Here is a 279,400-nt window from a genome sequence, read left to right on the forward strand (position 1 = left end):
TTTTTTCCTTATTATTAGTATGATAATAAAGGTGGTAGCATAGGCAAGTGACTGCCTGCTGAGCATTTCTGCTTGCCGCACCTCTGACGGTGCCATTGCAGGTAGCTGCAGGGTCATCAGCCGGGAGCCACCCTTCATTGATGTTTCGCTCCATTAATCCCGGAATCCACATCTCACGGTGGTGGAGCAATGGCAGGGACGTCTCCCTGCCGCCCCCTGCAGCTGACCCTAGGAGTAGGACCCTTGCTTTCCCCACGCCTGGTCCTTCCTTCTTAACCAAAGCCAAAAGCTTCCCTGCTCGGCCTCCTCGACCAGGTCTTTCAGAGCCTTTCTGAGTTTGGGGCCGGTGACTCCCATGCTCTTCAGGAAATGCTGGGTGGATGCTCCTATGAACCCCCTACAGCCGACTTCCACCAGCTGACCATCCAGCCTCTCTGCATTCGGCTGTGAGGTCGAGGTACCAATCTTTTTTCCTCTCAAAGGCTGCCTCCATTCCTCGCTCCCACGGGACAGTGAGCTCTGCCAAAACTACTCCCCGGGCTGTGGCATACCAGAGAATGATGTCCTGTCGAAGGTTGGTTGTGGTGATCTCTGTTGGAAACCTGAGCTGCCGATCGAGGTCCACTCTCAGGTTCCACTCACAACTGCCTGCCAGGGCTGATCTCTGTGGCTCCATGATGTTAGGGGCCCCTCCTCCCTCTCCGACCAAGTGGATCGGCCGCCTTGATGTCGGTGGTAGGCGCTCCCTGGCTGATTCCGCCCTGCGTACCTCCAAGATCTCCACCAGTTTCCGCAGGACTCGGTCATGGCGCCACCTGTACCGACCCTGGGTCAGTGCTGTTTTGCAGCTTGACAGGATGTGCTGCAGGCACGGATTTGGGGCATTGCAAAGTTGGCAGCTCTCCTCTGGGCCGAGCAGGGGAGCTTTTGGCTTTGGTTAAGAAGGAAGGACCAGGCGGGGGGAAAGCAAGCGTCCTACTCCTAGGGTCAGCTGCAGGGGGCGGCAGGGAGACGTCCCTGACATTGCTCCACCACCGTAAGATGTTCCGGGATTAATGGACAGAGGTTGCTGGGGCTTGGGAGGGTGTCTTAGGTGGACCTTATGAGGAACCTCAGCCTGGCTTGGGGGATCTTCCACATGTCGGCCCAACCTATGGTCCTGCTTATTACTCCTTCCCAGGTCGTCCAGCGTCCTTGCTGGCGTTGGCTAAGGGCTTTGATTATGGCTTTATTTCCCTGTCAAATGTCGAGAGCGCATTATTGTAGCGCGAAAGTACATTAATATAATGCGCGAGCGTGAATCTCAATGCTCGCGCGCGGAATATGATGTGCCGAGCACGAATCTCTCTGCTCGCGCGCGCTCTCAGATACACGCTGCTCTTGTAAGAATTGTCTCTGGGCTCGCTCAGAGAATATGCCTGCACTTAAACCGTGTTCAGTGCAATCGCGAATCTCTCCTCTTCGCTTAAAGTAAGCGTGTATGTGCTTAGACTGTGTCCCGTGCGTTCGCGCATGCCTAATTACTCTTCTCTTCGATTTCTGTCTCTTTGCTCTTGGCATAAACGCTGTTAAAACGGCAACAACCAATCAGAAAATGCTATTCCATATGTTATGTAGGTTTTCCCCCCCCTTTTTTCTGCTGTTCTGTAAAGCACTTTGGCCAGCCAGTGTCTGTTGTAAAAATTAGCTATATAAATTAAATCAACTTTAACTTGTGAATGTCATTGGTTGTTTTTGGTCATAATCCTTGTCCTTGTGTTCCCATTGTCTCTTGTCTAGCTTTGTTCCCTGTACCATTGTTGGTGATTCTATGTTTAGTCCAAGTTTATGTTCATGTCAATTTCATATTGTCACTTCAACCCAAATCGGTTTATTGGAATAAACTATACTTGGGTTCAATTCAACTCGACTTCAGTGGACTACATTACACATATATTATAGACATGATTCATTTTTTTTTTTTTTGTCTTAATTTTAAAATCTGAAAGTTCTTGTTTTAGGTTCTTCATATAGGCCTATTATATAGGCTACCTTGTTATATAAAAAACATTAAGAAAGGTTTTAATAATTATTAAAACCTTTCTTAATGTTTTTTTTATTGAATGAAACGTTTTTCATTATCTTAGAAAAACATTAAGAGAACGTTTATATAATGGGAGAATTGAACGTTTGAATAATGTTCTTATAACCAAGCAAGAACATTAATACAACGTTTATATAACGGGAGAATTGGACGTTCTAATAAACCAAGAAATAACATTAATACAACGTCTAAAAAACTGGACGTTTTGAAATTCCCTAGAACATTCAGAAATAACGTTTTTATAACTTAATGGGAACATTATGAAAACGTTCTTATAACCTAAAATTGTTAGCTGGGGAAGAGGAGAGATTCGCGATTGCACTGAACACGTCTTAAGTGCAGGCATATTCTCTGAGCGAGCCCACTCAGCCCAGAGAGAGAATTCTTACAAGAGTTATATTCCGCGCGTGCGCAGAGAGATTCGCGCTCGGCACATCATATTCCGTGCGCGAGCAGAGAGATTCGCGCTCGGCACATCATATTCCGTGCGCGAGCAGAGAGATTCGCGCTCGGCACATCATATTCTGCGCGCGAGCAGAGAGATTCGCGCTCGGCACATCATATTCCGCGCGCGAGCAGAGAGATTCGCGCTCGGCACATCATATTCCGCGCGCGAGCAGAGAGATTCGCGCTCGGCACATCATATTCCGCGCGCGAGCAGAGAGATTCGCGCTCGGCACATCATATTCCGCGCGCGAGCAGAGAGATTCGCGCTCGCGCATTATATTAATGTACTTTCGCGCTACAATAATGCGCTCTCGACATTTGACAGGATAATAACTCCATATTTGATCTGATAGTTCTCCTACTCTGTCCCGACCACCTCGGAAATCACCAGCTCTTTCTTCTCCTTCCTTATGGCTTTGGACCACATCTTCGGAGCAGTCCCCCACCACAGGCCAGTTCTCCCTGACTGTGTCCTGCCAACAATTTCTTGGTGTTTCAGCCTGCTGATAGCCTGGTTGACTGCTAGTTCTGCCCTCCACTTGTGACCTGTTCAGACTGGGGCTTTGGTGTTCTGCACAGATGGGTCCAACGAGTCCCTCAGCTCTAGAACAAGCCTCGCCTTCTCCTGTAATAATAATAATTCTTTGGATTATCTATTTATGAACACGTCTGATCAATAAATGTAATAATAATAATAATAACAATAATATAGGCTTCTGAGAACATTTATTTGGAGATCTGTTAGTGGGGTAGAGAATTGTTTTACAAGTCTGCTTTTCCACTGTGCCATGACAGGAATTAAAGGGTCCCTATTATGGATTTTTGAAAATGACCTTTCATGTAGTGTGTAACAGCTCTAAGTGAATGAAAACATCCTTCAAATATTTAAATCTAAAAGTGCACCGTATATAAAGTTATTGTCTTTCAAATGTAAGAGTCCACTCTGAGTCAATTAAATGAATCATTTTTCAAACAAGTCATAAGCCATTTCGTTGTGACGTCAGGACGAAACATTGGCATATTGCCCGTCCACTTATTGTGCGCGCAGACACCAGGGAAAACTTGACGAGCATGCAGAATCAGTGGTTAAAATTCATCTTTACTACGATATCACAGCAGTGTAATCCTAAACTTTTGCTGTGTTCCCTTTATTTTACTGACGACTGCTTCTCAAATCTCGGAGTTCAATGCAGGATTCGCAAACCGCTTGCTCTTGAAAGATGGTGTTCAATATACTTAGTTTTGAGTTTTATATTGTGCTGCTCTCCTGTTAACTGGCTAACGTACTCCGTTACTGACATAACCTCAGTTCCCTGAGAGTAAGGGAACGAGTATTGCGTAGCTAATACGCAGTGGGGAAACTCCTTTTCCTTGAAATATTGAAGCAATTAAAACTCAGTGCAGCTGCACAGCGAACACAGCAGAGCGTCTAGCTCGCTCATTGGCTGTGCTGCAGCAACTGCACATCCTATGACCGAGCGCCTCAGACGCGCGACCCAAACAAATGACTTGGCGCCGAATACGTCAGAGCGCCCCTAAATGGGCGTGGCCTAAGCCTATAAAGATCGATCATTTCGGCCAATATATCAGGTTTAAATCGACTGAAGCGACAAATCCTGACAGATTGCAATAGTGCAGTAGGCTACGCAATACTCGTTCCCTTACTCTCAGGGAACCGAGGTTATGTTGGTAACCGAGTACGTTCTCTTTCGAGAACGGTCACTTCGTATTGCGTAGCTAATACACAGTGGGGACGCAATGTAAAACGCCACACCATTAGCAACTGGCTGCATCCAACTGGAGCCTAGGGAACACCCCGAGGCTCACAGAACAAGCCATAATAAGACTCCCAGTACAAGTGACACTAACCAGACCTGGGTTGGGTTTCATGAATAAGGGCTGGGGCTCATTAACAGTCTTAGGACCACTTGTACTTATGGACAGTAACATATTAGACCGATAAGACCAGACAACGTCGGGTCAATTTATCATACTGCAAGGACCCTGGCCTGCAGACAAGGTACTTCCAGGTTATAAAATCTAACAAATGTGGATGGCGAGGACCAACCGGCCTCTGCACAAATGTCATGAATTGGCACACCACTGGACCAAGCCCACGAAAAGGCCATGCCTCTCGTGGAGTGGGCTTTAGCACCTATGGGAAAAACCTGGCCCACAGAGGTGTATGCCAGTGAAATGGCATCCACTATCCATCTGGACAGTTTCTGCTTCGTGACCGGTAACCCTTTGGTGCGACCGCCGAAGCAAACAAAGAGCTGTTCTGACTGCCTAAACGGCGCAGAATGCTCCAAGTATATTTTTAGAGCCCTAACAGGACAAAGCAAATTAGCCTCCCCATCGTTCTCCGAGGGTGGAAGTGCTGATAATGTAATAACCTGAGCTCTGAACGGGGTTGAGAGCACCGTAGGTACATAACCATGCCTTGGCTTGAGAATGACCCTGGAGTCATTTATCCCAAATTCCAGGCAGGAAGGGCTCACAGAGAGCGCCTGCAAATCCCCCACTCACTTGACTGAAGCCAAAGCCAGCAGCAGAGCAGTATTCAGCGAAAGTGGTTTGAGATCAACTGACTGTAGCGGTTCGAACGGAGGACCCTTCAGGGCCCCAAGGACTGTGGAAAGGTCCCACACTGGTATAGTAGGAGGCCTGGGGGGGGTTCATCCTCCTGGCTCCTTTGAGGAAACGAACGATAAGGTCGTTTCTCCGCAGCAACTGGCCAGCCACAGGACCATGGTAAGCTGCTATGGCTGCCACATATACTTTGAGCGAGGATGGGGAGCGACCAGCATCAAAAAAGCTCTTGTAAAAAGGAGAGTACCACTGATACTTCACATGAGTGGTGCTCGAGGTCTCTGGCTGAGCACCAGCCAGTGAATACTGACCACTTTAGAGCATAGAGGCGCCTTTTAGACGCCTGGGGGAGTGTTGTCTCGAGACAGCATGTCCGCGCCCAAATTTTGGACTTCCGGGACATGAGCAGCTCTCAGGGAGCACAGGTTGGCATGCGACCAAAGGAGGAGCTTTCTCAGGGTCGGGGGCCCTGGCGCCAGGTTGCGCTTAACTGACCTTGAGCGATTTCAGGTATCAGCCGCAGGGTGGGGCTGGGAGACCCGAGGCACTGGTTTCGCTGGCTGGGGAGGCGGAGTGCTCTTGTGGCGGCTCGAAGCAGAGCTGGAGCGTTTAGGCAGGAAGTGTCTCATTGCTTGAGAAGATTTCTGTGCCTCGGTGAACCTCTCAGAAAACCCTTTCACCGCCGGGCCGAAGAGGCCGGTGCTGGAAATAGGAGACTCAAGGAACGCCATTCTGTCCGCCTCCTAAATGTCTGTGAGGTTTAGCCAGAGGTGGTGCTCGAGCACGAGCCTGGGCAGTAGCCTTTGTAGCGTGCAGCGCTAGATCTGTGGCGCTGCGCAGGTCGCGGAACGCCTCAGGGTTCGGGCCAGACTCGTTCATTGTCTGGAGAAGTTTGGCCTGAAACACTTGTAACACTGCCATGGTGTGCAGAGCCGATGCAGCCTGACCGGAAGCAGAGAAAGCGCGTCCAGCGAGGGCTGAGGTGCTTCGACAGGGCTTCGAGGGGTGCCCCACTCTCGATCTCCAGCCGGCAACAGTGGATGGACACAGATGGGCGGCGACTGCTTCCTCGAGTGGTGGCAACTTCTCATATCCTTTTTCCGCTGCGCCGTTGACAAAGGAGAGCGAAGCGGAAGTGGAAGCACTCGTGTGTGCTAAGTATGGCGCGCGCCATGACTTCGCGAGTTCATCATGAACCTCCGGGAAGAAGGGCGCTAGTTTGTGGCGGGTGCCTGCTGGCGCCCTGGCAGAAACCATCGATCCAGCCAGCTCCTGGGCGGCTCCTCAGGCGAGGCCCATTCGAGACCGAGGTCTGAAACGGCCGCAGTGAGGATGCGCAGCATCTCGGCATCCGAATTAGTCCTAGTAGCTGTAGTGCTAGCACTGGACTGTGAGAGGGCAGGGTCCACTGAGCCCGACCACTCTTCCTCAGACCCAGCAATAGAGTGCAGCTTCAGCGTGGGCGAGTCCCAGGCACGTGGCGCACTCCACGTGCCCGTCATCCTCGTGTAGATGAGATCCACTCAAGGTGCATAAAGAGCGAGGCATTTGGAACAACACCTTGCGAAAACTTGCTCTTTCAGAAAACTGAGTGTCGCAGAGCGAACACAACAGTAGCAGAAAAAGGATATTGCGTTTTCTCGCCGGATGGCCACAGGAGAGCAGCGACAGAAGAGAAGCGGCTTCGAGGTGAGTTGAAGGCGCTGTCCGCTGTTTGAAAAGGCTCGCTCCAGCTGTCTGGCTTGATTCAACGGCGATGGCTTCAGAGGAGTCAGAGACATGAAGTGTCGCTGAAGTTGAGTAAATATATTGGCCGAAATGAGCGATCTTTATAGGCTTAGGCCACGCCCATTTAGGCGCGCTCTGACGTATTCGGCGCCAAGTCAGTTGATTGGGGTTGATTAGCTACGCAATACGAAGTGACCATTCTCGAAAGGGAACTCACGTTATCACTGTCTTACTGAAATACTTCTGCTAATCAGTTGTGGGCCACTATTACCTAAAACTGTGTCTATTAATGCAGATTGTTTGTCGTTCTGACTAACGTTACTTTGAGGCAAGATTAAGCATGGAGCAAGATTTGTTTTACCAACGTTTTTGTTACATCAGTCATAGAGCTTGGCTAATGAATAGCCTGCATTGCATACATGCACTGTTATTGATACAGTTCCCACAAACCAAATAATCAGGACATGCACTTGTTAATGCTGATGGTGAGGAATTACAGTTGCAACATCTCATAATGAACCTCAAACTAAGTAGCGTATCACTGAGAAACGACCTACTCGAGTTGTCCTTGTGATGGAGGTTCAGGTTGAATGACTAATTCTTCCAATGTTTCATCATCGGGCTCGCGCTCGGATTGATTTGGTAAAATCAACGTCATTGTTCGTTTCTGTTTAGTTTACGGTGTAGGAAGCCTCAGGACACGCAGAGCTGACGTTGTTATGGCAATGGGCGTTTTTGTTTTCGACGCGCTCGCTGTACAACAGACTGAGCTGTCTGGCCAATCAGAGCAAAGTAGCTAGCAGAAAGGAGGGATTTAGAGAGATTGATTCATCTGACGAGTCGCAGGGTTCTCAAGTTTGATCAAAAGCTTGGAGTGAGATCACATGCGGTTAGGGGAGGAGCCTTAATGGAGCCCCGCCCCCTCCCATCCCCGCCCCCAATTTTACCCATTGTTCATAATAACCAGCACAAATTGAAATTATAGCAGTTGGTAAATCTGATAAATGACAGAGCAATTCATCACATCAAATATAGGCCTACTCTTTAATGTTATATTTCAAAATTACAAATAACAAATTGTTTCAAACAGTTTGGAAAAACAAATCTTTTTGCATTTTTCCCTGACATCTTTGAAAAATACAAATGCAATAGCTATGATTAGGCTATGATTAGTATGTTTTGACAGGATATAAAATATTACCCAGGGCACTCTGCTTAAATACACGTAGCCTTAATGTAACTAGAAAGACTATTAATACAGTATAATATATAATTTAAAATAAAATTAAAGCTCCAGTCGGCAAGTCTGGCAGATTGAGTGGATTTAGGAAAATTTTGAATGTTTACAACTCTCATGCCCCTCCCCCACTATCAACGGATACCCTCCCACCCAGTTCATGCTCGTCAGTGCGTGTGCACCAGATTTTCAGTGAACGCCAGGGCTCTCAAGTGTCACGCATTGAGCGTGACAGTCACTCATTTCGGTCTTTTGTCACGCTCTCCCGCCACACATTGTATTTCTCACGCTGAAAAACTATTTGTAATATATTTGATATGCCGCAGCGCCCAAAACTCTGGCCGCGCCGCTCTCACTGTGGAACCGGCATGAATCAAGCGCGTTTCCTCTGGTGTTGTTCGTCGAGCTACACAATAGCCAATCAGAAAATAGCACTATTGTATCTGGGTAAGATTTAACGCAACAACCAAAAATGTATCCAACCCCCCGTCGGCTGGGTGTCACTCTTACCTGTCTTCAAAACTTGAGAGCCCTGGAACGCGCCCGTCTCATCAGCATCCATCAACACCATGGAGTATTTGGAGGTATGCTGTCCTGGCTAATCTACCGATAGATTGCAATTGCTAACGTCATTTATACTCTAAATGAGCTTACTTGATTTTCCGCCATCACTCTTCGTTACTGCGCGAACTTCCGCGAACTTCAGGCGTGTGCATGTGATTGTAACGTGCGCGAGGGGTGGCGTGTGCCCGATCTGTGATTGACAGTCAGATCTCACACCCCCCTGCGCTGATTGGACATGATGAACCAGGTGGCCGAGAGAGCTCAACGCGCTGCAACTGAAGAAAACAGATGCAAATACAAAAAAACACATGCAAATAAAATAAAACGCATGCAAATACAAAAAAAACGCGTGCAAATAAAAAAAAAACACCCGCAAATTAAGAAAACATCTTCATCAGTTTCACAACACACGTGTGCTCCAAATACTCACAACACCACCAAATACAAACGCGCTGCAAAAGCTCACAACACAAATACAGAAAACGCGCTGCAAATAACACAGAGCACAACGGAAATGTTTCCAGAGGAACCAAATAAGTGACGAACCCGGCTGGGACGTTCTGGAATAGAGGGAATGCATTAACGTCACTTCCCCGCCGAAACACGCCCCCCTCAGCGGGACTGAGTGGCAGAAGAGCTGCTGCGTGACTGGAGTTAATAGGGGAAACTGCGTTAACGCGAGTAAAACAAACTATTATCAGTTTAAACTAAAAGTTGGACTCGATATAGTGTTCCTTACAACTTATCAAAGATCCAGTGATCCATGGATATTGACATGCAGCCAGGAATCGTGTTTCCTGACATTTATATGTGCCTGATTTCGACGCCGGGGAAATAAATGAAGACAATTTGCCTGTAAACGTTTTATATAAATACAATATAGATAGGTCTGAATCCGAGTGATCACTTACATTAATGTTATACTGTATATCATCATATCGTCCAGCCCTAAAACTTGTATACTTTTTTGTCAGTGTTTATTTAAAAACATCCAATTATGCAGAATATAGTCTGTTCTGTAGCTTTTTGCAGTCTGTAAAAATATACAGTACCTCAGATTTCTGGTCAAATCTAGTTGTACAGTCAATCGCAAAGCTCTTTCCCGTTTTAGATGTGTTTTGTGTGATTTTCACGGCGTTCACGCTGAAAACAAATGCTGCCGCTCAGTCTTTTTGCCACTTGTGGGCGTGACCGCATTCACTCCGGCCGACGCTGACGTCATGCGCATACCCTCTATAGATATCCATAAATCTATGCGTCCATACATATAGTTTTATGTCTATATGTATGGAGACTCTTGAAAATGAGATGTTGCATCTCAAGGGGCTATCCATTAATAAAATTGAAATTGAAATTAATTTCCTCATTATTTTCACCTGGGATGTTCCCATGACAACGCAGCACAGCGTCCATCAGCTGAAGAGCTGTTCTTACCACAGAAATATAATGCTGTCAACATAACGGATGCAAATACATTTTTATTTTTAGTTTACAAAAAAGCTTTTAAAATATGCGTTATATCTGTGTGTCTCAACTTTAAAATTTTGGACCCTACATTACCTAACATTTCTTACGAAACTTTTCTTTATGAAAATGTAATAACATGAAACAATTTGTACAGTGTAACTGATGTATAGATAAATATCTTTCCTTCATGATTTTCTTCTTTATCTTTTTTATTTATTTATTTTAGTTTCCAGCTCATTGTTCTTTTCTCATTTGTATTCTGATGACATTGAACACATTGTTAATACATTTTGTACATTGTATACAAGTTGTATGTCATAAAAAAATGTAATCTCTGTATGTTTTGCACAAATAAATAAATAAAGTATAATTTTAAGCTGTAAGCACCAGCACGCGTAGATTTATGGATATCTATGCCACTGCCAGCACGCACGTCCCAGCCGGGTTCGTCACTTATTTGGTTCCTCTGGAAACATTTCCGTTGTGGTCTGTGTTATTTGCAGCGCGTTTTCTGTATTTGTGTTGTGAGCTTTTGCAGCGCGTTTGTATTTGGTGGTGTTGTGAGTATTTGGAGCACACGTGTGTTGTGAAACTGATGAAGATGTTTTCTTAATTTGCGGGTGTTTTTTTTTATTTGCACGCGTTTTTTTCTATTTGCATGCGTTTTATTTTATTTGCATGTGTTTTTTTGTATTTGCACGTGTTTTCTTCAGTTGCAGCGCGTTGAGCTCTCTCGGCCACCGTAGCCTATACCATGAAGCCGGTTTAGGTGGCTAGCCAGCTATGTTTCAGCTTAGTTTCCGCCAACCCTGGGTTTTAGGTACTATGAAAGTAGCTCGGCTTTAATCGGTGTTCGTTGCCATGGTATCTTACGCTGCACGGCTAACCTGCTCCGGGGCAGGTTAAGTTCTGGATTCGAGATCTCAGACTGAAGTTTGACCAATCAGCTGTGAGCAAAGAAACATATAGGTGACGTAACTAATTCCCAGTGTTTGTTGCAATGGCTTTACATTTTCTTTCAAATCCTGTGGACATCTCAGCGCAAATTGTTAGACGAGCACATCGTAGAGAATGAGTTTTTAGCCGGACAAAATCCCCTTGTCTTTCCTGATAGTTACTTGTATGAAAGATACAGATTTTCGCGGAAGGAATATCTTATCTTTGCGAACTTCTTGAGCCGCACACAAATAACGTCGAATTCATGTACTTACTGTACCACAAATGGCATTGCGTTGCGTTTTTTTTTTTTGCAAGTGGTAGCCTACATACTTGCACGATCGGTGATGCACAGAATCTAGGGGAAAACACGGTTTGTCGAACCATTCGCAAGTGGTCCTCGCTCTGCAGGAGTACATTAATAGTTTAATAGTGTTCCCCAGACATTTATTGACCATGTCCATAAGAGAGGGTTTTTATAATATTGCCGGTAAGATATATTGATAGGGTGACATCACGTTTTTTTTTCTTTCAAAAAGCAAATTTCACAAATGTAGGCTACTATACAATACAGTAGCCTACATGACATGTTAAGCATTATTTTAAATCTTTTTTTATTTTATTCGGTTAATCTTATGATAGGATTCCCTATAGAGTCATTGGAGCAATAGCCTGCACACATGTTGCAATCTCCACTTCTCTAGGAGAACATGAGGCAGATTATGTTAATAGAAAGTCCTTTCACAGCCTTAATGTTCAGATTATGTGAACATGTGAAATTATTATTTTCTGTGAGATGAATCTTTAAATGAATAGTAAAATTAACAGATAACAATCTACTTTCCGTGAGTATGTTGTGTCATCGCTTTGAGGAAAGCTAGTTAAATTTGGTACAGTACAAAACACTGTTAATTTGAATTGGGACAGCAAAACTTACACAATAATTCCCTATCATGACCCTCATGTGTCAGTAAAACCATAGTAAAAGTTAGAGATGATCTTTGGCATCCTAAAGGCACGTTTCAACTGTCTTCAGCGCTTAAGAGTCACCAGAGTGGGCATCACAGATAGTGGCATGTGCCATTCTGCACAATATAGCCACCATAGAAAGGAGCCAACCACAGAAAGCTTCTCCCCGATGAAACTGACCCGAACACACTTGACCACCCAGCTGGTGCAAATGTAGTTGCAATCACCATACAATATTACACTTAATAAAAGCACATTGAAACTGGTCTCAAACTGTTTTATTGGTTTAGAGCAATAGAAAGTTGCATTAATAAATATTCATGCTAAAGTGTTACTTGGTTAAATAAGTTCACATACTGAGATCAGTTTAATCCAGTTGTTGCATTTATTTTTTAAATGTGGAGCCTCTTCAGCTCACAGTCAGGCTCCTTTAGTGTGCAGTCTAGCTCCATAGGCTCCTTTAGTGTGCAGTCTAGCTCCATAGCCTCCTTTAGTGTGCAGTCTAGCTCCATAGGCTCCTTTAGTGTGCAGTCTAGCTCCATAGGCTCCTTTAGTGTGCAGTCTAGCTCTATAGCCTCCTTTAGTGTGCAGTCTAGCTCCATAGGCTCCTTTAGTGTGCAGTCTAGCTCCATAGCCTCCTTTAGCAGTCTAGCTCCATAGGCTCCTTTAGTGTGCAGTCTAGCTCCATAGGCTCCTTTAGTGTGCAGTCTAGCTCCATAGGCTCCTTTAGTGTGCAGTCTAGCTCTATAGCCTCCTTTAGTGTGCAGTCTAGCTCCATAGGCTCCTTTAGTGTGCAGTCTAGCTCCATAGCCTCCTTTAGTGTGCAGTCTAGCTCCATAGGCTCCTTTAGTGTGCAGTCTAGCTCCATAGGCTCCTTTAGTGTGCAGTCTAGCTCCATAGGGTCCTTTAGTGTGCAGTCTAGCTCTATAGGCTCCTTTAGTGTGCAGTCTAGCTCCATAGGCTCCTTTAGTGTGCAGTCTAGCTCTATAGGCTCCTTTAGTGTGCAGTCTAGCTCCATAGGGTCCTTTAGTGTGCAGTCTAGCTCTATAGGCTCCTTTAGTGTGCAGTCTAGCTCCATAGGGTCCTTTAGTGTGCAGTCTAGCTCTATAGGCTCCTTTAGTGTGCAGTCTAGCTCTATAGGCTCCTTTAGTGTGCAGTCTAGCTCTATAGGCTCCTTTAGTGTGCAGTCTAGCTCTATAGGCTCCTTTAGTGTGCAATCTAGCCCCATAGGCTCCTTTTGTAAAGGGCCCTGACTGAGTCTGTTTCCACCTGAAAAATAATTCCACCAAAACATTATCATTACAAGTTTTTGAGAGGCTAATCAACTTACAAAAAGTTCCTTGACAAACACCTGTAATATATGTCAAGGGTTTTAAATCCTTACCTTGTTCACATTTCTTTTGAAGCCTGTAGAGTTTGCCTCAAACAAGTGTTAATAAAAAAATAATAAAAGGTTGTGTGTAAATACTTACTAGGCTACTTTGAATTATATTTTTATATTTTGTCTTTATCAGCTGCCAAGAACGTTTGGAGTTGCATCTAAAAATCAATGAATATTAATCTTTATTAGTATATGCAATTTTTTAATATATATTATAAAAAATATAGGCTATATTTCACACACACATTCATAGCCTATATACATCATTTTACATATAGAACGTATTTATTTAGCTTACACATTAACGCAATCAGCAATCTTTCTCCAACAGTCTTCTCTTGCTTTGGCAGCAGAGACCGTATTGTTTCGAGCTTGTAATACATATTTAAATTCATCGTAATTCTGAATGATTATCTCTAGCTCCTCCGCGGAAAAAATATATCGCTCTCGCTCTATCCATATCAAACGCGATTGGTTGTTCGGTGCCAACGTCACTTTGGTATGTGCACGCGCTCGTGGAGTAATCATAGCTTAAGATCAAAGCCTGAGTTGACAGAGAAAGTTGATGAGCTGCGTCATGGTACCAATAAAGCCTGATTGCATCGGTTTGGTTTTGTCAACTCAAAACTAATCCTGTAACTCCGAGTTTGTTCAGCTACCTTCATGGTACAGGCCCCAGTTGAGGGCTGCAACTTCACTTTTTAAATGGCAATATCCTGGCCGGACTACTGTTGTCAGTGATATAAGTATTTGAAATGAACATGATTTCTTAATGTTTATAGTGATATATCAGGGCCATTTTATGATTAATTGAAATAGATTTCTTACATAGGTAGGTTCCTTTAAAGTTGTGTAAGAGACATCCATCCATCCACACACACACACACACACACACATACACACACACATATGGGCCTATATACTATGATGTACTAGCATGTTCTTATTTCGAAGACATTTTTCGGCGAGCTTATTTAAAACAATAGCACTCTAGCTCATGTGATATTACTTAATTGCTATGTGATTTTGGACTGTTTTTCTATTTTCCTATGAGCTTACTAAAGGCTGGAATGCAGCTGTTGTTCTCCATAAATTAAACTCTGCCATGATAACAGCAGCACACTCAGGAGTATTGACATTTGATGTTGTTGTGTGTGTGTGTGTGTGTGTTTTAGGAAGGTGTGTTTGATGTTGCAGAAGAGGGGTGAGATGATAAGTTGATGGCAAATGCCTTGAGGAGAAGCTGTCAGCACAGCCGGTTACCTCTGAAACCCTGGTGGCCTGAGCCGACCGTGGCAGAGTGAATCAAAGACCGTCAGCAAACCGACGGAATGGTGGGACTCTGCGGGCTGGCCCCCAGATCACCAGTGTTTATGAGGGAGTTTTACGGCACTGAGGCAGTGTTCTGTATTTCTGTTTCCCAGCTCTGAGAGTATAGGGCACTGAAGAAAAAAAGTTCATAAAACTGGCAAAATATCAATGAGCAGAGGACATGTGAGGGGTCTGTGGATACACACCTTGATCAAAGTCACAGAATAGTTTGCACACTGGTAAAAACTAAAGTGTATTATTAATTGCAAAGTAAAAAAATATATATATATTATAAAAACCCTCCCAATTTTTATTTTAGCTTTAAGGGCCAGAACATGTACTGGCTAGAATCATTTGCAGATCCAACTCTCAACCTCTAATAATTATTCCTATGAATTTAGCCTGAGAGAAGAAGCTTGATTTAACAAGAATGGGGCACAGTCTTGCCACACTCCTCGAGCTGTAACCGACTGCAGTGTTTGTCAATGATTGGTCTTGAGCCTTATAAAAGTTCAACTGAAGCATGACATCCATTCTACCATCCATGAGAGAGCGGAAGAGAGTGTGGCGCTTTATATTAGGTTAATTTGGGTTGAGGCTGTGTAGCTCAATGTCCTGCTAAATATTGCAGAGATTGGCCTGAGCTTACTGGTATCATAAGTGTTCATATTTAATCTTGTTTAGGTACTCTGGAACACACATCCGTGGTGTCTATTAGTGTCAGAGTCATTTAATGAATGATAAGTGACCTCATAGAAGGGAGACACGTGTTCTAAGTGGGCTGTTAAAAAGCTGGGATAAAATTAGACATTCAGATAGACAATATCTATGTAGTCCATCTCTGCTTGCTTTGGAATTTAGATGTTCATTGCTTTGTTTTTTGGCTCTTTGTGAAATAATTTTAAAGCAATTACAACCTCTCTTTTTGGTGTTCTGCCATAGAAACAGGATGACTGAGATGACTTAAAGACATGAAATAAGCCAGAATGCAATTTAATCACGTTTTTTTTATCCTGAAAACATGCATCACGGTTACCACAAAAACTATGTATCACCATTCCACAACCATTTCTGATAATAATAATAAATGTTTTTTGAGCATCAAATCAGCATATTATAATGATTTCTGAACACTGAAGACTGGAGTATGGCTGCTGAAAATTCAGCTTTGCATCACAGAAATAATTGATAAGTGTATATAGAAGGCAGATCATATACATTGTATTTCACAATAATATGGTTTTACTCAGTTAAAAAAAAAAAAAATTTATTAAATGCAGCCTTGGTGAGAATCTTACAAATGCATTTTCAGCCAGAATTTCAATATAGGTGCATCCCTAAAATAAAAGAAATATTTATGTTGACATGTTTTAAATTAAAGCATTATCTAATACATTGCTAACATAGTTTGATGCTTAAAGAAAACCAGCCTCGTGTTTCTACATGCACATCTGGCAAGGCAACAATTGTTTGTGTTTTGATGCCTTCCTTGTGTATTGATGGAGCACAAGAGGTTGCGTGTGCATACAAATATATCCAGTATCTCATTGGCATTTCAAAAAAGGGAAAACAAAAAGGTGTGCATATCCATCTGTCTGAAAATGTGCAGCACTGGGTGTCAGTCCAGACTCCACAAAGAAGGATGTGCTAGAACAGTGACCATTGCAGCTGCGACTGCCTCTTACTTGTTTTGGCCATTTGTGTTCTGCTTGGCTGAAATGACTGATATAATCATCTGCGATGTGCACTGACATGGCAGACAGCTCTCTCCAATGAATGAGAGAATGAGAGAGCCTCACATCGAGCCATAATGGCAGGTGATGAGTTGCTCATGCTGGTTCAGAATATCACTCAGGTTGTCTTGGTGTGCTAAATGAAAGCAGAACATTTTGTTTGCCTGTCTTTATTTCCTAATATCCATAAGCGTAAAGCTAAAAAAAAAAGCTTACATTTTTTTTCATCCACAAATCTTCTGAGAGATGAGCTTAAAAGAAGATAAAGAAGGCCTTCCCTGTGATCCGACTGGGAGGTCCCGACATGCACAACACAAAATCTACCTTCTCAACCATGTCATAAAGTTAGATGCGGCTTTCAGAAACTCTCTTTCAACTTTCCACTAATCGAAAGTGACGCTGCTGTTTTTCTGGCTGTTGTAATCTCTGTTCTGCACTCCTGAGAAGGATGAGGTGGAAAAAATAACAAACGCCGAGCGTGATTGTGCAGGCGGTGGGAGCAAAGCTGGGCCACTGAAAATGGCAGCTGTCAAGGCAAGCTGACAGGGAGAGGAACTAGCGCAGGCCCTTGCTGTCTGAAGACTTTGTCACATTGCAGTAGAAACCTCAAGGAGTTCAGAGGAGATGCGAGGTGGCAAGCTTGTCATATTTATTATGGAGATATTTCCCCAACATGTGAACTCATGTGTGACCACCTAAGTAATTGCATTTAAAGGAGGATTTTACTTTTCTACTTTGTGCTACTGTTAAGGGAATCTTTGTTTGCATTATTTCGCAGTGTTTTTAAAATTGCATTTATATACTGTTAGGTATATTTGTGTATGTGTATTACATAGAAGTTCAGATGCCCTGTAGAACTCACAAATGAATGGAGCTAAATTAGTGACAAAAGTGTTTCACAGTGTACCCAAAATGCTTGATTGCTTAATCTGTTGAAAACTGAAAGAACAGTACATTGCTGTATATGCACTCAAACGAGGCTTTAATACAATAACATTTAACACAACTGATTGCAAAGACATGACAGCACTATACATTTCAGAATGTGGAAAAGTGCCCAGGGCAAATGTAACTGGAACATGTACTGTAAGAATACAGTTAAATGGCTGTTTGTTTTTGTATTACGTCAGCTAGTCTGTCACGAACTTATTTCTTTGAAAGTGTATTTCCACAAAGGGAAATATCAATATATTGCCACATTTACTTATGACAGAGAATTCTCTTTTTCACATTTTGTAACCCCCTTCAAATGATTTATTGGCGTGACTGAAGCTGTATTATTAATTGGATTTTATTTATTGTTTATTGATTGGGCATCCACATCTGCTTAAGAATATAATGTTACATATTTAATCATGCAGGCTATATTTTTTGCAAGAACAGAATTATATTCAAGTGCCTTGTGAAGGAAAATAAGAAAGTAAATACCTTTCACATTGTTTGTGTATGTGTTGTTTTTATTGCTGTTGTTTATCCACTAGTGCCTAGGAGACATGTTCTGATGTGATGGAGATGGAAAAAGTAAAGCTATAGCTGGAGTAGAACACTGACTTTTATCTACAGAGCTTTGGACAGGAAGTTGAAGAAACAATCAGGAGAAGCAGGTGTCATTTGATGGACAAAGCTGCCAGCACAGGCTGCATGTCAAGAGAGTAAACAAAGAGAGAGACAGAGATAGAAGAGATGACATATTCAAATTGTGCTGAGAGACAGATTTTAATTCGCTTGTTCCCTGACTCCTTTCAACTGTTGTTCACTAGGCAGAGAGGTGACAGATCTGGTGTTGGTGTGGTTCACCAAATTATTTCATAGGAGCTGAAATGCATTTGTGTAACTTTGTAAAGTACAAATCTACAGTGCCTTGTGAAAGTATTCGTACCCCTTCATTTTTTTACACCCATGGTGCTGCCTTATGTTAAACATCTTTAAATTACCTTCTGCCCTGTCTGAGGTTCTGAAAGCTCCGGACTACGTTTTCATTAAGGCTTTCTCTCTGGGTCTTTCCAAACCAGAAACCCTGGATGACGTCAGAATACTCTCCTCGGAGCTTGTGAAATGGCCTTCAAATCAGGTGGCAGGGCTCTATACAGTATACCACGAGAGCAATCCTAAAAAGAGCCATCAAAGATAATAAGCTGGTCTACAAGAGGAAGATAGAGGAACACTTTACTGGCAACAACACAAGGCGGATGTGGCAGGGAGTGCAGCATATTACAAACTTCAAGGGCAGCGCCACCACTGGCAGAGGAGCTAAACTGTTTCTGAGCAGAAAAGTGATTGGACTCATTTCTGGAGGCGATGAAAACTGCCGTAATGGTGCTCTGAAAACAACCTGTCGTCAAACACAAAGAAAACTACTCATCTTAGACTTCAGGAAATGCAAAGCTACCCCCGCACATGTGTATTGTAGCACTGCTGAGCAGTCTTTGATATTTCGTTGTATCCCAATGCAATGAAAATAAAGGCTAATTCTAATTCTATAATCGATCTCACTATGCGGAAGCGGCCATTAAAAGCCTATTGTATACTTTTTAAAATTACATATAAGCAGTCAAACAAGTATGGATTGAAATTATATATAAATTAAAAATGAAAGTAAAAAAATATAAAACTTATACAAATGTTTTGAAAGAAATATTTTTTTTCAGAGAGGATGCATTCAATTTATCAAAATGAACAGTGAAGACATTTATAATGTTACAAAAGATTTCAAAATATCCAAACATTTCAAATAAATGCTTTCCATTCATCAAAGAATCCTGAAAAAAATCAGCATATTAGAATGATTAGAATGAAGTAATAACAAAATTTAGCTTTGCCAACATTACCAGAATAAATTACATTTTAATATATAGGTCTATTAAAAAATTTAAAACAGTTGTGTTAAATTGTAATAATATTTTACAGTATTACTGTATTTAATTGTATTTTTGATCAAATAAATAAAGCCTTGGTGAGCTTATAGACTTCTTTCAAAAATGTACAAAAATCTTACCCACCCCAGGCTTTTGAACGGTATAGTGACAATTTCCACCGGTCTACCACATTATATAAATAATTTGTTTTACACTGCAATTTATCCAGCCTTTTTAACAGAGAAAATCAATAAAATGCTATAGCCAGATCAGAATGTGTTGTGGTATCTCACTCTTGTCATGCACGTCCGAGTGCTCTCCTCTTCTGACATCTTTTACCTGCTCTGATTGAGTCTTTTTTACAGGTCAATCCTCATGAACCCAGCCCTGTCTGCTTTGATTTTCCCCTGTTCAGTCCTACTTGGGCACGTTCACGGACCCCTGCTCCACGTAGAAGAGGAAGGATGAGCAGGCACTCTGCAGAATCCTCTCATTAAGGTGACAGGCCCAACCATGGTAACAATTAACTCCATTCAGCCACAATTCATCCCTCTTTTCAGGGTGCAGAGAAGAGATGAGAGGAGACGTGCAGGTCAGACTTAGCTGAGTGTTAGCCTCACTCTGGGAAAGATTATCTGAGGTACTGACGGTATGAATGACACTGATGGAAGTCTGTCTGGAGCATATCCAACAGGATATCCCATTTCTGGGCTGAACTGCCCGGGGTGCACTGGGACTTCCTGGTGGTTTGTTCGACTTATGTGTTGTCAAAACAAATTATATACAAAGTACAAATTATAGATTTAAAGATTTTATAGATTTGAAAGTTTTTAAGGGAAGATAAAGACCCCATCAGTACAGTCCCATACTGTACGGGTCAAATTAATCAATTAAAATTTGCTCTTAATACCTATTTATTGAAAATTCCTAATTATGAATTATTTAAATGTATGTGATCATATTGCACTATACATTGCACAACTCTTAACTGTTTAAAATTGTTAAATTACATTTAAATGACTAAATATTAACATGTGCACAAATCCATCATGCTCATAGCAAAGAAACAGGGTTTCATACCAAAAAGATGTTTCTTTTGTGTGTGTGTGAATCTATATACCTATTGTTTTTGGCTGTTGTTTACTTTAACATGAGAGAAGAAAATGTTGCCTGAAATTATGGATACCGTTGTTTTTTTGTTATGGACTCCTCTGATAATGAGTTTCAACACCTCAGTGCATTTCACAATTAGTTGAATTGTTTTCCCTGTCATTTCCAATTATTCTTACCACTAAAATGTCCATGACAAACCAACGGAATAGAACTTTTATGAAATGTTCAGTACATCACCATAATCAAGCATGTAAAACATAAACAGTGTTTACACTACCATACCACTTCAGATCCATCATCTGGATATATTACAATTATCAATATAATCCAAGTTAATTATGAAGATTTGACTGTGTTTGATTCATGGCCTTATTACAAATTCATGGTTTATGATGGTTTCTGCTTGCCTAGAAATCTAGACGCACCCTAGCGGCAGCGAAAATTATTTCGCAGCCAGTGTGGTCTAGCAACTCTCCATAGGCTTTTGAGCTGGAAAAACCAAAAACTGGTCAGGCCAATCACATCGTGTATAGAGTCGGCGGGCGGGCTTAACACAATGACGGCACAGTTCATGACGTTCCGCGTGATTTCCATAGGTGATTTCCCTGCTAGGCCTACTTGAAAACAATGAAGATGCAGCGGTCTTTCGAATCCATCGACGCTGGTAATTATGGCAATTAAAAAAGTGAATGAAACTTAAAGTGCCCCTATTATGCTATTTTAAAGTTTCCTAATGTTGTTTTGGAGTCTCCTACAACAGGTTTACATGCATCAAAGGTAAAAAAACTGTTTCATTTCCTCTATATATACATTTGCTCATCACCAAATGTTCAAACATTTTCAAACGACTCCAGGGGCCTTTACCATGAAGGTAGCTGAACAAACTCGGAGTTACAGGATTAGTTTTGAGTTGACAAAACCAAACCGATGCAATCAGGCTTTATTGGTACCATGACGCAGCTCATCAACTTTCTCTGTCAACTCAGGCTTTGATCTTAAGCTATGATTACTCCACGAGCGCGTGCACATACCAAAGTGACGTTGGCACCGAACAACCAATCGCGTTCGATATGGATAGAGCGAGAGCGATATTTTCTTTCCGCGGAGGTAAGAGATAATAGGCTTGTTTGAGATGCGCCTTGCCTCGCCTGAAATGTAGTCGAGAGTAGGCGGCTGCAGTGACAGGAGGAGTGAAAAAAGCGCAGGCAAGCCGGACAGATCGCTCTTCTCGCAGTGGATCTGACACGAGATCAAAGGCGGATATCGCGGGATTCACACTCGTGCACGGTGTTGCTAATAAACTGGATGTATTTTAAGTTTTGTTGCTTGAATATGAAAATAAATATAATGAACAAGACACCCAAAGTACTTATTTAATTCCATTTTAAATAGGCCTATATGTTTATGAATAATTTTTTTTCTTTACAGATATGTGTTTTTATTTATTTTATTTTATTTTTAAATTACATCACATAGATCGCACTGTCAGAGAGTTTGGGGATATCCACACATAATCTATACACATAAAACATGATATCAGAGTTTTAAAATCAAACATTTTAAAAGAGAACAATACATCACGGTTGTTTAAACCAATGAGCATTAAGCTGTGCCGTCAGCAAGTCGTTTCCCATCATGCTTTTGATCAGCGCAGTCGGTGGAGAGCTATGCCCTGTCCCAAATGGAACCCTAAGCACTCGCGGTCTTCCTCTGAGTCCGCACTTTCGCGACGTAACGCCGCTTTGAATGTCGGGAAGAAGTCTGCTGTGGAGTCCGCATCAGCGTGGGCTCGGCAAAAGTGCGCATCAAGGGCGCAAATCGACCGCAGAGGGGGCGCTCGCGAGCACCCTTCTGAGATCTAAAAATGACAAATGGGACACTGCGGTCTCAAGGACTTAACGGACACGCGCACGCGGCAGCCATCGTAAGTCCACAAGACCGAAAGTGCACATGAAGTGTGCCATTTGGGACAGGGCCCAACTGCGCGCGACTGCAGAATCCGACACGTGCGCCTTGCGGTCGCGAGAGTTTTTTGACACACGTCAGCATGACATCAGAGCAAGGCGGACCGCACTCGGACACATTTCTAACCGGCATGCATCTCGCGCTGATCACCGGTGATCGGTTCTGCGCAGATTTTGCTCATCTCAAACAAGCCTATACATTCAGAATTACGATGAATTTAAATATACAAGCTCGAAACAATACGGTCTCTGCTGCCAAAGCAAGAGAAGACTGTTGGAGAAAGATTGCTGATTGTGTAAGCTAAATAAATACGTTCTTTATTCATGTAAAATGATGTATATATAGGCTATGAATGTATGTGTGTGTGAAATATAGCCTATATTTTTATAATATATAAAAAAATGTGCATGTATATACTAATAAAGATTAATATTCATTGTTTTTTAGATGCAACTCCAAACGTTCTTGGCAGCTGATAAAGACAAAATATAAAAATATATAATTCAAAGTAGCCTAGTAAGTATTTACACACAGCCTTTTATTATTTTATTATTAACACTTGTTTGAGGCAAACCGAAAAAAGAGTGAAATTCAGAAAACCAGTGGAGGGCCACTCCTCCAGAATACACTGAGTTGGCTCTGATAGGAATACGGGACGGCCGATTATGGATGGGATTACAGGTGCTGTACAATCTGACCCTGGTGCCGGCTCCTCGAAGCAAGTAACACTGGGTACGTGTGTGATACATTACTATTTTAAGTTTTAAATATGGCTGATTGTAAGTCTCTGCAGTCGAGGGAAATGCAGTGCCCCTGTTGAAGCCAGCACACACACACAGTCTCCCACACAGAGGTCAGTATGCAGCAGACAGAACACCAGAAACATATTGGCCTATACTTTTATTTATCAGGGAGGAGGAAATGATGAAGACACTCTGTCTGTGTTCTGGGACAGTTGCTCAGGTGAATGCACTGGGCTTTTTATTAAGGCAAACATTTGAATGTGTGGCATAAAACAGGGACTGGCCCAAGTTACACATCTCTTTTATTGTAGGATTTTTCACAACCTGTCCCAGAAACTGAAGCCTCTACCTCAACAGGCTTCAAAAGAAATGTGAACAAGGTAAGGATTTAAAACCCTTGACATATATAACAGGTGTTTGTCAAGGAACTTTTTGTGAGTTGAATAGCCTCCCAAAAACTTGTAATGATCATGTTTGTGGTGGAATTATGTTTCAGGTGGAAACAGACTCAGTCAGGGCCCTTTAAAAAAGGACCCTATGGAGCTAGACTGCACACTAAAGGAGCCTATAGAGCTAGACTGCACACTAAAGGAGCCTATAGAGCTAGACTGCACACTAAAGGAGCCTATGGAGCTAGACTGCACACTAAAGGAGCCTATGGAGCTAGACTGCACACTAAAGGAGCCTATGGAGCTAGACTGCACACTAAAGGAGCCTATAGAGCTAGACTGCACACTAAAGGAGCCTATAGAGCTAGACTGCACACTAAAGGAGCCTATGGAGCTAGACTGCACACTAAAGGAGCCTATAGAGCTAGACTGCACACTAAAGGAGCCTATAGAGCTAGACTGCACACTAAAGGAGCCTATAGAGCTAGACTGCACACTAAAGGAGCCTATAGAGCTAGACTGCACACTAAAGGAGCCTATGGAGCTAGACTGCACACTAAAGGAGCCTGACTGTGAGCTGAAGAGGCTCCACATTGAAAAAATAAATGCAACAGCTGATTAAACTGATCTCAGTATGTGAACTTATTTAACCATGAACACTTTAACATGAATATTTATTAATGCAACTTTCTATTGCTCTCTTTCTCCCCCCCATCCCACAAAACCAATAAAACAGTTTGAGACCTGTCTGCAGTTTCAATGTGCTTTTATTAAGTGTAATATTGTATGGTGATTGCAACTACATGTGCACCAGCTGGGTGGTCAAGTGTGTTCGGGTCAGTTTCATCGGGGAGAAGCTTTCTGTGGTGTTCTGGCTCCTTTCTATGGTGGCTATATTGTGCAGAATGGCACAAGACACTATCTGTGATGCCCACTCTGGTGACTCTTAAGCGCCGAAGACAGTTGAAACGTGCCTTTAGGATGCCAAAGAACTTGTACTATGGTTTTACTGACACATGAGGGTCATGATAGGGGGTTATTGTGTAGGTTTTGCTGTCCCAATTCAAATTAACAGTGTTTTGTACTGTACCAAATTTAACTAGCTTTCCTCAAAGCGCTGACACAACATACTCACAGAAAGTAGATGGTTATCTATTAATTTTACAATTAATTTAAAGATTCATCTCACAGAAAATAATAATTTCACATGTTCACATAATCTCTACCTGAACATTAAGGCTGTGAAATGACTTTCTATTAACATAATCTGCCTCATGTTCTCCTAGAGAAGTGGAGATTGCAACATGTGTGCAGGCTATTGCTCCAATGACTCTATAGGGAATCCTATCATAAGATTAACCGAAAAAAAAAAAAAAAAAGATTTAAAATAATTCTTAACATGTACTGTATTGTAAAGTACATTTCTGAAATTTGCTTTTTGAAAGAAAAAAAAACGTGATGTCACCCTATCAATATATTATCTTACTGGCAATTTTATAAAAACCCTCTCTTATGGACATGGTCAATAAATGTCTGGGGAACACTATTAAACTATTAATGTACTCCTGCAGAGCGAGGACCACTTGCGAATGGTTCGACAAACCGTGTTTTCCCCTAGATTCTGTGCATCACCGATCGTGCAAGTATGTAGGCTACCACTTGCAAAAAAAACGCAACGCAATGCCATTTATGGTACAGTAAGTACATGAATTCGACGTGTTAAATTATTTATGTGCGGCTCAGGAAGTTCGCAAAGATAAGAAATTCCTTCCGCAGAAAATCTGTATCTTTCATACAAGTAACTATCAGGAAAGGCAAGGGGATTTTGTCCGGCTAAAAACTAATTCTCTACGATGTGCTTGTCTAACAAATTTGCGCTGAGATGTCCACAGGATTTGAAAGAAAATGTAAAGCCATTGCAACAAACACTGGGAATTAGTTACGTCAACTATATGTTTCTTTGCTCACAGCTGATTGGTCAAACTTCAGTCTGAGATCTCGAATCCAGAACTTAACCTGCCCCGGAGCAGGTTAGCTGTGCAGCGTAAGATACCATGGCAACGAACACCGATTAAAGCCGAGCTACTTTCATAGTACCTAAAACCCAGGGTTGGCGGAAACTAAGCTGAAACATAGCTGGCTAGCCACCTAAACCGGCTTCATGGTACAGGCCCCTGATGTTGGTGTTGTCATGTTGTGTTTTGATCTGATGCGCCACCCTCCACCTATCTACCAATCACGAAGTTAGTGTTGCGGCATCAGGGTTGCCAGCTCTGCTGTAGTTAAATAAAACAAGGATTTGTAAAGGAGATGCCTTTGAAAGATAGAGACGGCTGAAAAAGGAGAAGAATCATGCTGGATCCTGCAGCCTATCTGGCAACCTCGAGTCAGTGGGGGGGTTAGGGGGGAGGGGATACACCGCTCTACAGTAATTTGAAAGTGATTGCAGTACCAGTTTTGGCCACAATCTTACATACGGTTTGGAATAATTATTTTCTAGTTATTGCTGTGGCAAATTCAGCTTTGCCAGGATTAAATTACATTTTATATTTTTTAAATTACAAAAACATTAAAACATTCAAAATTATTTCAAACTTTTGACTTTGCATATGCCCATTTTTCTTTCTTACATCCTTTAATTCTTTCTTTCATTCTTTCAGCACCTCCTATTACTAAAGTGACCAATCAGAATGAATACAATGGAATGGATCCAAATGACACAACGTTGTTTGCTTTTTTACAGAATGAGGGTGAAAAAGGACTGAACAACCTTTTTTTTATAACATTTATAAATGTTCACATAGGCGAGTAGATGTTAGATGTTAGATGTTAGATGGGGGGGGGGGGGGGGGTTGCTGGTGGTAAATATGGTAAATATGGCACGGGCGAACCGGGTTTTCTATTATCTATCACTATCACAGGGGTCTCCAACACGTCGCTCGCGAGCTACCAGCGTGTGCCTTATTGGAGGTAGCTCGCCAAGGGAGTCCCTTGAAAGGACCGTTTACATATCGCTGCGCGCTCAAGTTCGTTCAAGGCGCGCGGAAAGTGCGCCCATAATTGAAGCAACACGCTCATTTTTTTCCAGGCGCAGTAAAATGAACAAGTCTCTCTACTTTCTAGAATGCTGCAAACGCACCGCAGGTCATGTGACAGGAACCAACTAGTCAGCTCACCCTTTCCGTAACAACATTGAAAGCTCAGTCAACATGAAGGATGGGGGTGTACTCAAACACTACTGGTGTTTTTCTCTGAACTCCGTAAATAAATATTGTAGCAGAGCTACAGCAAGCGTTTTTCGGTGGTGGAAATCCATTGGCTACTAAAACGTTGTCGTTGTGGAGAGCGCTGCTGTGCATGGTTGGTTGGTTGCATAGCAACGACAGACGCCACGGGAAAATCGGACCGAATTTTACTAAAAGATGTGCATTATAAATGTCAGTAATTTATCTTTTTTAACTCATTCTTTTTATAAAAGAATTATCTGAAATATGTGAGGTTTATCTTTTTATAAAACCTTTTTTTGTCAAAACTTTATTTGAACTTGTACCTGTTAGTAGATAACATGGTGCAAGACACTCTTTTGAAATCTGGTCATCATTTTTAATGTTATTAATTGATGCTATTTTTTTTAAATTGCTATTTTTTGACATAAAACTTGTTGAATTGATTTCATTGTGTAGTAGCCTACTTTTTGAACAGGATTCGTTGATAACCGTGATCATTATGGTCACTATAATCATGAAATTACATGTTCATGCCATTTCATCTTTGATCAACTAAAAGCAACTATAATTATGTACTTTTACAGTATAATATGTAAAGTACAATTTTCTATAAAAAAATGAATATCTTGATTCTGTTATTTTCTCTGACATTTAAGGGTGACATATGCAGGCCTACAAAACTCTTTTAGGTCTAAAACTGTTTGGATAGTTGTTAATAGGATAGTTATGAGGCATTATTTAAGAGATTTAAGTAGGCTATTGTATTACATGAGTAGCTCTGCCACTTTCATTTTTAAAAAGTAGCTCTCAAATGAAAAAAAGTTGGAGACTCCTGGCATAGAGCAATACTCTAATGCAATTAGTGGGCTAAAGTCAGTCACACCACCTCGACTTTCTGCTAAATAAGGCACATTTCATTCATAATATCACAAATACATGGGGCAATTATGTTTTTATAATAAAAAATAACTGCAGAATTTTGTGTGTTGGGGGGGGGGGGGGGGGGGGGTTGCTCGAAGGGGGTCTCGCCCGGGGTGTAATTCAATGTAGAACCGCCACTGCTTTCATTGAAGTAAAATAATTGATTTTTTTTAAATTGAATTTTTTTTACGAGTAAAATATCTCTGAAGTATATTCCCATTAATATTTACCTTTTTTAGCACACCAGGGTGACTAGAAAAACATGAAATTGTCTATGACTTCTTGTTTCACAGGAGTATAAATATGAAGAAACACAAAGGCCAAATTCCCTTAATCATTCATCACAATGAGTAAAACCAAAGAATATAGTTCTGGGGCCGTATTCACAAAGAATTTTAAGGCTAAAAGTAGCTCCTAACTGGCGAATTTAGGAGCAACTCCTAAAAATAATGGGCGTGTCACTCCTAACTTTAGGACTCCTAATTTTTTCACTAAGAGTAATTCACGAAGCATTTTAGCCCTAAAAGTAGCACCTGTCTGGGACAGCTTAAAAGAAGTCGAGAGGACTCCTAACTCACTAAGACCTAAAAGGATTGTAGCGCATACCACCTGGAACGCGGCATTAGTTTAGGAGCATTTTTCCTTACTAATGCCGCGTTCCAGGCAACCTGTAACCTGTGTTTTTCCAACTCGTAACTGGGAGTACATCGTTCCAGGCAACCTGTAACCCGTGTTTTTCCAACCTTATACCCGTGAAAGTGCACTGGAACGGCAGTCAAACCCGTGACTTCCCATCCGTGAACTCGTACTAGATCGATGTACTCCCAGTTACGATTTGGAAAAACACGGGTTACGGGTTGCCTGGAACGCGGCATAAGAGTAGGTCTGAAAGGCGTCGTGAATAACTTTTAAGAGAAAACTCCTAGCTAAAATATTTTAGTGCGATTTAGGAGTACTCCTAGTGGTAAGATAAAATTCTTTGTGAATACGGCCCCTGATGTGCAGCAAAAGATTGTTGAACTTCACAAAATAGAAAGTGGCTGTAAGAAAATAGCTAAAGCATTGAAAATGTCCATTTCCACCATCAGGGCAATAATTAAGATTCAGTTGTCAGACACGACTGGATCTTTAAAAGGGACTAGATTCTATTGTCAGATGAAACTTTAAAAAAGAGCTTTTTGGCAGCAAACCCAGATGGGTTTGGAGCGAGCAGGGATAATAAGTACCCCATTCCCATGGTTAAATATACCGCTGGATCTTTAATGTTGTAAATCTATTTATTTGCTGGAGGTCCTGGACTTCTTGTTCAGATACATGGTATCATGGATTCTAGCAAATACCAACAGATAAAAAAAATCAAAACCTGACGGTCTGTGCTAGAAATCTTATAATGGGCCATGGTTGGATCTTCCATCTGGACCCTGATCCAAAACAAACATCAAAATCAACACAAACATGTGTCACTGAGCACAAAATGAAGCTTCTGCCATGGCCGTCCCAGTTCCCTGACCTGACCTGATGAGTTGAGTTGAGTGAACTCAAGAGAAGAAGCACCAACATGGAGCTGTGAATCTGGAGAGATTCTGTATGGAGGAATGGTCTCTGATCTCTTGTCAGGTGATTTCCAAACTCATCAGGCATTATAAGAGAAAACTCAGAGCTGTTATCTTGGCAAAAGGTATTTAATAAAAGGGTGCCAATAATTATGGCCACCGTGTTTTGGAGAAAAACATTTATTTCATGATGTAATTCCCCACAAAGCCACAACAGTGTTCCTGAATTAATCAGTGTATTTGAATGAATTGTGTGACTGAATGATTCAATAGCTAACTCAAGAAGTCACTTTCCTCCACATGGCATATCAATGTAACCTGCGGAAAGAGTCATTAAAAAGTCTGTACTGCTGACACACGAGTAAAACAATGAAAAGTTCTAGCGCTGTTGGACTGCATATCAGAACTCTTGGAACACAATATGCTAGTACATTTTAGAGGAATCCTACATGCTGTAAGCATCACTCTGTTATCCTGTCCCATGATGGAGTGGCATGTGAAAGGCCGGTGTAAAAGAGAATCTGAAGGACTGCTGGGGCCAGGCCCAGTCCTTCGCTGCCAGACGTGAGCTTTCCTCTTAGCGAAGGGAGGGTGAGCATATGCCCTGGGGCCGTCCAAAACCTGGAACATTAAAACTTGCCATGGTGGCTCAGCTCAGCCGTGAACCCTGAGCTAGTCTGGCAGCTTGGCTGCAAGGAAGGATCTGAAGCCTGGACGACTGGGCCTGCAGTCAAAGCCAGGGCTGGACTCACTGTCTTCTTGCACTATGAGCAGGTATCATCGATTACAAACAGAATGTCCAAATCTCTATGAATTCTGAAGTGGCTAGACAGAGGTTTTTAACAGGGCCCATGGTGCAGATGATTTCAGCATGGGAACACACACATTAGAGGGACATTATAGAAAACTAACTTCTTGATATTCAACATTAGATTTATTTATTTATTTTTTAAATTGGGAAAATTAAAAAAATATTTTAAGAATATTAAAAATATGAATATAAAAATATACAAATTATTGATGTCAAAATTTCATGTTCATTTTCATTATTTTTATAAAGAGATTTCCTGTATCAAACTGTACAATATAACATTGTGATGCATAAATGCACTTGTAGCATTTAAAATAATCGATTTTAGTAGTTTTTCATTGTCAATTTATCTTGACAAAAACAACAACAACAACAACAAAAGTAATATCTGGCGTGCCATTTATCAGTTATGGACATAAAAATAAATATTGGTTTATCAATCTGAAAGTATTTAATTGTCAATGAATCCTTATTTTTAATTGAAATAATTCCAAAACTTTCTGTACATGGAAAAGCTAAACTTCAAAATTTATATGCACATTTCTCCTTTGGTTACCAGAGCAAAACAGTCTCACGAAAAGTCATAAAAAGTCATTCGTTCAAGCCATATGATTTTGCCATCTCATATAAATTATTACAAGTTGTAATGAGAGTGTGGGACTATACTATAACAAATGTCATGCTCTGAATGCCAAAGCAATGTTTTCCCCTCAATTTCTCCTCCACTTCACAGCGAAGTTGAATGAACACAAAGGCTGAAGGGTCTAAACATTGAAAGGGAGGGTGAGTGAAATATGATTCCCCAGCACCATGTTCTCCTCTTGCCCAAATCTTCTCTCCTCTAACACTTGCTAACTCACTCTTGATTGTGCTGTGGGAGATGCAGGAGGACATCAGTGCACTTGTCTGAGGAAATGAAGCCCCCCCTCCCCTCCCCCTCTTCATCTCGCTCTCTCTGCACAGCCCTCGCTGTGTTTTTGGCAGTCACAACTGACCATCATGAGCCGTGGTGCCAATTTCAGTGAAAACTGGCACATATGGCAGCTGAAGTGCCATATGCCATAACAGAATATTTTTGGCGGTTTCCTCCATTTGTATAATCACTGGATCCGATATAAAAGTGGCTCATTATTAATTATTCCTTTTACCATTTTGTACCCCTTTAAAAGAACCATTTTATGCAAGTGCAGCTCTGAGAGTTCATAGAAATTGGAGTATTTGGTCATTTACAAAGAGATTAAAGGAGATGGGTTTGGGATTCTACCTGTGAGTCTTCTGTACGCCCTGGAAAAGCACCTGTGTGAGCATGATAATGAGAAAGAGACAGACAGAAAATGCTCAAATCTTTTTTCCCTCTGCTCTAAACACTCACATACAGTACCAAGACCACTGTTTTGTCTTCCTCTTTGCAGGGTTTAGACTCCTTCCTTTTCCTCTTCTGCCCTCCATTGGAAAGACCATGTTAAGTCTTCAGCTCAATGCACTGGCCCAATAAACTTTCTTTATATCTAGGCTACTTACCTACCCATCTATGTTTCAATCTATCTATGTTTCGATCTATGTATGTTTCGATCTATGTATGTTTCGATCTATGTATGTATCGATTTATGTATCTATGTACCTATCTATCTATCTACCTGTATCTATGTATCTATGTATCTATGTATCTATCTATCTATCTATCTATCTATCTATCTATCTATCTATCTATCTATCTATCTATCTATCTATCTATCTATCTATCTATCTATCTATCTATCTATCTATCTATCTATCTATCTATCTATCTATCTATCTTTAATCTCTTGGTTTTACATTTAAGTAACAACCTTTATTAATTTTTGCATTCATGTTTGATAACGTACCTGCATTAAACATACTTTCACTGACACTGCTGTAGAAATGAACAGTCGGGAGCTTTGTATTGTAAAATATTGTATGTAATATAGTTTAAATCTGTGTCCTCTTGCCAATATGACAATGTCACTAGATAAATATGAGTCTTGTCCCTCCATCAGCTGATCCCTATTGTTATCATGATGCATACAGTATATGTTGTCATCCTTAATCTACTGCAAGAAAAGCAGCACAACAGCTGAATTGCTAAATAAAAAACCCGACCCCTGTAAATTTTAATTATGCTCTGACTTACATCTGTTTGTAGTATGCTAATATTTCTCCTTCTAATAAAATCATATCGTTCTAGGTTAGCGCACGGCTTGTCTGAATGTCCAGAATAGAGTTGTTCTTAATCCCTCAGCAGCTTATAGTCCAAGACCACAATCTTTCCTTTCTCCTTCTTAAACACTGGATTATTTTCCTATAATCAGATAGACTGTTAATACAAAGAATATCTTAAACTCTTTCAAGTCCCTGTTAATATTTAATATAACGTCTTTGTGACAAAAAACTTTTTTAACATCAGGGTCATGTTGTGCTGACAAATGGCATCAAAGTGCTACTAGCCTCCGTACGAGCACGCCAGAAATCTGCGCCACGTTACTTATACTGAGACGATAAAGCAACAGCAATGCTATTAACAGGGGCTATATGTTTTAGGACAATAAAGGAGGAGAAGGGGAGATTAATTCTGTCCACCGAACAGCCTCTGCCAGCCATGAACCTGCAGTTCATGAGCTAAGCAGATGGCTACTGATTGAGCAAGCTTTCAGAACACTCTATGGGAAAAAAAAGTCCTTATCATGCTTGGCTGGACAAGTGTTTGGGGCAAGAACAGATTTAAGGTTAATACTGTGTAAATCTCTATATGTCAAAGGACTCAGCATAAAATACAAATTGCACAGGGAAGGGTGGGACAAGTCCCATCATTTGAAATGTATAATGTAAATTGCACTAAATATTTAATCTGTGGTAGAGCCTGGAAAAGAATCATATATGTGGAAGAAATACAAAGAAAGTAATTATTATGGAAAAAAAAAAAACATTTCACAAGAAATACTGTGCTTTGTGCAATGCAAAAACAATTTACCATATCAATCTGAATTGGATACACTTGATGCACTGTTGATATTTGAGTTATTCTTTTGTAATTTGCCATGAAGATCTCTAAATTGGGAGAGAATGGTGTTACAATAACATTTTATTTCAGTTTAGTCCTCTCTTTATCAGTGAAAAGGACAAAATATGTTAAATAATAATAACAATTCACTCAGTTGTAAACTACATATGGAGATTTATTTGAAAGAACTTACTTGTTCTTTCAAGTAAACAAAACAATATTTGTTGATGGGCCAAAATAGACATCTTCAGTTAAAGAAACTAATGCATTGAGATTATTTAAAGCTCCAGCCTTCTGGACCCAGAACAAGCTGAATAGTCAGTTAAATCAGTTACACTTTCTTGATTCTGTCATGCACTTGACCAGGTTACCTGCCCAAAACTGAAAGATTGTATGTTAATTATTAGTAATTGCACTTTGGTGGTTATTTGCCATTGTATTTCACAAAGACCCCCAAAAAGGTCTTCATATGGCAGCAACACATGCATTTATCTTCTGATAAAAGAGATTAGAGGTAGGCTTCAAACCACAAGAATGACGAATAGCCTAAGTCAGCAGGAAGTTTAAATCTGTCTTACGTGACAATTTATTAATTCTCTCAATCAATGTTTTGAGCTGGACGCCATCCAATGTCATAAATAGACAAATCTATTGATTCGTTGAGCTTTTTAAATCTTCAGACTGATATCGCCATATCGGTTAAAAACATCGTGTCTGTATAGCATACCGGCTCAATGTGTTGACAGAAACTCTAGTGTGTGCACTTGGCTGGCTGAAATACTCACTGCTGTCTCCCACAGATGTTAATACAGACATCAGAATCCAGTCGTGCTGGGGTCAGGTTGAGCACGCGGAGCTCTCGCGCTGCTCGCCTTCAGATGGAGCGCCACAGCAGGTGTGCACGCGACAAGCCTCCGCGCTCATGAGCCGTATCTATCTCAGGCTGCAGCAGCAAAGCGTAAGAGCACCACATGCCGTTGAGTATCTATCGAGTATTTTGCTTACTGTCAGTAGGCGAACCATCACTGAGAAAAGTAATAGTAGTTAGCCTAATACAAGGACATAATTTAGAGCTGGATCACGTTGCAAGTGGTGACATGTTGCATGGCTGTATTTAAACGTCCAAGAGAAAGCAGCAGTCGTCTCTGCATATTAAGGAAGCTGTGTGACAAAAATACTCAATGAACATCAACAGCATTTTTCTTGCCCATTTTGGTATTGGCACGTTCATGAAATCAGCAGGCCTGTAGGTAAAGTAGAGCAAACGAAATTAGGCTATTTCTTTAAAAAGTATTTTAACATTAAAAAAATGCTACATAAAGTGTTAATAGGATAAGTTAAGTTATAATGTTTTAAAAGAAATACATGATTTTTTGACAATATAGGCCTAAATAAAAGACATAGACTACAATGACATGTAGGGCTAATGTTACTATAAAATACAAATGTTAGCTACTATAAAATACAAAATACAAGAAGTATTTTAGAGACAAATTATATTTATTAAAGCAATGCATATATTTTTAAAGTAAAATGTTGTTAAAACTGTGTCTTATAATTTATGGAAAGTGCTCGAACCATAACATTTGTTTTGGATTTTATTTTAAAACTTACTGGAGTTGAAGCGTTTTATGTGTTGTTTAGTTAATCTTTACTGCTTTATTTTACCCTGATGGTGTTTGTGCGGGTAGCCCAATACTGGGCTCTGTCTTTGTTATTAGTGGCCACAGTAGAAGTCATCATGTGACCTTCCTTTGTGTTATTATCAGTAGCCTATGTAACAGTAACAGAAAGATAGCCCACATAGGTTGGTAGGCTATAGCTACCCTACATCATTTAATTTAACGACTTATAGCTACTGTTGACCGTAGGCTTTATTAGAATCATCAAAATGCTATCCCGCGTAATGCATGTAACATATACTGTACTTTTACAGGAAAGGTCTGCAACAACAACTTCCATTTTTTACCATAAATTGAACAACATTTTACAATGTACATGTAAAAACAGCATAATAAACATTATCTATTGAATATTATTCTAACATTAAAATGCATATAAAAAATGTGTGAGTGTTCTTTGTTTGAAAATATAACAGAATTATAAAATATTCGGCAAATTTGCATCTGACAGTAGCTGCACTTGACAACGTTTCAGCATAAGCTCTCTGCATCTACTAACTGTCGGCGACCGAAGAGTTAAAGGGAGGAGACGAAGCGTGTCACGCCTCATTGGGCAGATTATGTGCAGCAAACAAAAAGTGTGTATGTGGGTGCCACTCAGTCAGTCTATCGGCCCCATCTGCAGGCTCTCTGCGCTCGCGAATCATAAGACGGTCGGCAACACTGTCACTTTCAACCGACGGGGAAATGTACTGACTGCACGGACTTCATTGGACACGCTGAATAGCCTACTTGAAGATATATTGACGGCGATTTCAAAACCTTGTGGATTATTTTACCCTAGAACCATGGTGAGTAATGACAATTTTACAATAAAAACAACCGGAGGCTAGTAGCCTAATACATGGGGGCTATGCAGAGCCCAAACAGCATCCTCGCAACCGAAAGCTCGCAGATGGTAGACGGAAAGTCATTGAATCAGGGAAACTGGTTACACATCATAAAGTCGTAAAGTTGGAATAACAACAGGACCGTAGATAAAAAGCCCAATAAATTTCAGCCTGAAACATGAGGTCAATGGGTTCCGTCTCCTCTATTTTAGAGATGCGCATATATTCGTGGGTCTATTATAGTATTTAGTTGAAATGCATATTCAGTGGATCCTTTGTGTGATTCTCAGGAGTGAGAGTGGGACCTCACAGCTACAAAAGGAGAGAATCGTGAAAGGAAGGGCAAAATTCACACTAAGGCTTTTTATGGATGAAGGGAACTTTTAGCATTTGTGTCGTGATAATACAATCAAGAGCCGGACGTGACCGTTTTAAATAGCATCTTCATAATAAATAAAAATGTTAATTTAAACGTTTTACAGAAATATAGCCTATAGGCTACATATTTCATATAGGCTAACGTTTTTATACTATTTTTGTATTACGCGCGCCAGTGTCGGCTTACTTGCGCTAGACTAAATGTAGCCTATGTAAAATAAATAAAATAAAAAAAGAAACCGGTCTTTTTTATAACGGCACCCTGTACCTCTTAGCTGAAAATCTGTAAGCGAATTTGTAAATTTGGAATTATACAGATGTTTTTTTGTTTTTTTTTTATAAACGTGTCTGGAAAATAGTTGTAATATTTAACACATTTCGTGCTCACAGTAGTTTAGTTTTACCTTCAGCTTTACTGCAGTAAACATTTTCCTTCACTCCTTGTCGTTATAAAGAATTTTTCATTGTATTTTAAAAATATATATACTTTTAACCTCGTCAAAAAGCTGATGAATCATAGAAAATCACAGAAATATGCCGCAATGTTAAAATTATAATAAACGATTTAAAAAGACACGAACAATATGGAATATAGACAAATAGAATATTTTACACACTTAAAAAAAAAAAAATACAAAACCCCTCTTATGTACAAGTTACAAGAGTAAACTGCAATTCACGAGTAAAATACTGTAGGCTACTACAGATTTACCTCATTTGTAAATGTGCATTAAGGGTTTGGAGAAGAAAAATAATTAACTCCGCGTGCTGCCTTAATTAAAGTCTCAGAATGAAAGTGGTGGATTATGGTAATAAGGAGACATACGTTCCTTCTTGTAAAAAGGAGCTAAAGGTTAGCTGACATGAAAACAGTGATTTTGACAGTGCTACTGAATCCATTCGATATGGTCCCCGATTGTACATAGACCAACCGGTCTTATACGGCCAGATTTTCATTGTCAAAGCCATGTAAAATATTTTCGAATACGCATTGAGAGTTATTAATGTAGGCTAATACGGTCACAGTCCTGCGTTTGAATCGAATTAATGCATTTAAAAAATATATACGTCCTCCCCCTTTTCTTGGATTAGCTACTTATATTTTCTGTCTTCTTTTACAGAATTAATTAAAAACTCCTTTAATTCTACATGCTTAAATTTTATAAAATAGATTAGGCTGAATAACATACAATGTATTAGGCTACATCATATAAACAAAATATAGGCCTCTAAGCTTTTTTTTTTCAGACCCATAGGTCCATATCAGTAAATTTATATTTATTTATCAATCGAATAGAATTAGCTTTAAAAAAAAAAGAAAGAAAAAAGACACTGGCCTAAATGTAAAGCCTACTGCGTGTTGAAAGGTTTTGTTATTCACTTTCTGTTTGGATTCACTTGGTAGGCTACTCCAAATCAGAAATGGAAATAAAATATTTAAAACAATTTACATACCTTATATAATACAAATATAATATCTGTTGTATTTATTCCCATTTAATTCACTGACATCGTGTCTTACAGCAAATGATGGAGGAATCCAGTTCGCACAGACTGGCCTGGGATGGAGACGCGAAAGCGATGCAGCAGTGTTTAACGGATATATTTACCAGCGTCTACACAACCTGTGACATTCCGGAAAATGCCATTTTTGGCCCATGTGTTCTGAGTCACACTTCACTGTATGACAGCATCGCCTTTATCGCTCTGAAGTCCACAGACAAACGAACGGCGCCTTACATCTTCAGGGTATAGTCACTGTTTATTTCAATTCTAACAAGTCAAGTGTTTGAAATGTCAATTTATTTAAGCCATATAGGCTTAATAGTTTGCTAACTTTCGCTACACCAATTACTACTACAATATTTATTTTGCTTTTACAAAATTGGGTTAGAGGAATTGTATTCTTTGCAATTAATTACTGATTGGCTATATTTGAACGATTGGTCCGATGTTCTAAGCGTTTTACTGGTACCGGACACAGGTGGACACGTCAGCTGCCAACAGCTCCTCAGAAGGCCTGATGTGGCTGAGGCTGGTCCAGTCAGCGAGAGACAGAGATGAACAGAACCTAGAGGCCTATGTGAAGAACGGCCAACTATTCTACAGGTCACTGAGGAGAATAGAGAAAGACGAAGAGCTGCTGGTGTGGTATGGCAAGGATCTCATTGAGCTGCTGCTCCTGAGCTCAGGCAGAAATCAAGTGAAAAATAAAGGTACACTTTGAAGACCAATATGTGCTATATTTTGGTCAAAAACAGAAGTTGGTTGCATGTGTTTAGGTAGTAAATTAATATAGTTTGCTGTGTTTGGATAATTAATATAGAGTTATGAAAGGTTTTTAAAAATGTATACATGTCAATAATTTATAAATAAAATAAAAAGTACAATAAAAAGTGTTTTTTTCTAAATTATGTCTTAATAAAATGATGCATTACAAAATTCATATAATCATTATGTAGGCTACCTGTTTAAGGACCCTTTTTCTAAAACTGTCTCTCTTCTTTTTCTTTTCTCTTCCCACCAATTATGTGTTTCAGGAACGTCACCCTTTTTGTGCCCAGACTGTAGCCAGCGTTTCCAGTTCGAATTTCCCTTTTTGGCTCATCTGAGATTCCGTTGCACTAAGAGACTACAAGGCATGGTCAGCCCAGAAGAGGAGGCTAAGGATGCCAGTGGCCAGGCTAGTCTACCCCCTGCCAGGTCCAGTCCCAAACTGGGCCGATCTGAGGGCTTCTCAAATCCACAGGACGGAAAGCCATCCACAGACTTCCATAATCTGGCCAGGGATATGGAGAAAAACAGAACCAGTCCGCCGAGCGACAAAGAGGCCGAGATCCTGAGTGAGAACTCTGGAAAGCGCAAGTTCTCTGACATGGAGGACAGCAGGAAAAGTGGATTATCTCAGCCTCTCAAATCCAAAGAGGAGTTGGCCAACTCGGCTCAGCAGTACCGTGGAGCGTACGGTCTAGACGAGAGCAGACGGGCTTTTTCTCCCTCTGTTTCAGAGTCGACGGAAACCAAGAGGAGCGCCTTTACAGAGGTCAAGAAGTCACCTCAGGGCTTGAAGCACAATGGCAAAAACTCCAGCTCCAACTCGGAGAACAAGGAGGCTGGAAGGCCCAGCAGCAACCCGGCTGAAAAGCACCTGAACATCAGACAGGTTCTCAGCGAGACTCAGCCCCCACAGTCCCGAATGGAGACCTCGTCAATTGGCAGTGCTTTCACTTCGGTGCCCCAGCAGGGTGGTGGAGGCGCGGAGAGAAAGAGTGCCTTTAGCCAGCCGTCTCGCACCTTCTCGCAGATATCACCTCTTGTCATGGCACCCAAGCTTCTGCCGGCTGTAGACTGCCATCCTGTAGTGGGCGACACCGTCTCCTCCAGTAGACTCTACCAGGCGGACCACCTTGCCGCGAAGCTCCATGGCTCAGAACTAGGCAGCAACTGCCCCGTGCCGGGTGGCATTGCAAAACAGAACCCTTTCCTGTACACCACAGCTTTCTGGCCCAAGACCTCAGGCCCCATCCAGCTGCAAATGCCCTCTGCTCTCACACTCCTGCCCCCTTCATTCACTTCCCTTTGTCTGCCTGCCCAGAACTGGTGTGCCAAATGCAATGCCTCCTTCCGCATGACCTCTGACCTGGTCTACCACATGCGCTCGCACCACAAAAAGGAGTTTGCCATGGAACCTCTTATTAAAAGAAGGAGAGAAGAAAAGTTAAAGTGTCCAATCTGTAATGAGTCTTTCAGGGAGCGGCACCACCTTTCCCGGCACATGACCTCTCACAACTGATTTTTTGAGGATTTATTTTTTTTCTTTCTTTCTTTCCTTCCTCTTTATTTTTTCCTTGCAACTTTTAAATCAAAATGGAATATGGTTAATCTGGAGGAGTAATGCCAACACGTTTGCTCTCATTTTAAAAAAGACATTACTGTTTTGATTTCTCCAAATGTCATGTTTTTGTGTATGACGGTGCATTTTCACTTAAAAACCTAAAATCTATTTATTATATGAAGCACTTATTTGAAAAAAGGGACAGTAATAATTTAAGTGTACTTTGAATTTTGTATATATTTAATGTATAATGTATATAAATTAATTAAGATGCAGATTATTTCATTGAGAGTTATTCAATGACATGTTATGTCTATATGCATAAGGATATTGAACATTGGGAACATGATGTTGAAGTGTATTTAAGAGTGCATGTAAATTATAGTTATTGGTATAAGATGCAGTCTATTCGAAACAATGTAAATACTTGTTTTGTTTGAATACAAAGTGTAATATTTTGTGTCTGTGAGGAATAGATTCAGTGTTTCTTCCTTTTGCTGAAATTTACTATTTGATAGTTTATCTAATCATGTTGAATGCTTTGACAATAAAATAGCTTTATTTTCACCTGACTATGTGATCAATTCTGCCTGTCTGTAAAACGACAGAAAAATCATACGTTAAACATGGCAAATACATAAAAGAGTAGGCTGACCCTCTAAAAAAGGAGTGGATGCTGTTTACAGTTGTGGGCAGTTTCCTTTCAAACGAGCCATAATTCGCACACACTAGCCAATAATATCGCGTATACGCACATGTCCTAGGCTTCTACTGTTTCGACACTCATCCTAAAAGAGAGTTTGCTTGTTTGTTTTCACATAGAATTGGTCTTGGCTAAATTAGCAACTTTGTAGAATAAGCGGAATTCTAATTCTTAAATCGTGGGCCTACAATCACCTAATAGCCTACGTGCTAAAGGAATTAGTGTAGGCTATAGTCTGATTCGACACTCAAAATATTTGTGAGGAAATCCGCAAAAAAAGAACAAAAACAAATAAAAAAATGCAAAATAAAACATAAAATAGGCCTACATTGAAAAAAAAATACATGAAGTGACTAAATAAAGTGACACTGCGAGTAGCCTATAAGGTAGCCTAAACCAAACTTTTTTATAGCTTATTATAATAACAATACCAGCAACAACAGTGATGATGATAATAACAACAATAATAATAATAATAACAACAACAATAATATGCCTAATAATAATAATAATAATAATTTAAAACAAGTAACATTTTCACTAAAACCATGCATTGAATTAAAATATAAAATAGCGTGACACCTCCGAGAAACCCGATCTTCATGTTATTTTAATTCTTATACAATAGGCTGCATAGCAAACTAAATAAATAAACAAACAAATAAACGAAAAACGGCTGCTATGTTTAAACAAGCGTGCTCTTTGTTTTCAAACGACTTGCGGTTTGTGACCGCGACAATAGCATAAATTAAGTGTTAATTGTTTCGCTTAATTCACTGTTTGTGCTCATCATTCTGTAAAGTGCGCGCTTCAGGAAATTAAGATAAGAGTATAGGCTAAACAGTACTAGCCTAGGCCTACTTGATTCCATTAGCTCATATTACAAGGACTATAGTCTTAAGAAACTACAGAAATGGACTCAGTTCAACAAATAGCCTACAATGAAACAAGAGCCTTGAATGCAATTTTACATAGGCCTAATGTATAAAAAAAAACGCCCTCTAATGAAAACATATAATCTCGATTTAGAAATTACATATCTATCAAATGGGCCACAAGTATGACAATAGGCTATAAAACATAAGGGTTACAAAGCAATGCCAATTTATAGTCTACCCGTTACAATCAACTTGATTTGCAATTATTATTTTCCTTAATAGACAATAAAACACCATATGATTGTTTCTTTGCTTTATATGTATATTTATATGTATTTGTCAAATATATGTTAATATCAGAACTTGTATTGTGGGGCTTGAAACCATAGACTGTAAAACATGCTTGAAACCAAGGAGCTAAGAGGGAGATACAAGCTGTTAAAATAGCTCAACAGTGACACCAAGCTCTTATAAAGAAAAATTCAACCAAATCAGGATTTTTTACAAATGAATTGTGCATTGCAGAGTCTTAGTCTGCCACCTAATGGTCGACAGAGTTCAATCATGTCCAAATCAATGTTATTTTAAAATAACTAATAATATAATAAAACATAACATAAACTTTATGTAAATAAAAATAGGCCTTCAGATTAAACAAAGAAACACACACACACACACACACACACACACACACACAAAATAAACAAACTATTAGCAGGCTCTGAACTTTGATTCAGTGTGATTGCAATTTAATAGGTGGACCTAAAAAAAACGAACCTTTCCCAATCATAAAACATAATCAAATAATAAAGTCCAGAAAATGAGGTAATGGCCTGGGAGAAGATGATAGTCACTTATATTTGGTGAAGATATTTATTGCCTGACCCATGTTTTGTGACTGGAGTCATCCGTGCCATCATAATCTCCAGTTACATTTGTCACGGTATCACTCAGCACCTCTCGGTCAGGCTCAGTTTATACCCCTCTCACATGTGGCCAATGTGGTCACCCTTGGCTAACCTAGCTGGCCCGCTTCTCGTACTTGACGTGTGATTGTGTCCTATGCTGAACTGCTCTTCTCTGCATCTGTCTCTTCCCTTCATCTTCCTGTTGTTCTGTAACATCTTGGCAAAGGGGCCCTTGCATCAAAATAGATCTGTGTGAAACACCAATCTCAAACAGTATGTACGAGTGATGTATTTATAGATTATTTACACTAACGATGCAGTGATATCCGAGATCATGACGAGAAAGCAAAATACATGATTTATAACTGCTGATTTACTGTTTGCATTCCTCCAAAGAATAACCGATAGGCCACCCTGTGTAATTTTGCAAATCTTCCCAAATAAATATCTTTTTATATAAAATTATCTTACTGCAAAAAAAGATTAGTGTACAAAATAATCGGCCTAACAACAAGAACACTGCAACAATATTAAAGTCACCATGAAATAAAAACAGATTTTCTTTTTTATGGAATATTACAGCGTTGAAAGAAAAATGGTGTAAAACAATTGCTATAATTAAATTTCACAAATAATCACAAAGAAATAGCAAGTAACTCATTAAATTAACCTTGAAAAGTAGAAAGACCAATCCAATTTTCCTTGTTTAATTTACAAATATATTTTTTTACAGTGAATGTTTATTAGAAATTCCCAATCTCGTCCTATATTTTCGAGAAGCTAGTTTACTCAGGCCACAATAGGGAAGAAAAGTTGATTGCATCATCTGTTTCATGCAGACTTTAATACTTTCATAAATGAGTCAGTGGTTTGACACGAGAAGTGTGAAAGGTCACGAGTGATCTGATACTCAATGTTGCCATAGAAGACATTGAATATTAGGAAATACACTCACCGGCCACTTTATTAGGTACACCTGTCCAACTGCTCGTTAACACTTAATTTCTAAGCAGCCAATCACATGGTGGCAACTCAGTGCATTTAGGCATGTAGACATGGTCAAGACAATCTCCTGCAGTTCAAACCGAGCATCAGTATGGGGAAGAAAGGTGATTTGAGTGACTTTGAACGTGGCATGATTGTTGGTGCCAGAAGGGCTGGTCTGAGTATTTCAGAAACTGCTAATCTACTGGGATTTTCACGCACAACCATCTCTAGGGTTTACAGAGAATGGTCCGAAAAAGAAAAAACATCCAGTGAGCGGCAGTCCTGTGGACGGAAATGCCTTGTTGATGCCAGAGGTCAGAGGAGAATGGCCAGACTGGTTCGAGCTGATAGAAGGGCAACAGTGACTGAAATAACCACTCGTTACAACCGAGGTATGCAGCAAAGCATTTGTGAAGCCACAACACGCACAACCTTGAGGCGGATGGGCTACAACAGCAGAAGACTCCACCGGGTACCACTCATCTCCACTACAAATAGGAAAAAGAGGCTACAATTTGCAAGAGCTCACCAAAATTGAACAGTTGAAGACTGGAAAAATGTTGCCTGGTCTGATGAGTCTCGATTTCTGTTGAGACATTCAGATGTTAGAGTCAGAATTTGGCGTAAACAGAATGAGAACATGGAACCATCATGCCTTGTTACCACTGTGCAGGCTGGTGGTGGTGGTGTAATGGTGTGGGGGATTTTTTCCTGGCACACTTTAGGCCCCTTAGTGCCAATTGGGCATCGTTTAAATGCCACGGCCTACCTGAGCATTGTTTCTGACCATGTCCATCCCTTTATGGCCACCATGTACCCATCCTCTGATGGCTACTTCCACCATGTCACAAAGCTCTAATCATTTCAAATTGGTTTCTTGAACATGACAATGAGTTCACTGTACTAAAATGGCCTCCACAGTCACCAGATCTCAACCCAATAGAGCATCTTTGGGATGTGGTGGAACGGGAGATTCGCATCATGGATGTGCAGCCGACAAATCTGCGGCAACTGTGTGATGCCATCATGTCAATATGGACCAAACTCCCTGAGGAATGCTTCCAGCACCTTGTTGAATCTATGCCACGAAGAATTGAGGCAGTTCTGAAGGCAAAAGGGGGTCCAACCCGTTACTAGCATGGGGTACCTAATAAAGTGGCCGGTGAGTGTATAAGGCCGCTGAATGCCACGATCGATTCAAGAGTAAAATATTCAATTTTGCGGTGTAATTAGCAGGATTCATATATTTGTTTGTTTGAACATCTAATTTGTCTTTAACAGTTTATTCTATTTTTATAAAATAGTCCATGGATTAGCTATGATTGTATTATAGGCCTATACCGTTGGTTGAATATGAACAAGCACTACACAACAGCCTGCTTAAGTTATTTTGAAGCAGCACACATTCAATCTTCCTCCGCGCTGACATGGACAAATTTACACTTAGCGTTCACTTCAAAGATGAACAGATTCACTTTATAGACATGCTTTTGCACTTAGCATGATCTCTGTCCTCCTCAACTGTTTGTACCTGTCTTCTGTGTGTCTGCCTTATAAATTCTAAGCATTGCTGAGAGTAATAGACAGATCTGAGAGCAGGCGAGTATTTAAACTGCACCTGTCTCTCCTTTTCAAATTTCTGTCCTTCATGGGTCATACTAAATCTACAAGTAAAGAGAAACAGATTATCAATTGATTTAAGGCATCTCGAGATTTTCTGCTAATTCTTTTTTCTTGCTTATATACCTTAAATATTTTGTTTTAGGGAATTTTAACCAACAATCGTGTAATATCAAACGCAGGTTTTGATATGGATGACTCACTCACAAATATAATTCATGAAAAAATTATTGTAATACTTTTCAATAAAGCTCCCTTAGTTAACGTTAATTCATGCATTAACTGGGATTAGGATTAGGACAAGTTAATTTAATTTGTCACACTTTAGATTCCGATTCTCACTATTAACTATGACTTTTGCCTCAATAAACTCCTAATTACTGCTTATTAATAGTTAGTAAGTTGTTAAGTTTAGGTAATGGGTAGGATTCAGGGATGTAGAATATGCTCATGCAGAAAAAGGCATTATTATGCGTTTTATAAGTACTAATAAACAGCCAACATCCAGTAATATGCATGCTAATAAGTAACTTTATTAGCGAGAATTGGACCCTAATCTAAAGTGTTACCCATTTTTTGCCTTGCACAGAGAAAGAAAGTCATACAAGTGGTATTTTACATGTCTGGTAAAAGAATGATTTTAATGTGCTGAAAATTTCAGTGAATGCATTGCTTATGTCTTTGACGCTTATGGGCCAAAAACTTTTTTTTAGAAGTAGATTTTGCATGCATATGAAATCAAAGCAAACCGCTCTTGTTCACATTCCATAGTTACAGTTATACTGAGCACACAGGTGTCAGTAGCTCAGTCGCTAACAATGTCAGACACAGCTGTTGTTCACTCTGCTAAGGCTTCGGGGTGAACCGCAATCGAACATAAATTATGCAACCGGACAAAAGATGTACCAGTCATTCATGCACTGTTAATACAGACACCAGGACCATCACGTTGTCGTTGTTGGGTCATGCCAGGTCATTAACTGGAACAAGCTGTATGCTTTACTAAAGCAGTGTACAGGTCACACATTTGATCTTGACTACCACCAGGTGTGTTGTTGTTTCTTGCTCTGGACCATTTGTCACAATGAGTGCACATGGGTGCTGTTCTCAGAGAGAGGCCGCTTTAAGCCCGGAGGTAAAATATAGGCCTTCGGAAAGCCACTGTAAAACTATACGGAACTAATCTTTCAACGCTGTGCAGACATTTTGAGTGTCCAGCTCTGATTACTGTGCCTTGAGCCAGAGCAGTCAGGTAGGCCTGAAGGTGGATTGATGCCACGGGAAGTGCACAGGAAAATCCCTGTTGATTGGTGAGAGAGAGAAAATGGTGACTGTTTGTTGGTTTTACTAGATAGGAATAAGAACAAGAGAGGGGAAATAAGGGGGAGTATGGGAAGACTTCAAAAGATGCATTTCTCTAGTCCACAAGAGGGATATGAGACTACATCAGAGAGTCCAGCAATTTCCGTAGCCCCAACTATGACCTGGAGGAATGGAGGCTGGAGCAAAAGCCTGGCACTCTAAGGAAGATGCAGAGTCCAGAGAGAAGCAGATTGTATTAATAGTATAATAGTAGTAATAATGTATTTAGAGACTACACAGTTGGTGGTAAATAAGAGACAAGCTGATGAGGTGAACTGAAGTATGCATTAGCTCACATCAGTGCATACGTGTTACTAAAAACTAAATTGGTATTTTTGGTAAAAGGACAAATAGAATGTGATATTCATGTTATACTGTTAAAATTTCCTGACCTATAGATAAAAAGGATAAAATTATGTTGTTGTTTTTTTCTTGTGCGAAAAAGTTATACACTCACCGGCAACTTTATTAGGTACTAATACCAGGTTGGGCCTCTTTTGCCTTCAGAACTGCCTTAATTCTTTGAGGCATAGATTCAACAAGGTTTTGGATACATTCCACAGAGATATGGTCCATTTTGACATGCAACAAGCAGTCAGCTCCACATCCATAATGTGAGTCTACCGTTTTTCAGCATCACAAATTTGCTCTATTAGATTGAGATCTGGTGACTGTGGAGGACATTTGAGTATAGTGAACTCATTGTCATGTTCAAACAATTAGTTTGATGATGATTGAGCCTTGTGACATGGCGCATTATCCTGCTGGAAGTAGCCATCAGAAGATGGACATGGTCAGCAACAATACTCAGTTAGGCTGTGGCGTATAAACAATGCTCAGTTGGTACTAAGAGACCAAATAAAATATCCCCCACACCAATACACCAACACCAGCCTGAACCGTTGATACAGGGCAGGATCCATGCTTTCATGTTGTTTACGCCAAATTCTGACCCTGCCATATCATATCATATCAAAGCTTTATTAAGGACACACATGGTCCAACCACAAACAGGTACAAAACATAAAGTAACATACAAATACACAAAAAAAAAGAACAAAAAAAAGATACAAAACACAATATGCCAGGTTTACATAGGCTAAAACGCCAATTGTTCCACATACTAGAGGAGAACCTGACTGAACTTAGGGCCGGATTCGTCAATGTTGAAATTATGCTGTTTGCAGAATCTGATAACCTACTCATACATCTGTACATGAGATTGCGCAAAACAGCAGAACAGGTGGGCACGCCAACACTGACAAACAATTGACTTGCACTACTCCATCGTGGCACCTTAAGCAGCAGCCTCATTCAGTCATTATAAGCTACATTGAGTTTCTGCATGCTGCTCTTTCTGTAGCGCCGCCACAAATGGGCAGTATACATCGGAGTGCAGTATGGCCTAAAAAGTGCAATCTTTACAGATCCAGAGCACATACAAAATTTGTGAATCAACGTATTAGCTTATATCATATGACACTGTCTATAAATATCCCTATCATCAGACAGATCCTCAGTTATATAATGTCCCAAATATTTAGCCTCATCGCATACCTTAAGGTCAATACCAGACAGAGAAAATTCAGGAAATAACAGTTTCCTGCCCTCCTTACTCCTAACAATCATAACATTACTCTTCTTTGCATTATATTTAATGTCAAACTCTGAGCCATATTGAGAACAGACCCTCAGTAACCGTTGAAGGCCAGCACTATATGGACTGAAGATAACCAAATCATAGATAACCATAGATAACCAGATAACCATCTGAATATTGCAGCAGAAATCGAGACACACCATTCCAATCTTCTAAAAAAAATGGAGAAATTGTTCAAAATATCTTCTTTTGTGATTCATGACAATAGAAGATAGGAAAAACAAACAATATTTTGGTGAGCCTGTGCCTCATTTCCCTGTTCATAGCTTGCAGGAGTGGCACCTGGTGTGGTCTTCTGCTGCTGTAGCCCATCTGCTTCAATGTTCGACGTGTTGTGCGTTCAGAGATGCTCTTCTGCATACCTCTGTTGTAACGGGTGGTTATTTGAGCTATCTGTTGCTTTTCTATCAGCTCGAACCAGTCTGGACATTCTCCAGATAAAATTTTTAAGGACAAAATAATGTATTGTGTACATAATTAAGTAATTAAGGGTAAGTTAAGTATACAAATAATGTATATAAAACGTCTAAGCACTTGAATTATTTCATATTTTATATATATATATATATATATATATATATATATATATATATATATATATATATATTATGCAAACCCCATTTCTAGAAAAGTTGGGACATTTTGTAAAATGTAATAAAATCCATAATCTGTGATTGTTCATTCTCTTGAACCTTTGCTTAACTGACAAAAGTACAAAGAAAAGTTTTCTAATGTTTTCACTGACCAACATAATTGTATTTTGTAAATATAAACACATTTTTAATTTGATGACTGCAACACAACAAAAAAGTTTGGACAGAGGCAAAGTAAAAGATTATATAATATCCAAGTTAAACTGTTTTTTAAACAGTCCACAATTTGCAGGTGAATTGGTTATAGGTGAGGGTATTGTGATTGGTGTAAAACGAGCTTCTCTGTCTTTGCAAGCAAGGATGGGACATGCGTCATGACTCACCACTTTGTGCCATATTTCATGAGAGAATTGTCAAACAATTAAAAAATCACATTTTTCAATGCAAGATTGCAAAGAATGTATGTCTTTCACCATCTACCATACATAATATTGTGAAAAGATTAAGGGAATCCAGAGAAATCTCAGTACATGTATAGGGCAAGACAGGAGACCTCCATTGAATGTGCGTCACCTTTGAGCCCTCAGATGGCACTGCATGAGAAATCATCATGCTACTTTGTGAAATATAGCAACATGTGCTCAGGAGTATAATTTTGGAAAACTGTTTTCACTCAACACAGTCTGATGCTGCATCAAGAAATGCAACTTAAATCTCTGTTACTCAAAGAGAAAGCTATAATTCAGTTCTATGCAGAGATGCTGCTGGGTTCTCTGTGCCCAAGCTCATCTCAGATGGTCTAAAAGACAGTGGAAAAATGTGTACTGTGGTCAGATGCGTCCATGTTTCAGCTTGTTTTTGGGAAAAACAGACATCGAGGTCTCAGTCCCAAAGACAAAAGGGACCATCCAGACTTTTATCTGCGACAGGTGCAAAAGCAAACATCTGTCCTGGTATTGCAGTGCATCAGTGCAAACGGCATGGGTGACTTGCATTTGTGTGAAGGTGCCATCGATGTGGAGGCATATATTGGGATTCTACTGAGAGAGACATATACTGACATCAATATGCTCTTTTCTGGGAAGCAAGACAATGCCAGGCTTCATTCTGCACATGCTACAAGGTTTCTCTACACCAGAGTGGATGTCCTTGACTGCCTGCCTGCAGTCCAGATCTGTCTCTTATTGAAAATATATAGCTCATCATGAAAAGGAGAATCAGAAAATGACGACTACAGACTGTTGAGAACATGTCTTATATCAGGTGAGATTGGGTAAAATTTCCACTTGCAAAACTGCAAAAATTTGTATTCTCAATTCCCAAATGATTAAAAAGTGTAATTAAAAGGAAAGGTGATGTGCACAGTGGTAAACATGCCTCTGTCCTAACTTTTTTGGAGTGTGTTACATTTGTCAGTTAAATAAAGGTTCAAGAGAATTAACAAATCCAGCAGCCATATCACCCTGTAGCCCAAGACCGATTGCCCACTGAAGCTAAGCAGGGCTGAGCCTGGTTAGTACCTGGATGGGAGACCTTCTGAGAAAACCAGGTTGCTGCTGGAAGAGGTGTTACTGAGGCCAGCAGGGGGTGCTCACCCTGTGGTCTGTGTGGGTCCTAACGCCCCAGTATAGTGACGGGGACACTATACTGTCAAAAGAGCACCGTCCTTCGGATGAGACGTTAAACCGAGGCCCTGACTCTCTGTGGTCATTAAAAATCCCATGGCACTTCTCGTAAAAGAGTAGGGGTGTAACCCCGGTGCCCTGGCCACATTCCACCCATTGGCTCCTGCCAATCATGGCCTCCTAATAATCCCCATCCACTGAATTGGCTCTATCACTTTCTCTCCTCCCCAACTATAGCTGGTGTGTGGTGAGCGCACTGGCGCCGTTGTACTGTGGCTGCCGTCGCATCATCCAAGTGGATGCTGCACACTGGTGCTGGTTGAGGAGAGACCCCCTGATATGATTGTAAAGCGCTTTGGGTCTACAGTAGTACATATGAAAGCGCTATATAAATGCCTCATTCATTCATTCATTCAACAAATCACATCATATATATATATATATATATATATATATATATGCATATAAATAAACATCTTAGCAAACTCCCCCCAAAAATATTCTATTTTAATATTAATTATCCATAATCAGATGCTGCAGTAACAGATCAAACATAAAGGTAAACTTCACTGATGATACTCACTGACACTTTTTAAATGTACATTGGTAACCTTTCATTAACCTCTGACTGGCGTTTCCAGCTGGGGGGGGGGGGGTTTACCCTGCTACCTTTTATCTTGCCAAATCTGTCAGTAGTTACTGATCGCTCTCCACTGACAGCATCACGTCAGCAATTGCAGTGCACTGACAAGCAGCTCTGTCTGTAACAAGTGAACAGGTGCTTCTTTGTTCCACACCAAATGCCCTCAGACATTTTGCAAAAACACAGCGCTGGCTTTCTCAGAAATGAATGAGGACCTACTTAGTCCAAAGCAAATGTTTAGATCTATTACAGATTAAATGCTTGGCTAATCTGGGGCTGATTTGAAAGGACGTGTTTGAAATGTGTGGCCATTTTCACGTCGCCTCATGCTCCAACTCTCAGGAATGGGAGTAGGGAATAGGGTGAAAATCTTTGACCCTTAGAGCACAGCTTAAAAATATGTCTTTGGTTTGAGGAAACCTCAAGACGGAGAGTAAAAACCTTCTCTCCTGTTCTGCCTTGCTGCGGTGGAATGTTTCAGCAGACTGTGGGGACGTTTGCAAAGGACTAAGGTTGAGAAAGTGGTTCTGAGGTCACAACACATACTCAACTTGATTGTTATTTCAATAGGAAATCTACATAAATCATCAGAGAAACACCCTCAAGCTAATGGAAATTCCCTTGTCACATTGTGTCTTAAAAATAATAGTGATTCCCACAGAAGCGGGCAGTAAAAGAGCTTGTAAAACAACACAAATCACACATAGCAGGAAATTAGGTAACAACTTTCTATTTTAGTGAAGTTTTCATCTCTAACTGTTAATACTGTTAGTGCATTATAAAAAAGATGTTCCCTTTCAGTCGAGAACGTCAGACGTAGAAGGCGTCGACTGAATGGGATCACACCAGGGAGCCAATCATCTTCGAGTACCATTGAACGAGCCAATGGAATTGGCGTGCGTATCTCGCATCACACACTCCGCCCCCGCGGCGCGGGTATAATACGGAAGTGGATGCACGCACTAGTTGCCTTTTGCTTCGGAGCCGATCGTTTGATGTCTCTGAAGAGTGCTGTTGTTTACAACGAGCGAGTGTGTCGGTGTTCTTCTGGAAGACTCTCCCAGTGCTGGTGGTTTCTACAGCGCGAGTGCAGCGGTGATCGCGAGCTTTGAGCTCTCAACTGCTGTTTTAACAGCAACAGATTTCTAAATGTTTGTTTTTGTTGACGGCTGGTTAGAGGGCGGAAAAGTGAGTGCTTCACTGTTTCGGTTCACTGTTCAGTGTTGCCACAGTCATTCCCCTGTGTGCTCCGGCACTGGTGATGGGTCCTATTTTCTGAAAGAGCAACACGGGTGTGTTTGCGTCTTTTTCAAGATGTCATTCCACCCGTGCGTTTCTGGATGCGGTCGTTCCCTGTTCCTCTCTGATGGTCACAATTGTTGCATCACGTGTTTGGGCTTACAGCACGCTGAAGCAGCTTTTGTGGACGGTTTATGTTCCATTGCGGGAATATGACTGTCGCGGTGTTGAGATCGAGACTCGCCTTCATCCGCGAAGCGCAAGTCACCATTACCACGCCCCGCCTTCGGGTGCCCCATAGGGTGGGTGATAGGAGGATAGTGTAGGATGTCTCGCCCGGTAACCATTCCCTGTGGGCTCCTCACTCCTCCCTTCCACCGTAGCCGTTGGAGTCCCCCATGGAGCGTGCTGGTCCATCTGTAATGGGTGGGTCGGCCGTTTCACCCGGGCCTCCCCTAAAGGACAGGACGCAGATTGCAGTATCGGAGGGTGAGCTGGCCTCTGGAGATGATGACTTGACTGCGTTATCTCCCTCTGGGAGAGTAACGTTGCCCGAGCCGGATCCAGAACTGTCAGCTATGCCGAATTGGGCCGCCGAGGCTGTCGGGCTCGAGTGGAACCTTCCACGTGTCTCGTTCAGTCTCGGTTGGATGATTGGTATCTCGGGGCAGGTTCTCTGCTGGTTCTCAGCCCGCTGCCCCAGTGCCCTTCTTTCCCGAAGTGCATGTAAAGCTTACTAGGTCGTGGACGGCACCTTTTACTGCCGAAAACTACCTGAGTGGTTCTTCCCCCCTTGCAACCCTTGAGGGAGGAGCGGTGAAGGGTTATGAGGCTATCCCTCCAGTGGAGCGGTCTGTCGCAACACAGGTGCACCTGTATCCGACGGGCACTGCATCTGGGGGATCCTTGTCTCTCCTCGCAGGCCTGTGAGCTCGCATCAGGTTTGACGGTCAGAGCTTACAAAGCTTGCGGGCAAGCCGCCTCCTCTTTGCATGCCATGCCATTGTTGCAGGTCTATCAGGCCAAGACACTCATGGACATGCACGAGGGTAGTCTAGACCTGAGTGAGCTCCGCACTGCTGCAGACCTCGCCCTCACGGGCATGAGTGTCGCAACATGCGCGGTTGGTTTTAGCGATGTCCACCCTAGTGGTCCAGGAGCGCCATCATTGGCTCAGCCTGGTCGAGATGGCGGATGCGGACAAGGTTCGGTTCCTGGTCTCCCCAATTTCCCAGGTTGGATCATTCGGCGACGCGGTGGAAAGCTGCACCCAACAGCTCTCCACCACCCAGGAGCAGATGGAGGCCACCCGACACTTCCTGCCCCGGCGACCCGCTGTTGCCTCCACCCCGCCGCCGGTGGCAGTTCCTCCGTCTGCTTGTCGCCGAGGGCGTTCCATGCCGCTGCCTCCGGTTCTGCGGGACCCCCGCAGCTGCCTCCACCCGGGCTCCAGCGTAGAGCCAGCAGCAGGCAGGCAGGCCGCCCGGTCTGTCTCAGGCACTGCCAAGCCAGGGGGCAAGTGTCAGATGTAGCGTCCCTGAGACAGGCCACCCAGGGATGGGGGGAACGAGATCTTCAGATGGTTACTGTTCCGCCACTGGCTCCCCAGAGTTCAGTGGTACCAGAATTGTCAAGAGAACAAATTCCATACATAATACATGCCTGCACACATATATTCAAACGCGCATACCTATAGAATGTATGTTTATACCTATAAACTCTTAATGCGCATTGCAGGTTTGCGTTTTTAAAGTTTGCATAGAGAGGACTTAAGTTTCTTTTTTTAACAGTTTTCTGTTAAAACGGTGTCGTGTTAGCGCCCCCTAAGTTAAAAACTAAAGATCGTTGCGACGGAGGAGAATCAATCAAAACTAACTTTAACTGGAAAATAACTTTATTTTAGAGCTGCCATAAAGCCAAAACAATCTGTTACTTTAATCTATTATTTACCTATTATCACTGTAAAGCCGCTTTGGAACAATCTACATTGTTAAAAGCGCTATATAAATGAAGATGACTTGACTTGACAAATTCCTCCGTCCCTGGGTCCCAAGAGGGTGAGGCTGGCGGTGTGCGACCCTGTAGGACAGCCTTGCACCCCTAAGCCCCCTCTTAGGGCGGAGCGTCCGGTGCTAGGCCTACTACTCGTAAGCATTGTGGAACCTGTGTTAGGCTGGGTCCATATGTTGCGATCCCTACGGTGATCCCATATGTGTATTCTTCCACGGTACGGCTCCCTGCGGCGAGTCACTGTCCGGTTGAGTCTCTCCCCTGTCATAGACTGGAGCCACCCCAGAGACATTCCATATGTTGTACTGCCCGGTCATCTGCCCAGTTCATATGTGTATTCTCCACGTTACCTCCCTTCGGGCAGGATGTGGCTTCCGCAGCGTCCCTTCCTTCCATGTACAGGGAACGCTTTCCCAGTGGTCCTGTAGGAACAGCAGTGACTTCCCTGGCCTAAAGCCCTGTCCCTTCTCCACCCTAAATTGCGGGGGGATCAGGAGGCTTCTGTCTAGACACTGGAAGGTGGTAGCACTAGTGGCGTTTTCAATGGTGGATCCCATACGTCTGACGTTCTCGACTGAAAAGGAACGTCCTGGTTGCGTGTGCAACCCACCGTTCCCTGAAGGAGGGAACGGAGGACGTAGTCCCCTTGCCACTACTGCTGGACCACCGCTGACTCCGAGTTACGCTCGGCTCCTCAGCGAAAAAGCAACTAGTGCATGCATCCACTTCCGTATTGTACCCGCGCCGCGGGGGCATAGTGTGTGATGCGAGTCACACACGCTAATTCCATTGGCTCGTTCAATGGTACTCCAAGATGATTGGCTCCCTGGCGTGATCCCATTCATTCGACTACATCCTCCGTTCCCTCCTTCAGGTAACGGTGGGTTGCATACGTAACCAGGGCGTTTCCTATTTGCACATATTAGCTTCCACATTATATGAGAAAACACAGCAAGTCATAGAATTAATTTAATATTTGACTCCTTTTAAAAAAAACTTTTGCAGTTACATTTACTGTACATTTAAAGGTGCTCTATGTAACTTTTCTACTAAAATGAATCCTTTTTTTATTGCCTGTGTGTGAAGGGGTTGTAATCACACATTAAAATGATCCACTTGTCGAGTTTTGCTATTACCTCTGAAGGCCAGTATTCCTATTTCTATGTGAAGTCTCCGGGTCGGATTTACCGCGAAATCCAACGGATGTGATGTGCATCCGCACTCCCGAGCCTCTCTCCTTATATACAGTCTATTGTAGACGGTCAGGGAGTTACGTCCGGTTAAAGGCGCACGTTTTTCGGCTTATATCTCAGTCAATCTTTGATCAATATTCCCAAGACTCTAATCGTTCGTAGTGCTGGACGGGGCCTTTCGAACGAGCCCACCACCGAGGTCCAACTCGCCCGGCTCCCGAGTTATAGCCGTTCGAAATCGGGGGTCCCAGCGAACGGCGATCCGGTAGGGGGCATCCCCGAGGCCCGCCACTCTAGTGTTCGGGCAAGGGTTCCCCTGGGACCTCCTCCCCCGAATTTGAGCTCTCTGGGTCTTTGTGTTCCAGAGATACGAGCGATTTTCTTCTGAGATCGTGACGTCACGCGGCGTCCGCAATTTTGCAGCGCGCCCGATGGTTTTCTACTAATATCTCCGCGAAAACACCACCAAAAACTATGGAACTTATATGGTTCTTTTCAGCTCGACTAGATGGTCCCAACGAGCTCGGTGCTCGCCGAATCCGTCAAGTATTCGCCGAGATATTTGCGTAATAGACGGTATTGTCTATGAGTTCGAGCACGAGCGCTCATGTAAAATTTGGTTGCAATCTGAAACATCACCACTAGAGGCCGCTAAAAGTTACGTAGAGCACCTTTAATACATAACAAACTTCTAAAATCATAATCTTTTAACCCCTTAAGTGTCACCCCCCTTTTTTTGAATATACATGAAAATGCACATTTCGAACTTAAATGGTTGTAATTCAAGAATGCTTTGGAATATAGACGTAAGATTGGTCTTGTTTTAAAGAAGACATTTAGCAGATTTTTGTAGAAATAAATAAATAAATTGAGAAAGTGAAATAAATTGAGAAAGTGAAACAGAAAAAAAGTTATAGAAGTTTGAGTTTATGAAAATGTACAATGTAAAAAATTTAATTATTCTTATTTTATATAAAATATATATTTTCAAAACCTGGGCGACTCTAAAACTGCAAAAAAATCAAAGCCAAAAATCTGAACAAGTTGTGTTTCTAATTTTAGGTTGATATCTCAAAAAATGAGCTTTCAGTAAGATTTTGTTTGTGCGCAGTACCAAACTTTTTCACTAGATGACAACCAGACTCCATTACTACCCATATAAGGGCGCCTCCATTTCCATATGTGTTTTGAGTGATATGAACCATTATTTCCACAATTTTCATACAATTTATGAAGTAGAGATCCTATTCAGAAGTAATATGAGAAGTTTGGCAGATTTTGATATGAATTCAACCTCTAAGGAACACATAAAAAGAACACGCATGTGCGTTATAGCTTCCTGCAACAAATGGTGAATCTATCATTTTTTTCTTTATATTTAAAAAAATATATCAGACCTTTTTTTCTAAAATAATTGAATGGATGCTATCTTTTGAACTCTTGGCATGAAAACAAACTGAGGTTTCTACCCTTCTTTCATGATTTTTCATGTTCATCACTGTTTCAAAATAAAGGTCTAAACACGCCTTAGGAGTATGAAAATATTCTTGTTGCAAATTGATCAATTACGGCTCCTCTGTAATTTATTTTGAAAATCAATCACCAAATATGGAAACTAGAGATTGTAAGCTTTCAAATGATATATAGTCAAGATTAGTTTAGGTTTAGTATGGGATATTACTGTTTTAAAAATGTAATGGATTTGGGCCCACCGGTGGGCCGGTGACACCTAAAGAGAAACCAAATGACAGTACACTCTTAGAAGAAAGGTTCTATACAGGTGCTTCATACTGAAAATGTAGAACCTTTTAGGGGTTCCCATCATGAGATCATTTTATTGATTAAATTTTGATTACATTTTATGGATTAAACAGCGCGTAAACACCTTTTCACTAGAAATAAACTGAAATAACCTGTGAAAGTATAATGCAATCATTTAACACATTTCTCCCTAGATAGAATATTTTTGGCATATCAGTCAAGAACAAGAAAATAAGAGATTCAGTGGGGTTCTATATTATATAGAACCCCACTGAATCTCTTATTTTCTAGTGTACAACCAATATTGCAACATGTGAGCTACACCATCAGCCAACAGACAAAATCATTGAGTAGCAATCTTTAAATGGGTCAGACAGTCTTAATACTGTCCAGACGCTGTCATTTGTGGCAGTACCTGAAAACTAATCTCCTCCCCTGTTACTCAAAAGCTTAATTCACAGATAATGATCACTTGTGCCAAAACAATAACAAATGACAGGAGAGAAAAACCTGCATGATACTACAAAGTTGTTAAAAGCCAGGATCATTGATGAATCAATCAGGATCATTGGTGTTTATACTCATCTGGGGTAATTCCTCTTTGCAGTTACTGGTAGGTCCAACACAAACAAATGGCCTTTACAATTTGGGAGGTTTACATTAAAGTGATCAATCCATGTTGTGCAGCAAGTGAAACAAAGAGGAGACTACATTACAGACCTCCATGTCTCAGTCATTTATCTAGTGATTAAGTTGGTAATGTTTTCAGAACACATTCCTTTCAAATTACTGAAGGCTGCCATCACATATTAAAGGTAACTTAATATTCTGTGAGCAAAATCTGCAAATGATCTAGGCCTAGGAAATTCATGCATATAATATCATGCATATTAATTATTATTATTTATTATACCATGCATATTTATATGAGCCTTGCTGTCTATGCAACAAATTGATCGACTAGTTCAGAACGAACTGCAAGTATAATATATCTCAATGGCTTCAATTGCCATGATATTAATAAAAAATGCAACATTTTACCATATAACACTATTTAAGTGAGTATTTATATACCTTAAAACCTCAGTGATCTTGTATTTAGATGGTTTGCTCTCACTTTTCAAATAGGCATAAAGGGCCACATTTTGAATTGTGCTATTTAGTGTTTTACCATTAAACCAAGGTGCAAAATTTTTTTGGTTAGAATGTGAATCTTGGAATTATATTAATGCCTACCGGCAGAAATGAAGCATCATGCAAAAAGCAAATGTTTTTGGTTACTGATAAAACTGCAAAGACGAACTTCCCAGGTTTTGAACAGGCATGTCTATGTTGAAATTAAGCTCATGTTTAACTATCCAACACAGTGTGTATAGATGATTAAAATTCATGTTTCAGACATGAACAGTAAAATTCCCACTGTGCGGTACTTTAAACAGAAAATGTGTAGTGCTGCTTTTCTCTCAGCAGGTATAGCAGTATTAAAACAACTGGCCTCGACATCACTATTGTTTAATTATTAGGGCCAATGAAAAGAAACTGAGAGGCTTTCAAAGGCTCCAATGAAATTGTAACATACTGTTAATTTAAATAATACATTTTGATTAATTCTGTGTTGTCATTAACATGTGCTACATGAAATTAATCCATGTAACAGCTTGGCATTGTGCCAATTACCAAAGAGTACAAACATACAGAGATTCTTGAAAAATTCACATAGAATCCATTAATTTTTAAAATATCAAGATTTTCACTTTGAAAACGAATTGTCCAAGTTTACAATGACAGGCCTGAGGGTCCTCTTTACATATTTCACCTGCTATTTCACCTGCAGTTCATAGGCTACAACATGAATTTTATAGTTTTATATTTTAAGTTGTGTTGGTTGCTTGTCTAATCAGTGCTCAGAATTTCCAATAGTAACGTGTGTGACATGTCTGTGTAACAGACACGTTCACGTGGCTTGTGTGCAAAACTACAGAGCTGCCTGTAAGCATTCTGGATAGACAGCTTCGACAATTACTTCTCATCCAGTAATAAATTATTTGCTTGTACACCCATATACATGTTCCCTTGTTCTTAAAATGCAGAAAGAGTAGGCTATGTATGTGGGTCATTCAGGTGACGTGACGCAGAAATACATAAGGATTATAAAAATTCCTATTCATACAGACTATAGCCTAACTGACTTCTTATATAAACATGCTTGCGAAATTAAAAATCATTTAGATTTTATGTGGGGTAACTATGCACATTTTATCAGTATAATATTCAGTCGCAAAGTACTTGATTAATATTATTAAAAAAATAGCAAAGTGAGAGATTTCATTATAACATTATAATTGTTTTAAAACATTTGTACACCAAATCAAAATCAACACGCATATATATATATATATGAAAAGTTGAAAAGTTATGTACACTCATGTGTATACTGTGGGTGTAGGCTACTTTTTACTTCATGGTTACACCACTTGACATTAAATTATGTGGAGCTACTGATATAAATGTAGGCCTATATTTCAAAATCATAAACGATTACAAAACAAGAACACACAACACATTTCTCAAAACTTGTCACATGTGTTTTAAACTAGATTTCTAAAAGATTTATCTTCATTGAAGCACTAATGTATTTCTATATATTCCTGTTCCTGGTCAGACGCGCTGTTGGATCTACATCTCCAACAAACAATGTATAGATTTCAGGGCGGTTTGAATGTTTCGTCCGATATAAATTGAGGATGAGAGAGAGCGTCCCGCACATCTCAGGCACGCATCAAGCAGTGAGATCATTTGTGATATAAATATCTCTTTGCCAGCAGATCTGCTCCAGCTCCTGCAGCCGAGGGTAATGCCCACCAGTGAAACAGCGAGTTACCTCAGAGCGCTGGAACAACAGCAAAATGCTGGAAGTGGCCTAGCACTCGCACAGACAGCTCTCTGGAAAGAATGAACGTTCCTCTCCTGCTTTTACTCCTCTTTCAGTTGCCTCGCTCTGCAGTGCTGAAGGGATCTGAACGCGCGTATTTGGAGCACCAACTTGTCGGGGAAGGGCGCGTATCAGGGCGCAGGACTGGCAGACTGTACTGTAGAGTTGGAATAGGTTTCCACCTTCAGATTCACCTCGATGGAAGAGTCAACGGGAGTCACGAACCTAATCCGTTAAGTATGTTACCATTTACCATATCTTTATAGACTTATAGACGTTTGGTTATATGGAGAGCAAAGTTCAAATTTGACTAATTTATTTATTTCTGATATAAATAAACTTACCAATACTCAATACAAATGACACTCTGTTAATTTACATCCAAAACACTGATACATTATTACAATGACCCAATGTAGGCTTGCAATGTTTAAACAGTTTTGCATACTATAGAAGCTCAATACAGCCAGAATCATAGCAGGTTATTTTGACGAGCTGTTCAAAAATACTTTTTAGGCACATCAGGACACAAGTACAGTAACTGTTATTGCAGATTGATCTGGCTGAATGAATGATACACTCTAGTGCTTCCTCTTTGGAGTATCTTGTTTTGGAGTGGCTTGTTTATTTACAGGTATGGGGAACAGGTGCAGTGGCTGAGATCAGAATGCTAGTGAGTTGAAAGCTGGAGTGAGTGGCATCATTAACATGCCATGCACTAGATTTCTGTTAATGGTTGAATAGCTTGGTGCACATGCCATAGTATGGTCTATTTAGAGGGTCTACTGTAAAACAGATGATGAAAATTAGATTAAAGTAAAATTGTTATAAAGTTTGGCTGTGGGTGTTAAGCCCATATGGCAGACAGAATATTTCGAAAGCAAACATCATTGACCTGAAACATCTCTCTGAAAGAATACAGCCTAGCCAAACTAGTTTTCAATAGGGACTGGCACAAGGAAGTCACATTTTTTGGGTGTTTGTTTTTATGATGTCAGTGTGTTTTACAGTATGTGTTGTTGTGTTTTCTCATTCTTTACTTACTCTATAAAGACATATAATATCCTGTCAAAATAAAAATACAAAAACACAAGCTATCTTCATTGAATTAACATGGAACTGACTTGAGCTGAATAATGACACTATTATCTTGCTAACAGTTGCTTTAAAGCATCATTTGAATTTGTCTTATATTTAATGTAGTTTGCATGATTAATTCTGTTACTTTCCTGTTTATTATTGTGAAGCATTAGTGAAGAATTTCCATTGTATAAAGGGCTATAAAAGTAAATGTGACTTGACCTCACACAGTCAGTGTTTTGAATTAAATGTATTTACTAACTGATGTGACTCAAATTGTTGTGTACATTCAGCAGCAGACAGGAGTGTATAGAATAATGTCTGTGTATGAACCCTCAATCCTCTTCTTTAACCTGTGATAGCCTTGAATGATGACAGAATACAATATAAACATTTCATATTGTCTTTAAGAATTTTTAGCTATTTTCTGTGAAACACCACCTGCTTTTGTCTTGCCAGATATACAGATAAAAACCTGTAGTTAATTTTTTTCTTTCTTCTCTACCCAAAAACGTATCAAGACTTAACATTTTTATTGCATGAGAGAGGTTGATAGACCTAACGTAGTGATGACAGCAAATAATAACAGTGCTCGCCTTATGCCAATCAAAGACACAACAACCTGCACATATCACATGAACTCGCTTTCAAAATGTGGTCATGACACTTGAGAATTGAAGGGAGGCAGTTTGGTTATAGAATGCGTTTGTCACTCTCTTTCATAATTATAAACTGTGTATGAACGGAGCATGTATTCTGCTGCTGCTGCGTGAACATAGCTATTGTTTGACCTTTGAATTTTAGGACATAAAGGTCATCAGTCGTCACTGCAATCAATGTGTTTTTCTCAATCTGTAGGTGTGCTGGAGCTTTTTGCCGTGTCTCAAGGGGTTATAGGGATCCGAGGGGTTTTCAGCAACCGATTTCTAGCCATGAACAAGAGGGGGAGGCTTCATGCAACTGTGAGTCTGATCCAACACTATATTAACACAATATAAACTCCTACATCCACAAAAAGAAATAAAGTGGATGTAAACCAACCCAAATGTGCTGAACAAACTCCCCATACACACTTTTGAGGGAAATCTCGGCTTACTGTGATGTTTGTGAGCCTCTGCAAATTCTGTCTACAAAGACTTGTTTAGCACAAAGCAGTGGATAGAGACACTGCAGTTTCAGAGCAATCTGGCTTTGCAGGGTTCTGGGCTGTCTGATAGAAGGCAGAGCTTATTAGCATGTGTTAATGGGAAGAGCAGATTAAAACAAGTCTGGGGTAGTTGATAATCTTGTAAGAAAGTGGAAGGGAATCAATATGTGTGTAAACAAAGTTGGGACAAAGTAAGGACACTTTGTATGCACACAGCAAGAATAGGGATTTATGCATACAAAGAAACAGTATATGAAATTATCTATATTCCTTTTTAGCTTTAAAACTCTTGCATAATAGGAACTGCCTTTTTTTGTCTTGAATTTCAGAGAGAGAAAAAAACTATCATAAAGGATCGGTCTAGGGGACACTACAAACCCTAAACTCAATCTATCCCATCTTTTCAACCAATCTATCATTATCATTATTCAGCTTTCACCTTCACATGTTATATTTTTTTTAATGAAGTTCCTAAACGTAAATTAGGGAGGAGCGAGCCCATCCAATCTTTCAATCAACAAACAGAGTATATAAGCAGCCGCTTACCTCTCCCTAGTATCAGCTGTTCCAGTATTATTGTTGCTTCATGGAATAATGTCCGACATCCCGGAAATACAGCTCTTCCCGTCAGACGACGAACTGTCGAGCCTTCCCGAGACTCCGACAGCCTCACCCCGTGTAAGATCGGAAATCACGGATCATCTCCACGAGCGTTCTGGCCGAGAAATCCAGCGCTCATACAAACCACGCTCCAAAAGACAACGCTCTCCTCCACCTTCAAGACCGCCAGTTTTAACTGTGCCTCGTCCGTCTTCTCAGATTTCATCTCTCCACGCAACAGCCGCTAATACACCGATTCCACCCATTTCGAAATGTTCAGTCAACAGCCTACGTCAAGTCCTTTCCAGTTCTGGAATCCATTTCTCCCGCAGATCGTCTAAAGTGCAACTTTACGATCTCTTCATCAGTTCCTTCAGTTCCAGCACCGGGCATCCTGATCCCACACAATCTCAACGCGCCGATCCAAAGGCTACCGGCAGCGTCGCGGCTCGCACTTCCTCGTCCGCCGGTATTTCCACCCGGCCAAAAACAGCGGCCGCAAAAAATAGTTCCGCTTCTTCTCCAGCTCCAACAAACTTCATCCAGTCAGCCCCACTCCCCAGGCAAGAACCAAACTTTCAATCACTTTTCTCAGCACTCCCATCTGCTTCTCCAGCTTTTTCTAATCCTCTTCATAACCCTTGTGCCAGGCCACCTTCGCACACGGTTACATTTCTATCATCCCCAAACCAACCTACCCAAAGAGCGGATCCTAGCGTGAGGTTGCCTTCGCTAGCTATCCCCCCTCCACCCCCTCCTCTTTCCTTCCATTCCAATTCACCCCATTCCTTTCCTCCCACCTCTATCTTCCAATCATATCCTAATATCCTTCCCAGTTCACATCCGAGCGTGAGGCTGCCTCCGCAAAGGACTTCTCCTTTCTTTCCCACAAACCTTCCCATTCCTCCAACTTCAGCCCATGCCAGCCATTTTGGACACCAGCCAGTAATGGGACCCTCCGATCATCATTTATCTACTTTTCCCAACACTCACACCTACTCTCCAGGTACAATCCGCTTGCCAGCCCATTCACTCTCCACAGCAGTCCATCTTCCAGCTCCTCCTAATGCAGTGGCCATGGAACCACCTCCAGTTTCAGCCCATCTCCGGTCCTTAATTCTATCAGGTGCAGATATCGATCTTCCTTCTCTACTGACTTCCGTCCCCCTCAATGAATCCCACCGCTCGTTTGATTGCGGCCCATTAACCATCAATCTTAAAAATTCTGTACAACCTTTAAAACGAGTTCTCACACTCGCAGAATTCTGCATCGCTTTTGCTAGATATACTGAAGTAATTTGCACTTCATTTCCAGCCAGACGCAAGGAATTAAACGACTACCTCTCCATTATAGCAGAGCTCAGTCTCTCTTTCGGAGGTAGTCATTTTTATACCTATCATAAGCTTTTTTCAGCTAAATGTGCCGCCCGTGTCACCCACTGGAACCAGTGTCCTTATTGGGGAGCTCTGGACCTCGAACTTTACAACAGAGTCTTCTTAGGCGTTCGGAGCCTTTCTTGCGCCATCTGCAGGTCCATTATTCATTCTACTTCAGAATGTCCCCAAACCAACCCAGATCATCCAACCCATCCAGCCCCTTTCCAAGAAAAATCCACCGCCTACGTCCCTCAACCAAGGAACGACCGCAGTCAGATATTTACCTCAGTTTCAGGTAGACAAGTATGCAACAGCTTCAATTCCTCAGGTTGCAACAGACAACGATGCCGCTTCCTTCATGTCTGCAATTTCTGCGGCGGAGCTCACGCCCGTTCCATTTGCCCCGTGCGCCGCTCCTCTGCTAACCTCAATAAAAAATTTCAAAAGTACCTGTCTAGTCCAATCATCATTTCATCACTAGCTAGAGAACTACACAACCATCCAGACAAAAACTTCACCCAATTTCTTCTTACAGGCCTGAAAGAAGGTTTTGACCCCGGCTTGGTAAGCATACCTGATTCCAGCCTGATTTGCAACAACCTTCAATCCGCGACAGCCGAACCCGATATAGTGGAAACCCTAATCAAAAAAGAACTAGATTCAGGATTCATGATCGGCCCTTTTGATTCTCCACCTTTCAAATTATTCCGTATAAGTCCTATCGGAGTAGCCACTAGAAAATTTTCAGGCAAAAAACGAATCATCATCGATCTCTCGGCTCCCCATGGAAATTCCCAACCCAGTATCAACAGCCTAATTCCTCTAGACGAATTTTCACTGCACTACCACGACATAGACCAAGCAATATCTCTCATAAAAAACGCCGGTTCCGGAGCCTGGCTAGCAAAGGTCGACATTACATCGGCCTTTAAAGTCATGCCAATTCATCCAGATTTCTGGCACCTTTTCGGCATTCGTTGGCACGAAAAATACTACTTCGCAGTGCGGCTAACTTTCGGCTGTAAAAGCAGTCCCAAAATTTTCGACATGCTTTCAGAAGCACTCTGCTGGATTCTACAAAACAATCACGCAATCCCGTACCTCATCCATCTCCTCGACGACTTCCTCGTCATCTCACCAAGTAATTTCCCTCCAGCAAAACACTTAACCGTCATCCAAACAGTGTTTTCCAAACTAGGAGTTCCCCTCTCTCTCGAAAAAACCGAAGGCCCTTCTACGTCATTGGAATTTCTTGGAATCCTCCTAGACTCTGTCAAATTCCAAGCTTCTCTCCCCAAAGAAAAAATAGATCGCATAATCACAATCGCATCAAATTTGCTGGAAGCTAACCATTGCAGCAAGCGCGATCTGCTTTCTCTCCTAGGCCACCTAAACTACGCAATGCGCATAATTCCCCAAGGCCGGCCTTTCATTTCCCATCTGCTAACTCTCGCTACCTCAGCATCTAGTTTGGAAGACATAATTTCACTAAGCCAACCATGTAGGGCAGACCTGAAATTATGGATCTCATTCCTCAAACAATGGAACGGGATTACCTTCTTCTACACCGACTTCGTGTCCCGACCTTGCGACATCACCCTGTTCACTGACGCTGCCCCCTCCAAAGGTTTTGGAGGTTTCTACAGAGGACGTTGGTTTGCCTCAACCTGGCCTCCCGAGCTAACCAATACACCTCAAACCGCTGATTCGACCGCCCTGTTCGAGCTATATCCCATAGTAGTTGCAGCCTATCTATGGGGATCCGAATGGTCAACAAAAAACATCCTGTTCCACTGTGATAATTCCGCCACCGTTTACTGTATCAACAAAAAACGTTCCAATGCTCCAAAAATCATGCCCTTTCTAAGGCGCCTCATTTGGATCTCTGCCTGTCATCAATTCATCATCAAAGCTGAACATATTCCAGGTCACAAAAATGAAATAGCTGATGCTTTATCCCGTTTTCTTTTCCAGAAATTCAGAACATTGGCTCCGGAAGCAGACTCCAATCCAACTCCAGTTCCACCTTATTCAGAACTCATATTCCTCTAGACCATCCCCTCAGTCATCTCCATACCCTATCCATGAATACCATCCTACAAGCTGTTTCTCCCAGAACGCTTCAAACATACTGGACAGCTTGGGGTTCTTTCAAAAAATTCCACAGAGCTCACAACATGGTCTTTCCAGAGTTTTCCCTCCTCTCAATATCCTCCTTCGTCACATACCTCCATCACACCACCTCAATTAAACCAGGATCAATCAAAGTCTACCTCAGCGGAATTCATTTCTTTTTTAAGCTACTCCATGGCCAACAGTGCCCCAACATTTCAAATCCCCAGATTTCTCTCCTCATCAAAGGTTTACAAAAAACCAATCCCCCTTGTCCAGACTCTAGACAACCTTTAACCATCGACATTCTCAGCACCTGCCTAACCACTCTCCGCTCAGGTCTTTTTTCTCCCATCAAAGCAAGAACCCTAGATGCCATGTTCAATTTGGCTTTCTTTGGTTTCCTCAGAGTCTCAGAATTTACCATCAACTCAAACTTCAACCCATCCATCCATCCCACGTTCTCCGACCTCCAAATAATAAACTCCGACACCATACGTTTCAACATCAAACAAAGCAAAACCGATCAATTGAAACATGGTCATTCGATTTTCATCTTCAATTTGCCAACCCCTATCCAACCATACCAGTCCTTAAACTTTTTTCTCCACCAGAGGAAATCCCAAATCACCTCTTCTCTCGATCCTCTCTTCATCGATGATGATAACCTCCCGGCCTCCAGACATTGGTTTCAAAGGAACCTCAAATCCATCCTCAACAGCTGCGGCATCCCAACCAAACAGTTTTCTTCACATTCCTTCCGAATAGGTGCAGCCACCACAGCAGCACAAAGGGGCCTTTCCGATCACCAAATCAAAATGCTAGGCCGATGGTCATCCCACGCCTTCGAAACATACGTTCGTTCAGATCTACATAACATTAGACAAGCACAACAAGCACTAGCATCCTTCTGAATCTGGACCGCCTCTCCCTACTATTCGCATCTCCCCGCTTACCTAGCCCCGCAGGGCGTGTTCCCATCTGGATGCAGTGAGAGCTCTCCCTTTTCGGATGTGCGTGACCTACCACTCCTGGAGTGGGGTCTCCCATCCGAATCGCCGTGTGGGCTCCCCCGTTCAGATGCATCATAGGCTCTCCCGTTCGACTTGCTGTGTGGGCTCTCCCGTTTTGATTGCCGAGTGAGCTCCCTATTTATACATATGGGGGGGGCTCTCTCCTTCGAAACGCAGCGGGAGCTCTCCCGGTCGAATCGCAGTGTGAGCTTTCCGTTCGGGCGCCGTGGGGGCTCTCCCTTTCCGAATCGCTGTGTGATCCTTCATGTTTTTAACCATGGAGGCTCTCCCGTTCGGATCGCAGTGTGGGCCCTCCTATCCGAAAAAAAAATCAGGACTGGAGGTACCAAGGATCGTACGTCCCTCGAACGCGACGGGCCATTATGTCTTTATGCGATCTTCGCCCCCTGCATCAGAAGGATGGTAGTTCTGCATTTCCTATGTATACCGTAGGCTCCCTCTTGCTGCGTAGGGAGTTTCGCTTCAGACACCGGTGGCCCGTTCGCCTTTAGGGACGAGGACCTTCTTCCCCATTTGTGACATCTGGAAGCCCCATGTGCTCTAACTCCATGGGGCTCCATGTCATGGATGTGGCAGGGCGTTCTCCAACCTCGTACTCAAACCTCCAGTCCCAAGATACTCCCGCAGGAGTCATTTCTGAAAGTCACTGCCGCAGCAGTGCAGCGGTGAGATGTACCCCAGTCAAATTTCCACAAGCCCATGTCGTTTCACTCCACAACGAACGCAGGCACACTCTTTAAAACACAGCTCCCGCCGGAGCTCCACTCATAGCCCCACATGGTGGGCATAGTAGGGAGACGCAGTTCCAGCCAGGAGCCCCTTTAAACATATCACTGCCGCAGCAGTGTCCATCCATGCTCCATACAGCTTTCAATTTCCACTCTTTTGGGGGGTAACATACTTTAAGCTTATAGGCATCCCGTATTTGATCACGTTATTCTAAACTTGCTGTCCCAAATATTTATTCAACACTTTTGGGGGGTATATCAGAGCTCGAGTTGAAGCTGCTTCATCGAGCCCCTCTCCAGCGGACAGCAAGCCAAATAAGTTTAACCTAATATCTTAAAGATTTTATGGGCAAACGAACTCGTTAAATGAAGTTCCTAAACGTAAATTAGGGAGGAGCGAGCCCATCCAATCTTTCAATCAACAAACAGAGTATATAAGCAGCCGCTTACCTCTCCCTAGTATCAGCTGTTCCAGTATCCCTCCACCTCCCCAAACTCCACCTTCATCTTAGGTACCTTGCCCTTTAATTAACAGGTCCTACATTTAGCCACTGGGGGGTATATCAGAGCTCGAGTTGAAGCTGCTTCATCGAGCCCCTCTCCAGCGGACAGCAAGCCAAATAAGTTTAACCTAATATCTTAAAGATTTTATGGGCAAACGAACTCGTTAATTAGCAGTAATACTTGGTCAGTTGGTAAGAAAGTATCTGTCACAACTACACAAAAGTATACATATAGCCCACGCTGCCGTTCAAAACCTTGGGCTCAGTAAGATTTTTAAAAATGTTTTTGAAAGTCTCTTGTGATCATCAAAACTACAGTTAAACAGTAATATCAGTGACGCCATACCTGCGTTACCCTCGATTTTTATTTTGCAGAAACCGAAACACCAAAGACGCTTTAATATATTATATGCTTTATTAGACAAGGGAACATCTGTTTGGATACATTTATAGACAGAAAACTAATCATTGTTATATAGCTCAACACTGTTAGTCTTATTGTTTGAATCACTAGCTTGTTTTCTCAATTTTTAAAATTTTATTCTTTGATGAACCGAAAGTTTAAAAGAATAGTATTTATCAGAAATAGAAATCTTTTGTAACATTATAAATGTCTTTACTGTCAAAAAAAGAATTGAATGAATCCTTACTGAATAAAATAATTAAGTTATTTTTTATCTGTATTTATGTGTAACCTATACTTCAAATAAATGTTTTACAATTTTAAGAAAAATCTCGTAAGGGATGGATAATAAAGTAGTCTTATAACTCTGAGGATTAGCCTCCAAACTGCTGCAGACATCATCTGTAATTAAAGCAGCTGCAGCGGCTCCGTCAGACTTGAATTGGGTTTCATTTCCTCAGACCAGCTACAGTTGCACAGGCTTATTTAATAGCTGTCAGCTTGGGTTTTAAACCCCAAGCACTTCACTCCGTAGACAAGTCGGCCTAACCAAAGGAGTATCAAATGACTTAGCGTCTGATTTTTGTTGCACTGTCCGTCATATTTAATATTTAGATGTTTTCATAGTGGCAATTTATTGCTGTGATAATGGCAAGGAAGACAGATGTACATTATGCCGTGTGACCTACCCAGCAAGCCATTACTAACATAATCTTTGCAAAGCTTAAGAGGTCACTGCATTCATTGAGAAAACAAAAGGGAAACGGAGATGCATTCCATGAAAATCAATTGCTTAAGAACGAGAGGCGTGTCTCAAATGTGATTTTGCTCACATGCTCTAAAGGTAAAAAAAAAAAAAACTCTGAATAATACAACAACAATTATGAATGGGTTATTATTAAATCTGCTAAGATGTAATGACTTGTGTCTGTGTCTACAGCAATATAACACTGCTGTATGGGAAATCTTGAGAGTGGATTGTTTGTGGATAATTTTCGGAAAGAAAGCTGTCAGAAAACAGACACAGGTCAAGCAGCTGTAAAGTTCATGACTTGACAATAAAATGTCTTCTACTCTCAGACACCGAACAACAGACATATGGGATGTCTTGTATCTCCTGAAACATAGATTGAAATACACCCCCCCCCCCAAACAAAAAATGTCATAAAAGGATGTATCCTCAACAGCTGGCTGCTGTTTAAAATGAAGATCATAAGGCACTTCCAGAAGACAAAAACCATGAACACTAATCAAACAAACATTCAGATGTTTTTGGGGCAAATGACCACATTTAGGGGAGAGAGCCCCTGTGAAGCTATGGTGGGTCAAGTTATGACTGGCATGTTTAGAAAATATTGTAATGGCACCATTTTCTGCTTTGCTGCACTCTTCAGCAAACCAGAACAGGTTTATTATTTCAGAGTTTGGGAATTATGCAAGACCTCTTACTTTGGACTGACCCTCATTAAAGTCATGATATAGTTTCCCACCACATTTATTTTTAGAGAGTTAGACCACAATTCTTAATATTGGTGGTTGTGTACAGTTGTTGGGATGAGCTGATGTTTACAAAATACTTAACAGTGTCCCCAAAAAATAATTTGGACACTTAGTTCAAACTGAAACGTATGGATATATGGATATTTTTCTTATACAAACGTCTTGCTTCACTTCAGAAGGCCTTTATTAACTCCTGGAGACGCATGGAGCACTTTAATAATAGATGCGCTTTAATGGACTTCCAAAGACATACAGCCATTCACTGCCATTATGAAGCTTGGAAGAGCCAGGACATTTTTTAATATAACTCAGATTGTATTCGTCTGAAAGAAGAATGTCATATACACCTAGGATGTCTTCATGGTGAGTAAATCATGGGCTAATTTTTGGGTAAACTATCCCTTTAAGAAATGCTTTCAATGATTGCTATTTAATGATGATTTTTATTTTTATGTATGAAGTCATGCAGTTTCCCTTACATTTAAAGAGGTGTCCTAGCAGAATATCTAATGGTGTCGTTCATCACAATAACTACAAATATATATGATCAACAAACACTGATAACCAGAAAGTGAATGTCTTGATTTTGAACAATATTTCAAACAATATGCTTAACAAATTTCCTTTTGTGAAATGTTGTTCTTGAAACGTGTTTGTGTCAATAAATGCCATTTGATTTAATATAATGCAAACACATTCACACAATTTTAGGTAAGGCTTATGTGTCCTAATACTTTTCGGCACACACAAGTATAGGTATTCAGTGTGACAGACCAGAAGAAAGTCATGTCCGAGTCAAGTTCAAGTCCTTATGGTCTCAGACTTAAATGAACTGGTCTCGACGACAACGCTGGGTATCAGATATACCTATAGAGAAGTCTAAAGTCACATTCGACAAAGAGCCATCAACTTGAAGGAACAATTACAGAAAAAAAATTCACACAGACCAAATGCTTCATGCCTGCTATCTAGTGTTGATTTGGTCAAATTCCTGTGATTAAACATCTGACCAAAGCTCAGATATTTCAAAAACATTTAGAGATCTAATGGATGTCTGGTCATGTCAGGCTATGGCTGCATTTCTGAAACCTCTACGCAAATTTGCACAGTATAGATAACCATAGATTGCCTACGAAAAAGCATGTGTCCTGCTTTCCTCTGCCTTGGAAGGATAAAGTTATTTCATAGCCTAATGAGTTTTCAGCCCACACAAACAAAGCTCTGCTTCTGTCAGTCACCACAGTCTTTGATTGGAAAGTTGGTTTTGATGACTTTGAGCTGGGAGATAAAAGCAAGACTTGCAATTATTCTGTAACCCCCTCAATGCTTCTTTCTGGGGCTCAGTGTCTATAATCTGCTTGCTGCTTTTCATTAGCTCTCTTTATAAGGGGCTAACTCAATCAGGCCACAACGTGTTCTCTCTCCAGCAGCTGCTAATGTGGCATCCTACAAAGTGTGTGCTCAGTAATTACTTATTGTGTGCCCAAAGTGTTAAAGCTTTATTGGTGTGCTCTGGCTCTGTCTATTGCTGTGGTAAAATTGAAGCATGATAAGTAAGCTGATCACTTACATTATATAGCCTATATATACATACATACATATAGTCTGCTCATAAGTGTATCCCCTTTGCTGAATCTGTTAAATATGTCTCATTAATAACCAGAGTACTGCCTTGAAGAAGCTAAAGTATTTGAGATAACTGATATTAACATATATTCAACAAGACAATGCATGAATGTGGCTGTTGTCACCAAAAACATCAATGACTGTTTGTTGCCTGTTGTGATAGCTGGGCGTTAGTCTCTGGTCTGTAATTTCTTTGATTTCCCAGCATTCTCTGCACACATGTGTTTTTCCCACAATGTCTACAGTATGATGTTGACAGCTTGCACTCAGGACAATAGGGGGACTCATACATAAGATGTCATTAATGCTCAATGAGGATATATTCATTAATTAAATACATTTCTTAACAGGATAATTTTGTAAATTATTATATCAAATAATTTTGTGGGATATTTGAAAGAAAGAAAAAACCTCTTGTGCAGCTTCTTCAGCACAGTAATAAAATGTATATGATCTTATTTTTAAAATGATTTGTTCAATAATAAATATTCTGCACGGGGTATGTAAACTTTTGAGCACAGCTGTAACGGTTCAGCTGATTATTTGTTTTAGCTTGTATTGTATATTTAAAACAGTATACAGTATGATGAACATGGTACATTTGGTACGTTTTTTTGTTTTTGTTTTATAGGTGTCGTCGATACCATCTCTATCCTTGCAATACAGAAAAACAAAGCCCAAACCAGTAGAGAATCCATACAAATATTAAATGTTAGAACTATGCCTGGTACACTGAACATGTCCTCTGGTGTTTTGTGGTATCTACTATAATACAAACTGCTAGTCTGAAGAGTTATTTCCATGGTGAATTATGCAATCATACTTCATTTTATTTTATCTGTTTGCACACACTCAAAAATATACTGGATAGCTTACAGAAAAAGGCTAAGGCAGTATAAGTGTAAAAGTTATCTAATTTGAAAGTATCTACAAGTATTAGAGGAAACTTTACACTAAATAAACACCATTGCAGCTGGGCTCCAGCTGAAGTACAAACAAAGATCATCAGAGGGATCTAGTATCACTCACTGTCTATGTTAAATGCCAAGATTCAAGATAAATTCACATAATCATTACCCCCCCCCCCCCCCCCCCCCCCTCCCCTCTCTCCCTCTTCCTGTCCTTTTCCCCAGGAGAGCTTTACAGATGACTGTAAGTTCAGGGAGCGGTTTCAGGAGAACAGCTACAACACGTACGCCTCAGTGATGCACAGGAACCATCGCACTGGCAGAGAGTGGTTTGTGGCACTTAATAAGAGAGGTAAAGCAAAAATGGGGTCCAGTCCGAGAGTGAAGTCACAACACGTGTCTACACATTTTCTGCCGAGGATGAACCTACATGAAAAGACTGAACAAGGATTCTCAATAACAGACAAAGAGCAGGAAAAACCACCACCTCCACTTCCATCAAAGCCCTCTATACCAAAAGTCGCAGTCAACACTGGAAAGAAGAATCGACCAATAGTCAAGTACTGGCCGAAGTTTCGATTCGGCTAGACCAGTACTGTCTTAAACCTGGACTAATCTTGCAAAAAAGAAAAGCTGGGAAAAAGCTGATTTGCTGAAATAACAAGTTTTCTCTTTGACTTTGACAAGCATTCCAGTCATCATGTACATTACATGGGCTGAATGAGCCAATCACAAGACATTTTCAGGACGTCTGAAGTCTGGTGTGGATTTCATAAAGATATTTGTACTAAAATTGCTTCACAAAAGGATTTGCATAGTCATCCTCAGTGATTTTACAAAATAGCAAAATTTTCTATATTATACCTCACAGTATTTATACAACATATTTATGTGTCTATGTAAGCTTTTTTTTTGCACAAACAGTTATCCAGCTCCTAAGATTATAATGTTTGTGATGGTAATTTGCAAATATATTTTTTAAAAAGGTGAACAACAATGCGCAAAAGAATGAATATTTTGAATGCTTCTGGATTTACATCCATATTTCTATACTTTGAACAACTAGATGTCTGTCCATCAAAACTCTCAGTCTAACTGCTGACTGTCATGGAAATGATATCCTTTAATGACCAGTGCATTCCACAAAAGAGCGATGTCTCACAAGGATAAACATATCTTGAGACTATTCTGTGTTTTATGAGCTCTGCTCATAGGTGTATCAAATGGCAGACAGTCGTGGTATGACCCTTTACAAAATATCCCTATAACTGTCAAGCAGGACACACTGAAATGGTGTGGAACTCATTTTCGGTGATTACATGTGAAAGCAACCATTATTAATTCATTTCTAATAAACATTTCACCATAGTGTCATTAAAAACATCCTGTTTACAATTCTCACATTTATTCTGATCCATTGTTTGTTTCACACAAAAAAATAATTGAAATACTAAAGAACATAAAGGTTTTGTGTACTTTAATCACAACAATCATTATTGCACTTTGTTATTTCTGCATTAGATGCTCCAAAACCCATTATCCTGTTGGGCTGACCGAGGGGTAAAGCCAGGGTTTGGTGGAGGTCAGACATTCCACTGGAAAATGGTTTACAACAGTGTCTCATTAAATAGGTTGAAATACAGGGGTCAAGACATCAAGGAATCCACATCAAATGGTGTCTGCTATGAAGGTTTCTTCATACTACTTGGATATATGCCAAGACTATGAACATTGTCTGGGGATACAATCTTTGCCATTCAAATTCCTTAAGACAATGATGGCAAAATGCACAGAACATTTCAACCACTGAGAATGGTTTGATAAAAGTTTAATGAGCTCTTCTGCCATATTCAAAATAGTTTAGAATGAGACAGCAAACAACACACGCCCCTCACAAAACTGTGGTTTGGCTGAACTGTTCAATTCACTCACTGAATCCAGTAATGTTTAATGCAGTGAAGATCCACAAAACCTAAAACAACACCAATATTCATATAGTCAAAACATAAAAAAAACAAAAAAAGTTTATAAACATTTCTACATTTGAATTACATCTTATACAACCTCTCAAATAAATGTATTTATTGGATCATTAGGCGTTTCAGTTTTAAAAAGCAGCAGATTTTATTGGGGAAAAAAATACCCCCCAAATACTATTAAAGGACAAGAAAAAAAGCTCTTCTCTAGAAAAAAGATAACAGATTACGTAAAGTAACTCTTAAAAAAATGAATAATTTATGTTTGCTGTTAATAATGAATCAGTCACTGTCTCTATAACAATGACTCAAGATGAATTTGCATGAAAAATCTGAATGCTTTCATATCTGAGCGAGCATCTTTTAGAGTAACAAAGTGATGCGGTTTCTCTAAATAACAACAATTATAATAATATGCAAACTATATGATAATGTATTAGATTATGTTTAGCTAAGAAGCTAAGCTACTCCAACTGCAAGAAATCATTACGTTACCTACTTATGTTAGAACAAATGATAGGCCTATTTAAATAATTGTAATTTATATAGATCAGTGTATGAGAGGTTACATCAGCTGATACAACAAGGAAGTAACATAAACATGCATTCACCTGCCACTTGGACTGTTTTCACATAAATAATTTGAATACAGCAGTTTGCATAGTCTACTAATCAACCTCTCTGCTACTCTCATCCTAGCAGAATTTAGTAACGTTAGTTTGTTATTGTTTTGTGCAGCTTGGAGCTCTGAGAAACAGCAAAAGTAGACAAACTTAAACAAACTTACACTGATGATAAGTTGTTGTTGCTTGAAATCGTTTACAGGGATTGTTTGATTGGGCGGAGCTTGTGAATTTTCATTGGTTCATGATTGGTTTAACGTTACTACCGGAAAACACCACAACAGCTACTCTCCCAGTACCACTACAGCTCTAACAGTTGCCATGGGGATATTTCAAGTTAAACAACATGGAGGACGACAACGGCGCCTTTGCTGGTGAAACCGTAGAGAAGTTTCGCACCTACGAGGACTTCTTAGATTCTCAGATAAAACCTTTGGATCTATTTTACCTTCAGGTGACGTATTCATTTCAAATTCACGCTGTTCGGTACCAGGGCGCAAATCAGATGGTTGATCGAAATACAACTAACGTTAATCATTTTTAATTTACCGACTGTTGTAAGTTAAACCGTATGAGCCGTGATGTTGTGAAACTCACAAACACTGTGGGATCGGAAGCATCTAGAAAAAAAACTGCCTTTTGTTCAACTTCTAATTCACCTTTTTAATGAGTCCATATGAATAGTCTGGCAGCGTATCCCAGTCATTTCTCAGTATGGCCTGTGAAATTTTAGCAGTGTAACGATAGATGGCGACATGGTATTTCTGTCCTGCATCATGCCAGGTGTTTTTGTGCAATGGATTACCTTTATGTCGTCTTTCCAAACTTAATTAACTGTATGGTCTTCAAAAATATTGCACTTGATAGTTTTAGCCGATTAATTCATATTTACTCAATTATAATCATCATCATTGTTATATTGTTGTAATTTAAGTCTGATTTAGTCCGTTTAAAAAAAGAGCTCCTCAATATGTAAGTATGCACTGTGGGCTAAACAGTCACTGATCTGGCACTTCATATAATTATTATTATCTGGCTCTTCAATAATTATTATTATTAGAATGAGGACTCTAGGGATAGATTCAGAAACATAATGGCCTGGTTTCACAGACAGGTCTTAGATTAAGACAGGATTAGGCCTTAGTTCAATTTGTCCATTTAAGTAGCCTTCATAAACATGCTTTAGAAAAAATATTACTGGTGTGCATCTACTGCAACAAAACAATGGCACTGACATATTTTAAGATATGTCAAAACAGCTTCAACATGCATTTTAGTCTAGGACTAGGCTTAAGCCTTGTCTGTGAAACTGGGGGAATATGGATTCGTTTCATATGTGTGAAAGCAAACGGGTTGCAGCAATAATCGCCAACAGGAAATGCAACAAAAACAGTCTTTATTAATTAATAAATCCAAATGGAACTGGAGATATAATACAAAACCTCATTAAACACAAATGACACGGAACAATGAACAGACAGGACTTAAAGGGTTTAAATGGCTATGAGCTTTGCCATCACAGGAATAAATTAAAATTTTAAATCTAGAAAATAATTATTTTAATGATATATATATATATATATATCTATATATAATCACTTTTGAAATCTTCTGCTCTCACCCTCCCAATCAACTCCTCCCAATCTCCTTCATGAGAAATGAAAACAAACCAAATATTTTCGCTGAGATTGGACTACGTTTAGGGTGTGCTCAACGAAATTGAAATTCCGTCTTAATGTCGCATAGAGAAACAGTTCTATTTAGAACAGTATCTTCCTGAAGAACCCTTTATATGCTATAATGGTTCTTCCTGTTAATAGTTTAGGGTTCTTTATTCCCGCCTTTATGTTTTTCAAATCTGTAACTGACAAAGCCACCTCATACTGATTTTCTGGATTTAAGCTATACAACTACACTGTCAAGATACTCTCAACAGGTAAATTATTTCTTTCTTAAAATGTCTATAAATTATAACTTGTAACTGGTTTCCTACCAATCATGCCTCTTTCTCTTTTTAGTTTAACAGAACATGCAATTGAGCAGCTCTGTTCAGTTAAGGATACATTCATCTTCCCCAGTGTCATTTTTTGCTACAATTTGCCATGCAAATAAAAAATAAAAGTACCTATTTGACACCACATGCTGTTTTTTGTTTGTTTGTTGATGTAAAACCCAAATAGAGGCAACAAGATAGGCTACATGACAGGCAGATAAAGAGTGAAGGGAAAAAAAGACTTAAAAAACAATATTAATAAATAATATATAATATTAATTATATAAATATACTAATATTCATGAAAATAAACTATTATTTAAAAGGTTATTTATAACACCATTAAGGCCCTATAACACTTTAAAAGCATGTTCTTTTTACTAGTAATTTTTATTGTAATTTCACACAATTACTGTTACTTTATTTTTTATTAAATAAATGCAAAGTAAACCTCAAACTTTTAAATGACAGTGTATAAAATGTTATATGATTAAGTATAATATGTTTCTATTATCTATCTTTGGTCTTTGTTTTAAATTGTAATTTAGACTCAGATTCTTTGTTTTTTTTCTTAAAATTTCATGTTACAAAAAAATCTGTCTTTTTTTGCAGTATTAAGCAAACCCATGGTGTCCGTTTCAACCTTACAGGGAAAAATCATTTTTACCTATTTTTACTTTATATTATTATTTTTAGAGTATTGTATAAATGCAGTCATTTTAGCGGCGAGTTTAACCCTTCACAAATAGATTTTGCTAGCTTTCCAGGTTTTTCCTAGACTGCAGCTCTCTACAATCTCAATGCCCTATTACCACATGAAAGCAGCTCCTCCTTTTGAGGGCATAAGGAATTTAACTAAATCATATTTAAATTATACTGTCCACTTTAATAGGCTACAGTGGCATGTGGCAAAAACCCTTGATCCTGGCAGCTATGAAACTGTCAGCACAGCTCATGTAACTTTGTCATATAAATATAATGTATATTAAAATTAGATTGATATAAATAGCACTTGAGCACAAATGTGTCATAAATACACTGGCATCAGCAGATTGGTGAATTGCATGATTTTTTTTTCTCTCATATTAATCAGTCAGCTTCATCCATCCCCAGCTCAGCAGATCTGTGTTTTTGCTCCTCTATAGGATCAGGAACGGGCCCGCCAGCTGGTGGAGCTAGGCCACAAGGGTAGCAGTTTGGAAAGGGAGGAATTTGAGACAAGGAAAGCAGCTGCCGAGGCCTCCAGGCTTGCTTCAGGGAGCCAACAGAAGTAAGGTTTTTGTGTAGTGACCATGAAAAGGGGACAGATTTCACACCAGTATGTGACCTTGATGAAAATATATTTTCCAGTAAATGTATTGGGCTTCATTCATGAAACACAAGCAGAATGAATTTCTGCGTAAATCATTTGTTAAACCATTCTGACGTAAATTGTCACATTCAATTTAATGTTGCATTCTACGTACGAATGGCTTTACGAACGATTCATTCTGCTCAAGTTTCATGAATGAGGCCCATTGACTTTGGAGAATTAATTAATTAATGACGCACATTCATTGTAAATATCAAAGACATCAAATGACAGAAAGATGGTAACAAATAATCTTAGATTATAGGATCTAAAAGTCCAAGGACACAACAGCCTCTTTAGAGCAATTTTGGCTAAAAGCACTATGGACTGACGAGAATGCTCTTTATAGATGCACCTGACGGCTCATGTGTTTCTTAAACTCAGATCTTTCATCCCTTCAAGAGAGTCAAAAGTTGTGTTTATGTATGTTTGTGGGAGTTTTTGGGATGCTGTAAACTCAGACTCTGACTTGGACAAGGATTACATAGTTGGTGTGGTGTGGTGGTGAGGCTTGAGGAAACATTTTTGGAGAACTATATTTGTGTTTTCTCTGGCTGCTTGTGGCAGACGTGTCTTTGTGGCATTCAATGCTTGTCAAAATGCTCAGAAATTCTGCGTCTCAGTTCAAGTAAAATTATATGTCAAAAGAAAGAAACGTCTATTTCAGATGAAATTGCAGTCAAATAAGAAAATATTTGATACAGCCTTTTGCAATGTAAAGCACTATCGGAGGCTATTTTGTTTACGTGAAGCCAATAAACTTTCTCAGCAAGAAGCTCATATAGCCAGTGAATGTCTGGATTGCAGGCCTCAAAGATTTAAAAGATTAATTGACTCAGTAGTTCTCTCAACATAACATAACCGCAATACTAAATACATGAAAACTGTCAAATAGTGTATATAAGTGTCATTGCTCTGGTGCAGTTAACTGTGGCTCTTGGTTAGCAAGTTGATGCTAGTAAAGAGTAATGTTAATGTGGTTGACATTAACATTTCTCACTGCCTATGTCATCCACACGAGGGCCCCATCACTTCAGTTCCTAGGTTAAGCTTACCATAGCTATGCCTATCAAGTCCAGCTCTCTTAGGTTTAGTTGTATGCTGCAAAGTTACTTTACTTGAATTCTGAATAGTCTCCTGTCATTTAGATATGGTTAGAATTGAGGTTGTATTAGTGACTGGGATCACAATGCACATGACCCATTACTCTGATTGGGAAGATTCTCTTCCACTGTGTTGTTAGTGTACAGACAATAGTCTTTTAAGGAAATAATTGAACTGTTTTGATCACATGATCCTGGATAGAAGTTAGCTATTACGCCATGATCAGGTGTTTTGCCTCAAGGTTAGGCATCATGAAAAGATACATGACTATATAATGGCTGAAATGAGTGTTGACAGATTATTATTATTAACATTTAGCCTAGTTGTCGTTGCATTTAGTTTTTGGTACCCATATGTTGATATATATATATATATAGCCTATATATATATTTGCACTAAAAGTGAGAAAAAATCCATCCAGTCCAAAGTTTGGGGATGATACAATTTTTTTATGTTTATGTTGAAAGAAAAAAGCTTTGTGCTCACTCAGTCAAAACAGTAATATTATTAAGATTTAAAATAACTTTTTTCCATTTTAATATATTTTCAAATGTAATTTATTCCTGTGATTGTACAGCTGAATTTTCATGGTCCTTTAGAAATCATTCTAATATGCTGATTTTGTACTCAAGAAGAATTGTATACATTTTTGCTGGTTAATGCTTTTGTATAAAAAAAAATAGGATTCTCTAGTGAATAGAAAGTTCAAAAGAACAGCATTTATTTGAAATAGAAATATTTTGTAACATGCACCTTTGATCAATTTAATGCATCCTTGCTAAATAAAACAATCAGTTTATTTTTAACGGTAATGTAACATACATAAGTAAATGATAAGTGATAATTTTTTTATTATTATTAAAAATGTATTGTGGTTACCTGTAACTAAAAAAAAAAAACCTTTATTCTTTTGTGACTCCTTCTCAATTGCAACCTTCCAGTGTGCGTTTTCTCTCTCTCTTCCTTCCACTCTTTCTAACTGCCTTTTCAGGCCTCTTTTTGCTCTTGGAGACCTTTAGTGCCTGCAGGTGTATAAATAGAGATGTTTTCAATTAAGACGTGCTTTTTGCCTGTAGCGTGCATCTGATCAATGAATGCCCCTGCACCTGTGGTAATAAAATACCAAAGGACGAGGGAGACTGTGCTATGAATGCTAATCAGATGTTGCCCTTTTGTTGCCCTGTTATAGGCTAGTACATAACATGCTTCATTTGACAGATAGGCATTGTGGTATCCTGCCAACAAATCACAATTGAACAAACGAAGGGATTTCGCCCTCAGAAACTCAATACTTGACGCAATGGGAAAAGCTTGAATGGAAGAGATGGTTGACTGAAAGATGGCTATTGTGGTGAAAAGGTTCCACAATAGCTTATGACTGCATTGAAATAATGGACAACAGTAAACGCAAGTCTCTTTATGTGATTAAAAGTAGACAAGGGGTTGACTGAATGCCTGACTCCTTCATCACCGTCTCTCATGCTCTTTCTTTCTCTCTGCATCTGTGACTTCTTCAAGATGAATGTGAAATAAGCAGATGAGTGAAAGCATTACTTTTTTCCACTAATAAATCAGGTCCATACAGAGGGAATGGGAGCGATTGTGAGTTTGGCTCGGATCTGAGCAAATGGATCATGCAAAAAAAAGACACCATAGTCGCATAATCCATTTCTCCTGTACTGGCGTTTAGCGCAGAGACCATGTTGAAAACCAGCTCATGCCCTCTCAGCAAGTTTACAATTCACAGTGTCCTCATAAATGCTGCACCACTAGGTCTGGATCAAAAGCGTAAGGTCACGCAGGTTCCGAGCATTCTGGTGCGAGTTTCAGAGGCGAGGGAGCATGGTGGTTTTACGCAGGCCTGATATGAGGCCCTGGCAGGAGCCCTGAAACCTGCAGTCTGGCCCGGACCCAGCAGTAAATGTCAGCAGATGTCCTGACCTCGCGTGCTCATGACAGGCTATGGAGACTCGAGCTCGAACCCTCCCCCCAAACCCCCAGCACAACCACAGCCATGCTCTTTGTCCATTGTTTGGCTTCTTCGAAAAAATGTCACTCTACACAAATTCACCCCTTTCGAAATTGATGGTTGGAGCCATCGCTTACTAGCCAAGTAAAACCCTGCTGCGAACACAGACTGTACATATGCACTGCAGTGTTAATCCCTCACACACATAGGCTGAAATAAGACCTTCAGCCCTGTTTTTCAGGGCACAGCCAGGAGGATAGCTTGGCCTGTGCTGGTTGTCCCACAACGACCCAGCATATGAGGTGCTAAATGAAGCTGATTGGAAAGTTCTTCCATACGCGAGTCGTGCCAATCAGACACGACAGAATACATACTTATATATAAAACTATAAGACTATATAACAATACCTACGATTTATAAATTGAGATTTGCATCAGTCAGCATAAGCATAGTGTAACATTCACTTTAAAGGAGATGGTTTGCATAGGACTAGGTCATTTATGTTGGGATGTCAACACCACTTTTTCCCATGGTACTAACGTTTTGTAATTGTATTTTTTTTTCTGTTGGAAAGAGAAGAATAGCTTGCGGCAGTGAGATCTAATACAGAAGAATTGTAAAGCAGATCTCTTTTCTATTCTCTGCTCTCTATTCAAGTGCTTCAATTGATTGATTGTATCCACAAACCACTAGCCTATATGTAAAGAGAATTTATGCTTTAATTTAAAAAGTAGAAACATATCATACGCTTTCCAAGGGTCGAGCATTCCTCGTCATTTACTAATACTCACATTATCACCTTTTGTGTTCTGTAGAAGATAGAAATGCACACAGGTCTGCAACAACATGAGGGAGAGTATTATGACAGAGATTTCATTTTTGGGAGGATACTAATAAGGTTGTTTGCAACTATTTCTTTTCTGCATCTACACAGGGTTCAACACTGCATTTATTTCTACTTTGTTTCCAGCAGCCTTCCTTCAGCAGTGACTTAAAACAGATGTTTATTAGGGTCTGTCTTCTCCTGGAGGACTAACCCTTTCCTAAGGTCTTTGTGGCAGTAAATGAGACTTAACAACACACCTGATGTGCACTAACAGATGAGGCTATTCTTAGGAGGTAGTTGCAGTCCCCACTGTTCCTTTATAGAAATACTTCTCAGACCACAGAAAACCTAAAAGTGATGAGCCAGCAATTTCATTTACGAAATGTTCGCTGAGAGTGAATTTGACCTGTCTGTGTTGCAGCAATCTGTCATAGCTGATCATTCATCTACCTGAGAGTCCAGAAGAGCAACAAATAGGCCTAACTGTTAAAGGGATAGTTCACCCAAAAAGCTGTTGACGGTAGCCATTGACTTCCATGGTAGGAAAAAAATCCCATGGAAGTCATTGGCTACCGTCAACTATCTGGCTACCAGCATTCTTTAAAATATCTTTGTTTGTGTTCAGCAGAAGAAAGAAACTCATACAGGCTTGGTACAACTTGAGGGTGAGTAAGTGAACTATCTTTTTGTCTCTGCCTTACATGAATACATTGTATCTGTTAGCTAACTGCGTGATTTGTTTATACATTTCTGAAATGCATTACTTAGACACAGTCACCTCTGATAAAAGATCACACAAAATTTTTATGTAGACATGCATTTTCTGTAAAGCTGCTTCAAAATGATATGTATTGTGAAAAGCGCTATTCACCTTATTTTTTACGCAAGAGCGGGCGCCGCCATTTTTGAAATATAATGTGTTAGATTTCCGGTAAGCCACTTTCGCTAATCGTAGTTGTATTGCTAGCTACTTTTTAATATGGACTACACTACAGACAGACTGGCAGTTAGGGTGTGCCATAATAGCTGGTTCGAGCGTAAAAAATACATGCAAGATATTTGTTTTGATCATAATCCACGCACCAGAACTGAATGTGGACGTGGGGCACCCTATGATCTGCATGCTGCAAGAAACTCGTCGGCTTTGGTTAAAGCAGCACTAAGTAGGAATTCCGTTTTTGTCAAACAGCGACCCCTAGAGTCGCTGTGGAGTACTTGTACTGTCGTGAATAGCACTCACGCAGAGATGGCTCGCACTCACGGCCGGATCCCCTCCCTCTGTACACCGGTACCTGTTCAGTAGGATGGACGCTGTAACGAGTGGAAATAAGGAGCTGCGCGCCCTGTTTAACTGTCGGCAGTCTGTATTGTATGTGCGCCTCGAACACCACATGTATACGGCGCCGGGTTATTTCTGTTTGATGCTCATTTTATCCGAATTTTATCAGATCTGTTTTTTGCCGTAAAGCAATTTGTTACCTCGCAAGACCTGATATCACACGATACTTCCTAACACTGAGGCCGGCGGCCCGCCGGCCCAAAGTTGCAAGGGTGGTTTTGCGGCTCACAGGCACCAGGGGGGTGCGAGACGACCACCATTCAACATGAAATCAGTAATAAACATTACAATGACTCCAAAGCTGTTCGGTTAAGGTAAAAAAGTTACTTAGTAATATTGTAATGTGTGAACACGCGCACTATGGGAGTTGCTTGTTATTTTTATGTTTTAGTCAAATAGTTAAGTGTATCTGTTGCATTATCCATTCAATCACCATTTTGAGTTTTTTGCACGCACATGCGTGACACGATGCGGTGCATGTTGAATTAAGTTAAGGTTCTAAATGCAGCAGTTTATGTATTTCTCTTGTGTGTATTTGAGCGACACATTTGTGAGAAACTGCCAAAATTTCCGTACGTTTGCTCATTCCACTTCGTTAATGGCAGACCCACGGAAAATCATCTCTTTAATATTTGGTCACTTCTTTTCGATAGAAATGTTACAGCCACTGTAATTTCTTGAGCAATAACATGTGGACATCAACACAAGCACACTCATGAGGGTTTACACTTTTATTTTGAAGTCGCGATGAATGAACAGTTTGCATATATAGAAACATATTGATGTATTCTGTGTTGGCATAGGTTAATAGATTATTTACGTTACAAGTCTGGTGAAATGGCGCACATTGCGTTCCCATATGTCATAAGTAACCCAAACTCACAGCATATGCAGATATGGCAAACGAGCTGCTGAGACGCGCATCGAAGACCCGTCTACTCTGAGTCACATATTCTCATAAGAGGTCAGGCCACTTCTTCATTTCATCCCCCCACCGCGGGTGTGATTAACCATCACGGTGTTAAATAGTGTTTTGTGCGTGATCCCATAACATGGCTTCTTACCTACCGGAAGTCTAACACATTTAAAGGAAGTGCGTCATCGTATTTACTTCCGCGTTGCAAAATAGGCTTGCTTGAGATGAGCAAAATCTGCGCAGAACCGATCACCGGTGATCAGCGTGAGATGCATACCGGTTAGAAATGTGTCCAAGTGCGGTCCGCCTTGCTCTGATGTCATGCTGACATATGTCAAAAAACGCGCTCAAGTTCGTTATTTCAAATGTAGGCGTGCGCAAGCACGCTCATAATAGAAGCGACGCGCTCGTTTTTTCCAGGCGCAGCGAGATGAAAAAAATCTCAACTTTTCAGAATGCCGCAAGCGTACCGCAAGTCATGTGACAAGAACCAGCCAATCAGCTTCACCCTTTCCGTAACAACATTGAAAGCTTACGGTGCGGATCCACTTGTCCGTGCGACACTTCTCGCGCCGTGCTCCGCTTTATTCCTATGGGTGACGTCACACGACTTTAACGCACCCGCAAAGCATTCCGGGAAGGTGGCGCTTCATTTGGAAAAATGCTGCGCGTCAAATAAGCTGGCCAATGCCCATCTTTATGCAAATGAATCCGTTGAACACGACGCGACTATCCAATAGAAGTAGAGCACATGGAGACGGAGGGAAGTCTCTCGAGGGTCCTTTGTTCTAGACTGGCTGCTGGCTCAAAACCACGCCCATAGCGTTAAACTTGAGGAACGCCCATCAAAGTACAAATGTGGAGAGGCGTCGCGACACCACACGACTGTCGTGTCGCAAAAGTGGATCCCTAGGGTCAGTCAACAGAAAGATGGGCGTGCACCCAAACACGATAGGTTTTTTTCTCTTCTCTGTAAATAAATCTTGTAGCAGAGCTACAGCAAACATTTTTCGGTGGTGGGAATCCATTACTAAAGCGTTTTTGTCGTTGTGGAGAGCACGGTTCATGGTTGCATAGGAACGACACACGCCATGGGAGCGCAAGCGCTTTGGCAAGAAGGAGAAAGCTGCACAGCCGCGCCTTCCATGCGTTTTTATACACGATATGTGTACGGCCAAGACGTACTTTTCATCTAATAGGCGAATTGGGATGCAGCTTGAGCTTATATAGACAGGTGTTCCACCCCCTCCAATGCAAATCAAGTTTGACATATCTGCCGTGAGGTTATTATTTTTATTTAGCCTATTTATGAACATGTTATATTATGAACAATATAACAGAAAAACAAACAAAGTTTCAATCAAGCAAGAAAAAGCAAAGTTAGCAGGAGTCTCACAGAGGGACAGCATGCAGCGTAGGTTTCGTTCTGTGTGAAAACATGACGGAAAGCAGAATGCTGAGAAATTATTTGAAAGAATAAATTAATTAATTATTTGAATGTATCCCTAAGGGGGAGCCAACTGTCTTTTAGAAAAGTTTCGATGGTATTTGCTTTTCATCTTCCCTCTGTATAATGCTGCCTAATAAAGTACTGTTTATAAGCGCAGCGCTGCTGTGTTTTACAGAGGTTACCAGGGAAATGGCTCTATTTCTGCTATTTCTTCCATAAACGCCACCTACTGATGGAGAGTGGATTTTTTTTCTTTCAGCCTTTTGTTCAGACTGTGAAAATCGGACCGAATTTTTACAATTAATTCTAAAAGAAAAGCTAATATGTATTCTAAATGTCAGTCCTGACTCAGTCCTGAAATGATTTAAAGGCTGAAATATGTGAGGTATATCTTTTTATAAAAACTTTTTTGTTAAAACTTTATTTGAACTTTTACATGTTAGTAGATAACACTCCTTTAAAATATGGCCATAATTTTTAAAGTTATTATTTTAATGTTTATGTAAACAAAAAGTGCATATTGCCTTCAAAAACTCTTTTGGGTCTAAAACAGTTTGGATAGTTGTTAATATGAGAGTTATGAGACATTATTTAAGAGTTTTAAGTATTGTATAACAAGAGTAGCTCTCGGCCACTTTCATTTTTTAAAAGTAGCTCTCAAATGAAAAAAAGTGAAAAAGACCCCTGCGCTATACAAATAAATGTGAATTGAGTTGAATTGAACTATCCTACAGTTATGTGTTGCTTTTCTGGACTCTCCTGTTGAGGGAGATGGATGAACAACATGAGGGTGAGTAAATGATGACAATTTTCATTTTTGGGTGAATTATCCCTTCAATGACACAATATCTACCATCATAATTATAGGGAGAAATAGAAGGTTTCTCGACATAGATAGGTTTTTGTTTTGTTGTTTTGAATTTTGAGTTATATTCAAATCAACTGAGCAAATATTCTCACTCACCAGAATTAAAAGTCAACTTCCTTGCTCAGCATGTTAGCACTGAAAAGAAATGGGATTTGTCAGGAATAACAAGATCTTATTTCAGTTTCCTTTAAAGAGCTTTGCGATGGATTTATTCAATCTGGAATTAATGTTCTATTTCACTGACTTGTCACGTTACTTTTTCACATCTTTATTACTTGTCTTAAAGCAGGCAAACTTTTGGATTTGCTACGGATGTTGTTTTGAGTAAAATAAGGTTTTTAAAAAATTAGTCGGGCACATGTGGAGTCAATTTAATAGTGTGGATATTGTTACGAAGCTGGTGTTGAATTGTGCTTTGAATGATTGAGACCAGGGAAGATTATTGCACATAATCTACAGTGCTGATATGGATTAGGACTCCGTTACAGCACTAAAAAACTAAAAACAATGAACACAGTCACAGTCAGTCTATTCCCAAAAGACTTTCTTTCATTTCAAGTGTCTAGGTGGTTATTGGTTATTTTTAAAGTATTTTTTTTTTACTTTATTTTTAGAGTGGCATCTTGATATGCCACACCTTTGAGGTGGATGGATTATCTCGGCAAAGGAGAAGTGCTCACTAACACAGATTTAGACAGATTTGTGAACAATATTTGAGAGAAATAGGCCTTTTGTGTGCATAGAAAAAGTCTTAGATATTTGAGTTCAGCTCATGAAAAATGGGGGCAAAAACAAGTGTTTCGTTTATAATTTTGTTCAGTGTAATTCACACCCTTTATTGCTAAATGTACCCAATTTTTCATATCAACAGAAAAATAAAGCGGGATAAACTGGCTTCTCTTGAGACTCCCCTGCTTCAGAGCATAGTTAATGATATTAGATTTAATATCATTAACTATTAAAAACAATTCAAAAGCAAGAAGACGCAAAAGACAACGTCTCGGTTATGTAAGTAACCCTCGTTCCATGAAGGAGGCAACGGAGACGTTACGTCAGACGTGATCTGACGAATTGGGATCTCGCCTGAGAGCCCAATGACCTTTGAGTGTAAACTAAATGAGCCAATGCACATTGGCATGCGATATTTGCATCACGTGTACCCCGCCCCGAATAGAAGCACGCTTGCATTGCTCATTCAGGTTGGACGCTCTGCCACGTATGACTGCTGAAGGTGGTGGAGGAACTCAACAGGGTTCGTCAGCTGGGGAACTCAAATGAGGAGCAAGCTAAGCACACATATCCGGTCCATAAGCTGGTCCCCGGCGTTCACTGGCCACTTGGGGCGAGTACACTGGAGGACACTGGCTCTACACGAAGACTATAAAATCTGGCAAAGGTGTTGGGTGGCGCCCAGCCCGCAGCTCTACATATACTGTACCATGTGCCAGCACCCAGGAGGAAGCAACACTTCTGGTTGACTGAACTCTCAACCTGAGGGGGCATGGCACGCCTTGGGTCTGATATGCCAAAACGATGGCATCCACTATCCAGTGGGCCATCCTCTGCTTAGAGACAGCCTTTCCCTTCTGCTGGCCTCCATTACAGACAAAAAGCTGGTCTGAGGTCCCGAAGCTCTGCGTTAGGTCCACGTACAGGTGCAAAGTGTGGACGGGACAGAGCAAAGCTAGGGCTGGGTCTGCCTCCTCCAGGGGCAGTGCTTGCATGTTCACCACCTGGTCCTTGAAAGGAGTGGTGGGAACCTTAGGCATGTATCCGGACCGGGGTCTCAGGATAACGTGAAAGTTGGCCGGTTCGAATTCCAGGCATCATGCCTGATCCCTGAACACACTCTTGATAGAAGCCAGCACAGTCAGGAGCACTGTCTTTATTGACAGAATTCTCTGCTCAATTGACTTCCTCGGTTCGAAGTGGGCTCTCTGTAATGCTGTAAGCACCAATGAGAGATCCCAAGAGGGTACAGGGTGAGTTAATATAATTAAATAGAATAGAAAATTTGACGTTATCTCGCAATTCTGCAAGGTTTAGCCAGGGGGCGCTTCTGGACCACCAAGGTGGACATCTGGCCGAGGGCCTGCGCTGTGACTTTCATCACGGTCAGTCACCATGAAAAGTTCCTTCATCAGCCCCGGCTCAGAACTACACTCGTCCATTATGAGTACTTTGGCCTCGTAGACTTGCAGGGTGGCTACCGCATGCAGGGCAGAGGCGGCCTGTCCAGCAGCACTGTAAGCCCCAGCTGCTGTTGTCTCACAGGTGCTGGATGGGTTTAGCGGATGACCCCACCAGGTCTGCGGCACAGCAACCGCACACTCCATCTAATCTGGGGAATCCCCATGGACCCCTGACCCCACCCCACCAGAGGGTAGCGAGAGAGGAAAATCTTTTTGGCGTTCCATATTGGCGCCAAGCTTCCATACTAACAAAGTTCTTCAGTGGAAGAAAAGTGAGAACATGCAGGGACTAGTGCAACCTGCAGTGTGCAAGGAATGCTCTTTTAGGCTGCTATTGAAACAGCAGGAAATGCTCTTTGAAGATCGCGACCACTGCTGCAGTGCCGTCACACCAACACTGGTAAGCAGAGCTCCTCCCTGACTCGTAGTAAATCACTCGAACAGATGATGGCAACGGGACAACACAAGTGCTCTGCTCCCCCGAAATGAAAAGCTAAATGTGCGCAATGCAAATCTCACACACCAATGTGCATTGGCTCGTTTAGTTTACACTCAAAGGTGATTGGGCTCTCAGGCTAGATCCCGATTCGCAGATCACGTCTGACATGACGTCAAACGTGACTGATAGGGAACTCAGTTTGTTACTTGCACGCTTTTTCTGTTCTGCACACACATCCAAAGCGTGTGCACAGAAAGACGCCTCTCATATAGTGTGCTAATACTGAATTGAGGTCTCTTTCACGCCTTCTTACACTTGAACGGACAAATTCACACAACATTTTATCTGAATATCCTCGTAAACATAGTCAGTTTTGTCTTACATGAACATATACAGTTGAGAAAGAAAACGCATGTGTATCAGACAGGACGTAGTATTGTCAGAATTATGTATTGTTTCGTTATGTTTTTGTTCATGTTCCTCTGCAGTATTAGTTTCTATAGTTACTAAATTCTCCTTGAATAAGTCTGTGAATAAGTATTCCCTGTTTTGTTCATTTCTTTTTCAGTTCTCGCTTCAGATAATGTCAATATATCTCCTGAGTGTTTTATTATTCTAATTAAAGAATTATTCTAATTATGTTTATTATTCTTTGTTTGTGGAACTTCTTTGTTTTGTGATTTCTGTAAACCACTGTTTAGCGTTACAAGTATATTGTGTATCAGTGTATCGGTACATAGTATATTGAGTCCATTCGGTCTTAAAGTGACAGCAGCCTAATATAACTGTGTCTGTCATTAATGTTAATCAAAGCAGACCTGGCACCAGCGGAGCACTGCAGAAGGGGCGTCTGAAGTAACGAAAGGGGGCAATGATGTAACGCAAACTGTTCCCAGCTAGAAAAACATATGTGGCCCATTCAAGTATTTGTCGGACCTTAAATAAACCTGTTGCTACTACAACTAAGAAACTAAAAGCTACTGAGCAAATACAGATGGCAGAGCATTGATTAATATTACTACATAAAACAAAGGAAAATTGCCTTGGCCAATATATTCTAAAATTTGACTAATATCCTTGAAATAAACACGTTCTAGTCCATCCAGATATAAATAAGTCTTAGAGACACAATTTCAGCGATTTTGTCATGAATATAGACAGACACACATTGCGACCCATTTAACAGATGCATAATTCTTTGGTAAGTTAGAACAGCCTTAACTCCAACTAGTGACAAACAATAGCAATGCAGTTAAATAACAATACAACCAATTATCTAGCCCTCTAAAGTCTAAACATGGTGAAAAAAACCTGCTCTTTACTGAATAACTTTAGTAACTTTAATAAGGATTAATCTGTGTTTTATTTATAAAGTGAAGACTATGCAGTATTATTTGATTTCAGTTTCTGTACCTGAATACTAGACCTACCTAAAAAACTACACTGTAAAAAATGTTACTGCTATTTAATTAAAAAAAATATGGAAACAGTATTACACACATAATATTTTTGAGTAGTTAAGGCTTGATTTCTTTCATGGAATCTACCTGAATAAATCATGTAAAATCCCCTTAATTATTTAGTCTATGATACAATGAATTTAATATTTTTAGTGAAATATGCTTTTTTATTTTAATTTGACGCTCAAAAGTGTGTGAATTAGACTAGAGTGAATGGAAATAACCTGTTTATATTTGACTTTGAGTTACATTGTATTATTAAAAGACTGTATGCCGCTAGCACAGCACATAACCAAACTTGTTACTGCACTAGCATTATAAGAAAGTTTTTGCTCAACAAATAAAGCAACATGCTTCAAAGTATCAATGCAGTTATTCACAACCTTACTATAAGCCCTACTCTTCTGCACAATGGTAACGATCAAAACTTCAACATAATAGAAACTCTTTCAAATGTCAAACATAACTGAACATTAAACAGATGTTTCCCTTTACTCAAAAACACAGACAATAACACTTAAAGCTGCAGTCCGTATCTTTTCCTCTTTGTCGCCATCTCTCTGTTCGAAATCTGTAACTGCAGTGATTCGCGGAATTATTATCTTTACGTGGGTTGTAAATCGGCATGAAACAGCGCGGATGAACACAGTGCTTTGAGGCGAGTGCTGCTGTCAGTCACCGCGCTGTGTGGATACTGTCATATAGAATCACAGATTCACTTTTTGAAAGTTTGACCAACATAAGAATTTTCATAAGAAAATGTCTTCTGAACAAGTAAGTAAAATCCATTTTTGTTCTGACCAACTAAGGGGGAAAAAGCATTCGACATGATAAGCTTCATTAGATTTAATCAACGCGATTTACAGCAACCGTGCAAATTATAGCCTACTTTGTTCTCAAATTGTTCATGTTAACAACATCAGTATTGCGTGACTAATGTTAAATTTAATGTGTTTTATGGTTAGCAGCTACCTGCGTAGTTCAGAATTCATATTCTCCATAATAGCAAAACGAGAAAGGCACAACAAGGAAACTCCATAACTGTGTGAATTAAGAAAACGTACTGTTACACGATTGAACTATTGAAATGTCTTACTTGTTCAGCAGAAAAAAGCCGTCTCTTCTTCCGTTTTGAACCCCTTCAAAACACGGAGTTCACGCACTTTTCAAAAGCCCCGCCGATGTTTAAATCCTTGTGTTCGCATGAGACGGTTTCTTTCTCTTTCTCTAGCCACCTTAAATCCGAAGTACGAAGTCTTTTGGGTTTTATAACTGCTGAATCTCCAGTTGACACTGATGATTGTTGTTTGGATCTTTCTGGATGCCATAAGTTTAATTATGTAAAGTGCTGCGAGAAAAGCCTATACATCTAAACATCTCGTCACGCGCAGTATAGCCGGCTAGCCGAAACTCCTTCTTTATGTGTACGGGTGTGACGTCATGACGCAAAGACATGCTCGAATTTCCCGCGGAAACCCACCAGTACCACACTGTAAAACCTGATGAGTTAGTTCAACTCAAACCATTTGAGGAAACCGATTGCCTTAAATCATTCAAGTTTATTAACTCAAACAATTTAAGCTTAAAAAAATATTTGATTTGTGTTCAAGTAACTCAATAACTTATTGTTAAGATAACTTGGGTAAATAAAGTTAATAGTACTAATTCCATTCAGTTAATATAACTTAAATCTATGAAGTACACTGTAAACCCAAATAAGTTGGCAGAACTCAAAATACTTTTATTAGTATAAACTTAGTTAGTTTTAAAAAGCTAATCTGCTAACATAGTAAATGCTAACATATTAGCAATAGTATGTTATACACAGACACTTGCTGTATGAGCTCAGCAATATATATGGACCATTTGCTCTCAAATCAAGCTGAATGCACCACTTGTCACCATGATGGTAACTATCCTAAAGCCAACATTAACAGAAATTCTTCTAAATTAGCATAACAAAGCATGAATCACTACTAAATCTCACACATAACATTAATCTTACACACAAAAAAACATTATATTACACTTAATTTTAGCATTTACTCTCCCTTTCGAGTGCCATCGGCAAAGCATGCTGGGAAATAGACATCCCAGCTGTTTCAGTTAAACTTAAGTTCGTCTAAATTAAAAGAAAGAATTTCATAAAACTCAAAACAATGAAACAGTTCAGTTTACTTCAAATATATCAGTTCTGTGAACTTGAAAGAAAAAGAAAGTGCTAAATACTCATAAAAGTTAATTTGACTGAACTAATTTGTTCAATTTAAGTTTGTCCTACTCAAACCAATTAATTATTTTGAGCATTAGGGTTTACAGTGCACTGTAATTAAAATCATTATTACAAGCTAACCGTTTTGAATCTAGCTATGGCAAGCAGATAGTTTTGACCACTGGCAGAATAAGTTTTTTTTAATATAATTATTTTGGATTATTTTTAACTTAAAAAAGTTACGGACTGGAGCTTTAATTTCAATATTTCCTCTCCATTGCCAGCCATGTGCAAAGCATGCTGGGAACTAACAATGGTGTCTCTAAATAAAACCGCATAATTGAGCTAATTCTCTTAAAATAAATTGGTAGCCCTTTTTCCTTAATTTTATCAGCTTAATCGGTTCCTCAATTCAAGCCTCAAAATTGTGTATGTTTCCTGAAAACAATTAGGAAAATGTATCTCTTGTTTTTATTAGTGAAATGTTCTCAATATTTTCTATACAACACTGAACCACAATTTTCTTAATAAAATATACACAATATTTTTTATTATCACCTGCAGTTTTTTAATGAAAATTACAAGACCCATGATTAATTTTTTACAGTGTAGAAACACTGTTATTTTGTCTTTATTATCTTTGATCAGTTGTATTTATTTGTGCTATTGCTAATTTATTTATTTGTTCTTATTTAATTACTGACTGTTTACTTGTCTTTAATAATGTTTGAGATGTAGGCTATTAGTTGTACTGTGCTGTGGTATTTTTGTTTAAACCATAGCCAAAAGTTACATGTGCATGGCATTCAGCTAAATGTTTTGCAAAGAAATGAAAGAAATGAAATGAAAGAAAAAAATTAACTATAGATAATCCTTTTATGTTGTATGGCTTTCTTTGCCCTTTACCGGGCTGAACGCTTTTTATGTTTTCACTTTTCGAACTTGATATTATATCCAAATCGAAATGTTCGCTATCAGTCTCTCCTCGCCTATGTATGATATTTAATATACATGAGCAGCAGTATATTTTGAGTGGGCAGGCAACACTGTAAAAATAGAAACCAAGCGTCCAATAAAAATGTTGTGCAGCTTAATTGTTGCAGTGGCGGTTTAGGCAAACACTTTGACTTAACATGAACGATATACTTTCCCTGGCTTGTTGCTTGCTTTATCACATAGCATCTTGTTGTATGGCACGATGGTAATCTGACTGAATTTTTTAAATGACTGCAAATGTTAGGTTTGGTCATGCAATCACTAATGTTTATACTCTTGTGATTATTCTCACCACCACATGTTACGACTGTGTGGTCAAACCTTAAGTAGATACGCATGAATAGGATGATTTAGTCTTCTTTGTATCTGATTTATATTGATATCAGTAGCAAATTATACGATTTATCAGAGTTACAGTCTCACCAGATATTTCCGGATAATCAACAACAGTGGAATATCAAATAAATCTTTGTTTACAGGGCTCAGTTTTGGTCTTAATGAAACCATTGTTTTGTTATGTTATACTTTTAGCCATTTCCTCTCTGTATGATGTTTGTCATGCAAGTTGCATTTTTAGTCGAGAGGTCCTCTTTGTTCAGTCCGGCTCTGTTCTTCTTTGAAAAACACTTTTATAATGAGCTGTTACAGTGGTTAGTGACTTTGCAGAGGTACGTATGAGTTCACCTTTTCCCCCTACATCCTTTACCTTGCTGGGCTCTAAGGCCTGTGATGTTTCATGTCTCGTGATGTGGCTTCCAGTATCCCAGTGCAGGGGTGGAAGTGTTTTTCACATTAAATAGTCTTTTGCCATAAAGATACTAGACAATCATCTGCTTTGTAGTTTGGCCTCCTCACAAATGCCGGATGTATATGATGGATTCTGCAGTGACCTGGAGGTATTATGTTAAACACATGTTAATAGCTTTGTCAGTGCAGAGACATTGAACAGGACCAACTTTTAATGTGTAGAGGATTTACCAAAATACTCCCAAATTAGTGGTGGAACAAGATGGGAACAGATGAGAAATGACTTCTGCATTATACTGAAAACAAAATGAAGGTACATTACGAAGTATTTGTGAAAATAATTTCAACGCTTGATACTGGTCTATGTTTGGCAACTGCAAAACAAAAAGTATTAAGATTTGGAAGTAACTGCTGTACAAAGACTGTGGACAATTACACACTGCATCAAAAGACATAAGGAAGACAGCTTAATTCCACTGGTCAGAACACTTTGTAATGTACAGTCCTTATGTTTTCTTAGTCTGTCTGTGGTTAATAGCCACTTCAACTTGCTGTATGATTAGAAGGTCTTGCAGACTGATGAGGTTAGAACCACAAGCCTAACATGTGCAAAGCAGATTAATCTAATAGACCACAGTGCTTGTGATGGAGGAATCCTGCTCAATGTCAGAGTAAGATGAAACAACTCATTCCATGCTGCACGAACGTATTTAAATGTTATTGAAGTACCTTTCCCTACATTTTGTACATGATTTTTGGCCTTTAAAAGTTTTAACAAAAATTGCTTTAGTTGAATAAACCAGTTCAGCTTGGGTAAAACATAAGTTCATAAATTTCATATGATAAGTTTATGTCTAATCAATTTATTGTTCGATGTCTTGACAGCACAGGTTAAAATGTAACATTCTGACAGAACCCCAATCATATTAAATATATCCTGAGTGTAATTTAATGACACAGCATGTTTCATTTACAGACCTTGCTCTACCACAAACGTCAATGGTTAACAATGAGTGGCCTCTTTAAAATAAAGAGTATAGTATGTGTAACGGATACATTTGTCTCAATATAATCAGAGGTGACAGAGCATTTCTTTTTAAAAAGGAGTTAAGTAAATTGTCAAGCTGGGTGGAATTTCCCTTGACGTTCAACAGCCCAAAATAATATTTTCCATAAGATTCTTTTTCTCCAAGTGAAAATATTTCACGAACTGTACCTGCTGATTTTTAGAAATCACTGTAATATTGAAAGCTGCCATCTGCCAGCCCAGTAAGAATATAATGTTTCTTTTTTTCTTCTTTTTCAAGAAAAATTTTAAGCAACCAAAGGACTAAATTCTCAACACAACATCTGTTGTTCTTAGATATATTAAAAAAATGTTCAGGGATCCTTTTGAGGATAATTCGGCCAGTTGCTGAGTTTGTAAAATGTAATAAGGCCAAGGTTTTGATAAAATTCCATCAATTATGGTCAAAGTAATTTTACAAAACTTCAGCCATTTGATAATTAGAAGTTGGTATAGATCAGATTTATCTGGCATAGATTGGCCAGAGGTTAGAGCTCACGGCAGTGTTTGGTATTGAATTTCTTTTATTATAATCCAAGCGGTAAAGCCTGTCTCTCCTGTCAGCTGTACAAACAGATAGTAAAATTGAGCTCGAGAGCAGCTAGAAGATAAATCATTATTTGTAGTGTTGGTCAGTGCATAGCAGAAAAAGCACCACCGGGAACACTTTGTGTCCTGTGGTTGATAAAAAGCTTCTTATTTTGCTGGCCGTCCATAGTAGTCCATAGGTCTTTAGTGTATGAGTATGGTAAGCACATTCTTTTTTTAATAGATTGGACATTGAAATTTAGAAAACGTATACAGTAAGCTGGGCAGGCAGATATCTTGCTGCCATATTCAACAATTTAGTTGGTTCTTAATTTCTTATTATTGACTCGGATTGTTATTGAGGAGTGGAAGGAACATGAGCTTTAAGCCATGTTTCTCTTTAATGGGAGAGGATTTGAAAGGGGGGAATGTTTTTTTTTTTTTTTTTTTTTTTTTTTTTTTTTATCTGCTTGAGGTTGAAATATTTATTAGAAACTTGGGCCCATTCATGCCAGTGGTCATCTGTCCAACCTAGTGAAAAACAATACCAAAATGTATTTAAAATATATTTATTTCATACTAAGTATACTACAAATCCATTAACATATTTACTGAAATATTACTTGAGACTTGCTGATATAAATATTATAATAAAAACATTTTTAGAGTACTTCTTTATTTCACAATGCATATTTAGTAATATTAAGCCTAAAATGTGTTTTAATATCACTATTAGTAAGGATAGTATGATCACTGTATAATATAGGCCCCTAAGTCTGTAAATGCAAGTGTTATGTGCACTATTATTATGATATTAAAGTGTTCCTAAAGTATACTTGCAATAGTTCCACTTAAGCTCAATCAAATATACTTAAGTATATCTTTAGTTGGACCTCAGCACTATTTCCGGATAACTAAAGTGCATTAAGTACAAAATTAGTTGTTCCAATTTAGTATTGAACTATTTAGTACTTTAAGTATACCAATTTAGTATACCAAAAGTACAATTGCAGGGTATTTATATTAAGTACATAAATATGTACATGTATTTGTAGTATACTTGGCATAAAATAAAGGTATTTCAAATACATTTTGGTATATTTATTTTTTACTAGGGCAAAGCAAGCAGCTCCCTCTGAATATTGTTTACCTTGTGCTTTCATGCAAGGGCAAGAGAGAAAGAGAGAAATATATGACCAAGAATGAACTGCACATCAGTGGATATATTTGAATCAATCTCTCCAAGACACAAAAAGTAAAATCTTTGTTCTTGCTGTTGTATTTTTTTCAGCTGTTATGGAAAATTATAAAATTCATTATATTTATTAAAGTAAATATTTTTTTGTAAACAAAACTTGAGGGGAAAAACGACACATATTTTAATGTATTTAAACAAATATACTTTTTATTATTTGTGTTTCAGCTAGTGAAAAGTGTGGCAGAGCAAGTAGTATGACATTTTTTTATATAAAATGTGTCTCTAACAATAATTTAAGACTCAATATTTGGCTACTGTAATTGATTGATTATTATAAATAGACCAAACTTACTTCCCTCTGGTTCCTCGAGATATATTTTCTAAATGCTGAAAAAATACATAGAACCGATTTTTCCTCAATTATACATCTTTGGGTCATTAAAGCACATTAATTCAGTACTGGGACCAAGACAAACACTGCCACATAAGAAGATGAATAATAAACCCTATCCAAATGATTCAAAAACACCCAAGTTTCACGTCTTGCTGCACCTGATCACTAGCTACAGCAATTGCTGTGTGAAAGCAGAGGCCACATTAATTCTACCAAATGAGGCCTAATAAAGTGTCATGTCAGATTGATGGGGAATGTTCCATTTGGCATCGTTTGTAGGGGTAGTTCTCACCCACCAAGCGTGACTTCTGCTGTTTCCCCAGCTACTGGATTGGGGTAACCCCTTTTTCTTGCCTCCTTAACACCTGTGTTTACATTGGGGCCTCAGCCCCCATGACCTAGCAGCGGTCCCTCACTCACACCGAAGATGAGGTTCTCTCCCAGCTCTCAAATATATGCTGCTCCTGCACTTTCACCACTATGCAATTGCTCTAAGAGTTTCATTGTGGGCATCGGCAAAAGAAAAGTATAGGTTACATTCCTCCTTCATATTGGAGTTTATTTGAACACTGAGGGGGTGAAAACAAAGACAAGCTTCACCATATTATTGCAATGTGAGTGTGGGAAAAGCCTTCTTTATACTTATTTTGTCTTTATGTGTGACCAGCACTAAAGTCTGCTAACACATAAATCATCTTTGCAACTTGCATATTGCTGGAGAAGGATCTGTCTGCATACGGTGATTAAAACAGAAAGCATAAAATCAGCTAAATTAATGTACGAGTAGCTTTCATTTCAGTTGATTTAATTTCTATTTAAGATACTTCACTTCTGCTTCTTTTCTGCATTTTTGGTTCTCCCTTCAGTGTTGTTTCTAGAGTCAATATTGATTATGTGAAATAAGTCTTCATTTAATTTCATGAATCAAATTGTAATATATAAATATCTGCATTATATCCGCCACCCTAACAAAAGTTAAATTAGATAACCACTAGTGAGAAGATGTTGAAGGGTTCCTTGTTATCACAGAATCTTATTGGAGAAAGGTGCTAAGGATTTGATTTCAGTCTTTTACCATATTCCCAGTCTCATAGGTAAGATGGTGATACGCCCTGTTCCTTAATAAATCGATCAGGCTTGATGAGGTAAAAATTCTTCCATGGAGATTAAGCATGGTTGAGTTGGAAACTTTCACCATCCTATATGTGCTGGTTGTGTGTGTTCTTGTAGCCTCAAACGTCACTGTACGCATAAGAACTTGGCCAAACATGTGCAAAGCTTACAATGTCAACAATACAACATCTTTAGTAGCCAAGGCAGATAAGTATTTTTATGAATCAAAATAATCTTAGAGGAACTGACTGTATGTAGTCAGATAATTCACATTAGAGTTTCTAATTCACAACTCAAATCTTGTCAAAGTACGGTATCTGTCCTGATCATTTGCATGTACAGCATTGTTCAGAGCCTTTAGAAACCTAAACCAAAAAGTTGCATTGTATGAAAGAAGTTAAACTTATACATTTATTCTATGTGTGAAAACATCTGGAGTACCATACATTTGAGCTAAGGGCTTTTGACGTGGCTAATAAATTTCATGACGGGGTTTGGATACCGGTATTAAACTGTAACGTACACTTTTGGAGTCAGCTTACACTAGGAACCTTTCAATTTACAGTTATGAACTACATGTCTCTATTCAGCAAATATGTGATTTAAAACTTATGAAGACTTACAGAATTTCTTGTCATTTAATTATTTTTAGACTATTTCACGGTGATGATAAAGTAGTTATGTGTGCTTTTCTTCTCCTTAACTTGCCTTGTTATTGACACAGTTACACTCAGGGGCTATATATCAAGAATAAAGACCATCTGTACTCCATTTTGGGAAAGAATCTCTCTTATTATCCTACACTGTGATTAATTACTTCTTTGGGCACATGGCTAGTCCAAATGATTCCCCTCTTTTGTGGTCACAAATTCAAGTTGACCAACTCACATGTATTCATTAACACACACAACCTTAAGGATGCTTTGCGGTCAAAAAGAACACCAATAATATTGAATTAATTTAAGTGTAAACAGTTTATTACTATATACATAACTTGTTTTGATGCCTCAGAAAAGTTCAGTGGAGCAAACACACCACAATAAATTTACCTTTCTCACTCCTATGTGCAAACACACACACACACACATTTGACACACATTGTGCCCTCTGTCTTTGGCTTGATCTGAAACAGCTGACTGTCATGCCTTATGTCTGAAACACCCTTAAATTGAAGGTAAATAACCAAACCCTCTGTGAGCATCAACACCATATTTCAAGGGCACTTAGGCTTGTTCTCTAAGGGCCATTTATCATAGTCCAATAAAAATGGGGGCTTGGTTTCTTTGCAACTTTGTGTCTAGGCTGCTGAAGCCAAAAGAAACCATTCTCCCCCAAAACCTAAATTCTGGCAGTCCGTCTATGCTCAATATAAAGACACATGCTATCTTGTATTTTGACTATGCAGTAATACTTGACATTATTATTATTTTAACTTTGCACATAAATCTGTCCTGACAACCTTGCACAGATTGAGTTGGAAACACAATTAGACGCAGAGACACAAGCTCCGCCTCTGTCCCCACCACACATGCCACTGCCAGAAATGTGTGAATAGCCTATTAAAAGTATGCAGGATGTAAGGAACCCAGTGTGGTAAATTTAGTTGGACATAATTTATGTTTTCCCAGGAAAAAAATGTATGTGTGGCATCTGGCAAATGAATAAATGTGTACTTTCCAATTAGCTATGTAAAAATGTTATTGAGACACATCTGTTTGACACTCGGATTAAATCCAAATATTGCACAGCTGTGAGTATCTTCATCATAAGTAGCCTAACAAACGTAAACCTCTAAATTCTAGAAAGTAGTTTGCTTGCGTTTAGGAAATATAGACTTACAGTTTAATTGGCCATCAGCAACAGTGATATGGTTGTCATTGTTTATATGCAGTATATTTTTACAGTATATATATATATATATATATATATATATATTTATATATAATATTTTTTTATTTCAATTTTAGTTTTAGTAGTTCAACATTTATTTTAGCTATTTGCCAAGACAACATTCTAATTTTCTTTAAGTTTTCAGTTTATGTTTTTCATCTAATATTTGTATTTTATTTCAGCTTATTTCAGTTACCAAACTATTTTGGTAGTTTTATATTAAGAATAACACTGTTTACAATAAGTTTGCATTTATTATTATTAGTGCATGTGCAATGAACAACTTTTTTTTAAATGTTACTGCAGGGTTGGGTGAAGGGATGAAGCGAGTAATGCAGAAGTTAAGGGCTTTTTTTATTTAAAAAATAAAACAAAAACAAACAAGACAAGACAATACAGGGGTGTTACGGTTGGTGTATGCAGGAGAAGAAGAGGAGATCAGGATTTCCAAAAACAATAGACTTTACTTAAATAAAGCAAAACAACAAACGGATACAGACAGGCAGACGGGCAGAGGATAACACACCTAACATCAACGAGAACCGACCAGGAGTGAGGGAGAACACAGGGTTTACATACACAGAGAACAGATAGGGGAACAAGACACAGCTGGGGCAAATGAACTAGACACAGGTGAAGGAACTGAGAACTAACGAGGAGCGGGAAAACTGAGACACAGGAATAAACCAAATACACAGTGACGGGGGAAAACTCAGGGCACACATGTAACATTACGCCCCCTCCAAAAAGGCGCGTCCTCGGGCGGCCATGGCGGAGACGCACCTTCGGGCTGCCATGGCGGAGACGCACCTTCAGGTGGCCTATATCTCACCCCCACCCCCCCCACCCCCCCAAAAAAAATTCTTGGGGGGATTGCCAGGCTCAGGGACGTGCTCCAGGACAGGCTTGGAAGGACTGGACGGGACCAGCGGAGAAGGCTCGGGAGGACTGGACGGGACCAACGGAGAAGGCTCTGTAGGGCTGACTTGAAGCTCTGGCTCGGCAGGCTTGACGTGAAGCTCTGGCTCAGCAGGCGTGACGTGAAGCTCTGGCTGGACGTGGCTGGACGGAACCAGCGGTGCAGGCTCGGCTGGGCTGGACGGAACCAGCGGTGCTGGCTCGGCTGGGCTGGACGGAACCAGCGGTGAGGGCTCGGCTGGGCTAGACGGAACCAGCGGCGCGGGCTGGGCTGGACGGAACCAGCGGTGAGGGCTTTTTAGTATTAACTAACTATTAACTACGACTTTTGCCTCAATAAACTCCTGCTTATTAATAGTTAGTAAGGTAGTTGTTAAGTTTAGATATCGCCGGGTAGGATTAACGGATGTAGAATATGATCATGCAGAATAAGGCATTAACATGTGCTGTATTAGTACTAATAAACTGCCAATGTCCTAGTAATATGCATGCTAATAAGCAACAAGTTAATAGTGAGAATTGGACCTTAAACTAAGGTGTTACCCATTGTATGTTTATATGTCTGTGAGTGTGAATACATTAAGTAATAATAGAATAAATAGACTTTAAATGATGGGCATGTCCTTTTAAGCCTGTAAAATTTAACTATCCATTTTACAGTCGTCTGCTAAACGATGCAGGACTAATCTGAAATACTTGTGTTAGGACATTAGTCAGTGAACAATGAGATTAGTTTGGCTTGAGTTACACCCTGAAGTGTTCCAAATTTCTTCCCATTACTTCTTACATAATAAGAACACACACAGTTACTCTCATATTGCTGTCTATCACTGATGGAGCATTCTGTTTGCGTTATTATTATACTTACTCATGGTACTGCTGTTACAACCATTGACTTCCTAATTCAACACAGCCCTGATTGTTGATGCACAGTGACATGTTAGCATATACTTGGTAGGTAACGTCATCCATAATGTGTTGAGGAATGGTTGTGTGAAAACTTGGATGACCCTGTGGTTTGCATTCTTTAAATAGGTAGTCAATGAAGTTATTCCTGAGATGTACTCAAACAGGCTGGTCATATTTTTTTAACACTTCTGCTTGTTGATACCAGATATTATTTTGACAAGAACTCGCTTGGGTGGTCACGTAGCTGATCAAGAAATCTGCCTCAAGCATTTTGATGGTATAACGTATTCAGGCTACATTTCATGTTGCACAAGAAGAATTTTGTGCAACAAGCTGTGTAAAGAACGAGCAGGTAAAACACACAAACATAATTTAAATAGCTAAACCTTTTTATTGTTTGAGCATATATGAAGGAAAGTAGATTGGAGAAGTTTTGCATGGTAGTTGACACGAGCCCCAGATCACTTCAGACAGCATTATGGCCCCTGTCCTGAATACACAGAGGAACTGTAACAAAGGCCTCTCATGATAGTATTACAGTGCCTGGCATCTGGCTGCACGTTTATGAACTACAGGCAGCCGAGTAGTTGACCAAAATAAATGTCATGTGTATGTTCCATTTACTTAGAGCTTTTCCCCCTAGTTTCTTTTCATCATCCAGAATAAACAGAGCAGGGCCCCAAGTGCATCATGGTCTGTTAAATCCTTTCTAAGCAGCAAGCCTGTTTGTAACCCCCAGCCCTCCACCCCCCACCCCACCCCACCTGCCACCCTGTAACCTGAGTATGGCAACAAAGCGTGCCCGAAGGGTGGAGGGGAACTAGGAATCATTAGGAATATTACGTCTTCAGGCCAATACAGGTGCATAACTTTTTGATTTCACAGCCACTTGACAGATAACAAATAGGCATAATTACAGGTCAAGTGTACTTTCATAAACTAAAAAGTCAGCTAAAGTATATAGCAAACTAATAGTATACCTAAAGTTCACTTGAAAAAGTGAACTAGTACTCAACATTTTGTTACACTTAAAGTACACTTATTAACAGTATTCTTTATAAACTAAAAATTAGGCCAATCTAGAGTTAAAATAGTACACATACAGATGTGTACACATAAATTAGTACACATACAATGCACTACTAGTACATTGTTATTAGTATACAGTATACTACATAAAATCTACTTGGAAAATAATCCAAGTTTTCTTAAGAAAATGAACATGAAGCATATTTTATTTTTTGTAAGGGTAAGTCATTAAAGGGTTAGTTCACCCAAAAAGGAAAATTATCCCATAATTCACTCACCCTTTAGCCATCCTAGTTGTATATGACTTTCTTTTTTCAGCCAAATACAATTGGAGTTATATAAAAAAATATCCTGGCTCTACCTAGCTTTATAATGGGAGTGAATGGACCATAGATTTTGAAGCCCAAAAAAGTGCATCCATGCATCATAAACGTAATCCATTTGGCTCCAGGGTGTTAATAAAGGAAGCGTAGAGGATAGAGTAAAACAAAACACCGGTCACAAATTAGAAGTCTAAAACGAGAATTTTTAAATCGGGGGATTTCGGTATAAAAGAAATCAGGAGCTTGAAAAAAACAGGAACTGTGAAAGGCATCTAAGGCCCCGTCCACACTAATGCGTTTTCGTTTAAAAACGGAGACCTTTTGCTACGTTTGCACCTCCCGTCCACACTAAAACGGCAAAAACGGAGACCCAAAACGGAGAAGTTTAGAAACGCTGCCGACCCGTTTTTCGTTTTGAATCTCCGGAGGGCGTTTTAGTGTAGACGGGACAAAACGGAGAACTTTAGAAACGATGACGTAGTAGAGGCTCACGCTCGGCTCTATGATTGGGTGTCATCAGTCATGGCGTATAGCTTTGCTAGCCGCTGTTGTACAAGTAAATTCTGCATTTTACAGCGCTATAACTGCCTACATGCGCCGGAGTCAAGCTATTATTCCAGCGATCTGTGACAATTCCCGTGTGCAGCGGCGGCGTTGACCGTACATGGAGCGTCGGTTTGGGGTTAACCCAGAGCATGGTGGGATAATTTTATCAATGAAGTTGTGTTTACACCGGCGCGCGCATGCCCAGTGTTGGTGAAAGGTCACGTGATCCGCGTTTTCAGTCGTTTTAATGTGGACGGAGATCAATTCTAATACGCAGCTAAAACGCTGGTGTGGACGGAGATCGTATTCGTTTTAATTATCCGTTTCTAAACTAAAACGCAGTAGTGTGGATGGGGCCTAAGCTTACACTACTCCTACATTCTATGTCATGCGTCGGGTCAGAGGTCACTTTTCCGCCATTACCAGAAGCCAGTGATTATACACTCACCTAAAGGATTATTAGGAACACCTGTTCAATTTCTCATTAATGCAATTATCTAATCAACCAATCACATGGCAGTTGCTTCAATGCATTTAGGGGTGTGGTCCTGGTCAAGACAATCTCCTGAACTCCAAACTGAATGTCAGAATGGGAAAGAAAGGTGATTTAAGCAATTTTGAGCGTGGCATGGTTGTTGGTGCCAGACGGGCCGGTCTGAGTATTTCACAATCTGCTCAGTTACTGGGATTTTCACACACAACCATTTCTAGGGTTTACAAAGAATGGTGTGAAAAGGGAAAAACATCCAGTATGCGGCAGTCCTGTGGGCGAAAATGCCTAGTTGATGCTAGAGGTCAGAGGAGAATGGGCCGACTGATTCAAGCTGATAGAAGAGCAACTTTGACTGAAATAACCACTCGTTACAACCGAGGTATGCAGCAAAGCATTTGTGAAGCCACAACATAATAATAATAATAATAATAACTTTAATTTGGTATAGCGCTTTTAAAAGTTAATTCTCAGAGCGCTTAACATAGACAATAGATAAAATAAGCATGACATACAAACTATTACAGTACATGCATACAAACAATGTTATAAATCTAAAAAAAATTAAAATCAATAAACAAAACATAAGTTAAACAAAACCATAAAATATATTACATGGAGAACCACAACAATCATGTTTCACCCGAAAGCTTCTTTAAAATAATAAGTTTTAAGGGATGACTTAAACAATTTCAGAGATGGAGCACTTCGAATTTGTGAGGGCAGTGAATTCCATACCTTTGGGGCAACCGAAGAAAACGCCCTGTCACCCATAGTTTTCAGGCGCGTTACCGGAACAACTAAAAGACCAGCATCGGCTGAGCGAAGATTACGTGTCGGAACGTAGGGTACTAAAAGATCAGAAAGATATTGCGGAGCAAGTCCATTTAACGCCTTGTAGGTCAACATAAGAATTTTAAAATCAACACGAAATTTAACAGGCAGCCAATGCAATGTCTCTAAAACAGGATTTATATGGTCTCTTTTTCTGGTCCTGGTCAGAATACGTGCAGCAGAATTTTGTAACCACTGAAGTCTGTGCAGAATAGATTTCGATGCTCCCGCCAACAAGGCATTACAATAATCAATCCTTGAAAAAACCAGAGTATTAATTAATTTTTCTGCTACAGAGAAGGGCAGCATGGGTCGCAATTTAGATATATTTCTAAGGTGAAAAAATGAGACTTTAACAGTATTACGTACATACAGGTCAAATGTTAAATTAGAATCAAAAATGACTCCCCAAGTTTTTTAATTTAGATTTGAACTGTATATCAGAGCCGTCCACATTTAAAGCTACAGATTTCACACTACGTAACTGGTGAGACGAACCAATAAGCATCACTTCAGTTTTATCGCTATTTAGACATAGATAATTAACAGACATCCAATTTTTTATTTCTGCAATACAGTTAGAAAGGTGAGTAACAGCGACATTAACATCAGGCTTTGAGTGAATGTATATCTGGGTGTCATCACCATATAAATGAAAATCGAGATCAAGAGACCTCAAAAGTTGGCCAAGTGGAAAAATATATAGACTAAAAAGTAAAGGACCTAAAATTGAACCCTGAGGTACACCATATTTTACCATACTATCCTCCGATCTACAACCACCCAGCACAACAAATTGTTTGCGATCTGAGAGATAAGACCTAAACCAGCTCAGAGCAGAGTCAGATACACCAAAGACAGACTCCAGGCGGGAAAGTAAAATACAGTGATCAATAGTGTCGAAAGCAGAGCTAACATGCACAACCTTGAGGCGGATGGGCTACAACAGCAGAAGACCCCACCGGGTACCACTCATCTCCACTACAAATAGGAAAAAGAGGCTACAATTTGCAAGAGCTCACCAAAATTGGACAGTTGAAGACTGGAAAAATGTTGCCTGGTCTGATCAGTCTCGATTTCTTTTGAGACATTCAGATGGTAGAGTCAGAATTTGGCGTAAACAGAATGAGAACATGGATCCATCATGCCTTGTTACCACTGTGCAGGCTGGTGGTGGTGTAATGGTGTGGGGGATGTTTTCTTGGCACACTTTAGGCCCCTTAGTGCCAATTGGGCATCGTTTAAATGCCACGGCCTACCTGAGCATTGTTTCTGACCATGTCCATCCCTTTATGGCCACCATGTACCCATCCTCTGATGGCTACTTCCAGCAGGATAATGCACCATGTCACAAAGCTCGAATCATTTCAAATTGGTTTCTTGAACATGACAATGAGTTCACTGTACTAAAATGGCCCCCACAGTCACCAGATCCCAACCCAATAGAGCACCTTTGGGATGTGGTGGAACGCGAGCTTCGTGCCCTGGATGTGCATCCCACAAATCTCCATCAACTGCACGATGCTATCCTATCAATATGGGCCAACATTTCTAAAGAATGCTTTCAGCACCTTGTTGAATCAATGCTACGTAGAATTAAGGCAGTTCTGAAGGCGAAAGGGGGTCAAACACAGTATTAGAATGGTGTTCCTAATAATCCTTTAGGTGAGTGTAGTTTATAAAGTTATAAATATTGATATTTTTCTCACAAACACATCGCTCCGCTTCAGAAGGCCTTTATTAACACCCTGGAGCCGTAGGGATTACCTTTATGGTGCATGGATGCACTTTTTGGGGCTTCAAAATCTAAGGTACCATTCACTCCCATTATAAAGCCCTTGGAATAGCCAGGATATTTTTTATTATAACTCCATTTGTGTTTGGCTGAAAAAAAGGAAGTCATGTACACTTAGGATGGCTTGAGGGTGAGTCAATTATGGGATCATTTTAATTTTTGGGTGAACTAACCCTTTTGGATAGTTACTCTCATTAGTTATGAACCTTTATATAGTAGTTCTTAGTAGTCTTCTGGGAGGTATGAAAAATGGTAGTTTACTGATTAGCTAATAGTGAACTAACTCATTCAACTGAGCGCTATTATTCACTTATTAATTAATTAGAGTTTCTTGTTGGTTAATAGTAGTTACTAGTGTTAATATTGTGTTACTCATTTGTTCCTGTGTTATTCATTAATGTCAGAACAGTAGTCTAAAGTGTTACCTATAAAAATCATAAGGGTGAGTAAATGATCACGATTGTCTTTTTTTAACTATTCCTTTAACATTGACATTTTTTTATAAGGAGCAGACTTGGTTGAATGAGGGGGTGTGTTCTGTTTTTCTGTGATATTAGGAGAGGGTAATCTCTTCTGCCCTTTTCACCTGCTTTTGCACTGTGCAAACCTGAGCAAAAAAAAAGTTCTCAAATACTTGTTTACTGGCAGGCCGATGATTCTGCAGGTATACTGCAGACATTATGAAAGTTGAGCAAATTTGGGGTGAATGACAAGGCGCTATTGCTGGTACTGCACTGTGAAACGTCTGAGAGATGAATGCCAATGAGTGTTATGTCAGGTGTACAGGCTGGAGCCAAATCTTTGCTTTCATGGAAATGGGCCAAATAGCACAGAGAGAAAAAACCTTCCTGAAATGACAGAGATAATAATTCAAGAGAGCATTTATTTAATAGCAATTCCCAATGTGATTAATTATCAGCTGGTTTGGGGTGGAGGCAGTATGATTTATTTTTATAAAGATATAATTTTGTCGGAAATCACTCCATTTTTCAGGCAACGTATTTCATATTTTTAATGGAACCAGATATTCTGGATATTTTTATAATCTGGATCATTGTTACAATGACTATTGTTGGGTTTGGTGTAGTTTACAGTTTAGTTGTAATTTTAGTCAGAGGATAATTTGTTTCTCTCCAATCTTTTGTATGTAGTACTTTTATTAATATTTCTTAAAGAAAAATATTGTGATCTCACTTTTAAAAGGTGACTTGACTCTCTGAGGTAAACATAAAAAGAAATACATCCAAATTCACAAGTAATGTTATATCATATCATCTTTGATACATACAGCAGATTTCTGAAAGATTTTTTTTTTTAAATAGTGACTAGCAAAGATTACTGCTATGATGCGTCAGTATAAAAAAGAGCATCAATGTTTGCCTGTGAGAACAAATTAAACTGAGAACATTTAGGCTTGAAAGAGATTTTTAATAGACATTTCAAACTGTTTAAATGTTGTCTTTTCTAGGAAGCTGGCAAGTACAGGAAAGGAACTCAAAGATAACTTCCTGAGAGCCCTGGCGGAGCGGGAGGAGGCTAACCGCAGTGGGAAAATGACTGTGAGTACATTATTACAGCACTCCATTTGCTACGTAATGGGATTCCCCCAGCATATTTCTGCAATTCCATTAGGACGGGAACACAATCCACACTGTGTCAAATTCAGGAGGAGAACCCCCCTTCTCTCTCACACCTTGCCATATTGCCACCTCAGCCTTCTTTCTCAGAGAGGACAGACCATGCACAGACCATTCAACATGTGTGTATATGCTGTGTTTGTAGACTGCAGAGCTCCACATAATAATCTACACTATGTGTAATAACAAAACATGCGTTTATCTTGAGCTTCTATCATTACACATTAACTATTTTACAGCAAATTTGGGGAGACTTTTGGAGATGCTGGTGAAAGTTTTGAAGTTCAGCACCTTTGGACTTGCCAGCAGTTCCTGTGCATTTGGGTTCTGATCAATATGTATTTTCTGGTGTGGGGAAACGGGTTTAGATGATCTTGAAGAGATGGTTTTCATATTCCATAATATCAGGCAAAATCAGATAACTTTCTAGCATATAGAAAATCTAGTGTTCTGCTGTACTACAAATGTCATTCGCCTTATTCACCTGGCGGCCATTTTGAAAACGCAAATGCATTGAGGGGTACACAAACCCGGAAGTTTGACTCCGACGCAGCAGCACCAGCAATGGAAACTCCAGTGTGGACCACCAATCTTTCCTGTCTGCCCGAATTAACGATGCAAAATGTGAAGCAGCGAGCCAGTACTGACTGCAACATCCCCCGGGCTGTGTTAATTAAGGGATACAGTAACTGGATCGAAGGTTTTATCCACGACATTGAACGTATGAATGGATGCCGATTTACCTCCGTTTCTACTAGCCTGTAGCAGCTAGGGGTAGTAAGCTTAGCTGTGATATGGAGTTGTTGACTGTGTACTATGTTAGATTAGATCTATACAAATCCTTAACCATCGTTATTGTTCTTCTTTATGAATCTATACAAATCCTTAACCATCATTATTGTTGTTCTTTATGAATCTATACAAATATGTGAACTTGTATTGTTACCATAGCGCCTTAACATGGTCAGTGTGTAACAGGATCAGTCCCTGTCAGACCATATAATCACTTCTCATGCTCTTTACTTTTACATACCTGTGAGTGATTTGATTGTTTTACGTGTGTAAGCTACTGGATGTGTATCCATCTGTGTATCTATCTAAAGAATAAAGTACAATTGTATTACACATGGATGATGTCCTTTATAACTTTATAATTTAATATACCGGAACCAGAACAGGTTGGAATATCAGAAAACATAAAAAAAACATTGATAGGCACACTGGTCTAGGTTTGTAAAGGTAACTTTGTACATAGAAGTTGATATGGGGGAATAATGTAAAATGGCCTGCCTGTATACTGTAAGCATGGAAAAGGAACCAGAACATCAGAAAACAGGCCGTTCAAAAAACAATGATAGGCACAATAGTCTAGGTTTGTAAAGGTAACCATGTACATAGAAGTATGGAAAAGGAACCGGAACAGGTCAGAACATTAGAAATTACTTTAGGAACAAACCATTTAAAAACATTAACAAAAGAGAACTATATACATAAACAGATTATCAGTGATGTCTTGCTCGTTGTTGGGGGGACAGATGTGTAGCCCATCTTGGCAAAGTGAGCGAGAGTGTAGAGCAGCCCGATGAGATGGTTGCACTGTCCCAAGCCAGCTTTTCAGTTGCACTGCGTCTCCCTTATAAATGGCTGCTCAAGTGACAGCTCCACCTGAAAAGATAATCAAACTTTATACACTTGACACTTCAGAGTTGCTATTAACAAATATATGGCATATATATATATATATATGTGTGTGTGTGTGTATATAAAAATATAAATATATGTATATGTGTGTGTGTATATATATATATATATATATATATATATATATATATATATATATACATATACATACATACACACACACACTGAGTGTGCAGTGAATTAGGTACATCTGGCATTTAAATGATCTGCCATGAAAATATATTACAGCTACATGCTGGTAGTGGTAGGTTGTTTACAGCTGTGATACCTGATAGTTATACTGTCATTACACTATCATTGTCAACAAGCAATAGCAACATGCACCTAGCCCTGTCTGGCTTTGCTAATTTGAAACAAGATAATATTTGAGTAGATATCAATGAGGCTTATGTGATATTACATCAACTACAGATAACATGTTAATGAGATAAAATCAACATGTTATTTTCAGTCAGACAGGGAAAGGTAAATTTTTTCGCACCGAGGGAAAAGACCTAGCCCTCACAAATATGTGTGATGGGCTCCTATTAACTGTCGATTAAAGACATGTTAAGTGTTAAATAAAATCTAACATAGTACACAGTCAACAACTCCATATCACGGCTAAGCTTACTACCCCTAGCTGCTACAGGCTAGTAGAAACGGAGGTAAATCGGCGTCCATTCATACCTTCAATGTCGTGGATAAAACCTTTGATCCAGTTACTGTATCCCTTAATTAACACAGCCCGGGGGATGTTGCAGTCAGTACTGGCTCACTGCTCCACATTTTGCATCGTTAATTCGGGCAGACAGAAAAGATTGGTGGTCCACACTGGAGTTTCCATTGCTGGTGCTGCTGCGTCGGAGTCAAACTTCCGGGTTTGTGTACCCCTCAACGCGTTCGCGTTTTCAAAGTGGCCGCCGGGTGAATAAGGCGAATAGTATATTAAAGAACAACATAATAAGTTTGTGAGCACAGGTCAGATGCTTTGGTAGGATGCATTGATTTAAACATTTGGGTCTTGAGGTTTGATTTATGACTTGTTCAATTTATTATTATTATTTTATTTGATTAGTCAATCATTACATTTGTTTAATACCGTAAAACTTCAAATAATAGCCGAGTCCCAAATAGACGCCTGTCTCTATTACACGCCTGGTGTGGCTACAGGTTTGGATAAATAAAGGCCGGTCTCAAATAGAGGCCTGGTCTGTTTTTTAGTTTCGGGTTGTGTTTAAGCCAGTTCTATGGTGCAGATTGCGCACACAAGAGAGCCCTGCGCATCTGGGCAGAGCTAGCGCAAGAAAGGCAGGCAGAGTTAGTGGTGGCCGGAGAGGGAGAAGTGGAGGAGAGCGACGAGGAGGAGGAATTCGCCAATTAACTTGTAGTTGAGAATCGCGGTGATGATGATAGTGGTCATTTTGTATCACATAATTGCAGTTGTGTTACAGGGTAGCAATAGGTCTGGGGACGTAACACTTCATTCTTTCTAGTTGATGTGTAACTTGTATTGATCAGCCCATGGCTGTCACATCGTTTCGTTTTGTATGTTGCCAATAATCTAAAGGGGGTCGCACACCGGACGAGAAGCACAGCGTCGCGCCGCGTCCATGACAACTCGAGATATTATGATATTCTCAATTCATTCAGTTAACGGACGCTCTGAGATAAAGTGAATTCAGACTGCAGACTAAGCAACGATTGTATTTAATTGTACTGTTCAATCATAACATCGTACAGACATTATTTTAATTCCATAATGTCCTTAAACATAACAATATTGCTGGCCATAAACTGAGAAAGTGCATGTCCGGTGTGCGATACCTCGAGTTGTCCTAGACGCGACGCGGCGCAGCGCATCTCGTCCGGTGTGCAACCCCTTTTAGACATACGGTAATATAGTAAGGTAATTCTTACATTAACTGATTTGTTAAACACATTTGAATTATAAATATAACATAATATAATGTGGTAGCCTCCTACTGTCATGCTTTCCGTCTATCAGCCTATGCTATTTGGATCGTTATCTCTAGGCCTACACTCAATGAACAACATCTCAACACTAAATGAAAGGCCTGTCTATAGACGCCTGTCTCAAACACAAGCCGGTGCAGTTTGGCGATTTGGGAAAATAAAAGCCTGTATACGGTTGTTATAAATAGGATAAATACAATAATTACCCCCATAAAACCAGTTTACTGTGGTAGTTTTTATTGTTACAGGTCGAAAGTTTACTTTGTTTCCAGTTATTGTTTATTTTTAAGGATTCTTCTCACTCATCCAAGCAGCTTCATTGCATACAATTAAACAATAACAGTCCAGTTGTTTTTGACTGACTTGAAATTAATGAAATGCTCCGGCTGTATTGATAAAACCTGTAAGACCTGTTACAATTTAAAATAAAAAACTGACGGTCCATGTACTGCAAGTTATGCCCATAGTAACAGTTTGGGCATAGCTTGCAAAATGAGGAACAGACATTTCTGTATAAAAATGTACAGAATTATTGCAGGTTGATTTTTCTGACTTCCTGGGTCATAGTTAAAAAATGTTGCAGTATATGTAATGCACCTACAGTTTAACTGATTAAAAACGTCTTGGTTACTGATGTAACCCTCGTTCCCTATTGGAGGGAACAGAGACGTTATGTCGAAGACTGACAAATGGGGTCCCAATGAAAAGCGCCACAGCCTCTGAACTGTTACGAGTGTTGGAGGCGCAGATGCTGGCAAGCTGTAGCGTGCCCTTTTGGCAACTGCCCTCATACAGTCGTAACCTACCCATTGCCCCACGTAATCCCAAAAAATGAAAAAATCCTCCTTGCCAATGGAATGGAAGGGACAAGGTCTCCATGTCTTACCATGGAGACTGTCGTAGCTACTGTTTATTTTGTATGTTACTTGACAGGAAGAGTGCTTCAGTTCTCTATTCCCTTTTTTCAGTCATGACCAGTGTGGTTAACGCTGGGGAAGCGTACTAGTCCATGAGCCAGGGGGGTTGATCGGTTGATCGGTTGATCGGGGGATTTTTTGGCAAGGTTTACACCCCTAGTATTAGAAAAATCACAATAGCAGTGCAGGGGTGGTAGCGAAATCCCTTTTTTTCAGCTCATGAAGTTACTAACCCCCAAAAATAAATTCTGTTTTTGAAATCTGGTGTATATCTGGTTTAGGCTAATGCTAGGGATATTGTCAATATTCTATAATATGGTGCTTGGTATCGTTGGAAAGGGGACGTTTTAGGCTTTTATTTAAGCCCAGTACTGAATCTGTCTGACAAACCAAACACAGAGGTCACATGACGTCTTTAAACCAGAAATAACTCACATTTTTTTCACAATTTCCACCTAAACTGTATGCTTTCTTTTATCCCTGTGGCATGAAAGAACACCAGGGACACAAAACTCAACAACTTCAATACTCAAGGCACTCTGATGACTCAGAAAATGTATAATATACCCATACTATTTATTTGTGAGAGCCTTAAATTAGCAGCCAGCATAAGTCTTCAAAATAGAATAGAGTGAATAGAATGGACAAATAGGATGGAGACCTATTAGTTGTAAAAGTCAATAAAGAAACAGGTTGAATATATTTAATCAAAGACTGGTTTGTATGTTGATGTCCATTATTTTATTATCTAATCATCATCATTTTCCATGTCGTCCTTGTCTTTATCTGAACTTTCTACACAGGTCACTTGGTTTTCACACTCTGTCAGTTTACACATGTCTGTGCACCTGAGGCCATTTGCAAGACATATACATCGTGGGAGTGAATTTTTTTTTGTGCAGTTGCAGGCGAGTAGATCCAGGACAGCTTCAGGTGCTGGCTGGCCTTCCATCCAGTGCAGCACCAACTTTGTGCACATTCAATATATATATTAAATATGTGTGTGTTCTCTGAGATTTGGAGGAGTCATCATATTTTGAGAAAAATAAAGTTTTAATAGGCTATTACAAGAATAAAGTCACTATATTTCAGAAAATAATCTTATCTTAGTCTGATGTGCATTACGCGATTCCTCTGCTGATACGGTAGATCTCAAACCTTCTGACAGACTCAGAGCCCCATTTGGGTCTCTGATCTCTGAATGAGACAAAGTTTAGGGAAGTGGATTTACGCCTGTCTACGTCGGAGGTGGAAACCCGACACTACGGCAGAAATACACGGAGCTCAAACGCGACACATGTGCCACAGCATCTCCACAGCAGCGCGCGTCCATTATAAACCTGAAGCTGCACAGACCACGGATGGCGCGCTGCTCATCTCTCTATTATTACAGCGATTGATTCCTGCCGGTTCCATAATGAGACTGGCGCGGGGGAACTGCCTGTACAAATTGTGAGCATTTTTCTTTGTTAACGCCCCGCTCTCGCCTGTCCCTCTTCTCGAGAGAAGAGGGTTCAGCGTCTTGATGTCAGGTTCCCAGATGAAGCCCGCTGATCACCTTGAGAGGGGTGTAATCCTCTCAGACGATGCGGCGGCTGACGAGGGTAAGCTGCAATGGATGATGAAGTTTTTAAAAAATAAAAAAGGAAAACTTAGACCGGCAGCGAGCGCTCTCCAGGACAAACAGGAGATGGCTGATGAGGGTGGTGATAATAGGATATATCCTGTATCTTCTCAGCCACCCTGCCCCGTGTATGCTGAGCTGGTTGGTGTTATGGAACGCGCCGCGGGCAGGCTGCAGCTGCCGTGGCTGCTCGTTGGGGGAGAAATCGCTCGCGATGAGAGCATTTTTTCCCCGGTCATAGAACCACCAGCTCAGGTGAGCCTTTCATTTCTTCCCGATCTCATTCTGAGATCAAAAGGACATGGAGGAACCCATACTCTGCCTGTATCCACCAACATCAGCGGGCTAGTCTCGCTGATGTTGAGGGGATAGGAGAGCTTGGGTATGCGTTGATGGTACAATCGACACTGAGAGCTCCAACCCTGCCAGTTGAATGGCAGAGCATACACGTCAGCGGGTCAGGACGGTGCTACCCTGCACATCATGGCGGTGTTTGCAGGTATACCAGGCTGATCTGCTGGGGGATCTCGACCAGGGGGTAGGGCCCCTGAGGCGGTTACTGAGCTGCGCCGCAAATGAAAAAAGTAGCTCTCCGGGCCACCAAACAGACTGCTGCCACGATCTGCCGGTCGATGGCGACGATAGTGGCCACGGAGAGACATTTGTGGTTGAACCTGGCCGACATCGGGGAGAAAGAGAAAGGCTTTCTCCTCGATTCGCTGGTTTCACCCTCTGAGCTTTTCGGCACCTCCGTGGAGGCGGTGGTTGGATAGTTCAGAGAGGCGAAGGCGCACTCAGCTGTATCCAGGACATACATACCGCTGAGATCCGTGCTGAGTGGTCTTTTTAAAAGTGAATTTTTGTGTGCAACTACCACTAAAATGTATCTCTCTACATACCTCGTTCCCTGTATAGAGATATGGGGTCATGTCAATGTCCTAAGGTAAGGTACATTTTTGGATTATTGGGGCCCTGAAGTTCCCCTTTAGGTGGCTAGAACGATAGGAAGAAGCACCAGCTGTATGGGCTTCTCTTGTGATGTGAAACTATGTTAGCCCTTGGGCTGTTAGCCACCTTTGGGTAGAGTAGTTGGTCTCTTTCTCATAGGACTTCTTTCCTGAGTACATCGCCCCCTTGAGCTCTGTTGGGTTTTCAGTGGGCTGAGCGATTCTGCAGCCCCTCGTATGAAATAATAATAAAACAAATTCTAGTAAGGCTGTGGCCCCTCCGAGCCCTCAGATAGATCTATACTTGCTGTAGCTGGCCTAGGCTGTGCAAGGGATAGTGGAGGCGCTCTTCTTAAGCATTTCTGCCTCTGACCCTTCACTTTGTGAATGTAGGTTTCTAGAAAGCATCCCTGTATGACAGCCTCCTCCCATAGGAATCGTTAGGCCAAGGCCCGCCCCTTCTCTGCATTCTGGGGCGACGAGTAATGCAGCGTGGTGCAGAGGCATGGTTTATAAAGATCCTGGGTTAGGCCTCAAATAGGCCTCCCCGGTACAATGTGTCTTTATTGAGCAGGGTTAGGCCGTCTTTCACCTCACGAAGAGACTGCGTTGTCTGCCCGACCCTGCCGTGCAGAACTAGCATACGGATCTCACCAGGCCTCCCTGAAGGTGAGTCACTGTGGTTATCAGGTAGTAGGCCCCTCCAGGAATCCCTGAATGGGAACTGTCAGGTAGTAGGCCTCACCAGGCCTCCCTGAGGGTGAGTTCTCCACATACTGTGGTTATCAGGTAGTAGGCCTCTCCAGTGCATGAGCTACTTTCTGACATTCTAACTGAAAGTAAGTGAATATCAAAATACATGATAGAAGCATTTTGTTAAACCACTTGCAAGTGTTATGTTGACAACACTATTGAAACAATGACTTTTTATTACAACTGTACATAAATAAATAGGCCATTTGGCCCTGGACTAATAGGGTATTCTATTTGTCCATTCTATTGGCTCTATTCTATTTTGAAGACTTGTGCTGGCTGCACAAGTCTAATTTAAGGCTCTCACAAATAAATAGTATGGGTATATTTTCTGAGTCATCAGAGTGCCTTGAGTATTGAAGGTGTTGAGTTTTGTGTCCCTGGTGTTCTTTCATGCCATAGGGATAAAAGAAAGCATACAATTTAGGTGGAAATTGTGAAAAAATGTGTGTTATTTCTGGTTTAAAGAAGTCATGTGACTGTTTGTCAGACAGATTCAGTATTGGGCTTAAATGAAAGCCTAAAAGGTCCCCTTTCCAATGATACCAAGCACCATATGATAGAATATTGACAATATCCCTAGCATGAGCCTAAACCAGATATACACCAGATTTCAAAAACGGAATTTATTTTAGGGGGTTAGTAACTTCATGAGCTGAAAAAAGTGATTTCGCTACCACCCCTGCACTGCTATCGTGATTTTTCTAATACTAGGGGTGTATACCTTGCCAAAAATCACTATGAGACTTTGTCCCCCCAGATGATACCAATGGACCAAATTTGGGGCCCTGGTTCATGGACTATACCTAGTCCAAAGGAGAGGGACATTACGAAGGCCACATCCTACCCGTAGGGAGGAGCTTGTGGAAATACACATATGGACTGACCCGTCGGGCAGTATTACAAATGGAAGATCTCTGCGGTAGGTCCTGTCTAGACATGGATGGAATCACTACAGATGCAGAGACGGGGCTGAGCAGAATCTGCCTAGGGAAAGACACGGCTTTACTGACAGTACCATGGAAGAATACACATATGGGATTAACAAGAGGGAATCACAACATATGAGGCATCTAGCCCAGTACAAGGGCTGACCAACGGGCAAAGCCACGTCTGACTGTCGAATGTTGATTGGAGAAAACTCAATCCAGGGTTCACCAAGTGGAGAACTAACCTGAAGAGCAAAGAAGGTGCTTGTATCCCCCCCTTAGAGGGGAATGGCGCTGCAAGCGAGACACCGAGCCGCACATTTCCTGTTTGTACCCACACACGGGAAGAAACTGGCTCCATCCAGAGATTGTAGAATCTTGCGAATGTGCATTCACACTACCAGCAACACGCAGCGACAAAGCGACAAGATCCCCTTAATTTTAATAAACCGTACTTTAAGCAACAGTGACCGTTGGCGACTGGATGGGGCATGTCAAGCGACTCGACAAAGTTGAGATCTGTTAACTTTATGCAAATGAAGAGCGAAAACCAATAGAAGTGAAGTCAGTAGAGCGCACGTGATCTGCCGCTCTTTGTCATTCACAAATGTTACTAGGCAACCAGTAGTGGGAACACCCACTAGCGAAATCACCGCCAGCCACTGGCGACATGTACCAAAGGAATCTCCACCTGGCCCTTCTCCAGGGGAAGGAGTGGTGTGTTCACCACCTGCTGGTCGAGAGCAGCTCCCCACATCTCTGGGCTGCCCATATCAGGGCTGCTTCGATGGATGTTTGGAGGGTTTAAAGGTCTGAGGGACAGGTTGCATCACCCTCTTGCAGGAAGCTCAACGGGGCGGCCGGGGTGACGTCTTCGTTTGTGCCGGAGCAGATGTAGACGCCCCCCCCCCCCCGAAAAATGAACTGTAACTCTGCAAATACTCAGTCAAACAGGTATACAGGCACACAGGCATGAAGCCTGAATTATCTTCTTTTAAATTAAGTAATTTATATAAAAAACAAATTTTCTCATTTTTTGTAATCTGTACGAAAAGAGAGAGATGATAGTTGTTCTCGTCTCAGGTCATTAAAGTTAATTTGACCACGCCCACGGAGCGCACGCTCTGTTCAAACACAAATGCTCTGAGGCGATCCACGCCCACATCAGCTGGATAACCCACCGAAAGAGACTCATATTTACGACACTGTGAGGAATAATACTATCTTAATAATAATCCTGGAAAAAATTACCTCAGAAGTGCAGTTTCATTTTGAGGAGCAACGGATCCAGCTGAGAAATAGGTACATTCTTTATTTTCAAGTGCTTTGTTCTAATCGTGATATGAAATAGTGTCTGTAAACAAAAAGACTGTTTGAATATGAATCGCCTTTTTGTGTGTGAATGAATGAACAGCTTTTACCTAACTATATTCCAATACTGAGATGAGTAAAAATCGCCTGAAATATGTTGAAATAAAATATTTTTGTATAAGCAACGTATTAAACTGCAAATTAACATTTATATGTCCTAATCATAAAAACGATATGTTACATATGAAAGACAATATGTCGTTTTTACTGTAAAATACTGCCACATCAAATAAGCTTGTTTGCTAAGATGTTATTATAGTGTTTGTTCGATTGTAGGCTATATTCAAACTAATTAATCCGCAACTGTGAAATATGTATGATAAAATGTATACTTTAATATATACAAAGAAAGATTACATTTGAAATATAGTTAATTTTAATTGTTGTTGTAATTGTAACCTTTTTATTAAAATAGCAAAAGTATATGTAGGCTACATATAAATAAATCTTAGGTAAAAAATCTTAAAAGCTCAATATAAGCCTCCTCTTTAAATTATTTGTATTGTGTTTTATTAGTGACACATTTGGGATATATTCCCAAACTTTCTGTAAAAACAGAATGAGAATTAACTGCACAATTACTAGAAATGTTTACATTTGATATTATACAATTTGCAAGCACAATTTGAAAAATAAATAAATAATTGGAACTGTGAACCAATTTTGTATTATATAGGCCTATATGTATATATATATATATTGTCATTGCATTCTTGTGGCTCAGTGACACACCTGAATGAAAGGGTCATTAGTATGCAGCCCCATTGTCTTCTCAGGTGTGAATCACAGCAGGTCACACCCCTGCGCATATTGCCTTTCCAAACAAAAAGTGTCATTTTTAAATTTAAACCAATCTATTGTTTTATGTGAATGATAAGGCAGGATGATTTTCAGATCATTTTGAAGAAAAAACTCTAGGCGACAACATCCATTAGTCAAAAGTCTTGTGGACACATATTTAGTATGTGTTTTGTGGCCTTATTTCAGAAACTTTAAGTTTTAGTTTTTTCAATAACCACGCATAAACAATATTCTCTCAAAAATACAAACATGTACATACATGTTGATAACATATTATGGTAGCCCTGTTTGTGCTAAATAGAGTGTAATTACACCTTTGCCAGTAATTTGTTTATAAGCAACTGAAAAAAGCACAAATGTCAGAGTATGTCAAAACATCTCAAGGACCCCAAAAACACCTTGGACCCCAGAGGGTTAACTGTGCATTACTCTTTTAGAATGGTAAAACCTGTTGAATACGTACTCTCCACCCGCATAGAACGATCTCCGTAGCACACTCTTTTCGTGGTGATTGGAAGAGTGATCGCTGTGCAACCACTCGGCTCCGAAGCAAAAATCTGAATGAGTGGATGCGTGCCGCCATCTCATATACTCGTATGGGGAGTGGCTCGACATGCAAATTCCACTCGCCATTTCCACTGGCCGTTTTTCAAAAATATCTCGAAGATAAATTGATTCAGGCTCCTAAGTGAGACCCACGTAACGTCGAACACCCAAGATTAAGTGGTAAACCTGATAAATAAATAATTGAAATTCACATTTTGCACATGAGGAAAGCTATGAGAACAGCGTATCCTAGATTATGCCAGCCTAAAACATGAATTTGTCTAGTCAAGTAAGGTCAAGTCACCTTCAATGATATAGCGCTTTTAACAATATAAATTGATTCAAAGCAGCATTACAGTAAAAATAGGAAATTACATTAACCCTAAGCTGTTTTTGGGGTCATTGAGATGTTTTGACATGCCCTGACATCTATGCTTTTTTCAGTTGCTTATAAACATATTAATGGCAAAGGTATAATTACACTCTATTTAGCACAAACAGTCAGGGTCCGAAATTAACTTTTTGGCTCACCTGCCACGGGGACTGGTAGGTGAAAAAATCCACCAGCCAAGCATATTTTTAACCGGCCAAAATAATAAACAGTCTTTTTGTGTCACATATACATTAATTTATATATAGGCTATATTTAGACATTTTTGTCATTATATTTCTGGTCTATTATTTTCCATTTGTACTTTTATTTACACACATATTACACAATTTACACATTAAAATAATATTTTTGTGGAGGTGCCTATGAAAATATTCTGTACAAATGAAATGTATTAATTGTATATTTAATAAGATATATGCAATAATAATATATTATAATTATTTCCAAAAAATATTTAGTTTTACTCTGCCTATTTTTTTTACTCCATTTACTCTGACTGATCCGATCAGTAACTGAAGGACTGGAAACATCAGTTGTTTTAACCATTCATTAAAATTAATCGGTTCAAAGGAGTCATTATTTCGCAAACAGGACGTGTCATTATCGGATGTGTACGCGTTGTGTGATTATCCCGGCAGCTAGGACATCCCACAAGATTTGTGTCAACACAGAAAACATTTCATAACTGGATAGGTTTTTTCGTTTATTTAAAGTGTGGTTTATGTCAGCTGAATGTGCGGAACGCTTTTCGGAGAAGATAAGGTATTTTAGCACAATTCACACCCAGCGGTAATTCAGGAAAAAAATATATCCGAATGCTCCACATGAAAGTATGGTCTTCCGACCTTTTACCATCGTGTCGATTTATTTTGATTAATATGTGCCAGGGAGAGAGAGCAAGACAGCGCTTAGGACACGGTGAAGCCTTGTTTATACTTTCGCCTGGCTCCGAAGAGAAAGAGTGCGCACGTGCGACCGGGTCTCTCTCTCTCTCTCTCTCTCTCTCTCTCTCTCTCTCTCTCTCTCTCTCTCTTCTCTCTCTCTCTCTCTCTCTCTCTCTCTCTCTCTCTCTCTCTCTCCTCTCTCTCTCTCTCTCTCTCTCTTCTCTCTCTTCTCTCTCTCTCTCTCTCTCTCATCTCTCTCTCTCTCTCTCTCTCTCTCTCTCCTCTCTCTCTCTCTCTCTCTCTCTCTCTCTCTCTCTCTCCTCTCTCGCTCTCTCTCTCTTCTCTCTCTCTCTCTCTCTCTCTCTCAAGTTGCGCCCTGTCACACACACACAGCAGTTCGTCAACATTACTCACCGATCAATAAGACCATGGCGGACAAAAATTCGCTTTGGAGCAGGAGCCAATCGATAAGAGACTCGTTAACGTCGAGGGCATACAATATTGATGGTTCTGAACTTAGAACCGGTTCTCGAGTGGAACCGGTTTTCAATTCACATTCTGCAAACACAACAGCTCCGTCATGTCCGTAGCCATCATGCCAGATATTTTATTACATTACTATTTTGGTATGAACATTCACCCGCCAGTGGGGCGGATAGCCTTTTGAGATTTACTCGCCAAACGGAAAATTTACCCGCATTTGGCGCTAAGCGGGTGTTAATTTCGGACCCTGCAAACAGTGCCACCATAATATGTGAACAACATGTAAATGTTTGTATTTTTGAGAGAATAATGTTTATGCATGTTTGTTGAAAAAACTAAAAATTAAAGTTTCTGAAATAAGGCCACAAAACACATACTAAATATGTGTCCACAAGACTTTTGACTAATGGATGTTGTTGCCTAGAGTTTTGCTTCAAAATGATCTGAAAATCATCCTGCCTAATCATTCACATAAAACAATACATTGATTTAAACTTTGTAAGACACATTTTGTTTGAAAAGGCAATATGCGTGGGGCCTAAATGATCATGAATAATGCTCTGATTCACACCCGAGAAGACAATGACCTGCATAATGAGCCACATAATGAGCCTTTCAGTCAGGTGTGTCACTGGGTACCACAAGAAAGAATGTGAGGAGTTATTTTGTATGCATGCAAATTGTATAATATCCAAGGTAAACATTTCTAGTAACTATGCAGTTAATTCTCATACTGTATTTTCAGAAAGTTTTGGAATATATTCTCTCCCTAAATGTGTCACTAATAAAAAACAATAATAAATATTTAATGAGAAGGCTTACTTCTGACCTTAATGACCTACTAAGATGTTGCTTACATCTACCTTGTACATATATTTTTTGCTATTTTATTAAAAAGTTTTCACATGTAAATCAACAACAATTACAATTTTAACAATATTTCAAGTGTAATCTTTCTTTGTAAAAAGTATACATTTTATGATACGTATTTCAAGGTTAAGGATTCATTAGTTTGAATATTGAACAAACACTATATTAACATCTTAGTTGATAATTCAATATACCTACTTTATTTTTTACAAAACATCCCATACTGTATATTTAACATATGTGCAGAAATTGGCGAACAAAAGCTTATTTAATGTGGCAGTAGTCTTTTTTTACAGTAAAAACTTGTTTATAAGTAACAAAACTAATCAATGAAATCTTATCTAAACATTCATATTTCGTCTGTAACATATCGTTTTCATGATATATTAGCATATAAATGTTAATTTGCAATTTAATACGTTGCTTATACAAAGACATTTATTTCAACATATTTCAGTCGATTTATACTCATCTCAGTATAGCAATATACACTCACCTAAAGGATTATTAGGAACACCTGTTCAATTTCTCATTAATGCAATTATCTAATCAACCAATCACATGGCAGTTGCTTCAATGCATTTAGGAGTGTGGTCCTGGTCAAGACAATCTCCTGAACTCCAAACCGAATGTCAGAATGGGAAAGAAAGGTGATTTACGCAATTTTGAGCGTGGCATGGTTGTTGGTGCCAGACGGGCCGGTCTGAGTATTTCACAATCTGCTCAGTTACTGGGATTTTCACGCACAGCATTTCTAGGGTTTACAAAGGATGGTGTGGAAAAGAGAAAAACATCCACTATGCGGCAGTCCTGTGGGCGAAAATGCCTTGTTGATGCTAGAGGTCAGAGGAGAATGGGCCGACTGATTCAAGCTGATAGAAGAGCAACTTTGACTGAAATAACCACTCGTTACAACCGAGGTATGCAGCAAAGCATTTGTGAAGCCACAACACGCACAACCTTGAGGCGGATGGGCTACAACAGCAGAAGACCCCACCGTCTCCACTACAAATAGGAAAAAGAGGCTACAATTTGCAAGAGCTCACCAAAATTGGACAGTTGAAGACTGGAAAAATGTTGCCTGGTCTGATGAGTCTCGATTTCTGTTGAGACATTCAGATGGTAGAGTCAGAATTTGGCGGTAAACAGAATGAGAACATGGATCCATCATGCCTTGTTACCACTGTGCAGGCTGGTGGTGGTGGGGGATGTTTTCTTGGCACACTTTAGGCCCCTTAGTGCCAATTGGGCATCGTTTAAATGCCACGGCCTACCTGAGCATTGTTTCTGACCTTGTCCATCCCTTTATGGCACCATGTACCCAACCTCTGATGGCTACTTCCAGCAGGATAATGCACCATATCACAAAGCTCGAATCATTTCAAATTGGTTTCTTGAACATGACAATGAGTTCACTGTACTAAAATGGCCCCCACAGTCACCAGATCTCAACCCAATAGAGCATCTTTGGATGTGGTGGAACGGGAGCTTCCTGGATGTGCATCCCACAAAGCTCCATCAACTGCAAGATGCTATCCTATCAATATGGGCCAACATTTCTAAAGAATGCTTTCAGCACCTTGTTGAATCAATGCCACGTAGAATTAAGGCAGTTCTGAAGGCGAAAGGGGGTCAAACACAGTATTAGTATGGTGTTCCTAATAATCCTTTAGGTGAGTGTAGTTTGGTAAAAGCTAAACTAGTAGATGTGTTCATGTAAAAATAACTGTTTACTAATGTAAGTGCCAGTGTGAATGAACGGCACAGATGTGCGCTCTTGTTTACTACAGCTGAGGTAAACAACAGCGTGCATCTGTGCCGTTCATTCATTCAGAAATGCGATTCATATTTAAACAGTCTTTTTGCGGTTTACAGACACTTTTCCATATCGCGATTAGAACAAAGTACTTAAGAATAAAGAACTTACCATTCACAATCCTCAGCTGGATCCGTTGCTCCTCGAAGTGAAACTAAACCGGCACTTCTGAGGTAAATTTCCAAGGACTATTATTACGATAGTATTATTCCTCACAGCGTAGCAAGATGACATAGAGTAGATTAAGATGATTAAACTTGATGTGTTTTATCGAGTTGATGTGGGTGTTCACAGGTTTGCATGGATTGCCTCAGATTCATTTGCGTTTGAATAGCGCGTGCTCTCCGTGGGTGTGTTCATATAAGCAGATAATGAGCTGAATTGAGAACGACTGACATCTCTCTCTTTTCATACAGATTACATAAACAGAGAATATTTGTTTTTTATATAAATTACTTAATTTAAAAGAAGAGAATTCAAGCTTTATAAAATAAATAAATAAAAAGAAATAAATAAACATATCTCTCGTACCTGTGTGACTGAGTATTCGCTGAGTTACAGTTCATTTTCGGACGCGTCTCAGAATGGACTAGTGTTGTCATGATACTAGAATTTCTAACTTCGATACGATACCTTGAAAAATATCGATATTCGATACCACAGAGAAAAAAATTGCCACAATATTAAGGGGGTATTTTTTGTATTTAAAGCTAAATATAACAAGTCTAGAACATGACAATGAGGTATATTTTACATGAACAAAAATGTCCCGAGTTCTATTTGTTAATATTTTTTAATTGGACCAGAGCTTACATGATCCGTTGTATTTTTATTACCTACTGTTATCAAAGATTAAAATATACTGTAACAAAAAAGCACTTAATAGTATCAAATTGGAGGATAGAGTGCCATTAATGTATAATAATAAGATTAAACATTCAATTTCAGTTAAAGGCATTTCATTATTGAATTCAGAGATGCCATTGTCTAGCTGTTTAGTTTAATTAATATCTGTGTAATCAAATTGATGATAATCGCTAATGAAGGAAAATTGCAGAATTAAATAATAATTTTTGAATAAAGTTAAATAGGCACAAGTTAATTTACATTTGACCACAACAATATTTACTTGTCTAAGATTCCTCAGTCAGATTATGTTAACTTTAAGAAAACGGTGAAAATACTAGACAACACAGACTCATATCAACAACAATACTAGGCCATCTTGGTTAATGTTTCAGAAAGTTAAAATGAGAAGAGTTACAGTGTTTCTTTTGGATTTTTTTAGCAGTGGGGCAGGTCTGGTCCAAATAACAAACACCCCTGATGCTGAGCATATATGCTGCTAAATGGTACCCCTGGAGCCTGTTCCTTAAGTCTGTTTTCACCTATAAATTAATTTAAAAAAATGAGTGATGTTAGGGATTATTGATAGTCAAACAATCTTTTGGGTGCCCGCAGCACGCTCACAGTGTGAAGCGCGTGTCCGCGTATTCTCCGACATGCCTGCTCGCGGTGTGTTTTTTATGCGTGTGCGCGCTATTCTCCGACATGCCTGCTCGAGGTGTGTTTTTTATGCGTGTGCGCGCTATTCTCCGACATGCCCGAACGCGGTGTTCTTTATCAATCAACCAAAGCCGTTCGCGGGGGCGCCACCCTCGCAATCTTTCCATTCACTTCACTTTTGCTATTTAACCAGAGCGAATGAGACGAGTGCGTCACGTGTGGTGTTTGTCAACGCACCTTTGGAGAGAAGTGAAAGTGACCGCTCGGCTAGTATCGATACTTCAGGAAATTAGTATTGGTACCGTTCAGATATTTCAGTATCGATATTTATCGAATATCGATATTTTTGACAACACTAGAATGGACTTCACTGACCGAGAGAAGGCAGAACTCAAATGTTTATTTTTTCTTATTTGTCGAAAAGCACAACACTTTGTTTTTATTGTGAGTATACACAAAAAAATAGACACTTAACAGGATCGAATGATGTGCAACACTTATATGTAAGATCAAAATCAACAGAGTATTTTGAGTCTCTTTTGCACTGATAAGAAAAAAAGCAAGCTGGTATCGCTGGCGTGACTGCCGACCCAGGGGGTTAAAGTAATGTAATCGTCTGATTTTAGCCAGGTTTCTGTCAAGCATAGCACATCTAGGTTATAATCTGTAATAATATAATTACATAAGTGCTTTTGAAGTAAGGGATCGAATATTCAGCAGCCCGAGCTTTATCATTTGTTCATCTGTATTATATCTGTTTTTTATTTGTTGAACATCAATAACATTTTTACCCTTAAATGGGTTTGGGAGTTTTTTGTATTTCCTAATTCGGGGAACAGACACAGTCTCTACATGATGATATCTAGGTGAAAGAGTCTCTATGTGATGGGATTTATCTGACCTCAGTGACGTGGGACAGCTAGCAGATGGTCGGTTTAGTCAGTCCTGACCTGAGCCATATTACTAGAGAGAAGAACAGCACCATCCCAGGAGGGATGAATACCATCTCTTTTCAACAGGTCAGGTCTGCCCCAAAAACTTTTCCAATTGTCTATGAATTCTATATTATTTTGCGGACACCACTTAGACAGCCACCCACTGAGTGAGGACAGTCTACCAAGGGTGCTTTCACACTGGGCTCGTTTGCTGCGGTCCGAGCCCGAGCGCGATTGTTCCCGCCACCCCCCGGAGCGTTGGTCTGGTTTCACACTCAACTTGATTCTATTGAACCTTTGTGCGTTTGCGTGCATATTACATCATCGCAAACGTGCACGGCATATGATAGAAAACAGATTGCGGGTCAATATATTGTTAATAAATTGTTTTATTAATTCGGTGCTATTATGCGCAGCTGAGAGAACAACAGAGGTTTACTGTGCTGCTGCTTGCAAACGGACTCTTTTGAGGAGACAGTGGATTTCCAAATTTGTTGCCCTGATTCCACGCGCTATCCGCGAATACACTGCAGGCTCACTTTCGCTCGTATCCATGGTAATTCATCAACACTATGATCCCTTACATTTGTTTTATTTAACTAAATACATCATAATCAGCTAAAACGCATGCACAGGTCACTTTACTTCCTGAACAAGTGCGCACCCGAGTCCGCGTTGCTGTCACATTCACGCAAACCGCGGCACGGTTCGGGAGCAACCGAACTTAGACCACCTCCTCCAGGTAGTCTCGGGTTCGGTACCCCTGTGCGCACCTGGGTCCGCATGACAGCGTTCACATTAGCGATTTTTCATGCGAACTGTGCCCCGTTCCGAACTAAACTGCCAGTGTGAAAGCACCCTAAGTATCTCATCACAAACAGGAAGGGGGCCAGAGCAAATTACAGTGCCTGACATCGTACTTGCGAGTTCACACACCTATTTAACATTAATTTTAGTGCTCTCCGACTGGCGAAGTCGAACATCATTAGTGCCGACGTGAATAATAATCTTAGAGAATTTACGTTTAGCATTAGCCAGCACTTTTAAATTTGCTTTGATGTCAGGCGCTCTGGCTCCAAGCAAACATGTGACTATGGTGGCTTGTGTCTCTATTTTCACGTTCCGTGTAATGTAATCGGAATGGAAGAGCTGTGTTTTGTCCCTCGACCACAGCGTCTCACTGTCACTCAGTTGCCCTGCTGCATGAGCTCTACAGCCGGAACCGAACAATGTACAGAGTTCACTAAGGTAGTCGCATCCAAAGTAATATCTAAAGCCCTTGCGCTCTTACTATCCTCGATTAAAGTTTGGATGCGTGTCTCTAGTTCTGAATGCTTCTCCGTCAGCCTGACTATCTCCCTGCATTTATCACATTTAAATCCCTCGTTGCTGACAGAGAATGCTATTCTATGCATGTGACACGAAGTGCAAGTGACAACAGGAGAAGACATTACTCACCATGTTTGTTGACTGATCCTACTCACCACAGTTGTTTGATAGACTTGTAAAAGGCGCGAGCGCACAAGAGAGAAAAAAAAGACGACAAGCACTGATGGCAGGTTAACAGGCTAGCGAGATACTAGTGTGTTGTGTTAACGATAACAATTTATTTAAAAGCTAGCAATATTAGACAATATCTAATTTATGTTGATGAGTAAGTTAAATTTAGCAAATAAAAACAACAAGGAATGATGGTAAATAGAGATTCAAAACAGAAAGCTATACGGAGCTTACAGACACAAACCAGCAGCAAGGCAGACAGGAGCAATCGATCAAGGCTGACAGGAGTCAACTGTTTTTCACTTTAGGCTTAGCAAATTAATGTTCAATAGGTAGAAATATTAGTCTTTATTTGACTCTTTTGAGGAGGAAAAACTGTATTACACATATACAATTATAGAAAATTTGACAGATGCATATTAATTTTAATTTTAATTGTCTTTTTTCGTTTTTTCTCGTTCTTTTTTAATTCCACAAATGAGTCCACTACAATAATGGCAAAGATCCTCTTCCTAGACATAATTTAAAATAAATTTCCTCTGTGCATTTGTGAGGTTTACACAATGTTAAGAAATGCTTGCACGCCACTGAGCAAATAGTACGAGAAAATAGTTTTTTTGGAGGAAGCCATTATATAATTACCCCAACTGCATGTTTACTCCGACTCTTTTGATTGTTGTAGTTTTAGTTGATATGCTACACTAAAAAAAAAAAAAAAAATCTCCCAAAACTGACTATATTTATCCAGTGTGTTTTTCCCTTTTTAATATGTTTCTTTTGTTGGAAACAGACTGCAAGAAGCTTAAAGTTTAGCTTTCTTATGTCAGATGTGTGGACAGTGTCCAGTAAATGTTCCAACTTGTTTTAAATCTGCTGATGTGGCATTTCACTGAAAAAAGGTGCAATTGGGTTTTAACTTAATTATGGGCTCAGATTTGGTCAAAAAACAGTGGCAAAGCAAATGCTACTGTCATTTGAGTTCTTATCAGAACCATTCAACCATTCAGGCGTTCTTCAGTTTTGTGTTTTTTGTTATCTCTTCCATCAGCTGAGCTCATAAAGCACTCAGCTCAGCATACATTGTACTTTTCCTGCTCGTTGGTGTTGCGAAAGTTGCCCTGCTGCCAAAAGTCACACACAAACAAAAGGTGCACCTGGACAGCTTTGGCATTATTTACACTGGGTAAGAAGTTAAGTTTTTTTTTTTTTTTATCAAATCCAGGTCACACCTGTGCTGAATGCCCGAGGGGCTCCATTGTTGGGTGGTACACATTTGAAACTGAAGGTGCTCTAACCCCTAACCCCACCCCACCCTCCTGATATTTGTTTTTGCTCTTACGCCAGTGATACAATGATGTCAGCATTCGTGCCCTCTTCAATTTCACAGCCAGTGGAGTTGATTTTTTTACTGTTCTTTCTCTTTAGTTTGAATTTCATGATGGAATTAAGTCCTGCAAGTGCATCGTGTGTGGTTCTGAGAACAGTATCTGCAACCTCATATTGTTGCCATTGTGTTTTAGTGGTGATGTTTGGATAAACAGTCACTTGAATGGGTGTCGGATTGGTGGTATTCTCGCTCATGCAGTAAGTTATGCAGAGAAAATGTTGCACATGCTAGTCAAAGCACATTTGCTAAGTAAGTTTTAGAGCTGAAATTCTTGATTTATTGAGGTTTGTGGTCAATCAAGTTTACTGGTAGGTTTCGCACCAGCAATGAGATCTTTTCAGTGCGAATGTCTTCTGATGGCAACATCCTGGTCAGTGGCGAAGCCCTGATGAAGACAAACTGCCTTAAGTATCTAGGATCGCACTTGCATAGGGATGGTGGTATTAATAATGAGGTGCATGGGAGAGTAAACACGGCCTGGAGGCGCTGGAAAGAAGTCACTGGAGTTCTATGCGATAAACGCATACCAATCCGTCCTAAGTCAAAAATATAGCGAATGGTAGTACGTCCAGTTGTGCTGTATGGAGCCGAATGCTGGTCAGTTACCAAAAGCTCTTTGGTCTTGCCCATGGTGGTGGAGAGGTTGGAATGGAAGATACAGATTCTGTGAACAGGTGTCTTTTATACACGTAACGAGCTGATAATTAGGAGTACTTTCTTAAAGTGACAGGACTAATCTGTGTTTCACATGGGCACATAACCAATCTGTGGGAGGCAGAATTCTTGCTGGTTGGTAGGGGATCAAATACTTATTTCACTCGATCAAATGCTAATCAATTTATAACCTTAATATAATGTGTTTCTTCTGGATTTTTAGGTTGATATTCTGTCTCTATCCGTTAAAATAAACCTACCATAAAAATGATAGACCCTTCATTTCTTTGTAAGTGGGCAAACTTACAAAATCATCAGGGGATCAAATAATTGTTTTCTCCTCTGTAAATGATTTGTACTTCTATCCATTCGTCTCACCACAGAATTATTTAAACCGAGAAAGGGCAAATTAGGAAAAAATAATTAAATCTTTAACTAAAAAAAAAGCTATTGTGATTATATCTTAAATGCACTTTATCTCAGTAAATTTTCACCTGCTAGTGAACAGACTTTCTTGTCTTAAGCAAACATTGCTTGCTTTACTAAGGCGAGATAGGAGAATAATTACTCTTTTTGAAGGCTGCAATCTCTTAAGATGGGAATTTTACTGATTATTATTGAAAAATTAAGACAAAAAATTCTTAGCGTTGTGTTTTTTCTTATACAAAGCAGGTGCTTGTCCTTTGTCTACAGACCCAGTAAGTTATGTATTGATAAGTTGTGTTCATGTATAGAAGATACTGTGGTCAGTCATGCAGTTCAAAGATCACATTAAGAAGCATAGAAATGAGTGAATTTCCCAGCCATATACCATTACAGTGAGTGTGTGTGTCCCGGTCAGTCGGCCCTTTGTCCTTGTCATGGCCAGTAAAATAACAATAGCATGTTGGTTTCAAAGCACTTGACCAAAGGTGGAGGTCCCTTAGAAAACAGTCATGCAGAGCTATCATGTGACCTCCCCTTGAAAGCCCCACAAAGACTTTCAAAGGGTTGAGGGTTGGGGTATCTGACCCCCCTAAGTTTGGACTCATTCATAGAATAGACAAAGACTTGCCTTTGTGAAATGAATTTAGATATTCTTGGTATTATGTTAAGGGTCCATCATTTTGTGTGTTGACACAAAATATTTTTACTCACCATTATACACTAATAATGCATAAAATGGGTGGTCAAAACGAGAGTAAACCATAACTAATGTGATTAATTTTTGTATGTGTTTAATCTGTATAGAAGAGATAGGATAAAGATCAAAATACAAATGGTATGGTGTTTTTCCTGCTAACAAGGCTGGAAGAACCCATCCTTAATGGTTTCCTGTAGCCTGCCTCTCTAATGAACAGCTGCAAGGGCTTCTGACCATCTTCTCAAATTTTTGCTGGAAGATTTTTAGAGGAGATGAAACTGGATACACTTAATCTAATTTCTCAAGTCTGTCACGGTCTGGGTTGGAGGAAAGGAGCGAGGACTCAAGTGCACGAACAATGGGTATTTATTAAGTAATACAAAATAAAACAAAATACAAACAAAAACTACCCTGTGGGGGAAAACAAGACAGCCATCAAGGAATTCCAACTGGACTGTAGCAGGAACAAGAAACACAAGGGAACATACATAGACAACGAAACAGCACAGGACTGCAAACACAGGGAGACTAAATAGGGAAGCAAACAATAGAGGGTAACGAGGAAGGCAGGTGGGGCAAATTAATCAATAATCAGATAACAAGATGGGAGGGCACATAGCACAAGGAAATACATGACAATCCATGTGCTCACAACAAACCAGACTATACACAAACACATGACAAACCGGGAGTGTCAGAGCTCTGTCACCAAACCAAGATAGTGGTGACAGAAGTGACAGAACCCTGACAAAGTCTCTGGTTTTTGTTTGTTTTGTTTGGCCTTGGTAACAATGCATGTTTCTATATAGATTCAACTATGTTCTGTTTTCTGCATAAATCAAATGTTAAAGATAATCCAATTCAACCTCATATCATTCCAAACCAGTATGACTTTATTTCGAAGATATTTTGAAAGTTTTCCAAAACAACATTTTACCCCATTGACTTTTATTGTATTGAGACATTTTTCAGAATATCTTCTACAGAAGATAGAAAGTCATACATGACATAATTGACATGACATGAGTACCCTAATTTTTAGGTGAACTATCATTTAAATCAGTGAAGCAGAACCAGAGAATTTATGTAAAGTTATCTGGTTCTGCTTCACTGGTTTAAATTAATTGCAGTGTCCTGCAGTTTTACTGTGAAACTTATAACATAACAGCTTGATCTGATCCTTACTCCATAAATCAGAGGACTCCTTTAGTGTTTAGAAGCATTATAGGTGACTCATGCCATAATCAAAAAATGTTTCCATAATTTCCAATGCATTCCTTTTCACGTTCTCTCCTTGCACCTGTTTATCAGCCGTGGCGATGGAATTCTGTCTAGTCCACCTACTGACATTGTGATGTTGTTATTCCTGATACTCCTATCCACAGACATCATTTTTCAGCATGACACATGACATGTGCTCTCTTACTTGTAAGGAACCATTTAACCTCCTTGCGCTGAAGGGTTCTTGGCTCTTCTTTCTGAGGAATGTACACCTGCTCCATCAAGGCCTTCTTTTTCCTTTCCGGAGCTTTATAACCTATGCTGTAGATTGCACACGTCAAAAATGAGCTCAACATAAGCTAGACATTGTTTCAACAGATGAAGACATCTAAGCAATAAACACATAAAATAGATGATGTGTGGAATTACTTGGGTGAGAATACTTGGCCTGTAGCAATCAATTATTTCATCGTGAGTACTTAGTGTTGAAGCACATCCCAGTGACTGCAGACGTGTGGCTGGGGTTTTGCGTGGACCTCTGTTGTTGGTAATGTCTGCCCATCCAACTGGGAAATGCAATTATACTCGAGCAGGCTCAGGAGCACACAAAGCACATTCTTTGGAATCCTCTTTGTTTTATCAATACATACTTGCCTGCGTGGATGTGTATTATTCCACCTGAGCAAATACTGCACACCATTTCACCCACAAAGCCCTCTCGTTTTCTCTCTCTCTCTCTCTCTCTCTCTCTCTCTCTCTCTCTCTCTCTCTCTCTCTCTCTCTCTCTCTCTCTCTCTCTCTCTCTCTCTCTCTCTCCTTCTCTAACCATATGCTAATGTAATTAAACATTTGCAGTTTTTGACTTAAGAGTTATTAGGAACAGTGAGTGACGACCTCCCAATTAATTATTGGCATACATGTAAGCAACAATGAATTTGGTTTATTGATTTGGCATTTCAAAACACTTGACATTTGAAACTTGATATTCTTCCCATATTTTCATTTTGTTGTACTCTATAATAGCAGGTGCACAGATGAATTGTCATCTTGGCTTAAAAAAGAGTTGTTTCACCTGCCAGAAACCTGAAGGGTTTTAAATTCATACATTTAACCTAATATTTGTTGTGGAACATTGAATTTAGATACATCAAATACATCACGCAAAGCTTTAATGTAATAACAATTTAATTGTTATTAAATACATCACATGCATTGTTTTTAATAGCAATTAATTGTATTCTGATTTATTTTGTAACTACGGTTGGCTATTTTAATTGTTACTTAGCCTATCTAAAATACCTGCATTAATGAACAATTCAATGCAACCGAGAGACCATGATTAATGTTTTGCTATGTACATAGATCGTGTTGTGTGGAGTCTGAGCCACAATGATGATTGGATCTAATATAGCCGGCTGCCTTGTTAGGAAAATGCTTATATTGTCTGCTAAAGTCTGTTGAACTATCCATTTAATTACACATTTTTCTCATTGTAATTTTTTTCTTTTTTCTTTCCTTTTTTGCAATAGTATTTTTGAGGATCATCAGCCATCCACAAAAACGATGGTATAAGTCTCTCTTCGCTCATATATTCCCCAGAGTGAAAATGTCATCATTGCCCTCTTGAATTTCACCTATCAACTTCCTACTTCCAGCCACCATCTGGCGATGTTGATATCACCATGCATTCCATGTCTTTGCTCCCTGACAAACCCGAATCTGTTCATCTTCTTCAGACAGCGGAAGACCTGTAATCTTTTGCAGGAGACTGACAGGCGTGCTAAAATAAACATATTCTAACTGCCGTCAGTCTGTGGTGCTCATTCAACAGGGATGACACTGCTGTGAGCACGGTACTAGATACCCATTTCTTATGCACCATACACACTCAAAGTACTTTTTTGTTTTTTTGCAGCCATTAAGATTTTACTTTGTTTAGCATTGAGAACAATGAGAAAAAGACCAGGATTAAAAGTGATATTAGACCGATCTGATTAAATGCCGATTTATAGCTAATGTAGGAACAACATGTCCAACTTACAGTGTTTCTGCTCAGTGCTGAATATGTTGTGTTGCCACTGAAGTATTTAGAAAGTGCAGAGAAAACACTGAACCCTCTTTCCCATAATGCATCAGAAAAACTGCTTTTGGGTCATATGGACAATCTGGAGGGAGCTTCATAGTAAATTCTCAGGCCAATGCAAACAGTGTAATGTTTGTACACCTATTTCCCCTGGGAGATTGAAAAAAGGCCTGCAGGACTTTAATCAGAATCTTAAAACAGCCGGGCCTTTGATAAGAAACCTCACTGAACATTTATCTTACTTCTCTAAAGGGTGTAATGGCTTATGTCATCCACTTTGATCCTGCCTTGGAAACATGATTTTGGAGTGTTGCTGCAGATAACAGTCGTCAGCCTGTGTTGTGTAGTAAAGTTGGTGTCAGTTAAAATGTGTCTTTTCATTTTTTTAAATAATTTTCCAGCATGTATGAATGCAGCGTGCAATTAATTTTCCAACTTCTTGTCATAATCTTCTTGACCCCCCCTGGCTAAAGAGGTGCACGGATACATAGAGTCCTGCAAAGTGGTGGGGCAATAATATTTGTTTTGGAGAAGCTTCTAGCAATGAGTCCAACAACAGCAAAAGGTCTCTTGACAGGTGTCATGGATGAGAGTTCTTAGAATAACACAGTTGCAAAGTTTTGCACCAGCGTAGGAAGAGGGAAACTTGAGAGTTTACCATGCAAAGCAGCTCAAATCCTGCTTACTTGGACATAAATTACAATTCAAGTGTAATGTGAGGATAATTTAACATGAGTGAAATGTGTCTTAAGTATTTAAAGCTGCAATAGCTTTTAACTCACTATTAGCTAAATTAGACATTGCACATCAGAGGTAGACATGATTTTGCTTCCATAATTTGTACAGCAATTATTAAAACGTATTCTATACTCTGACGCCCTGGACCGGAAAGAAGTAGAGAGTGATTTGCTGAAAAGCGGTCCCTGCACCAGTGCTGGACAAACGCTGGAAAGAGAGATTATATACTCTGAGTATACATCTTATTATATTATTATTATATTATATTATATTAAAAATTAAAGGTGTTTATGAAGACAGTGAAAGTCATTTGCATTTTGTTTGCTGTGACTTGATTTATTTGATAGGAGTTAGCTGCTACTTCCCATTTAGCACATGATCAGCACAAGTAAGATTGTAATATTTACATTGGAGTTGTCCATGATTCTTTGGAAGGAAACTCACACAAGCAGCCTTTAGCATGTTTTCTTTGCCTTGTCACATACAGCTGCTACTTATTCAGACTGACTCCAGTGCAGACTTAAAAAAAAAAAATGGATAGCCTGAAAAGAGAGATTGCACAGGGCAATTCATATTAATGGTTTGTAAAATAGCTTTCAGATTACAATCGTTCCAGGCTTACAGTTTTTCAGTCCTCATAGGCTGCAGGTGTGATTTGTTTAGCTTTTTTTTTTTGATGCATCACATTTTAGGAATCTTGCAAACTGTTTTGGTCTTCTCAAACTGTGTTGTAGTAAAGGGGGAAATGGCTTTGTGTCTTTTTCAGTTACATATCAAACATATAATTGCTATGGGATATTATTACTCATTTGTGGTCCAGCATTATGTGCAGCTACTTCATCTTGTATTTCAATTGCAATCTCTGTATAAATGTGAAGCCAGCAAGTAAATAACCAGAGGCTAAACATTATGTCCTAAGTGAAGCCAGAAAGCCCATCACTTTATTTTGAGTACATTCAGCAGCAACCATCAGCCCAGTGTGCTTTGATACTTTTAGCATCCATTATAAATGGGATCAGTAAGATGAACAATGATATCATCAGCAAATCGTGTAGATAAAAAGCAAAAGAAAATTAGTTTGACAGAACCACATCACAGAACGGAAATATGACATTTATGACATAACAGTTATGAACTAATTTACATTTCTTTAGTTTTAATAACAGTACATGACACCTGCTCTTATTCATAGCTTTTTTCAGTGAATGTGATTATGTATCACCTATAATCCCACAGAAACTCAATGTATACATCTTGTCTAGATGTGACAAACAAAAACTAATGGACATTGTTTATGATACCAATCAACAGGAAAACACTTCAGGATACTAAGACATACTCAAGAAAGAATGTTCCTGTGCTGTGTTAGTGGAGAGGAAAATCTATAGATAACAATTTACATTTGTTTTGGTAATTTATAGTCACCATACCATCTACAAAACATGTTAAGCAAATGTTGCTTTATCATTTAATTGAATGTTTAATGAATGAACTCCAAAAATGCAGACAAAATGTCTAACATATAGCAAACAGAAGAAGTGACAAACTTAGGCCAATGGATTGCATATCAAACAAATCATTGTGAATTAAAATGATTTTGCAAATCTTCTAAAGAAATATGTCATTCTAAATATTCTTGGAATAGCATATTGCATACATGTGCTTCATAAAGTTATTGGTCTTAATTCAGTTATGCCCAATATTATTTTGTAAATCATCACTTTAGATTCAATAGTCTGTCCTTTTCAGTGGGTGGTGGTGGTAAAGCTCAGCTGTGGTTGTGGTTGGTGAGGTTTAGTCTGGTTTACACATTAGTCATATTGCTAATAAAGTTATTCATGTCTTCAACACAATAACAGTCTACAACATTCATACAAACTCTTATTCTGCCATATGGCTCATTATCATCACATGCAGTTGTGTCTTATATATTCATTAGAAAGTGATTTTCACTCTAGAAAGAAGCCAAGTCGAATGAAGTAATGGATTCGGTCTTAAATATAGGGAAAACTTGTTTTCCTTCTTAGGCCTATCATGCTTTTCAAAGGTCTAATCATAACCTTGTTTCTCTACTATTTATTTTTGTCTTCATAACCTTTAATTACCAAGCTAAGAATCAATCTTTAACAGGTCTTTCATTTGTTAAATTGTTTTTGGCCACTGAAATTATTATCTGTATTTAACCTCCAATAAAATGTTACCACATTTGCAAGAATCTTTGCAGAAAAATAAGATTATTTTTACTCCTTTTATTTTCTGTAAGAAGCTTGCAGATGTTTTAGGATTTAGATTGTTACAGTATGGGAAATAAATGATAATTAAAATAATTAGCCTATAGGCTTACTTATTCATGCCAGTTTTGAAACGTCTCGGTTACTATTGTAACCCTCGTTCCCTGAAGGAGGGAACGGGAGACGTAGCGTTGACGTGACGACGTAATTGGGATCACTTCAGGGAGCCCTATCAACTTCAAGTACAGAACGAGCCAATTAATGTTGGCGTGCGTGAAACGCGTCACGCACCCCGCCCCGCAGCGCGGGTATAAACAGTAAGTGGGCGCACGCACACATTGTTTTTCGCTGAGGAGCCGAGATTGAGACAGCCGTGCAGCGATGGTCAGCAACCGTGGAGACGGGACGTTACGTCTCCAGTTCCCTCCTTCAAGGAACAAGGGTTACAATAGTAACCGAGACGTTCCCTTTCAGTCGTAATTGGGATCCCATGGAAAACGCCACGGTTGCTGCCTACGCAAGACTCTCAGGGCCTGATGTACGTACATTTGCGATCGCAGCATTAATAGCGCCATGGCCAAGACGCATAAAGCGCTTGATGTGAAACCGCAGTGTGCGTGTTATGTACCAAAACTGCAGTTCATCAGGAAATCAGCGCCTGTCCCCACCCACTATACCGTAAATTGCGCATATTTAAACGCGCAATTGAATGGGCCTCCTCCTCTCACTGCTGATGCCATGACTGTTTGAAATAATTGTCATGATTGCCATAATAGCGAGGAGTTTAACAACTGCTGGAATGGAATGTGAACGGTGTCAGAGATTCGATGTCATCTTTGATTTCTTCCAGTAACTATAATATTGGGTAGCTGCTTATTCTGTAGCGCTTAATGATTTCGTTTTCAATCAACTGTAAAAGTGTGATTCTTGTGGAAAAAATCTTTTCAGCTCATCTCCTTAGCATATGTCTTCGTCTTGCTCGGATTACTGCTGCCATTTCACCAGGAGGCATATGCCAGGAAACCCGCTTCCTAAGTTACACCTGCTTTTAAGAGGCGGAGAATTTTCAGCGCAAAATAGAGGCGCGCTTTCACCGGCTTTTTCTGTACATAACGCGGAATACATAATTAGGCGCAGTTTACGCTTCCCCTCCCATCTCTTTATGTGACACTCCCACTTTCCCCTTGACCGTCCCATGAATGCATATGCATGACATTGCCATTTTCAGTTCCCGCGACAGGCAGTCTGCGCTTTCATCTCTGTGCGTCCTGTTCAAGTAACAAGTACGCCTGAAGTGGGCGCAAAAGCGTTAGTACATCTGGCCCTCAGACCCCCAACTGGCTGGGGCAGAAGGCCTGCGTAGAGGGAGTTCGGACTGCTGTTCCGTTATAACCCACACAGTGGAACTCTTGGATAACACTAGGAAAGCATGCCTTTCCAGCGGAAAGGGATGCTGCGGAAGCCACATCCTGCCCGAAGACATCTGGACATCTCGCTTGCCACCTGGCTCCATGCTAAGGACTGGCTGGAGGCTGCTACGGAGGCCCAGCAGGAGCGGCGGCAGTGGAACGCCCTCGGCGACGAGCAGGCGGAGGAACTGCCACCGGGCGGCAGGGTGGAGGCAGCAGCGGGTCACCAGGGCAGGATGTGACGGATGGCCTCAGTCTGTTCTTGGGCGGCAGGGAACTGTTGGGCACAGTTCTTCGCCACGTCGCCGACCAGCCCAACCTGGGAAATTGGGGAGACCGGGAACGAAACCTTGTCCGCATCCGCCATATCAACCAGGCTGAGCCAACGATGGCGCTCCTGAACCACTAAGGTGGACATCGCCAGACCAATCGCGCACACCATGACACTCGTGCCCCGGAGGGCAAGGTCGGATGCAGTGCTGTGCTCACCCATGAGCGCACGGTCTGGGCTACCCTCGTGCATGTCCATGAGTGCCCTGGCCTGATAGACCTGTAGCAGCGCCATGGCTCGCAAAGAGGAGGCAGCTTGCCCACAGGCTTTGTAAGCTCTGCCCATCGGAATGGACGGGAACTCACAGGCCTTAGGGGGGAGACGAGGATCCCCCCAAAGTGTACCGTGCACCTGTGTCGCGACAGACTGCTCCACTGGAGGGATAGCCTCGCAACCTTTCATCGCTCCGCCATCAAGGGTAGTGAGGGGGAAAAAGCTATTCAGGCAGTTTCTGGCAGAGAAAGGTCGCGTCCACAACCTGGTAAGCTCTCCATGCACTTCAGGAACGAAAGGCACTGGGGCGGCGAGCTGAAAACCAGCGAGGCCCGCCCTGAGATACCAATCCTCCAACCGAGACTGAGCGGGACATGATGAAGGGTTCTACTCAAGCCCGGCAGCCTCGGCGGCCCGTTTTCAGCATAGCTGACATTTCTGGATCTGGCTCGGGCAACGTTACACTCCCAGAGGGAGAAAACGCAGCCAAGTCGTCATGTCCAGAGGCCAGACATTGGGAACCCCAATTGAAATGGCTGATCGGTCCATTACAGAGGGACCAGCACGTTCAACAGGAATTCCATCGGCTGTGGTGTGATGGAGGAGTGAGGAGCCCACAGGGAATGGTTACCGGGCGAGACATCCATCACTATCCTCCGATCACCCATCCCACACGGCACCCGGGGGTTGGGCATGATAATGGGGACCCCAGCTTCGCGGACGAAGGCGAGTCTCGATCTCAACACCACGACAGTTATTGGAACATGAACCGTCCACAAAAGCTGCTTCAGCGTGCTGTAAGCCCAGACACGTGATGCAACAATTGTGACCGTCAGAGAGGAACAGGGAATGACCGCATCCAGAAACTCATAAGTGGAATGACATTGAAAAAGACGCAAACGCACCCGTGTTGCTCTTTCAGGAAATAGGACCCATCACCGGAGCACAGGGGAATGACCACGGCAACACTGAACAGTGAACTGAAACAGTGAAGCACTCACCTTTCCGCCCTCTAACCAGCCGTCAACAAACACAAACATTTAGAAATTTGTTGCTGTTAAAACAGCAGTTGAGAGCTCAAAACTCGCGATCACCGCTGCACTCGCACTGTAGAAACCACCAGCACTGGGAGAGTCTTCCAGAAGAACACCGACACACTCGGTCGTTGTAAACAACAGCACTCTTCAGAGACATCAAACGATCGGCTCCGAAGCGAAAGGCAACTAGTGCGTGCATCCACTTCCGTATTTATACTCGCTCCGCTGGGGCGGAGTGTGCGATGCAAGTCATGCACGCAAAATTCCATTGGCTCGTTCAATAGTACTCAAAGATGATTGGCTCCCTGGCGTGATCCCATTCAGTCGACGCCTTCTACGTCTGACGTTCTCGACTGAAAGGTAACTTAAGTATACATGCAAACAAGGATAATTAATGACACACACACCTGAACTAAATGACAAAATCAAATCAATAACCATGACAACCAATTCAACTCAGGAAAATGGTACAAACTGAAAAACAAAGTCAGACCCTGCGTGTCCATACTATCCATCCTAAACAGTATGTGAGATTAGAATAAGTGTGTCCTAAAGCATATGTTAAAAAGAGGATGCCAGAAGTCTCCTGATGGTCTACTATTTCCGGTGGATTTTCGAAGTGTGGATCCGTGCACACTCTAAAGGCTAATATTGCCCACAACCCATTGCGCTTTGGAGGAGGAAATTAAATGAAATGAAATGTGGAGGATTTTAACTGTGACAAGATGATTGACAGGCCAGTTTACTGTGACAGGATGCAACAGAGAGCAACTGTTAAAGATGCAATTGTATGACATAATAGTATGTCCAAAGCTTGTCTACTTTTTGCTACACACTCAAAAGTATCAAAATAAGCTCTTTTAAGTAGTTTTACCTCAAGTTCCAATGTGTGTTTTACTCTTTCAGATCTTCATGTCTTATCAAGACTTCTTATCATAATTGTTAATGATGCTTGACAAAAGAGGAAATTTTTTTTTTAAACCTTGTTAAGATCACAAAGATATAAACATTTTAGGGTGGAAACACTCCACCCTAACACTCCATTACACTCCACCCAGTGCTTTGAAGCTGTGCATCATTTCTTTTGTATGCATCAACAAATCTTTCTTTCTTTCTGTCTTTCTTTTATACTGCGTAACACATCTAATAATGTGATCTTTAGTGCGCTTTAGAGCTTAGATATACTATCTGTTGCTGCTTATGTCAACATTTTAGCTGACAATTTTTATGAACGTTTACGGTCAACCGTTTTGTGTTATGTTGTTCTGCTCTATTATATCCCACAGATAAATGAAAATGTTACTGAAGATTTCCATATAGTTTCCCTGTGGCCATAGTCTGCGATTAGGGAAATCACACAGGGCTTAAACCGTGCCATAGCGTGTAATAATCTTTGCTTGCAGCTAAATTACTTGACCACTCTGAATGCAGTCCTAGCATTCCCCAAATGAATCCCCCAGGCCCAAATGGGCAGATGAAAAGCATTCCTTAACCTCTAACTGTACAGTAAATATCACAACACCCAACCCCATTTCATCACTATTGTGTAATTTATGGTCAAGAACATCAAAGATTACTTTAACCATATTGGAAAAAAAACCTAGTGTGTGGCTTATTTTCAAACCAGTATGACCATCGCAAAAATGACTTCAAGGCAGACAGTTATGCATCACTGAGCTGGACAGTAATTAAGTTAACACTCGATTTTATTTTATTTTTTTATATATACATGTTTTATATTGTATTTTTAATACATTTTTTTGATTCTTTTTCAGGTTTATGGTACAATATTTAACTAATATTTTCTTAAGTTTGTAGAATTGAGCTCTGTTTTCTTAATTAAAATGCATTATGAATTGCTCACGAAACATGTTTTCTTAACCAGACATTATTTCCTTTTCCTCTTCAGCTTTGCTATGACTTTATATCTCTTAAAAACAATTAGAATACTCCATTGGGTTGTTCCGAGCAGCCGTGCAGTAAATTAAAATGTGGGATTTTGAGGAATATGTTAAACCCTTTACAGGGTTCTGTAGTGAAAAGCAAAGAATTTTCCAAGAAAAAGAGGAAGGGAAAATAATTGCTTCTCATGGGTTTTTGACAGAGGCAGAGCAGACAACACCCTACTACCCCTTACTGTTATTTCTTTCTTTCTTTCTTTCTTTCTTTCTTTCTTTCTTTCTTTCTTTCTTTCTTTCTTTCTTTCTTTCTTTCTTTCTTTCTTTCTTTCTTTCTTTCTTTCTTTCTTTCTTTCTTTCTTTCTTTCTTTCTTTCTTTCTTTACCCTCTCTTCCTCTCTCTCCTAAGAAAAAAAAGCTGCCTGCACCTGTGTGGGGTCTTTTTAACGCCTCCCATGTTATTTATTTAATGACACTTCCCTCTGATCAAAGTGTCCAAGAACTGTCTTGAGCAGAGATATTAGATCTCATCTACGATGAAGAGAGTTGGTGTTTTCTTTTTTCAGACTTGCTGAGAATATTAAGCCACTGTTATAAGTTGAAGTGGCCATGAGTGATGATGATGATGATGATGAGCAGCTTGCCTCTCCGTGCTGAGAGTTCACTGTGTCTGACCACCTGTGAATATGCATATGTAAACAGTCAAATGCAGAAAAAAACATGCAAACCTGCTTGTGCATTGAAAACAGAATTTGAGTCCGTAGTCTGCAGTGCAGAAGACCGTCTTGTGTGAGGCAGGAATGTTATCACGGTGCATTTGGGACTGGTCCTCCTAATTACAGGAGGGTAAGTTTGGTTAGGCCAGAGGCACTGTGTAATTACTATGATTGCAATGCTTTAGACATAAGTCTATCCTGGCCTACAGTTCCTTTTGAAGAATGAGGCCCAGAAAAGACACACTGTGTGTTAACTATATTAAATGTGTACCTTGTATTGTTAAAGCAACACCAAGTAACTTTTCCTCTGCGGTCGCCCTACAGGTTGGAAGCAGAATTGTCCATTACCGCTGTCGTAAATAATTTAGCCTACCGCAGCCTACTGTCGCACGCACGCTCATTGTTTATCCAGCACCGGCTTCGGAATGAACGATGTCCACAGATAAGGTAGAGTATGTTGCATGATTTCATGAAAGTATGACGTATTGCGACATCAGAAATGAAGAAAAACAAAATAATGACTATTGTAATGCTTGACGTAAAGCAAGTCAAATTTGTAGTTTTCTTATGTCTCATTAGAACTACAGAAACTCGACCCGATCTGGCAATCTTACATAGCGTGGTTATAGCAGATATAGGACCGCAAAGCGGAGTGTTACGTCCCTTTTAATGTTGTCTAGAGATTAAGGGAATAACACTTTTAAAAATGGTGTGTGTGTGCCTCAAAGTGCAGGACAGAGCAAGAAAAGAAAGCGTACTCCTCAAATTCAGCTCAAAGGGATTTATTAATCCACAGTGCCACGAAGAGTGAATGAAGAAAGTAATATTTACAATATATACAAACAATGAATACGAACAATAACAAAATAACGACTTTAAACACAAACAAAAACACAAGGTGGGAAGGCGAGCGCACGAGAGATGCCAAATCAAAGAAATCAATAAAACAAAACAAACTAGCTAAAAGTTAATTCGACTAACCTAAGTACCAAACAAAAAATGTAGAAAAGAAATCTTCGGCGTCAAGACGCTCTAACTAAACTACACTAACTAAATAACAAAACTTACAAATTGGGCACTCTCCTAAACTAGTGTGTCTAACATATTCACAAATCCTAAGTGCAAAGTGTATGTCGCGCGACCTACTAACCTGCTCTCTTCCCAGCTTTACACACTCCGTGTAAACTGGTCAGCCTGAACAGTATCCTCAAAACACAATGCAACAATTTAACAGAACACGAATGTTAGACACACAGACAAATCACTGACAGCCAGTCAAACAAGCGCAACAAACAAAAAGTGAGCAAACAGCTGTTGACATGGAAGTGATCACGGGCATTTGAATGAAGTGGTGAGATGTGATTGGATGAGGTGAACCGAAACGTCATCATCCTTCATTAAGATTGACAGGTGGTAGATTGATTCAACGAAGACCTGAAACACACACACCAGAACAACAACAACACCAAACTACACACATCTCCATATTGCAACACTTTGAATACGTACGAGTACGTAACAGGAGGCATAAGTGCCTTTCACCCTGTTACGACTTGAACCACTGAAACGATTTTGAAACATTATTTTAAGGTAGAAAACTTACTTAGTGTTGCTTTAAAGAGGACATAGGCAGAGCAGTTATTATTTTTTTTTTATGTTTTTTTTTTTTAACACAGGCAGTGGAATGCCATTTGATTTTACAGTGAGATACGCATATTGGATATATGTTTTTAAAATCGTCCTAATGTGCTATGAAATAACAACAGATTCTGTATATAAGTACTGTGTGGAAATGACTGTGTGGAAAAGAAAGTAACTATCAATTTCAGCATATCCCCAGCAGCCTGGTTATTAGAAACTGTCCCTGAGTACTGTCATTGCAAGGTTGCAAAGAAGTTCTTAATTGCTTTCTCATTCTTTCTTTTTAGGGTGTAACTTTATTGGTAACACTTTACAGTAATGTCCCATTAGTTAAATAATTAACTAACAATAAGCAATACATTTGTTATGGTATATAATAATCTTTGTTAAAGGTGCACCATGCAGGAATTCCGTTTTTGTCAAACAGCGACCCCTAGAATCGCTGTGGAGTACTTGTACTGTCGTAAATAGCACTCACGCAGAGATGGCTCTGCACTCACGGCCTGATCCCCTCCCCCTGTACACCGGTACCTGTTCAGTAGGATGGACGCTGTAACGAGTTGAAATAAGGTGTGGCCCCTTTAAGAGCTGCGCGCCCTGTTTAACTGTCGGCAGTCTGTATTGTATGTGCGCCTCGAACACCATGGGCCCTATTTTAACGATCTAAAACGCAAGTGGCAAAGCGCAAGTAACTTTGTGGGCGGATCCCGGCGCTGTTGCTATTTTCCCGGCGGGATAAATGCCTCTTGCGCCTGGCGCAAATCTAAAAGGGGTTGGTCTGAAGTAGCTTCATTATTCATAGGTGTGGTTTGGGCGTAACGTGAAATAAACCAATCAGAGCGTCATCTCACATTCTCTTTAAGAGCAGGCGCGCTTGTTCTAAAGCGGATTCCTATTATAACGCCGGATTTGCCAGGCGCGCGCCAGGAGCGGTTCACAGCCGAGGAGAGCAACGTTCTCGTCAGGGCCGTAAAACACAGAGAAGTGACATTGGGGATGGAGAAACCCACCCAAATTAACTTCTGTTGAACAGGCGTATGATAATTTGGGTAAATGTGTAAGCTACATGTATGCTTTTATAATAAATTGTCTATCTATCTATCTATCTATCTATCTATCTATCTATCTATCTATCTATCTATCTATCTATCTATCTATCTATCTATCTATCTATCTATCGTAATAATGTATGATTTGCAAAAATGAAAACTGCTGCTTAGATGAGAGAATCAAAGTGTATGCATTGATTATGGCCAAGCATGCGCCCTTAAAATAGCATAATGAACAACGCGCAACGCGCCACTGACTTAAGACTAGTTTTTTTTTGGTCAGTGGCGCATTTATTTTATAGAACAGCAAAATAGCATGAGGGAAAGTTTGCGCCGGAACACGCCTCCTCTTTGCGCTGAACCGCCCCGGGGAGCGCAAGTGTATTTCTTAGTTAACCGACGTGTGTCTGTGGAGGGAAAAGCCCGCTTTGCGCGGGTGCAAAATAGGAATGATACATGCGTCAGTGTACAAAGTCATTTGCGCCGAGTGCAAGATAGGGCCCGACATGTATACGGCGCCGGGTTATTTCTGTTTGATGCTTATTTTATCAGAATTTTATCAGATCTTTTTTGCCGTAAAGCAATTCGTTACATCGCGAGACACTTCCTGATGTGCGCGCCGGCTCAAAGTTGCAAGTGTGTTTTTTCCGCTCACATGCGATACGGGGGTGCGAAACGACCACCATTCAACCCGAAAAGAGTAATATAACCATTCCAATGACTCCGAAGCTGTTCGTTGAGGTAAAAAACCTGCATAGTTCACCTTTAATGTTAGATAATATAAATACAATTGTTCATTGTTATCTCATGTCAGCTCGGGTCCATTAAATAACATTAACATATATCTTTTGATTGTTCATTAAATGCTGTAGAATCATTTTTCATTGCTAGTTCATATTAAGGCCATGTTTACACGGAAACGATCTGAAGAGAAAACGCAAAAGTGGCGTTTCGTTTTCACTTTTTATTCTGCGTTTAGACGAGCGTTATGGGGGGGAAATCTGCGTGCATATGGAGACGCAAAAGTGTTAGAAATGCGATGTAGTATGCACTCCAGGCGGCTAGGTGGCAATGTGAAGCACTGCCACACAACAACAACAAGTCCGTGCGCCTGCGTACAACCTTCCTTCTACTTCTCTCCCTAGTAGCGCGAAATTGAAAAGACTCTTGGACGTTTATCAGAGCTGCTAGGGCAACTTGAAGGTCCGACGGTTGGAAATAATCCGACATGTTGGTTGTTATTTTCCTGTACTGGCGCATGCCTGTGACGTAAATGCGTACGCGACGAGAGCCGCCATGAGCAGATTTGCGTTTTTACCCGTTTAGACGGAAGATTTCTTTTTAAGATTTCCACTTTGGAGGGTGGTTTCACTTTTTTTGCGTTTTTAAGCCCCAAAAACGCCGTCGCCGTGTAAACGAAAGGCACATCCGATAAAATATTATTACGTTTTCACCCGGAATAGTTTTCGTGTAAACAGGGCCTAAGTTAACTAATGTTAACAAAATGGAACCTTGTTATAAAGTGTTACCACGTTGCCTCATGTCCTGCTAGGACAGGTAGAAATGTAAAAATGAAATACTGAACTTTATAAGATAGAGAGTTCAAAATAATTTAACTTACATCCAACAACACACTATATGTGCTTCTTTTTTCTGCTTTCAGTTTAACACATCCTTCTTAAATAACAGGAAGGGAGTGCATTCCAAAATAAAGTTGTTTGTGGCCACCTTTTATGTCCAGCCGAAGAATTTAACAAACTTAATTTTTACACAGAAGTTCCTGTTGCATTCAGGCAGGGAACAGATGGCAGCTGTGAGTTTGGTTTCAACCCTTGAACATTAAGTTTTAGTAACGTGACTCATTTATCATTCTACTCCATTCATAGAAATCTTGAGGTCGATTGCATCAGACTTTCCTCCCAGAGTTCTTTGATTCCACACTAGTAGAAACCTTGTAATATTGTACCAAGTTGAAATCATAGCAACGGCCCTGCAGATGTATAGGACAAAAAGATTAGATTTTAACTCATTGTTAAACACGGCTACTGTTTGCATGCCCTTGTTTAACAAAAGTGATTTGTTAAGTAAATGTTCAACAAAGGTCTGGTTACCTAGCTGCAATCCACTGAAATACAGAGCCCAGTATGTAGCATCATCCTCTGAAAAATCAAGAGGGAGGACATAAAGAAAACACCCTCATTCGGGGGTGTTTTAATGCAGGAAACAAAAAATTTAATTCTCTTGTAAATGACCTGTAAAGTGCATTTGTGGGCGTGTTGTTCACTCAGATGCCTCAAATCTCAAGCCCTGCAGTTTTTGAATGAGGAATATGCAGATTATGTATATTTGCCTATTATGGCAATTGTGAAATACATTTTGTTAATGAGACCCCCAATGAAAAGTGTGTTGTTGTTTTTTCATGCATATGAACTTAAAGTTGGTAAAGGTTTAGCATTTTTGCATGTGTCCGGTCACCTCTGGTTCACCTCTTCTTTGCTTCACTTCATGCGTTTGTGCAGGTGGTGTCCTTCAGTAATAAAGACAGGCTCTACACACAATATTGTTTTCCTCTGTAGCCAAAAGAGAATTCTTCATTAGTTTGCAAAAGGGATCCAGGTTCACACAAGCAAGCCGGCCTGATTCTGGCCATTTTCAATGCCTGCTCAAATAGGGTGTGTTAAGTTAAACACTGTGATTGAGGAAGCTTTTGTAAGCCCATCGAAAATTATACCAAATAAATAGTAAGTTCTTCAAATTCAAGGTGCCGAACACTGTGAAAATGTAAGTAGTCCATGATTTATTTTTCCTATCTTTGTTTTGTACTATCCCACAATGTGTAAGAAACATAAAATATTATGATTTAGGAAAAGGAAAGTGTCTGATTAAATTGATGAGCACTTAATCCATAAATGTCAGTCTTTGGAAAGGTTTCTCATAGGTTCACATAAATGGACGTCTATGTCCCAGAAGGCAGTGCTTCTTTGCACATGTTTCAGATAAACTTAAATTTTCCCAAAAGTAACATTGAAGCCAAAAGAATGTGGAAAATAGTTGTTGTAGTAGTAGCACTGCTGGGGAAAGCTGTCTGCGTGGAGTCACTTTGGTGTAGGAAATCTCAAAAGAGACCTAAACTCAACTGATTTGTGTGCTGCCACTTTTGCTGACCCCAGGTGCTAGTTTTTGAAGCTGTAATTCTCGACGAAACTTAGCTGTGCTCTTAATTTAAGACTCGTTTTTCTTGACAGTAGATACAATGACTTTCCTCATCAATATAAACTTCTGATGGATTTTACTCAATCTGAAACATTTGCCACCTGTTGCACAGTCATTTGGTATTTAAAAGATGTGGCTCCTGCAATTTATTTACAATGCATCTTTAAACAACGCATGAGCTAACATGTTATTATGTTTTCAGATTAAGCATTGAATCAAAGTAAAACTTTTTTTTATTTTACCAAACAGCTTAAAAGCCCATATCAAACTTTTAAGAGCCCCCCAAAAATGGTCACTGGCAAAACATTCAACTTCATTAAATAAAATGTTTACAATTTATATGTTGCTTGGAAAAAATCTGGTTAATTTCCAAAGGCCGCAGCTGAGAAAGTTGATGTTTGCCACCATAATGTAGTGTAGTTACGGCATTTGCCAGCAGGGGCTATCTTAACCATGCATAACCAGCCAAATCTTGAACCCTTGTTTAAAGCCACATGTTTTTTGGTTTGGTCTCTACTGGATCAAATTCTGGTCCAACACAATCTTTTTGCTCATCTTCCTGCCCAACTGATTGCCCACTTAACTTCCTCCACCCTTGGCAGTGTCCACAGTTGGCGAGCTCCATCTCAGTCCTCTGAGTGGAACACCAGCTCTTCAAGGGTGTTTTGTAGATGGCCAGAGGACACCTGTGCTGACTGTTTATTTTCTTGCACAAACACCCAAGCAATGTGTTTATGATTGGAAAAGCCAAGCACATGAGTAAACATTTGCTTAAATCCCTTCTCCCCTTCAACCTCTGTATAAACAACCTTATTTTGTCCTTTCCTCCTTTTTTTCTTTTTTTTTGGGAATTTTTGACACATTCTTTTCTTCTCACGGCCACATAACTCGACACAATCCTATTTCTGTATTTCCCAAAAAGTCGTGTCATAGTTCCACCACCTGCTTTGAATTTGCTGTCCCACAGTAACAAGTCTTGATTACTTTCTTTTCTTTCTCTCAGTTTCTTCTTTTGAATATATATCAAACTATTTTAAAATTCTCAAAGTAAATCCAGATTTAAATGTCCAGCTGCCAAAATGAGCTACCCGTCATTCGGTATGGTTAAGTTGTACATTTTTGTTCCCCGTGCCAGGACATCTGTCTTCTGACACACCCTGTCATTAAAAGAAAAAGGAAACAGCATCTTTTGATTATTTTCATTCGTATTGGATACATTTGAATAGAAATAGAGTCTGTCAAAGACATTAAAAAAGATGTTAAACATCATGACCGCTAAGTTCAAATAATTTGTTGTAGCCACACTGTGTTGTCCTGTATTGAGATTTTTAAAATAATTTTAAATACTGATTTTTATATAGAGAGAGTTTTAAAATGGTCAGAAAATCTTAAAACCTCTAAACACTAAACAACTAAACATTATACGTTTTTACTTCATTAACTTGTCCTCTACAGTCCAAAGTCTCATGCAAATGTAAAATTTTACATTTACAGAATTACAGGCTTCACTCCATGCAGGTTTGAAAATTTGCAGACACTTCATATTTAAAACATTTTAGGGGTTCCCAACATGGGATAATTTTATGTATAGTTTTAATTCTTTCTTTTTTTTTTTTTTTTTTTTTATAAATTGTATTATTTAAAAAGTTTCCAAACATACTTTATCAGAAATAATTGAAATAGCCCATTAAACGTGAAAGTATTTTGCAATCATTTAAGACATTTCTCTGCATATAGAACGTTTAGGGAAAGTAATATATATACATATATGTATATATTCAATTTACTGTTCATATATTATGTGATTTTTTTTTTTCTCAGATTTTATTTGTGCATTTTTGCCCTAGGATAATGGCAGGTGGGTTATGTAAATACAGAGGTGAGGAATATCTATGTTGAAAAGAAAAAAAATGTGCATCGTGTTGCCAGTTTAGAGGATTTTTGTTTGAAGCCCTGTGAAGTCCTGTAGAGTACTTCCAGGCCCTCTTAGTTTTCTAGAGGCCAAATGCAATTCTGGCTGATCCCAACAGAAGCAGAACACCTCAGCACATCTGGACTCACCGCTGCATCTATTACACAACCCCACTATGTGAAGTCACGTCCAAGTCAAATAAGCACCCCCCCCCCCCCCCTCCCCCCTTAAAGAACACCTAAAGAGGGACAAGGGTAAGCCTGCCAAAAAAAAAGGACTCCGACCTCAAGCATTCCTCTCATCCAGGTCATGTTTTCATTACCCCGACAAATTTACACAGTTGTTAGTGATGGCCTGGGATTCCTCCTAAAGCACAACCCACCAATAATAAACAGAGGCCAGCTGACACCCTCCGACACCTGCAAGCCTCCCTGACAGTACAGGATTGTTCCCAGGCCGGAGAGCACCAAGAGGCCCTGCTTTCCACTCAAAGTGTTATCCATTCAAGAGGATGCCACCATACCACCCTGACACACACACGTCTGAACCCTGAAAGAAATGCATCATTGGTAAATCCTACCAGAGAAAACACCCTCACGAACCAGCCAGACTGGTGATAAAGCCACTCAGTTTGTTCTCTTCATTTAAAGCCACACTGCTCAAGAGTGGGTATGTGAGAGTATCTTATCAAATGTGCTGTTCAGAAAGCTTTCTTGTCAATGTGTCTTCAAACCTTTGACACTGTCAAACCAGAACTTTTCAGGAGATGCAGCACACTTTATGGATATTTTTCAGATGTATTGAAAAATTGCAGATTTTGACTTGTGGCCAGATTTACTAACAGTTTGCGCCAGCGCGCAAAGACATACAATGAAAAATTTGCACTGAAAAGCCGCAGACACGGTTATTTTGCGGCTATCCTTATTGCATATGCATTTGTAGGAGTTTCCCTTTCAGGCGCAAAATTTATGGGAGGAGAGTATTTAAATGAATCACATCTCATCAATGTACTGTTGTTTGCGTCATTATTTCCCACCAAAAAAAAGCACGTCTTAAACCAGACGCTACCTGGTAGATTGCATTGGTCATTTTGGAAATTATCTGACAGCGTCTGTGTTCCTTAATTTGTTCGTCGTCAGTAGATCACGCACAGAACTTTCCACTCCACTTTCATCGGCGCTGTTTTGGAATTGCGCTCTCATGCTAATTTGGCGTTTAGTAAATCTGCCCCATAGACTACAAAAAAACATTACAAAAAGTTTTGACTGATGTGATAAGATGCTAAATATTTTCATTAAAACGTGTACTATTTACACTACCGTTCAAGAGTTTGGTATCAGTGAATAAAAAAAAAAAAAAGAGAAATTAACTTTTATTCAGCAGGGATACATTAAATTGATCAAAAGGGACAGTAAAGACGTTTATAATGTTACAAAAGATTTATTTTGCTGTTCTTTTGAACTTTCTGTTCATAAAAGAATCCTGAAAAATGTATCATGGTTTCCACAGAAATAATTAAGTAGCACTTCTATTTTTAACATTGTCAACTGAACTGATTGTTTTTTTAATTTCAGTAACTAATATGGTATCAATATATTGTGTATCCCTAATGTTGGGAAAATATTGGGAAAATGCAGATACTTTCAGCCCTTTTTAGTTCATTCATAACTGACATAGTATAAGTTATGTTTGCTTATAAGTCGCTGTTTCTTCTATATCAGATACAGTAACAGAGGAAACTTGTTGATGGTACAACACCTGTTCTGTTAAACTACGGGAAACTGATGGAAACAGTCAGATCTGTTTTATCACTTGGCCTGTGGACTTATGAGGGCGAGAGGAAACCTTTCTGCCATTGTATTACTGTGGGCTAGAGGGTTTTGATCCCTCTTCTGCAATCGAAAGATGATCTCCAATCCTTGTTCTGCCCACTGTAATTCCTCGCCTTTGCCTGATGATTTCTTTTCAAGACTGACGGGGGAGCGCAAAAGCCACAGATAAGGTAGCTGGATCAGCCCCTGGCCAGCTGTGAACCCGATAGCATCTGTTTAAATCATCTAAAGGAGGACCGTTCCTTTTCAAGTCTGCACAGCTAGTTATCTCACTTTTATCCTGCACATGTAAGGAAAATCCACAGATGGCCAGGGTTCTGATAGAAATACACGTGATATCATTGACTATGCTATCAAAAAAAGGATGATTTCACAAAAGAAGTGTGACTCTGTCTCTCGCTGTCTCTTAGAGGTAAACAGATAAGCCAAAACAAAGACCCTCTTCACAGGAGATGTGGTTGGAAGTTATTCTTTCATCATTACCATCCAGACAAAACAACTGCTGACTGAACTGCAGTGTTTCTGTCCTCTATTCTGAAATGCACACCAGCAATACATTTTTTATTAGTATTATTTTTAATTCATGTTATGGACTGTTACACAATTTTCTTAAGGGTATATTTGTAACATAATCTTCCCTATTGCAATGATTTATATCTCTCCTTTGTCTAGTTTCTCAGGATAGCATATTGCACTCCAGATTATTTATACAGTATGTCCTCCTTTTTTTCTTGCAGTCCATCATTTTCATAAGGGACCGAAATTCTCGCGGACAGGAAATATCTGGGTATATAGACTACTCCCACCGACTAAAATCTGAAGACTTTGAACCATATTTCAGTGGAAAGAAAAGGTTTCTGCCAAAAACAACTGACTTAAGGTAAGCCTACTTATATTATGACCCATCTATGATGATTTCCGGTGACTATTGTTTTAATAGATGTGCTACTGAACATCTCAAAGGTTAGATTTTCTCAGATTAATGTGCATGAAAGCAGTATCCATCTGATCCCTGAAGCATTTGTCTTTGTGAAAAGGATATCCTCTCCAAAAAAAAGTCTGTGCACGAAATATCATGGAAACAAAAAAGACTTCCTCTTCAAAATGGAGGAAGATCAGGCAGCCATTATGAATAAAGGCTCTAATATTAATATTAGTCAAATAGTGATCCTCTTTAAACCAAGTTATGAAGTCATTACCATCCAAAAAGAGTCTTCATAGAGGTTACCTTTAAGAGGACTTAAGATCCATTTAAGATGATTAAAAACAGGAAATATATTTTAGTTTGGGGTCTTTACGTTAGAAGGATGCATTAAAATGATAAAATATTAGAATAAAGTTATTTTTTAAATGTTATATTAAAAATTTGAAAAATAATTTCAATAAATATTCAAACTTTCTGTTCATTAAAGGGAGAAGACACTATATTGTGGTTTCTGCTCTTTATTAAGCAGCACAACTGTTTTCAACATTGATAATAAGAAATGTTTCTTGAGCATCAAATCAGCATATCAAAATTATTTTTGAAGGATCATGTGAACCTGAAGACTTGACTGCATAAACTTGACTATTAGGAACAAGAGTAAAAAACAAATGTCAAGTAATACAATAAATAGGATGGGTCCATTCGTGTAATGCTTCACAATTCAGTTTTCAGACCATATACATTGCAAATGCAAAAATAAAAATAAAAATTAAACCAAATTTCCGGTTACTTAGCGGATAATTGCCATTTTCTGTCCTTTTTTCAATTTTACTTTTTCTAAATTGTGACTTCAGAAAATTTTAAAAGAGGACATATGATGGAAATTATCCATTAATGAAGTAACGGGGAAGTTACGAAATAAAAAATTAATGTTTGGTTTCATTTCTTTGAATTTTTCCACTGCATGGTCTGAAACCGTCTCAGGTTACGACTGTAACCATACTTCCCTGAGAAAGGGAACGAGACGATGCTTCAACGACGCTTTGGGAACGCCCCCAGCGTGAATGCGTCTGAAGCATCTATGTCAACTAGTCCAATGGAAAGAATGAGCGTCACAGGCGGGTGACGTCATGACCAGGAAGAGATAAAAGCGCATCCGGTGCAAACCGGCATTAGCTTCGAAAATTGCCGAAGCAAGCCGATCACAGGGATGCAGGAAGTATGGCAGGGTGACGTATGATCATCTCGTTCCCTTTCTCAGGGAACTATGGTTACAGTCGTAAACTGAGACGTTCTCTTTCGAGGGAACTTGCGATGCGTCAACGACGCTTTGGGAACAAGAATACCCGCCAGTGGCGTCAGGACCTTTTCTTTTGTGCCGAAGCCTTCTTCGTCTAAAGAACGGTCCTCAGATCCGGCTTCGACTTAGAAGGCTTCGGTTGAGAGTGTTGCGTCTGCTTCCAGTGTTTGTGTGGAGGTGCACGAGACGCAACACTCTCTTTCTGTTGCGCACGATATGAGGAGCTTGACGGCTGGGACTGCTCACGCCCAGCAGCCCCAGGGGGTTGGACACGACGAGGGAGATTTTTTTTTAAATGCCTCCGATTACTTCTTAGCTTCCTGGAATCTGTCGACGACCGCGTTAACTGCGTCGCCGAAGAGACCAGACGGTTCAATCGGAGCATCGAGGAGAAACGGTCTATCTTTCTCCTTAATCTCAGCGAGATTCAACCAGAGATGCCTCTCAGTGGCTACAAGGGCTGCCATAGACCGCCCAATTGCTCTGGCGGTCTCCTTTGTAGCCCTGAGAGACAAATCTGTGGCCCGACGAAGTTCACGAACCTCATCGGGCCCAACTCCCTCACTCCTATCCAAATCCCCCAGCAGGTCAGCTTGGTAAGCCTGGAGCACTTCCATCATATGAAGACATGCTCCGGCTTAACCTGCTGCCGTATACGCTTTGCCCAACAAATTAGATGTTGTCTTTAGGGGCTTGGTGGGCAAAGCCGAGGCCTTCAGAGACGATGCTGGACCGGGCGACAGATAACTTGCGAGAGTCTGTTCAGCCCGGGGCATCGACTCATATCCATACTCTTTCAACCCTCTTATACTTGAATATAAATGAACTTGAGGGCTGAAAAGACGTGACGAGTATGGCTTATTCCACGATCTAGACAGCTCACTGTGAAGATCGTGGAAAAAGGGAAGGCCTCGTGGTGGAGGTGAAACACTAGATGTTAGGAAGCGCTCGTCTAACTTGCTTTTGGAACGATCGCCCCTTTTCTAGGCTGGCCAATCAATATGTAATTTATCAACCGCACGAGTTATCACCTCCACCACCTCCTCATATGCTGGAGAAAGAGGTGGCGAATCTCCTTCCCCCATGTGTGTGCTTTCACTCGTCATGCTTAGTACATCAACCTCCTCAGGGGAAGAGCACTGAAGCAATGGCGGGCTCTCTCCCCGGGCGGAAGAAGCCGCTGAGCGGGCTTCCAACACCGGGGGGAGAGCACTGGATCTTCCGGGTAAGGAAGGAGAAAAGGCCCTCAGACCCATCTCCAACCCCTCCGAAAGATCCTTTTGCGATCCCCAGGAATGCATTCTCCGTGTTGCCTCAGCAACAGCGGGTCCTGCACCCTGAGGATCGCGAGCCTGGCCACTTTCATCAAACAGTGACAGGCGGGAGCGGAGCATGCGAAGCGGAAGCATCTTGCAATGCTGGCATTCAGCCCCCTCGAAGGCTGAAACCGCATGCTCCACTCCCAAACAAATCACACAAAGCTTGTGTGTATCCCCACCCGTTAAATAACGCGGGCAGGGAGAAGCACACTGTTTGTAGACTTGTTTCGCCATAACTCTTTCCAAATATATATCGAACAGACAACAATAAATAGACAGAGACAGAGTGACACAGATCGCTTGCTGAGGCAACAGAAGCTAATGCCAGTTTGCACCGGATGCGCTTTTATCTCTTCCTGGTCATGACGTCACCCGCCCGTGACGCTCATTCTTTCCATTGGACTAGTTGACATAGATGCTTCAGACGCTTTCACGCTGGGGGCGTTCCCAAAGCGCCGTTGACGCATCGCGAGTTCCCTCGAAAGGGAACTGAATTGTGAAGCGTTACATGGACCAGGTCGGATAAAACTTGAACATACACATTTTATATAACAAAAATTTGTGTTCTCCATTAGGTGTGCACTCCCATGAATGCCTTGCCCACTCTGCCAAAACAGGACATATAAAACTGTGAACCCCAAATAAATATTACCGTTTTTCTATGGTACATTTCTCGAATCATCCTCGACATTTGTAAAACAGTAAGTGCATTTCTCAAAACAATTAGTACAAATAGCAAAACACCATAGATTTCCTGCAAAAGCCAGTATGTGATTGATTATGACAACTTGTTCAACCATGTTGCATGTAAAGACTTATGCTATGAACTAATGCCTAAATGTTGTGGGGGGTGAGACAATTCAACAGAGACCCATTATAATACATTTTGATCAACATGACATAAGCAATTGATAATGTAGGAAACAGCAGAGAATTGTACATAATCATTTGCATGGATGTACCAAAGCATTTGCAACTTGTTCAAAGAAATTAGAAACTGCTTTTTTGATGTGCATAAGTGACACAATGATGTGAAGATTGAACAGGTAGTTTTGAGAATTTCAATTCTGATCTGAGAAATGTACCAAAGCGACTGAGAAAAACTGTAATAAAATAATGTGATGAAAGACTGCAGTCTGCAGTCTATGTTTAATACATACAGATATGTTTGTGTTTGTATATCCACATCCTAACTGCCACAGCACATTATCTAATCAAAGGAATTAAAGGAAGTACACTACAGCATAAGCATTCTCATTTCCTGTGTACTCTCCGCCCCATTTCTCTTTCACTCCCTATTTCTCTTTTAGTCACGTTTTTCTCTCTTTCTGTGTTCTCTCTTTCCTCCACCATCCTTCTCACGGGAACAATAAAAGGCAGTGCTTGTGGTTGCCACTAAGATGGAGCAGATGCTGTGTTCTTCCCGTACAGATGCATGAATCCACACTACAGCTGACAGACTTTGACTGCCTCACCACAAAAATATAGAGTACAAAAGTCATGGCCACCAGCTGAGGACAATCACATTCTTTTCAATGTAGAGAATTTTTAAACCGGCTGACAAAAGTGAAATTAACTAAAAAAAGATGGATGGATGGATGGATGGATGGATGGATGGATGGATAGATAGATAGATATAGATTTATATAGGAAAGACTTGGTGCTTTCTTTGGTTATATTGAATGGCACATTTACAGATTTCTCACTAATTCTAGTTTACAAACTGGACTATTCGCTTTCTCGTTGATCCATAGAGTTACAGCTGATGGATTTTAAAAACATTTTTAAAACACTCCATCAGGCTTTAGTTTGGTAACCATGGAGCACTGCCGTACACAAACATCCTTTTCTCTCTGTCTGTTTTATAGTGTAATGGTAAAGATGTAGACCTATCATTAACAGAACGATAATTGTTTCCACAAAGCCCTGGTTTTTCACACGTTGGTAAGTTAGTGTGGGTGGGGTGCCAGCTGCACTATGCATATTAAGCATTTCACGCATTTCATTAAGCAAACATTCATCACCTGGTGATGTCTGTCGAGACAATATGGGACCAAAATTGCCAAAGAACATGTCCAAATGAGGCAGGTTGCAAATCACAAAACAAATAGACCAAATGCTCAGATAGACCAAATACTCAGAGAGCCCAAGTCGGTCTTCCCGCTTCCTGTGACTCGAAAATGGAAAGGCTCTGGAGCATTTTTCTGCCCATCTTTTCATGTTCTCTGTTAAAATATCTCACATCTGTCCTGTTTCTTCGACCAAAAGTAAGTGGTTTACCATTGCATAAAAGTGGTCAACCCAAAAATGCTAATTGCTATATGGCGTTTCAGTATAAATAGACACAGAAAATGCTGTCAAACCTTATTTTAAAAAGGAGGAAGTGAATATGCATCCTTGCTTCTAAGTCCCTCACAAAGTTTTACATTTTGTATATGTCACAAACCATATGGAGTGAAGAAAAATTAAGACTTTCCATTTTTTTGTGAAGAAAAATCCATGTAGGACTAGAAAGTTTGATCCAAAAGGCAAACAGAATAACGGCTAAACTTGTTATTTCATGCATCACTGTATTTCTCCACAGAATCTTTGTCTTTTTGTGGGTCTGCCATGTTTACCGTGACGGTAGTCACTCCGATGGCAACCGAAGGAAGTCTTTCCTGTGATGCAAAATGCCAAGCGGAGACCCTGCGAGGATGTTTGATTCAGACCATTACATTTTATTTACATCTTGTTAGCTAGTCTTTTCATTTCAAGCACAATTTTGTTTGCTTTGGTGACTAGCACCATGGTTTCTGGTCACCTTGACAGGAAATGGCGGACAGAGAAGTTTGAGCTGTCTTTCCATCATGCGTTCTCTCTCTTACACACAGAGCCATATGTAATACATTTTTATAAACTGGAGATATTTCAAGATCGTAAAGCCATAGAATGGGCCTACTGAGCACTGGAAAAATTGACTTTAATCGTGTTCTTTTTTGGGTGTGTAAAGAAGGGCTGATCTAGGGCAAGCCTTGCAGGGAGACCGGCAACTGTCTTCCTGTGTTTTTAAGGACTTAATAACGTATTTTCAGTTCTATAAATACTTAACACCACAATGACATTAATCCCTGATTAATCTAGACTTATTATGGATTTATTCGATAATCCTAGTATCCATAAAATATTTTACTCTCATGCAAAAATCCAAGTGTCTTTATACTGACTTTATACTGAACCAGGGATTGCTACTAAACCAAATCGTCCCTAGCTTGAAATCAACCAAATGAGGATCATATCTCAAAAGGTTTTTTTATTTTGCATATAAGATTGTTTAATGATTTATATCGTTGAGGTTAAGGTCATAAACATTTTACAGATGCTGTTTATAAGGAGTTCTGGACTGTTAAGTAGCATTGCAGCAATACTAAACGTATAGAGCGCTGGCTTACGTCCACAGTGTTATCACAACGGAGAATAAAATGCTCTTGCATCCATGTGCCTCTCCCTCGGATTCATAAAGTGCCTCTCCCCAAAGTCCAGCTTTGTTCTTGGACCACAAACTACTGCTTGGGAAAAGCTGAGGTCCATTGGAGCAACCCTCACTGCCTCAGAGTGTGACATTTAGATTTCTTTTTCTGCAAAGCAGCTGTTTTCCAGCAGTTGAGCTTATTATGAGAACCACGAACACAGGCCAGACAGTCTCTTTTTTCACTATTTCTCATTGCCTGCATTAAATACATTTATATCTATTCTCACTGCCATTTTGAGTGGCCTGCTGGTTCTCAATCTTTACATTGATCAGTGTGGACAGAGGAATTTTTGGTTGTAGCTTTGAGAAAGTTTTTCTTTAGCCCTGGAATGTCTTGAAAGTTTAGTAGAAGCTCAAGTGTGAATGCAGATTTTTGAAGTTGGACATCTATTATTGAACATATTCAAATAAATGTCCCAGAGTCTCTGTATTCAGTTAGAGGGAAACGGATATGTCAGTGAAACGTCTGTCCAACAAGCATGCCAAAGGCTAAAATAGTAAAATGGCTAACTTTCAAAGTAACAAGCCTTCCCTTTAAGAATTTCACGTGGAAAAATGGAGAAAAAATTTGTAGAAAAACGAAAAAAGGTACTGGTAATTTTCTTCCGAGATATTGTCTGTTAAGTTTACGGAAATTTCCTTTAGCCCTAGAAAGCAATGCGATGTGTAGCCTAATTCAAAATATGGGTAAAACACCTGTGAAAAATCTATTTGGAAAATTAAAAATTCCTTCATATTAACACAGTACATGTGCCCTATTTTACAGACTGTTCTTATAGTGTACATTTGCCTATGCAATGAAACTGAAAAAACTGTAAAAAATATATATATCTTATAATTGTTTAACGTGCATGCACCTGCCTTTCTGGTTCCCTACACCAAAAAGTCCTTATGTCTTGCGATTTGTGCTCTACACATTTAATAGCTGTCAGTTAAACTTTGCCAATTGAGTTAGACTTAGAAGGCATATAGAAAACTAATAGTGTATTATTTCCATTTTTTTGTTCTGCATCCATAGTTTGCTTTCAGTCATTAGACATTTTTAGAAACGTGTAAAAAGATCTTCTGAATTACATGCAAAGAGGTACATGTAAGGCCACTATTAATGTAATTCTAAATGTCAAGAGCATGATTGTTCTTATAATTCCTTATATACAACTTAACACCTGGTGTTCTAAGTGCATGTTTTATCAAACTGGAATAGCACACAAGACATATCCTGACATTTTGTCAGGTGAACTTTTTTTACTTTATAGTTAATATTTTTCACTATATTCAGCAAAGCCTTTCATCTATAGGGATCTCCCAGTCACGTGACCCCTAGCCGCGTGTCAGCCATTTTGACGGAATACATCCGTCGGCTACTCATAGATCCATTGCCGTGGGTAATATATATTATTGGTATATTATACTAATAATATGATTATTAGTATAATTAGCCTAAATATTGCAATACTTTGCGCTACAGTATTGATATAATTGCATGCGCAAAATCATGGTGCAAAATATCTCGATACTGAACAGAATCGATTTTTTCCCCCACCACGTCATGTCATCGCACTTATTATTAGCATCACAAAAATAAATATACAAGAGGAAGATAAAGGAATTCGGAATCATATATCCATATGAAGCACCACAAGTTCTTTTTACAGGCATTAAATGTGTAGAAAAACTTCCTGACATTGAGTTCGGTGACATTACAGCTACCTTATTCATTTCCCATCACACAGGAGCTTCATTTCAAGAAAATGATTTTTCAATCATCACCGCATAGGTTGGTCAATGTATTTTTATCACTAAATTATAGTACCTGTAATAATTTTTAAACTGAGTTTACAGGGAAGAACACAAAACAAAATCACTAACAAGATTAAGTGTATCTTTAATGAATTTGTTTAATCTAGTTTGATCCAAGAAAAACAAAATAATAGCCTATGCTTATATACTTTTTTATACTTATCACTGACTGTCACTGTATGATAAACTGTCATTGAGACTGTTGCCTCAACCTGTGTTTCTAACGATTTATAAGAAGTGTCAAATAAAATACAAGATCAGCTTTTGGTATTTGAAAACGAAAGAATGTAATGTGATAATTATACGCCAAACGAATTAACTGATCTAGGAATGCATGTACCGGTATGCGTTTTGCCTGTTTATTGCCTCCAACCACTTGTTTCTCCGTTTTGTTTCTTTGGGATATGGTATAAAGATATTCCTTTTGTATTATCACGTATCTGATCGCATCCAAATGCACAGCATCGCTCGGGCATGATAGGAATATTTCGCGACGAGCTGTATTTTCACCGGCGGTTTAGCATTTTCTATTCCGTCAAGATGGCTGCTCCAAATGGCGTGACGTCACGCGATCCCTATACTGCTACCCTATACTGTGTTTTTTTGTCAAAAATGTTAAGTCATGCATTTTAATATCTCTAAACTATTCTAAACATATTAACCCTAACTTTTTTCAGCTTCTACAACTGGGGAACACAGGTGGCCGAATATAATACCAGCTCAAACTACGAGGTAATCACAGAGAATCCAAGCGGTCTGCTCTTCCAGTGCAGGAACGACACGAAAATCTTGAATGTTGACCCAGAGGTGAGCATGTTTGATACGAGCAGAACATGTGATACACTGGTAAACAGAGAGTGCTGACCTCTTTCAGTCGTGTTTTAGCTCTCATTTAACATCCATGAGTAAATAAACACCTGAACTACGTTAAATTGAGTATTGGTTCAATGAATAACTCAAGACTGAAGACTTAAGATTTAAACAGGAACATTGAATTTTCTCTGTACTACTATTAGATGTAGTGTCTAATCAGTTAATGAGGTTTATTAAGACAAATTTATTATCTTGCACACATAAAAAAGCATAACAGCAATGATCAAGAGTCATCCCATGTTCAAATTTTTGTGAAACCGTTCTTTCGTGATATCAAATAGCCTCCTTGTGAAGTGGAGATTGTATTGTTGCACCTGGGTAGCATTTTTGTTCCAATCTCTCGAAATATCCGTCAGAGTGGGTTAGAACGAACCGCGAAATTCAGTCCTGGAACCTGTGCCACAATTTTTTTTGCCTTTGTGCCCAGGAGCTATGAGTGCATGCTATTTTAGAAAAGAGGCAACGCTGCAGACCGACCTCTTTGAACACAAACTCGCCCAGGCTGCCTCGTTGAGGGCGAGATGGCAGAGGCGAGTATTGCCTGTGGTCGAGCACACCCCGACCAGGCCGGCTATTAAAAACGAGGGGAGGCTAAGGAACCCAGACACTGAAACCGCCTGTGCACCCAGAATCCAACCTCAGGCCCCCACCAGGCATGACCTCATTGCCCATGTGGATGCATTCCTTCATACAAACTGGCGAAACCATGGCATTTTAAAGCCTAGATTTGATTTGTAAGTTTGTTTGTTTGTTTGTTTGTTTGTTTGTTTGTTTGTTTGTTTGTTTTATTGCCCTTGTTAGATACAGCCGGTGTCATTTCAAAATTTTAAACCCAAATTATTCTTCTTTGGGTTTTGTTTGCTTTTGAAGGAAATTGTTATCCCTCCAAAGAAGCTGTTGGTGGTTTAGTTTGATAACCAATCCTTATAAATCAACAGCTAATGCTTTTCGTTTGCTTTATTTCATTTTTGGGGGGAATGTTCAGCATATGTTTGCATTTATCCTGGCTCTAAACAAAATTGGTATGTTAGCCCAGACAAGTTTGATGAACAGTAAATACATAGAATGAATGTAAACCTAAATCTTCTAAAACAGTTAGCCTACTCTTTAATAATGGATCCCAGCTGGGTTAAGATCGTATTTATTCTTGGTGGAGGCACCCTGTGGAGTCCATATATTAAAGTCACACCCAGACTCATGTTTAAACATCAAATCACACTTATACTGCAATATATATATATTTTTTCTCAACTTCAGTAATATAAATAGGCATTTAATATAGATGGCATTTAATATAGAAATTCTGTGTTGTGGGTTCTTTTGAAAATGTATATACTGTATATATTAATTAAATATAATTAAATGGGTAGCACCATGTCTGTTAAAGATCAGTGTGAAAATACTAATTAGAGCAGTGAATAATGTTTTCTCGAATATAACTTGTGAGATTTATTCCTCCAAGGTTGGCCACCATTTAAACTTACTATAGAAGATCCAGTTGTGGTCTTCTACTGAATTAGATTTGAACTGATGTAGCAAGAATTCTTCAATAAATAAAATTGTTAAAATTTCTATCTTAAAAATAATCAGTTTAATCCTAATTACTATTTCTTTAACCCAACAGGCAATACCTGGTGATAGCTTCATCCGAACTCCTGTCCGATCTGACCTATATGTACATGTTGTAATTTATGACCACGTCACCAGAAAACCCGCGACCAGTTCCTGTGCACCACTCTCCAATTAAATGTATTATAAAAATTAAAATTAGTGGAGCCACTAATTTCATCTACATATAAACAGTTTTAATCTGTAAGTATTTCATAATAATTTTGACTTCATATTGTGCACAGCATCTGGATGTTATGAATGGTAGAGCTGTGTGTTTTGATCTTTAGGGTCCACTATTATTATTATTTTTTTTAAATAATAAAAAATCTTGCTATCTTGATAAACTGACTTGTTCATTATATTAAATATTTAAAGACATTTGAATAAAAATGTACTGATTTTTTTTTTTGTCGAGCTATTTTTATTTCTATTAACCACTGTTGCCATTATCGTCTGCAATCACACGTTTGAGGCACTTAGTGACATAGCTTTCAGATAATGTCTGATGCTGCAGTCACTTACTTGGGAACCTGAGCTTTGTATTGTATTCTTATCTAAAACAACTCCTCTGTTTGTCTGAACAAATCAAAGATAAAGCCCTTTAGAAACATGGGGGTTCTTTCATGTCCCCTCGACTGCTTTTGACTAAAAGCTGCCAAACACTCCATGAAGTAGACAAGGACACCCATTCCACATGATTTCAGATCCTAAGATATTGCAGAGAGTTCCGGCATTAGATATCCATCAGTCAATAATTCTGTCTTTGAGAATTTACAAAAAGGAGACAACAAGATATTGCTATTGTGGTGGCTCATGGTACTTGTTGGTGCCATTGTGGTACTTCAATAGTTAGTTTACTGTTGGCCAAAAGTTTACAAAATGCCAATTAACAAATAGGAATGTCACACTACTAAGTTAAACAAAACTTAACCCATGCTAGAATTAATATATATAAATTCTGTTTAATCACCAGGATGAGGGCTCAAGAAGTGGGTGGTGATTCACCCACATTCATAACTGTTTTACTTAACAGGCCACAGTCCTTATTCATGTGGTGGAGTGGCAGTGTGATGAAACTGCCCACTTCAGTCCCTCACAACGGCACAGCTCATTCATACACCTACAAATCAACATAGCAGATGTGCTTGTGAAAATCTGGGTTCTTATCCTAAAGTGGACTAAGGGAGTTTAGTGGGACATTATAAAACATGATAAATATAGGTTATTGACAGAAGACCACATATTTTCTCACTATACAGCAATTACATCTCGGGCAGATCTGACAAAATCATATCTTGAAAATAAGTCCACTGGCATCAGATGTCTGGGGTGGGAGTCAATCACTTCCTCCTCAATGATCCTGAAAGAGAGTCCGTGACAGAGGACATTGAAGCCGTGCTCGCGGGTCTGGTGTGCGCAGGGGACGCGGTGCAGCATCCGGATCAGACTCTGCTGTGCAGGATGTGTCTGCTCATCGCCATTGAGCTCAACTAAATGGGACAGAGAGCCTTTAATGCTCTCCATAAGCCATGTCATTCAGCGTGTCAACCCAGACACACAGCTTTGCTGAGAGACGTTTCACGGACCTCACTATCGAGCATTAGGCTACAACACAGATCCACATGACTCACCCAGTCGCTCAGAGACCGCTGGGGGTGTGAATAGTGTGCGATGAAGACGTAAAAGTATGTGGTTTGTTTTGATGCCCTAAAAGTGCATTCGAGACTATAGGCTAAAGAATGCATTTTTCACGTGCTGTATTTTTTAGAGGCTAGAGAGCTACTCATCGATTCTTTCCTTCTCTCAAGGCTACACGTGTATTATTCTCTTTGTGAAGAATAATATCTGACTGTATCAACAATAACAATAAATCAATTGATAAGGTTCACAAAACCGGTCTAAACTATTCGTTCTTGAGTCAGACTGAATGAATAATAGTGATTTTCTACTAACCGAATCGGTCGAAGTGAATCTTTCGGACAAGTCCGACTCGCAAAAATACGGGTTAACAACTGATTCAGTGAATCAAGAACCGCCTGAGGAACCAAACCTTGACTTGACCAAGGGGGTAATCCATCGACCGGAAGTTGAAGCCGGCCGGGTGCCGCCATGTTGTAGCAGAACTTCACTTGCGTTAGCATTTCCATTGACTCCCAGTCATTTTGGCGTCACTTTGACAGCGAATAACTTTACATCTGAGGCGTTTAAAGACTCCATTTGTCCATTATTTATTTCTAAAGAAACACGACAATGTATAAAGGGCTCCATTACCTTCTATGTTACATTATGGCCCCGTAGAAACAGATTTAGTAAAAATAGGCTAACGATTGCGTCATAACCACTCGACTCTCTGTCGCGCTGTACAGAAATTACCGTACAGACAGGAGGAGAAGCTCGCAGGCAATCGGGGGGACGTCCCGTCAAGGGAGAAGCCCATAGATAATGAGTCCATAAAAGCAACGGAATACTTACTCCTGCTCACTCACGCCAAATAACTCTTTGCTCAAGTTCCCCGTCTCTGCAAGATTAACATTGGCAGTTTTCACGCACAGCTACTAGAAGATTAACGTCTGTCAGACAGGTTGCTCACGTCATCAAGCTTAGTTTGAGTCGGTTGGAGTCTGCGCGTCAGGAACGGAAGTTCTCAAAAATCTCTAAAAGTGGGCTTCAACTGTCTCAACTGAGTTCCAATGAGATCGCTCTGTCCATTTCTTTTACTGTCTATGGACTTGACCACTGGTGCGGGAAGTAGGCTAGTTTAGGCTAGGCTACTTCATTAACTAGGCTATGGCAAAAATTAAATAAAAGATTCTGGATACAATTATGAATAGCTTTGTAGCATAAGATTTTTATTAATACGCATTTGAAACAGGAGTTGGTTTTAATAAATTAGCTTCTATTTAAAAATGCAAAAACTGTTTCAACCAAGTGATGTGAATGAACTTTGGTTTCTATTGGTTAGTGTAAATGCAAATTTTTAGTTTCTAAATTAATTTGTTTTTCTTAGCTGGATCAATGCTTCAACAAATGGAGCAGTGCTTACAATAAACTCTTTAAAATTAGTAGCCAGCAATAATGAATGCCTCGCCGAGATGTTAGCACGTGGTGACGTAAAGAACAGAAGAATATGTTTATTGAATCGGTTCTTTTAAACGAACCGTTCAAAAAAACGATTCGCGGAAATCATTTGGACTTCCCAACACTGTCCGACTGCTCCCATAAGCCCTATATATTACCAGCGCGACAAGCTTTACCTTCAATGAACGCAGGGAAGAGGCGCGATTGGCTGAGAACAGCATCCCTCAGACACAAAACCGAGAATCAAGCCTGGCCATCAGGACAACAGCAGACCAAACTCACACGGACATCCTCGTACATTTTGCACAAGGACTGTGATATCTGCTGCATCTTTGGAAACGTGCATTTGGACTATTCTTTTTGAGCACACCAAATTGTCATCTTGTTTAAATTTCCGCTTTAATGTTTCTCGATCTCTTTGCCTTATTTTTGTGGTCCATGTGATGCTCTCCCTCTCAAAAGACAAGAGTTTGGAAACGCATTCAGCACTGATATACTACACCTAAATCAGCTTCAACAGTCTCGTACATCCAGCATGGATCGCTGTCAACGACTGTTTATCCTCCTGTTGGGATGGGGTTATCTGTGCGGTGGATACTGTGCTGTGCTTAAAACACCGTTTATGAGTTTCTCGAAAGACGTGCAGTTTGAACAAAAAGTGGAAGCGCAAACTAAGCAACATGTGAAGAAAAGCGAGCAGGACACGCTGTCAGAACACATGCAGATGCTCTACGCCAAATACACCAGCGCGGGATTCCCTCTCAAAGATGGCAACACTGTCCGCGGCTTCAAAGGACATTTGGGTAGGTGTTAAATGTATTTCGTAGTAGCTGACGAAATGTAGCAATGTACTCGTTAATATCACATCACTCCTCTTACGTGAGTTTAAGTGTTGGTGTGTTCATCAGTTTTGCGCTTCATATCCAAAAGATGTAGTTCACCCAAATATGAACTCTCTTCATTTACTCATCCTATATATATATATATATATATATATATAAACCTGCAGTCCTACCTGTTTTTTTTGTCTGTCAAACACAAAAGAGATGTTTAAATTAATTTTAAGTGCATCTTTTTCCATAGCCCATATGGTAACGGTGACTGAGGCTGTCAGTCCCCAACTTCTGTTAAGTTTTCATTTTAGAGTGAACGGTCTCTTTAAGACAGCTTGTTTTGCAGTTGGTTCTATTACACCTGTTGATTTAGATTTGAGAGACAGCAGATCGAGGTGAAGAACAGATCGTCCTGTGGCGTTTCATAAATCATTTTAGATATTAGTGTTCAGACTTTTACGTGTTATTCAATGTACTTTTACACCGCGTGTTGCTCCTTTATTGTAAAGCAAGCGAGCGTTCGCCTCAGTAGGCTATTTGCAAGTGAATTAAACGATTTCGATACTGATGTATTTAACTGAATAATTTTTTTTATGTTTGAAACATTATCGTTTAATACACTTTAATCGCTGGTATGACCATAACTCACTGGTGTTGAGAAGTTGCGCTTCTTCGCTCACGATGACGCTCGGATGATATATTGTGCCAGTGTTTCCAGATTTCTCATCAAAACTAGCTAAAATTAAGCGACTTGCCACACCAAAATAGTAATGTATTTTTAATTGTTATAACTTCGCAAAAATAAACTAGTTATCTAAATAACAGAATAAATCTCTTTCGTGCACATTTACGCATCACTAATATGGTGAAGACGCTGGGAAGAAAGGGAAACACTGCAGCGATTAATAATGACATTGTTTCGTGCAACTTGGCTTTTAGTGGTTGTTTGTACGCAGTTGGAACAAAATCACCCTAAAAGTGCAACCTACATTTATAAACGACTAAAGAAAAAGAAAAAAGCCCAGACTGAGTTACTTATGAATATGATGAGTGAACATACCGCCCTCTAGAGTCATTTGCTTGTCATTTGCCTTCTGAGATATGTTTTGGTTAAAGAGTGATGATAACGCCATGCGTTTTTTGAATGTGTGATTTTTTTCCTGTTAGGGTCCATCAATGATAAGCAGTTACAAATCTTCAACCTCACTTCTCTCACCAAGTCTGAGGATGTTCTCTCAGCAACGCTGCACTACTACATTGGTGACCTGCAGAACATCAGCCACAGATGCCCAAGGCACAAGAGCTGTGCTCACCATAATAATCTCAGAAGACAAGGTCATATTCACCTTGATGTCTGGAGTTTCAGCTTTGTGGATAACACCACCAGAACAATCGGCCATTTTTCCATTAACATCTCCACAGTGTACCGGGACTTCATATCATGGCAGTGGAAAGACATTACTCGTGTTGTCAACCAAGCCAAGCATCACGACCAGCTTCTCATAGGCATTGACATTGACTCAAAAGGACACCAACCTTGGAAGAAACTCTTGTCAGATAGGTCTCCTTACATTCTGGTCTACGCCAACGACTCGGCTATCTCCGAACCCGAGAGTGTCGTGTCCACCTTGCAGAGACACAGAAGCAGACTGGTGCCTAATCTTCATCTGCTTGAAATACATAATCGCAGTGCCTCCTCGCAACATCGGACCAGACGGTCCACCAACGTCCTGCTGCCGCTACAAAACAATGAGCTTCCAGGCCCCGAGTACCCTTATGAGATACCTACATGGGATGAGACCAGCCCTTACGATCCAATGGAGAGCAAACCAGTAAAGCGCCCTCGCAAGAAGCCGCGCAAGAACCCACGGCACAAGAACCCTCTCCTGCAGTTTGATGAGCAGACCATTAAGAAAGCTCGTAAGAAGCAATGGAACGAGCCGAGGAACTGTGCTCGCAGATATTTAAAGGTTGATTTTGCAGATATCGGCTGGAGCGAATGGATTATCTCGCCCAAGTCTTTTGATGCGTACTACTGCTCGGGGTCATGTCAGTTCCCCATGCCAAAGGTATGTATTAATGTATGATTACAAAAATCTCAAATTCCACACTTTTTTTGTTGAAATCAGTAAGCTGGACTTTTTATTATTATTATTGAGCAAAAAGTCAAGATGAGTTTCGAAAGGTTGTGCACTCTGATCTGTTGTGATCCAATCAACTCCAGGAGCAAATAACCAGAGCAGTGGGGAAAAGGACTGATACATGCATGTAGAGAAGTGAAATATAAGCACCACCTAGTGGAAGAAAAAGCTGTAAATCATCATAGGCAGCACAGAGGTTCATTCATCTTCCATTATTATACCATTCATGTCATCCTTGATCATAAAAGCTGCCTGTTTCCATTTAGATATTGCCACCAATGGTTTTCCCTTTGTGATATGATTCCGTTTAAGAAACATACTTCAGTTTTACTACAGTTTTATGTTTCTGTAGTAAAGTTGATCATTGAAAACCAAGACCCAATTGTTTCATATTCTAAAATGTATGTGGCTAAATTCCTTCCAGATTAAAAAAGCAGTTATATCACATATCATTTACCGGTGGTATAGATTACCAGTCATTTAAAGTTGATCTTTAAAAACATAAATCATTTAATAAGACAATATGTCAGAAATAATGTCATCTTTTGCAAAAATTAATATCCATTTTCATACTGTATGTTATAGTGTTGTAATTCCTAAATTCACTTTTAAAATGATTCAATTTAGTTTTTAGTGTTTTATTCTTAATTTATTCAGATACTTTAGCATTTTAATATCTACAATTTATCAGTTATAGGCCAGAATGTTAATATTGGTACATCGCCAGTGTTATTTTACTATTGTCTATATACTATTATAGTATTTATTAATATTTTGAATTAGCTTTTATTTATATTTGCAGGTTTCATTGTTTAGGTTTTAGTTATTTTGTAATGTGCTTATGGCATTTTTATTAGTTTTTGTTTTATTACAAAATTATTTAAGTTTAAGTTTTTCATCAAATATTCTATCTCAGCTTTATTTCAATTAGCGAATAGATTTTTGATAGTTTCAGTTTTAGTTAACAACAGAAACATCACAACAGCAAATAGCCATCCCATGTCAGGCTTTTCTTTGCTCTTCGAATGATTGTGAAAAGTGAGAGCATGAGTAATTTCCCTTTCACAGACATTGGAATGCAGATGGATTAGCATGAAACCATCCATAATGGCCCGGTTTCATAGACAGGGCTTATATTAAGCCAGGATTAGGCCTTGGTTCAATTAGGACATGTAAGTAGCTTTTATAAACATACCTTAGAAAAAGAAAAAAACATTACTGGTGTGCATCTTGAGACAATGGCACTGACATATTTTAAGATACGTCAGCGCAAGTTATTTTCAGTTAAAACAGCTCAAACATGCATTTTAGTCTGGGACTACGTTTAAGCCTTGTCTGTGAAACCTTTGACCTATTTGTACACCCTTTAGTGCTTTCACTGGTTTATCGCAAAACAAACTGTAGCTGTCCTAAACCCTGTAATGGGTTCTGACCTCTTGAGCTTTTTACCTCTTACAGTCTTTGAAACCTTCAAACCATGCGACCATCCAGAGCATCGTTCGGGCGGTCGGGGTGGTCCCGGGCATCCCAGAGCCCTGCTGTGTACCGGAGAAGATGTCTTCCCTCAGCATCCTCTTCTTTGATGAAGACAAGAACGTGGTCCTTAAGGTCTACCCCAATATGACAGTGGACTCCTGTGCCTGTCGGTAAATGCCTTGGTCTTTTCCACCAGCCTCCCTCCCCTAAACTGATTCCCAATTTTTGCACTGGAAGAAAAACTGAAGATGTTCGTTTCATAACCCTTGAAGAACTATCTACAGCTTTAAGGATTGTGAAGAGCAAAGTGCTTTTCCAGAAGGAATTCCTTCCTGTTAGCAGGAGGCTTCATGCATCAGTTGAGATATGAACATATGAAGAGATCCTCTGTCTGTGTTTGACCAGGATGTTCTCATGTTTCTATAACCTCAGCAGTTGAGCTTACAGGGGACAAACATTTGCTGTCATTCATCATGTTTCTGTACAGTTTGTATAATCTGTCATTATTATAGCTATATTTTTGCTACAGAGGCATTGATTGACTCTAAATGTTCATATTCTATGGCTGCTATAAAGTGGACTTCTGGGGGAAAATGAAAAGTAAAGATATCTTTTTTTTGTTACATTTGTCAATTTTTTTTTAATTATATTGAAATGATGACCTATATAAGTTACTTACAGTTCATATTCAGTTTTCCACATTAAGCTTAAAACAGTGTTTAATATCTGGGTGACTGTTTTGAATGTCTTCAATCTGCGTAAAATACTTTTTTTTATTTTTTCCTCCAAAAAGGTTAATTGTTACAAGCCTACATGTAACAGTGTTACATCGCATTTTGTAAACAATTTCTTTTATCGGTCTTTTTTTAGATACTTGCCTTTGTAAATATGACGTTTCCGTCTGACCTACTAATACAAGGTTGCATCCTCACATTTAGCTGAATTCAAAATGTATATGCACGCATTCTATTTCAGTAATGTTCATTTGGACATTTTTCTGTCATTCCTCTGAAAACTGCTAGTGTCAAGAAACCAGATGTTATTTTATGAGCAATTTTTCAAACAATTTATTCAGGAAGGTGATTATGACAATTGTATGTAGATTATTTAGCCTTTGTCTCTTTAACACAACACTGCCTATATAAAGTGCCTTAACATTAAAAGGTTAATCCATCATTAAATACAACTTATATTCTACTAGAATATTTATATTTCACAAAGATGAGTGTAACATGTAATGTCTTATTTTGGCAGAATATTTTAAGTCTATCAGTTTATTTGGATAAAATGTGATATTTTGTTCCAATAATGTTTTCTGTATACATCTTGTACTGTTTTTAGCATAGAACTAAAGCAAAGACATATCACAAGCTGCATGTTCATAAAAGGTGTGTGTGTTTTTTTGTTTTTTGACAACAGAGAAATGAACACATATATGTAAAAGTGGGCTATTATCTTAATATATAATACATACGTCAAAACACACTATGTAAAGCACTCCTTTAGCATTTTTGTAATATATTTTTTGGAAGGCTTCCGCCACACTGTGTGTTTTGTAAATGTTATGCTGTAGGTGAAAGGATGTGCTTTGTATGATAAGCTTCATAAGAAATTATATTTGTATATGGAAATGACCTTTAAAAGCATTTATTTATTGTCTGTATGATGCCTTCTGTATCTTAATTTTGTGAAGCACAGAGGGGTTCATTAAATATTCATTGAGCTTTGCTGCACAAAGGTTAGACGGGGTGCAAAAGGAAGCAATCACATGACTCATGTCAAATGAGCGAGAATGCTTCTTTTTGTAACATCTCCCTAGTTGAAAGAATCCCTTTCGGCAGATTGTTCGAGGAAATCAATAAAGTTTTAAGAATTATGTAGCCATGTGTTTATTTATCTATCATGTGTTAAAGGACTCAGCCCTCTGGCGATAAAGCAGAACTTTACTGAATATTGATTGCATTGTTATGCAATCAAAAATTATATTGAGATTGTTGCATCATGGAACATCCATGATGTAAATTCCTTAATGGGTCAATAAGGTCTGGAAAGTTACCACACAAACATCAAAGTCCATTATTTAATAGATACTTACAAATCGCTAATGTGCAATAACGGCTGAACTTGAAATGTGCTGGGAATAAAAAGGAAGAAATGCTCATTTTTTACATTTTAGATAACATTTTAATATACAATTCATGTAAAATATCTTTGTAGAATCTTGCAGGATGCCTAAAAAAAAACAACTAAATTCTCACAAAAAAGAAAGACATTTTTCCTATTCACAAGGATAAAATAAGCAAGCGGCAAACATTACATCAGCACAAACATATCTGGCTCAGATGCAGAGGTTCGAGTCACCTGAAGTATGCTAAAAATATTACTTTTCACATAACTCTGCTGGAGTTGCACAAACCCACTGAGGTTAACCTTTGAAACCTCATCAGTGGCATTCACAGTCACAGGTGGTCATTACCTCCAGGAGCTCAAATACGTGACATCACCAACGCTTCTAAAACAGGGAACATCTCACCCTCCTGCCAAACCACAATCCGTTCCACATGTCTAAAGGTAAATATTACCAATGGTTTCACACCATGCTCGTCTATGATGCCCCAGCTACATCATTCTCACAGACTGATCCTGCTCTGACATCTCGGTGGTACAGTTTCAGTCACTTCAACAATGTTTATAATCGCAATGAATGAGTACATCTGAACATCGTTTCTGAAACAATGTCTCTCCTCCTCTGCTGTGCCTCCCACTGCACTAACAGCAGCCTTCGGTCAAGGAGTCCATTGTTGCAACACATACACGGGTTCTGTTGGCTTCATGGTCTAAGGTTCCTTGGGGAAAAGGCTGGCATGTTGGAGATGACAAACGGCAGAAGAGTTTTGTTTAACTCAAAATGTTTGAGCACATGGGTGCATCGAGGGGTCAGTTAGAAGTCGGTGTCCCAACCCGACATTTCATCTGGAGGGATTTCTTCTTCAGGAGGATAACTGTCAAAGTAACTGTGGTCAGTGGGTCCCTTCACCTGGAGAAGAAGAAAGAGACAGATCAAATAAATAGTGAGAGGATCAGAAAGAAAAGGAAAAAACAAGATGATATTATATACTGATACAATACTGTGCAAAAGTTTGAGGTCAATAAGATGTTTTCTACTTTTATTTAGCAGGGATGCATTCAATTGGTCAAAGGTGACAGTAAAGATATTTATAATGTTACAAAAGATTTCTATCTCAAATAAATGCTGTTCTTTTGAATGTTCGATTCATCAAAAATACTTGAAAAAAAATCATGTTTCCACAAAAACATTAAGCAGCACAATGTTTTCAACATTGATAATAAGAAGAAATGTTTCTCGAGCATCAAATCTTCATATTAGACTAATTTCTGAAGGATCATGTGACACTGAAGACTGAATTAATGATGCTGAATATACAGCTTTAGCATCACAGCAATAAATGATATGGTACAATACATAGAAAGGAGTTGTTTATAATTGTACATTTCACAATATTACTGTTTTTACGTAATGTTTGTTCAAATAAATGCGACCTTGGTGAACATACAAGACTCTGACCCCAAACTTTTGAATGGTAGTGCGCATGTCATTTTATGATACGTGATCCCATAAAAATCTCTAGATGATGTTTGTCTTACCTCTCTTTTAAGTGGTGATATCAGACTTCTGGATTTCATACCACTCCAGCTAAATCCTGTAAACCATCTAAACACCAACGAACAACATCATGAATTTAATAACCGTTGTAAAATGTATGTAGGTAACAATGATACCAATTTCAAAGTTAGTGTTTATGGATGCCCACTGAATGCAAATGTAATGTTTGCTAACATGATAGAAACCTGTTTAGGGGCAAAGGAAAAAGAGCAAAGCATCAATTTAGTCCAAAGGCTGTGTAAGTTCAGGCCTATATAAGAGCAGGCCCAGAAAAAGCCAGAACATCCATAAAGGTCAAGATTAGAATCTCCTAAGATTTACTGATTGATTTGATTAGGAGTGACATGTGTTACTGATGGAACAAATTCCAGAGATCTTGGGTTATTTAGGGTACCATCTAATTTAGTCTGCACCATTATGAAAAACCAAGCATAAGTGTGTTTTTTTCAAACATGAGAAATCTGAAAATGAAAGACAAAAACAAGTAAAATATCTGTAGTAATATCTGCAACCACAATATATCCATAATTCAGTATAGTGTTTGGGTAACTATCTAAGCAACTACTTAAATGAATGTCTTTGAGTGTACAACGTCTGAGGGTTCTGACCAATATTTTGTGAAAACATATGAGATAATACAGTTAAATATTTTGCTAATTTTGTGTTAATAAATATAGCATAAGACAGTCAAATTGATGAAATTGGGGATATTTTTTAGTCAAACAGCACCAGATTTTGACTGTTGTACACTTACCTGTGTTTTTTAATATCAGTTATTCCATTCTTTAGATTGCCCAGTCGCTCTGAAGGGTTTTGTCTTCATAAAAAAAGAGAACAGCAAAATCATTTTATGATATATTGCAGAGGCTGAATAGTTTCCGAAAACAGGTAAAATACATAAGAATAAGTTAAGAAGGATGCATGATCGTACCTGCACAGCTTTCGGATAAGGTCACCTGGCCTCTTGGTGATCTTTTTAGGGAAATCCATCTTCTCAATTCCTTTCAGAATGAATGTGTATATAATCATCTGATCTGAGCCAGTAAAGGGGGGGCTTAAGGAACAATCAGATCAAATACATTAGAGTAGGTCTTTCATGCATTTGTATTATTAAATGTGTTCCACTAGAACTTGAGCTGATGCAAACCTTCCTGTAAGAAGTTCAAAGATCAGGATTCCAAGAGACCAGAAGTCCACACTGAGACCGTGACCTTTATTGAGAATGATCTCAGGTGCAACATACTCTGGAGTCCCACAGAACGTCCAGGTCTTCTGGCCACACTTGAGCTTCTTAGCAAAGCCAAAATCCACCTGAGTAAACATGCTTGGACTCAGTATCGCTGCACTGAGTTTAATAAGTGAATTCGAAGTGAAGTTTGCTGACTTCTGCTCACCAATTTGACGTATCCATCTGTATCCAGCATCAGATTCTCAGGCTTCAGGTCTCTGTATATGATGCCGTTGTTGTGTAGGTAGTCAAAGGCCTCTGTTACACAGCCCACACAGAACTTGGTAGTGTACTCATCAAAACTCCCCCTGGATCAAAACAGAAACGTTTAGCATATGCATCAAACCAGTAAAACTGTAGCTGTTCCGGATGCATGAAATAGGTAGACGTGATTATGCTGGACACGTGTGGGAGAGATACATTTACTATACTATGTAAATACTGATTTACATTAGTTGGAAAGCCTATGTGACATCACGTTGGATGATAACGTTAAATTGCAAATAAGCTTTGTTAATAAATTGTGAGCGGGTCTGTGACTGGCACTCAATTTGCCCTGGTTCGAGTGATGCAAAGTCATTTACATTACAGAACTTATTCAGTCTGCTAAATATAATGAACTGAGTAAAAGGCTAATAAATAAAAATCACATTTTGTCTCAAAATAAATTTCCTTAAGTAGCGCCTAGTTTATTTTCCTTTTTTACCCACTACTAGCTGACAATTTTTGAGCAACGTTAAAATAGCGTTAGGGAAACGTTAGTATAGCGTTAAAGTAATGTTAGAATAACATTCTAACATAACGTTACTTTAACGTTCCCCTAAATATTCTACCATTACTTTAACGTTATTCTAACGTTCCCCTAACATTATTCCAACGTCACTTTAACGTTGCTCTAACGTTTTTCCAACGTTACTTTAACATTCCCCTAATTTTTTTCGAACATTATTTTAACGTTCACCTAACGTTATTCTAACTTTCCCCTAATTTTATTCTAACGTTCCCAGAACATTCCCCTAATAACCCTGCTGTACGTCAGTATTCATGCAGCACACCAGCGACCCAGTATAGTATAAGAGGCGCGAGATCAGAGACGTGCAGTCAATGAAGATAGAAACAAACGTATTACTGTAATTTATGATTTCTGTGCTTTTCACACTATGCTTAACCCTGACTTAATATTTTAGCTATAAAGTTGGATTTATCTGATCATTATAAACGTGTTTTGATTGATCTCATTTCAACATAAATGCTCTATTAAAATAATGTCAGAGCTCTGTATAGGTCATTATACAAAAACATCTGCCACGTTTTAATTGGAAGGTTATTTTACATGTTTATTAAATAATAACCTAAAAATAACCATTAGGGAACACTTTGTGCAAGTTATTTTTAGGTTATTTAAAAATAACCTCACTGCAACTTTCTGGAAATGTTATTTTATGGTTGCAAAAAATAAAACCTAAAAAGAATGTTCCTAGAACGTTGTTATTTGGTTCTCCAAAAAATAACCAAACGGGAACCAAATACTAAAGATGGGGGAACATTCTGTTTTCTGGGTAGACTATGCAAACATCAAATGCGTTTTACCGGATTCAATGCATCTTGAACTTTGTTCAAACTAGGTTTGATCAGGATGTTCTTATCCAGTATGTGTCTAGAGGAAGTGCTGGCTGGTGTAGCTGTTTTTAACGAGTTTTGATGAGGTCCACACTGATTCCTTGGCTCCGTCCAGTTTCATCAGGAAAAATCCCACTTTACGAGTGCATTGGTTGGTAATTTTCCCGCTCTAGCTAGAACATGACGGTTGTGCAAATTGATTTTTTTAAACGGCAATCGCATATTTAGTTTTATATTTGTATTTGTGGTATTGTAAATTTCAGGGAAGAAAAAAAAACGTTGAAATGCGGGACACTGCTTATGTCTCGCGGGACGCAGGACGAGGAACAAAGCTCCCGATTCCGGGACTGTCCAGCTTTTGGTCACCCTAGCATGAAATGGAGCTCACCTGTCTCTCAGAAGACTCCAGATTTCTCCACCCAGACATGCCTCCAACAGCATGTATACATACTTGTTGTCTTTGAAAGTGCAGTACATTCTAAGAGCAAAAATGTACAGATCAGATCAAAACAAAAGTTTTGAAATTCACAGCTTGCAGTAACATTCACTGCCACTGACTTCTCTTATGTTTGGTTAAATGAAGCATTTTAGGTATGGACCTTCTCTCAATGTAATCATGTGAACACTAAGGGGATTCATCATGAATATCTCTTCAAAAGCAATGAACAGGGAAATTCAATGATCAGATTATCTTTAAGATCTTCCGATATTTCCTAAAACTCACAAGACTAAACAGGCTTTCCTAAAACAGTCTGATCACTGATGACTAGATGAACATACTTTACAATAAAAGGAGAGTTTGTTTCAAGCAAGATCCTCCTCTCTGAGTAGATGTGCTCTTCCTGTCTGTTATCCACGATGTGCCGTTTCTTGATGCATTTCAGAGCAAACGTCACATTCTCATGCTTCACTTTCACCTAGAGCAAAAAAAGGCATCATTATTGCTCATCTCACTCCCTCACTTTGTGGGAATGATTTATATCATAAAGAAGAAGTGTGATTATTGTGAACAAGCTTCTAACCAATTCAACTCTGCCAAAGCCCCCAACTCCCAGCGTGGCAATAACCTCGAGGCAGCTGAAGGGTATAGTGGATGCAAAGCTGCTCTCTGTCTCTTTCAGCTCTATCATATCATGTGACACTGGTGTGGTTGGTGGGGTGCAGCTTCCCGACCTTCTAATAGAAAAAGTAAGGATTTTCAGAGATAAGGGATTGTCATTATTTTGGTCATTCCGTTTAAGACAATTATACAGAGTGGCAAATTTGTCTAATTTTTGATTGGTTACACTCTAAACAATGCTGGGTTGTTTTAACCCAAATTTGGGTCAAATATGGACCAACCCAAATGTTCCCAGCTGGCATTCGACTGACATTAAACGTTTAAATGTGGTTGAAATAATGTCAGTTTATGAAAAAACATTAATTCAACGTTAAAACAACGTTGAACACCAAATAGTTGAAGTTGTGTTGTTGACTCACTACGGATTCAACATAGAAATATCAAAAAAAATTGAGTTGTACGTCAAATCAACATTGTTTTTACAACCATGACTTTTAAACATTTTGTTGAAATATATCAGTAGAAAAATAACGTTGTTCCAAAATCCAATTTGCAATCTGATTTGCAAAATCTAAACACAATTCAACGGTTATCCAACACTGGCACCTGACGTTGATTCAACAGTGACTCGACGTTAAAATGCCAGCTGGGTTGGGTTAAAAATTTAATTTAAAATTTTAACCCAACTTCAACTTTCACTTTCAACTGTAAATTTTTTAATTACATTTTTAACCCAACATTTGGGTTTGTCCATATTTGACCCAAATTTGGGTTGAAACAACCCAGCATTTTTTAAAGTGTACTAAACAGCTGAAAAGGAAAAAATACTATTATTTCTTGGCATTATTTCTTGGCCACTAAACAAATGAGCAAATTTGAGACACTGACCCTTGCTCTTTTAATAAAGTAATTTTAAGTAATAAAATTACAAAAGAGAAGCATTTATATGAGTGGTCTCAGACTTTTGGACCCCACTGTATATACAATATAGATAAATAGGTGGATTGGAGATTCACATGCTTAAATCTAGAAAGTAAAATCTGCCATTTTCCAAATAGCTCCAACCAGTTGAGATATTCTTATATTCACACTACATAATATACAATATGTACACGTATATATATATATATATAAACTTACTTAGCCTTTCTTTTCTTATCGTCTCGTGCTAAATTCTCGACATAGCTCTGGAGGTACTTCTTAAGCTCATCAAAAGTTCCAACAGTTTGACTGAAGGTTCTAAGAGAAAAGCGTTGTTAGTCACAAACTACAAGAAACATAATCAATTGAATGACGATGATCTTCAAGTGTGAACTCACTCTCGATCAATGACAAGGCATTCCACCCCATCCTCATCTGCTATTATATTTGCAGATCTGACATCATCACTGTAGTTTGGCAAAGTAGGAACACATAAAGTGCATTAGACATAAACTGAGCTAAAAATGGCTCCTAAAATGACAGTTCTATGAATATGTTTGTAATATTCTATTAACTAATATACATGTTGACGAGACAAAGATGATGCTCTCTGCTACTGCAGTGATGCTAAAAGTCCCCATATACCAAATGGTTATTGAAATAGGATTAAATGGGGACATGAGAATTGAGCTGGGGATTGAAGAAGGACAGCACCTGATGAGGGCCTTCTCTCCGAAATAATCCCCTTTCCCCAAGGTGTTGATGATCTGAGGCTCTTCATGATCCTGTGTGCTCTGTGTGACTTTAATCTGAGCAACAGCGAAAGACAGAGGTTGCATTTGAAAACGAACAAACCATATTAGTTTTTGAGTATTAGTTAGTGTTTTCAATAATAATGATTGGAGAAATGGAGTTAGTTCGTTCGTTCATTCTCAATTCTCTATAGAATGATCCACTAAAACACGATGACCCTCTTGACCTTTCTGATAGGCAGTTTTTGGTGGCCAGCACTAATGGTCTTATTCCCAAAACACTCTCGGACATGGTGGCGACAGGCTGACGAGAACCATCATTTCCGGTAATTAAATTCTCTCCCCCTCAGTAAAACCTCTTCCTTCCCCCCGTCTTGAGCGACAGTAGAGCAGAAATGAACAGGGGATCCGAGCCTGACTAGCTCATGCTAAACAGTTCCTGTAGCTTCCCAGTGGAGAGTCCTGTCTCTTAACCCCTTCGGTGTCGAATTACTGATTTATCTGAATGCGCTCGACCTCCCAAAGACCCAGATCGGTGTCTGCAGTGAAGTCCATGAGGATTAGTGGAGTGGAAAAGTGGTTCCTCAAATGGGATAAATCACTTTTATTTTTTGATGGTTTAGCTTTAGCATTGAATGGTGTGAGTACATAGCATAACCTGGGTAGTGTATGTATGTATGTAGCAAAAGCACATCAGTTTTTACATTTTAAATTATAGTAGTAATTCATTTTAAGTATATGTAACCTCGTGTAATGAGACATGACTTAATGTTAAGCATAGTACGCTAAATACAGTAAATACACAAAACAAAACAAATTGATGATAATAGATTGCAAATTACCTTTCCATTGGCGATTATGTAAAAAGTGTTTCCTTCTTCTCCCTCCCGGATGATGTAGTCTCCTTTATTATAATACTCCTGTTCAGCAAACGCAAGACAAAACTCATTTAGCTATTGATTTTACCATCAACCCACTGCTGTCATTTTCCCGGAGAGGTTCCCTGAGGGAGACAACAGGAAGGCCGCCATGTCTGCTTTCACAATGATATAAGAAGATATGTCTCCTACACTTATTGCTTACTTACATACTTGTCAAATTTCATAAAATGTGTTTCCTCAGTAGAAGTTAAAAGGCTAGGTCACCCAAAAATTAAAATTCTGTCATTTACTCACCCTCAAGTTGTTTCAAACCAGTATGAATTTCTTTCTTCTGCTAAACACAAGATATTTTTGTTCAGCAGAAGGAAAAAATTCATGCAGGTTTGGAACAACTTGAGGGTGAGTAAATGATGACAGAATTTTTCTTTTTGGGTGACCTAGCCCTTTAAATTGTACAGTTGACCGTAAGGTAGCACTTCACTAACCATTAAAACAGTTCAGCTTTTTATAATAAATAACAACAACAAAACAGCATTTTGGAACTGGCTTTAATACTCCAGAATAAGCTGTTTACTAGACTAAAATTTGTGGGGGGTTTTGTTACTGTACCCAGCTGGCATTCGACTGACATTAAACGTTTAAATGTGGTTGAAATAATGTCAGTTTATGAAAAAACATTAATTCAACGTTAAAACAACGTTGAACACCAAATAGTTGAAGTTGTGTTGTTGACTCACTACGGATTCAACATAGAAATATCAAAAAAATTTGAGTTGTACGTCAAATCAACATTGTTTTTACAACCATGACTTTTAAACATTTTGTTGAAATATATCAGTAGAAAAATAACGTTGTTCCAAAATCCAATTTGCAATCTGATTTGCAAAATCTAAACAAAATTCAACGGTTATCCAACACTGGCACCTGACGTTGATTCAACAGTGACTCGACGTTAAAATGCCAGCTGGGTACTTTGGTTGCCTAGAGCTTGAGAACACTGTGCTTGAACTGATATCCCTCCAATTCAATGGAACGATTCACCTGAAATTTGAGATTAAATCTTGTTTCGAATTTTTCAAATCTGAGTTTTGCCAAAACTGAATCATTAAACCATTCTAGAACATTATAGCTGTCCATCAAAGGCATCCCAAGACATTCTTTGAGTTTTAATTTCTCTGGTGCATGTACTCCACTGATCTCCATCCCCAACTGTCTTCCTGACAGAGCTCTGCTGTGTCATTAGAGAAGCTCTCTAGGTATGCCACACTCCTGAGGGTCTCAAAACATGTGTCTTCTTCTAGCATCCCATCTGCATTCCATTCCCCACTGTTTAATGATAGAGTTCCACATTATCTGCATGTTTCAGTCCAAAACATCTGGGCCACTATTGGGTTACATTGCTTCTTTACCTCTAGAGAGGGGAATATAATCAACTCCATCGGAGTGATTGAATAACGACATTCTCCCATTCTACCCCAGGGGCCGACAATCGAGAAGAATGCCCTTGATGTTTTTTCAGCATGGAAGAACATGAGGATGCTTATTTGACGTTGAGTTGACAAAGCCCACACTCTTTTAGAAAAATTCACTTGGCCCCTCATGGAGAAATGGAATAAATCAGTCAGCAGCCTACACTGGCTGCTACAAACATCTTTAACAAATCACTCGTCCCCTCGATTGGAGCGAACACTTCACCCAGCCGTAGTCAAATAACTATGGTAACAATATACAGGGCCAAGTGATGAAAGATGCAATATCAACACTGCTTGTCCAAAATTGTCGGTTTGGATTTATACATCTGAAAACTTTACCACAGATAGATATTTTGGATCAGATGGGGCTGGTTAGCTTTTTTGAATCACCAAATTTTAATAATGTTAAAAGGTTTTACTTACCACCTCTAAGCAGTCCACAATCTTAGTTAGTTTGTCCCCAGGTAGACTAGAAAGAAGTGAAACACTAAAATAAAATAAAATAAAATAAAATAAAATAAAATAAAATAAAATAAAATAAAATAAAATAAAATAAAATAAAATAAAATAAAATAAAATAAAATAAAATAAAATAAAATAAAATAAAATAAAATAAAATAAAATAAAATAAAATAAAGGTTAGGACATTTGTAGGAGACAAGCAATCAAACATCATTTTCTAAAATATATATTTTGGGCATTTTTGCCTTTTATGCATTTAATCAACATTTAATGTTCATTTGTCTTATTCAAAACATATTGGTTTAAATTTTGATCTATGACTCTCATATGACTAAACTGATACAAACAATTTAAGATTGCCCCTTTGACTCGGATTGAACTGATGGTTATGGAGAACAGTTCTGTTTCAGTTCAGTTCTATTTCATCTAATATAAGATACTATCTCACAATCCTTTCTTATTAGAATGTCTTTAAGAGCACTCAAATTGAATTATAACATTTTCCTCCTTTCATGTTTGCCATTTAAACTGATAGTTATATAAGCAAGGTCACAGAGGTCACTTCAACCAGACCGTGAACTAACATTAACATCATTAATAGCATGGCTAATGCCTCCAAAAAAAAAAACATTCCTAGCTATGCTTTATTTGTTTGTTTGATCTCTACAACGTTTCATGCAAAAGCCGTACTTTGATGTTTTCAGGTCCAGCTATTACTTGACTGCACATTATGTGGTAGGACAACACAGTAAACAGCGGGAGGGATGAACAGTTTGGATTACCTCCTCAGGAAGTGGCGGTATTGCTCGTGTCGAGCCTCGGCAGTCATCCGCATGATGTTGTGAAAGACTTCTCGATCGAGGGCCCATGTTTTCACATTGCTGGCCGCTGTGATCATAACAAAACTACAGGTAAGGGAAATACCAGGAGCTCCCTCGTTCCTCCCTGAGTGGTGTCCATTTAAACTTCAGTGACTCAGTGACCAGGGAACAACAGCTGCTTCCAATAGGACCATTAGGAAGTGATTACATTTTATCATGGTGACTTGGTAGAGAACATATTTAAGTATCAAAGTACCAACAGTGCAAGTGTAAAGAAATATAATTTTTGTAATATTAAGAGTGATCACATTAAAAATTAACCACTGAAAGTATGCACCACGCTGATTTATAATTTAATATTATGGGTAACCATGTTTTACTGCACACCAGTGCTTTTTTAAGAGTGGGAATAAAAGATAATATGAGGGAAGGCATTTGAGACGGTACATCTGGCCACACAAACAAGCAAACAAAATTACTGACAAGCCAATGAGATTACCACTACAAGACAAAACAATGGTGTTTTAGTTCTCACTGGTGTTTATTTGATAGCCTGTGGCTACATGAGGCCAATCCATGGTCACAGCATGAACTAAACACACAAAGTGCTTTCGTGCAGGGACAATTTGAATTCGGTGGAAATAAGTTACAGTACCCTATATAACATATTTGTCAGAAACAGAACTATATTACTCATACACATCTAAGTGAAAGATAGAATGAAGCACAAAGGAAATACTTCACCTTTGACCGATGCAGTCCTGGTGCAATTGTACAAGATGGCTAATTCACCAAATGTGGTCCAGACTGCTATTGATGTGAGCAGTTTGTTGTGCTGATAGACATCCAGCTTGCCATCTGTAAGAGTAAACGGTACTTAAACACAAATTGTTTCTTTTTTGCAACAAATTGTTGCATTCTGATTAAATTTGCATTTAATTCAAAAAGTGGGTTTATTATTATTTACAGTGTAGAGATTATAATGCAATAATTAAATTACTTGATTCATACCTGCAAGCACAAACAAGTGGTTTCCCGGCTCTCCTTGTTTTATGACGTATTCTCCTTGCTGGTACGTCCGCTCATACATGCATTCCACCATGTCTTTGACCTGTTGCACTTCCAGTCTCCTCAGATACTGGTTCTTATTTAAAGCATCGGTGAGGAGCTTCTTTACACTGTTAAAGATATTGGTAAAAATATATATATATTGCTTGTAACTGTGATAGCTGTGACATTGTTACTCATACCCCCGGTTTCACAGACAAGGTTTAAGCCTAGTCCCAGACTACAATGCATGTGTGAGCTGTTTTAACTAAAAACAACTTGCGCTGACGTATCTTAAAATATGTCAGTGCCATTGTTTTGTCTCAAGATGCACACCAGTAATGTTTTTTTTTTTCTAAGGCACATTTATTAAAGCTACTTAAATGTCCTAATTGAACTAAATCCTGGCTTAATCTAAGCTCTGTCTGTGAAACCGGGCCTTGGACTGTTCATGGGTTGACTGAGAACAAATTATTCAAGATGGACTAATTGGACAGTTCTCGCTATTGAAAGGCACCAGTTGTTTCCTTTTTTTGAGTGTTAGAATAGAGACAGGATTATGAATATCAGCATTGTATTTTGCAGGCAGATTAGACCAATTTAAGCCTCCCAACATAATGAGTTTAGCATATGAAAAACACAGACTAATTACCAACATGAACAAATGGCACATCTCTTTTAGCTCTTTGAGGATGCTTGATACAATAATGAATATTCTTGTTCAAAACCACGCACATACAGTATGCACACACAAAACACATAACATGACCTACTAAGGTAATCTTACATTCGCAAACAAACATACAGCTTTAAACCACATTTATTCCTTATGATGATAACAGGTAATAGTTAATCAAACTGTCTGTGTTGGTGCATCATCATGACACCAGTAGGTGGCGACAAGGGAAGTATTTATGAGTGAATCGTGAGATTACTGTTGCTCAAACAGACACGCAATAAATTCCGCTTTGACTTCGCTTGGAACTATTTTCATTGGAGGAGCAAAAATATACAGTAACTGGCAATATTTTGTCTAAAAGTTTACTCTATTAATTTGTAGGCATATTTCTTAAATATACCTAGTCCCAAATACTAACATAACCACTAATGACAATCAAATTCTGGAAGGAAATTGGCCTCAAAAGCAGAAAATGAATTACATCTCTCACCTTTGCTCTTTCCAGACTCGTGCACTCTCAAAGTAGAACTTTGGTATACCGCTGGAATCATACGTTCTGGATGAAGGCTCTGCAGAAACTCCAGCTTTTGCTCCTTTCCTCCTGTTGAGGGTATCTCTGAGCAGGCCTGTGAGACACTGACTGACCTTTTCCTTGATAGGTGATGGCAGGAGACCCAACTCCCCTTGATTCTTCAGTGCATCCTGCAGCTTGTTGAGTTGGAGACACTTGTTCCTCAAAGCATCAGATATCTCTGAAATGGCCTGTCTCTGCTGAGCCAACTGCTCCTCTAGATGTTTGATCTGAAGCTCCTTGGCATTCAAGTCTTCATCCTTCTTCTTCAGTTGACTCTCTAACTCTTCCACTCTAACTCTGAGGACTTGAGGAACTGAGCTTGTTTCCCCATTGTTTTTGGATTTGGCCGAGCCACTGACCTGCTTGAGAGGATTCAGCTTCATAGAACCATTTCCCATTTTGGCACTTTTATTCTACAATAAAAGATGATCAAGTTCAATTTCAGTTTGCTGTCGGATGACATCACACAATATTATTAAAATAATTAAAGGATAATATTATTAAAAAATTATCAAATATAATATTTCAGTCTTAACCCTTTTTCTGTCAGTCAATTTATTGGCTTGAAAAAACTTATTTAACATTTAAGTGATTATAAACAAATGTTCTACTTTGTGATAAAACATATGAATACAGAAGTGTTATTTTAATGTCACTGAGATACTATTATAGTTTTTGATAATATTTTGAATTTTTGATATCTCAAACGGTTTGGCCGTGGCGAGGAAACGAATTTATGGCGAGAAAAGAGAAACACGAAGTGTTATAACTTCTGCATACATTAACTGATCTTGATGAAACTTCAGCAGTGTGTTCGTGGTAAGAGGCCGATCAGATGGATGTAACTATTGTGAGTAAAAGTTATAGCGCCACCAACTGGCAGCAGGAAGTGTGTCACTTTCTAAATGTTTTTGACATGGTCAAAACCAAAAAGGTATGTATATTGTACTCTTCAAGCCGGACAGCTTTCTAATTTACAGTCATTAGCTACGACCAACATTTTGGTTTGAATGTGGATTTCAGATTCTGAGTTTTTAGCTACTCCTCCTAAGTAGTTTATTTTATTCACGCCAAACTTTTTCAACATGATGAAAATACATTAAAGATGCTAAATTGTGAACTGATATTGAATATCTCAAACGGTTTTGCAATGGAGAGGGATTAAATTAATGTCAAAAAAAGAATCAGGAAATGTCTCATATCTTTCTAAAATGTAATTCAAAATGTGTTCAAAATCAGCTAGGCCTATTGTATTTATATATAAATATATTAGGGATGTTACTATGGGAATATTTTCCCACCGGTTAATCAACGTGTGACACCGCTGGGGGCTTTAAAATCGCTAACTTGAAAGCGAAAGTAAAATACGGACGTCCGCACAAGACATTAATAATGGTGCAGAGTAGAGCGAGCTTTTACAATTAATTCCTATTAATTGAAAAAGGAATGAACTAAACAACGTTCACTCTGTTCAGCTCGTCCCTCACCGTGGGCGCGCACAGTTATGAATGCATGTGCAGCTGTGAGCATTTTAGTTTAATTTTAAAATTAGCGCCATTTCGGGGGACGTATTACTTGAATTTTTTTTACAAAAACACAATGTTGTGTTTTATTGCGAGTGTATACAAATATAAGTAAACAATTTGCAGTTTGAATGATGTCCTGTATGAACAAAATGACGGAGTCTGTTTTTATGTGTAACACTGTTCAATCGCACCCACACACACACACACACACACATTCCAGCACTGAATTCTTGACATCGCAAGCTTGTTCATTATAGCCTTAATAATATAATGATGGGGCATGAATTCTAATGAATTCCTATGTAATTGAAGCTGAATGGATTTAGATAAACCATTTCACTGCTGTGTGATTTGGCCTGCATTAAAAAGGAAAATAAATATCTTAAACCTTGTATTTTTTTAAGTAAAGGCATTTAACCAGTTTAATTGTAGTGCATTGACAATACTTTTATTTAATTAGTTTATTAATTCAATTAACTTGATCCATAAACTTGGTCTGAAAATTTGGTACATAAATCAAACACAATTGCATGTAATTAATAATATGAAACTAGGTACACATATAGATATTATCGGGCCGAACAACTTTCATGCAGTAAGTTTTAAGCCAGCCTAAAAGGAAGTCGGGTATTTTGGTCTAAATGTTGCTGAATATCATTAAATTTAAAGGATTTGTTGTGGAATATTTGAGTGTATCGTAAAATCAGAATAATTCTCGCGTTTTAGTGATTCCCTAATTATTTTTTTTATATATATTTTTTCATTGTTCTAATCAGGTCAGGCAAGTAAAATTCTCTGTCTTGCCCCTTTTAAATAATATATATATACTGTATATATATATATACACTATATATAGTTATAATATATATTTTTTTATTATATATATATATATATATATATATATATAGCTGCGAGCAGCGATAGAGGGCCCAAGCCAGTTACCTAAAGGCACCAACTTGGGCCCGTAATCGCTGCTAGCAGCTATATTTATATTTTTAATTAAAGTTTTATAAATATGTCTATAGTTTTAAATGTGTTTACGGTATATATGTTTTATTAATTTTCATTTTAGTTTAAGATTAGTTAGTTTTTTTTTTTTTAGTTTGTTAATTTTAGTACTTCAACTTAAACCAAACAAAAATGAGAAATGCTGCTTGGCAGCAAGCTGAAAAAAAGAAATATATATATATATATATATATTATTATTATTATTTTATTTCAGCTAATGTATTTTTCATAAGTAATAAATGTTTTATGGTTTTGGTGTTGATTTGAGATAACTATAATAACCATGGAATACAGATCTAATAATATTTGCACATTAGGTCAAGTGAAGTTAGTAAAGTAACTTTTTTATTTTATTTTTTATGTGTACATCAGGAAGGTCTCAGGGACAACCAGAGCTTGAGGATGAAATATGTGTGTGATTGTGCATGGTGCATTCATTTTAATAATGAATCTGAGATTGGCATTTAGTCCCTGTCTCAACACAGATCTGTTGATAAATAATATAGATAATGCTGCTGGTCCTTCTGGGTGTGTGCTGATCTTTTGTCGTCAGATTTAATGCTGCCATTTGTGCCCTACAGAACACAACTTTGATGGTAAAGGTTAGGGGATCCTCCCATGCCTTTCATCTACCTGTCATGTATATCTCATTATGAGGGGCACAAGACAGAATGATCATCCACATTTTCATATCTCAGAAGAAGAGTGAGAGAGAGCATTTTACCAGAGATCTGTTGGCCCCAGTGATTTAGACCTAATCAATAATTTAGAGGCACAGTAATACCGGATGGCACCAGCACCCCGTGAGTGTGCAGTATGCTCTTTCCTGGACTATCTGGTGATGTCATTCTTTGCTGACTTTCATTGATGGAAAAAAAAAATGAAAGAGGATGTTTTATAATTCACTTTGGGTTACAAACATACAATGGACACTGGACACTCCCACCACAAAGAAGAATGTTTGAGCACAATCACAGTATTTACAGCACAAGACCTCATACAGATGCCTACTCTCCATACATAAACTTAAAACACAAAGTACACAACACAAAGTAGCCTATGCAATTTAATAAGACTTATTTTCTTTGCATCCAATCTGTTGTTGAATTCACAGGATATTTGATTAGCTTTATTTCCTTACATCCATGAGAGATGTATGTTATGTATTAAGACATGATGTTACAATAGAAAAATAGCTTAGGCTACATATTCAACGTAACCCTCATGCTAAGCTAAACAAAAATACAATAAAATAAATTGGAGCTAAGAAGATTAAATAAAGTAACGTGTTTTCTTCTAACGATACATAAACGACAAAAGTCAATAGGCCTAATTTTAAAATGATAAATCCTACTTTTATATAATTTCGCAGTCTTGTATAAGCCATGCAGACGTTACACCTGTTCTTCCAATTTATCATCTAGCCTAACTAAACGCTTCTGAGAGGCATAAAGTTAAGTTTTAAATGACAAGGAAAACCCCTACCGTTTTCGTGTAGAGGAACTCTTGTACTCTTAAAAGAAGACGGTTGACAGAGTGTTGTGTGTTTGGCCAGCAGCCCCGGTCAGCAGCTCCCTTCTGTTCACGCGCACACACTGGGCATGTGTCATTTCTCCACAATAACTACACTAGCAGTCGTGATGATGGCTTCATGGCAGCAGGATGTGTTCTCTCTCTCTCTCTCTCTCTCTCTCTCTCTCTCTCTCTCTCTCTCTCTCTCTCTCTCTCTCTCTCTCTCTCTCTCTCTCTCTCTCTCTCTCTCTCTCTCTCTCTCTCTCTCGTCATTACTCAATTAATTTATATTTTGGTTTGTTTACCGAAGCGCCTGTTGAAGTGTTAATGGATTAATTAAATGCTGTTGTTTTAAATATCAAGTTTTAAATGGTTTATTACTGACAAGATCTATTGGGCAAAACAATAGTTTAATATTTTTGGTCCATTTTTGCTGTTTCATCTATTGTTTTGTGTTTGATAATTGTTTCATTATGTAGCCTAGGCTACTGCTGAAAAGCACATGTGACGTTTAACAGCAGGTTCTATTGTGACAACTTACCCCGTATAGAGGGACAACATACATTTAATGCATATGCTCAGATAATGATGCACAAATGCATATGAATAAGAAATTAAATACACAAAATTTAAAACATAAACAATTTCTATAAATAATTACTGGAGGAAAAAAGTGTGAAACCTGGCCCTGCCCCTGATCTTCCCTAAACTGTTTCTATTTTACACTCATGTATCCAGATTTACACTGAGAGAGATTTTGCACATATAGGCTAGTGCTATTACAGCAATCCCAGAGTCAGTTGAATTGATTTATTCGCATTGTGAATCAGAACCAGTGACTTGCATCAGAGTGCCACCCTCGGGCAATGGAAATGACCAATATATCACACTGTGCATCACATACTTTCAGCAAATATTACATGATACATATAATAAAATAGAATATACAAAATTATAGTGTTTTTCCAAACTATCATATCTGCACTTGGCCATAACTAGGCCTATACCAACTCTAATGAAATCAATATTAAGTCGTCTTAGAAATCTGACGGTGTGATAGTTGACCAGTAGATGGAGACAGGGGCCCATTATTCTCATATATTAACGTTTGAATTTGGACCATCCTCAAAACAATACATCATGGCTTTTTACACATTTTTTAAACATTGTCAGAACATTAATTAGAAGTTCTATGAATATATTGAATATATTTTTTTTGCAGTGCACCCTCCTCTCATCAATACACAACATTACTTGGAGAGACCAGCAATAGGTCACTGCAGAAGACTCACAGCTCTATCTCTCATCCCACTCTGGTGATCTTACAGTGGGCTGCACAAATCTCAGCCTGGATAAATGAACACTTCCAGATCAACATAGCCAAGCAATTCCTCACAGCATCACCATTCAGCTGGACTCATCAACAATAACACCATCCAGGTCAGTCATGAACTTTGGAGGACTGTTTGAGGCTGAACTTCACAGACCACATCAAACCTGGTCATGCAGATTTACGCTCTACAACATCAGAAAGTTCAGACACTCCACCCACTGATATTTTACATAATCATTGCAAACTACATTGTCTTGCACAATACAGAAATTACTGGATCTGGACCCTTCCAACTTATATATATTGCAGAGGATTCTGATAAATTAGAAATATAAAACAATTTAAGGTCAAATTGATCAAGGGTGACAGTAAAGACTTTTACATTGTTAGTTTTAAAAGTTTTCGATTTCAAATAGGCTTACTTTATATTCATCAAAGAATCTTGAAGAAAAAAGTATTAAGCAGCACGACCGTTTTCAACTTTGAAATGAAAGGTTTCTTGAGCACCACATCATCATAACACAACTGAAGTAATGATGCTGAAAATGTTGGAGTAAAAATCACAGGAGTAAATAACATTTAAAAAATATTTAAAATAGTAAAGTTATTTCAAATTGTAGTAATATTCTCACAATATTGTTTTTGTACTGCATTTTGATCAAATAAATGCAGCCATAAGACTTCTTTCAAAAACATAAAGAGACTAATTTTAATAAACCTACAACTCATCCCTTCATAATCCTGTTCACTTAGCAAATATTTTTTATGACAATATTCCTGTTATTATTCCAATATACTGTTTCCAAACAAAATCATTAGACACGCACATAACAAAAAAAAAAAAAAAGACTCAAATAGCTTTATAGGCATTCTTTAATTCCTCTTTTTTCTTGTTCACTCCATACCACTACTCATGAGGTTCTATAATCTGCCCAAACAATCAAAATACATACCAATATACAGAGTGGAGAAAAAGACATGATATTTACATAGAAAAAAAGATGTATTTGTGGAAAGTTTCCAATAAGGGGGAAAAAAGGGTAGATTGACATCATCCGACACACAATAACTTCATAATGTGTGCTAGTACCGTCAAATCTTATTTTTTCCATACAAACTTTTATAAACATTATAAAATATTAGATAGGGCAATATCTGATTACTAAAAAACATGTACCTAGTACAAAATAACAAAGAATATAATAAAGTCTGTAAAAATCTTTAAAATATTTGAAAACAGTGAAGCAGGCAAAAACAGGACAACTACAGATATTTTTGAGGCCAATAAATAAAACCAAAAATAGAAAATATTAATATAATAACAGTAATGAAAACTAATACATCGTAGAAATGGACTCAAATCCCAACTACCACAGGTATGATAAACCTTCATGAATTTAACTCCTCCCTGATAAGAACAACACTGTCCCCTCTAGCCTAGTCTGTATGAAGTAGTTTTCCACTTCACCACCAGAGGACGACATAACACCATTCACCACTGACTACGGTCAACAGCACTTGGGAGAATTCTCTTACACACAGTGAGCTATCTGTCAATAAATATCACCTTCATTGTGTAAGAAACAGCATTACACCTGTAACACTGACAAACAAACACTGCTTTTCCTTCAACAGTAAACCATGACGACAATAAAAAGGATGGGGAGCATTATGCTGCAGAATCATCACAAAAGAGTTTACACAAGAAAAGAATTGACATCTTTATTCACAGAAACATCCAGTGCATTTGGCAACCCTCAGCGGGTTTGTCACGCACACATCAATGGTCACTCACAGAGGTTAAAGCAATGCATTACTCTCATCTCATGTGCATAAAAAAAACTGACAAACACAATATCAAAAAATAGTGACAACATAAATCTATACTTAAATTAATGCTTCAGGTACAATAAAAATATACAGTACTGGAACCCAGTACACATAATGCTGGTTTATATCATCATGTTTTTTTCTTCTTTTCCCCAACCTGTTCCAATTGAGTTTGCCAACCAGCAGCATACTCACAGAGTCAACAGACAAGAACGACAGCATAGATCGGAATTGGTTTGTAGTCAAGGGACATACCAAACACATTTCTCCTTCAGCTCAAGCCACGTTTTAAAAAGGGGGGGAAAGGAGTACAAAAGTCTGCACAAAGACATCAAAAAGCCGGCAATATCCAGTATGAAAGACAGAAAGAGAAGGGCCTTGCAAAAAGATGCTCCTCTTTCCAACATAAAAATGCACCGTTCAGCAAAACATGGATTGTCATCTCCCTTGAAAAACAGGGATACATCTCACTTTTGGAAGGGGCAAAAGGGGGACACAGCTTGGCTTGTCAGAGGGTTCACTTGATTACGTCCTGTTCAACAAAGATGACCTGCAAGAAATGAAACAAAATATTCATTTAACGAGTCAAATACAATGATTCAAAATGATCCATCTCCAAAATGAAAAAGCAAAAATACATAACGTTCAATGTATTTTACTTAAAGTCACAGCTAAACGGAGCAGACTAAAGGACTGAAAAAGGTTAAAAAAATTTTTAAAAAAGAGGAAATGTATGCTTATTCACAATAAGATCAATAACATGCATTTCGAAAACCGATTTTAGATTTCATGCCGACTTTAATTCCTATTACACGTTGTATAAAACCTTGAGTTTATATTACGAGCCCCTCATATCCGTTTTAGTATAAGCAGACGACTGAATGGACACGCTGTACAATATCTGCCCTGTGTTCTGATCCAAGTCCAGCACCCTACACTTGATACATCAAGTATAAACTGGTTTCAGACTAGCAATAAAAGACAACTTTCCCCTTTGGACATTCTTCTTCTGTCTACACATCAGCTGGATTGTCTTTTCTCTCTGCTCTGCCCTGTTTCCTGTCGGGCTACTATCCTCACTCCGAGACATTGAGTGTGGTGGAGCACGAACTGCTGATACAGACAGAATCTGGTGCTGTGACAGATCCTGTCGCAGTGGAAAGAAAAAAAACCCAGCCCACCATTAGCCTCTGCAATCACTTTCTTCCCTCTCTCTCTCTCTCTCTCTCCCCATCCCTCTTGAGCAGTAAAGCTATCAGGAAACGTGACTAAGCAAGAGCCAAGAGGTCTCACCCTTTCCAAGCACATATGTGTGTGTATCTATCACTGTGTGATCTTTGGCAAGTGTTAATGCAACATGTTTTGTCAGTTGATTGTTTATATATTGATTGAAATGAACGTGAGATCAAAAACAGATAATGAGCTTCTTTATAAAAACAAATTTTAAAAAAGTGCACTAAATATAAGATTAAGGTTACACAATGTAATTCCCAAAACACAGTTTAGTTTGAGTGTAATGTTCCAGTAAGGCAAACTACGCCTTAAAAAAAATCATGTAAAAGTAATGCAAAATGAGCTTAATTGAAGGTTTATAAATTTTTTCCCACTAATTAATTTCCATGACCATTTGTTATTATTGGATGAAATTTTTGTTTTTAAATCCTTAAATCAGAAAAGAACAGACTCAAAAGACTTATAAATCAGATATTACTTGGATTGCAAGCATTGCACACAAACTACCAATATTGAACCAACTAGATGAATGGCATAGCTAGATTAAATTATATTTATTACCGAAATTTCCATGACTTTTAGGATTTTATTAATATTTAATTTGATTATTTTTCAAGACATGGACAACACAAATTTAAATTCCCTGATATTTCTCTGACAGTGGGAAGCCTGTTAATTCAATATTTTGATTAGCAACTCAATTACTAATAGACAATGTCTATCAGCAAAAGTCACTGCTCTTCAGACAGTTCAGGAATAATCTCAACATCTGAATGCATTCACACCAGACACAAGGGAGTGTCAATCAACAGCCCTGATGAATCATATCATACACACCTGAGAGATTTCCATCTGTCTTTCTCCATGTTGTTCTCCGGTCCTTCACTTTCATATGATGCCAGATACAAAGCTGTTGACAGATCATTGAGATGAGACGAGTGTGTCAGCAACAGAAAACAAAGCCACCTGTTTTCATTCATGAGGAATGTTCTGAACTCATGTTACTCGGTTATTTAGCATGACGGCATTTTACACCTGAGGAAAATTATGACAAGCGCAGTTGTCTTTGTGTCTGGTATCTTGTGTGCTTATTTCGCAACTGTCATTAGAACAGGTTTATGACGTGAGAGGCAGATAATGAATGAGCAGAAGAGCTGTAGTTCAGACAGGAAGTCCAAGTTCACAGTAAACAAGTAAGGCAGAATGTAGAAATAATGTAAAATCAGCAATGTCTTCCCTCAATATTGTTAAGTGTCTAGGATTTTAGTAGATAATCTCCACTGAAACTTTAAAACACCACAAAAACTAGCATGGAAAAGCATCACATGACATCAGTACCATCTTCACTGAAGACTGGTGCGGTCAGGAGATACTGCAGAATCTTGCGGTCTCTGTCAAAAGGACACTCCACCTTCTTCCAAGTCATGAACTCCATCACTTGTTTGGCCAGCTCCCAGAATTTCTGCAGAACAGTCAAGATTGATTCTGTTAGAGATCATCACCTAAGTTTCGTGTGTAGCTACTGTCACACTGAATCGATGCCCTTGAAACTTCATTTCAACAGATGCAAACGTCAATGAACTACTGCTTCGGTTGCTGCGTGACAGTGTTTTCTCAACCATCCATTGTTATGCAGTAGCTGTGACGCCAGTTGTTTCCATGCATCATGTTAGCTTGCATGTGTCGCCAAGCCAAACAGAAAGTATTACCTCAAAATTGACATGTCCGTTGGGGAGCCTGTTGGTACATCCTTCATTGAGGAAGTAAATGTCTTTGATCAAGAGGCTGAAGAAAGGAACAACAATCTGTAAGGCAAAAAAGGAACATACGATTACACAACAGCTACGACTGACCAAAAACTTTAAAAAGAAACCTAAAAAAAAATCCAACCAAATCGAGCTGCCTCATTGGAGGCCATCTGAGGGTTATCGTCACAGTAAGACTGCATTAGGCAACAGTGTTTTACAACAGCCTCTAAAAGCCTACAAGGCAGCTACAACATGATAAACAAAGCTCTCTCTCTTCAAAACACAATAAAATAATCCGCAATTCAAGCTTTGATGCAGAAATATGCATTGGATGTGGAAAGAGCTGAAAAACTCAAATTCTGGGCACACTGAGCAAAAAATATCCAAGTAAAAATAAATACCATGGTTTAAATTTGTTGTACACCTGAAAATTACCATCAGTCCGAAGACAAGAAAATTGAAGTAAATACTTTTTTTTTTTTTAGAATATTACTACAGTACATTATTGCATTACATCATCCTCAAATTCTTTTACATGTTTATTTTTTGTTTTTGCATTTATTTTTTATGTCTTAAACCTAAACATCACACTAAAACTGAGAAATGAATAAACTAATAATGTCACTTACTAATTTTATTTAGCTTTTTCGTTTGTTTATTTATTTGAGTATAGTCCCATGTGACTAATTAACCCCAAATTCAAATTGAGCTTAAAATAAGTGTAATAACACTAGTGAACAAAACAATGGGTCAAAATACAAGCAGTCAAACACGTTGTGAGTTAAAGGCATTAATAGAACAGTAATGCATTCCTGGTTTAATTAGTTTACAGTGGAAATTCCTGCCCTGGAACATGCACATATTTTGTCCCTTGTATCTTTAAAGTAACAACACTAGCCAAAGTCTAAACACATCTGATTTTAGGGAAAAACAAGTGACATGGGCCACTGTGATGCAAAAAAGCTGAGCATTCCAGAGTTGCTCTGGAACATTCTGTCTCACTCACCACCTAAACCCACACAGCCAGCGAACATCTCCTCCCTAACCAGTCGAAGATACAAAACAAGCCTCACAAAGCTTAACAAAACAAACAACAAACAAATCCCCCAAAAATATATAAGAACACACAAAAAAGTTGTGCACTTTGACAAAGACATTAACAATGCGAACATCCTTTTGGCAGACTCATGCCGGATGGATTTTATTGCGTGAGTTTGCTCACAGAAAACACTGAAGAGCATCAGAACATTTTGTTAACTGGCCGACTGCCATGTTTTTAGAACAAAAATGGAGCATATTTTGCAGCGGAAACAGAATGTCCCATTTCACGCCTTGCCCTCAGCAAATCATCCACAAACAGTCCAACCATTATTACATAACTCTCGGGCAAAGAGGCCAAACTCAATTTACTGAAAATACAAAGCCTCTGGATTGGGGTCTGCATTTTCAAGATACTTTTTTTTTACTTGCATCTTTTACGTAATGAATACGATTTGATCATTATCCTCATTACGTTTGTTGTTAATATCAATACAACATATCACACACTTCAAACACTGTTTGAAAACACCGTTCCTACGACTTCTGTGAGAATGCGTCTGGAAGGAGAAATGAAGCGCATTACCTTCTCTCTGCTACTATGAGCAGTGATGGATCTCTGAGTGGCTCCACGCAGTGCTGTTCTGTAGTTGTAGAAATTGCTAGAGGGATCCATCTGGTGCTGAGAATAGAGGGAAAAAAACAGGTTTATGCACCAACCTCAGGACTTGGCCTGAAAAATGAAGATGTGGTTTCTACAAACTAAAGTTTCTAATGAGCCCTAAATCCATTTGGCATGGTTACGTCTTAGTAAGAACTACTGATTTAGGCAACATGAGTCACTGGTAACGCTTCCTTTTACAGTCCTGTTACCCATGTACATACTATGTACTTATTATAGTAATTACAATTACTGGGTAATTACTAGGTACTAACCCCGAACCTACCCCTAAACCTACCCCTAACCCATGTACTTACCTTATATTAGCCAGTACTTTCTAGGTAAGTACACGTAAGTACTGTACTGTAAAAGGAAGCGTTACCGAGTCACTCTAGTTACTATTCAGCATGGGACATTCTTTCATGGGAACCAAGTAAGATGATACATTTCATGCGCTTTCAAACGTCATTAAACTTTTTGCCTGAAGGAGAGAGGTTCACAAAGGTTCAGTCATCTTAAACCAGCAGTTTTAGTAGGTCCACTATGGTTCAAAGGAGTGGGGCCAGCAAGCATTTTTTTATGCTTTTGAAAGAAGTCTCTTACTCTCACCAAGGCTTCATTTAGTTGATCAAAAATACAGTAAAAACAGTAAAATTGTTAAATAATATTAAGCTATACAAGTTTAAATATTACTTGCAATATATTTTAAAATGTAATTTATTCCTGTGGTGGCGATTTTGAATTTCCAGCAGTCATTTCTCCTGTCTTTAGGGTCACGTGATCCCTCAGAAATCATAATAATATGCTGATTTGCTGCTCAAGAAAAAATTCTTATTATTATCAATGTTTTTTTTTTTTTTGTGGAAACTGATACTTAAAAGAAAAAGAAAAAAAAGAACAGCATTTATTCTAAATATATATTTTTTGTAGTATTTTAAATGTATTTACTGTTACTTTTGATAAATTTAATTCGTCCTTGCAGAATAATAGTATTGTTCTCTCAAGTAAGCAAACTTTTATTAGAGACTAGAGGTGAATATCTGCAGCTTTAACATTCAAAATTGTAATTCTACAGGGAAGGCAAGAGAGGCCATCTAAGCCTTTTATCCTACAATCCTCCATTGTCTGAGAGTAAAACAAAAGGAAAAGGTGTTGTGATACAGAGGCTGAACCTCCCTAAAGACTACACATACAGTCCCTATTTACACATCAAAATGCTGCAACCCACAAGGCGAGACTGAACCATGAGTAGGTGTGTGTGTTGCATACATAAATCATACATCAAGTTCAAGGCCTCTATAAAGATAAAGCAAGACCTAAACAAACCCTCTTTAGACAGTAAACACAGTGTGCAGATTCAAAATTAAAGCCTTAAAGGTCTCAACCCCTAAAATGTGGCCTAAAAAGCTTTGTAAACATTTGCACACCCACTCAGAGGGAGAATTGCCGTGCTTCAGAAAAATAATGATACAAAAGCAGCAATTCTCGCCCACTGGAGACTAAAATTAGCAAGAGTCCATATTGTCATGGGTTTGAGCATCATGCTTGCATGAGTCAAGGGGACAAGAGCCAGGGTTGAACACTTAATGTGCTTAGTGCCATGTCAGCACCGCGTTCAATCCCAACTCGATTCAATCCCACTCATGTTGTCCCCCACATATTCCCTCACTCCAGTGAGTCACACCCACCCACTACTGTAAACAGAAAAGATGAAAAACCTACCTCTAGTATATCAAATTTGGCAGTTTTGACTTTGCCCCAGGTCTTCTTGAGCCGTGACACGGGGCTCATGTTCATCCCGGCTGAAAGACACACAGAAACAGACACAGGTCAGCACACTGCAACACCTCGTTTCCTGTCAGAGGTGCAGTTTCTCTGTAGCAAATAGAGCAGTTAGGCCCATGAGCCCACATGAACAATGGCATTAGCAGAGCATCATTTCCCTCCGACAATAAGTTCAGCTTATAGTGTCGAGGGTCACGGTGGGCTTGTGCAGTCAGCACTAATGACCAGATGAGGTCAGAGTGTTGACTGGAAATCACTAGGGGTGGGTCAACCAATCAGATTTGTCTGTACTGACGACAGAATCATTTCTTACGAAGCCTTCCTTAAATGTTAAGGAACATTACTCGTTTTTGATGCTTTAAAATCAATGTGAAATTAAAATTCAACTTTACTTTCCTAATGCACATTCTTTAGCATTCAGTCCATTTTGGTATATATAATGTTCATATAAACAATTCCTGTTGCACTCTGAAATAAGTTTTGGGTCAGTAAGACTTTTTTTCAAAAAGTCTCCTATGCTCACCAAGGCTGTATTTATTTGATAATTACAGTGTTAAAAAAAGTGATATTGATAAATATTAGATATTTGTAGAACATATTCACATTTGTGAAAATCCATTTGTTTCAGATCTTTTCTTCTCCAAATACAACAGTTTTAAGCCTGAACAATATCAGCACTATCTATCCATCAACAGAAGAGCCATCTGAGACCTTAGTACCATTAACAATCTGTCTGTACAAACAGGTGTCAGACCCAGAGCTGCTCCGTCACACTAACACGATACTAGTGCGAATGATCTTTCAGTCCTAGCCACGCGCTGACACTCCATTCACATCACACAATGTACGTTGCCTCCAAAAAAACACTAGCAGGAGCGATCAACCTTTCCCATGACTTGTTTGTTCTCTTCCAGTGACTTTAATATCGGCCCTCCATCTCTAGGGAGAGAGGCTTGTGTAAGAGCCCTGGCCCACAGGCTCGTCTCCTGGGAATGACCAGGGAAAGGACAGCTGGTTCCACTCCCTCCCTCCCACAATCCCCTCCTCAATGAGTCCGTCCCTCTCTCAGTCTATTGGATTGGTCAGCACTGACCATCTGCCTGAAGGATGCCGCTCCCTCGTTCCAGCTCTCACTCACACAAGCTGAACAGCTGCCTCCTCTCATGGCCCTCTCCACTCCTGCTCCCCTACCCATAGTGCCTCAGGCACATGCAGCTAATCATTATTTTGATATAATTATTATTGATAATAAAAGCATGCATCATATATTATTAGAAATCGAACAAATATACAAATGTTTGGAATATATTTGATATAATATATATATAGCTATATTATAATATAGCTAAAGATTATGTGTAGATTTTCCAAACAATGATCAGATAAGATACAGTAAAGGTTGAAATGTATTATCTAAACCTTGACGCACAGCTAAAGAAGACTCTCTGCACCACTCCACAAACACAAATAAACTGATAAAGTGTTTGCAGAGTCTATAAGAGACGTGTTAAGCATACAAGAGCAAGGATTAGAAAAGCAAACCAAATCCTGCCAAAACAGCAAACTGTATTATCCAAACAGATTTGTGGGGAACAAGAGAGCTTTCTGTAGCAAAGTGTTGCAAGGGACAGCAAAATACTTACTAATGATGGCCATGAGCGAGTTGAAGTTGCCAATGTTGAAGCATTCTCGTGCCACGTCGATGAAGAACTCAATGACTCGAGCCCGATGTTTCTTCTTTACAGGCTGCATAAGAAAAAACAGCAATTTATGACCATCAAAAAAGGGATATTTATAACTTCTGATTCAAAGATCACTAAATACTAAATACTTCAGAGCCTTTCATGATACATTTAAAAGATTGGGGTCGTTAAGATTTTTTAATGTTTTTGAAAGCCTCTTAAGCTAACCAAGGCAGCATTTATTTTATCAAAAAATACTACTAAAAACTGTGAAATATTACAATTTGAAATCATTTTTTATATAACTGGGTTTTTTTATGAATAGAAAGAACATGAATTTTCGGACCCCAAAAGTTTGAAAGGTAGTGTATGTTTTCTATAAAGCCTATATTTAAAATCACATGAGAATCACTAATTGTGCAACACAACTAACTACTGTACAGAAATTTAAGTTGCTAGGTGAGTCATAGCATAAGATCAGATAATTACCATGCAGATCTCCGTCGCCACCAGGTAGCTGAGCCTGTTGAACCACTCCACATAAGCCTCCAGGTTACTTGCTTTTTTGTGATCACTAAAGCATCTCTGCAAGAATCAAAATTTCAAAAGATCAGTATCACTATAATAATTACACTGAGGCTTGAGCTTATGCTGCGTTCCAGACAGGTTTTTGAGCACGTAAATCACGACTTCAAACTGCGACAAGCCAGTCACGCCAAACTACCTGAGCGCAAGGAATTGTGGTAGCTAGATGTAAACAAACCATTGCTGTTTTGTATGGTTTCGCGGGCTATGTGACGTCAGAGCTCGTAACTGGGAGTACATCGATCTAGTACGAGTTCACGGGTGGGAAGTCACGGGTTTGACTGCCGTTCCAGTGCACTTTCACGGGTATAAGGTTGGGAAAACACGGGTTACAGGTTGCCTGGAACGCGGCATTAGTCAAGTGCTTAATTTAGAACATCGCGCCACAATGTTTTCTAGTTTTTTTTTTTTTTTTTAAAGACACCATCTTGGTTATCTGCCATTATCTGTGTTTTTAATTGATCGGTATGAGCCAATTTCATGTTTTTTTTTTAACCAAGTAGTTAAATATATAAAATATCTATGATGGAGAGACCTTGAAGTTGTCTTCCATCACTGTTTTAACTGTGTTCTTAATATTCCTATGCATTTTATAATATTTACGTGGGGTTTGCGGGTTTACATTTCCTGTTTTAGCTGAGTGGGCGTTCATTTAAGCTATTAATAGGAAATATTTGTCAAAATGTATGTGTTGATTTTATCTGTCCTATTTTTGACTTGTTTTATTTATTGACTTAATCATCTTGTGTATTTATTTTTTTCAATATCAATGCATACAGATTTTATCCTAAATTCTGAACTGCAGGAATTTTGACAGGCATTTAAAGAGTTCATCATTTGTGAAATATCGCTCTTGAAGTGATCTCACAGAACTCTGAATGCTGGGATATGCGATTCCTACATTCCCAACCCAAGAAACAAAGGCCTCTGAGATGACTGATGATCTCCAACAATGCATTCAATCAGAGAGTTCGAGCTATTATCCGTTTAAGGGAATGTATGCAGACGCTCTGTCTGAAAGCTCGGGTCACTCTAACCCTTCATTCCTCACATTCCTACAGTCGGACTGTGCCGTCCGTCCCACAATGCACAATCTACCCTACTCTACCTTTGATGGACAACATCAGAGAGCCAGTGCACAAGGACCCTCTGGAGAGACGACGACCAAAACAAAAGAGACAATCGCACCAGTGACGCCTTGACACGAGCTGCTGCCTAGCAGCCAGGCGGCAATGGGCATTACGAGGCAGGGCTAAGCAAACTTTTGGCGGGTTATTGTGAGAAACCAGTTGCTAGGCTTTGGCCACAAAAGGACACTGTGAGGAACGTGAGGAGGGAAACTTGGACAATGACAGATTAGACAAGGAATGTGCTGTGAACGCTGTGTGAAAAAGGTGACACGGCGTTGAACCCGAGAGTTAACGTAAACATTGTGCGTATTGATTTGTCCAAGTTGGATATTTGCTGTAGTGAGCGAAAGACATTTGCGTTGAATGTATTTTTAGTTAACCTTGCTGACCATAAACAGGATGGGACTGTTACCTTGTCGTTATCAAGAGGGTCTTTCTGAACAAATGCCTGAACAAACTCCTCTGGTCCAATGTAGCTCAGTCTTTCCTGAAAAATAAAGATGATGTCAATGTATCATTTGCAGTAAGTCCAAATGGTAGCCTTGAAAATAACTACACGGATTATTGATTTTGTAAATTAATCCATCCAAACCCACAGTGAGGTGAGGAATGTAAGGTCATGTAAACAGAGGAAGTTCCTCTCACCAGTTCAATGTGTGTGAGTTGTTGTGCCAGGGTAAAGGGGTCATTGCAGATGGTCAGAATGTCTCTCTGGATAGACTGAGGTTTGGTCTTCAGAACAGTTAGTCTGTCGGTCACAGACGAGTTGATCTTGGCCAGGGCCTCCTCATACTGACTCAGTGTGGTGAGCTTACGGATCAGCGTTTGTGTCATCTGTTGCACCGATTTACGATAGAGCTGAAGAGAGACAGGAAACAGAAATCGTGGATTTCATTACAACCATGCTTTTATTGACCAGAATTATCTGCTAATCATTCATTTGAAAAGATTGACAGCTAAATGTGTCCTGCACTGATAAGAAAGCTGAGGGAATACACAGAGTATTTGCCCTGCAAACATCTAATGGATTTTCAGGCGTATAATGGTGGAAAAAAAGCCCTTTCCTCTTGATTGGTCAGCAATGACGGTGGTTCGGCTTACATGGTCTATCGTTCCAAGATAGGGTCTTGAGTATGTTACATAAACAGTTAATGGAAGATTACGAAACAGCAGCACTTCATTCATGTCCTTCAAAGGTTCACAAGAGCCCCGCATGCCTCCCATTCCCCCTCGTAACACAAGATGAGGTTGAGTTATCTAATAACAAGAGCCTGACACAGTTCTGGACTTCTGTTGCATAATAAGAGGACAGCAGCGGTCATGCCCTGTTGCTCAACATCAGTCAGGCAAAAATGTACATCCTCTGCCTGCTCGACAACCAGTGGTCTTTAAGAAGTAGGTGTCAAAAACACACCGTGGTTTTTCTTACAATAATTCACGATTTTTTTCCAGCTAATGAACGATAAAAAATTTGACAGCCATATTGCCCGTTGGTGTGGGCGCTAATGTAGTAATCGTTATAATTATCATTCTTGGTGTGAACGGTCCTTAAAGGTTTTCCTGATTGAGTGCATGATGTACAAAACATCTGTTGTTTCTGTCAGGCTTCTGTACTCGTTTCTGACACATTGAAAATAAAAAGTGGCCGATTAATCTGCTGTGCAGGAGGTCAGTGGCACATAAATCCATTTGACTCAACATTTGAGAACAACCTGCATTCTTGTGCACTCCAGCACATTGTGTAGATGCAAGAATATTGATGATTTGAGAGAGAGAGAGAGAGAGAGAGAGAGAGAGAGAGAGAGAGAGAGAGAGAGAGAGAGAGAGAGAGAGAGAGAGACCTTGCAGCACTTTAAAGAATCACAGAGAGTCTTTAATAATTCCCTCTCCAAGGTCCACCATGTTGACACAGAGGAAAGGAAGATTATTTTTAGCAGGAGTTCTTGGGGATAACTGCTTGACATTTTAATGCAGCAAATCAGACAACTTACTTGTTGTGAAAAAATTAGAAAGCTGCTTGTGTCCTGCCTCCACATTTTTAACCCTGGCACGAGTGTGCGACAGCCGTACAGACAAATTGGCATGGACACACCACACCCAGGTCAAGGGGAAAAGCTCTCCATTACTTGCCCAATAAACAGAATTTGTGCAAAATGTGTCCAAATGTGCACCAAACGCTTGGATCTGCAATTGTGCAACTGCGCCCTGCCTTTCCTATACAGACGACCACATGCATAATGGCGAACTAAGCAGACAAGAAGCCTGAAGACCAAACTGCGGTCTGGACACAGATGTTACAACATCTATTCTCAGCTCCCGCACCGAAAGCAAGAGATCTGCGATGCAATTGCCAGTAAAAACACGGAAAACAGCAGGTCAACAAACTGCTGGCAAACTCATCAGGACCGATGAGGTCCAGAAGAGGTCAAAACATAAAAGGCCTAACTGGAAACCACTACATAGTGATCTTGTTATGATGGGCTGTGAGCACTGGAGAGTACATTTGAAAATACACCACATTTTGTCTCATATATTATTATAAATACACCTATTGTCTATTGTGTGGCTGCTGTGAATCCCCCGTCAATGTAGAGTCAGTGCTCTACTGTAACAGACTCTCATTACCCCACGATTCACATACGAGTACATGCCGTACACATGAAGGGGAAAAACACAGGGACTGAATTACATAATACAGACAGCATATTGATGGTCTGAACAAATGCATTCTTCACGCTTTGAGACGCTCTTCTCATGCAGATACACATCTAAACAGATTCAATTTGTCTCGCCTACGTAGTAGATGTAAAGATCAAAGAGACTTTGATGAGTTTTGAAACAAAATAATGTAACCATTTCATTTCATCATTATGGGTCAGTGACATGTAAAACTACATAAGGGTAAAATATATACTTTAAATATATTGCTCTTGTATTCATGTTGGTTTCATGTTTTTTTTTTACTTGTTACATTTTAGAAAAGTTTCAATTTAAATGAGGTTGTGTAAAGGTTCTTTCATCCTTTAATGAGGCTGTTTTACTGACCATTGTCTCATTTCAACGTTTTTGATAGAAAAATAAACTTAATTCGTCATATAAGAGGTGTGTTCAGGTTATTGTATGGATGAATTGGGTTATAATGAATTTTTAAATAAAATAGGTCAATTACATCATTGACCCTTATGCAGTTATAGCTTTCCATGTTATCTTTTGAGTGTACAGTACATGCAGTCTTATTAGTTGATCACCCTTTCACTAGATTGAAGAGGCGGTACAACACGAACACATTTCCTCCATGAGCGTAGCGGGGACGCAGAAGCTCATCGATCTTCAGGGTCAGGATAAAGCAGATCAATAGCCACACATGTGTTTACTACACAAGTCACTGGAGGATGAGTCCTGCTTGTCTTTTCGGGTTAGAGAAACATCATTCGCTTGGATCTGATGGGTCAGCGTCCTCTATCTTAAACTGTCGATTCTAACTAGCTCCCTGCTGTTAGTCATTACACTAATGCTCACAACCATGTGAGATGACCAGAACTTGCTCGGGCAAATCTTTTTTCACTGTACATTAACAAAATCAAGATTTGCAGACAGAAGAGGACTGTTCAACTGCGAACTATGGAGACAAATGCTCACAGGGACATTCGAGGACAAAGCTTAATGAGAGCTACCAACTTTATTCAAATTTAAAAGGAAGTGACAGGTTCAGCTCCGACCGATAAACAGCAAAAGTACGTGAGCACAACAGAAGGGCGATAACCTGATGTAAAAAATCTAATCTAATCATGTAACAACCTAAGAGAGTTGCTTTGTTTTGTTTTTTGTGTGTCCTGGAAGTTTAAAAAGAATTTAGCATAAATTATCCCAAATGTGGTGAAAAAGTCCCTTTGAGGAAAAAAATCCTAAGCCAGAACATGGTAACATACGAGTCAGGGCTAATGGAACAATTTAAATGCAGCCTGTGGAAAAGCACCAGTGAAGACAAAAGCAGCCGAACAAAAGAGCTTTATTCTCGCTTCTGTCAGGGCACTTTAGGTCTAAAGAAATCTCACTCCCCAGTGCTCAGGTGTTGACACCTTCTCATCCAGCGTGTTACATCTTATGTCTTTCTTAAGCAGCCGAATGTTAAAGAAGCCATGCTAAGACTTATGCAAAAATGTTTTATTCTGTCTATGCTAATAGTGGTACTAAAGGTATAAAGAAAGGCTAATGTCTTTGACAAGTATTCTCAGCTTTCAGGTGACTATTATTTTAAAACGGCATTGCCCTTTAGCTGACATTTCCTTAAGAATAAAAAGCTCATTGTTTCTGCTGAAATTATCACCTAACACTTGGAAGCGGCAGACTTACTTCATCTCCAGTACTCAGGCGATGTGTTAGTTCCTTCAGACTCTTCATCATCCTTTCATCCCTGAAGTCATAGGCAAACGTCTCTGTCCACTCAGTCAGCAACTGCAGGATCTTAGGAGCAATTTTCCTGACTCTTGCCTATAGATAAAGTAAAAATAAACAATGTAATTGTAATTGCAAATTATTGTCCCTAGATTCTTACAGCAACCGTTACGACTGAAGACACCTTCAATCAGTGTAATGATACATGATGTCTTTGCCAGTTTACCTTGTCTGCCTGAGGATCACTGAGTCTCTGCTGGTCAACACACAAATGGCACACTTTGGACATCAGCTCATATGGATGAGTAAAGAGACGGGAACTGAGCAGGAAACTGAAGATGTATGTCCTCTGCAAGTCAAAAAAAATGTGATCAAAGTTGGTGCAATAATACGTTTTTCATTATTCTAAACAAAACTAGTATCGGACTACAATAAATCTAAGTGTTAACTACATACATTTATATTTCTGGAGAATATAACTAGTAAGCTACATTACCGTTACAAAGTTTGGGGTGGTTGTTGTTTTTTCAAAAGAAGTTTTGCCCAGCAAGGCTGCATTTATTTGATCATAAATACAGTAAAAACAGTAATATTAGTTTAAAATAACTGTTTTCTATTTTAATATACATTTAAAATGTAATTTATTCCCGTGATGGCAAAGCTGAATTTTCAGCATCATTACTCCAGTCTTCAGTGTCACATGATCCTTAAAAAATTATTGATTTGGTGCTCAAAAAACATTTCTTATTATCATCAATGTTGAAAAAAAGTTGTGCAGCTTAAGTTTTTTTTTTTTGGAAATGGTGATCCATTTTTTTCAGGATTCTTTGATAAATGGAATGTTCAAAAGAACAACAGATTAAATAGAAATCTTACTTTTGATCAATTTAATGGGTCCTTGCTGAATAAAAGTATTCATTTCTTTATTAAAAAAATCGTACTGTACCCAACCTTTTGAAGGAGGCAGTGTATGTTGGTGATAGTTAGACAGTTTTGACATTGTAAAAAAATAATTTGAGACATAAAAATGAGCGTCCATGTGTTTTCAATACTCAAAATCCAATATCAGAATAAGGCTGAATACTTTTGATACTCTATATACTCACATCAGGATAGTACGCCACTGTAGGGACCAAGTGCTCAATAAGAGCCTCCAAGGACCCTGACACCAGGGTGTTGTCATGGTAATACAGGCCTTCGTAGTCCTCTTCCTTGGCCTTATAAATATTCTTGTTGTATCCATTGGGCCCATACATCACTGGAAAGGGTGGCGTTTGAGGCATTTTGTCCTGTTGAAGGACATAGTCTGATGAGTCTCAGATAAATGCAAACACACTCAAAAACAGACATTAACGTATGAACCAATTCGTTAATGCTGAGCCTTCATTCTCCTCAGAAAAGTTTGTTTACCTTTGTGTAAAACACAAAGTCCCCAGTATCATTATAGGAAGCTGAGTGGAAAATTACTCTTCCTCGGATGGACGACTCATGGGGATGAATACGTCGCGATTAATCTCAATGTGCAAACACCTTCCCTGATTGAGCCTAAGAGAACTTGAATTTAATCTCCATTCAGTGCGCATTTCAGACTCACACTCGCTAGCTCTAATCCACCATAAATAGCCTGAACGTACCGCCACTCACAAACACCAACAAATTAATCTTCATGCTGCTTTTACCTCACGTGGATGTACAAAACAGAGGCTCTTTTAACTATGGTTTGATACGGGGAAAAAACACGATGACCTATGAGATCAAGTGCTTCTGAAAAGAAGGATTCTCTTTTCCCCCCTTTAAAACCAAAACGTGGGCCTTTACAGATGAGAGTCCTGTGAGTCGGTCAGCATTAGCTAGAGGTGATAAGCAGACAAATGCAGTTCTTTACCCACACAAAGAGCTCTGACTCACACTGCCTCCCTCCCTCCTACTTCTGTATCTTCCAGGCTCTTGTGGAACCGAACGGCAGAAAGTGAGTTTTGCACATGTCAATGCATCACCTAATCACGCGGGCGGCTCCAGCATGCCAGCACGAGCTTCTGTGCCATTTCAGAGCTCAGCCCGTGACTTTATGTGAGATTCCTGGACACTGCGCATATGGGCCCCTCAATGGAGGCATTCACAGCTAAGGCACGGGGCGTCAAGGGACACCCCAAACAATGTGTGGCCCCAATGGCCGCCTGCCTATTCAGGCTCACAGGCGTTTGGGTGCCAGAGTCGGACGGGAGTGCACAGGAGGGAGGGGGTGTCGTATGATGAGGTATATGGCCCCCCACAGAGACCTCCTTCATAAAACCATAGACATTAGCATCAAAATGGAGGCCCAATAGGTCAAAGCAGCAAACGCCCCCCGCGCATCTGCTTTACCATGTGTTATACCATCTGAGCAAGTCAATGAGTTGAAAAGCGAGGAAGGCCAACTGATGTCATGAGTGACTTTGCTCTCATCACCAGAAATTGACAATTTGTCAAGTCCTGCATGAATGATGCCTCTGGGAACCACATACAGTTTTACTCTCCGTCTCACATTCTGTGACAGCATTTGCCAAAACATGCAAAGAAATAAACCACCTTGTTGTTTTTGACCAACCACTGTTGACTTAAGTCCACTCAACTCATTATATGGCCAAAAAGCAGGATCCTCCTGCGCATCTGCCGATGCAAACCTATTAGCGAAGCCCCCAGGCCACAATGCAAATCTGCTAAAAACTGCAACAGAAAAAGCCAAAGCCCTTTTAAACTCACTAGGCACACCAGCTGCAGCCCAATTTAATTCTGAGAGTGAATAAAACAAAGCCGAAGCTGATTAGTAGCAGGGAATCTGGATGTGTTTACTTTTTGGTTGCAGGTGTCAAGTATGGCCAGCCACATGTCCTCTCCCCTCTCCTGTTTAAACAAACACTGAGCACAGCCTTCACAACAGGGACCGTATAGCGTATAAGCAAACAAAAAGGTCCTTTCTTTCACACAATTGCTGCACTGTATTTGTCAGAGCTTTTATTTTGACTATGTAGAATATTAGGCATCCATGCACGGCTGCATTTTAAATAGTTATGACTGTCAGAATGCTGAAAACATTCAGTCCCACCCACATGTTGACTGTAGTGTTGATTGCTGCGTCTCTAGATCACAACAGACTTCCTCAAGCATAAAGCAACATTAAGCAAGATAAATAGTCTGATCTTCAGGGCTCCCACACCTTTTGACCAATGAATTTCCATGATTTTTCCACTCATTTGGATTTTAAAGATTATTTTTATAGTAAGATTACGCTCACAAAGTTGATAAAATAGAAAATGTAATAAATAAAATAACATTCTTATTTACAATAATTAAATTTGAAAATTCATTAAATCATGAATTTTACAATTCCTTGATACATTTACAGGTTTTCCATGGCCGTGGGAATCCTGTCTAAACAGCCCAGAATGTTTGGGTTTTGTTGTTTTAACCTCTACGTAGAGGTTAAAACAACAAAACCCAAACATTCTGGGCTGTTTTGAAACTGCATCCTCAACAACAGGGTTTGTTGAGCTCATTGGCATGATTTTAGAAGCTGTAAAGTTGTTGTGGCAAGTCTACTCTTTAAAGGTCGCTTCATGCTGAAAATAAAAACAACCAAGGATTAAGCTCTAACAAATAGGAAGGACTGTTCACTGCTGTGCTGACAGGAAGACATGATTCCCACTCATATTCCTCTAAAAGATCCAAACAAACAAATGCCTGCTGTATTCAAATGACTTTGTTATGGTCCACGACTCCACGCATACAACTCTCAGAGTTCGAAGTAAAATGACAAATTAGTATAAAATGACGTTACGAATATTATGAAATGAGGAAATAAACATGCCTGCTCAAGACACTGTCATAGACGCCGGCATGACACAACATTGCCAGTTTCCAAATAAATTGAGCAAAAGGATCAAATTGAGTCTTAGTTTTTTTTTTTTGTCAAAGTGGGTTACATGTTAGCCTTGGGAAATGAGCAGGTGTGTGTGTGTGTGTGTGTGTGTGTGTGTGTGTGTGTGTGTGTGTGTGTGTGTGTGTGTGTGTGTGTGTGTGTGTGTGTGTGTGTGTGTAAGACAGTGGGGGAAGGGGGCTATAGCTTCATTGAAACTACTCAAGTGTGTTTGAGTAAATAAAGGGCTTGTCTGACAGGGCATACCGTCCGTCCCACTGTAAAAGCACTTTGAGCTACCTGCATGACTTGTATCACAGGGGCAAAGTCCAGCCAAATCACAGCGACCTGATGCAGATCAGCATTTCAAAACAAAATCAAGTGTCTCGGACACACTTCTTTACACAATTTTTGACCCGACAAGAATCCCTTATTTCAATAAAATTCAGTCAAAAAAAAAAAAAAGTACAGTAAACACAGATTTATCAAGTAGATATGACAATCTGCTTAATTCCCAAAATAGCTTACTTAATTATAGTGGAGAGGAACACATGGGTAATGATCATCTGAAATCAACAGGGGAATATTCAGCAACAACCCTCCAGTTCCCAAAACCACCACCACAAGACCACTACTATGGGACAAATGAAAATGATTTCCCCACTGAACACACAAAACTCCATAAAGCTGCCATCTTCATTCTGCAGTGCACACCATCTGTTTAGTACACATTATGTACACTATATTCCTATGCCAATTTACTGTAATCTTATATCATATATATATAAACAATTATAATGGCCTTTCATGATACTTTAAGATTTCACTTAGCCCCATGGGTTTTCCAGACTTGGAATCAATTTTTAAATTCCCTGAGATATCCTTATCTCTTTAACTATATAACTAGTGAGGTATATAAACATTATAATCACTGTATAATAGTATACAAAGTATCATGGTAATACCATGACACATTCTCAATTAAATCAATATTAAACCATCAAACTATCAGACCAGTCAAAAAGGCAAGACTAGAATTTTAATTACACAAACAATACCATAAATAAGCAATAATACATTATAATCATCCATTATGGTACATGGCACTGAATTTGTAGTGCAGATATCAGCTGTGAAAGATCACATTCAGGACCGCCAACATAACACAGCCAGAGCCACAGGCTAGATTCTTTACTTATGTCAATAAGACAGCAATGAATATGATCAGCAGCGAATATGTGTTGGGTATGTTTAAATATAAGAAACTGGATTCTGCCTTGTTTGCATGACATTTATTGACTGACGGATATAGAGAAGGTTGCACTGTGAAATAATATCAAAATGCATGCAAAAACAAACGGCGTCTTAAAGGCATCAGGTATTAAAGGCGTGTTATTAAAGCGCATTAAACATCGCTTGCGTTTCTCACCTCGAAAGGGACAGAGACTCCGCTGTAGATCAGATCTGCAGAAGTTTGGCGTTGAATGGCTGAGCAAGAACCTCCGAACATATAATCACACACTTCAAAGAAAAAGATTCTTAAAACTAAAAAGTCTTAAACCACGCCGCGTATCCCCAGGTCATACGAATACCGACTGTGACATTCAAGCGTATGATCCTTATAAATATCTCCAGGAGGCAGTATGTGCGACGCGCTATTTACTCATGATCTCAAGCAAGTGTGCGGATCCACTGAGCGCGCGAATAGTAAATGATAGTAGGCTGAGCTGTGGGATGCGAGGTGGCCAATCAGCGGACAGCACCAGACTCAGACACCCGCGTGCATGTCAGCGCGCGCCCATCAGTTTGCGAAAGCAAGCACATCGATTTCACTAAAACGACAACTGAAAGAAGAACTAATGACTGTCTCAGCAAAAATCCCCTGAAAATAATTTTCTTGGTTACTTACAAGTCTGCCATTAGGCTATATACAGACAGACATGAAGTAGTAAGTAAGTAGGCTAATTAAAGGGGGTAAATAGCATGAACTTGAATTGATCTTTTCTCATAATCCACAAAAGGTATAAATGAATTTATTTATGGAAACAAAATAAATAATTTAATGTTACCAGGCATAATTGATGTGAATGGGAATATTTGGGGAATCTCCCTCAAGTCTCATTTTTTATATTTTTTGATAAAATTCAGATAACACTTTAGTAGGCTACAGACTGACTGATTAAATAGGCCTATATTATCAGTCAGTCTGTAGCCTACTAAAGTAGGCTGATGTGGGGGTCGTGCCCATGTAGTATCTGATGTGGGGTTCGTGCCCAGTTTCTGTGAAAGTCCAGGCATCCTGATACATGTCTAAGAAACATGCATGTAAATGGCACATTAGCATGCATGTTTCTTAGACATGTATCAGGATGCCTGACTTTCACAGATACTGGGCACGACCGGACCCCCACATCAGATACTACAGTGATTCCCTCAAACAGTTCACAGAGAGGTTTTCCTTCTCTCATTGCAGGTCAGGGGGCCGAGAGGTCATCACCTCTCTCACCTTCATGAGGTGTGCTGAGTGCCAATAGCATGTTTTAACAACACACATATCAGTTTGTCTTTTAAATTGACAGAACAAATTGATTCATCTGCTAAACATTTTACTCCCCTAACTGGTTAAACTAAAAAATGCTATATACACTACCGTTCAAAAGTTTGGGGTCGGTACGATTTTAAATACTTTTAAAAGAATTCTCTTCTGCTAACCATGGCTGCGCTTATTTGATTAAAAATACAACAAAAATCAGTTATAGTATTAAATATTATTCCAGTGTAAATCAGCTGTTTTCTGTGTGAATATATAGTAAAGTGTAATTTATTCCCGTGATCAAAGCTGAATTTTCAGCATCACCAGTGTCAGTGTCTTCAGTGTCAAAGGATCCTTCACAAATCAGTATAATATGAGGATTTGATGCTCAAGAAACATTTATTATTATTATCAATGTTGAAACCGTTGTTGGTCTGTCAGTTGTACAGTTTTTTTTTTTTTTTTTTGGATTCTTTGATGAATAGGAATTAAGTTCAAAAGACTTTTGTAACATTATAAATGTCTTTACTGTCACTTTCGATCAAATTAATTATTCCTTGATAAATAAAAGTACTGATTTCTTTCCTCCAAAAAATAAAAATAAAATTCTCACTGACCCCAAACTTTTGAACGGTAGTGTACATAACATTCATATTTTCAATAAGTGTTTAAAGTATTATGCACATTAAGAAGACATTAGCTGATATCAAACCAGCACCTTAATTGAGGGAGCCTATGAATAAACATACAGTGAAAACATTTGTTAAAAAAAGCAGAATAGAACAAATTTCCAAAGCTTTAATGTGAAAGATGTGTATGAATCATCTCTAAAAATCTGCACCACAAAAGACTCTTCAAATGTGGTGTAAAAATAATGAATGTTTCTTCATGCCTTTGACAACCAGCCTGAATAAAATCTGAATATGGGGAGCATTATGCTTGAAAATAACCATTCACAGATTTCACATCTTGGCTAACACCTCCACAATGGGCTCACAGTTATATAACCTCTGTGTATTAAAAGTCATTGTTCATTGTGAAGTGCTGAATTGTGGAGGTGTTCGTAAAGATATGAAGCGCTAACAGACAGTTGAGTACTCTGCAAAAGTTAATACTAATGACAAGAACCAAACATAACAAAAAGTTGAAGAGAAACAGCTACAAGTTCATTCAAATACAGTCGTTCGTCCCGTTAAATACACATTTAAGTTTAGTCAGCACAGACGGTCTGACTTGGCTCCCCTTCTGCTCCAGAGGTATTCACACCTCTGTTTTGTAGTCCTAGATGGGGCATTATGAATGTGAAAAGTGAGACATGAATTATTTAGATGTTTGAAATGCTTAAAAAGAATGCATGATGAATACTGTGCCTGTTGTTACATTTACATGTTTGACTTCAAAAATCCTTAAAACAGAACAAGGTTAAAAATGTAAATGCTCAAAGCTAAATGTGTTGATTATCCCAATTAAGCATTTTAATATTCCAAATCTTTACAAATCAATTTAACCAGTTGATCAAACAAAGAGAGTCTTGCAAAACACAAAAGTCTATGTAGAGTGTGTACATTTTTTTACACATAAGAATGCTAAACATGGAAATTGTCATCTGGGTACTCATTCAAACATTTCTGGCACATCCATTCTGTGGAAACAAATGCACTAGCAGTTGACAGAGATGATCAGGCACGGTGTTAAAAACCACAGTATGGTTAGCTGTAGTTAACCAAAGTGCTAATGTACTGCAGAAACTTTAGTATACCATATGGTTACATCATGTGTGTGTTGAATCTCCATACTGGAAGGCAAGGAGGTCACAATCGGCTTAGTCTTTTGATCTTTGGTGTCACTCTGTTATCATGTTAGGCTACTTCATTTCACAAGCCCATTCATTAAAATAATTTATAATGCTAAAGAAAAGCACCAACAAATCAAGTGTCAGATCATGTACTGACCCTAGACCAGCCTTCTCCATCCCAATTTTTAACTTCACAATCATTGAGAAAAAAAATAAAAATAAAACTGGCCTCCAATCAGGAACAATGGGTGGCAACCAATTCCAGACAAAGGGCAAAAGTAGGTCAGTACAGTCTGCTGCTTCTTTACTCATCATCATTCACAGAGCCTCATTAGCATATCATGTTACGTCACAAGATCATCACATGGAAAAGTCAAAGCATGGAAACCAATGTGACTCAGTGATCAGAATTAGCTTCCAAATGAGGAACAAGATGCGTGTGTCTTGCTTCCTGACATTTACAAAAAAAACTTTTTGTGAAATATGTGACTCTGTATAGTTCTCATAAATTTAACACTGTAAAAAAATGTTTTTGTAAATTTGTTCACTTACAGTTTTTATTCATCATTCATGTTTTGATTTTTAGCTTCTTGATAAAAAAAAACCTATTCTACCATCTTAATTTGCTTAATTCATAATTAATATAGTATAGGTGTTGAACTTTTTTGTGAACATTTCTCTCTATGAAAGATTAATCCTTAATATCTGTTTTACCTTTTCCTTTGAGTTGCACTTAAATCCAGCACTTTTCTAAACATTTACAAAACATGCTGGGATAGACACAATCAATTGTACTCATGTATAGACTTCTTCACAAATATACCAGGGAAATCCCAACTGGCAAGTAAAGAATGAGTGAGGCACTTTCCCAGTCGATTTCTCTTAATGGATTCAAGAGAAACATTACACTCTGCAATCTGATACAGACCACACAAGTGGACTCTCAACTACACAAGCCAGTTATATTCAAATGCAACCTGATGATCAAAACCTTATGGACATGACTGGATTTAATTTGTCAAGAATGTGGACCATATATACGTTTCCAGAGGAATGTCTGCAGCACAATTCTTTTTTCACAGTTGGCCTAGTTCAATGTTGGCGTGAGCCTGAGGAGAACGCCTTTATGTCTCTGTCTGACAAAACCACTCACATCCCAGAAACCAAAAAATAGGGCATCTCTAACTGCGGGAAGTGACTTTTGAGAAACCTTTATGTGAAGTTCAGTAAATCCCCTCCCCCTCCCCTCCCCCCTCCCTCCCTCCCTCCCTCCCTCCTAAAAAAGCTCAACAACAACAGTAAAAAACTTCTGTCGCAAAGACGTGCGCTTCTTCTGAGGTGACCTCCGCACTGAAAACGTATCATTAGGATACTGCGGCAGATAATAACCCATTGAACTCAGCCCTTAAGGTCACAAAGATATCGCCTCTCCAGTCCCATTCTACAACAACAGATGCCACATGATACAACATGTCACAGATGGACTGGATAAGATCAAATGACAGGTGTAACAGCCAATGTATTCTGAGAGAGTCAACACCAAATTACTGAAGGCCAAACAATTTTATTATTGATGTTGAAACTGTCATAAAATGAATTCATAGTTCTACAAATTATATATAGTAATAATATTAGACATTATTAAGAAAATATGAATGCCTTCATTTTAACATATTTTAATACATACAGTGTATATGCATATACACAAGCATAAACACAACACTCTCCGCCCAGCAGGTGTGTGGGAGACTGGCTGCCAGCGGAATGAACAGGAAACCTGAAAATACTCCCGGCTCCCACACACACTGAAGGCCAAAGAACATGATCTCCCACCCATGTATCTCGGGGGTAAACAGAATCACATGATGTGGGCAGAATTTACTGTAAGTTGCATATAAATAATTATGCAAACAAGTCCGGATTACAATGTACAGCACACACTTTATTATTTATGCAGTATGACCGTTCACACTACTGGGATGCATGCCATGAATTATGCAACATTTTCTTGTCAGTTCCGACACATATCATTAGCTCTCAGCCATCACCACACTGACCACCTCTGAACTACATATAAAGACACATATATATCTCCTGTTACCATCTGGATGCTACGGTGAGTAGGATGGGCTGCTGGTTTGTTAAGTCAGTCAGGGGGCAAAGGACTGTCTTGTGTCCATCTGTGACTTGGCTGTCTGAAAGAGCGCTGACATTTTAATTATCTTTGACTGAGGCAAGAGACGGAAGGCCTCAGTCTGGGAAAAAACTGCCTACAAAAGAGAATGGGTTATAAAACTGTCTAAATGAGAGGCGTGTGAAATGACATATGTGGGTTTGCATGCATGCACTGTTTGACCAAAAAAAAAGAAAAGAAAAGCTTTTTTTTTTTAATTGACAGGGAGGAAAATGGACACTGACAAAGCAACAAAAACAAAAACAAAAAAAAACTATCGTAAACGTAAAAAAGTGATGACTTGTGGAATATTTAACTCTGAAAATGTCAAAATCTAATTATATATAAAATACATAATAAAAATGATATGATTATATATAATTAAATATATAATAATACAAATTACTCAATAGACTCAAATCAAGTCAACAAAAAGTCACATAATAAGCATCCTGGAAAAGAGCTCTGAGAACAGAGTTATGTGCTTTGGGAGGGGTCCAAAAGCATATGAGACAGAGCAGCTGGAAGACATTGCATGTGTGCATGTGGAGTGGCATTAATGTATGGGGGGAAGGCTAGGAAATGGAGGAAACTAGAAGACAACACCCAGACAACCTCCCTGTGACCCACATACCCTCCCTTTTCCTCCCCCGTCTTCCCTCTACCTTCTGAGTAGAGAAGGCTTGAAAGCTGACATTCCATCCCCACCCCCCTCTGTCAAAACAAACAAGAAGACCACCTGAGGAAAGGGAATTGTTTTGTCACATTTTCAAGGGTCTAATCTTAACTAGTCAGAAGCCCACTTTGTTTGCCTTCATATTACACGTCAGACCTTTGGGTACACGAGACATGTTTGAGAAATCAATGCTTGATATTCTATTAATAGTATGATGACACATTGCACTGAACGGAGGCATACGCATAGTTGTTTTGTCCTACTTTTGTCTTATGGGTGTTGTCTTTCATCAACAAGGGCTACGAAGACTATGCACTTCAGAAAAGGATTCCTCAGTGTCACGTAATGGGACAAATGGCACAAACATTGTAGGAAGTTGAATTACGTCAATCACCACATTTATATGCAACAACAACATTCAGAATTTGGTAAGTGTCATGCAAACACATCAACCAATATGAACAATAACATCATAAAGATTGGCTTAATAGAGATTAAGCCAATATTCTGGTTTCTAGAAATATGAATAAGACAGCTGGCACACAACAATATACCAGTATTTATCATAATATTAGGTCATGTAATGAACTTATAGAATATTCACCATTAAGGAACATTAATTAAATCAGCATGTCTAAATAAAGGTAAAATGTGGGTTATACACAACCATTCAAAAGTTAGGGGTCAGTACGTTGTTGTTGTTTTTAAAGAAATTAATAATTGTATTAATCTAGAATGCATTGAATTGATCAAAAGTGACAGTTAAAACATTATAATGATACAAATGTTTTCTATTTCAGATAATGCTGTTGTTTTATTCATCAAAGAAGTGAAATGTATCAAGGTTTCCACAAAAACACATTAAGCCGCACAACTCTTTTCAACATTGATTATAATAATAAATGTTTCTTGAGCACCAAATCAATATTTTAGAATGATTTCTGAAGGATCATGTGACACTGAAGACTGCCTGGAGTAATAATGCTGAAAATTCAACTTTGCCATCAAAGGAATAAATTACATTATTTTACAATATTACTGTTTTTACTGTATTTTTGATCGAATAAATGCAGCTTTGGTGCGGATAAGAGACTTTCAAAAACATTTCAAAAAATCTTACTGACTCCAAACTTTTGAATGGCATTAGATACACACACACACACACACACACACACACACACACACACACACACACACACACACACACACACACACACACACACACACACACACACACACACACACACACACACACACACACACACACACACACACACACACACACACACACACACACACACACACACACACACACACAAATTATAACATTTCAACAACATTACACACACACACACACACACACACACACACACACACACACACACACACAAATTATAACATTTCAACAACATTAAAAGAAACATCATTATTTACATTTGTAACATTGTAATTCATGCTCTGTGCATGTTATATGCTCATGCATATACACTTTTAACTAAAGTATGGACCACAAAATAATAGAATTTTCTTTTTCTGGGGAACTATCCCTTTAATCAGAAAATGTGCATGTAAACATGGTCGCATTATAATGAGGCAACACTTATCAGCACGAACATTCCACAGAACTTCACCATGAGATTCCAGCCGCAGGTTTCAGAGAATGCGAGGTGGCTAGATGATGTTGCCAGCAGACGGTCATAATGGATGTTCCCAGTAAAGGCTGGGGGTGGCCCGACTCTTCCCACCATCCCTGCTGAACAGCTGAACAGGCCCACTTGTGTGTTTGTACTCTTTCATTAATTCCACCAGTGCAGAGGACACTTGCTCAGTCAACTGGCTGCATAGCTGCTGTTTCTGTTCATCAAAATTGCCCACTGAATAATCTCACATTATAGATATGATGTCACTGGCACAGAATGAGATAAAACAAAATAGTCTACCACATAAAAGCTAATCTGCTCAGACTGCATACGATCTGTCCCTTTTCATGGCCGTCCAAGTCAACAGATGAGTCCCACTGCCCCTTCTTTCAGCCTGGGGCTCAACTGGCCGATCTGAGGCAGCGGACAAGTGAAGATGGCATAATTCAGACCGTTTATGTAACAGCATGTAGTCATTCATTAGAACTGGTCTCCACAAAAGTTTCTCTAGGTTGTGTTTGCCTATTCAAACGGGCCGCTAGACTGTCTGCTCTGACCCTGCTCACAGCCTTTTCTATCATGCCACCAGTGCCTGAAACAATGTAAGCGCAGATGGCAGGCATGCCACGCCAAATGCCACACAAAGCAGTCCCAGATGGAGCCGGCCTAGGATTTATCTGCCTGATAAAAGAGTATGGAGAGATTGCACATTTTGGGGATTCAAAAAATAGCCAAATATATGACCTTCCGATCACGTCTCACTTCTTTCGTCCAGACAAATTCTCTTTTTGATCTGCTAATGTTCAAATCTCCTGAAAAGGATGGGAAGTTAGACTGGATGGACAATGCGACTATTATGCACTTTGATACTGTTTTGGGTTCTCAGATAGGAGTATGAGCCCTTTCTCTCCTTCATTTAGCTTTCACAGCCACTGTAAACATATGTTTTGAATATATAGTAGCTTTTCTTAAAATAGACATTGAGACAAAGTGATCAGTAAACACAGCTGGTTGGCATCCCACATTCATGTAGAATGAAATTTAAGTAATCATAAGGTATTTTTACACAATCTGAAATAAGTTTTCCTAACAAGATGGGGGTGACAGAAAAACAAAAGATTACTGTTCCTCATTTAAATCTTGGGAAAGACTTCTCTGACATCTGTAAACGATTATAATTACAAAACATAACACTGTGAAATCACAAATTAAACAAAAAATGCTACAGTTAATATACAAAGTATATTCAAGAGAGGTAAAGTGATGAAAATTCTTCCTGAAATCCAACTCTTAAGAAAATTTTGAGCACGGTTCAGCTGTATCGTGACCGTATGATCTAAAAATTGTTATAAATCAAACACTTCTTAGTTTGAATTGATGTGGATGATGCGGTTTAAAATTGATTGTTACAGTATGAAAAAAAACGTATGAATATAACGAATCCTTTCAGAACAGAAATGCCCTGATTATTCCCCTGTGGTTTTTGTGTGGGAAAAGTGATGATTTGGTGATTCCAGTCACGTTCAAATGCCTGTGTGTGCTCATGCCATTTTACTGGTGAGGTGACGAGTGAAACGGAAGCTGCACAGCCCATCCCAACCACAGAGAGCTATCAACACACACACCCTCCTATCATAATCCTCCTGCTTTGTGAAACAGTTTAGATTTCTCTAGTGTCCTGTATGGTTGATAGACTTGAATAGATGTTGTTAAAGGAAAAAAAATATATATATATGTGGTTGCTAGAAATTAACTAGAAAAAACACATGTACTGACCCATTATATTTTAAGAATAAAATATAAATACGTGTGATGCATTCTGGGAACATCTCTTTTTAAAGCTAGTAGTAAGCAGAGCAGGACAGTAACGGAGTACATTTACTTGAGTACAGTACTTAAGTACAATTTTGAGGGATCTGTACTTTACTCGAGTATCATTTTTGGGGAGTACTCATGACTTTACTCAAGTACATTTGAGAGGCAAATATTGTACTCTTTACTCCAATACATTTCTATCCATAACCGTGAGTACCCGAGTAAAAAAAAAAAAAAGTAAAAAAAAAAGAAAAATCTCGGAAACCCTCAATTTGTTGTTTCTCTCTCAAACGTGATTGGATTGTGCAGGCGCCACTGATTGGGACAGCCTATCAGCAATCACTTTCAGCTTTCCGCCAAAGTCAACTCCATGGTCAGATTTTATATTACACATTAATGTAAGCCAAGCATTTGGTTTGATGTTCTTGAGTATGTGGTGTGTTTAACACAGTCAGGTTCAAATGTGGCAGTGGCGTAGCCGCGAGGGATTTCTGATTTCTTTAAAAAAAAACTTTAGGAGGCAAAATATATTTTTACTGATTATGTGAATTATACTGCGCAAACCAAAGTAGGCTACTACCCAGCGAATGAAGAAGGGTTGGCGCTCAGTCTCCACAGTACATAAAATATTCATTTTGTTTTATTTTATTTTTCGGGTTTGCATTTATGAGGAAAAAACAATGTTATGGACGTGTTCTCCGTTACGGACGTGAGCGCTCTGAAAGCGGCATAAAAAATGCTTTAAAACTTTCACAGAGACATCAAACAGAAAACACAAAACGTTTCTTTAACCTGAATTTCGTTTTGCATTAATTGTATCTTAATCTTAATCAATGTTTCATCAACCAATTGCCTGGGTTTAATAAATAAGAAGTAAATAGCAGACGATAGATAAGAAACGGAGGCGCCGGCACGTGAACTGGATCTCGTCTCATAAATGAACCGAAACTCAGCGTATAAGGTAGCCTACTTGCCTCTCACAGACATGTCTACTTTTAAACAGAAAAAATCAAAACGAAAGAAAACAGACTACAGACTGCTTATGTAATCCGTATGAAATGTGCATTTCTCTCTGGCGCATTCACTACTGAAGATCGCGAGTCAGCATCGTCAACTTCATCTAGCCGACACTGACAAAGAAAACACTTGTTTATTAACAAGTGTTTATTAATAAACAATTAAAATATCTCCTTGCTATATTTTACATATTCATAATCATTCCTTTTGCCGGTTCTTTGTGACAGCTTTTAGGTGTTTTATTGGCAGCGCCATCCTTACATGTGGTGTGTGTGTGTGTGTGTGTGTGTGTGTTGTCCCCGCATTTAAAGATGGGACCCCTCAAAAATTTAATTTAATTAAATAAAGCAACATGGTAAAAAGATGAAAATGACTTGATTTTACTTTCAATTCCTTTTACATTCTCCAAGGTATTAACATTAACATTTTTCATAACTCCATGTAGGACGTTTCTGTGCATAAATGTAAGCACTGTGGCAGTAGATTAGTAATGCAATATTTAGAAAATCTACTCTTGTACTCTTGGTACTCAAGTACTTTTAAAAACAAGTACTTTAGTACTTTTACTTAAGTAGACATCTGAATGTAGTACTTTTACTTGTACTTGAGTAAAATTTAGCAAGGGGTATCTGTACTTTTACTCAAGTTACAAAGCTCTGTACTCTCCGCCTCTGGTAGTAAGGGTTATATTTTTAGATAAAAACACTAGGGGATAGATCTGTTTACAAATCTTGGCTAATCTTTATCAATTATGAAAAATTATTTTATTATGTAGAACAAGAGTCTAAAAGAGGAAGAGCAGGCACCAGTGAGAATGACAACTCATCTTTCAGTTAAAGCATTTACAGAGACAGGTTTAGATCATGCAAAAACTAGTATCCCAAACTAAAGCATATTGATATTTACTGTATGCTTCAGTGAAACGCCTAGAAGGCAACAATAATAGAGCATGTTTGAAACCGTTGTCTGTTTAAAATAAATTCAAAGCCTTCACCATCATGTAGTGGAGTCGCATAAAAGATTTATTTGCAATAGGTGATCACTGTATGACTGTATGACACTGACATGAATTGTTAATTATATGGGGCACTGTATCAATTCCAATAAAGTTCTGATGCAATTGTGCACTCAGGCTGCTTTTCAAAACCGTCACACCATGACTGTTTTATCATGATAATCTTCCACATGTAGAACCGTAATCGAGCGATTCTCAGTGATACCATGATGTAATACACACACAAAAAACGACACCATTCCTTTAAGAAACAACTGTAACGTGTAATCCATACTCTAAAAAATGCTGGGTTGTTTCAACCAATGTTTGGGTCAAATACAAACCCAACCGTCGGCTTAAATTTTTTTTTTTTTTTTTAAACCCAACTGTTAGGTTTGTCCATATTTGACCCAAACATGGATTGAAACAACCCAACATGTTTAGAGTGTAGTTTCTGTTTTGTGTTTCATGGACCTCTCGTTTATTTCTTATTGTTTCTTGTTCTTCTTTTTCTGTTTCCTTCGTTGTCATGGATTCTAAGTATGTTTACATTTGTTGTCTCATGCTGCGCCCTGAATTTACCTACTTAAGTATTATACATATAAGTTACTATATGCCCTAAAAGTACATTATTTTCAGTGTGTAGCAGAAAGAGTAGCAGCTATATAGGCAAGCTTTGGGACATACTACTTCGTCATAATTGCGTCTTTAAAAGACAGCTCTGTCGCTTAGTTACGTGCGTCTTGTCACCATTTAAACTGCCCTGTCAATCATCTTGTCAGAGTTAAAATCATAATCAATTTAATTTAATTTCCTAACATTTCGAAGAGAAATGTAGTAGCACGTTGGTCTGCCAGTCGTGGGTCTTTCATGCGGAGAACTCTCCTCATGTGTTAGCAAAATTATGCCTTTAAAAGTTAAAGGGGTCATGAACTGCATTGTTTTATTGTTTCATAATATTTCCTGGAGAGCACTCATAATGGTAGTATGGTTTTTACTTAAAAAATTGTCAAAATTTAGAAATAAAAGGCATTTTTCCTAGCCTGATTTTAGCTTCTGATTTGAACGCTCTGTTTGTAGAGGCGTGTCTGTGTGAGATTGGCTAAAAGCTGGTGAGACTGCTGTGATTGGCTAAAAGCTTTGCATACAAAATAGCTAGTATTACATGACTGTGGAACTCTCTCGAAAACTTTTAGCACGTTTTTACTATTACAGCTCTCAATGTTAACTACTCATGAAAAGTGATAATTATAGCATTACAATTAGATCTATGGCATTATATTTATATTGTGGCATGAAAGGTTGCAGTGATGAGCATTGTAGCCGATCACACACATACGCAGCGATCTCGTCATTGCAACTCGATTTCTGCACACTAACGAATGCTTTCATCATAACTAACAGTGCAAACACAATGTAAATAAGAGATTCGTTGATTATTATGGGAGTTTTGGCGCGAGTCAAGAACTCAGTCAGTGATAAACACGCACTGTTTGATTGACAGCTGCAGCTATTGTAAACTGAGCGTTCTTTGATCGCTTTCTATATATAATTCAATCAGTTTAAATAACAGATTATTAACACGAGAAACAATGTGAAATTGACTGTTTAGTCACTGTTTTGATTTACTGACAAGACAAAGAACATCTGACTACTGTAGCTACATGAATCATTACATCAGAAATGACACAATGGTCACAGATCAGGAATTAGAATTAACACGGTTACTTACATGTTGTGGCAATACTGTCGAGTTCATATCGTAAAAGCCTGCGCCGAGATTGCTGACTGATTTACCAAAGAATCCAGTGAAATGTACCGAATACGAATAAATAATGTTCAACTGAGACATTCACATTGTTGAAAATAAATATCCACATTCCTAGCATTATAATCCTTTGGAAGGTAAGGTTAAATTTTAGGCCAGTGAGTGACCCTGAGCTCTTCTCTCTTCCTCATCTCACTAACGCCAGTGGCATAAGTTGATTTTCTTCTGCAGAGGCGGTCATTCACTACCTTATTACGTCATAAATAGGCACATTCCAGGACGAGTCGTTCGCTGGGCCTGGAAAGAATAAAAGCTGATTTTGGACTAACAAGGAAGTTTTCAGTTCTGAAACTTTCAGGATATTCTTATAATATGATGACCTCTTATATGTCAAAACCTCAAGGAAAATTTGATTTCTCAGTTCATGACCCCTTTAATGACCAAATGTATCTTTATAAAAGTTAACAATGCTGTTGCAGATGAAATATAATGTGGATAACATTGAATAAATATATTTTCGCTAGATACTGATTATTGTTACGTCCCAGGGCATAATTATTATTATATGTGCAATGGTTTGGTGGTGTTTTTTGTTGTGCTCTCTCTCCTTTTCTCTCTCCTGGGTGATGATGGAGACCAGCTGACTCTAATTACCATCATCTCCTGGTTTCCACTGATTGGCTCCTGACTAGGAAAGCTTGTGGATAAAGCTGGAGAGGAAAACCCAGTTTGGAGAGGCCCTTTTTGACTCCAGGCTGCCAAGACTGTCTTCTCCTGCCTCACACCTAGCATGTGTGCTAAGACCGATTGTACATCTCGTTGTTGATTGTTGGTTGGTTGGTTGTTGTTAACCTGAGCAGACTTGGACTGCAGTTGAGCCAACTTTTCTTAAGTTCTTTAAACATTACTAAAAGAGCCTTGAGTTTAAACCATTTCTAACCTATTTTGATTTAGTTTATTTGGGAAGCATAGGGAGGCGGATGCCATTTCTGTTTATGTCCATGTTTTTCTCCTGTGTTTGGCTAGAGAGGGAGTAAGGTAAGAAATGTGTTATTCATTTTGAATCTTATTTTGAAAGGTTAAGAAAGTATTCCCCCTAAAGTCAGAACTTTGTTTATTGGTTTGGCCTTGTCCCCTCCTGAAGCGATGCTTTCCTTTTTTTGTACTTTGGACTAATCCAAATAAAGTCATTTTTGAGTGTTTCAAAAATCTGTGTGATTTTTGTGGAGTGCTGGGACAGGTTCTTGGTTGCCAAACTGTTAGTAATTTCCTTGTTACTGCCTCCCTGACCTCTAGACTGGGGAGGCACGTAACGTTATTAATCACTCAAACCCCTTAATCTAAACCTCTCTGCTTAACCATCGGTCTTGCACATCCGTCATGTTTGTAGTTTTTATCACTTTTTATGAGAGGCTGCTCACTGCAGAGCTCCCCCTCTCTGGTTGTAATCTGGGCGTAAATGGTGGAGGTTGAGGGTCCAACCACACCCTTACCCTACCCATAACCATATCCAGTAGCAGTCTTTGCTATCCCTTTGATGTCACTCGAAACGGGCCTCACAACAGAAGAGGCTTCCATCCGCTTGTGCCAGTTAGACTGTCTGCTTCATTTCTGCCAACATCTTGTGATGGTCCCCCAACAGGCATTCTGACTAACTTTGCAACTACATGTCAATTTATTCTATAACCCTACCAGTCTACTAATACTCTACTAATACTCTAATGAGAGTTAGTAGACATGTAGGTGCAACGCTACTTATAGTCAACAGAAAAAAGGGACCATCAAAATAAAGTGAAACGATAAAATCATCCCTGCGGTCCACCATGGTGCAAGAAAAACTGTCCGCACTTGATGTCAACTGAACACAACGTTATGAGATCGCTGGATAAGGATAAACTTGTCAGAGCTTTTACTCCAACTGTTGTTTGAAACAGGCCTCCGAATTGCAAAGGTTGTCTCTTACTTTATCCCTCCACCCATTAGATCCACAGAGGTGGAGCTGGATGTCTGCTGGTTCTGCAGTGAGCACCACTTGCTTTTTATTCGTGTTTGTATGTTTTATCGAATCCTTGTCCAATGTGCAATGGGTTAAGGGCAATATTAGCCGTTAGAGTGTGCATGGATCTGCGCTTTTTCTAACCGGAAAAAGACATCTTTGGAATAGGCCTACTCATTTCAACATACTACGATTTGGGGCACACTAATTCTAATTTCGAAATACTATTTAGGACGGATAGTAGCAAATTGCGAGTTGATTGATTAGTCCCCACCTGTGCTTTGTTTTTCTCCTCACTTTCTGTTGTTCATTGTCTGGTTACTGGTTAGGTTATATTGTGGTTTGCTTTTTTTCTGGTTCTCCTGTATGTCTTGTTTTTTTATTTAATAAATATACTGCTGCGATTAAATCCTGCCTCTAACTCTTCCTTGCTGCAACCACTGCTGACAACAACAGTGACACATGTAGTAGAGAGGCAAGTTATAAGGAGTAAAGTACAAGGAGTAAGACAACAGTAAATGCGAAGAATAAATACAGACAATAGTATCACAAGGTACACAGAGTAAAAACAGAATTGAAAGTTATATAGTAATAATATAATATGGTACTAGATAATATGGTACTACAACACTCCCTATTCGATTTCTATCTGCCATGGGGTTCCTGGCCTAAAAACGATACATATAATTTTACACGTAATAATATAACGACAATAACATGACAGCTGTTTATCAGTTTGTTTGTCTGTCAGTTAGCAGGTGCATAGTGAACTAAACTGCTTTCAGGACTGTACCCCTGAAAACTGGGCTCCTTGCTGAGGAGCACAATGTTGACCGAAAGCTTTCAAAGCCCACCTCTGCCGGGACTCAAACCCCTGCTTTTGTGCTGTCAGTCAAGTAACTTCCACCAGTGCAGCTGCCCATGTTCACTTTCTTCTCAGCATGCATGTCTGTACAACATCACTTTAACAACCAAGAGAGATAGCTTGCTGATATGTCTAGCTGTAATATAAATTGTAAGAAGGGAGTAGAGCATGTTTTTCACAGCTGTCATGATCATTACCGTACATGATGCACTGAAACATCAGTCAGTGCTGTATAATGCTCATCTGCTCTTTCTGCGTAAATATTATACTTTTTTACCATTAGAGTGCATATTGGCCACGCAGATGCAGAGTAAAATGTAACGACGAGTGACGGTGTTGACAGCAGCTTGAGGAGGGTTCAAATGAACCGACACATTTATGAGCATCAGGAGATCGCATGCAGCTGTTTTGACTGATGGTGATATCTTTTAGAAACTGTTCACTGTTTCTATGTAAAATATTTAGAATGTACTTGTTCAGGGATAAAATTCATGATTTGAATGTTAAATATCTTTAAGCTGACAAGTGTTCCTGTCCAGTGCCCAGTAATTGATTTAATACTTCAAATGAATATCTCACTGTATTAGGTTGCAATGATAGTTAAGAAGTTTATATTACAGTAATGCTACTTCATTTGCCACCCAGGGATGGATTCCTTTAAAAACATTAAATGTAACAGTATGTATGGTATTATTATGGAAATTTCATGTTAATGCTGATGATAATGTTTTAATCCATTCCAACAGCGCATGTGTGAGTGACTTGAGCACTAGAAAACTAAGTCATGGCAAAAGGAGTATACTTTGAAAGGCTATATAGTCAACGCATTCTCACCCCAAGGCGTCACTAAAATGACAATTTTGACCATGCTTCAACATTCGACGCTTTAGGCACCCTTTAGCGTCAGTTACATGACGCGATCCTAGGGCGTCATCTTACTGACGCTTTACCTAAGCGTCAGTTAGATGACGCGGGTAGGTTTAGGTCTGGGGTAGGGTTAGGATTAGATAGCGTCATCTAACTGACGTTAAAGGTAAAGCGTCAGTAAGATGACGCCCTAGGATCGCGTCATGTAACTGACGCTAAAGGGTGCCTAAAGCGTCGAATATTGAAGCATGGTCAAAATGATTCCCAAGGCGTCAGTTTCATGACGCCTAGGGATGAGAATGGGCTGATATAGTGCACTAAACTGTCTGCAAGACCGAGTTAACGCAGAGAATGAAGTATACCTGGGCCTAATCAACTTCCTAGTTATTGCATTCATAGAAAACTTGTCATGGAAGTGACTCGTGTTGGGTTGTACATGATCAGTCACGATTGGTGCTTCTGCAACTCTAGAGCTTCTCAATAAATAATTAATAATAATTTAAATTATAAAGTTAAAGCTTTTTTACAGACATGACTCTGCAAGAACTTAAGTATAGTTAAAAGGAGGCTAAGAATAGCTAACAAGACTAAAGCCGGGGAAACACTTAATGACTGTAAGGCCTATTATGAATGTAATTTGATACGACTGATCATACCCAAACACAGCGATCAGTTCAGTCGGTGTTCACAGTTCACAGTTTAAAATCTGCTCCAGTCGTTGCCGGTCTGTAAGTGTGTTCAGTTCAGTCTTAGAATGTTTCAGCAAGTCATTAAGTGTGTCCCCGGCATTAGTGATGGCGCAAAATCATTGTCTGGGACATCATGACCTTCTGAGGAGCTTTATGTTCCAAGATGGGGTCAGAACTTTTTCCAATGCCAGGCATTTGAAAGCTTAATATTTGTCTGATGACTACACTGACCTGTCCTTTTGTCTATTTGACTGTGTTTTGGAACTAACTGTGTTTTTATTAACGGTTTCCAATGGTGACCACACTCTCTCTCAAGCCGCTTCCTGTTGGGTAACGTTTCTCTGACAGTTGTTCAGAGCAATGCTCAGACACTGTTTTATATGCTCATCCAAAATACAACATGAAACAATATGAATTGACAAAAGTTGAAGATTCAAATTAGACTTTGACAAAGCTCACGAGCAACTTGCATAAAAACTAAAAACATACTTGCTCACATAATTCATATAATTCAGAATCAATAACATATAAGAGTATCCATAAAAAATCTTTAAAATCTAGTTTGAAACGTAAAACGTGGAAAAAAATGAATCTATAAATCTGAGTAAATCTGCCTCTCTGACTATTGCTCAGTGAGTCAGATTTGATGAACATTTATTTTATAATTATCAATATTCAGCAGTTCTGAGAACACAACACAGAAATGTCCATAAAACTGACACTGTACTTTCACTTCCTGAGAATGTTTAAGCTTCATGTTGTGGCAACGGTTGACACGATGTAAATCCATAACATGATTTTCGCATATCTAGATTTGACATAATCAAGTCAAAAAGCAACAGAGTTGCACCAAAGTGCTGTACAATGAAACATTGAGCATATAAAAAAGAAAGCATAAAGAGAAACCATGCATTATACAAAATATAACATTTTATGCATTATAACATAACATGTATAACATTAAACAAAATACAATAAAAAGTCAAAATAAAAACCAATAACTAACCTAATCTAATCAAAAGACAGAGAGAACAAATAAGATTTAAGACCCGATTTAAAACTGGCTAATGAAGGAGAAGACCTCACATTTAAGGGCAGAATGTTCCAAAGTTTAGGTGCTGCAGAAGAGAAGGCTCGACCACCATTAGTTTTACAGCGAAAACGTGGGACAGTTAAGAGAATAACCAGACCAAAGTGTTCTTTGGGGAGAGTAAGGATTCAGAAGATCACAAATGTATTTTGGTGCAACGCCAGATAAAGCCTTGTACACAAAAACAGCTATTTTAAAATCAATTCTGACCTTTACAGGAAGCTAATGTAAAGTCGCTAAAATGGGAGAAATGTTATCTCACTTTTTTGTGCCGGTAAGGTAATAATATACAATACCTATTTATTTTTTAGAGCATCTTGTTTTATGAGTTTAGTCATTATTTAATTTTTACATTCATGTTTATTTGTAGCATTGTAGAATGGAAACAAAAAAAAATGTATTGTAGAAGAACATCAACAAAACTAAAGAGCAATATCAGAGTAACAAGCTACTTTTTCATTGAAACTGTCTGACGGCTTTAATCACCCATAACTGAGGCCTTCTGCTGAACTTTCCCAAATTAAATCAGCACACTAAACCCTAACACAAAACCTGTAGAGACAGACATATAAGCAAAGTTTGACAATAGCCTATTGGCTCAGAGTTTCGAACATGTCAATCAGACTCAGCAGAGAGGAGGAGAAAAAAGATAGGATGTTTTCTCATCCACACCGTAACCAGCTCGATTTTGTGGCATGGAACCCGTGAGAATTATTTCCACATATCAAAAAGCCAATAAATCTCTCACAAATTTAGCAGTTGGTGGGTGAATGAGTTTCTCTGCCAGCGGCTACCTGTTGGATTCAAAGGGCTGATTCGGTATGATGTAACTGGATATGAGCTCATTATGAGTCAGACAGAAAGAGAGGATTGAGAAGAAAATCATGTATATGCTTCAGTAGGTTTGAAGACAAAGTGCTTCTTGCACACATACACTCACACACATTTGACAGTAATCATTTTTGAGTCTCCCCCTTCTCTCATCTGTTGCCATTCAGACAGCAGTAAAAGCTGTGCCAGTGTCCCCAGTGAGACCTCCAGAAATACTCTCAGAAGTCTAAGCGGAAACAAACCACTGGAGATTCACAGCATTCTCTCCCTATAAGAGTGAATGTTTGATTAATGGTTAATTTGTCCCTGTCTGATTAGTGTTTGGGTTATTATAATATCACACAAATTGTGCAATATGTAAACTTCCAGAATGTTCTCTATCGCTTGGCTGTAAATCAGAGTATTCCAAGCCTATTTGTTATATTCTCCTGAGACCCACCAATTTATTTGTGTCTTCTACAGAGAACATTTGGTTTTTAAATGATTGTGGATTTGATTTGGTCATTAGAACTTCCTCCCTAAGACATCTGACAACAACAATAATGTTATATTTTATACATATATATGTGTGTGTGTGTGTATGTGTAAATATACTGTTATATAATGTGTGTGTGTATATATACACACACACATGTATAGAAAAGAGAACGGAATATATTTGTAGAGATATATTCACATATATAGCCGATATTCTTAACTCTATTAAATATGTATTATGATTATGTAATATTATGAATATAATAGTCAGTAATATTAAGTCAGAAAATGTATCAATAACTCTGACTCAGAGCAGCACATATATTCTGTTAAAAATGTTTCACATTAATGCATAAATATATTTAGTTTTCTTTTCTTGAAAACAAACTGAAAGCATGATATTAATGTATTATTTTCTCATTTGTTTCTATTGAATGTATTTTAATATATTTTTACAGTTGTAAGAAAGCAAAGTTTTAATCTTAAAGTTTCGTGGAACCTTTGGTACCCCAGTCACCACTAAAACATCCCTAAAAATCAGATCTCTGTATATAAGTACTTCATGTTGAAATACCCACGGATGCTGGCCTAGATTTCATTTACAGTAACAATGTAATTTGCCCATCACTTGACAGTGAGAGTCACTTCATGCAGGGTGTAGAGTGAAAGACACACTCCCAGAGTGAAAGACACACTCTGAGCCAAAGTCCCTTCAACCACACAGTCATCCTCCTCTCATCATTTCCTTCTTGTCTCTGTCGTACTCTGCCTCTCAGCTCCATTAGTCACAGTGCTGAGAGCGCAGTCGGCCCCTGCACCTGTCCTCTCTGTTCTCACTCACACACCCGAGGGAACTGTTATTGCCTTGGGAAGAGTCGTCTGCTCGGCTGCTCTCTCTTCATCTTTCCATCACACACTGACACACTCACGCGTGTACAGAGAAAGTCGGGTCTGCTACGCCTGTCATACGCCTATCTCATGCAAAATCAGTACAATATTTATTTTTTGGGGGGGAAATCGAGAGCAATAAAAAAAAATTCAGACAGATAAGGACAGAATAAATGTCTTTGTCCTCTGATTTGTAGCATGTATAAAATGACAACCTCATGAGACCCAGGTGCTCCATTACCTTCATCTCCTTCAAACATCAATTTATGTGAAGTCACAGTCAGTTTAATGTAATTGAAACTGACACCTTTTATGACTACCCATAATGTTTTGTCACATGTGTGCCTTTCAGTCAAATGGGGTGTTTTTCTCTCTCTTCATTTTATAAGTGAACATATACAGTTGAGTCTCTCACAAGGTCAAAAATAAACTGTACTGGCTAAGCCCATAAAAAAAACAAAGTGTTTTTTTTTTTTTGCTAAATAACTACAAATCTGATTTGTCACTCAATAGTAGATGATGATGATGATGTTGTTGATGGGACAATATCTTCTAACCCTCTTCTTTGATGTATCAGAGAGCATGCTTTGTCTGACTACGAGTTTAATTCAACTGTCAAGGTTCACATTTATTTTGCTTAGAGTCAACAAATGAGGCATACAATTAACTATTTATGAAAGCAACCCTTTTTGAAGTTTTTGAAGTTTTAAAGAATGACTGAACTGTGAATCCAGCTCTGGTTCAGTAAAAAATAAAAAAGCGGATCAAAAGTCTTTTATTGGATTCCAACACATGCATAAAATATAAAAAATATGGCGTAAATCTCACATGCCATATTTAGAGCTTGATCTTCTTAACATAAGATTAGTTTACCTTATTATGTTTATCATTTTAAAGTTTCCCCATGCAACATATTCAAGTCAAACTCAATTTACTTGTTATTAAACACCAATTACCAGTTAAAAGCCTCATTTGTGCATTTCAAACTGAACATTAGGAACACTCAAATTCATATTTTATCTCCCATGTGGGCCTTCTCTTCATCTCCCAGTACTACCATGCAAACATAATATTTTAGCAGGAAATAAGGGACATTTGATTGTGTGTGTGGAGTTTATCACATTCTAAAGATAAAAGACTGCATATCTGAAGTCACAGTCTCCTGAGTGAAGAACAAATATCTGTCCTCCAACTGGACACTCTTCATACATTGGTCTCAGTTCATAACCATGAAGAACTCAAAACTAGGTGATCTAGATGTGAGCATCACTGACAAGGGCCAAAATGTTATGACAAGGCGACTGGGTCAGAGTATCTGCCACACTGCACACATTGTTCAAGAATGGTTTGAGGAACATGATGAAGAGTTCAAGGTTTTGCGCTAGCCTCCAAATTCCCCAGATCTAAATTCAATTGAGCATCTGTGGGATGTGCTGGACCAACAAGTCCAATCCACTGCAGCTCCTACAGGACTTGAAGGATCTGCTGCTAAAGTCTTGGTGCCAGATACCACAGGACACCTCGGCACTGTTTTGAAAGACCAAAATCATATTAGGCTGGTGGCCATAGTTTTGGCTCATCGGTGTACATAGTTGAGGCAAATTGTTTACAATAAAGAATTAATTTGTTCCATTTTTCACCACACAGGACCTAAAAAGCCATTTTAAATTAAAGAAGGAGAAAATTCCCAAAATAATAATGGATGCAAAGTGCACATTTCCATACAGGTCAGCTTGTCATACCCACAGGAGAAGAAAGTGATTATCTGCTGCTGCAGACTTACAGTTTGTCTTTGAAAGATTTGTAAACATGAAGCAATCAAAGGCAATGCTTGCATGCAAATTTGAACCCTATTATCCTGTTGAACAATTTAACAAATGACTTAACATATCTAATCTCACCGAAAAATCCTTAGCTTGCCACAGGCTACGGTACAGCATGAATAAAACATTATCTTTCTCTTTTTACTGAAAAGAAAAGGGCAAAGAATCTAAAAAAAGAAACCTTTAATAAATCCTTCAGGCTAAACATACCATTATTGTCTCTGCTAAAGCGTGCACTGCTTAGTTAGGTAAAGCCATACCTCAGTTTATCTACTCTAATACACAATATTGCAAATTCTAAGGCAAATCATTCATGAATAAACCCTCTAGATTGCATTTTCTCTTGTTAAAAGTGCTTTCCTCAATACAAGAAGTTCACCCAGAAGTTCATCCAGATTGAGTATACAATTTTGAGTCATGGAAAGTTATTTTCTCCCCTCAACAGAGAAATGTATGCAATAATGCCATGTCCCGAGGTTTCCAATCTGCTGGTTAACGGCTAAATTTGGTTGACTTCATTATCTACAACTTTAATTCTCTTAGAATTCAAAGAAAGAGGAAATGAAAAGAGAACGTGGGGATTTCACAAGGGTAAATTTACTATTGGACACATGTAATCGGACACATGACAGCTATTAAATGAATGCAGGTTCTAGGAGCCTGAAAACTAGTGGGAGTGAGGGGTTTTCCTATGAGTTTGTAGAATGATAATGTGCTACAAGTGAATCTGATGGACATGTGACAGTCACCAGGTGAAACCAGTGGATGTAGAAAGGAAGGCAGTAAATTCCACATCATTTCACTTTTAAAACTTGTTTAATTTCTTTCTCAGTTCAATCTGCCGGACAGTCAACCAATAATGAATTCAAATTCAAATTGCCAGCAGCCATATCACCCTGTAGCCCAAGACTGGTTGCCCACTGAAGCTAAGCAGGGCTGAGCCTGGTTAGTACCTGGATGGGAGACCTCCTGAGAAAACCAGGTTGCTGCTGGAAGAGGGGTTAGTGAGGCCAGCAGGGGGCGCTCACCCTGTGGTTTGTGTGGGTCCTAACGCCCCAGTGTAGTGACGGGGACACTATACTGTAAATTGAGCACCGTCCTTCGGATGAGACGTTAAACCGAGGTCCTGACTCTCTGTGGTCACAAAAAATCCCAGGATGTCTTTCGAAAGAGTAGGGGTGTAACCCCGGCATCCTGACCAAATTTGCCCAGTGGCCTCTGTCCTTCATGGCCTCCTAATCATCCCCATATATATACCAATTGGCTTCATCACTCTGTCTCCTCTCCACCAGTAAGCTGGTGTGTGTGGTGGGTGTTCTGGCACAATATGGCTGCCGTCGCATCATCCAGGTGGATGCTGCACATTGGTGGTGGTTGAGGAGATTCCCCCTTCCATGTGAAGCGCATTGAGTGTCCAGAAAAGCGCTATATAAATGTGATGAATTATTAATAATTATTAAATAGAATGGCCTATGCAAATGTGAGGCATCCAACGTCAGTGAAATGGCCGTGCTCAGCTGTCAAGTCACTGGCATTAGATTTTGGATCTCGGGAGTTTTTCCGAGGATATGTCACCAACCGTTAAAGTATTATGAAAATGAGTGGCAGGTAATATCCAGAGTGGTGTTTGTTTTGAAGCCATGCAGCGAAAATATTTTTATAATTAAACACTATGTTGTCAAAGTTAGTATTGTGGCTTTATGTATGATCAGACACTTGCGTGTGTCATTATGTATAACATTTTTGCTAATTCAAGCTCAAATTGAGTTTTTTCACCAGCGAATGGCAGAGATTTGTGTTTTGTTAGTCATTAACAGTTGCATCTGAGGCAGTAAGTTAAGAATCACTTTTCATCAACTTACAAGTTACAACGTTTATTGTAGCTATGTGGGCGCTCCGTGTGTCCTGTAGTTTAATACATTTGGACAAAATCGTGTGTTATAATAAAAGATGAAGTGCTATTCACAGGCTATATTGGCTATGATTAGAGGGCAAATACCAGACTAAGACTCTCTTCTCTGCTCCTCAAATATAAAACATTAGCCTTTACAATCATTGTGTTTTTTGATTAAGGAAAGAACCAGTTATTTATTTACATTTGCACTACAAACAAGGTCTCCCATGAGGTCTTGCCAAAAGTTTGAGGATCTGCTGGAGTTATGAGGTATAGTCACAAGCTCTAGTATAAAGCTATTTAGTATAAAGCTCTATTCAAGCTCTGGTATAATGTATAGGCAAAAAAAAAAAATTCTAATCAAACTGGTTTCAGAACTGTAATGTTACCGAAGGAACATATGAACAGAAACGCTAAAATACTAATTCTGTTCAGAGTGAACCGATTTATTTATTTTTCCGTCTTTAAGCCCTGTTCTAAACACTGACAAAAGTTACATTAGTTCAGAAAACAAGCTATAGCATTAATTGTTTGCCACCTGGTTTAAAAAGATTCCAAGTTTTGTTGCCTAATGCAATGAAATTCATGTATGTTTAAGGGTGGTTTAAGTGTCGAACTTTTTGAGGCCACTGTAATAAGAAAGTCTGGGCCTCAGGTTCATGACATAGTTCAATGTAATTAGATAACCCTTTAGATTTTAGTTAATCCTCTTAAACTGTTCAATGCTATCTTGGCCGGTGTTATTCCTAAGCCAGGACCATAAGTTTCTAAGCCAAAGTCATTTCCTTCTGGATTGCAGCAAGTGGGAAGAGGTTGGACGCATGCAAATAATATAACAAAGAGCGATTTAAGCAGCCATTGAAGACTGAAACATAATGTGTGTCATACAGAATCACACTTCACAGATTCAGTGAGCTGTCTGATAGATACTCATACTCATAGACATGCCTTGCATGAAGGGCATTTCACATGAGATCATTAGTGTTGCTGAGCTTCAGGACTGCTAAGCTGTGTTAGGGAATTTCCAGACTTCATCTAATGTGGCGCTTGGGTCATGGGTTCAATTCCTAGATAACACACACAGTGATAAATATGTACAGCTTGGATAAAAACATCAGTCAAATGTATAAACATACGTGTTTTGTCTTCAAAATGACTTGGAGTCACAGATCACATAGATCTAGTTTTCCATTGGAACGTGTCATTGGCAATAAATGTATTAAACAAACATGAACACTGTATTCATCCCCTGACCTCAATTCTGTTTTCAAAGCACTTGCGCATTTTGAACAAAGATGTAAATTATTAAAGATGCACTGCGTCACAGAGTTCTAGGTCATTAAATACAAAAGGTTGTTTGTTATTACAGTTCAAACAGGAGAAATTCATCGCAGGGGGAGCTGGGGGCTGTGGTAGCCCATCCATAACACGGGTATAACGCAGCCTGTACAAAAGCGCTGAGTCAGTTAGTCATCAAAGCAGCCTTTCCTTGGAAAACAAACATCCTCAGAGGAAGGTCACTTGGCCCCATGTTTACGAGCAGAGCAGCTTGCATGTGGGCACTCCCCCCCCCATCCACCCACACACACAAAACCAAACACTTTGTTTCACAGTGTCAATGCAGTGTAAATTTAAAGCCTACCTATTTATTTTCCTTTGAGACAGGGTTGGTCAAATCACTGTGTAGACACTCTACTCTTTTTACGCATCTTTGTGCTGATGTGCTCTGCTGCAGAGTGTTTGTGCCAACACTACTAATACAAAAGCTTTGCTGTCAGAGACAGACGCGTAAATCTTTTTCACGAGAAGATAAATTGACTTTATTGTATAAAGGCTGTGGGCCAAAATGAGCACTGCATTTTGTCTGTAAACACTACAGTGATAAAAGGGCACATGCTTTCAGCAGAAGAATTAAGGAAACAGAGAAAAAAACAGAATTGTTACTTCAGGTAACTTCAAGTACAGGCCTTGGGATTAAAAAGCTAAGAATACATGCCACCTCCCTCCTAAAAAGACAAACACCTATAAGCAAGAGAAAGACTGGTTTCCTTTCCTTGATCACAGTGTGCTGAAGCACCAGATGGTCATTTGACATTCAAGTAACTCATTCTGCTTGCATTAAATCTGAAGCACGCTCATAGGTTATTCATACAAATATACCATCTCTCTTTAACTTCCATGAAGCTTCCCACAGGAATGTTCACTCTGAGAACAACAGGAACATGTCTGAGAGGGTAAAGATGAGAGTTGCTCTAGATGAGTGCTCCTCACTGGTTTTGCTTTAGGAACCAATGGTAATCAAGTGGCAATCTAACACCAAATGTGTTTATCATACATAAGTAAAAAAAAAAAATATCCATATTAAAAATATATATTCTTTCTTTATTTTATGTATATATTTATTAATATACATACATTTTATATGTATATATATAATTGTTTTATAATAATTTGTTACAAATTCTATTTAAAATTAATGGTGTTCTCTTGAACTGTCTATTGATCAAAGAATCATGAAAAACTGCATCACGATTTCCACAAGAACTGTTTTCAAAATTGGTAATAATAATAAATGTTTCTTGAGCATCAAATCAGATCATATTAGAATGATTTCTGAAGGATCATGTTGAGTAATGGAGTGGAGTTATGGCTGCTGAAAACTTTTTTGTTTTTGATCAAATAAAATCATCTATCTTACCAACCCCAAAGTTAAACAGTAGTTTAAATTGTTTATTTATATAATTGACCCCAAAGAAAACATTATTATTTATCATAAAGGATGTTGGTATGTCATGTTATTTGCCTAACTTCAAGTGACAGAATTTCCAACAAAACAACAACATGATCAAGTTATCCAAATGATGTACTACTGTATGGTTAGTTGCATCTTATTATTTGCATTCATTGTTTTTGTTGTTGTTTGTTCTTTTTTGTACATTAGAACAGAGCACTTTTTAGGTTATGATTTGAGAGAAGAACTGCTATATACGAAGACCAAATGAAGGGCTTAATAACAAGTTCTGACTCGTTACATAATGCATCATCGTTAGATTGCCTGAGCGGCATTGCATCAGTTGGCAGCGCACCAAAGCCTGGCAGACTCCATGATAATCCTCCTGGATTTCTCTCAACCAGCTGAAGCATGCATGGCATATAGTATGTCTGCCTACTACAAAAATTAAATGGACCGATACTTCATTAAATAAAGCTTTCTGAGTATTTTTCATTATATATATATTCTGCCATTTATAAAATTGCTGATGCTCATTGGTAACGTGATAAAATCTGCTATTAGGTTTTGTTATATGTTTTGTATGTTGTATGTTGTGTCATAATTTCAACTTTTTATCTCTAATTAGTATCTCAATTTCTTTTGTTTTTAATGTATTAATTATGATAAAAAAATAATTATTTTGTTCTTTTGTGGCAGAAATGACCTTCCATATTTGTGTCAAAATAGATATGAAGTCCTGACTCCTGGCCAAAATGAAACACATTCTCACAAACGTGCACAATCATGATTCATGTGAAATACAGAATGTTCAACATGTGAGGTAATGAGTAAAACATCACTAGTTAAACTAACATATGCCTATAAACCACAGAGGTATTATCAATGATGCAACGTTGCCTGAAAATGATTTCTCCTCTTTTGAAGACACACTGTTTCAAAGGAGGCATGTGGGCATAAAAGCTTTTCCTGTTGCCATAGCAATGCAGTCAGCCGCATGACATCAAATAAACGCTTTTGACGTTAGCTACTGGTGACCTAGAAAAACCTACTGAATACGAGGACCCACGGGGCATCAAAACCAATAACTCACGGAGGAAGAAAAAAACTCAAACAAACACAACTGAGGGGAACAAAAAAACAAACAAACAGTTTGAGATTTGTCAAAAAGTATCAAACTTTCTATCATAGACAGATGAATGTCAAACAGACCAAAAATTGTATAATGTATTAAACTTTAACCCTACTATATATATATCCCTCTTCAAAACACATTATGAAGTTAACGTCTTATAATAAAATGAAAAGGTATTTCTTGTAAGACCCTCTCCAACTTCTCTGCCATTCAATGAACTGTCTGTTGCTGAGTTTGCTCAGCTCATTATGCTGGTGGTCACTACTGTATTATTCAGACTGTGTACGGATGTGTTCGAAATATAAAGCTTGTCCTTAACTGGTCCAGTGAATCAGACACCTCCCCCTCAAAACTCCTAACCACTGATTAAAATTCCAGAGCTCCAGCAGTGCTGCCCTGCCACTGTCATGGGACACCAACCAAAATTAACAACCTCTGGTAGCTAGTCAATCATCAGTCAAATGCTCATGATACACTAATGCAACACAAATTGTCAATCGCTTCTGATGCACTTGCTATGACCATAGTGCATGTGATTCTTGGTAGCACTTTATTTTACAGTCCTGTTTCGCATGAACATACTATTTAGGCCACTTAGTAATGCCACTAACTAGGTACTAACCCTGAACCTACCCTTAAACCTTATGTAGTTACCTTACACTACTGAGTACTTTTGAAGGCAAGTACACTGTAAGTACATTAAAAGTGCACGTAGAGTAAAATAAAGTACAACCTAATTAATTTAAAAAGAACATTTGCACCAACAACAGACATTGTCCGGTCTGTTATGCATTTAGCAACAAACAGACTAAGTCCACCAATAAACTGCTGAAAATATTCCTATTCCATATACACTACCAATTCTAAACCAGTAAATATATTTAGGCAATTTCACACTTGCAATCCTGCTGTTATGATGACACCAGAGATCGCACATAATCACAGATGTGCTAATAAAACAGACCACCAGAATATTGCGATATTGACATTGCTTTTATACAACAGTACAATAAACACAAAGCTAATATTTAATAACTGACATTTTAGACACAATGTTGCCTATTACTTTGTCTATTTGTGCTCCACCAATGAAAATAGCTCTAAAGAAGGGCAAGGGAAAATTTGCCGATTAGCCAAATTAACCACTGAGCAAGCAATGCACAAAAAGTTCCTGAATGAATCTGTGTTTTTGAATGAATAATTTGGGCAATGACCCACTGGCGGTGCCCGCAGCTGCTGGTCCAAAGTGGCTACAGCGTAATATCATACATACAGGTATAAATTCCAATGAAATCACACAGCCAATGAAATTCGAGGACCAGAACTAACTGTTGTAAAAGGTCACAGCTAAAATCATTTAAAATCCATGTTGTCTATAATATCAAGTCAAAATGTTTGATTCCTGCACTCACATAAGGTGAATATAAGGTCACCGTGAACTACAAGGCCAAAGACAATTATTCTTAAGACATTCTTTTTTTAACCTGTTAAGCTTCAAGCCCATTTTTGAAAAATCCCCAGATATGGCATTCCCAAACTGAAACAGATACAGTTCATGAACCCTTTGTACTAAAAGCACAAGTAAGATCTCATTTGAAAGCTGACACCTGGAAGTTTATTGTAAATGTAGAATTAATTATTATCATAATGAAAAAAATAGTTATAAATAGCTTCAAAGTTTTGTAAAGTTATTATACATTTATTTTTATGAAACATCTTCATGAAAATAAAATTGAAGTTGGCATTGTAGCAATCTAGAAATGCACTGCAGCTAAAGCCACATGTCTGGCCATGTTATATTTAAAATTTGAAGATGATAAGTCTAAAACTCTGTATTTAGTTCAATGTTTTTCAAGATCATGTCATATGACTTTATTTTGATTAGACTGGTGTTTATTGTTTTCTTATAAGCATCTATTCAGTCTATTGCCTCTATTGTTTTGTGATGCAAAAACGAGCCCCATTCAGTCTCAGTCTCCCCTGCACATATTCACACCTCTCCAGCCAGTTTATTGCTCTAAATATGCTTTTCTTTTGTCTGCATTATAATCACTAACGACTAGCAATTCACACTGTTTCAATCCCTCATTTATTTTATAAAAGTTCTCACTTCACAGTGAAACTGTATCAAATGCCCTTTTTGAAAAACGAAACATTTCAGTAAGCATTCTTATTTAGAAAAAAATCATAAAAATTACACCGAAGTAAGGTAGCAGGTGCTCAGTACTAGCTAGCATGTTAGCTTAGCACACCATCAATACACGACAATTTATGAGAATAAAACTATGTTTGTTCTCCAAACTTACTTTATAGCGCAAGTCGAGTGTTTTAAATAACTTTCTGTAATCTGATTTGGCTTCAGATAAAAAAATCAGATAGAAAATATATTATTTTATTGTATTCTGCACAATTTGAAAGTCTATCTCGATTAGCATTACATTATACATATAATCAATTATTATGAAAATACCTGACATGACTCGAAGAACACAGGTAAATCAAATATCATTGCAATCATGTTTATTGTCTTCAAAACATCTTTATCTGCACTTTACAGCGATCTCGGATAGCTTTGTTGTGGCAGGACTTCCTGAATGTCACATGATTATGGCTCTTCTTCATGTGATCCATATATTATGGACTTCTGTTCAAACAGCGCCCTCACTTTCAGGATGAATTGATAACACAGTACAGAGTATACAGCGCTCAAAATGATTACATCGACGCATTTGGGTATAAATTCAATAAATATTATTCCTGTCTATAGAAGTCTAATGTAAAGCTATGAGAATCTATCAATATTTCTCCAAATCTGCACATGTTTGAGCTAAAAGCCCTGAGGGACGTTGTTTTGTCAAGCGCTGTCATGACGATCGCACGGGAGTTTTTTTCTGAATGAGACCGGCTGAGGCTCATAATTCATATTAAAGGTAACGACTCATTTTTTAATTTCATAACTCCTGACACAAATTAAGACATAACTGTCACTATAAGTTTCTCAGAATACAATAGTGGTCAAATACTGAATCTTGAGTCTTATATCTTTTTAATGATGTATAGTTTGTCAAGGTATAACATTAAATCTGATAGTATATTTGAACTAAATAAATAAAAAAACGCTTCAGTGCGCCGACGCTCTGGAGACGGTTAACAAATCACCCATGATCTGCCTTCATCCCTAAAGCAAACAGACCATGCGTTACAGCAGAGAAGGTGGATGAGAGATCTTAAAACGTAAGTTTGCAGAGAACAAAAGCACTGCAAAAAAATCAATTTGGTTTTGGCACATTGTAATTGCATTAATCCTTAAAGCTCATCTCATTGGAGTTAAGCCTTCTGCACTGATCTCATGTGTGGACTGACTCTGGTGCACAGTCCCATGGAGAAAGCCATTGTTCAACACGCATACGTTAGCATAATATTAGGCCTTGATCCTCCTGTGTGTCTGTGGGCAAGTTGGATTCTCCCAGGTTTCATTAGGCAGAGAAAGCATGCCTAAAACTTTATGGAATACAATATGATCTCCAACTGTGAGATTCCTCAGGACTCAAAGAGAGTTGCCTCAAAGAGCAACTGTTCTTATGCTGCATAGCCCTGAACATAAACCTAAATGAACATGAACCACTTGTATATTGAATACTGGTTTGCACAAAACGTAATAAATTAAATTAAGCATGAAATCATAAATCATGTGAAAATGCAGGCAAATTTTTTATAAATTAATAAAATGCATTTTTTTTGTTAGTGAACACCACACACAAAAGTGGTGCAAATGTTCTCCTCTGGGTCTTGATTTGCATCCTGCACTACTCCTGGCCATCATTGTTACACACAAATGACAGATCAGTAAAGAACATCACAACCCATCAAGGGGCAACATGACGAACCGTTATGACAAACTGATTCTTTTTGATAAATAAAGAATGTAGCTGTCTGTGACCTCATGCACTTGGCTCCATAAGTAACTGTACATTTGCTACTTGGCAAGCTTTAAATTCCTCCTCCTGATTCTGTACCAACTCTGTCTGTTGTGGTTAATTAATCAAGATTGAATATCGGTGCTGGCTGGCCAACAATAAAGCAAAATGGGAAATTTTTGTCCAGAGCAAAAATATTCTCCATTTCAAAGGTTAAACACAATCTCAGGATTTACAGAAACAAGGATCTATGTTAAAGGGATAGTTCACTTTGAAATTCATTTTTGGTATGTTTTAGCTTACCTCAAGAGCATCCAAGATGTAGGTGTCTTTGTTTCCGTGTCTTTGTTTCTGCAGTAGTTTCAATTTTGATATTTTTAGGTCAAACCGTTCTTGTCTGTCGGTCATATAATGCAGGTCTATGGGGTCCACCTCAAAGAGCATGCACAGAGAAGTCCAAATTAAACATGATTTAATGACTCGTAAATGTACACATTGATGGCCTACGACACGAAACGAGCGGTTTGTGTGAGAAAACGAACAGTATTTATATCGTTTTTACCTCTTGTAACCACAGCCACGTCCAAGTGATCTGAGGGCGCGGGCGCTTCGGTCTGCGCAAGCGCCGGAAAGCGCCGGAAGTGATCTCTCGCGCGGTTGCGAAAAAAATTCAACGTTGTTTGTAGATATATCGAAATCGTCTTCCATTGTGATTTCCTGTATATCTAAATATGTTTAGATCTTCACATTGAAAGGTAACACTTCCGAAATCTCTGTGTAAACAATGAGTGACGTAAACGCGCGAGAGATCACTTCCGGCGTTTGGGCAGACCGAAGCACCCGCGCCCTCAGATCACTTGGACGTGGCTGTGGTTACAAGAGGTAAAAACGATATAAATACGGTTCGTTTTCTCACACAAACCACTCGTTTTGTTATATGACTGACAGACAAGAACGGTTTGACCTAAAAATATCAAAATTGAAACTACTGCGGAAACAAAGACACCTACATCTTGGATGCCCTTGAGGTAAGCTAAAACATACCAAAAATTAATTTCAAAGTGAACTATCCCTTTAATTAAAAGCTACATTACCGTATAAATAAATAAATAAAGTTGTGTTGCAATGCCCAGATGCTTGGTGAACTGAAAACATAAGATGTTCTTCAAACATTAATACACACAGGATAAAGAAAATTGGATTTGCTTACTGCATTGTGATCCCCCAGTGGTTTTTCAATCAGTGTCCCAAATATGGTAGGCTGCAAAAGAAAGCAGAAAATCAATCAATCAATAGAGAAACACAAAAGTTGACACACAGGTCATGAGCAAAGTGCAACAAGTTTAAGTTTCCTTGTTTAAGGATGTAAACATCACATGATTCAGATGGTTCACAGTAAGCAAAGGCAGATTAGAAGCTGACACAAAGTCATTAGACAAAGTTAGTTACTGAAAACTCAAGTTATATAAGGGCTCATCCAGCACCTTTAGCCATAGCCATAGTATTTTTTACTTCACAGCCAATTCTGGCATCCAAACAATATCATGGACCCTATTCATCTAAATAATTTCCCATGCTTAGTGCATTGTGTCGTGATACTGACACATGACAAATTGCAAAAGTGGCAAGATAATAATAAAACTGGCAAGAGAGATTGTTTTATGAGCTTTATTGAACCGTTTCACAATTAAGCAATCATTATGGCCAACATCAACCTTTGAGAGAATAATTAATAAATCAGATCCTGGTGTTACTGCAGTGGAGTAATATTCCACAGTGCACGGTTTCCTGAGGCTGTTGTCCAGAACGCAGGACGCTTCAAATCTAACAACCCCGGTGATATTTAATGACTTTGGTTGAGGAATAATGACTATAATAAAAGAGCGGAATTCATTACTTGTGTGAGCAGGTGTCTATGTCAAGATAAATGGAAATTGTGTGACAGATGAAAAAGAAGCTTGTTTAGCTAATTAAAGTCTAGACCTTCAAATAACAAATGAGACAAAATGGCAGAATGCATCTCGCCCTGCAAGTCCATCGGTCAGTGATCCAAAGCAATTAACAAAACAACAGTACTGAGTTACAGCACCCGCTGGCTCCGGCAGAGAATGAGAAAATGACAATAGGCAGCAAAGCAAGTCATGCATGTAATTAAAACCATTCCAACTAATACAGCGGCTGGAATCATATTGGGCTACACTAACAATCCTTCTTCCCCAGCAAACTACTTGAGTTGCAAGTCCTGTCTTGCATTTTTTGTAGTTGGCTGGGTCAAAAAGGTAATCCATGTTGACTTAATCAGAAGGATGTTTGGAGTTTGGCACAGCTGGAAAGAATGTGATCTCATGTATAATCTGAGGGCTGAATCATTCATCGGCCTATTAATTATAATCCGTCTTCTGTTCCACATCCTGTTTTTAATGCTACATTTTCGAGCTCAGAATTAATGGTAACACTTTAAAACCAGGTTAATGCAATATCTAACATGAAATAACAATAATCAATACATTTACAGAACTTACCATTGTGTTTTTAGAGATTAAATCTGAATTGGAGTTAGATAACGGCAAAGGTAATTCAACTGCAAAAATAGGAGGAAAAGAGCATGAACAATTAAATATCAACCAATACCAATACATAAAAAAATCTCTAGTATTGACTGATAAGTTATATGGTACCAATATATCACAGTTACAATAATATATTTATAAATGATCATTAATCTAAATTAATAACTGCAGTAAAGATTTGTGATTTTTAGTTTATGATATATGTATGAATGTTAAAAAAGAGTCCTATTGCAAAGTGTTAACAAATGCGTGTAGGGACTAACTTCAGGCCAACATGGCTCTTAATGCTTAGAGGACTTGGCTTTAACACATTGTGTTTGCTTCAACAACTGCCAAGCATGTCCGGGGCTGCTCTAAGGCAAGATTCAAGTTTCCCGGTGATCTTCATAATCTTCAACCATGCAAACAACACAGTCTGAAGGGCAGAACGGGAACCTGGCATCCTCATGTGCCAGAAACCAGACATTTCACACTCAGTTTGCTCATTGGAACATCAGTCCCTTGCACTGAAGGGGCCAAAGCGTGTCTACTGAGATTTGTGCTTGAATGGAAACACTGGGGGAATCCATGCTGCTGCCACAGGTGCACCAGACCCGTCTAATCACACAGATGATTGCGTTTTCTGTCACAGTGCTTGTGTGTGAAAAACAGATGCTCACCTACATGTTATCTCAGGAAATTGCATTCCCTATAATTCAAGAATCGAATTTTAACTCTGAAAATATAGTGACAAACAAGACAAGCATCATGAAATCATCCCCCTTCAACTGCCAATTAAAGAGTCAAAACATAAATTCAACTCATCAGGTTGATTATGAGTTTATAAGGCACAACTATGAGCCAATGCATGAAACAGCTGGTGGCCCCTTGTGTGTGTTTTAAATAAATGATTGATGTGATTGCTTTTAACAATGTGAACCTTGAGCAAACTTGGTGGGCTGAAGTGGAATTTACTGTATACAATGTGAATGGAATAGTAAAAAGGGGTAAAGGGTCAAAGAGAGATTTCTCAACTGAATGGATCTCCAGTTGTTTAGACTTTAGACAGATCTGAATCAATGCTCAGCATTGACTTATAAATCTCTGTCTGAGTGCAGACAGCTGAAGGATGTCTGGCAGGTCAGGCTGAAGTGTTGTGTCTCTTCTGGAATTCAAACCTCATTTAGCAATGCAATCGAATCGTGCCACTCAAACTGAAGATATTTCCAAAATCATGTGAACAGAGAATTAGCTAAGTGCTAGAGCCTGGTGTTTAGAGCAGAAACAGACCCATTTAAAGGTGCACTTAAATATAGTATTTCTACAATGGCATCAGTAAGAAAACATTCAAAAGGGTCTTCTGTGGGCATAATGCAAGACTACAAACCACATCAACTACAAAGAACACCCACTTACAATGGCCACGTGAGATGATGTGACTCCTATCAACCACACCATCAGAGAAACCCTAAAAAACGGAGAAACACAACCTAGAATCCATGACACACTTGTCTGTGATCACTGATGATGACAAAGCTTATATTATTTACATTATTATAAACTGTATTGTTTTTAATTAGATTAAAGTCCACCTGTGGTGAAAATCTAGTCTTTAATGTTGTTTGTTTATGTGGCGTTTTTAATATGCTTTTAAACCATGTACAAATTCATAAATCAATACCATTGCTGAGTATTTTCTATTTAAAACTGCAGTGAGCCAAAGACAGTCTCAAAATCACGGTTTGAAATCGCTGGTGTTTGATGATTTCTGATGTCACAAATTACCTTGTAACCAATCACGTCAACGAGTGGATCTCTGAACTGGGGCACGTTCAAGATCACAACGGTGCGCAACGTTTTGCTACGGTTTCCGGGTTGAACGTCATGTTTCCTGGAAACGGCGTGCAACGGGGTTTGAGATGCGTTTTCTCCTGTTTGGTGGGCGTGTCAGAACTGCAGTCCAATCAACAGCAACATAAAGCACACGGTATTAAAGAGAACTCGCACAATGGAAGTAATTTACAAATGTGTTCGGTACGCAACAACTGAGGATATTAGAAGACATGTTTGTCATAAGTATTATTGTAAAAAATATAGGATATCAACATAATGATGTAGTTGTTTATATTTTTAGCTTCATTGCAAGTGTGTGACATTTGGTAGAAATAAACAATGCATGTAAAGTGATTTTCCTAAAAATGAGAAAGAAAATACAGGGTATTAATAAAACAGTATGAACAACAAATAAAGTCAGTATGTGAGGCTAAAGAGATGTGTTCTAGTCTTTATTAGGTAAGATGTGCTTCCATTTCAGTTTCCACAAATCCCTTCACTCGATTGGGATGCTCTCTTGTGTTCTGGGCGGCAAGTGCAGTAACTGTAACATCGGGCATATTTTGTAGTATTAAACATATTTATACCGACTTCATCAGGCTCCGAAAATTCTTCACAAAGAACACAAAAAGCCTTCTCAGCTGCCGTAGTTGCAACTCTTGCGGCATCACAACCTAGTGCGTTCAACGCATCACCGTTTCTGTTTAAAAAACGTTCTGCAACGTTTTGTCGGCGCTGAACGCAGCCCTGGTGTGAGTGAGTGGAGGCGTGGCTAATTAGCATATTCATAGAACAGCGTATACTAGATTAGGCAAGGGTGTAGAGTTAGGCTATATTCAAGCTATTTTAATGCATGAAGACATTTCTTTTTTAAAAACGTTTAAATATCATTTCGGTGATCAAAGGTAAGTTTTAATGGATACAATTAGGGGGACTTTAACAAAATATGATTGTATAACAATTTTGCTTTGTCATCATATGGGCTATGAAACTTGAGTAGCTTGAGTAGTTTAAAGTTCCCTTAGCCTTCAGACCCTGCCCCGATTCATAACACAATAAATAGCTGGATTCTGCCATACATGCTGCTAAAAATGACAGCTCTCTCTCTTCTAGAGAGCTGTGTTTTTGAAGTAAAATAAATAAGTTCAGCTGCTTACTGTAACACAGTATGACCTAGTGTGTGATGAGGTCAGTTGTGTTTATGTTGGGTGAAGGTGAACTCAAACTCCCACTTTAGAACAGCTGCTACTGAAAACACAAAAGGTGTGCGTGTGTGCTTCAGCAGCAACTGAGATTGTCTATATTTTCTTAATGCAAACCTCATGTGCCCTTATCCAAGATAAACAAATAAAAAAAATAGAGGCACAAATATAATGCGTAGTTCTGGAATCCCTCCTCTTATAAGTTATATCTTATATGAGCATAACATTTCAGCTGTATCTGAGACACAGAACATAACTCATTAACATACGCAGCTTTACTGTCATGTTTAACATACTGCAGAGCAATGGAGGAAAAAGAAATGTGGTTCCTTCAAGAAATTGCTGTGCAGACATATGACAAATATTTCCCAAGTATTACAGTAAACAGACATTACATACAGACAATTACAGTGTTAGAAAGGAAACAATAGAAGAAAGCATAACAATATATTGGAGAAAGCATAACAATAATGGAATAATAGATATGTATTACTAATAAATTACATTTTAAAAGTTCAAATACAAAAGTCAATTCTAATAGTAGTTAGACTATTTTACACTATTTTTTTTTTAAATAAAAAAAAAATCCAGCCATGGTGAGCATAAGAGATTTCTTTCAAAAACATTACCATTCAAAAGTTTGGGGTCAGTAAGAGGTTTTATTGTATATTTGTGTAGATGAGTACAATAATTGATAACAATTTTAATGATTCATTTAGTAAAGTAGATTATACTTTATTGCAGTGAAAATGTTTAATTAAGTTGAATGTGTCATTAAACTGTTGAAGAAATACAACTAAGACTGACTGGAATCAACATTTGTTATGTTCAATATAATATGGACTAATAATAATAATTTATAATTTGTTACATTTATATAGTGCTTTTCTTGGTACTCAAAGCACTTTACATGGAAGGGGGAATCTCCTTAACCACCACCAATGTGCAGCATCCACCTGGATGATGCGACGGCAGCCATATTGCGCCAGAACGCCCACCACACACACCAGCTTACTGGTGGAGAGGAGACCGTGATGAAGCCAATCAGTATATGGGGATGATTAGGAGGCCATGATGGACAGAGGCCAAGGGGCACATTTTGGGGATTTGTAATGACCACAGAGAGTCAGGACCTCAGTTTTACGTCTCATCCGAAGGACGGTGCTTTTTGACAGTATAGTGTGCCCATCACTTTACTAGGGCGTTAGGACCCACACAGACCACAGGGTGAGCACCCCCTGCTGGCCTCACTTACCCCTCTTCCAGCAGCAAACTGGTTTTCTCAGGAGGTCTCCCCCATCCAAGTACTGACCAGGCTCAGCCCTGCTTAGCTTCAGTGGGCAACCAGTCTTGGGCTACAAGGTGATATGGCTGCTGACGATAACACATTTTATGTGGGCTTGTAATCACAATTACATTTTGCGTGAGTACTCTTGAGTCTTATATGCCACTTGACATGCGTTCCTGCAAGCACATTTTTAAGATCATAATTAGTTCCAGTCAAACACATACACAGTAAGGTGTATTGTAAGGTGTCAGACAGGAAATCTCACATGGGTCAGTTACCACTGGTTGCTGTAGCTAATCTTAGCTCTGGCCACAGCAGCAGACATCTAATGAAGGCAGCAGGAGCTCTGTGCAAGCTAATCAAGCTGGCCATCCCATTCTTAATCAGCTGGAGTAGAGATCCGTGCGTGAAACACCACAACTGCATGTGGTGGCATAATGAGGGTCTGTTAAATCCTCATGCCCTTGTGACATGAAAAAGGAGAAAATCCATAGTTTTCCTGTTTTTAGCATCTCCGCATAGCACGTTTATGTAGAGCGCAGGCCTGATTTATGTGGCCAAGCAGACATGACGGGTCAATGCAGTTATCATTGTTCAGCAACCTTTGCGTGCTGTCATTTTAATGTATAAAGGAAGTTGCAATGGCGTGCAGTGGGGATCTGAAATGAGGAGGCAAACTCCTCACTGTTTTTTAATGTAAAATCATGTTCCAGTTACACTTAATGTTGACATTTTTCAGGTTAAATAAATAAACAAACATTAAACAACAACCAAAACATTTATATTTTGTATTTATACATTAATTTAATTATTGGTCTATTTTACATTTATTCCAAAATAATAACTTTAAAACAAAGTAACAAATTTCAACTGAGATTCAGCTGTATAGCCAACATATTTTCGGATCATCAGTCAACAAAGCTCGGTAAACACCGCAGGTGTCATGATGGTCACGGATACGGAGATGTGCCTTTAATTTTACGTGATTGCTCACAAAAAAACAACTCACAGATCACATTTTCTAGTCATTTCAAGTTTTAATGCAACATGACATTCAGTGCATCTCAAATCGCGTACTGTGAGTAGGTACTACATTTGAATTTGAACTTCACAACCGTTAAAAAAAAGTATGTTCTAAATAGTATGAATGTGTGTAGTAATAATGTAATCCATCCGCCATGTTGTCATTATCATGTGACCTACCAGCGTCAGTTGCATCACTTCACCTCCATTCTTAAATCCTCTCCCGTGGCCTCATGGAATAGTAAAGTGTCCATCGAATGAGCACTTCGGAATCTCGCCGGAAGTAGTAGGTCATCATTTTCGCCTACTACATACTAAGTACTGGAGTCCTGTTTTTCACATGCTATATAGTAGGAAAGTATTCGGTTTCGGATGCAGCCATGGTCCAGCATTATTTATTTTTAGCACGTGAACAGCACAAAAGTCCAATCATAATGCCATGGAGTCATTGCCTCCTATCGCATGACTTTTCCCAATTCATTCAGTTACCCTCTACCAAACCCACGACACGGATGCCTGGAGTTTGGGAACGCAGTCGTGTAAGACAATGCTGGCGTTAAATTATACTGAATCACATTTCGTCCCAATGCGCAAAGTCACGTGATTTTTTTGATGCGCATCGAGAAATGTATTCAGTGTTTCCGTCATATTTTATTCACATGTTTTCTAATCAGATAAAACATTTATCTTCCTCAATTGAGCACATACGTTTTTTATGTGCATTTTTTAAATGTATTTATTTTTTATTACATATATATTTATATTAGAATTGTATTTATTTGTATGTGATATCCAAAAATGCACATAAAAATAAGTAGACTGGAACAGCTAGTTTTCACTAGAAAAACAAGTGATTTATACACTTTTTTGATGTCATGTTTCATAATACAGTATTTGTGATGTTTTATTTTTGAACTGGATTATTTTCTCACCCAGTTTTTTAAAGAGGCACTGCTTCCCTTGCCTCCGCAGAGGAAACAACCCTGCTATAGGTGCCCTCATGTGCCCTCTGACCTCTTTATTAGTTGAGTGCAATGTATTATCATTTAGATGTGAGCGGAACACATCTGGCGTGACCTATAGATAATCCACGTACTGTATATTAATATAAAGAAAAGAGATTTGATCAATCAAATCCCAGAGATTGAAGCGCTTGGTTTATCCTTTCATCCTCTCAACTGCAAATCATGAATCTTTTCCCATTTTTCCCATTAAAGAATCCTGGTTTCCACAAAAAGATTAAGCAACACAACTGTTATTAACAATGATAATAAGAAATGTTTGCACCAAAATTTCTGAAGGATCATGTGACACTGAAGACTGGAGTAATGATGCTGAAAATTCAGCTTTACCATCACTGGAATAAATTATGTTTTAAAATATGTTCAAATAGAAAACAGTTATTTTTAATCTGTAAAAATATTTCACAATATTACTATTTAACTGTATTTTGGATCAAATAAATGCAGCATTGGTGAGCATAAGAGACCTCTTTCAAAAACATCACTGACCCCAAACTAATGGTAGTGTACATGTGACAGTCAGACATGCCCATTTGGTATGTCCCTATATATTTAATATGTTTTCATCATTTGTGTTCTCCCGTAACTAACGTGAAGTCATCACAAAGTAAAGATTTATGCTGATATTGGCCAAACCCCCATTTTGTCTAGAGAGATTCCAAACTTTTTTTTCATCTTACTTTTTTTTAGTAATCTAACTTCATGGTCCTGTTAAAGTATAAAATATGCAGGTATTAAAATAAAGCTCTTTTTTTCTTTGATAAGTGAAAAATATGTTTTGATCATACAGGTATAAAGCATGCTAACCCTCCACTGGTACAAAAAACGAGTGAGCTCATAAAGGAAAGGGTGCAACCAAAAACACAAGCACAGTCCAAGGAGCCTTTTGATATCAAAGAAAACCACACAATGAAATATGAGACCCAAGTTTCATGCTGGTCTCATACACCCATCTCAGGGCCACAGTCTTACCTTCAGTGAAAACAAAATCATTAAACGTCAGATTTCACTGGTTCCAACTGTAGTTCTCACTGCATAAATACCCCTTCATGTCACTTTTTAATGAAGTGCTTTTATTACAATTTGGCTCTGTGAACCAAGTCTAAAAGTCAGGTGAGTCTCATCAAAAGCTTTTGCAACACGATCCATACTCCACAATCCCATCAACGCTGTCTTTCTGAACTCAGCTGCTTGTCTCCAAAAAAAATGGCATCAAATGCATAGTATCAAAGAGTCAGATAAACCCAGTCGACCTTGGGTGCGGCTGAGCCTGGGCACGACTGCCTTGAGAACAAGTGGAGCACATGCTGACAAAAAGAGAATCTGAATTTCGGAAGATGAAAGTCATGTTTAAGCATTCCTAGACGCACTCTTCAGAAGGACCGTGACTGTATGCGTGCGAGGATCAAAGCCTCGCCTCCAGTGCCGGGCTGATGGCGGAGTATGTGGAGTGTGTGGGGGCCACCGAGGTCCCTGTGTTAATGGGGACAGGGAAGAGCTCTGGGCTTTGATGGAGAGCTTGTGCCTGATTCCCATCACTGCTGCATTGTCTGAAGGGCAGGGACAGTGGATCAGGCTACAGTCTCGCTATATGGAGTGCTTTGGTGTCATGCTGTTCATACAGGTGTAAAAAAAGACCTTCTTCATTAGACCGGTGATGTCATGAGACTGACTGATGTGAGAAGAGATTAGATGTTCCTTTCATACAAAACCAATTCATTTTCTCTGTATTAAAATACTATTATTTCAGCCTGAAGTGTGTTTCACCCAAAAATGGAAAATATGTCATTATTTACTTACCCTCATGTCATTCCAAAACCACAACACTTTTGTTCATCTTCAAAACACAAATGAATATTTATTTTTATTTATTTTTTTATATCTGCTCATCATTTTGGGTTTGGAACTACATGAGGGTGAGTAAATGGTGAATATGCAAAGACTAGAAATCAATCATTCATAGCTTGATTTCTTAGAAGATTGTGCATCGCTAATAATTTTACACAAAAAAGCACTACAAAATTTAATTTAGATTTACAAAAGGTATGTACACATAAATTTGTTCTTACCCTCATTTTAATGACAGTATTGCTCTGTTCAGGAGGGCAGAACTACCTCTTTATTTGAATAATATGTGTTAGAGAAAACTGTTTCTTATGAAAATGATGTATTGCCATATTAACATATTACATCTAAAATTAAACACTATATAAGTTCGCAATACTATTCAACTAATCAGGTGTGCGTTACAGTGTATATAAACGTATGTTTGGTATATTTATGGTCTGGCTGTCAAAAAGCAGTGATGGGAAAATATCATTGATGTTTCCTGCCTCAGGGTAACTTGCAGCTTAAGCTCCAAAATCAATACTTCCTGTTCCATACAAGACATAACACAGGCAAACAGATGGAGAACATACCCGTTGTTTGGTGACATGCCTCAGTCCGATGTGTGGCTGACTCCTGCACTGTTGAGGAAAAAAAAAGAATTTATTTCCTAGTACAAACACAGAGACACATTTTTCTACAGCTTAAAAAGACTCCTGCTTCCTCACTCTCCAAAGGTTTCAGAGAACTTCAGTGAATATAATCTACTTCAGTGAATATAATCTGAACTGATATTTGTAGAAGGCAGTATTATAAACTGCATGACAGTTGTGAACACATCAAACATGACAAAGGTCATCTGATCAGAAAACATTATAGATAAATATTCCAATATTCTGTGCAGTGGACATGTGATTCAACAGGATACGGATCACGGAAATAATAATTTGTGTCAGCAGCTTTTTAAACTCCTTAACTAAATGGTTTCTGTATCATAAGGATCCAGAAATTTGAGGATAAGGGGAGGGACAGTGAGCGAGCAGGGCTAATTTTAGAAAACAGGAAGTCCCTGTCATTACAAGTGAGTATAAAAAACACAATTTCATAATTTTCATCTAAAAATACAAGAGAAAAATTAAATGCCATATTTTTGAAGACTATTATTTGAGACCTAATGTAAAAAATATATATATATATATATATATATATATATATATATATATATATATATATATATATATATATATATATATTTTATGATGTTTTATGACGGCGCTAATGGGGGGCATTAGAGGGAGCCTGTACTTCACCAGCTGCATCAACACACACAAAAATACCTTAACTGACTCATATCATGATGCCTCCTCACAAAATCAAAAATGAACCTCATATACTCTCTCTTACACGCACACGCACACAAGCCACTCTAACAACCTCACTCAATGATTGTCTAAGATTTGAACACTGACCTGAACCAGAGACCACCACTCTCCATGGGACAAAGCAATTAACTGTTGATTTTGCGACTCTAGAGTAAATTTATTCAGCTTATGTAGACAAAACATGGAGCCTGGGGTAACAACACCTGCTCCAACCCATTAAAGATAATGGACCTTTCCACAAGAGCTAAAATGTAATTGACCTAATAGGCAAATATAAAATGAAAAAGAAACCATATCGATTCAAATCAATACAATAGCACAGAAAACTGCTGCCCATGTAAAATCATCAGTAATCTCAATATCTAAGAGCAAAACATGCACAAATCATGAGAGAGGACAGACAATTGCAAACAGAAACCACGTCACATAAGAGTTCTTCATTATGAGGGAGCCCGGTTGCCTAGTTACCACAGCAGCCTGCTATGTGGATGCTTTTGGGCTGGTCTACAGAATCTCTGTCACACTCCATTGTGACTCTGCTGCCTGAGAGGCTAAACGCCTCCTCCAGTCTAAGTAATGCATCTGAGTGCTTGTGTGTGTGTGGGAGGTAAGTTTATGACATAAGACACAGACTCCAGGTCTACAGTTGCCCAGAGGGACCAGTTGCACAAAATGCTTAGATAGTCTTACTATAGTCAAGTTAGGCCGGGGATAAACTTAACGACTGTAAGGCCGATTATGAACGTAATTTGATACTTACGGCTGATCATGCCCAAACGCGTGTCAGAGACAGTTACGTTCACAGTCGGTGTTTAAAATCTGCTCCAGTCGTTGGAAACGGTCTGTAAGTGTGTTCAGTTCAGAGTCTTAGAATGTTTCAGCTAGTCGTTAAGTGTGTCCCCGGCATTAGCCATCGCATTTTCTTTCTTTAAAAATGGTCATAACTTTATATAGCCTAACGTTATATAAAAAACTGGGAAAGCAGGTTAAATTGTTCCAATTCAATCTAATGACAATTTCACATTTAAAATGTGTATGCACTATGTATTTTTTTTTTACAGTTAGATCAGTGTGACTTGAACTATTTTAAAGGGTAACTAAACACTAAAACAACTTTTTTTAGTTAATTATCTGTAAGAATGGAGCTTCATAAATGCTGTTCATTGATTCGAGTACAGTTTTTGACATTTGGGTATAACGTATTTTAATTTTCAAATATATGGTGTAAAAACGTCTGAGTGCTGCCCTCTTCAGGTTAAACGGAAAGCTCCTGCAGTAGGGGGTACTCTCTGACGTAGGGTACTCTCTGACGCTACTTGGTGCGAGCTCACCACGCCCTTGGCAGCCCCTGGTATAAAAGCATCTGGTTCCGTCAAAACTACTGTAGCGAGTCAGGAGTTGGAAATTGTACGAGTATTGAAAATGATCAGGAGCAGGGGGATAGATATATATTAGCATCTAGTTAGCATAGCATTTATATAGTTATTTAGATTATTTCGTGTAGCCTAGGTAGTTAATTCTCGTCTATCGCTCGAGTGTGCAACCTGCATTTTACAAGGGATTGCTTCTCCAACGCAATGGAGGAGGAAATGGGCTTCTCCACCACACGCCAAACGCTGCTCTTCCTGCATGAACTCCACCGCAGCGGCGTCATGATGTGAGTGAGCATATATTTTTAATCACAATTTATGTTCCTTCCTATTAGGCTAGTTAATCCTCTGGTGTCGACAAACGCGCCGGCGCAATTTGCTGGATATTTTTTTCACATAGCAGCAAAATATACTGCACGTAATAGTAATAATAATCCTGGAAAAATTACCTCAAAATTACTGAATATAAGAATAATCGGATGCCGATCGCGATGCGGGAGTTAAGTTTGAGCCAGCGGCTCGACTTGATATGGCTCTGGCCCTGTGTCCACAGACAATTCACCCTCCTCCACTTCAGGTGAAGGTGAGGGAGAAAAGTTCTCGACTTCAAATGACCGCTCTGTTGCAAAGCTACTGGCGTCACTCCATTTTAGCCATTTAAACTTTAAAACTTTTTTTCAGTATTGCAATGTTCATGCACCTTTTTATAGAAGCTGTGCTTTAGGTATTCAAAACAGCTGATAACCCATGAACAGCAGCCTCTCAAGGACATGGTGGATGACAACTAGTCTCTGATTTTACATTTCTGGTCAAAGGAGAGGAGATATAATGGTGTTGCATTTGCATTCAAATGCAAAATTTGACTAACAATACAAAAAAAATGCTCTGTTTTTTACCCAATACTTCATAGATAGAAAACACGGCACATTAGATGCACCAGAAGACAAATAAGGGTGTATGAAAGGAGTCTTCAGCTTATGTTTTTAACATTTTTGTTAAATAGGTGGTTGGGACTGGGAGGGGGTGCTGACATCATTAACACATTTAATGCCAAGTGCCAATCAAACCAAACCCCAGACTGAGATAAGTAAAAGCATATATGCAAGACACAAATGTCAAGGACGGCAAGGATCAAATGGGCGTATATGAGCAGAATATTATTACAGTAAATGGCAAAGAAAACCAATAAAGTGTTGTAATTAATACAATCAAGTTCTCTCAAAAAGCAAATGCTGCATGAATAATAATTCAGTTCAGTGGCTGTTACTCAAGACAATGAATGTTTAAGTACAATTCATAGCATTTGTAGACAATAAATATCTCAAATAGCTGTTGCTTTTATAGCGCACAAATGATCAACAAATGCAGCTCCTTTCAAATGTAAACACATTAAATCCTGCAGCACAGTGATAATAATACAACATCACTGCATTATTTTAATGCATAGGGCCACAAGGTCCATAATGAGTAGAGAGAGTTATCCATTAACATTTCCAATCATCTCAATGGCAGCTTGCAGCAAGAAATAGGCAATTTGTCATCTTTAAATCCAATTTGTGTTACAATAGGCTAACTGGGTCATGCTAACCTGCTTAACAGTCTTCTGTGTCACATGATACTTCAGAAATCATTTTAATATGCTAATTTGATGCTCAAGAAATATTTCTTTTAATTATCGGTGTTGATAACAGTTGCGCTGCTTAATACAAAGTTCTGTCTTGAAACTCTAGATGGTGCAGGCTTATATGTCCTTAACTCAAACTGGTTGCAATCACTCTCTACAGACAGAGCGCAGCTGATTGGGTCCTGCTGTATCAGTAGCCAATGAGCTTGCGTGCTCAACCTTCAAATACTTGGTTAATATTTGCCTTAACAGTGTAGCGCCCTTTCTGAAACCCTCCACCTTCCCCAGATCCACCTATATAGATCTGCTATAGATCTTTCATGTATGCTAGACTGTACAGCAGCATGCCTTACTTGCTCACAGCAGCGTGTCGTGTATGTATTGGCAGTAGCAAGTCCCGCAAGTCCCACAGCATGTTATAGTCTACTAAAAAACATTTAGAACGCACCCAACATTCAAGATAAGGGGGCAAAAATACCTCTGTATGTCTTTTATATTTATATCATTTAATATAGTAAATCAATATCTCATGAAGAGTGCCATTTTTTTCTCCAAATATCAGAATGATTACAAATGTACAGAGGTGGGAGACTCGAGTCATATGACTTGACTCGAGTCGCAATTTTCTGGACTTGAGACGTACTTGACTAGATCTCTGAAAAGACTCGACTTGACTTTATACTTGACTCGGACTTGTGCCTATTTACTTGAAATGACTTGTGGAAGAAGAAAAAATTTCAATTATTGTGTATTTTTTATTCGTCATAAGAGGGAGCGCGGGCGGTAGTGCACTCACTCTGTGTGTGCGGGTTGAGGGAGAATAAAACGATTCGCGGGACTCCCGCAAACTAGAAATATCTATAAATAAAACATAAAAACTAATACATTTTTATTAATCTATTGCAAAAAAGCAATAAGAACAACTAAAACAAAATAGAAACGATTTACAGGCCAGATGTTTCTATTTCTAACATGTTTGCAGCGTTGAGCGATGTAGCCAATCACAGACATAGACATATGTGTTGATTTCTAGGAACGCAATGGCCCATCAGAAGCATTTACGATAGACTTCCCTCACCGCTCAAAACGGACTTTTTGTTCAGTGCTGAATTCTGTATGCTGGCAAATCCTCGAATTATAACAAACAAAGTGTATATATTATGAAAGCTTCATTGATAATAACAGAGATGTGTGAGATCGCGATTAACTGATTAACTGACAGCTTTTTAGGAATTAGGGCGCGCAGTCATGCCAAACCATGCACGCAGGAGCTGCTTGCTTTTATATCTAACAGTGGTTTGTGTGTTAATGCTTTAATAACAAATAATTTATCAGGAGCATTTATGCTCATGTGTATGGTGGCGACACGTAGGATAACTTGAAAGTATTTGGAGGTAGGCTACAGAAAAAAAGTATTTTTGCGGGCGGTAGCGGGACAAAACATAATTGTTGCGGGCGGGAGAAACTAAGTAGCCTAATATAGAAAGTAGTTGAGAACGTCAGTTATAACGACCCACGTATTAAAAAATAGTCGGGTTTAAATCATTTAAATTATTAGATTTGTTTTCTTAAAATTTCCATATAATATTTTGTGTTATGGGATCAAATCACCTGGATGTTTAGAGTAAGAACATACAAACTTTGGCATACAGTACTAATTTAGAATGCAATATCTTTTTAGTTTTTTTTTACAAGATGGGAAAAGTTGTATTAATTCTTGTTTACTTGTGTTCACTTAATTTATTTTTATTTTAGAGCATTTAAAGTGCTTCTTAATGCTAATTTATTTATTACACACAAGTTAATTTATTTATTTTTGTAACCCATCAGCCCTCTGTGTCTAAATAAGTAATAAAAGTCCCAGATTAAAAAAAAAAAAAATTGTAAAACTAGCCTGTGTGTGACTTGGTATGACTTGATGACTAAGTTGCGACTTGACTTGACTTGACCCTTACAACAGAATGACTTGACTTGACTTTGACTTGCAATGTTAAGACTTGGACTTGACTTGAGACTTGCATTTAGTGACTTACTCCCACCTCTGCAAATGTAATACTGATTTTATACAACAGTTCAATAAAAAAGAAGTTAACATTTAGTGACTTACATTTTAGATACAATATTGTCTGTTTTTGCTCTATTTCGCCAACGAAAATAGTTCCAAACAAAGCCACAGGATTGTTTTGCGTCTCTGAGCTACACATTGCGTGAATGAACAAATCGTTTGACTTTAAATGAATGATTTAATGACTCACTCATTAAGATTGTTCCTGAATGAATCAGCCGTTTGAATTAATCGGTTGAAACTCAATGGGCCCTTTTAACGATCTAAGTACATGGTCTACAGCGCACAACGCAAGTGCACTTAGGCCGTGTCCGAAATCACTTTTGCTAGTTTAACAATGGGGAAAATAGTCAGCGCACCCGGCGCATGGTCTAAAAGGGTTGTCCCTATTATCTTAATGAGTAATGGGTGTATTTTGGGCGTAACGTGCAATAAACCAATCAGAGTCTCATCTCCCATTCCCTTTAAAAGCCAGTTGCGCTCCGAAATTGCAAGCGGAAAGACTGAACGCTGCATGATACATACATTTCGAAAATATCGAGATATAATTTGTCAATATCGCACACCCCTATCCATTACTATGCCAAACACAGTTGTCATGACAGAAATATTTTTGTGGAAACTGTTTTGTTAAGGATTCTTTGTAAAAAAAAAACAAAAAAAAAACATTTTTTTAAAAAACATTTTAAATGTCTTTACTGTCAAATTTGATCAATTTAATACGATTAATGTCTCTAATGTTCATAAAAAAATATATATACTGATACCAAAACAAAACTTTAAATGGTAATGCATATGCCCTACTTTCCCTTAAGAGACTTTCAGGGTTTATATGGAGGAGTAAAACTGTTGATAACGCTTTCATAGCAACAGCTGCTTTGGAGACACTTGTAGACAATCAAATACCAAAGTGTTTCTTCATCAGGGTCAAACAAAGCTATGCAGAGTATTTCAGAGGACTTTCGGAATTCGCTGACAGAATTAATATAAATATTTTCTTAAAAGCAGTTCAACTATTTAAACAGGAGGTATATTACCACATTATCACACACCATCCCTTTTCTTTCCCTTCTTTTCAAGCAGACGAGCGCCAGCACTTACATTAAGATGACCTTGGCTGACGCAGCCGGTCAAGCCTGGTGAAAGTGTGGATAGCACAGAGGCAGCCGCTCCATCCAGCGGGCATCCATTTTATCAGCGTCAGGGTGACGGAGTGCATGGCTGTCATGGGGATGAGATACGGCAGGCTGAGGTCCCATCAGTGCACTAACATCTGATGTCCTGACAGTGTCTGCTCACCTCTGGCCTACCCAGCTGTGAGTCCTCTCTCACGGTGTGTGACAGGCAGCAAATGCACAGAACATGCCTCATAAAACAAAAGGACTAAATAACGTAGAGGGTCTTTTTTTTTTACAGTTCAGGATGAATTACCTTGACATCTTGAGAAAGGTCTTGAGAGAAAGCCAATGTGATATTTTATTACCCCAGTCTTGCTCTTGAAGGGTCACTGAAGTATTGGGCCTTTCATATAATTACAAAAGCCCTGTTAAAAGGCATATTCAACAGATGGAGATCTGAATGACTGAAGATGGTAGAGGTCAGAATAACATTGAAAATCTGGCATTCAGAATCTATATAAAACCTGGACATAAAAAAAAGTTTTTGGATTTAGTTTTAGGATTTCATGTCTTGGTCACTAATCAGATAAGTTAATTAACCACGTGAAGCCCTTTGTACAAAAGATCAGCTGTTCTTTTACATTGTCAAACTGAAATTGTATTGTACGATATATAATTATTAAAGTATTAAATTACACAAATGCAAAAAAAAAGATAGTTTTTTAATAGTGGTCTCAGACATTTGGACCCCACTTCACCTTTCCATGAAAGGCAAAACATTTCTAAAACCCTAAGTCAGTGTTGTAATGCACTACTTAATTTATCACTTGATGGTTTTATCTCCACTTTTCAAAGTGGGTCTATAGACAGAGTTTAGAAATGTACAGAGCCCCCTTGTGGTGTATTTGAGAGGACTGAAACAGAGTTTATACAAATTAACCAAGGTTTGTGCAAATTAGCTCTTATTATTTAGGTTGAGAGAGCTTCCTATGATTTAGAAACACAGCTGCTTATGAAAGCACAAGAGGCATTAGTTACAATATGCAGACAACCAAGTGTTCATTAAAAATCTTTTTGGCAAGCACCTTTTCCATTGTAAGTCCCTTCGCGTAATTTGCCGCCAAGATCTTTGCTGATTAGCTTGTTATGTGTGAGTGACATGTCTCTCTTTTGAGACCTTGAGCCTGATGATTCCCGTTCCAAACAGCAGGTGGATTGAGCGGGGCCTTTGTTCATGACTAACGAGACACAAAGAAGATTGACACACGGCATCGGGAGGAGAAGATCTCCAAGGGAAGCGTTGTTTGATGAGATTATGCTGTAGAAACCAAACCGAGGCTTTCCCTGTTTTCCCAGGAAACAAAATCCTTCAAATTAATTCACTGTGAGAGGAAAGAGGACATTTATAAAGAAAAAATAGAGCGTGTTAGAGAATCTGAAGACAACCATTTCGGGACATAACTGTGATGTTGATGTTTGATTTTAACAGAAAACAATCAATAAACAATAATGGTCTAGGTATAAAGGAGTATACTCTCTTCTCAGTATGCTTATGTATTCAAGTGAAAAGCCAGAATTACGCCCAAGAAAGAGGGATCCGTTACCCCAAAGTCAAAACTCTTTCATTAAAATGGAAATTGCCTCAGATAAGAGTCAATGAAGGTCAATTAAAAACTCTTATAGGCACAAAAAGAGATAAAGCCTTCAAAGCCCTTTCAGCAGAAAATAGCTGCACATGCTGTATGACAAACGCAGAACTTAGAGAATACGTTTATGAAAATGAAATCATTCCCACATGAGAAGCACATAATAATGTTAAAATGTAATTCAAACCATTATATTAGCAATTATCAAGATTATAATTATTATAAGCCAGTACTGTCTGAACAGATTTCCATATTTTTCAAAATTGCAATTATGATGGTATTATTACCTTAATGGTTTAAAGCAGCTATGAATAATTTACATTAAAACATGACTTCTAACAAATAACAGTTACTTAATAATCATGTAAATTTAAAGCCACAAATTGTTAACAATTCATAAAGTATGTTTACATGGTCTGAGAAATTCATGATTGGTGATACTTTAACATTTTACTTGGATCTTGTGTTGATTTAACCATTGCCTCTGGAAACACTTTGATAACGGTTGTATATATAAAAGGGTGTTAGTTCACTTTCATCCGATGGAAAAAACAAAACAACTTTCTGCTAGATAACTCCTCTTGTGCACCATGCAAGAAAAGTCATACTTACTAGAATTAAATGAATGAGTGTAAATGATAGCAGAAATTTCATTTTTAGGTGAACTTAAGATACCAATGAAGTAGCACTATCAACACTGAGCTTTAGACCCCCCCCCCCCCCCCCAAAAAAACAATTCAGCATAAAAGGCATGACAAAAGGAAATAGGGTCAAATGAATCTCCAACACTCACACAGTCATAGAAAAAAGAACAACATGTAAATACAGTGAGAGCTGTATTTACAAAGCAACACAGACAAACTGCTTAACTAGACCACCAACACAGAATGAAGACGAAAAAACAAAGCACACATGACTCTGTACTACTCAGCATAAACTATATTCCCTTCCCCTACGGAAAAAAAAAATTGGTTTTGTGTTTACCTCATGACTGATTGTGGTGAAAGCCATTACTTTGCACAGCATTTTATTTTCTTGAGTCAACCATGTTTAAACTCAAACATGCTAGTTTCAGCGATTCAGCTGTAGAACAAAGCACATTCAATGCTGTAGGACATTAAATCATCTATGAATTTAACTTCCACCAACAGACTTTTGAGTAAAGAGGGGGTAGGTCACATGTTTCTGACATAGGACACGCTACACTCAAAGGTCCGGCCTTCACTTTCCTGTTGTGCTGCACTGAAGATCCATTAGAAACAAGGTGCTTTATGTCTCTTTCTGTCCTATAACTTATTTCATTCTAAAGATGACCATGGGTAAAAAATGTGTAAAACTGAGGAACAAGCATAAATGTCAGTCCATTGTCCAAACAGATGAGAAAACTAACATCAGACACACAGAAGCGTTTCATCAAAGCATTCATGAGTGTATAGAAAATGTGCAATCTTTCACAACCTTTAAGTTATTTGTTCAACAGATATTGTAAAAAGAATAAGCAGCATATTCTGTTGAATCCGTGGCATTTCTTACTGATGTTTTGTAAACAGTTTGATATCTTAAAGGTCACTTGCTTTCACTGTCTGGAAATCCTTATCTTCCTGTCCCTTGTGTTATTCCTAAATATATGCAGAAACTGAAATATGCTGATCAGGCTGAGAATGGTTAAGGCATCATCTTTGCAGCATCCTTTCCGTATGCTGAGCTGTCTGTAACCAGTCCATACCCTTGAGAACTCACATCTAATGACCGCACTGATCACACTCATCTCTATATGTATGGAAGTTTTGTGAAGGAAGTAATAATGACCAGTTGTTCTCCTTTTTCATTAAATTAAAGGGATAGTTCACCCAAAAATGAAAATTCTGTCATTAATTACTCACCTTCATGTTGTTCCAAACGCCTAAGCCTTTCGTTCATCTTCGGAACACAAATGAAGATCAATTTGATGAAATCTGAGAGCTTTCTGTCCCTTTATTGACAGCGCAACTGAAACTTTGACACTTCAAAAAGATCATAAATAGATCATAAACCTAATCCATATGAATTGAGCGGTTTAGTCCAAAATTCTCTGAAGAGAAACGGTCAATTTATATGATGAACAGATTAAATTAAGGCTTTTATTCACATATAAACATTGATCAGCGAACATAAACCGAACCGAACCTGCTTGACGTACAAGAACAAATCTCTTGATGAACCTCATTGGTTCTTGCAGAAGCTCAAACGTGCGGCTTAACACGAGAATGAACCTCATTTGTTCTCGCATGTCAAGCGAACATGCTTGAGCTTCCGTTTACCACAACTGATGTGTGAGTTGATGAATGTTTATTTGTGAATAAAAGCCTAAATTCAATCTGTTCATCATATAAAGCGATCGAGTCTCTTCAGAAAATGTTGGACTAAACCGCTCAATTCATAATGAACGCCTTAGGGGTATGGAACGACATGAGGGTGATTAATCAATTACAATTTTCATTTCTGGGTGAACTATCCCTTTAACAAGTTAGGATAAAGCAGCACGTTTTCTTCGAGACACTTCTGCATGAAACCAAGATATTAAGCAGATTTCAGTGTCAAAACAACACAAGACCCACACACATCAAAACTGAATGGTAAACAGTGGTTCTCACTTCTGAGATTGCCTCTCTAAATACTGCCTCACAGTGGAAGCACTAGGATAAAAACATTAAATATACATAGTTTCTATATGAGTTTATCTCTGCACTACACTTTAAATAAACTATACTAATAGTAAAGTTGTTTTAGCCTTGTTTGAATGAATAAAATTGGAAAAAAGCATTTTGAGAGAACTAGTTGCATTTGCAATTTTACATGCCAAAGTAGCGTAGCGATCATAAAGTGTGTTTAAACCTAATTGATAACAGCTTTAGCTTTAGAGAAAGCTGCAACATTCCAGATAAAAAGACTGCACCATAAATTCTTCTTATAAGGTCCAGTCATTTCTAAGCTCACACCAATTGAGTCAATTACCCAGCAATATTGTCAGTTTAAGGGAAGAAATGGGTTCAGTTTTGGCTGGCAGCATTTCAGTATGGCCTTTCGAGAACTAAAAGGGCTTAAATGCTGTAAAAATTGATAAATTAATTAATTCATAATTTTTTTAAGGTTTAATCAATTTGTTTTAAATGATGATAAAACTTTGCTATAAAATGTATCAAAATTATATTAGGATGCTTGCAAGTACAAATTAAACTGAAACTATTTGATTTTAGGTTAAAAAAAATTATAATAATAACTCAAGCAGCCAAACTTCAAGCAGCCATGTGTGTGTGGGGGGCAAAGCGTGGGTGTGTGTGATGTTTGTGTGTGTGCATGTGTGCTCACCTTGCCTGACTCAATCTCATGCTGAGTGTCAAACAAGTGACCACAGGACACTAATGAGGACCAGATCTGAGCCAACTCAACATTCAATGACCTCACACTCTAATGCACTTACACAAAATAAACCTGAATTTTTTCTGTTTTTTTTTTGCATTTTCCTATCCTAATAGTTGTCTAATAAACATGGCATTGTGTACAACAACGATTGTTGGCGAATGATTTGTTCTTCTTTTGTAAGTCGCTTTGGATAAAAGCATCTGCTAAATTCATAAATGTAAATGTTAACACCTACCACACCACAGTAATCTGACCAGCCACATTCTCCAATCATTTCAACTCTTTTACTGTACATTTTTAGAAAGCTAATTCCTGAGCCCAAGTAAGCTACAAATACACACACCATGTCAAATTTAAAACAACCAATACAACAAACCCAAATCTAATCTAACCACTAATCTCTAGTGGCTCTCAACTCTTTTGACCTAAAGGCCAAAATACCCCCCCCCCCCCCCCCTTTTTTTTATGAACAGAAAGTGTTGATCCATTTTAAACTAAAGTCAAACAAAAACATACTGCACTCAACAGACCTAAACCTAAATTTGACAAACCCCAACAAACTAAACGACTCTGTAGGCCTGTTATTCTTACAACATTCCCTAATAAATAAATAAAAAGATCAATTAAGATAAATGCAAAACAGAAGGACACAAGACACACAGCGAGTTACAGCAACACAAGGGGAAGAAAGGCATGATGAGATTAGAGGCAAATGCTGATCTGATGGCTTTGTGCAGATTCAAACAGAATATTCTCTTATATAACGGCCCGGGCGCTAATCCCTCAACACCACCATACTGCAGTTGTTCATGGAACTGCCATTATAGGGCTGATTATGACCATCACCAATTTCAAGAGATAATTGAAAAGCATACAGATTCATTTGGTGCTCACACACACTGATTTGAAATGGCTTGGGGGATTATAAAGTAAATCAAGCAGCAGCTGACATGATAAACAAACCATCCAAACAAACATATTTTCATAAGACATGGAATGTGTTTGCCCTCACAAGGTGCACGCGTATATGTGGGGGTTTACCGGGATACAAAGTAGGCTATATTTGTGCTTATTCATAATCCATTGACTCCACAGTTGAAGCAGCAGCATAAAGCAAAGCACACCTGTAAATGAAAAGAATCGGACTGATTCATGCAGTCTTCATATTACATAGATAGTCCAATTAGAATCATAAATGATTTGCAGTAAATGTAGTTATATTGGTTTGGTATAGGCTTTGTTTTGACAAAATGTATTAAATGGATCTTTTGGACACAGACTTCAATAACTTATCTTACATTTCAAGCTATCCATCTCCTCATAGGCTATGTTGTGTTTGAGGTTCCAGATATGCTGTTTTGTGTACAGGTGCAATTTCCCCTGACAATGACACACTGACCCAAATACAATCTGGAGCTTCTTAAGGACATCTAGGAGGTCTCATTTCCATTACCATTTAACGATTTAGGTTTCATATCCACCCGAACACACTGTTATACATGAAAAGCTTTTTATGTGTTTGTTTAGGTAAACAGGATATAGCCTAAGCTTGAACCATCACTGCTCAGGTGAGCCACCCATTGTGTGGCGGCAGCGTTAACAAACTGCTGCCTCCACTAACCTGAGCATCACTTGCTCTTCAACAACCAGATACTACAAGACGCATTTTAACCTCACCTCGAAGATGGGAGATGCTCCTTTTTCGGGCAGTGTACATCCCAGCAGCTCGGCGAGGAACTTTGCCATATAAATATGTGTTGTGTGTTCCGCCGGAAGATTGAAATCGCCGCTGGCAGCTGTTGTCTCACTACAGTGCCCACAGGTAGTCTTGTTCCCGCAGCGGTTTCCTACTGCACAACAGACCGATTTTTCGCTCCCTGGATTCTCCTTTCAGCATTTCTTTCAATCTGAACACATAGGAGTCATTTTAAAGGTGTGACAGCTCATTGTCTTTGTCTAGTGAAGAGCGTGTCTGCTTGCGAGCGCGGTGGAGTCGAGCTCATTGAACGCCACTTGTAATCCTCGTGTAGGGGAGGGAGGATCGGTGAGGGGACGCCAGATACACACATGTAAAGCTCCGACAGGTTGCCTGATTCTTTCTGGAATCTAAAGGAAGTTTTCTGACTGTCTGTTTTTACCGAGACCACACTTTCACGTCGAACTCGAAGCCTTCAAAAGTGCACTCACTCACTCACCTTAAGGAGAATAGCGCACAAATAATATAAACCTGTTGAAACCGAAGTTAAATTTACCTTGCCTGCGTTTCTCTACGATCAATTTAGGCTTACGATGCTTTTGAGAAATTCGTTCAAAATTCGGTTCAACTCTGTCAGCGGTCAGACTCACCGAATGGGAAATTTATTAGTGATTAATGACTTAAAATAATCATGAAATTAAAATAGACAATTCTAAAAAAAAATAATGTAATATTGCAATAGGCTATTTATTATAAATGATTTATTCGTGCACATCATAATCTTTATAGATTGATGTGCATGTCGTAGGCCTATTCTTTAATCAAAATAACCTCCCAATGGGCTCTATGCACGGCGGTATTTCCGGTAAAGGTCTAAGGATGCTGAATTACTTCCACCGATCGTAGAGTCCAATGCTATACCGAGAATTTATATTGGTTTTTATACTCTATTGCTATACTAAAGAAACGTTAGTCACAAAAACAGACAAAACAGATCTCCTCATTTTGTTTATGCTTCTGTGTTTATTATATTAAATAAACATAACTATATACAAAATTACATCTAAACGTATTAAAGTTTAGTTTCAAAGACGAGAGGACAGTAAATTTTTAAGACTCTGCCATAATCCCGTTTTCCTCCGCTTTAAATCTCCCCAACCGGAAACGCACGTCAAACGCGGAAGTTATGCGTGCATATAGCCCATTGACATTATGCACAGCTGCACTACTTCCTGAACTTAAGCCAGCTCCTTTATTTCCTGTCTTACATTATTGGACACACTGATTAATTCAGGTGTGCCTGACCTCAGTAGTCATAGCAACAATAATCAGACACACTTGGATTAATCAGTGTGTCCAATAATGTAAGACAGGAAATAAAGGAGCTGGCTTAAGTTCAGGAAGTAGTGCAGCTGTGCATAAAGTCAATTGCAGCAATATCTAGCCTCTTCTCATCTCGGATGACGTGTTTACTGGCGCGAGGGCGGGACAACCTGTCACTCACAAGCTTGTTTCTGCCATGGAATAAGTAAGAAATAATTGATTCCAGGCCATTGAATTATTAGGGGGAAAATGCACACCTGAGGTGGTAATTGCAGTGGCTATTACACCTTGGGTGTGCATTATTTTTCTAAAAATTCAATGGCCCAGAGTCAATTATATTGCTTATAGCCTACTACGGTTACCACACCTCAGAAAATTGTTCAGATTATGTATTTCAAGGAGTTTGTTAGGTTTTTGTCCTTAAAACGCTATTGTGTGTGAGACTAATTTCTTACGCATCTTATCCCAAGCCTCCATTGCTAATTCCAAAACGTCGTTTTAGAGTTAGTAGCGGAGACTAGAGAGAGAGAGAGAGAGAGAGATGTGTGTGAATTACTGAGTCTGTGCGCCTAGCGTACAGTGTAAAGCTACGTTTATCTACTAGTGTATGCACCAGCGTAATAGTGAAGCCACGTTTATCTGCTCCTCGCTAGTGAGAAACGCCATATAGGCTAGCTTTTAAGTTGCTAAACTATTTTACTGATAAAATCATCAGAGCAGTGCTGAAAATGCGCGAGTATAAGTGAGAGAGCGTGAGAAAGAGATATGTGCTTTTCATAATACAAATGCATTATACAGGTCCTTCTCAAAAAATTAGCATATTGTGATAAAGTTCATTATTTTCCATAATGTAATGATAAAAATTAAACTGTCATATATTTTAGATTCATTGCACACCAACTGAAATATTTCAGGTCTTTTATTGTTTTAATACTGATGATTGTGGCATACAGCTCATGAAAACCCTAAATTCCTGTCTCAAAAAATTAGCATATCATGAAAAGGGTCTCTAAACGAGCTATTAACCTAATCATCTGAATCAACTAATTAACTCTAAACACCTGCAAAAGATTCCTGAGACTTTTAAAAACTCCCAGCCTGTTTCATTACTCAAAACCGCAATCATGGGTAAGACTGCCGACCTGACTGCTGTCCAGAAGGCCATTATTGACACCCTCAAGCAAGAGGGTAAGACAGAAAGAAATTTCTGAACAAATAGGCTGTTCCCAGAGTGCTGTATCAAGGCGCCTCAGTGGAAAGTCTGTGGGAAGGAAAAAGTGTGGCAAAAAACGCTGCACAACGAGAAGAGGTGACCGGACCCTGAGGAAGATTGTGGAGAAGGACCGATTCCAGACCTTGGGGGACCTGCGGAAGCAGTGGACTGAGTCTGGAGTAGAAACATCCAGAGCCACCGTGCACAGGCGTGTGCAGGAAATGGGCTACAGATGCCGCATTCCCCAGGTCAAGCCACTTTTGAACCAGAAACAGCGGCAGAAGCGCCTGACCTGGGCTACAGAGAAGCAGCACTGGACTGTTGCTCAGTTTTGCATGTCATTCGGAAATCAAGGTGCCAGAGTCTGGAGGAAGACTGGGGAGAAGGAAATGCCAAAATGCCTGAAGTCCAGTGTCAAGTACCCACAGTCAGTGATGGTCTGGGGTGCCATGTCAGCTGCTGGTGTTGGTGCACTGTGTTTTATCAAGGGCAGGGTCAATGCAGCTAGCTATCAGGAGATTTTGGAGCACTTCATGCTTCCATCTGCTGAAAAGCTTTATGGAGATGAAGATTTCATTTTTTAGCACGACCTGGCACCTGCTCACAGTGCCAAAACCACTGGTAAATGGTTTACTGACCATGGTATTACTGTGCTCAATTGGCCTGCCAGCTCTCCTGACCTGAACCCCATAGAGAATCTGTGGGATATTGTGAAGAGAAAGTTGAGAGACTCAAGACCCAACACTCTGGATGAGCTTAAGGCCGCTATCGAAGCATCCTGGGCCTCCATAACACCTCAGCAGTGCCACAGGCTGATTGCCTCCATGCCACGCCGCATTGAAGCAGTCATTTCTGCAAAAGGATTCCCGACCAAGTATTGACTATTGAGTGCATAACTGAGAAGGGTGTCACGATTTCGATCTTAAATCGAAATCGATCGAAATAAAAAAAAAATCGAATCGATCGAATAAAAAAATGGAATCGTCGATGCTGCCACGCCCCCATGTCACGTCCGGTCGGCGTGCCAAGCGGGGAAAAAACACGCGTGTTGAAAAGCTGCGAGTCTATGGTCAACCTCCTCAAACTTAGCTACAGCTATTCAAAAGATAGCATGGCAACTGCAGATGCAGGAGACCCATCGACAGAACTTGAACCCCTCCTCTTTCATTGAAGTCGCAGGTGTGTAAGTTTTTTGGATTTCCAGTGAGTTATGTTGACAACGTTCGCGCTTCAAAAAAGCCACAGTTTACTTTGCAGACATCCCAAGTCTCGCGGAAGTTTCTGGAGTCACCCGCATATTGATAGCGGCTCCCTGATGCCCGCAAATTAGTTAATCTCCCGGAATCTAGAGTGAGCGAGCGAGCAAGAGCGTGCAATCGCGCATGCGAAAACTGTGCGCCAAACCGTATAGCACGCGCACGGGAGAGAGCGAGAGATCTTGCGTATGTGCCTCATGAAGCGCATGTAAGACAGAGAGTATCCTGATTGGCCGGTTTCGGCTTTAAAAAAATAAATGTAAAAATCGAGAATCGAATCGAACCGTGACCTTAGAATCGAAAATTTAATCGAATCGAGGATTTGGAGAATCGTGACACCCCTAATAACTGAACATAATTATTTGAAGGTTGACTCTTCTTTTTTTTGTATTAAAAACACTTCTTTTATTGGTCGGATGAAATATGCTAATTTTTTGAGACAGGAATTTTGGGTTTTCATGAGCTGTATGCCAAAAATCATCAGTATTAAAACAATAAAAGACCTGAAATTTTTCAGTTGGTGTGCAATGAATCTAAAATATATGAAAGTTTAATTTTTATCATTAGATTATGGAAAATAATGAACTTTATCACAATATGCTAATTTTTTGAGAAGGACCTGTACATAATAAAATGTCATTTTGTGTCAATTTTTTAAAAATAATTTGTCGTTTTATCCTTGGTTCTGTAGGCTGTAAAGACCTTTGAATTAACTGAAATCATTTGGCGAAGTGATATGGAACTGTAATGCGGTCAAGACATGCCTGGAACTACTTTTATTTAGCCGTTTCCCTGAAAATAATTGCACAGCTTAGAACGTTCGTCAACCAATTAGAATCAGGCATTCAACAGCCCTGTAGTATAAAAAACATGTAAAAGATAATAGCAACTTTTTATCACAATTCTGACTTTTTTGCCTCACCTTTATGGCAGTTTTGAAGCCTAAATACTCCAATCCCCAATCATTGTGAATGCATGGAAAATGGCAAGTAGTACATTATAGTCTCCTTTTTGACTGAAGGTTCATTTTTAGGTGAACTTTCTCTTTAAGAAAATACAATGTAGAATGCAATGACTGAATATTAGGGTTACTGTATACGGGAGCATGATGTGAGTAAGAGATTCAGTAATTAGCTTAATAATGTTTGTGATGAGGTGAAAATAAATAGCATTATTTATACAGTGGAGTGTGACTATTCGAGTGTGTTGAGAGGTTGGTTAGTGTTCAGTCATAATGCCATTTGAAGTTGTAATTCAACAGCCTGCTGATGCGGGACATGATGTCTGATGGAAGCAGCGAGAGCAGTTCATGAGTCGCTGGGGTCTCTGGAGACCTTCTTTCCTCATGTCCTGGAGATGACCTAAATGTGTAAAAACCCTGAGTTCAAATGTGCTCCCAAATGTGTTCAGAGCATTTTGGCTGATGGACTGGTGAACATACATAATGCAAACAGAACAGCAAGATAAAGAGACTCGCTCTCAGTCTGTCCCTGGCATGAAATCATAATTCACACTTTAATGTTTATCAAATGTGATTGAGAATCACAAATCAAATGGTTGCCCAATGGTCAAAAGAATGTGTGTGGCAGTGACAGTGCTGGCAGTCTGTGATTAGGCACATTTGATGCAAATTGTGTTTTGCCATTGCTGTTTAAAATCCAGATTCACATGTCCCAAGGCTCAAGCTGCTGCACCTCTGAAAAAACCTTGACTTAACATCTAGCATGAGGACGATTTCTATACAGTTAGTTTGTTCCCTTCTGTTTTATTGGCAGCAGCAGGTATCTAATGCCGTATCCTTCATTCACTCTTACACCCTATGAACAGGGTCCCATCTGTTTACAGTGACCTTTCATGACAACAGTTTTCTTGTTTGGATAGGCATATATGGCCTGATGACAAAAGAGGGGTTTATATTCTCCTCTATGTGTATTTTAGGGATTAGCACTGCATTTTTGAGGACATCCTGTCAGTCTTATATTGAACAGCTATCAATCATATCAGATAATAAAACTATAAACACTAAAGCTAAAAACTTTTATGACTGTTGGATTTGACAGATGTGTGCATTTATGAACCTGTCCTACTTCGGTGGATGTATGAATATTTTTTAGTGTGTGATGTGTCATGTTCTCAGCTTTAAATTCTCTGGTATCCAAGCAGCTGAAAGAGGTCTCCATGGTAATATTGCATTTGCTTTTTCTCGTGACATTGACTGATAATACCAAGAACAAACAGTTCCTCAGAACATCAATTACAATGTGATTTTGAATTTGTGTGTTGTACTTGTATTATGTTATAGTACTTCATTACATGACTCTCTGGAATACTTCTGGAATTCTCATTGGTCAACAGCACTTTTCTGTGGTCAGATGTTTTTGTATATACAGCAAGTGACTGTTTTGTGACATATTTGTGCATTTATGTATAATGTAGAGTCAGTTAATTTTTCTAAATATGAATTTCACATTTTTTGTGACATTTTCATCTCATTTTTACACATTTTCAAATTTTTTAATTCGTTTTTCAATTTTTTTATTTAGTTACATTTAAACATTGGCATTTCAATCACAGTCTCCCTTCAATGCCCTCACAAACCCCTATAGGGTGCTTCTCAATACTCAAATTGATCCTAAGGGGGTGGAGCTAAGATGCGAGGAAAGGAAGTGAGGAAAGGAAACGGGGATGCACAAATAAGATATAAGAAGCACCCCTAATGGTTTGTGAACCCCATTTGAGAATCCATAAATACACACTAAACTAAAAGAATGAGATAGTGTGTCCTGTTCCCGGGGTTTCCAGTGTCATGGTTTTGACTCTGTGTCTCATTGGAGGGAACGGGCCCAGTAGAGACAGGTGTGCCT

The 279,400-nt window shown here is 39.0% G+C and overlaps 6 protein-coding genes and 2 pseudogenes across 7 annotated transcripts; 6 read left to right on the forward strand and 2 right to left on the reverse strand.

Annotated features, from left to right (window-relative positions):
- Positions 1-35,310: 35,310 nt before the first annotated feature.
- prdm8b (PR domain containing 8b) lies at positions 35,311-40,341 on the forward strand. The gene is made up of 4 exons (XM_056250561.1): positions 35,311-35,517; positions 37,459-37,683; positions 37,919-38,150; positions 38,475-40,341. Exons 1-4 carry the CDS (start codon positions 35,311-35,313, stop codon positions 39,725-39,727), a joined length of 1,917 nt encoding a protein of 638 aa, XP_056106536.1. The 3' UTR covers positions 39,728-40,341.
- Positions 40,342-49,925: 9,584 nt separating this feature from the next.
- On the forward strand, positions 49,926-50,042 carry LOC130085030 (5S ribosomal RNA; annotated as a pseudogene).
- A 9,695-nt stretch (positions 50,043-59,737) lies between these two features.
- On the forward strand, positions 59,738-74,246 carry fgf5 (fibroblast growth factor 5). The gene is made up of 3 exons (XM_056250562.1): positions 59,738-60,120; positions 61,822-61,925; positions 73,127-74,246. Exons 1-3 carry the CDS (start codon positions 59,904-59,906, stop codon positions 73,487-73,489), a joined length of 684 nt encoding a protein of 227 aa, XP_056106537.1. The 5' UTR covers positions 59,738-59,903; the 3' UTR covers positions 73,490-74,246.
- A 1,567-nt stretch (positions 74,247-75,813) lies between these two features.
- Positions 75,814-166,287, forward strand: cfap299 (cilia and flagella associated protein 299). Its single transcript, XM_056250563.1, has 6 exons — positions 75,814-75,954; positions 78,639-78,763; positions 109,865-109,955; positions 155,391-155,533; positions 164,186-164,315; positions 166,006-166,287. The coding sequence occupies exons 1-6, from the start codon at positions 75,847-75,849 to the stop codon at positions 166,126-166,128; spliced, it is 720 nt and encodes a 239-aa protein (XP_056106538.1). The 5' UTR covers positions 75,814-75,846; the 3' UTR covers positions 166,129-166,287.
- A 2,833-nt stretch (positions 166,288-169,120) lies between these two features.
- bmp3 (bone morphogenetic protein 3) lies at positions 169,121-174,165 on the forward strand. Its single transcript, XM_056250564.1, has 3 exons — positions 169,121-169,873; positions 171,071-171,972; positions 173,503-174,165. Exons 1-3 carry the CDS (start codon positions 169,606-169,608, stop codon positions 173,692-173,694), a joined length of 1,362 nt encoding a protein of 453 aa, XP_056106539.1. The 5' UTR covers positions 169,121-169,605; the 3' UTR covers positions 173,695-174,165.
- Positions 174,166-176,261: 2,096 nt separating this feature from the next.
- On the reverse strand, positions 176,262-192,865 carry prkg2 (protein kinase cGMP-dependent 2). The gene is made up of 19 exons (XM_056250565.1): positions 192,742-192,865; positions 188,639-189,135; positions 187,434-187,600; positions 187,167-187,280; positions 186,384-186,489; positions 185,563-185,626; positions 183,629-183,706; positions 182,749-182,843; positions 182,433-182,501; positions 182,254-182,352; positions 181,076-181,229; positions 180,834-180,970; positions 180,442-180,531; positions 178,600-178,741; positions 178,353-178,516; positions 178,137-178,259; positions 177,960-178,022; positions 177,187-177,253; positions 176,262-176,557 (listed from the first exon to the last, which is right to left on the reverse strand). Exons 2-19 carry the CDS (start codon positions 189,118-189,120, stop codon positions 176,462-176,464), a joined length of 2,310 nt encoding a protein of 769 aa, XP_056106540.1. The 5' UTR covers positions 189,121-189,135; positions 192,742-192,865; the 3' UTR covers positions 176,262-176,461.
- Positions 192,866-194,956: 2,091 nt separating this feature from the next.
- rasgef1ba (RasGEF domain family, member 1Ba) lies at positions 194,957-272,990 on the reverse strand. 2 transcript variants are annotated; one of them, XM_056250566.1, is made up of 16 exons: positions 272,726-272,990; positions 259,035-259,082; positions 248,908-248,958; positions 211,295-211,477; positions 210,415-210,537; positions 210,147-210,284; positions 206,439-206,651; positions 206,206-206,280; positions 204,568-204,663; positions 204,040-204,142; positions 202,334-202,413; positions 200,537-200,632; positions 198,874-198,969; positions 198,503-198,626; positions 198,002-198,074; positions 194,957-196,481 (listed from the first exon to the last, which is right to left on the reverse strand). In XM_056250566.1, the coding sequence occupies exons 1-16, from the start codon at positions 272,792-272,794 to the stop codon at positions 196,457-196,459; spliced, it is 1,593 nt and encodes a 530-aa protein (XP_056106541.1). In that variant the 5' UTR covers positions 272,795-272,990; the 3' UTR covers positions 194,957-196,456. The 2 variants fall into 2 exon arrangements, with proteins under 2 accessions (XP_056106541.1, XP_056106542.1); XM_056250567.1 differs by lacking the exons at positions 248,908-248,958; positions 259,035-259,082; positions 272,726-272,990 and adding an exon at positions 215,513-215,623.
- Positions 238,899-239,015, forward strand: LOC130085031 (5S ribosomal RNA; annotated as a pseudogene).
- Positions 272,991-279,400: the final 6,410 nt, after the last annotated feature.

This window comes from Rhinichthys klamathensis, unplaced genomic scaffold (genome assembly GCF_029890125.1).
Source record: "Rhinichthys klamathensis goyatoka isolate OS25496 unplaced genomic scaffold, OSU_Roscu_1.1 h1tg000071l_1, whole genome shotgun sequence".
Lineage (NCBI taxonomy): Eukaryota > Metazoa > Chordata > Actinopteri > Cypriniformes > Leuciscidae > Rhinichthys > Rhinichthys klamathensis.

Excerpts from the sequence above, each read along its gene's own strand:
- fgf5 (XM_056250562.1), top strand. The coding sequence starts at position 59,904 with ATGAACGTTCCTCTCCTGCTTTTACTCCTCTTTCAGTTGCCTCGCTCT. Across the intron at positions 60,121-61,821 it reads TCACGAACCTAATCCGTTAA|GTGTGCTGGAGCTTTTTGCC; the intron begins GTATGTTACCAT and ends CTCAATCTGTAG. Across the intron at positions 61,926-73,126 it reads GGGGGAGGCTTCATGCAACT|GAGAGCTTTACAGATGACTG; the intron begins GTGAGTCTGATC and ends CCTTTTCCCCAG.
- prdm8b (XM_056250561.1), top strand. The coding sequence starts at position 35,311 with ATGTGGGTGCCACTCAGTCAGTCTATCGGCCCCATCTGCAGGCTCTCT. Across the intron at positions 35,518-37,458 it reads TATTTTACCCTAGAACCATG|CAAATGATGGAGGAATCCAG; the intron begins GTGAGTAATGAC and ends CGTGTCTTACAG. Across the intron at positions 37,684-37,918 it reads CGGCGCCTTACATCTTCAGG|GTGGACACGTCAGCTGCCAA; the intron begins GTATAGTCACTG and ends TACCGGACACAG.
- rasgef1ba (XM_056250566.1), bottom strand. The coding sequence starts at position 272,794 with ATGGCAAAGTTCCTCGCCGAGCTGCTGGGATGTACACTGCCCGAAAAA. Across the intron at positions 248,959-259,034 it reads GGCATGTCACCAAACAACGG|CCTACCATATTTGGGACACT; the intron begins GTATGTTCTCCA and ends TTTCTTTTGCAG. Across the intron at positions 196,482-198,001 it reads GACAGATGGAAATCTCTCAG|GTCATCTTTGTTGAACAGGA; the intron begins GTGTGTATGATA and ends CATTTCTTGCAG.
- bmp3 (XM_056250564.1), top strand. The coding sequence starts at position 169,606 with ATGGATCGCTGTCAACGACTGTTTATCCTCCTGTTGGGATGGGGTTAT. Across the intron at positions 169,874-171,070 it reads CGGCTTCAAAGGACATTTGG|GGTCCATCAATGATAAGCAG; the intron begins GTAGGTGTTAAA and ends TTTTCCTGTTAG. Across the intron at positions 171,973-173,502 it reads GTCAGTTCCCCATGCCAAAG|TCTTTGAAACCTTCAAACCA; the intron begins GTATGTATTAAT and ends TACCTCTTACAG.
- cfap299 (XM_056250563.1), top strand. The coding sequence starts at position 75,847 with ATGGAGGACGACAACGGCGCCTTTGCTGGTGAAACCGTAGAGAAGTTT. Across the intron at positions 75,955-78,638 it reads TGGATCTATTTTACCTTCAG|GATCAGGAACGGGCCCGCCA; the intron begins GTGACGTATTCA and ends GCTCCTCTATAG. Across the intron at positions 155,534-164,185 it reads CCAAAAACAACTGACTTAAG|CTTCTACAACTGGGGAACAC; the intron begins GTAAGCCTACTT and ends AACTTTTTTCAG.
- prkg2 (XM_056250565.1), bottom strand. The coding sequence starts at position 189,120 with ATGGGAAATGGTTCTATGAAGCTGAATCCTCTCAAGCAGGTCAGTGGC. Across the intron at positions 180,971-181,075 it reads GCTTTGGCAGAGTTGAATTG|GTGAAAGTGAAGCATGAGAA; the intron begins GTTAGAAGCTTG and ends TTTTTGCTCTAG. Across the intron at positions 178,517-178,599 it reads CAGATGGATACGTCAAATTG|GTGGATTTTGGCTTTGCTAA; the intron begins GTGAGCAGAAGT and ends ATGTTTACTCAG.